Raw genomic sequence first — 256,739 nt, 5'->3', positions numbered from 1 at the left:
TTTGCCATCCATCATAGCTGATATGTTTCATAAAGACATGCATTTGATAGCAGACCAGAGCAAAAATACATTATCTTGAACAAATAAACTGATAAAAGTTTGGCATCAGGAAACTCTGCTCAAAGGGTAAATCAATCCTGTTTGGATTTTTAGAACTGTTTGTAGTACTTCTGTATCAATAGTCAGTGTAAGTTTTATTAACTACAGATGATGGCGGTCAGCACGCCCCCAGTTTGGAGGAGCAGCAGGAGCACTGGTGCAGGAAGGTAAGCAACGTACTGCTGTGCACTGGAGTCCATGTTTAAGCCACCTTAAAATAGGCCCACCTATAAAAAAATCAATATCTGTAAAAGTGTACACCATATTTAGAATATTTTCAGCGCTTCACCTTGCCATCCTACAGCCCTCTCCAATGGAGAGCTGAAGCTGCTCTCTTTAAAGCCACCGGACTCCTTTGACAAAAATGTTAATTTTACGTTGGAAAACACTGGAGTTGTGGTCTACTGTTGCCTCCATCACTTGGTTTACTACATCATTTGACACTTTTGAAGTGAGAATAGGCTGTGCATGCAAGTCTATCAGACCACCTTGCTAAAGAAGTACCCGATGCCTTGAAAAATGACACCAAGGGGTCCCGAACAAGCATCCATGTGTGACATGTTGTGAGTGAGAACGGGCTGTTTTTTAGCAAAGGCATAAGATAGTCAAAGTGCCCACAGTCTCAATGGGAAATATTTGAAAATCTTAGCAAATGTGTGGGCAGAAAACAAGCTCTTTGAAACTTTCAAGCACAGTGGCATCACCCATAAGGGTCACAGCTGATGTTTAGCTTTTGACAGTGGCTGGTTGCACTTGCAGATGATACAGAAATGATTTCTAGTTGATTTACCCTTTGTCCATGTTTTGAAATACTGGACTCATAGACAGGGATGGTGTATGTCTTGATTTTCTCTGGTCTGTCACGGGCAATGCTCTATATACAAACAAGCAGTGCAGTCAAACTGTTAGTGGTTTTTGCTGTTGTTGTTGTTTTTACCAGGAGATAAACACACTGGGTCGTCACAGTATGATGTGTACTCTTTGGATGGGATGGCAGGTGATTGACAGCATGAGGGTGGCGAAGAGGTGAAGGGTTGGGGGGGTTGAAGAAAGGAGGAGAATGAAAAGAGGAGTTAGAGATGAGTGTGTTGGATGTGTGAGGCAGGACTATTCTCAGACTGTAGGATAGTCCAAAAACGTGGTGGTGTGTAGTAGTTGTGGGAGTGATACGAAGCAGATATGAGTAGAATTGATAGAAAGGTCATTATCACAGTAAATTGACTGCACACTGGAATACACCTGCTACAGAATCAAAGAGATTGATTTCCTGTTGTGTGGTGGAAGATCAGAGGCAGTTTGACCTTCATGTGTCAGCTTAATTTAAATCATTGCAGTGCATGTTGTATGTGTTTCAATAAAATCGATATTCTATGCCTTAAATGCAATGAAACTGCATTAATGAACAAATCCAATTAAAGCAATACTGCTAAAATTAGTACTGGAATGTACAGTATTGATCTCATTACAGTTACTTTGTCGAGGAATCTAAAGAGAAAGTTTGCCATTTTTGGAAATACACATTCAGTTTGTTGCAGTGAGTCAGAAGAGAAGATTCAAGCAATATTCATGTATGTAAGCCTATGTTAAATATGAAGCCACAACCTGTGGCTTGTTAGCTTAGCTTAGCATAAAGACTGGATGCAGGGGGAAACAGCTAGCCTGGTTCTTTCAAAAGGTAGTTCACTTACTGTACCAGCACCTGTAGAGCTCACTAATTAACACATCATATCATTTCATTCATACAAAACCAAAGTGACACAGACTATTTTACAGGGGGTTATGTGGCTGATTTTTTTTTTTTTTGTCTAAACTAAGCTAAGCTAAGCTAACACCTGGCTTTATTGTAGCCTTAATTAAATGTACTCCCCAAAATATCAAACTTTTGCTTTCAATGTAAAGTAAGCTGTAAGTGGAGTTGAATCACATTAACATAGCGACACTTTTTTCTTCAGTGCTTTGATTTCTGGGGTGGTTAACAACCCAGATTCCATGTTTACAAAAATAAAACAACACGCTGCAGACGTGGCATGGCAGCTCTTTCTTGATTTCCCCTGTTATGCTGCAATCAGACGTTTCTCATTATCTCAAGATATAAATTAATGGATGTGCAGAGCCTTGTAAGGCTGATCACGGTCCCAGTGAATAGACAGTCTTAAGCTGAATTGAAAGTGTTTGAAGGAGAGAGCTTGACTGCTGCATTTACTTTAATCAATCAGCGACATAGTAGCGTTCTCAGGGAAATTCATTTTCTGTTATCTCATGACAATGAAGTAATTAAAGCGTGATCACAGAAAAGAAATTTGATCAGGCAGGACAATTAAGTCATGAGCTGGAGATAACAGGATTAAAGATACATGAGGAAACAAAGCCGCGCTCAGTTACTGTAGTGCAGCAGCAGCAGCAGGCAGGAATGTATGAAATTGCATGTAAACCAGAGATTGTTACTTTAAATTACTAGATGTTTTCATGAAAGTTATTATGGTGACAGCAGGAAGTGACCTTTCGATCCATTCCACAAGTGTATGAGAGGCATTTAAGTGAAAATGAGAAGGATAGACCTCAGTATGTACACAGCTGTATCACTACACTGGTACATAAAGTGTCAGCTGGTGGACGAATTCATGCTGGAGTGAAAATGAACTCCTAAAAACAGTGTGTCATTTTCAGTACATCTGTCTGTCAAGTGAGGGGCAACACACGACGCACCATGTGCCACTTTGAACAGTGTCGAGGCACCACAGACGATGAGGTATTATGTTTTTATTAACATGTGTTGAAAAGAAAAAAGAGATGCTGCGTGTCCCCAAACTTGACACAGGGATGTTGCTGAAAATGATGAGCTTCATGAGAGCGTGTCCACTTTTGAAGTGTGCTTCAAAAATGTCTTGTTTGGATGAAACATGGATGTGTAAATGATGTGTGAATAAATGGGTACAAATGAGTTGAAGGAAAGTGTCATAAGGTACAATAAAAAAATGACATTACAATCACAGTACAATGGAGTGAGCATCGTCGAATGGTGCGCAGAATGTTCACTTAAAATGCAGCAGAAGTCTAAAAAAGATTAAAATGAGAATAAAAAGAAATGATGGACAAAGACTCTCGTTACCTGCCAGAGTTTTATAGTCAAGCAGATCAAAGAGAACGATGGCGACTCCCGACCACGTGAGGATCAGAGCCACGACCAGCAGCCAGGCCATCGGAGAGCTAAAGGTCATAATGACATCATCCAAAAATGTCTTCTGATTGGTCCGAGCCGGAGGGACCGCCCCCCCGCCGTTGGCTTGACTGCTCATTGGTGAGGAGAGCTGAGAGTGGACAGAGAGAAATAAGTTTTGATTTTGATGTTTTTCAAATGCACCGTGTGTAATTTCTGCCACTAGGGATCATGAAGCAGCATGGGATCATGGGAGTTGCTGTCTTCACTGTTAAACTTAGCTTAACATCTTGTATAACACAGGTCTAGTCGTTTTTAGACATTTTAACGCTGACATGTGGCATGTCATACCTTTAAAGAGGAGTGATTTAGTACTTTATCTCCATGAAGGACTCACAAGAGACAGGTTTTAAAAAGAATAACAAAACAAAAAAGCTGCAGCAGAGGCTGAAATATGCTTAACTTTTTGTCAAGCTCCAAAATCAGCCATCAAAAACCTCTGGATCCTCTTTGTGCCAATGCCAACGTCTTTTCATTAAATCCTCCACGTCTGGGAACTGCAGCTTCTTTTAATCTCCGCGTTCCAAACTTGGCTTTCTGTTATAAAGTTTTCCAAGCCCAAACCAAGATAACTCTGATCACCACAGATACTGTCTCAGACTCCCAGTGGCCAGCAAACTGGCCTGTATATGAAAAATTGGTACAGTTCCCCTTTAAAGCTTTGCCACTACGAAAACAAGCTGTAAACGCACCATTGACATATTGTTCCCTTTGATATGGCAAACTCACAAAGTTTATTTGCACATGTAGCACATACGAGCAACCAATTAGCATTGTGTGCTGTTTGGTGCTGGGTGGGTGGTTCAGAGTGGGTTTTGTGCTGGAATCAGCTGCCTGTTGCACTTTAAAACAACGCTCATGAGAGGAGCGAGAGCTGACCACAACAGCTGAGTTGTGGGAAGGAAAACCAGTTGAAAGAAAAGCGATGGGGAGCTGAGGGGAACTGCAGAGTCAGGTGATAACTTGTGTGGGTCTGCCACTTGGACCCACTCCTTTCACATACAAGTAGTTATCTGATAGACTGATAATATGAAATATTGATTAAAGCAGCTTTAAAGTGTCGGAGTATGTGTGAGAGCGTGTTCTCTTGAAACCAGGCGATATGCACTTTTAACTTTGATGACAACATCATCTTGTAGCTCTCACAGTGTAACCCTTTCTGCTGACCCACTAGTTTTGTTTAAGGTCTCTAGAATTGCTGACCTCACCTTTAAAGCAGTATCTATCTGTAACCATCTATAGGAACGAGATTGCAAAGCAATCAGCATCTGCTTTAGAAGATTATGATGAGAAATAGAGTGCAGCAACAAACTGTCTGGCTTCCGTGGAAGATTGGCAATAGAAAACCAAAAATTTAAAAATAAAGTACTAAAACCTTTGGGAATATTGTGAGGGTGGAAGGTTCACTTTGCCTTAAGGCCTTTGACTGCGTGCAGCACAGGGTCACAGCCCAGGATGGTGTTGGTACAATAATCATATGGCATGATTTTGACATTTACCACCTTGAATTCCCCACTGAGCCCAATTTATGTTACATAAATCTGTCACTGATATGAGTAATATCTGCACTTTGTGCAACATGCAAGCCTGTTGCATTCATGTCCCTCGTTCTTCTGATTAATGCACACAGCAGCTGTTTATTTGCATGGATGTCAGTGAATCATTCAAGTATGTTCTGTTTTTCTTTGTGTGAGGATGAGAATGACAGACATTTGGGGGGGAAGAGTGGGAGAGAGCAATGAGAGAGAGAGAGAGGGGGAGACAGACAGATATTGCCCGAGGGGATGAAGAGATTAAATTCCATCTCACTTTGAAAAATCCGCTCTACAAGACAAATTACTTCTCTAAAGAAAGTTTTCATCACTGTATGGCAGTGGGGCCGTGTGCCATAACATGATTACGCTCCCGCGTTAGGTTGTTTGTGTTCATTATGTAGCGTGCTGCGATGAACGCCTCAGATGATTTATTTTTCCCTCTGTCTCGCTGCCTGCCTCTCACACCACTTATCTGCAAATATAAAGTGATAGTCACACCGCGCTGGAGATTTGAATTAAAATAGGACTGACTAATCTGGAAGAAATATGCCCTTCTCAAGGTTATTAATGAGGCCCTGAAGGATGCGGATCCATGCGTGCTCTGTGCTGGTCCAGCTGAGGCATTTAACACCATTCGTCATGACACTCTCATTGACACAATTAGGTGGCAGTTTGGACTCTAATGGCTTTCATCTTCACTGTCAATTAATACAAGCCGAGTGTGGACTGGTGACAATGCTCCCCTGTCTCCTCATTATATCACACATGTACCTCAAGGCACGATTCAGTGCTTTTTCTCCCTCAATATATATGCTTCTATATGTGAGTTAAACCCAATCACTTGAGTAAATTGGCCACTTTATAGCTTATTATGTAGCCCGTGCACTCAAACCCAGAAGAAGGAGCGCTCGACTGAACGGGACTTTTAAACAGTGAATGCAGCAATAAGTATTATGACTTGATGGAAAAAGCAAGAGCACTTTGGCGTGGCTGGATTTACCTGTTTGGAGGCTCGAGGGCAAAACATTGATGACTACCTCTCTGTGTGTTAAGTAGTTTGTGGTAATTTGTTCAAACAGGACTTTACTTAATGTAGCAATGCGGACCATCTGAGCACACTATAATCGGTTAACTAGCTGATAGCTGTTAATGACATTTTGAAGTGGGATGCAGAGGTTCTGTGGCTTCTTTCTCCATCAGGCTGCTGAAACACCTTGGCATCCATGGACAGGCTCTGCGACAGACAATCAGATGAGTCTCTGAAGCGGCCGAAAGAAGCAGCCAGTGGATATGGATCAGGCGGAAGGACTCTTGCTGGGCTCAAAGAACAGCAACATAACCCACACACTAATCCAACCACCCCACACCCCACTTGAGAACCCAGGTCAGAACCCTTCAGAAGGAGGGCGAACAAGGTATGCGGCTTGACTCAGGGAAGAGGACGCCCTTGCCTTGCATGGTTTCATGGGTTGCGCCATTTGAACAACCAGGCAATTTTCATGATTGGGCATGGGACACAAGCTCAGGCTTGATCACCCTGTAGCTGGCCACCTTTGATACACCCCCTGATTCAAAGGTACACTACTGATGATGTGTCCCGAAATTTACATCATTCCCGTGTCTGAGACACAGCTCCCGCACCACTATCAATATCAAGGCAAACCTCACGTGACTACCATCCATTGGCACAACGGACAGGTTACCATCACATCCTGTGTTTTATGATTCTTTGGCATCACTCTGCCTTCATCAGAGCATCATGATGTTCAATCATAATGATATTTTTTTGTATTTATCTTTTTTTATCTGATCACTTTGTTCACTTGCATTATCATTGATGCTTAGGCAATATTGTTCACCCGACATTCATGCCAGGAGAGCATATTGAATTGATAATGATATAGCTGATATTCAGGAATGGATGCCTCTGAACTTCACTGCAACAACATTAGTCCTGCTTCCATATTGGCACAAACACAGCAATCGCTTTATCCTTTATCAGATGACATTAAGGCTGAATTTTAAAAGGTTATTTTGGCAACTTTTAGTATTGCACTCTCATAACACTGGGGTCTTAAGAGAGACAGAGATGATGCTCAAAGCTAGATCCTATTTATCACAATGTAATTTCTCTTATTCACCTTTCAAACATCATACCTGTCCATACTATAGTACTCATTTTAAGCAGTATACTTCTAGTCTAGTCTAAAAATGCTTGATTTTTTTAGCATGTTAGTAGTGCACAATTAAAAAAAATATGCAAATGAGGGTGCGCGGTCTCCAGGGAAATCTTAACAAACAAAACATTAAAAGTATTAAACTGTTGGATGAACACTTTCCGTCTATTGGTGAGGTTTAACATACATTGTCTAGGACAGTTGTATAACGTGAAGAATTGATGTGTTTTGATTCAGCAGCTGGTCTCAGACTGACCTTTCTGTAGCTGCATTCAGATAACAAACTACAAAATCAATTTAACATAATTCTGCCCACACACACTCCAATGTGCATTTGCGTGTGCGTCAAGAAAGCAAACCATTGATCTGGTGAACAACAGCTGGCATGTGTGTGTCATTTCACACGTAGAGCTGACGGTGACTGTGTGTGCCTGTGTGTGTGATATAAAAGCTGACCATTGATCCAGTGAAACCCAGGCAGCGGCTGGTCGTATTGATCCACAGCAGGTAAAACGGTCACGATGTTACAATGACAGAGGGTTGGAGCACAGTCTAAATGTCCTACAGCAGAGAGATCAGGAAAAAATGCTGCACTGTGCAATCATCCACTTCACCATTCTTCTCCAAACCATGTAATTACAGTGCAGATCTCTCATATGGCCCATCTTTTATAGTTTCTGTCAAAGTTTGAGTCACAGCCTGCAAATATTTTTCCCACACACGACGCATGTGTCTGTCCTCTTTTCAGAAGCAGATGACCCAGGCCACCTGTTGTTACCACCAAGTGTTGAGCTGATATTCACACACAAACAAGGACACCAACTGCTGCTGCTGCTGCTGCTTCCTCCACACCAAAGGTACGAACAGAATTAGAACGATGTGCTAGCAGGCTACCGACCGCTATCTGAGGGCAAATGAAAGGCAACAAAGGCACTTATGAGAGTGTGAGTCATCCCCTCTTTTTAACGAGCATGCATCACCCGCTTTTTATGAATACACCAACTTTAAGATAAATAGGCACAGTGCTGCTCACAAGGTCATCTTGTTGGGTATTATTGCCAGAGGTAAGCAGTAACTAGGCATGTGTAGGTACTGCACATAAGTACACTTTTAAGACATTTTTAGATTCAGTTTATTCTACTTTATGTTTCTTCTGTTCTACATTTCAGTGGGATATATTACACTTTTTACCGCTCTACATTTACCGGACAACTGGAGATACCTACTCACTTACTATTTAGATTGCAATTCAACATTGAAAAGATCATCTTATTAAAAAAATGTTGTTATATATTAAAGGTCCAGTGTGTAAGATTTAGTGGTAAGGTTGCAGATTGCAACCAAATGATTACCCCTCATCCCCTAAATCCTACACACTGGTCTTTTAAGTGGTCCCCGACCTTATTGGCTTGTGACCCTTTACAAAAAAAGATTAGGGAAAGCCACAAAAATGAATATAAATCTTCATAGCAGAACTATGTTTTTATTTTTCCTCTTTAATCATGTCCTGACCCTTGTATCTCATGATCCATTTGAGGCGCCCGGCCCCTCGGTTGGGAACCACTACACAGAACTCAAAATAAAGTAGTTAAAACTCCATATTGACCAGCTGTAACAGTAAAATGCTGCTTATACATCGATGCATCATTATAATAATGTCAAGTATAATAACATAGCAGTCACAGGGGCCATTTTTCTTATTGCATTGGTACTTTTTCTAAAGTAAAGGGAAAAAAAAAACATCGTCAGCCACTAATCATTATTTGATTAAATAATATCAGCCTGACATCAACTGAGAGTAAAAGCACAGAAACACAATATGTTTCTTGTCACAGAATAAGCTGACAAAAGAATTAACCTGTCAGAAACTCAGTATGTTGTCATATGTGAGCACAGACAATGACAGCAGTGACTCACACGTCAGCGTTTCCTCTTGGTTACATTTTTAGCAATTACATGACGGCACTGTCTGAAGTGTGAAGAAGAAAAAAATGAGAGTAAAACCTAACTGATTATTTCAACATCAAAGCAAATATTTTTAAATGCAGTTCCTCCCAACCAGGGGGTCTGGACCCCCAGGGGATCCCAAGACACATCAGAGAGATCTCAGGATGATATAAGGAAAAAGAAAGAAAAATATATGAGTTTTTTTTCTCATGAAATACTGAAAACTTTCAACTCTTCAGGCCTCTAAAACTCCCTCACATGAAACAATTACTGCTTGATTGAACTTTGCTCCACTCAATGTCAAGATGTTAGTGCATAATTATACCTGCAAGTGCCAACAGTGTGGTATTTAGTCATGAAAGGCAAAATATCAGCACGTTCTCAGTCCTAAACGACTGAATAGGTCAATTGCCAATGAGTCCCAAAATGACACTTTTGGAGATACCAGTGTTGTGAAATGGTTGCGGTTTGCTGAGGTTTAAGCACCAAAACTGCTCTGTAAGTTTTGGTAAAATGATCATGGTTTGGGAATAAGTACATTAGTGTTATGTGCAGTATGTGCCGACTTTTTTTGCCCCTTATACTACATCACCTGACATCCTGCTGTGCTGCCATCACAATTACTACGCCCACTAGAGGTTGTAGCTTTACAATAATCATAAATATGGGTCATAATCACCTGCTTGAAATGATTAAACATTAACCGCTCAAGCTGGAGCTGACATTTACTATAGGTTATAACACAAAATGTAATTATTCAATTGCAATAAAATTCCTTGAAGACCATTAAAGTTGCAGTTTTCCACCTTATAAAGTTTAGCAGTGTACCTTCAGTAGCAGCTAACCTTTCGGATATAAATGAACACGAGAAAGAATAACTGTGCAAAGGCCTCCTGCATACAGTAACACCAGCATCAGATCATTATTATCAAGTTTAGCCAGAAAAAAATGGATTTTTACTGCACCTTTTGAGTTTGCTGGATGTTCAGCGATAACCTGCAGTCCTTCAATGGCTCGCGTGATGCAATGTTACCATGGAAACAAGCATGTAACTCCTTTGTTAAATCCTTTTTGGCCCCAGTTGATTGTGAGAAAAAGACGATGAAGGCAACACTCAAATCCGGCAGCAAGAAGCACACAGCAACTGTGTTAAGCTGGATCACAGCAGGTCTAAAAATACACTAAAATCTTCCCCACAGGAGAAAATGGAAGCAAACTCTGAACAGTTCTTTGCTTTTTGTTATTGTTCTCGTTAATTTCAAAGTTCTTCTTGAAGGTTTCGGTTAGAGTCCAAAATATTCTTGAGTCAAAGTTTCTGGTATTCAGTTCGGAGCTGGTTAAATGCTGGAGAGAGAGAGACCGACAGAGAGAAGCAGGGAGAGGGGCTGACCTACTGAGAGTCACCCTGCCCCCTCCGAGGGTCCAAAATAGAGAGGTAGAGGAAGTGGAGGGAGGGAAGATAAGATTTCAGGAGAGGAGTGGAGAGAGAGAAAACAGTGTTTATAGCTGTAAACCATCAAGAGATGGAGAGGAGGGAAGAATAAAGTGAAGAGATGAAAGCTGAAGAGTCTCTGGTGCTGCATGTCTGAGAAACACTGAGCTTATTAATCATGTTATAATGATGGAGGCAGCCAGAGGCAGCGAACAGCTGATGTTACTCCTCTGAGAGGCCCATTACTCCATGCCTCACCTGCCATACTGACCCATTCTGTGCAACACATCAAGGCAGCTCCTTTACACCTGTGAGATAAATGAGGCAGCACTATTGCTGATTTTGTTTCGCTTCATCGTCTGCTTTAATACGATTTGACTATTTTAAATGATTGGTGGCTGCTCCCATAACTGCAGCACCAGTCGTTTTAACACAACAGGAGACCAAGTGTGTTCACTTTGTGTCCTTGACAACAACTTAAGAAATAAAGTACAGAGAGCTTTAAACTTCTAATTCTCTCAACCATTTTTTGCACTTCCTCGAGGGGAAACATATTTCTTCCTGCAGTGCTCTGCCTGTCAGACAGAGGTCAAAGTGAAGAGTAAATAAGCGAATAAATATCTAGTCGACTCGCCCCATGTGAGTTCTTAAGCCCTGTCAGAACCTGTTTTTTGAGGCCCAGTTTAAATGAGGGTGTGTGTGTGTGTGTGAGGGAGCAGCGGTGGGAAGGAGTAACCTGACCCCCAGTCTTGCCCTGGGAGCCTGCACTGAAGAGGCTATAATTAGAGATACAGACAGCAGCTGGTGTTAACATTGGGCTGGACTGCTTTGTATGTAGGGCGCTCTGAAGGCTGGGGGGGGGGACACAAACACACACACACACACACACACACACACACACACACACACACACACACACACACACACACACATCTTGAGATCATACTCAAGAAAAAGTTTGGGACTGTATGAAAATGATTCACTTAAGTAGAGTGTCAGGTTGTAATCCACTTTAATGAGATCATTTTCAGCTGCAAATGTTTTTCACGTCTTGTTCATACTAAATTATTCAAGAAACTTTTCAAGGTACTGCAATGTAAAATTTTACCTTTACCCACCCAAAATGTGTTGTCTGTATGTTGATATAACAAGAAAACTTTAACTTTAACTTGAATTAATGTCTTAGGCTAACTTTTATGGCAGTTTTCCCATTGTGATGCAGATTAAAGTGAAGGTACGAATACTGGTAGTAGAGATAAAATTTAAAAACACAATGAAAATACTGCTTGAAATATTTTCCAAGCTGTAGTCACATCCTAAATCCATCCATCCATCCATTTTCTATGCTGCTTATCCCTTTCGGGGTCGCGGGGGGGCTGTCAACGGGCGGGAGGTGGGGTACACCCTGGACTGGTCGCCAGCCGATCGCAGGGCAACATATATACACAGACAACCATTCACGCTCACACTCACAGCTAGGGGCAATTTAGAGTCACCAATCAACCTAATGAGCATGTTTTTGGTCTGTGGGAGGAAGCTGGAGTGCCCGGAGAGAACCCATGCATGCACTGGAAGAACATGCAAACTTCACACAGAGAGGCCCGACCCGGGAATCGAACCAGCGGCCTTCTTGCTGTGAGGCACGCACACCACCTGCTTTTACATCCAAAATATATGTAAAAAATACATATATATTTTTGAAGACTACGTTGACATTGATTTATCCAGTCAGATGTGATTTGTTGTGATGAACTAAATTCCTCTTCATATAAAAGCACACTTCAGCGTCAGCCTGTGGGTCGTAGCAGCTAACAGAGCGATATCAGAGACGGAGGTGTGTGTTTGGATCTCAGCTGAAAGAAAAAAAACTTAATTTTTATTTCCAGAGTATGTTCTTGAGATCTGATATATTAATTTGTCCAACGTGCTCCACAATCTGATCATTTTTACAGTTAATCCTACTGTAAAGGTGAGCGTAAAATATAAACACAGTCCATTTTCAGCCCTGCTTTCTGCCAATGTCAGCAAATGGTGTGTTGAAATTACAACCTTATCTGCTTCTTGATAAACACTGACGGGTTTCCCTGTTACACAGTTCAAAAACAAAATACATGAAACAAACTACCAGAGACAGGCAGTCAGTCAGTTCCCAGCTGCTCGAATGCTCATCCAGCCTTAGTTCAGGTACATCTCAGCCACTTCATAAATGTTTACTGTTGGTTTCGTTTTGATTCCCGCTGATTTATCTGTCATTTCATTAGATTTTGTCAGATATCTGCTGTACGCACACGCACGGGCATACCCATGAGTGATGAAACCAACCATCCGAAGTAATTCTGATGAAATTAAGCGCAATCAACAAGAACAACGCTCACGTCTGCACTACAGCGCACTGTGTGCTGTGTGTGTGTGTGTGTGTGTGTGTGTGTGTGTGTGTGTGTGTGTTGATACATCCTGAATAATTCTTCCCTCTGTCTGTAACTCAAAGGCTGCGAGTCTTTCCCTCTGAGCATCACACTCAAAATCAAACCTGAAGGCTATTTTTGGCTCTTTGAAAGTCTCTGGGACAGAACACGGAGAGCCTGAACCTCAGGCCCTGGCTGAGGTTCAGACCCTCGGACAGCGGCAGAGGCACTCGGCCCTGCTGGTGTCAGATCAGCACCTCTGACAGTGAACAGGGACGAGCACACACCTGTGGATGCTGAGAGGCACAGCCGGATCTGATCAGGACCAAGGTGTCGCTCCAACAGCCCGAGGAGACACTTTCAGCAACACTTCAGTTCTCACGTAGACCCAAACCCCGAAGGCTCTGTATTGTGTGACTGTAACTTCCTGCCTCCTTTGTGCCTTTCAGCAGCGAGGTTCAGCTTGAAGATTCGAGTGTTGCACAGGTCCTTATACATATCTCTCACTATTGGTACAGTGTGACCGAGAGTTATGCCTTTAAGACTCCAATTACTGTCGTGTCCAAAGGTCTGAGCCCACTATAAATACAGCTTTGATCTACAAATTGCTCACAAAACTAGAAACAAGTTACATTTCAGTCATATTTTAACAGTATGAACCTTCTTGAACTTGTAGGTCTGCGAGCCTGCTGCCTCTTCCCACGCAGGGTCAACTCAAAACACAGACCACCTACATTTATGCTGCACATACTTGGAGCAACCTCTCTGATGATTTTAGGCACCGTCCAAATATTATTTCATGCAATTTGTAAAGCACTTTGAGCTGCCACTGTGTATGAAATGTGCCATATGAATAAATTGTCTTTCCTTTCCTGGTCGTATTTAAAGAATAAGGCTGGCTGACTCATCATAAACTACAGCGTCTGTGCTTGTAAGAAAAAAAGGAAACATGTCACCCACTGCCGCCACGTGGTTCTCTGATGTGTGTGATTGATAGTTTTTGGACAACAATGTAGGCCATTGACACAAAGGAAGACATATGAGGCTTTGGATACGCAGACAGTGCTTGTTAGTAGGATCACGTCATTGTTTGATTGGATCTGTTCATGGAATTTATTGGCAAAAAGAAAATATATAAGAGATACAAGAAAAAAAATATAAGCGACAGGACGGAAAGGGTATGAAAAATTATAATCTGAAAAGTAACTGGTTACTAAAGCTAAACAAATGTGGTGGAGGGGAAATACTCAGGTAAAGTACAAGTACCTTTAAGTTTTACTGAAATACAAAGCTTGAGTTTTTTCCCAGTGCCCTGAGAATAAGGGAATAAGTGAGGTATGTCGCTAATTATCTGGTGAGATTGTTCGAAACTACGTGCTACTCTGCAGGTACGTGTCACATTACACTTGTTAAATGAAGACGTTTTGCTGTAAAAGACTAAATTTCTTGCATAATGCTTTGAATGGCAGAGGTATTGTGGGTCCAGGGGTAGACTCATGTCTTCTGTGTTAGTAATGCAGCCACAGGGACACAGCTATCCTGCTTTGGACTTACAGACAGCTGCAGGCCTTGGACCAGCAGCGGACGGCGGGGACACCGAGTCTGTGATTAAAACAGAAGTGAGGAGCACACATCAAGCATTCACCTCTCTGCTTCTTCGTTACTGTCTGCCTCCTTCACCCACGTTTTGTCTGCCTGCTTTCTCTCATTTCTTTCTCTCTACACCTTCCTTCCACACGCCGTCTTCCTCTCTAACTTTATGTCCTCCTTTCACCCTCACCTCTTGGTCTCTCCCTCTTTCTTTCCCTCAGTCTTCTTTTCTGTCCTCCTTTCCTTCCTTTTACCTAACCTGCTCTACTTTCACCTCTTCCCTTCCCGCTCGTCCGCCCTCTGAAGTCCCTTCCATCTTCCTGGCTCACCTCCTGCACTTATCTCTCTACCTCGCACCATTTTTTTTTTTCCTCCCTCCCAAAACGCACACACACACACACACACACGCACACACAAAACTCGTCTTATTAAATTAGTAATAATGTCACCACGCTCCCTCCCAGGAGGGCAGTGTTATTGACTTCATTATGCAAATGTAAACCAGCCCAAAGCTTTCCTACTGATGGGATAAGACACACACACACGCAGAGTGTTTGTAGGCCGAGCTTGCTGGCCAGGAAAAATTTCTTGCTGTTTCAGATAATTATGTCAACCAGCGGAGCTGATGTGTGTATTCGCATGAAATCTGCTAAATCGAACAAGCCTGGAGCTTATTATTTCTGGAGTGACAGTGCATTAGTGCAAAATAGACTAGAATAGGTATTTAGTTTATTTTTTAAGAAACAAAAATGCAAACTGATATTGTGTCTGTAATTAAATTGTTGGCAGTTTGATCGCCGCCTCTTCTTCACATGTCTCCGGATGTGTTTGCATGACGGGACAAATAGCATGTTTCGTTTTAATGTGAAATCAGAGATTGATGAGTTTGTACAGACACGTTTTGAAATTTCTGGCTTATTTTTTTTTTTTCCAACATTATCTTTATTGGGTTTTCAAAATGCTTCCAATAGTATACAAAAATAAGAGTGCTCTCACATCAAAGGAAACATCAAGAGCAGCTAAATTATTGTCCAGCATTCAAATCATCTTTCCTTACAAGTCAGATATCTACGAGTTAACATAGAGCAACACTTAGCTGAAAGTACAAAGTTTATGAAAAAAGGAAAGAGAAAAAGAAAAAACAAACAAACAAACAAACAAGAAAAACAAAAAACAAACCCAAAACAAGAAAGCAACAACAATTAAAACACCAAAGGTTTCTCTATTTTATCAAGGGTTAGCCCAAATTATTTCACTATTGTGCATGGTTCAGAAATACAAACTCAAATTCACAATTCACACAGATTAAAAAAATCAAATATTAAAAGAAAAGAAGTTGTTTTAGGACACTGCAGAGGATCACTGGCCTCATCCGCCCCACTCCCCACACCCCTTAAATCCACACTCTCCATATATTCCATAAAAGGACCCCAAATGTTTTGAATAGTGATAGTTTCCCCTTTATAATGTAAGTAATCTTCTCCATAGGTAAAGTTGTGGACATTTCCTTAATCCAGTTAATGAATTTCCTGGCTTATTTTACTTTTTGTTTGTTTGTTGGCTCGTCACTTTGGTCTCAATGCCAGCTCTGACAAATATTTGGCTGTGAGCAACTCTTCACAGGAAACAGACTGAAGGAAATGTAGGCCAGGTGGATGCACCCAACAGGTGCCTGAGTGGCCCGTGTGCCTCAGGAGTCATTTTGGCTTTGCGGATTGGCCAGGAAGTAAAATTCCTCTCATCTTAGCTCTGATCTGCCGGGCGAGCGGTTCTCTTTGTCATGCTGGCCGCCGTCGCCAAACCACGCTGTGTCTTGATGCAAGTTCACAGACCTAGAAACACACTGGAGGGTATACAGTAAACACACATGCACACACGTGCGCACACACACTTTTAGACACAGCGTTGGCAGAAGCAGGACAGACAGATGGAAAGATAGCAGAGAGGAGGCAGGACGTGGAAATTAAAGTCACAGTGTCGGGAAGAACGATTATAGTTCAGGGAGTAATATTACACATACACTGACTGACTGGACATTAACAAGAGGGAAAAAATGAGGCCAGCTAGCATTTTAACAACCTAATGCCATTTTTGCTGTATTTATTTTACAGACTGAAATAGCTCAACAACTATTTGGCAGACTGGCACAAAATGTTGTCCAGACATTCATAGATTACAGAAGAAGCCTGATAAGTTTGGTGATCCTCTGATTTTTCATCGGGCGTTTGCATCGAGTCAAAATTTCCCCTATCCACTGAAATATCTCTATATCGACTACAATGATTGGTTTAACATTTCCTCCTTTACTCTGCCCTATATAACTATAACTACAGAAAAGCTGAAGCTGAGAAAAAATGGCTGAAAGTCTTCAGGCTGACGGGGTTAGATGTGCAACAGATGACTAGGATGTAATGCCTTCATTAAGACACTACAGTTACCATGAAGGTCTGCTATGGAACAACCGCTGAACGTGTTGGCTAATGGGGCCCTACTGAAGCTGGGTGGGCCAATCCCATACTCAGCGGATAACAGTGATTTCAGAAACAACTGCAATGAACCTAAGATGCTATCATCTGAGGTCGAAAGGTGTTCCCTAAAGGACAAGCATGACGCTGCACAATGAGAGCTGTGCAGCCAGCACCCCTTTCACACCCAAGCTCAGGACTAGTGTAGGAGCATGGAATTGTAGAACAAGAGTGGAAGACTGGGAAAGTACAGATAGCAGTGGAACTGGAAAAGGGCAAACTGGCGGTAATTGGACAAAACCAGGTGGACTCGAGCAGAAAAAAGCAGCTCTGATGGTACGGGAAGCAGTCAGTGCCAGATTCTACACAGAACACGAAAAGGTAGCACTCATTCAGAGCTATGCACCGTCACATGAGGCCGAGCGACAAGTGAAGGAGTCGGAAACAACCAGAGGAAGAACTAAAGTACACCTGGAGGGAGCTGGAGGAGGTGGCCCAGGACCGACCGGGGGCGATGGAGAGGAGCTGTGCTGCATTAGGAGAGAGAGGGTTTACATCAAGTAAGTCAGAAAAGTGATGGAAAGTAAGCTTTGGTTTTTCTGTTTGTTCCATGTATTCGTTTGAGGAAGGTTACAGTCTCCCTAACGCTCCACAGATCTGATGCTTTAATCTGCCGCAGTTCATCATCTCTTCACTGAATGCTGTTCATCATAATGTTCCACATCTGCTTTCACCGCGCTTTATCACCTTTTGCTTTTATCTACACACTAACTTCCCACCTCAGCCAAAGGTGTGATATTTTGAGTTTTGCTTTTTTCCTCTGGCATTTCTATTCATGTGTTTTTTTTATGCTCAAATTGAAAAGTAAAGCTGAATAAAAACCAAGCAACCAAGTGCCAAAGAAGAACAACAGAAACCACCACAGGAGGATGAAGAATCTGACTGAGCCGTAGTTTAAAGAGCAGCACAGGCTGGCTCACTGTCGTGGAGCCTGAGAGGACGACAGACCAATCTGTCAGTCCAATGCCTCCGTTTTGGTCTTGGTGCCATTGGAAGGAGCCTTCAGCCAGACAGGCACAGCACACATCTTTATTTACCTGTTCTATTTCCAGATTCTCCTTCAGTGCATCTACAGCAGCAGAGGAAAACAGGCTAAACACGGGGCTGACAGTTTTAACAGCTGTACGCAGAGGTTTGCTTTCCATTTTGGCATTGAAAGTTTAAAAGTTTCCTTTATTTACTGACTAATTGTGTTCGAGACTGACAAATTTACTCTCTGTGCGCGTTTCCATTTGCCCGTCTGAGCAAGTGACTGACTGACTCATCGACTGACATCAAATGATATAAACTGAGCTATTAAACGCAGTTATTCTGGGAGATGATGCTTTAGCTTCAGACTGTCTGGTCAGACGGCATTAGAAATGAGGAGCTGTGCACCAGACACCTCATGCATTTTTAACCGATCGATATCCTCTTTTCTACATCTCTTTCCTCGTCTCTAGCTCTTGGTTTTCCTCTGTTCGTCGCCGCTCTTTCTCTCTTCTGTTTTACTCTGCGCACTGTACTTGTTTCCCTCTTTCTCCCTCTGTTGCATTTTCTCCTTGAACTGCTGTAAAGTTGACTAATTTGTCTCGTCTCTCTCATCTCGCTCTGTCTGGTCTCTCTGCCCATCTCGAGCCGCGATGTCGTCCTCATCTCAGTCTGTTGTCCTTCGTGTGCTCTTTCTCTCCATCTTCATACTATCTGTCTCGTCTCGGCTTGTCAATGCCCCATTTGACTAACTTTGGAAATGATCCGTCCCAGTTTACTTTGTCTTAATTAGAATAGGAGCATAGTCTGTCTGGACGTCACAGACAGACCCCAGAATGAGTGCGAAGGGGACTCGCACAGCGACCGCTTCTTTGGTTAAAGAGTTTGTTTTTCATTGGATTGTACAGCCAAAGGGTTCGATTCCCGGGTCGGGCCTTTCTGTGTGAAGTTTGCATGTTCTTCCCGTGCATGCGTGGGTTCTCTCCGGGCACTCCGGCTTCCTCCCACAGACCAAAAAAAACATGCTCATTAGGTTGATTGGTGACTCTAAATTGCCCCTAGGTGTGAGTGTGAGTGTGAATGGTTGTGTGTTTGTGCCCTGCGATCGGCTGGCGACCGGTCCAGGGTGTACCCCACCTCTTGCTCGTTGACAGCCGAGATAGGCTCCGGCCCCCCCGCGACCCCGAAAGGGATAAGCGGTATAGAAAATGGATGGATGGATGTACAGCCAAAGACAGACAGGAGGGTGGACTTGCAGCAAAGGGAACCACACAGCTACCATTTCAAAGATATCAACACATGATATTAAAAGGTTCGTTCACCAACTTACAAAAAAGGAAAATATATTTTCCCTTCCCTGGTCCTCATAATGCGGCCGTTCAACTTAATTTGTGCAAGTCTTGAGACACCACTCATATTTTAGGGATATTTCAGCTGCCACTGCCACACGAAGGAATGAACAGGGTTTTGGTGCTCACAAGGTTGAAAAATGACATTTAAAAACTGTCACAGTAACCTTTCCTAACAATGTCTCAGGCACTCTAATCCACAAAGGATCTGCATAAAAAATGCTTGAGACAGTGTCAAGAATCACTAGTATCATTTCTATTAGCAGTGTATTCTACGATATAAAGCAACCAATGTCGTATCGTGTCGAGGAGAGAAATGTCAAGATTTCTCATAACATTGTTTAGAATACGATTTAATTGCCACTGAATTGGATAAGCTTAAGGTATTTCTTTTCAGTGTTGTTTGTTCATTACTTAACCTGATGAATATATTAATGATAATGTTTACTCTCAGGTTTTCAGAGATAAAGAGGTGATCGCTGCACAGCAGCAGCACATAAGCAAAGAGCACTAAAAAGACATCAAGAGGCCAGAATGGGAACTAATTGACGCCAGTATTGATACTCAAAAACACCAAACACACCTAAAAGCACTGACAGCCAGTGGGAAAATATCGTTCCTCGCATTAAAACTTTTAGCACAGTTTGCATGTTTGCACTTGCGAGAACAAACGCAGTAATGCGTGCACACGCGAGGTAAATCAAAATCATAATTCACAATAAGGTTTGGACACACGAACACTTTCAGTCGACCTATTAAGGACGCACTTATTTTCTCAGTGGGCAAACACCTGAAAGGTGAAATTACCCTGTGATTCATTGAACTCTATACAATATCCATCTGGGGGTAATTTAGTTGTTACTATGTATTTACAGGGAAGCCTTTGCGTAACAAACCAGAGAGGAAGGAGCTATGATAGGAGTGCTTTTAGAGCGGTTTCTGCTTTGTCTTGAAGTGGAGATACAGAGGGTCACAGATGAGGATTTAAGAGGGACAGCTGTCCTTGAGAATATGTCCTGTCATTAGAAATAAGATAAAAAATACAGAAGCTGCAAAATTAAAAGTATTGAGTAGGAATTCACCCGGGGCTGGATTCGATAATGGGACTTAAAGCTTGTTGTGATTTACATTATACATTTAGACCTGGCTCTTGATAAAAAATGACAAACGCAGTGAATTGTATTGAGCTCCTGTGAGCTACTGCTGCAATATCCAGGTCTAATAGCACTTACAGTTCTGCCTGCAGGCAAACACACACATGACTGAGTGCATGCACTCACATGGGGCCTCCAGCATGCACTCACGCGCGCACGCGCACACACAGTCAGTCGCGTTTCCATTACTTCAGAGGGCATTACATAGACTTACATGCATTTCTTGGAGGCTTACCGGAACCACCCTAAACCTAACTTTACCCTAACCTGAACCTGAAGTCTTCACCCTAAAATACAAGTATTTCCTTAAGGAAACTTGAGTTTTTTCCACATAATGTGACTGTGTAAACAGATTTATGTCCCCACAACATGAGTAATACACATCCCCGCACACACAGCTTCAGAAAAGGAGCACAAATAAAGCTGAATAAGTGTGTGATTCATGGTATAAATGTCTGTATCAGCACGTCAGAGGAAGCACACACTTTGAGGTTGCCTTTGTTTTTGCATGGTAATCTGCAGAAGCATTACTTAGGCTACCTGTGATTATTTGCTGAGGACCCACATTTGTGTTGTAAGAGGATTAAAATGGATTTCTTAAAGACACTTCAACAATATTTGTGTTTAGTGCTGCATGTTGTGTTTTCTATTATGTTTTCATGTCCTTGTCTATCCTGGACAAGGTAAAATGACTAAAATGTTGAGGGCCATTATTTAAATGGACTAAATTCTGTCACTCTGCACAATTTGGAAAAAATAAACAACTTTTTCAATTTCTGGACAGAAAAAGAAAAATGACTGTTTGCTTTGGTGGTAACAGAAAACAGTGCTTGCTGCATCACCCTGTGCTGTAATAATTCATAGGGATAGAGACACCTTTGCTGTTGGATCACTCAGAAAAATGCTCGGAGGCAAATGAAATAATTCTATAATTGTGAAATTAATGACAATCGTTTCACAAAGCCTGAAGCAATGCTTCACTGTGTGGATTAAATTCCTTAACTGACACTTGAAATGGGATGATAATCAGGTTGCATTACGGGGAAAATATTTTTTTCTCTATCCCTACCCAGAAAAGGTAAAAAGCTGTTAGCATTAAAGAAGACTTAAGGAAATGACAGCTTCTAACCGTCATACTTTTTTTTTTTTTTGTTAGCTTAATTGATCACTGTATTAGTCGTTATGCCACAGTTTGGTGAACACTCAGTTGGCAGCAGGGTGTCCATTAGTTCCTCATAATGGACACCAACTAAGTAGTTCCAGTGAAACTGTCTGCTCTAAATTAATACTAGCCAGTATCCAAAATGAGTAACCATAGCAACAAGTACGCTGCAAAAGCCTCCATTTATTACAAGACACTGACAAGCTAATGTCTCATTACGACAATGAATGGCTTCAATATTTATTTTAACCTATTTGGAGAGCATGACAACTTTGATGGGGGGGATGCAGCTGAGGAAAGAGAAATTGAAAAGAAAAAGAAGAAACGGCAGGAGAGTAAAATTTTTAAAAAAGATGAGATCAACACAAAAGCAATAACTATAAATTGGGCAGTTAATACACTGAGAGACGTCCTTATACCAAAACAAATGGACTCCAGCTTTGAAAACTGCACCGCCAATGCTCTGAATGAGACCCTGCAGGAGTTTTATGCAGCTGTCCAGTCCACCAAGGCAGGGGACGAGAACAGCTTTGCCACCCTGAGGCCTCTTAGGGCCGATAATAACTGACATTCATCTGAATTCAATGTCACGTCTGACACCAGATTCAAGACGAGCAGTGGGGTGTTTCAAGACATACTTAAATGTTACGGGAAAAGCGGTAAAGATACCAGCCTCCACTTGAATTGGACCTTGAAAAAAAATCTGAATATCTAATTTACAACACTGAGTGCAGTCCTTCCACGCCTCATCCTCTGAGGATCAACGTTTCCACATAGTTTAAGAACTTATGGGAGGGTAGTGACTGTTCCAGGGATTAGTCAAGCCCTCTGGTGCTACCAGGGAAAGACAAAAGACAAGACAATATAAATGAATGGTCTAATTATGATTATGATTACCATTTATTTATTTGGCATGAGACCATGGTATAAGTGGGATAGTGGCCTGCAGAGTGTCTATAATCAGTAATTAATGGACATTATCCATTACATAGAATCAATCGGTGGCATGGACAGCAGCTGTTCTATTACAACGACAAATTAGCCTTAAAAGCAAAATAACACAGGGTCTAATGATACTTTGGATGTTCCATCTGTACAAAATCTGTCGAGAGCTTCTGTGTTCTCTGAGCCGCAGACAACAGAACGTATCCAGTCATGTTTAATGCGATCTTAACATGTCCTTAGAGAACAAATTTGTAAGAGAACTTTTACTTTGTGGTCACAGTTACTGTTGAATGGAAACTTCCAGTTTGCGTGGATGTGTTTGACTTTGAAGTCCTTCACAGGTGAAGCGGCGTGCTTTAAGTCGCATAGAACCAAAATTCATTGTGAATTTTTAGAAATGCATGAGTATGAAAAAGTGTTTTTTATACAACGAGGAGTCCTTTCTGACCTTGTGAAAATGTTCCATGGATGACACTGAAAATCCTCAGTGAAACTGGCATTTCATTAAGCCTACTGTTCACTGTGAATAGAAAAAGTGAATAGGATCTTTAGCAAGCGCTCAAATGTCAGTCCAAAGGGTCTAGACTGCCAGAAAATGTATATATATGAAAAGATGACTGTGATGCTGAACATTGAGTCTTTATGAACCACCTTTGGAGGTGCTGAGCCAACAGCTAAACGCTGCTCTCTGACTGCACATCAGAGATTGAGATTGGAAGATGTTGCACAGTTTCAACCTCATCTCCTCTTTCACCACTAGCTCTATAAATTTGCATGACTTAAACAAATGTTTATATCGGTGTACACAACAGCAGAACAGTGACTGCTGCAATTTACGATAATAATTTGCTGTGCACATCGAATACTCCGCATCGTGACTTATCCGTCTGTTCTTTCAGAGTGAATCGGTGTTGTCAGACCTGTTCATGCTGTTGCCTGTCCCGTCTCCACCCCCTCATCCCAGACGGTGACAGGTGTCTGTATCTTCCTGCTCTGTCTGGAGTCTTGTTCCTTCATGTTACTGACACTGAGCTGTTGCTGTTAGCAACATAGAGAAATGAAAGTCATTAAAATGCTCTCCAGAACGTTAAGATATTTTGAAAATGTGGGGGCTTCTGCAACAGGTGACTTAATGCTGATCAGCATCTTATTTGTATGTGCTGTGGAAAAGGCTTCAATGGTACTGTTGCCAATTTTCTCGGCCAAACAACCATTATAAAGCGTTAAATAAAAACTTTTTACTCTCAGTATTAATTACTAGTTTGAGCTGATATCACACAGAAAGTCGACATAATAAATTTCTCCTCATATTAAAGGGATAGTTCAGCATTTTTGGGGGAAATATGGTTACTAGCTTAATTATTCGGAGTCAGATCAGTTAGGAGATCAATGCCACTGTTAAGTGTGTATGGTCAATCTAAAGCTACTCTTCCACTTGCAGCCACTTAGCTTAGCTTAGCATAAAGACGACAGGGGGAAACAGCTAGCCTGGCTCCACCCAGAGGTAACCACATCTGGCTACCACCTACAAATGAACAACTTATTACTCATTTGTTTAATTTTAATTTAAAAAATCAAGTCTAAAAATGTTAATTCGCCATTTTATAAGCTGCTATGAGCCTGTTTCGTGGCTTGGCGCAGTAACTTCCTGGAGCCTTGTAGTCAAAGTTCAGCTAATTGAATCTCTGTGTTTAAGGCCCCTTATTTTTTTCTGTGATTTAATCATGACTATCTATTTCTGTTCATGGGTGCAAGTCATGAAACGAATGCTAATCTATCAGGAAAGGATAACCAGAGGGCGGAAAAGGTCTTATGACTGTAATTGAGTAGCCAATATACTTTCTGAGCATGTTCTAAAATTAGTTATTCTACTTTCAGCTAATTTGGTTTCCAGTCAAGTGTTGTGAGAAGGCAGTTACAGATTAGCATGCAGTTATGCTACAATTAGCCAGTCAGCAGGATATTTCAGGCTCTGAGCCCCGTTTTTCTCTCCTAAGGTATCTCTTCCTTATGAACGGACAAACCAAGCACTGGTGCTTTCACGGGTCTCATGGTCGCCAGATGTTTTCCTGTGTTCTTGGAGAGGGAGGGGTGAGGCGAGGAGTATTCAGTTCAATCTGCAACCTGACAGCGAGATGCCACTAAATCCCACACGCTGGTCATTTAAGTCGAACAAAGTACTCTGTTTTAGTCTTATACTCTCCTCTGATTGCTAACATGTAGCAATCAGAGGAGGAGGAGGAATTCTTCTCACCAGCACATGATCCCATGAAGTCTCCTTCTCCCTCCTCATCCTTCTTTTCTCCCTGTCTATGTCAAACGGTACCCAAGCAATGTTTGTCCTCAGTTTTACGTGGTGTCGACAGCAGATATGAGTGTGCAGCGGCTCAGTCACTGTGACTGATATTCCACATACATTAAGACTATTTTCAACTACGTGGCGATGCAGTTAGATTGTTTTCCGATAGGACAAGGTGTAGGAGGTATAGCATGTCAAAGTGGCAGAAGGTCTGTGTGTTTTTCTACTCTGTCTGTGTGTGTGTGTGTGTGTGTGTGTGTGTGTGTGTGTGTGTGTGTGTGTGTGTGTGTGTGTGTGTGTGTGTGTGCGTGTGTGTGTATGAGTGGGCTGAGATAGGCTGGCAGCATCAGGCATCTGGTGACATCTGGTCCCGACAGATAAAGTAATAAACATGTACTATCTCACTATCTGGAAGGAGGTGTAGCCTCTCTCTCTCTCTCTCTCTCTCTCTCTCTCTCTCTCTCTCCCTCTCTCTCCCTGTCACTTCCGCTCTCTGTCAAAATCCAATTCAAATAAGCTTTATTGACATGACAGGAAAGCAGGGTAGGTTGGCAAAGCAGTACAGTTTTTCAAATGAGACTGCAACAGCAGCTTCATGCCAGGTGTACTCCCCTTTCTTTACCTTCGAGCTGACATCGGCTGAGACGTATTTGAAGCCTCTGAATTTATTTCCACCATTTTTGTGACAACTGGACATCTCCATCGACTGAGGAAGGTCACGCAACATGATTTAAAAGCTCCAGCACAGCTACTTAGTGAATCTTGTGATGTATTCACATGCTGTGTCCAAGGCCAATAACTGCTTCTAATTCAATGCTAACGCTACTCTTCCTTCTTTTTATTATTTGTGGATTTGTGCCATGATACACCATTTCTACAGCCGTGATCCTCCATTAATGCATGTGTTTGGTGTGTTTGTCATCAATTTGTTTAAGTAAAGATTATTAGCTAAAAGGATAAATAATGAATTAATAGATAGCAAAGATAAGGTGTATTTTAAAATGTAAAATCTTTTTAATTCTTTAATTCTGGCAATAGCAAACTGTGATGATATGTTTTACTTGCCAAGGGCTGCAACTAACCATTACATTACTGATTATTGTTTGATTATTATTATTTTTTGATTAAACAGTTAATCATGTGCTCTATAAAATGTCAGAAAATAGTGAAAATACTTATTGCAACATCCCAGAGAACAAAGTGGCATCTTCAGCTGTCTTATTTTGTACAACCAACAGTCCAAAACACAAAGGGATTATGCTTATTATCATAAGAAACTGAGAAAAACTAAAAATATTCACATGTGAACCAGTGATTTTTTGCTATTATTTCTTTCAAAAATACCAAAATTGCTACAGGTTCACACACACACACACGGGATTTGGGATTCACTCTGGAGCTGACAAACCTCTGACCACCGGGGGCGTCACCCTCAGGTGAGCCACGGCCAAGGTTCCAGTGCTCAGGGGCCCCCAGGCCCAGTTCCCCATGCAGTCAGAAACCTTTGTGAAAGAGCAGATGGTGTGCGACAAAGAGAAAATTAGGGAGGGTGAATTTTTCAGCGACTATTTCAGAGGCCACAAAAATGACATAAAAGGGCACGGAGAGGAAGAAGAAGAGCGGGAAATGATATAAAAGAGAGGTGTAGGGCTGTTGAAGCGGGAGGCGAAGAAGCTGAGTGGATGTAAGAGCGGACGGGGCGGCGGATGGATGGATAGGTAAGATGATAAATAGAGGAAGGGATGGATGGATGAATGGGTGGATGCTTTGACACATTGCCCCGGGGAATCAGCCATTATACATTCCACTGTCACTCAAGATTAGCGGCATAATTAAAGTCCTGTCGCACCGCGTGTGGTTCGAGTGTGCGAGTGCGTGCACGTGCATTTGTTTGTGTGTCTGTCTGTGCTGTTTTCCTGTGTGTGTGTGTGTGTGTGTGTGTGTGTGTGTGTGTGTGTGTGTGTGGGAGGAGCAGACTGTGACAGAGATTGATGGTGAGGGGAAAGCAGGCCATTATGTTGTATAGCTAAAGCAGTGATAGCCTCTACACCCCTGTGTCTGTATAAACTGCTGGCCATTTTATAGGCGTGGCACAAGTGACCCCATAACACACACACAAACACTCACACACACGCACACAAACACAGATTCCCTACCTTTAATTGGGGGAAACTGCTTGTTTTCAGGGGCTTTTTCTGTTGTTGCCGTTACTTAATTTGGCTGCAGTCTGCAGCCGTGATGCATTCGCTGAACTCCAGCCACTGTGGGAACAACACCGAACAAAATGAAGTGTCATTCATAAATGAGGCAATCACCCTCTGAAGTGTTAACCCAAGGCTCTTTGCCATAATTGACAGATAGTTGTGGGCAATTTTAATATGCTACATGAAATTTTTAAACACTCTCTGCCCTTTTTTTTCTTTTTTTTTTTTTCCTTAATATTCAGCCTTAATAGCAGGTTATCATGAGACCCTTCAGCCTTCAATTAAGTGAATGAGGAATGAGGATAAAATGATTATCTTGACAACTCAGAGAGGACTCCACACTGAGAGAGAGAGAGAGAGAGAGAGAGAGAGAGAGAGAGAGAGAGAGAGAGAGAGAGAGAGAGAGAGAGAGAGAGAGAGAGTCTTTTTCAGAATAATGGTTGAAGGCCATGTTCTTGAGCAGCTGCACGGCGACCAAAGCTACATCTCTCTCTGTCTGTGTTTGTGTGTCTCAGTGAGTGAAAAGAGCCCCGCCGCTCCCCTGCCGAGCGGAACATCAGCCTCATCAAGCCAGCCAGAGGCAGCCACAACGGGGACGGAAGCAGGATCCCTCAGCCTTCAAAATAACAACCTCAAACAGTCCAAAGAGTGAAGTACTCTGAGGCATAGTTTAGAAGAGGAATAAAAAAAACACCCTTATTTAAAATCAAAATTAAATAATCAACCTCTCGTCGTGCCTTCTGTCTCAACAGGTAGCCTGAATTACCCGTCCTAAACATATCTAATAATGTATCTTACAACAACCACCTATGCAACATTCATTTACTGACTAAGGCGACTGAATGTTTAGTTCATATTTTTGCTGTATGATACGCTGCATACATACACAAATATTCCACAAATAAAAACTTGGTTAGCTGTGCTGGAGTAGATGTAGTGTGTGTATCCAAATATAAAACTTTATTTCTGTGCAAGCAGCATCTAGCACAAAACTTGTCGCACAACTCAAGTGCTTGTGAAACAACCAGAAGACCCCGTCCAACAGGGTCGACATGATATGACAGAAATAGAGAACACTATGGCAGCAGCATGATTCACCACCAACTAACAAAATGAGGCAGTCAAAGAGAGCATTTTTTCCACACATTTACTACACTATTGATAGCCAGTGGCGTTGCTAGGGTCTCTGGAGGCTACGAGCAGGAAATCCCTGGGGCCCCCACTCCACCCGTGCACACCGCAAAAATTTGTTTTTTGTACACATAAATGCAAATTTCTTGGACATTTGAGATGAATACTGAAAAAATAGATGAGTGGTTCTCAAAGTGAGGCCCAGGTACCAACATGGGTCCCTAAAAGCCCAGGCCTATCAATAATCGTTGTTGTGAATAACTGGCCGGGGCCCCCCAGTGGCCGGGGGCTCCAAGCAACTGCCTGGCTTGCCTGTCCGCAAGCCCTGCCCCTGTTGATAGTAGGTCAGGTATAAATATAAATATAAATGAATTCCTCAGTTTTTAATCTTGACTTAGATTAAGAAATCTTGAATCCGAGCAGTGTAAGCCGTCTCCTCTCTACATCCACCCACCTTGACAGTGCATTGCCGCTTGCTCATCATTCACCTCTTTCCCAGTCATCTCACCAATGAAACAATCACTCATGAGACCAAACTTTCTCAGAAATAACTTTTTTTCACTCTGATTATTAAGATTAAGAGAATGGGTCAAGCTTTGCGTCATATTTCTGTGCAGCCCCACATAAAAACAAAGCATACATTGTTTTTGCCCCCTGGCAGAGGGCCCAGATTGTCCATATGGTAAATCCATTCATGCTTGGGTGCCAGATCAGATGTTGGTTAGTGACCCAGGGGACCGCTAAGGACTTCAAGGTCATCTGGAGCACAGAGAGGAGGTCCAGTAAATGCAGAGCATGAGCGTTACATGTCCTAGCAATGATAATCTTCGCAACAGGAGAATTTTGGAGAGTTCTGTGTATGGGGCTTCCATCATAAGCCATATAATTATCTTCACAGGTGAAAAAGCAAATTCACGTGATGCGATTTCTCGTCATTGACGCCCCCCACCGGTAGCATCAACAAAGAGCGCACGCAAGCAACTTAATTCAGCAGGTTAAGAACATACGCATGCTTTTATTTTGAAACTCGGAACAGGAATAGCCATGCCGTTGCGCGGTGTTTGACTTGACAGATGGCAGGCGGGAGACGCTCCTCGCGGCTGTCTCTCTCGGTCCGTTGGTCCATCCCGGTTCCCATTGTCTCCCCCTGCTCGCTCCTTGAAGACAACCCGAAGACGACAAACTAAACTTAGCCCTTATTCCCGCCCGCATCGCCGTCTGTACGCTCCGTTTGGACACTTACCTCGACCCGAAATTTCACCCTGTCCCACTGCATCCGAAGCGTGGACATGCTTTTCACTCCGCTTTTCTCTTTTCTTGTTGTTTGACGTTGTAGAGGTTTATCCGCTGTCACGGAGGAGGCACCGAGCAGCGGCTGACGGAGCTGACAAACCGGCGGAGCTGATGGGGAGATGAGCCGGAGGAGGAGGACTTATTAGCCAACACACAGACACCGAAATCAGCCTCCGGTGGCTCTTGACATATCACAACATCCTCGCAACAATTTCACTCACGGTCCTCTGAGTGGCAAAAACAGCAAATTCCGGATTAAAAACGCTCTTTTGATTGTTCTGTATTTTTTGGTGTGAATGAGCCTTTAAGGATGTTGCCGCTACATGCCCGTTACTTCCCCTGAGAGGAGAGGAGAGGAGAGGAGAGGAGAGGAGAGGAGAGGAGAGGAGAGGAGAGGAGCTGTGGAAGGAGGCAGGGACCACTTGCACTTGTTTTCTCCACCCAAGAACAAATTAGCCAGATCCAAGTAGCTCTTACTCGGGATTATGCAACAAAGGGGCATTTAATCCGGGGAATGCATCCATCTAATCTCACCATCTCCCCCTGCTTTTATTGTCTGTGCGTGTTTGTGTAAGTGGCTGCTGCACCGCGTTAATTCAGTGGGAGATATTCAGCCTTGATGAGGACGCGATCAATGGACGAGGTTGTCGACCGGACTCTCTAGTCCAGCGGGCGATGGTTGGACAAGTGGACCCTGTGTGGACGTAACTGGAGAGCCGGTGGGTGTGTGTCAGGAGACCCGCATGATCAGAAATCTGAATTAATTCTGTGACCAGGCATTCAAAATGCACCACGCCACCTGATTTATCAGACTGCCTTGACTTGGAGAGGGTTTGTGTGCAGGAACAAGCTCTGTGAAACAATCTGTGGACTTGAATCATCCCCAAGGCCCACCTTCCATCTTTGATCCCTGACCCCCTGTGTGTTGGAAATCCGAGGGACCGCATTTCCTGGCTGTTTACCTGTCAGAGGCCCCTCTATTTATATGAAGTAGTAGCCTTTTATTCCCCTGAGCTGGCGAGGACCGTCGCTGCGCTCTGAGGCCGAGCGGGGAGCGCCTCCATCTGGGCTGCGAGCCAGCCAGACGGCCCTCCGGGGGGCTTTTGGATTTGGAAAGTCCAGCTGGAGATTTAGGAGTTTTACCCAAAGTTTGTTCTCCACGTGGATCAGTGGAGAGGGGGAGGAGGACGCCATGGGGTGCTGTAGTGGCAGGTGCACCTTGGCCTTCATCTGTGGCATGCAGCTGGTAAGTGTTCAGATTGCTATTGATCCTGTGCAGAGGTGGCTAAACGGGCAGATCAGTGAGGAGAAAGGAAAGCTTTATTTTTTTTTGTAAGAGTTCAACAAAATTCAACAAAGGGGAACAGAAAAGACACATTTTTACCTCGCTGACTGGGCATGGAGCATGGTGGCTAGATGGATGGATGGAGGGGGAAAGATGAATGACTGAAAGGTCACATTTCATCAGTTAATAGGTGCGTAAAAGGTCATGATACAAGGTAGGATCTGGTTTGAGGGACAGATTGACGAATGGCTGGATGGAGTGGATGAATGGCCGTTTGTAGGAGCTCTAAGACGGGACTAAGAATCCATATAGAGCACTGATGGATAAATGGAGGCTGGGAGTGATGAATTGTGGCAGTCAAGGTAAAGGAGGGATGGATGGCTGGCTGGCTGGCAGATGTATGGGAAAAAAATGGATGGATGGAAGGAAGGAGGAACAGACCTGATATAAACTCATAGAATCAGCTGCTGCCATTCCCTCCGTGTCTGTCTGTCTGTGTCTCATTCTCCCATCACCATCTGTGTCAATGGGTACCGGTGCCAAGCAAGACAATAGGGAGGGAGGGAGGGAGGGAGGGAGGGATGTGTCTGAAGGTGTGCATGCGTGCATGCATGTGAAGATGCGTGAGCGGGAACACAAGCCGTTTCGTTAGTTCATTCCTGCAAATCGCTCATATCAAAAGAAAACTCCAGCTATGAAATTAAGCAACAAACGGCGAATTGCGTAGTCCTTTTTGTTTCCCTAACAAAAAGGGACAAGCGCAGGCAATCCTCTGTCAGGTCTAGAAATTGCCGGGGCAGCTACAGTTCAGTGCATTTGATTAGCAGAGAAAATTTCATCTGAAGCATTCAACAATCACACGGAGAGAAATCCATCACAGAAAGAGGAAGAGAAACTTAGTGCAGTATTGATTGCTTTGGCGACTTCGAGGTAGTGGAACAAGCTACAAGCACAGCACTGACTGCTGACTGACATTGATCGTATTATGGTCTTATAAAACCGATGTGGCGAACATGTCGGCAAGCAATTACCTCTTTGCGCTGCTGTTAGCAACATCAGTATTAATTTGAAATGGTGTTTTCCTCCTATTAGCTCTGTTTTTGGTCTCCGCCAAGTCCTGAGGGAAACATCTGCCACTGTGCTCACCAGCTAGTTGCTAACGTTGTGTGTCTGCAGCGTGTATGGCAGAATATTTCATCGAAAACAGCTGCGACTGGAAAAAGCAGCAATTCGATTAGTGAGAATTAGCCAAAACGTTAAAGCTGTGGGCCCCAAAACCAAAACAGTGGCGCTGAAAAACTCTACAGCGCGGGAGGAAACTGCAGAGTTGGGTGGTAAAACTCTGAGTTCATCACTGTGATTGTCTATAGGAAAAATATCGCTTACTGCAGCTTTAATACAAAAGCGAGGTGCATGACTTTACTTCTTCGGTTCTTGTCAAATGGTGGCTGCTTGCTGTGTGAATTGCTGCCAGTATTGAGTCCTCACCTTGGCTTCGTGTAGCCAGGAGGAGCACTGTTACTGCACAGGTATCAGCAAGAATAACAGCTGCAGATGGACACATAAGTTCAGGCATGATTCTCTGGAGGCGACCCTGGAAAATGAAGGAAATCAGTCTTTAAACAGTGGAGATTTATGAAATTCAGCAGTGTCAGAGGGTCTTACGGTGGACTTTTCCCTCTACATGTGTGTACAGAAGCTGAAGGCATGCTGTGATGTAGACACTGTGAGCAGCAGCTCATGGAGTCATGTACAGTAAGTATGAAGACTCATTGTCATGTTGAATAGGACACTGTTACAGACATGATGCCCTGTTTGTGTGTGTGTGTGTGTGTGTGCAAAGAGAGAGCGCGACACATGAAAATCACCTAATTTACCTTCGGATATTAATGCGTGTGACCCTCGTGGCGCGAGGGTGCGCTCGCGAAAGGACTATTGTGCTGCGAAATGGGACGTTTTCATTCAGATGGGGGACAGCCGCGGCGTAAGTGATCGTGTCTTCGGGACAATGCCGACTAGATTGCCACATGTGCCACAAAACACGGCGTTGTGCTGTAAACGGGGATGCCGTGTGTGTATCCGTAGGTGAAAATGAGGGGAGGGTGTGTGAGCGTGCGCTTGTGAATGAGATGCTGTCACAGTGATAGTCATTGTGTCTAATGTGGTGGAACTAATGCTATGCCATAGTCAACAGCATGTTTTGCTCTGTTAACTGTTGTAATAGCCAAGCCAGCTGATACCACCACTAGCTGAGCTGGAGGTCTGACACTGCTACATGTTACTGTGTGGCCATGCACGGTTAGCTCTGCTGTGGTCGCAGCCATTTAGACAGAAGTCTCCTGATGGTGAAATCCAAAAAACAAACAAAAAAAGACGGTATTTTTACACAGGTTTCAGCAGCCATAAGAAGCCACACTTCCCACAATCCTCTTCGTTCAAAGCGACCCAGTTGACCACAACTTAAAAGACAGCCGTTGTTTCCTCCCCGCTTACCCCCCGCTGGAGCTAATTGTTTTTGCTACGTGAGCCTCCACCTCATAGTTGACCTCGCGGAGCAGAAATCAGCGCGTCTTCTGCAGTGCAGCCGATGTCTTTTGTAACTCTTAACAGCAGTTTTTCTCCTGCTTCATTAGCGAGGTTAATTGGCGAGATGTGTGATGTCACCACAGCTGAGCTGAGATCAGCCATGCGGGGCTGGAGATGCGTCGACTTCACAGCTGACGTCCCCGTGTGTCCAGTTTCAAAGCAAGCCCCGCCATGTGAAGCTCTGCCAGCGCGGCTCAAGTGAGAGTGAATGATTGTCGCCGTGATTGATTATTGATAACTGCTTTTCACGATAAAAGACACTTTACAAATGGCTCTCATAAATTCCTAAAGCCCGAGGTGTCATCTTCAAATTGGTTATTTTGCCTGCCAAAAAATTCAGTTCACTATCACATAAGAGAAAAAGAAGAAACGAATCTGGAACCAGAGGACGTTATCGATAAGTCGATTATGATACTTGCAGATGTGTTTTCTGTCAATGGGCCAACTTGATTAATCAGCTAAGGGGGGTTGATCCTATTGGAGGATTGGCTCAAGTGCTGTAATCATGTGACATCTATATAGGTTTTATAAATCAGCACATCTGCGTAAATTGTACAAATCCTGAAATAACAGTTGATTTTTGCAGATTTATGAGGTTTTTTTTTGTTTATGAGGATGTTAAATAATTCAGAATTTACATAGTTCTGGCAGGTTTACTGAAAGTGTCTGCATCCCAGAGGATAAATTGGCCAAATGGGGGTAAAAATCATGAAGTGATGCATTTATAGGCATGGTTTGACTTCCAGAAATATGCTTGTTTGACTTCTTTCCGAGAGACAGATGAAATGATCAGCGCCGCTCTCTTATCTGCACGCTACAGTGAATATGAAGCTACAGCCAGAAAGACATAGTCCACATGATCAAACAAAGGAGAAACAATATTTATTGTGCAGACGTGAGAGCGGTATCAATCAATGAGTCCTGATGAGCTGAAAAGTCATAATTCAGTTCATTTCAGTGCAACTTAAAAGGTTTATGAGTGGCAGCAGTGGTTAACGCAAACTGAGAGGAAGATCGTGAAGTTGGTGCAAACAAGAGCAAAAAGATGGCAGCAGATCAGATGGTGTTTTTATCAACACCTTTTCCACACACACAGATACGCATATGCCACTGGTGACTCACTTTCCGTGGTGATGGTTGTGGTCCTTGTTGCTATATCAGTTCGCACGCCCACATGCTGCTGTCACAAAGATGATGAGTAAATTATCCAATGGCGTGGTAGCTAACAGGACGGCAACTGACGGCCTCGCTTCATTGGCCGCTTCAGTGGAGCTTGCGCGGAGGGTTGTCGGGTTGGTCGGCCGGTGGGTGTGTATGTTGATGCAGCGCTAATTATGCCGTTGGCGTGCAAGTTAATTGAATAGAGTAAATGGAGGAGAATTATAGCTTCGCAATGCAGCGTAATGCACAATTACAGAGAGGCGATAATTGATGATCCAATAGAACAGATATGTAATTGATCGTTCAAAAATCTAACAAAACAAAGCTGTCATGGCTGGCAGTGCAAAGAAAAAACATTTTGGTAATTTTCCTGAAGCAAATTTTCATAAGCCACATTCTTCAAACGCACTTATCTTTGTACCGCAGCAGTACAAGATGAAGATGGTTTATAAGTGCTGTAACAAGATTGGACATATACAGCAGCCATAGGCTATCTGAGACACAGTGTTTGTCTGTCTGTGCCACTACATTCCTGTGACATTTCCACCATCGGGGGACGTAATGAATAATTTACCACTTGGAAGCAGCGACATGAATGCAGAAATTGTATCTCTGCATGTGAGCCGTGTGTGTTACCTGATTGCAAAACAGTGACCGTGCCGTCGTTCAAACGCAGAAGTGACTACGTATGGAAGACGCGTTTGGTGACAGCACAGATCAGAATCAGTGCTGACACGTTGGATCTCCCGGAAATAAAATTGAAAGTTTTTTCTTCTTTGATTCTGTAATTATTGGAGAACATGATTTTAAAGAAAACATTTCCTGCTGACTTTGGTTGAATGAATTCCTTTGAATTGGCTTGCAAATTGGAATAAATTGTCCATTTAAATTACAGATTCAGCAGCTTTGTGAAGAGGTTCTCCCGCTCAGTACTCTACATATATGCATCATGCTGTTGGTTTCTCAGCATCTTGAAGTGCGGCACAGCAGTGACATGCTTATTTGGTACAGACTCCATCATTTTTATGCTTCTGTGCCGGCGACTGCCGGAGGCCTTATGTGTTCGGGTTGTCCACCCGTCTGTCTCTACCATCCCCGGTGAACAGTGTCTCAGAAACGCCTTGAGGGAACACAAATGTCCACGGTGTTCAAAGGTCACAGGTCACAGTGACCTCACGAAACACATTTTTTTGGCCATAACTCAAGAATTCATAAGATAATAGTGACCAAATTTAGACAAATAAGATAAAATGATGACGGCTGCAATCCTAAAGGGTGAAGGTCAGCTTCACTGTGACATCATGATGTCATTCAAAAAGACTTTTCTGGCTATTATTCAACCATAACTCAGGAACAGAGGAGCAGACTGTGACCATATTTCCTGAATTGGTGACACTAATCTTGGGTGTCCACCTTCAAACTGTGCTCATTGTTTAGATCTTCTGTGCTGCTGTGCTGAAGATGTGTGCGAAGCATCCGTGTTTTACAATTTGTAGCTGCTTTGCATTGACGTCCATCACAAGCTCACTGGTTTGGCTGATATTGAGCTTCGGGCAATCGTCGTTGCACCTTGTGATGAAGCTCTCTGTGGAGTCACACATGTCAAAAAACACTTTTTATTGAATTCCTTTGAAGTCTTAACTGCACATGTTATAGGAACATGGACAGAGGTGGATGTAAACTGCTGATGTCGTGACTCATCTCGCATTTGCAATATCTGTAGAAGTAACCACAGTGTGATTTTTTTCACATATCGTTTCTGAAGCGGATTCACTTTGAGGGCGCTTTGAGTTGAAAGCGAACAGAGCCTCCCGCACTCAGCCAACAATTTTCACGACTCCTTCCTCATCGCACAACTCAGTGAGATAAAAAGGCTTTGCTATCCTTTATGTACAACGCTGCTTTCAACAAGGGCCACACGCAGCCTCAGCTCTGAGTCAATGGATTTTCTGTCACTTTTTCTTTTTCGCAGTCTCTAATTTGTCAGTCTCTTCTCCCCCAGGTCTATGTCTTTCTTGCCTTTTTCATTCCTTTATCGGTCTCCCCCTCCTCTCATTCTCTTTGTCTCTGGCTGCGCTCGGAGGAATATAGCCATCACACCTTGGCCACTGTCTCGACTGGCAATTCATTCAATGTTTCTCGGTAGAGTCTGTGAACGAGACAAGCTTTCACGAGGACCAGTCGGCGAAGTTCTGTTCCATTGTGCCAAATCAGACCTTGAGCCTGGCAGATCAGCCCAAACCGGGTTCATATTGTTCAGGCTGTGCTCTGTGATTTAAGCTTATTGTACTTCTCTGGCTTTCAGCTGTCAATAAGATACAGTGACTTGAAAAGTGCTGGCTCTTTGAGAAAAAGCCGGTGAATCTAGGTGATTTAGAGGCACTTAGAACTTGGAATAAGCATTTTCTTGCCTTGTTTGAGCGACTGTTGCTATAATTTATACCTGTTGAGGTCACTTACTTTCACATATTTGACCGTGTGTTTTCTTGAATACATTTTTAGTTGACTTTGTGCCGTTTGCAACCCCACAAGCTTTTCTTCCACAGCACATATGCAGATTGAATGATAACTTTGGCACATTCACCACTCGGGATTTGCAGTCATTTTTGAATCAGTGGCTCTGTGAATTCACGCAGCAGTATACACCTCAGCCAATGACCATGTATGTTGTCGGCTGAAATTACCGACTGCTGCAAGCTCATTTTGTCAGCTGCAGCTAACTAGCTTATGCTGTGCCTCACAGCTAGAAGGTCCCCAGTTCGAATCTCGCTGTGGGCGCTGGGCGTGTCCCATGCCTTTGGTGCCTGCTGCTTGAGGAAAAATAAGGGGCCTTTCTGTGTGGAGTTTGCATGTTCTCCCCGTGTTCACCTGGGGTATCCTCCATAAAAATACCCCCACTAAAAACATGCAAGAACGCTTCCTGGGAAGATCCCGGGTGCTGGTCGACCGGCAGCCCACCACTCCTGGTCTGCTGTGGAGGAAGGACTGACCATGGATGGGTGAAATAGCGGGATGGAATTTCACATATGCATGGCGTGTACAGTTTCCTCCTCAACTGCATGTTGTGTATAAAATGTGACAAATAAAGGAAATTCTTCTTCTTCTTCTTCTTCTTCTTCTTCTTCTTCTTCTTCTTCTAATGCTAACTCCTTCAGTTGGTTAAAGCTCAGTTTCTGAATGACTTTTTATTTAGAGAGTTTTATTTAAAACAAAAAGCCTGAATTCCAGGCCTTATGCAGTATGCTCATGGAAGCTACATACGCTACGCTACACTGTATGCCCCAGATCTCAACAGTTGATGATCCTTATCATACATGGAAATAATGAAACAGCATCATTTCATGGTAGAGAGAGTATAGTAGAGTCTTATTTATAAAAATGCAATGTTATCCATTTTAAAATAATCCTTGGATGGTTTGGATGTGTAGCAAAAAGCATACTTGGCCCAGGATAAGAACGGAGAGATTTGACCTTTAATATTAATATTCTGCTGTTATAGCCTCATGTGCACCACTTCACCATGGAGAGAAATCAGAAACTTGACATAAAAATGAAAATAAGTAAGTCTTTAAAAAGCTCAACAAACCTGCAGTGTCTCATCTCAGTCGCTGATCTGTGATTGGACAGTCGCTGTTCTGGGGCGGGGCTGAGCAAATGGTCCTTCTGCAGTGGAAGTGTGTTTATTTGCAGATGCTTGAAAGGTACAGACAGGAGAACAACAGGCCAATCAGCCTGCACGGGGAAGCCGTGGGTGAATTGCAGCCATTATTTTTTATTTTTTTTGCAGTGGTGCAGAAGTAACAGTTTTGCTGCAGGAAGTCTCCCAAAACAATTACTGTTCCATTGACAGTCAACGTCTCTAGATGTTGAGCTTATTTCAGGCCAGTGTGCTGCGGTGCTGCGATACACATTATCGTAGGTCAGGCAAATGGATCCGCTCCGTTCACGCCAACAGACATTTTTAATTACTCTGTCGGAACTTCTGCTTCCTCCTCATCAGAACACAACGGAGAACCAAAGCACCTCTTCCTTCCTCGGCTCTCAGCATCCAGTTCTTTTCGTCAAGCTCTTTGCAAATCAACCTGAAATGCCTCTATCCTGAACTGCTGAATTACTGCAAAGTTGTATGCATTACACACCACATAATTTATGCGCTTAAAAGCACAAGAAGCCTTGCTTGACACCGCTGTTGATAGCAGCACACTTTGTGCATAATCAGGGTGGTCTGTTGTCATGGTGAGCATTCATCTCCAGGGGAGGGTTTGAAAACTTGGCTTGATCAAAAGTGTGTGTGTGCATGTGTGCGTGCAAATCCACGAGTTTCTTTGCATGACATGGCTGCTATGCTCCACTCCAAACTAAATGAAACCGTGGGCACAGTTATTCAACATTAACCACTGGTCCATCCCAGATGTTCCTCTAATCAAATTTAACTGAAGCTGTCATGGATGATAAGTTTTAACATCTGGAATGTTTGGAATGCTTTGATAAACAGCAAGCAGATAATACTGTGTAATGGGAAAATGTTGTCTAGTCTACTGATGCTGCTTGGCTGTAAATGCGGTGCCATATTTGTTGTGCTGACAAACAAAAAAAGGAAAATCCATCAGCCAAAGAGGACAATCAGGCCCGTCAAAGCTGTCACCGAACAGCACGTTATTCTGAGCGGCCGCTGGTGGAGTCGTCGGATCCGATCGAAACATTAAGGTTTGGAAACATTCCAACTTCTGCAATGGAAAATATGCAGGAAGATGTATTTTATGCTGGAACGTGTCCAAGGCCTGAGCTGAAGGCTGCTAGAGCCTCGACGTTAGACGACTGTTGCTGCTGACGACAAGGTCTCTTTCTCTGAACATCTGGATGCGTCAGAGCTTCTCCTCTCACCAGCTGATCTCAGATGGCTCAGATAGTGCAATGCAAATGTGCATTTCGAGGTATATGAGCTCTAGTTTTAGTTCTTTTTACCATATTTAAGCCAGTGAGTGCATAAAACATAGAATGTGCAACAACGCTAGCAGTCAACAGTCATGCTAGCTGTAAGGCTGCACTTGAATGCTAACACTATGTGTTTAAATGCTAGCATCAGCATGCTAACCTGCTCACAGCGGCAATGCTAACATGCTGATGTTAACCAGATAGCATTTGACACGTTAACGGTCTCAGTTGAACGAGTTTGCATAATAAAATTTGCTAATTTGCGCTAAACAGAAAGTACAGCCGAAGCTAATGACAATGCCATTAGCTGGAGGCGTTTGGGCATAAATCAGGCAAACTGACATATAAAGTTAGGACCCTTCCTCCTGAGGGGGACAGCAAATTTCATGGCAACACATCCAGTAGTTGTATAAACATGTCACACAAATGTAACTCATTGACTCCATGTTTGCTATTGTAATACCTGAAGCACTTACTGTATACGTTAAACAAAATGTTTGTGCATTGCGTCTCTCTTCATGTGTTTATCTCTGTCGAGGTCCTTGTGATGGACCCTCAGGTGACCAGAAGCTCTGGATGTTTTCCTTTGCTTTCGGCCCCTCAGTGAAAGCTACGGTAAATGTTCCCGCTGAGTGCAAAGCCGAAGAACTTTTGTATGTATTCTGTTTCTTAAAGACAGCCTCACCAGCACCGAGCCTGCTGCAGCACCACTGTTGTGCTTTTTCTTTGGAAAGCTTTTCCATAAACTGCAATTTTCTTCCCTAGATGTTTTTATTGTAAAAACAACATGAGTTCTTCTCACAGTCGCGGTGTGTCTGGTAAAAGCATTCGGAGGCTCACAAAAAGGGTGCAGCACTATGATAGTGTATCAACTCACACTGTCATCATAAAACAGTCTGTGAAACTGTGGAAGAGTGGAATCAGGAAGAAGTGAAATCTTTTGTTTGAGCTGGAAAAGCTGACTCAATCTATATTCTTCCACAGCTCAGTGGAGGCTTTAAATTGAACCCTTACACACTTGGATTATTTGTTCTTTAGTCTCAGTGATGCTGACACGCAGTGTGAAATCCCATCCACTGCATAGACCGCTGCTGTACTGCAGCACACAATGTTATCTAACAGCAAACAATGTTAATTAGCACTGAACAGTGTGATCTCAATACTTTTTTTTTTACTTTAGACATGCAATGTTTTGCTTTATCCAGGTATTTTATGTAGAGCTTTGTCCAGATATGCTTCTAAACTACAGTCTCTGGTTATGATTAGAACATATTTGGTTGAAAACTTGCAGTATTTACTGTCAATATTACTCACAGACACGAGTCAAGGCTCTTAATAGTACAATACCAATGAGCCTCAGCTGCTATTGCTACGTGAAGGACACCAGTTGAAGGCTGAGCGGTAGCAAATTTAACACACAGTTATTGTTGAATTCGTCCAAGATTGCCACAGAGTGTATAACTGAATTCAGTTAAACTGTAGATTGTGCATCAGTTCTTTCTAATAAATAAGGCAACTTGATGTGTCACAGCTGAGGTGTAAACACCAAAATAAAAGACAGCTGAACTCTATTCAGCCGCTTCACGTTCAGGGCCCCGGCATTGTTCGTGCTGGCTCGCTGTCTTTCATGGCTTACTGGAACACTTGAATAGAAATGAGCCGTTAATAATGTTATTAGTGACACCAGTGCTTTTCACTCTATCACAAGTCAAAATGTCTGCTGTGAAAAGAGGCTGTTAGCTTCCGTCCACCTTCAGTGGAACAAGGGGGAGAATCTGAAGCTCGGTAATTGGATATTTGTTACCTTGGGAGCTGTTCTTAATATCTCACACGGGCAGATATTGTCTAATGCAGTAGTTATTTCACGTCCATCCAAGGAAAGTGTGGAGAAAATTAATAGGACTTGCCCAAAACACCTCCTCCAAAATAATGTCTAGCTTCATCTGTGATGCAAGAAACAACAAAAGATAATACAGCGTATTGCAGACTGAGGTACAAATGTAATAACTTTTATCCAGTTTTTTTCTGAGAAATGGAATATAAAACTGTTTTGAATCCTTTAATGCATGTCATCAGTGATTTTTTTTTAGAAGCCAAAAGGTTCAAAGTTATCTTCCCTGCATCCTCCAAAACCCTCCAGGACCTTTCATCTTAAACTGGAGCTGAGCAGGGCGCCATCAGATCAGCCAGCCGATGGCGTGCGTCTTCACAACAATCTGCTGCTCAATTTCAATCTTCCTGCATCACGTTCCTGAGCCCGGACCATGTTTTATAAAAATCAGCGCCGGTGTCATATCGACACTCGACAACTGAGAGTGAGAAGGGGGGGGAGTGAGGTGACAACATGCAACGAAGGTCATGTACTGGCTTTGAGCGAGCGATACCACAGGAGCGTCCGCCTGCTGAGCTGCAGAGATGTGTATCGACGGAGCTGGAAGCTGACCTTGTGTGTGACCACCACTGATGGATGAGCTGAGATGGTTTTGGTGTTTGGCCAAATACCGCTGCCTCAATATTTACACACAGGCAGACAAGCAGACAGACAGCTTGACATAAAGGGCGGGCAGACAGACAGACAGACAGAGCGTCTGTTTAATTTGAATACACTTCAAACTGTTGTGCTGCTGACTTTACGTTACTCGCTGCTCCTGTATTGCTATTTACCCCTCAAGGTGAAACACTTCCTTATTGTTCTCCGAGAACTCATATCCTGTTGATGTGGTTGTTGCTATTGTTGTTGTTGCCGTGAATCCTGATATTCCGCCTGCGCAGTGGTTTTGATCTCATTACATCAAAGGAGCGCTTGAATTATAATGGCGAGCGACTGCAAAGCAATGCCTCGAGCTTCATTACACATAATTATGAGACGGAGAGATGACTGGTGTCAGATGAACACTTCCTATCTGGAGAAAAAACAAGCATGTTTCGGTGACGTGACACTGATATTTTGTTGAGTCTAATGGATTTCGGGAGGCTGGGAAGGTGGCTCGGCACAGAAAGGGGTATGAAGTTAGCAAAACTTGATATTTAGCTGAGGATAAAAAGGAGGAGAAATGAGGTTTTCAGGTGGGAGCGGCGCTAAAATTTCATTTTGTTGTTTTTCTTGCCGCGTGCTACAGAAGTAAATTCTATTTCTGCTAACGATCTAACCGTCAGCAGTAAACATACTCCTGATAAAACGTCTTCTTAGACGGTCTGTAAAGTTTATCACATCGTCAGGAGTTGCATAAAGGATTGAAACTTGTAAATTGATCCTATGTCCACTGTTATTTAGTTCACCGTTCTTGGTTTTCATTTGGTTTCTCATACTGTGCCACCATATTTTCTCTCTCTCTCTCCCATTGTTGCCTTGTAATTTTTCTCTCTGTGTCTCTCAGTCTTTCTCTCAGGCTCGCTCTCTCTTTTATTCTCTCCTTTGCTGCTCTGCACAGACTCTCCCGGGCCATTTGAGTTGCTCAGGGAGCTGTGAAAACGATGTCTGTGTGTCTTTGCGTCTGCATCCTGTAGGGAGTGCCTTTGTGTGTGTGTGAGTGTGTGTGCACGTGCAGGGACAGAGGAGGTGGTGGAGCGTGTTAAGTCTTGCTGTAGAAGCCTTTTGACTAGGATAAGGAGCCAAGGGAGGAAGGAGGGAGGGAAGAAGGGATGGTTGGATAGATATATTCATAGAGGATAGATGAATGTCTGGGTGTGGATCGATACTGGGATGGAGGGATTGAGATTTGGATGAATGAGTAGAGAGAGGGCTCGGGGAGACGAGTCGGGGAAACTGGGGAGGGGTAGATGATAACAAGAGGGGAAGGATCAATGATGGATACATACGCAAGATGTATGGACGAATGGATGATTAATGGATGAATGGGTCGTTTAACACTGCAGAGTTGTCAGTAATGACTGTAGATGGCAGACAGCGGAGAGACCCAAATATGTTGGGTGTTGGCTTTGTGAAAGTGGAACAAATAATGTGTGGGTGCTGTCGTCCGACAAGAAAAGGTGGTAGTTTAGAGCCCATCAAAGCCAAAATTTGCCTGACCGGCCGCTAAGCTAAATAAGAGCAGGGATCCAAAAGGCCCGTTAGCGGCCACTAGAGGCAGCACTGCTCCATAAACCCAATCAGACCATAGGTCTTCACTGGTACAAAAGTCCAGACCCAAACCTGAACCAGACCTGTCTATTATTTGACATCTGGGACCTGGACCGACGCAGAACTGAGAAATATTTGACCCAAACTCAGCCAGGAGACACAGACCTGATCAAACACTGCCTGCACCGAGCTAATCTGCTAGCATGTTCAGTGCAGGTGTCGTGTGGAGGTCTGTTGGTCGGAGTTCAGGAGTTTTTTTTGGGCTCAAGCTAAGGTCAACGCAAAGTCCTTCAGATGAAACGTCAAAACACGTCATCTGTCCGCCTGATCTGATCTGACACCCTCATGACGATGCCGCTTGATGAGTTTTTATTTAAAAAAAAAATGGTACAGCGGATACACTCCAGTAGGAGCTGATTATTGAAAATGACATTTGCTGTCTTTTCCCTGCAGTGGCATTCAGCTGTGTCCCCTTCATTATCTGATATTTCTCCAGCCAGTCATTCTGAACAGAGCTGATGGGAGACTTTTGCTGCGTTTCAGACCCACACGTTAAAGAACCCGATAGCTGAATGGTAATAAACTGCAGAGTAACTTGCATTGAAGTGATAGTTTGTTTCTCTTATAACCATCTTTTTATATTTGAAAATGTACTGCTCTGTAAAACTAAGTAGGGTTGAAAATATAAAGAACGGCAGCTGGTTGATTAACAAGCTTTATCTAATTTTTCACCAGCGAGTTATATTGTGAGCTTCTTCGCTAATTAGCTTATTATAGTGGATTGAAAAGTAGCCTGCTGACGCCTTCAGCTGCCTCTGTCTGATACATGGCTTTCTCATTTGACTCCAAAGTCTCCCTTTTGATATCCAGCCTTTCATTTGCTTTGATGTGATTGGCTCACAGTCAGAGGGAGTGGACGGCGGCCAGAAAGTGACAGAGTTTGAGAACAGGCCAAAACCAAAGGTTATTGTCGGGAAAAGTGAGCGGCCGCCGGAGCGCGTGACCTTTATTGATTTATCTACTAAAGATTTACTGTCACTTGGTCAATATAGACTCTTCCTCGGGTTCAGAGGTTCGAGCCACACAGAGAAGGTCTGATTTTTAACCCTGACTCCATCTATTCGTGGCTGTCGAAACATGAAAATGCAGTCTGATGTTTCTGTTCCGGCAGCCATGAAAGAACAGAAGCTGTGGTGAAGAGGAGCTTTCTGTTCTTGTGCAAATGAAGTATTAATCGTTTCAGGAATGTGAGAATTTCCAACTAATCTCATATGACTTTCACATTGCTTTTGCCACTGAGTGCATCTGGTATGGAATCAGATCAGTCTCAATATTAATGAGCACACACAGAAGGACTCACAGATGTATTTTGGGATTTGTATATAAATGACTGCACATAAATATTGTTCAATACACACAAAAATAACTATATGAATCTCTCTCTTACTTTTTCCTGTAATCTCTGACTTCAAATGGCATCTGAGCCTGGAGGCAGGCTAAGATCCCATGGTCAGTTCATTGATACTTGTTACTCAGGTAAATGTTTTATTTGTTATTTCTGGCACTATTTTTGACTTCCGTGCAGCAGCACAACAGATGGCCCGGCGTGTTTTGCCTGCAATCACAAGATACTGGTTTTACATTTATGCTTAAAAACACATCCTGCCTAATCATGACTTCTGTAGTATTTGGCAGGATGAGTTAAGAGATGAAGAGAATCAGACATACAAGATGCTGCGTTTTGCACCGTATCAGCGCCGACATGTACAAAAACAGACACTTGCTTTAGTGTATTTCCAATAAAAACATAGTTCTCCCATTCAGCATAACTCCATTTATTTATTTGTATTATCCATCCTGCAAAATGTGGTCTTAATGAGGGAAAAGGTGTCATTCTGGTCCAGAGTGAGCTTCGTTTGTACAACTGAACTTGCTACAATTAGGCCAGAAAGACCCTGAAGAGGAACTATAGAATAAATTATACAATGCTGAGCCAGTTTGTTTCAGTCTGCTGGCTCTCCACAGAGATGTGTTGCTCTTTCATTGTTCTGTGAAACATATAGAAAACTTTCCTTGTGAAAACAGCTTTGGGGGACAAGAATCAAACCCCCCCCTTCCCCCCCGTGCAACCTCCAGCCACCAGCCTGCACATCGTTCTCTTCATTTTAAGCCTTTTTCTCCTCACTCTTCTATCTGCTAGATCTTACTACGATTGCCAAATCACCATTCTTTGAGCACATTTCCATATTAAAGAGTACATGTCATCAGTCACTATGTTTACATGCAGTCAATATTCGGGTTAGGGTCAATATTCTGCTTTCTGAAACATTCGGAATAACCTGTTTGCATGCATGAGCAAACAGGGTTATTCATGTATACATGGTAATTGTAATCAATTGGGATATCCCGATCAGCGACGCATGGACAACGTGTCAACGCACGGAGAACGTCATGACACAATGCGTGTCATTTCAGCTTCTTCCTGTATCCAAAAACAACAACAACAACAGCAGCACGGCGGATAATGAAGAGCCCAGGGCCGGTACTGGTGGTACTGACCCACCACCAGTACTTAACACTATTCTGTCTCACTTTCTTCATTCATGGAAGGCGAGAACGTGAAGAAATAGGAAATGGAGCCGGAGCTGTGCCATCCATATCCATGCTACCTGCACTCAAAAGACCAAGATTCCTTGCGAATAGAACATGCGCAGGACACAAATTTATGTTCCATTCGATGGGGATATTCCGATAGGCGTATACATGACCAAATATTCGGGTTAGAAAAAGAGTAACCCAGGGGTCATATTCCGGTTTTTGAAAGGCTTTGAAAGGGTTACTTGACTGCATGTAAACGTAGTCAGTGGTAGTGAGCCAAAACGCATGCAGCAAGCTTGTACCAAGATCTAAATAATGCTCGACTCGAGAGTGAGTGCCCCCAACTGTTGATGCGCCCAACTAATATTACCACAGTTATAGATGTAAAGGTGCATTTTTTTCCTTTGGCCTCTGTTAAAAATATCGCCGCAAATAAGATGCAAATTTCCATCTGTTGGGTTGAGGAAAATAAGCTGTTCACCTGAGCACAAGGTTCCAATGTCAGGACAGAACATGGAAAAAAGGGCTTGGCCATTTAGACCTCGCTGTTCTTTGGCAGGTTCCTTTGTTTCAGCTCATATGAGACCATATGTCTTTGCTTTCTGAAGCAAAATAATGACGGAGAGGTGCCAAAGGGTCTGTATAGCAGAGAGTCTCCCCTCAGGGTGCAGCAGCCGTGTTTGACAGCTTTGGCTGAAGTTATGATGGAGATCGTGTACACGCAGTCCTTTGCTGCTTAATGTGTTTAAACCCAGTTCAGGATCAGACCAAACAGCTGCTCTGTCTTGTAATATTTTCTGCATCTATTTATTTATTCGGCAGCAAACACATTTCCTTTGCCTATTTGTCACTTTAACTGTTTGTGGACAAAAGAAGGGAAAATATCTAAGTTTTGTCGCTTCTTCCATTTCTAATAGGACTAAAAATGCTTGCATGGAAACCCGGCTTTGTGTTTCTTTGTTACATATCAGCTTCTGAAAATGAAACCAAGCGTTCTACAACATTAATTAACTGTCTCAAACCACTTTTTATTTACATTAGATCAGCCTACACAACAGCTTTAGAACAAGCCATTCAGAATGAACATGCAGTCTGTGCAGCAGAGCGAGAGGTGAAACATCGGCGCAGAACGCCCACGAGCACAAACTATTTGAAGATTAATTGAGACTCTTCTTCCAACGGCCGCAGCTATTGAAATGAACAATATGCTTTTTGGCCAAGCTGCAAAAATCAAACACAACAGCACCGCTGTGTGGCATAAAATGATCCAAAGAAATATGATTACATAGATCCTTAATTAGGGATTAGGCACCAAGACAATTGAACATTGCTACCACGAGATAATTAGCAATAGATTTAACAGTTCTGAGAGTAATTTGACAATACTTATCGTTAAAGGAGAATATCGGTATTGTACTTTAAGGATGAAGCTAGACCCATGATTAGATTAGCTTAGCTTAGCATACAGGCGGGAAGCAGAAATATAAAAATGACTCATTCCCGGTCAAGAGCAGCCAGCGACATCCTAGAGTCTGCACTGGTCGGCGTGTTTTTGACCATGTTGTTTCCCCCCTACTTCCTGTCTGTATGCTAAGCTACGCTAATTGCTTCCTGGCTCAAGCTACGTATTTAACAGACAGACATGAGAGTCAGTCATTTCGTCAAGCAAGTAATGATAATATTTTCACAAAATGTCAATATCCCTCTGCTGAAGGACTTTTTATACAAATCCTCTTGTTTAAAAAGCAGAACCACAGTGAATGTTTGATGTTTTTGCCTGCTAAATAACCGAAACAATCATTAAGATGTTGTCGATATATTTCATGGTAGTTGCTTAATTGATTAGCGCGGATCTTGTCCTTTATTCAGCTAACACATCAACCTTACGTGACTCAGGGAAATTTTCCTGCTTCCGCTTCCTTATGCTTCATGTGTTTGTGAATAATTATCAGGCATGTTGACGGCTTCCACTTTGACAAGCACGCTCCTGTTTTCCAAACACAAGATTAAGCACATCGTTTTGCAGCCCTGATAGTCGCTGGCCTCTCCGTGAGGGTAGCATGAAAAGATAATGGTACAAAAGCGCGTTTTGACAGCAGCTTTCTTATCTGCGATGGGTCACATTTTCACCGCCGCCTGCCAAGGTCTACTGTCACTTCTCCAAAGGCTGCCATTATTTTGATCTATAAATATATTACTCAGGTCTTTGTTCTCTTGCACACGCACACACAAACACTCAAATGAACACAAACTCACATCCATGCGAGGCCAGGTATGTACACGCAGACGCTGAGATGCACTCTTTCTGTTCTTTGCTCTGATGTTTTGCAATATGAATCCACAGAATCCGCTTCTCCCCGCGTGGTCCCTGAAGGCACCATTGAAGAAGAGTTTTGTTTCAGTTTTGAATCCCTTTAAGGAATAGAGAAGATACTGAGAGCAGAGAGAGCTCAATATTACACTTTCATCTTTACCTGTAATCATTTTTCCTCCACCACTCATCCCTCTCTCATGCCCTGCTCTCCTCTCTCTCCTCCTCTCCTCCCTCACCCTCTCAGTTTGAATTGATTTAGTCTTATTACCTTACACACCTGCCCTCTGGTTTGGCTCCACTCTTCTCTCTCTCCGTCTCTCTCTCTCTCTGACATAGACACACACACACACACACACACACACACACACACACACACACACACACACACACACACACACACACACACCAACTATTGCCTTCTGTTTTTTCCTGCTCCCTCTGTCACACTCACACATGCTCAAGCACACACAGACACAGTAATCAGATCCGCCAATCTCTTGTATTTTTGAATACGGTAGCTAAAGTAAGACACCGATACAGTCTCAGCTTTCAGCCTGGACTTCGTATCAGCATGCCAGCCAAAGTGTATGCCTGTCTCACCAGAATAGAAGCACGGTATGTTTTTGAATGTAGGAGACATGGTGGCAGTGGTGTGCGGTGTGTGTGGACGGGAACGTGTATTACTCATGTTGTGGGGACATAAATCCATTTACACGGTCACATTGTGGGCACTGTCCTTCCTTATGGGGACAAAAGTCTGTAATGTCCCCAAAAGTGATGGAAATGTGATTTGTGTGTGTGTGTGTGTGTGTGTGTGTGTGTGTGTGTGTGTGTGTGTGTGTGTCTGTGTGAGAGAGAGAGAGAGAGAGAGAGAGAGAGAGAGAGAGAGAAGGGGAGTCCATACATAGTTTTGTCTATAAAGCAGTGCTCCCTAGTAGTTTGCCTTTCAGGTAAAAATACCACAAATACAGAATATATGAATATATATTGAACATATAGTGAAGTAAGCAACTTGTTTCTGTTTCTATGTTGTATATTTTAAGACTAAACCATTCATGTCTATGTCCCAGTAGATAATATCGTCCCTCAGAATTTCAATTGAATGTGATTTACACTCAGTCGGACTCCTCATATTTGCGGCGAAGGAGAAAATATCTTGTCGGGCAGAAATTTTTCCAAAATTAGACATGATCCATTGAAACGGGCTCAGGTGGGGGAAAGATGGCCTTCGTGGTCATAGGAGCTGATCACCCACCCATGCCTGCACACCTCCCTGTCCTAAGATTATTGGTCATGCTGCGTCCACACAGGAAAGACAGTCATAACAGAGTTGTGGATGTTTTTTTTTTCATGCCTTCAAGGATCTGAAAGTAAAAAGCAGATCATTTTCTGCTTGGTGATTGGCAGCTGGAATATTTCCAAGGCTCGGGTGGCCTTGAAACTCCACTGGTTGAATCGTCAATATAAACGATGAGCAATTGAGTGAGGAAAGATCGGGTTCTGGGCCGCTCCGTGGTTTAGGGGTTGATTCGCTGAGCATCCATGCCACCCCCACATCCATGGCTGGAGACCTTTGTGGAATCTCTCTTTACATTTTCTTGTGTCCCATGATTTAAACAGAAAATTCCTAAATTGCATTTTGGTAAGAAATAGTCAAAGACTGAGCTTAAATTCCTGAGATGTGTGCTGCTAACAATGAGTGAAATGCTTTTTTAAAAAACTTATAGCTCAGTCTGCTGCTTAAGTGAATTCATTCCCAGATTCTCAGTCAAATTTGGACGAATTCAGCTGTTTCTCCACCATGTTTTGTAAGGCGATTTTTGATTTTGTTACAGCTCTGATTCAGGCCTCTGCCTGGCTCACTCGCAGAGGGGGCCGAGGCTGGTGGGTATTGTGCTGCGTGGGGCCATCTGCCTTTCAAAACTGATGGAAGAAACGTGTTTTCTGAAACAAGGTTGCAAAAACATAAGATGTTGTTACATTTGAAACAGGAAGTTACAGTCAGGAAAACTGATTCTAGAACAAACTGTGCAACTTTAGCAACGTCTTCCACGAGGCTGGAAACTTGGACACAGGTCACCTGATGCATTTCTACAACAACAAACGCTGCCATTTTTCCTGTGAGTCTGTCCCAATGATTTAGCATTAAAATGAGTTTAATATGTTGTACTACATGGCAAAATTGATGTTGAACCAAGAATTGCTTTTTGCAAACTGAGATACACACAGTAATTGTCATACATTAGCATCTGTAATGAGAGGTGCAGAGACATTAGTTGCATCTCAAACAGCTTCAGCAAAAATGGAACATAATAAACTGCGTGAAGGTGGGATTTACTTTCTGTTAGACTGCATTGATCAGAGTCCACATCCCATCGAATCCACCTCCGGAGCAGAATGAATGTGTTTAAAATCATATAAAACACCCTCAGTCCTCCTGCTTCTGTTCGCACACAGACAGCAGCTCCTCAGTAACCCAGGCAGATGTCTGAATGTCTTTTTTTCTTTTTTCACCTTTGCCAGAGTTACTTTTGTTAACACTTTCTTAAACTTTTCTCAAACCTCACACTCGCGGCCATGTTTCATTTTGAGCTGATAGAAGAGGTTGTCTGATTTGCCGCCTCTGGCAGCAGCTGTCCATGTTTTTAGACCCGAACCAAATCCAAACTCTGTTTTATTGGCCTGACTTCTATTGGCCTATCAGTCACATCATCTTTAGTACATGAGCATCTACATCTACCAATCGTTATTGCACTGCCCACGTGTATCAGAAAGATTTCACTAAAAAACACTGAAACACACAACTAGGGATGGGAATTGAGAACCAGCTCTTTTTGAGAAGCGGCTCCCAGTAGCTCAATTCCTTGGAATCGTTTGCCCGCCTGGTTAACAATTCTGCTTCTGCCTGTCTTGTACATGCGCGATAACATCACACACGCTGCATTGTTTTGGTTTAGAACGTAGCTGATACGCTCCAAAGTATGGCTGTATTTCACATGAAAAGTTTCCATCTCTTCAAAGGGGGAAATACCGCCAACATGCTAAAACATTTGTGCACACAGCATGCAATTCATTTGCAGGAATGTCACGTGTTTGATACGCTACTTAGCGACGCTTGTGAATCTAGCGGCAGAGCAAACACCAGGGCGTCATCTGTTATTAGTGCCGAAGGTAATGTTGAACTCTTACAAGCCGTGTCTGTTGTGTTAAGGTCAGCGCTATTTCACTGTTAACTGCTTTCGCCATACAGTATGAATCATCTCCATGTCCTTCCATCATATTTAGATGACGATGACTGCCAGAGTCAGGCTGGCTCAGAGGCTGCAGCGGGCAGCGGCAGGTCTCGCGCACCTCTGACCACTCCTTTCACTGAGGCAGGGAAGAGTAAAATGACCGAGACGAGGATAAAGGAATGTCACAGAGCAGTCAGTAGATTTGTGGTGAAAGGTTTGCACCTTTTTGCCACTGTTGATGCCCCTGAATTTCGGTAGGTTCATTCGTTGCATTTTATCTGGCATATCTGTTCAAATGAAAATCAGAAATTTGAGTTGTCAGAGTTGCATGTTGTTATTTTAACCAGTGTAGTTCTGCTTCATTCATTCCTACTCTGAGAAGTAGCTCACCTACTTTTTAGGTTTGTTCTGAGGTTACGTCACACATCATTTGTGCATACTGTATATGTAATATTTTCTGTGCAGAGATGAAAATATAAAAGAGATTTTAATGTTAATTAGATGTTAATGCAAACAAACCCATTTGTACTCTTTTATTTCCTCACCCAATGAGAATCGATAAGAGAATCGATAATGGAATCGTTAAATTCTTATCAATTCCCATCCCTGGACACAACCGGAGCAAACGCTAACACAAAGCAAGTCTCTCCCCAGAATCCCACATAATCATTCACCGAGTGTGATGAAAGCAAGCCAATATCATTTGGCAATCTTTAGGCCTTTTGCAGTACGGAGGACATGATTGATCGAAATAAAAGGGGACGATGCGTAATGCCGACAGCTGTCCAATCCCCAGAAAGGACTTTATGATTGATGGCAAGCAGTAGCATTTAGAAGTCTCACACCTCTGCACTGCACTCTCAGCACTCATGGTGATTACATCTGAGGGTGTGTGTGTGTGTGTGTGTGTGTGTGTGTGTGTGTGTGTGTGTGTGGAGTTAGTGTGTACGAGACGTAGGTACAAGATGAGTGGAGCGGTGGTGTTTTGTGTGTGCGTCTGCATGTGTGAGGTTGATTACGGTGTCGAGTGCCTGCCTGCCTGCATGTATTTGTGTGTGTAAAGGTGATGGTGCAGTCTGTCCATGTGTGATTTTGTGACTGCGTGTGTGTGTGTGTGAGCATTGCTGTGGAGCCCTGAGTGCTAGTGGTGATAATGTGGGACTGAAGGAGGGAGGCAGTGAAGGACAAGTGAGGATGTGGTCGAAAGGGACAGATGCAGGGAGGAGTAAGTCGGGGACTGAGCGATGCATAGCAAGGATAAGACAAATAAACACGGAGCAGACAAAGTCAGAGGAAGAAGGCGAAGGTGTGGAGGATGGATAGATGGTTAAATAAAGCTGCAGCAGATGGGGACAGAGAGTCAAGGTGGTATGAAGGAGAGGAGAGGATGGAAGGACAGAAAGATGAAGAGAAGAGGTGGGTTTAAGATACAGGCAGGTGTAAGTAGGATAGAGAGGGAAGGAGCAGTGTTTGAGCAGAGATATGGAGAGATGGGTCACAGGAAGAAGAGAGGGAGGACGGGGAGGAGGAGGAGGAGGAGGAGGAGGAGGAGGAGGAGGAGGAGGAGGCAAGGATGTACAGAGAAGAGTGAAGGGCATGTAAAGGTGTGGCAAAGTGGAATAAACAGGTGCGATGAAGGGAGAAATGTGCTGATGGGTGGGAAGCTTTAGCGATGTGTTAACCACTACGAGTGGTGTGTGTGTGTGTGTGTGTGTGTGTGTGTGTGTGTGTGACTTTTCCTCCCAAGAAAAACAACTCTTGTCCAGTGTGAGCGAGGCAAAGGAAGAAGAAGTGTGTTGTTGTCAGAGAGGCGCAGAGGGAGGAGGTTGGAGTGGATGAACGGGTCAGAAAAACTAATACGTGAGGCGGTCTGAGGCGCCCTGCTGACAGTCGCTGTTGGTGCCTTTTAACCGTGTGGTTGTTCCTTAACCTTTAACGGTTATTGCAGAAGTCATTCCAATCCAAAACCACAATATGTAAGGGATTTGGAGGGATCTGACAAATGACTTGTGCTGTGTGTGTCGTCCTGAAGGGAAGTTAGAAACATTTTCTCTTTTAATTTGAAGGATGTGATGTCGCACCGTGCCACAGCGTCGACAGGACAGTCAGTGGACAGCTAGAGAGAGATGCAGGAGGCCTCTGACATCCAGAAGACCATCCTTTAACGTAAACAGGGGTTATGATCGGCCTGCATGTATGACCTCACATGACCTCACACTGCGTTTGTTTAGACGATAACTGAAGCGCCTTCATGAGAGCTGTGCACCCGCTCAGGAAGTTTTTGGGTTTTTCCACTTTTTTTGTCAAGCTGCTTTTCCAAGGACAAGAGTGAAGCTTTCATAAATCCATCCAAAACATACCCAGAAAGCATTGCTGTCACATTAAACGGCTGCCTCCACGTCGGTAGGTCTGCGTTATGCACACCTCATGTATGAAGCGTTCTGTATCTTCGCGATGCTGCATGTTTCGAAACCACGGCTGAGCTCTCATGCTTGTGTCCAGACGCCGTCTCACTCCCTCGTCCTCTCCGTGGGACAGATTGGGTCTCGTAGGCGCGTTGTGGAGCAACAACAAACGCATTTGTATTGTTTTATCTGCAGAGTGAATCTCTGTAAGGTTAAAATTATCCTGTGGCTCAACCAAAGTTCATTTTTTTTCCAAATATGACAGATTTTAGTTTTGTTGAGGGTTTATTCACACCCCCCCCCAATGAACTGTCTCCTTCTTGAACTTAACACATGAGAAACTGTTTTGCATATTTAACAATTCAAGGTCCAAATTCTTTTGCATTCTCCTGGTGTGTCATTACTGCCGTCTCCTTGAATAATGAGAACCAGCAAAATTACTGGGTTGTTTTTCCAAACGCTCAAAAAGTTATTTTAGATTAGCAGCCCTTTTTTTTAAATGCTCTATTAAAAATGCAAATTGTGACCCTCAAAGATTGTGAAGAATGAATCATCCAGAGGTCTGGGGTGTGTGTGTGTGTGTGTGTGTGTGTGTGTGTGTGTGTGTGTGTGTGTGTGTGTGTGTGTGTATACAGACCTGAATCTGGCACGTTTAGGCTGCATTCACGTACGAGTGCTCTGGAATCTGGAAGATGTTGGACTGATGTCAAATCAGGGCTGGGCTCGATAGAACGATAGCGATATGTCTCGCGATAGACACGTCATCAATATCAATATAAAATGCGTCCGATAAAACATTCGGTAATTTTTTTTTTCTTCGTCGGAAGAAACCTGAAGTTGCGAAGCAAGGTTGGTTGCATGAACAAAGGCACTCGCTCTCAGGTAACTGAGCAACGTAGGGAGTAATCACTAATCAGTGAGAGAGACACGCTAACACGCCAATCATGTAACATTATCAAGTTTGGTTGCGCCGTGTCGTTGTCACGTGTTTGTTGCTTCGCGAGCAGTGAGATGGGAAATATAAAGTGAGCGCTACAGCGAGCGAAGAAATCGTCGATAGAGCTCGCCAGTATGGAGTTTTTTGAGACATTAGCATGGTCTTGATAAACTAAGTCTTCCTCTGATTAGCTGTCTCCATCCACAGGTCATCAGCTGGCTTTGGGTCCAACGTCTCTGATAGATGTGTGAATCCCCTCTCACATGCTGCACCGCTCAAAGGAAGCGCAAGAGACTACTGTATTTAACCACCTCGTTGACGTTGGAGCAACCATCTGGATTGCTTGCATTTTCTATTTGGACCAGGTCATGCACAGAAGATGCTGCCAAGCGTTTTCCTGCCGGCTTTAAGCGCATCCATTCCCTCACAGTGGAGTCCCTGTCAAGCTGCAAGGTGGTGTTTGTGATGTCCTCTGATCCATCAAAGAGCAGTGCCCCAACATGCAGCGGACTCCCCACTGAATTTGTCTTCCCCCTTCACTTCAATATGCGCCTTTGCTCCTCACGGCAAGGCAAAACCCTCAGCACAGGAGAACATAGGACACATGTTGAGCCTCACAAAATGCTGCAGAACACATTAGCCGCTTAATCGGACATCTCTCACAGGAGGTTATTTGATTGGGTAAAATGTGCTGACAAGAAACGCATGTAAACGTGTGTTGCATTGCCCCTGTTTGCTGGATTGTAACAGCGTCAGAGTGCAAAAGGTCACAGCTTGCTATTGGTCAGCGGTGTACAGTTGTGCAGATGTGCTTCACCCCTGCGAGCCAATCCACTACCTGCTTGCTATTGGTCAGCGGTGTACAGTTGTGCAGATGTGCTTCACCCCTGCGAGCCAATCCACTACCTGCAGTGATTTCACTGGAGTTCATTGAAATCTACATGAAATTTCACCGTTTTAAATACTGCTCCAAAAATCCTGGCTACATAACAGGTGCGCTGTTGCTACTTGGATATCGTCATGAGCAGAATTATCATACTAAAACGTTATTTTAGGAGAAGTACTGTGTAATTAGTAATACTGCAAGCAATACTCATCATAGTTTGGGGCACAATAAGAGGATGTCCACCCATGAACACAGCATGTAGGTCCTTACAGTTGACCAGCACTAAGAGATGTTGGTGCACAGGAAGCGATGCATTTGCATATTGGGAAAAGAAACATTTTACATTCTGCTGCTGCTTCTATTATTTACTCTAACAGGCTCAGTGTGGTGCAGCTCAAGCAGCTCCACACGATTGACTTCCCCAGTTTTTAGCTCCCAGTTTTCAGGAAAGGAAATTACATCTTTGAAACTTTGCAAGCACACACAGAGAGCCTTTTCGCCGCACCTTGGAATTAAATATCCTTATCAAATTATCTTTGCTGCGGTTTGCTTTGCTGTCCAGTTCAAACATGAATCATCACTGATATGAGGACTGTGTCTGTGTTGCACTGCAGAGCTTAGAACCATCGGTCTGGGACGAATATCGCACCCATATTTTTTGGTTAACAGTACAAAGTCCATTCATCATCGCTGCATGTGTGCGCTCCCTGCAGCTGACAACTACTGTAGTCGCAAGAAACTTATCTTGATGCACATAAAGTCATTTGTCTATCCAGTCTGTGATTGGCGCAACTGAATTCTTTTCATGTGGCTGCCAGACATACCTGGAATGTGTCTTTGTCGTTTGTATGCAGTATTATTGTCCTTTATTACAGAAAGGGAAATTCTAACCCCACAAACAGTCTGCAAGATAACATGTTGTTTCATCCATCCATCCATCATCTATACCGCCTATCCCTTTTGGGGTTGCGGGGGGCTGGAGCCTATCCCAGCTACAATGGGCGAGAGGCGGGGTACACCCTGAACCGGTCGCCAGCCGATTGCAGGGCCACATGCAAGGACAAACAAACATTCACATTCACACTCACACCTACGGACAATTTAGAGTCATCAGTTAACCTAATGAGCATGTTTTTGGTCTGTGGGAGGAAGCCGGAGTACCTGGAGAGAACCCACGCATGCACAGGAAGAACATGCAAACTTCACACAGAAAGGCCCCGCCTGACCCGGGGATCGAACCGGCAACCTTCTTGCTGTGAGGCACGCGCACTACCTGCTGCGCCACCGTGCAGCCCACATGTTGTTTCCTCTGAGCTTATTATAACTCTCAGATCCATGTTCCACACTGGCACCATTTAGTCTTAATGACATTTTCATTTAATCAACGGCTGCTCTGTCGCTGAGTGGCATTACACACGAGTGACTCAATCACATTATGATTATTAATAGAGCAAACTGAGCAGTTAGCCGGCGCAGTGATCAATCTAACAGCAAAAACACAAATGAGAGCACCAAATATGATGCCAAATCCCCCCCCCCCCCGAAAAACAAAAGAATTTAACCTGAAACAGGGATGCTGTTTGTAATAGTGATATTTGCCGTGCATTGATTTTAAATCAGGGAAGTTTACCACAACGTTCCTGCAGTTCTCATCCAGAATCGCCTCTATTGACTCTGTTGTCATTAGTTTAATGAAAAACAGGCATGCAGACGCACACTCGTCCTTTCACTCTTTCTCTCTGTCTGCATTGAGAGAGAATCAGCAGAGACTTTGTGAGAGCTTTGGTTTATTGCAGGCAGCCAACGCCGAAGCTGGGATTTTTGTCGCGGGGGCCGAAGGACTAATATCTTTAAGTAGTGTGACTGTTAGTGGCTAGTTGGCTTCAGGGGAAGAGGGTCTCAGACGCTGAAACACACAAGCACACACACACACACACACACACACACACACACACACACACACACACACACACACACACACACACACACGATTGATGGATTGAAGTGGCTGATAAATCACATCACAGAGGAGCATGTAGAGGACCACACAGACAGAATCTGCCATCATGCGCACAAACATGCAGTCCCACACAGCAACTTATTCAGAGGGTTTGATATAAAAAAGAGCAGGATTCAATTAATTAGTCACTTAACAGAAAAGTAATTGTCAACCAAAAGTCATTTATTATGTAAAAATGTCATCTGGAAGCTGTGATGTTTCACTATTTTGCGGCATTTTATTCAACATTTCAAAAAGCTTTTCAGTTAATCAAACAATTAACCGACAGATTAATCAGTTATGAAAACACTTGCTTACAGCCTGAATATCAGTTTAAGGCTGAAAGTTCCTGTTTATTTATTCGTGCTCTGATTTCTTCTTCTTCTCCTCTGTAAGCACCTGCAGCCCTATTTTATCCTATAAATGACTCAGTTTCTATGAAGCCATGCCAGCAACGATGTGCTAAACAAATCACAGGTAAATTAAGGATTCGGCAGACATAACCCAGTTTGGAAAGCAGGTCAAGTGTGCCAGGAAGCAGAGACCAGGCTAGCCTGTCTTAGAAAAGGCTGTCTGGTTAGCCTGTAGTAGCAGGTAGCCCGCTGGTGGAAAGCTGCAGAGGCTTCCAGATTCCCAGCGTCAGAAGTGGCTCAAGCGTAATCTGCTTGTGGGCGTTTTTGTACAGTAAACACACAGACGAGCCTTCATGTCCACATGCACCAGGAGCAAGTGCTGGCTGGATGTGCTCCACTGACGCTGAATGGGCCATCAGCACTGCGGCCTCAGTGATAGCGCCCGGAGTAATATCATGGAAATGCGGCCACATTTTCCGCTTCATAACAGCGAGCGGGGGGCGAATAAAGCGTCCGGCGCCCATTGATGCTATGAGCGCTGTGAGCTCAATGAAGCTCATTTAAATAAGGTGACAAAGTTGGCCGGCAGTTCATTGTCAGCTGGGACACCACAGGTTCTTTTCATGTCTCCCATTCAGACACAAAGTTAATTCAGTCTTGGCCCGCGACCCGAACACAATAAACCACGCTGACGCTATTGTTTCATGACTCAGTGAAGGAGCTGAAACATTTCTGGGGAACAGCTCGTGTTTAGAAGGTCTACCTGGCCGTTTTCACGCTGCTGTCAGTTCTCAGCTTCCGTAACGTAGCGCGTGAATCACACTCTTTCAGCTTTTATATTATTTATGGACTCAAATTCCTCCTTTTTACCCAAAACGATGCAACACACACTCACTTGTATTCCTCTCTTGTACACATCTATATAAACACACATGCACACACCACAACCACCAATGATGTGGTTGATTTCATTCGGCTCCTGTGAGGTTATTCAGAGAGAGAGAGGCAGACATCTACTTACCATTCTGTGTGTGTGTGTGTGTGTGTGTGTGTGTGTGTGTGTGTGTGTGTGTGTGTGTGTGTGTGTGTGTGTGTGTGAGAGAGAGAGAGAGTGTGTTAATGTGCTTGTGTAGCCTTAATGTTTCTTAGCCCGCTGGGCGTCCATCTGTGGGTTTGTCTGGTGTCATTTCCACTCTACATATCCCGCTACTTCTTACACACACACACACACACACACACACGCACAACCACACATTTAATGTAGTAAACACACTAAACACACACCGCATGCTCTACCATTACAGTGTTCATGCACACATAAAAAAGCGCAGACAAAATCCAGGCTTGTACAAAGGACCGCACGCATTAAACATGTGGACATGAACACACACAGTTCACAGACACACACACACGAGAGCCCCTGGGTACAATAGAGGTGCTTCCTAATACATCCTATTTATCATGCAGCAGTTGAACCCCCCTCATTCTAACCAGCACACACATAGGTACCAGCACTCTCACACACAACACGCACACACACACGCACACACACACACACACACACACACACACACACACACACACACACAGGCACACATTTTATCCTCATAAAAGCATTGCCTGTATAGATTGGCCATTAAGATATAAGAGTGTACGAACGGAAAACCACTGGTGGGCTGATAATTCATTTACAAACTGAGGAGGGACGGAACTGTGTGTGTGTGTGTGTGTGTGTGTGTGTGTGTGTGTGTGTGTGTGTGTGTGTGTGTGTGTGTGTGTGTGTGTGAGGTGAATAGTAACACACAAACCGATTAAGAGAGGGAGGGGATAACAGAAGCGTGGGGAGAGCAGGAGAAAGGAGGAAGGAGAGATAATGGAAGCGTAGGCAAAAAGGAAAGAGAGAGAAGGAAGAAGAGAAGGAAATAATTGAGAAAGGAAAGACAAAAAGGAAGGAGAGACAAGGATGGGTAAAGAAAAACTGACAAGCAAAAAGCAGCACAGAGGAGGAAGGCTTTTGATAAAAGAAAGAAAAAAGAGCAAGAAAAGAGAGAGGGAGAGCCACTGGGAGTGTTGGAAGATAAAAAAGGAGGGGAAAGGCAATAAGCAGAGGAAGTCCAGGCCATTAAGGAGCCAGGAATGGAAAAGCAAAAGAACAAAAACGTTTGTGCAAATTGAAACTCCTGACATCTATTTCAAATCACGGCAGCCATACGGCTCAAATTCTTGAATGTACCACCATGGGGCATAACAAGGTTTTACCCCCAGCTGCTCCAAAATCCATCATGGAGTTCTGACTAATGTAGCAGAAGTATAATTTGAAATGTGAAGGACTGCCACTCCTCTGTTTGAACGACTTATCTAGTCTGACTGAGTTTTGTCCAGCTTCTGTTGTCTTCTCCTCTCTTATGGGCTTTTGTCAAAATCGGTCCAGTTTAGATCAAAGCGGCACAGGAGATAAAACATATCGAGACAAATCCAAGCATTTCACTCTTTCTGCTTTCCTCTGATAATGTCAGCGTGTCTTTTGGTCTGTCCGGATCAGACGGGAAAAAGGCAATCTGACAGATAGAGGAAGAGACGGTTTTCAAAGGCAGCAGCGGGGAGACAAACAGATGGACAAGCTTTCCATCAAAGATGTGAAATTTGCCACTACATGGCTTGATTAATAAGGCAGAGATAGAGCGTCTGAGGGAGGGCGACGAGCCGAGAGAGACAAGATTAGAAGAAGAGAAAGAAGGAAGGCAAGAAAAGACAGCGAAGGGAACATCAGGTGGGGTTTTTTTTTGGATGATTTGTATTATAGTCATCATAATCAGTTGGTCAATCATGGTAAATACCTGTAAAGAGCTTCTGCTGCAACCTGCAATTATTAATAATGACACATTGGGCTCAGCATCAGCCCAGGGCCGACATACACACTCAAACACGCGCACATGTTCTTGTGTGGAGCAGTCTAATGATGTCTGATTGATAGTCTGCAGAGAGAGAGGATGTCCTCCAGCCCTGTGTGTGTGTGTGGATCTATGTATCCATGTATGTCTGGCTTTTGTTTTGTGTGTGTGCTTAACTGTGTGTGTTTGAATGCACGCGGGTGTGTTGTCGTGCATGCACCATTCAACTGCCACTGCTATAAATAACCTTCCCTCTGTCTGTATTTTGGGACGGAGACACGCCATCAATCGTGCCTCACAGTTTGAGGTCGTGCTCGGATCTGATTTGACAAGCTCTGACTGATTTGATTGGATGAAAACAGCTTACCATCTGAAAGTCGAGTGAAAATGAAATTCCAGTCATGATATTTTTGCTAATAAGTGCACATTTGGACTTGTGTGCTTCATTCATTAACACTGTAAGCACCGAATTGGGGACATTTCCATCTAATTTCTGACAGGATAGCGACTCGTACAATAATGTTCACCAGGGGGTGCCAATTTTTGCTATGATATCTGTCTTGATAGGCACTAAAAATGGTTTAATATATCACTTTACTTCCGACAGCCACACAGGCCTCTTAGCACCAGCATGTAAGACAGCCATTTTTTTTTGTCAAATCAGTTTGACAATCTTTCCAATTGTAATGAGCTAACTAGCTTGCTAACTGACAGTGCAGTGCTTCAGGAGCTCTTTATTGAATGAAATGGTCTACAATCATGAGAACAAATTGTCATGGTGGAGGAAACAGCCCTGTCGAGAGAATATAGGGAAAAAAAGTTCAGAGAACTACTTATTGACTAGTGCTAACCCCATCTGCCAAGCATGTTAGCAGTTAGCTCATTAGCAACATTAGGTAACCAACTAATCCTGCAAGTGGAACAATGCAGACCCATTTAGCTGGAGTCGTTGCTTTAGCCCAACCTTGGATTTCAGCAGGCTTATGCTAGCTAGCCCTAACATGAGCAAAAAGTAACAAGACATCAGGAAGAAGTTAGTGGACACGTTTAGCAAGCTAAGCTCACTAGCCTCAACTTTCTGAGTGAAGAGTAGCTAGCCTAGCTTGCTCGCGAGGGGGACCTCCATTAATCACTGTTGCAGTGCACCACAGAAGCTAACAATGCCTCTCTTAGCAACACTAGCTTTAAATGTCCATCAGCAGCTGCCATGGAAAACACCCAACCAGAGGCCTGAAAAAGACAAATTTCATTATATAGTTAAAGCGCAATTACACATGGCACTTCCAGAATTTACAGTTACAGAAACAGATTTCTAGCCAGACTTTTTTGTCATTGTTGCCAGGCAGCATCCAGCTGACAGAAAACAAAAGAACAATGCAGAAATAGATGGAGACAGAGGGGTGGACAGTCGCAGACAGAGAGGGAAGATCTGTTGAAATACCAAACTGATTAGCCGGTGTTTCTGACATTTAAATGCCACGTTTACATAAAGAAATGTTTCATAGGAATATTAATCACTCGAGTTAATTCACAAGGAGAATCATGTGAAACGGATCCATGGTGCTTCTGATGGGAGACAGGGACAGAGGGAAGAGGCTGTTACAGAGGAAACATTGGCAGAATGGTGTGTTATTGGTATAAATGGCTGTGTCACAAAAATAAGACCTCCTGTATGCGGAAATGTTAGTTGAGTTATTATTCTATTACAGGTCTGACCCTTCTCTATTATCGGACAAAGATACAAAAATCTTGATGACCTTCAAAACCCCGGTGGTGTTCAACAAACCACAGTAGGACCTGCAATAGCTAAGAAATTCCATCTATTTAATGGCTTTTATCCAAAGTACCCTAAAGTACTCAGGATGCAAACATTATCAGCATACAGTAGGTTGTTTCAGTATAAAATGAAACCTCTTTTAAGTCAATGGTCCGATCACAGCACAGCCCATTGAGCTAATAGGTGAAGTCGTGTTGTCTACTTCGAAACATCTTCATCTTGACCGCTGGCCTGAAACGCCGTGGTGCTCTGATACTTGTTTCAAGGGAGCAGGAACCTGAATGCACCGTACTGCAGCTTCGGCTGTGACATTCTAGGCTGAGAATAAAATCGACAGAGGGACAAAAAGAAGAGAAGCAGACAGAGTAACAGAACAAAGGTAATTTCCTCTGTGGCATTTCTGGTTAGGTAGCAGAAACAAGATTTACATAAGGCCCATCCCTCTGTCTTTCCATTGACACTCCATTTAAGCATGTTGGACGTCAGTGGGACCTAAATTGCAGTTAGAATTTGTGCAGGTGCTGGGCCTCATTATTGCAAATTAGGCGGGAAACTGGATTTTGCCTGTGGGCCAGCAGTTGCTCATCACAGTTCTAAGTAGCCTGTCTAGAGCTGTAGTACAGAGATGAGTGACCATAATGACAGCCTACGAGTGCTCCTCCACAGCACAGCTTTCATTAACACGCTGCCATCTTGATCCATCTCGGTTGTTCCACATGACACATTGGGGTACTTACAGGGTGTTTCTAACTGGCTAACACTGCCTCCATCCTCTGTTTCCATCTGTTGACAGCCGTGGCAGCCAGATATTTAAAAACTGACATTACAACAGGCCAATAAAAGTGCAAAACAGATTAATCAAATGCGTGTAATCTGGACAGGGATCTATGAGTTGTGACAAGCATTTGGTTTGACTGATTTGTTGGGCCAATATTTTTAATATCAGACGTTGGCAACTCATGCAGTGTACTCTAATTATGACTGATGGTTTTCCTTTACTGCGACATGAAACAGATAACACAAAGTGCTCATATTCTTACACGTTATGTAATCTTGGGGATTAGGGGTGCACATGTGCCATAAGGGGCGATCCAGTTTAAAATGATTTCTAAAGTCTGAACCTTGTTGATGTGTTTGATATGATTTATGAGTACACTCACCAGTACTATCTGAGCAGGTGAGAACAAGGCTAAAATCTGTTGACGTCTGGCTTCCAGTGAAATTAATTCGTGCGTTAGATCTGCAAATATTCTGGCTCCACATGCTGTTTTCCCCCGCTGCTCCTCTGATGTCCACCTTAAAACATGGCGAAATGGGACCCATAATCACTTACGACCAGAATTTCTCCTGTTTGTCTGGAACATCGAAATCTTGCAAGACACATGAACCAGTTCTTTCTGACAGATACCCTGCATGCATCCGTTAACTCCTTCAGCTAATCAGTTCAGTTATTTACTGTGTTATTTTTAGCTCTGTAAGAATGTATAAGCTAACCCGAGCAAATCATCCTCTCACCATAGCAACAATTTCCCACATCACATCGCAGTGTTATTTGATCCCTGGTATGTTTTTTTCACCTCAGCATGTAGAGCTGCAGAAACACATGATGAAATGTGAGCACAGAACTAAAAATTAAGCTGTGTCTCCCAAAGTATTTTGATAATCTCCTTCGCCGGCCTAGAAAGCACATAGGATCAGAAAAAACTGAATGGTGCACCTCAGGGCTCAGGAGGAGCTTAACACAACTCTCGGGAAAGTTGTGCTGTATGAGTCACAGGTATGTTACCGCCGCCTGTTCTCACGAAAGTGCAGTTAATACGGTTTATTACCACAGCCTTAAGTATATCAGTCTTATGTCCATCCTGTAATTTTGATTTAAGTGGAGCTCTTAGTTGGAGTTGCGTGCAGTCTATCTATAGCTGAGTGACTATGGACATTACGGCTATTACAGATATGACTGAATAGTTGTGATGACAATGAGTGGGCCTAAGAGGGGAAATTGGATATTTAATGGAGAGATTTTCACCTCTGATCATCGATGTCGCTTTCCATCTCCCGTCTCTCTTTCCTCTTCCAATATTTGCTCCCACTCCTTCCTTTTTCTTTCCTCTCCACCCTTTTATCTTTCCCCCTCTCACGTCGCTCGCCCCATCTTCCCTGCCGTCTTTCCTCTCTCTCCGAGCCCTAAGTAGCCACAAATGGTCCCTAATAGCCTCCAATGGAGATGAATTGATCGTTGTGTGAACCGAATCGATAGGAGATTGCTTTTTGCTGTACACAGTGGGATACTGCGCAGGCAGGCGGCCTTAATTAAGTTAACAGTAAACCACGATTGCTTCAGAGTTTTATTAGGAGAATAAAGTTTACGATGAATACAGGGACAGAAAAAAAAAACGATGGCTTCAGAACGAAAGCTAAGGAGAGGAAAAAAAGGGCTTGTGTTCACCACGATGTGTCTCTGATTTGTTGCTACTCAGTCGTGATGCTCCCTGTCTGACTCATGAAGTGTTTGTTGGGCATTTTCTCACTTCCTCTGCCTGTTTTCCTCCCCGCTCCACCCCTCCTGCTCACCTCTCCTCCTCCACCACCTCCTTCTCCAGCTCCTTCTCGCTCCCCAGCTCACCCCACCCTGTCTGACCTCATCTCCCTCCCCTTTCCCTCCCTCTCTGTCGTCTATAATGGGATGAGCAGCAGAATTTGATCAGCAGTTTTTTAAAGGTCACGGAACCAAGTGAAAACTCTCAGCCAAAGCGCCGAGGGAACGAGGGAGGGAAGGATGAGACCGAGGGAGGGAGGAGGCGAGCGAGAGAGGGAGAGAGAGAGGGAGAGAGATAACAGGCCGGCAGGATGTAGGGAGGGGAAGGAAGGAGAGCTGGAAGAGGAAATGCTGCATGAAGAGAAGGCGGAAGGTGGAGAAGGTAGTGCAGTGGTGGAAAAACAGAGATGGAGCAATGGAAGGAGAAGAGGGAGGAGGCAGATGAGGTAATTTGTTGTTCTATGACACATCCGATCTGCTAACAGATGAATGCATATTAAATATGTAGGAGAGGAGAAGAGATGGAAAAGAGCAGGCGCTGATGAGGAGAACAGGAAAGAAGAAAGAGGTAGGGAGGAAATGAGAGAAGATTAGCAGAGGGAGAGGGAAGAAGGTAAGGACGGAGGAACTGAGGGACCCACGAGGAGACGTTTTCATTTCTCCCGTCCGCTGCCTCTCTCTCATTTCTTCCTCTTTCCTCAGTAAGAGTCAAATCTTAATCACCTCTCCATCTCTTTGGGCCTTCTCATCAGATCTGTCGGCCTGTCTCTCCGTCCCTCGCCATCTTAATCTCTCTCCTCTGCTCTGTCTTCTCTTCTTCTCTGAAAGATAAAAGACACTTTCATCGCCCTGCAGTGTCTCATAATGGTCACACGGTGCAGCTATCTCCCTGTCTGGAGCAATAATAATTCTTTGATATCATTCTATCATTCGTTATCAAATGGACAAAAAAATCTTTTGCAAACTCACTGGTGACTCTCTCGTCCCGCTCTCTCCTCTGCCTCCTCCTGCCGTCCCTTTCATCGCCCTCAATCTATTCCCCAAGTGTTTGAGTGTCTTTTTCAATCACTTCAGCTACATGTCTGTGTGCCGGGTGAAACACAGAACACACACACAAGTCCTTCATCCACCTCCATAAATGACCAATTTCTGTCTCTCTTTGCATTTTAACCTTGCTTTTCATTTCCAACTTTTATTTATCCAGAAGAAAGCCCGCTTCCCCCGCTGACATCTGAGCGCTGTGCAGACAGGTCTGGCTATGTGAGACTGGCCCCTGCGAGACCTCGTAGCAAAAACAGATCATTGCCATTTCTTTCTAAACAAAGTGCAGATTTTTTTCCCCTGTGCCACTACAAAACTAAACTTTTTTTTTTATTACGTGGTTGAAGGCTGTTCACAGTGAGGATGGAGAGCAGGGCAGTGATGGATGCGGCCTCTCAGCTAACTGCTGCATTTGGGAGACATGTGCTAACAAGAGCATGAGCATCAGTGTATGCTAACAATACAGTAGGTGGAATAAACATTCTTGGTCCCTGAAGGATTTTGTGCTGCCATTAGAGGCTTCATATCAACTTGTTTTCGATGATTTGTGAAGCATATACACACACACACAGACACACACTGTGCAGTGCATGCAGTCATAAACACGTGAAATACATTCACAGCAGACTAGAGAGTGTTTATTTAGCTCTATAGATTGTTATGTGCAGCCACTGCAGAGCCAAATCAGCTTTATGAGAGGACAAAATTCCTCACTCAATACTTGCAATTAAGACTAATGTGCTGTGTCCACAGGTGGATGTACTGTACAGCGTATGACTAGATAAACAAGCTGAATGTGAGCGTGCCCCTGCCCGTGTGCTTTAGGCTGCACAACCGAAATGAACATCTCTGTCGGCAGCATCAAAGCCTGTCGCAGCAGATCCCAAAGGACCCTGCTAGCCAGATTGAAGCTCCACCTGTACTGCGCCGAAGCTTTCATCAGCTGCGCATATCACAAAACTGCCATATCTGCTAACATAGCTGCTGCTAGAGACAAGCCCCCCCTCCAGAGCCACAGTTGCTGAAAGGCCGAGAGACTTCACACCTCTGTCATTTGACACAGGCAAAGGATGCTGGGAGTGTGGCAGCGAGGGCTATATGCATGCTTTGTCCTGTTTTTTTTTCAGGAGAGCTCAGTGACTTAATTGCAAAGAATGATGCACCGAGGCAGCTGAAGTTAGTTGTTTTGCAGCTGAGCCATGTAATGAGAATTTCACATCAAAAGACGAGCGCGGTGCAGATGAACAGATGGTCTGGTCTTTATTCTGCTCTTTACGGGCTTCAGTATTAACTCAGGTTTGAACAATAAAAATAAAAGCAAAAAAATTGCTGACTTACCCGTAAGGATGTGCGTCATAATTACCCAGAGAAATCAAACTGGTTGTCGCCTGTAGTGTAGAAAGACATTCTTTGTCCCTTCGATCACATTGTCTCTGTGCCACTTGTGTTTGTGTCTGATTTATCGGGAGTTTTTGTGTGTGTGTCCCAGCTGGAGTGAAGACTGTTTATATTATTGGTGATGAAAGAGGGGCCCCCGAGGGCCCCAGTAATGGGCTGGGAGGCCTCTGACTTCTTATAATGGCCTCTGTATGTGTGTGTGTGTGTGTTTGTGAGTGAGGCACAATTGCAGCAGTATATAATTGTCAATGGGTGGACACACTTGTACAGAATAAAATGAAGCTGATACACAAAGACACACAGAGACAGAGAGATGGAGCCTGTCCCACACATAAAGGCATGGACACAAAGAAGCACAATCTCTCCGTGTCTCTCTCTCACACGCGCGCACACACACACACACACACACACACACACACACACACACACACACACTCACACACTTACACAGACACATACTCACTCATTGTGGTGCCAGCTGAGCCCAGTGTGTCCAATAACAGCAGGTGCTGTCAAATGCAAGCACAGCAGACCTGCCCTGACATGGGAACACACGCGCGCGCGCACACACATGGGTGGATGCACATATGCCAGCGCACTACACGCTCGCTCATACACCTTCTTCTTCATGTGACACTCATATCCAGTAAACATTCTCATAGTTCAAACTAACGTCTGATAGGTGCAGTTTATACGAGGCTCTGGGTTACGTATGTATGTGTAACACAGTGTGTGTCTGTGAGTGTGTGTCCCTGCTGCTTGGCTGTGAAAAGCTGTAGTGTTGCCATATGGTCTCACATTAGGGCACTCTAAACTCAGCCATCCAGAAGTGTGTGTGTGTGTGTGTGTGTGTGTGTGTGTGTGTGTGTGTGTGTGTGTGTGTGTGTGTGTGTGTGTGTGTGTGTGTGTGTGTGTGTTTGTGTGAAGAGAGTGAGAATAATGGAAGATAAAGCCCTTTATTTTATATGTAAGCTGTTGGTGTTTAAATACTCGTGTAGAACAGTAAATATCAGTCTATTTTTGGGCTAAATTAAGCTAATCATGCTTTCTTTCTTTCTTTCTTTCTTTCTTTCTTTCTTTCTTTCTTTCTTTCTTTCTTTCTTTCTTTCTTTCTTTCTTTCTTTCTTTCTTAATGTACATCCTCATTTATATCCTGCCTCATCTTCCTCCCCACCTCTCTCTCTCTCTCTCTCTCTCCGTGTGTGTGTGTGTGTGTGTGTGTGTGTGTGTGTGTTAATATATTTAGCAGTGCCATATCGTACGCTGTGCTGACTTCATTAACTATCTCAGCGTGATGCTCCAGTGACTGAATGATAATAAATGTACTCTCTCTCTCTCACACACACACACACACACATACACACACACCCCTGGCAGCCTAACAGTAATGCAGAGATAACTGATTACAGTTTATTCATTATGATGAAAGTGCTAATTGTAAATGCATCGTCTTTAACCCCACAGACCTTTTAGCAAGTCCATCAATAAGGAACGGACTCGACCGTCTAATCAGGATCACCATTCTGAAAATCCCAAATAGGCTGAATATATGATATTTGGATTTTGGGGATTTTGTGTCCACCTAAAGATGGTGGGGTGAGTCATTCTGGAGAAAGATCGTTGATATTGGCTGAATTTGAGCGAAGGGGCGTGAATCTGGCATGCTAACATCACATGTAGTCGCATTGTGCAGATGGAGACGTTCCCCAGAATGACTCAGTCGATGTAGAAAAGATATTGTCATTGCTGATCTGCAGATGAATGCAGAGTGATCTGTAGAAATAAAGGGCTTACCACAGAGCAAAGCTCTCTCTGCTGTGGCACTGTGTGTTATTTGACTATACGTTTCCAATGAGCAATGACTGATTTTCCATAACAAAACAGAAAATAAACACATTTTTCGTTGGCCATGACACTGAAGGCCGATTAATCGACTAATCAACTAAAACAGTGATTTGATTAATAGTGGAACCATTGACTCTTACAAATTGTCTTCATAGCAGGGCTGCAATCAAAGACGGTCTTCATCATTGAGTAATCTGCTGATTCTTTTCTGCATTGATTGACAGGTCGTTTTGTCTGAAAAATGTCAGAAAATTACAATAAATGTCAGTCAATTTCCCAGAGCCCAAGGCGACGTCTTTAAATAGCTCCTTTTGTCCTCCGTTAGCGACCATGAACCCAAAGAAACCACCAGCTAACGTTTGAAAAGTGACTGAAACAACTACCAAAATAGTTACTCATTAATTGTCCGTCAGTCGACTGATCTCTTCAGCTCCACATCGTAGATTTGAATGTTTCACACAGTTTCATTACATGCTGGATTTTTTTTAATTGAATTTTGGGTTCAAGTGGTTAAGGCTCTTACCAGCTTAAAGAGGTGGATTAACTGTTGCTGCTAAAGTTAAAAGGATCACACTGATGCTTCGCTCTTTACTACATTCACCTCTGCACAGCCCACAGCTGTCAGATGCTTTGTAGAAAACATGACGTGCTGTTGTTGATTTGCTGTTTCTCACCCTTAATCTCCTCTCTTCCTCCTCCTCCTCCTCCTACTCCTCCTCCTCCTCCTCCTCCTCCTCTCAGGTCAGCGTGTTGGAGCGTCAGGTGATAGACTTCCTGGGCTACCAGTGGGCTCCCATCCTGACCAACTTCCTCCACATCATCATCGTCATCCTTGGCCTGTTTGGCACCATTCAGTTCAGGCCGAGATATGTCACGGGGGTGGGTTTTACACTCTCACACACCCATTTAAAACAAACATTTTACTTTTTCCTCTGCTCACGCTTTTAGCATCAGCCTATATTCAGCTCTTTCCACATTAAATAACAAGGACTGAAGATGGTTTGCTTTGGTCAGTAATTTGTAGGCTTCATAGCACTGCCGTCCATGAAAATTGTATCATAGTGACCTCTTCAGCTGAAAAAGGTTAAGTATGATGTTTAACAACTGATCTTCTCCCATATCTGGAAAACTGCCTCTCACTTTCCTCTCCCTCCCCCCGCCTCTCTGTGCAGTATGCAGCCTGGCTGGTCATATGGATGACCTGGAACGTTTTCATCATCTGTTTCTACCTGGAGGTCGGAGATCTGTCCAGAGTAAGAAAACATAATTTCTGCATCCTTGTCAAATTTCTCACTGTCTGTGACCAGAATAACAACTGCTGTCACTTCACTAATGCCTAGATTGCAGTATTACAGCATTATTGCATGCAGGATTACTGGAGACCTGATTTACTCTTGCATTTCAGGTGTCTTCCATCATAATTCAAATGCAAGAATAAGGCTTCTGTTTTTTTCTTATAGTCAACATAACCCATGAAAACACCTAAACCAACAATAAATTTATTGTGCTTGTGCCGAAGACCCCCATTGTCGTCCAAAAACTATTAAAAACCGTCCAGTGAGCCACACCATTGTCTGGCACGTTCCCCTGCTTCCATGAACATGGGCACTGTATCTTATGTTGAATTCATCTCACATGCACCGTCCCCCTGCCATTAATACTCACCAGTGTGCCCAATGTGCATTAATCAGCAGCTGAAAATAGTCCGTAAAATGCCCTATTTACTCCTGTTCGATTAATGTCTGCTGAAAGTGACAAAGCACAGGCTGAGGAGAGAAGCACGGAGACAAAAACGTTTTTGGTTTTGGTCTGTTAATGGGATTTGTTCACAATAGAATACTTTCACTTACATTTAGCCTACATTTCCTTTATGATCTTCCTCAGTCATGACGGCTGCCTCCCACTAAAGATTTTCCTTGGTGACAAGTAGTCGTTAGCTCAAGCCATTTGTCAGCTAGTCGTTGCGCACTTATGATATCGATTTAATTATTTGAATATAGATTTTTGCAAATGTGAGTCGACCCTGCTCCGGTCCAGAGAAGGGCAAGTAAGATAACTTTTGCTAAGAACTAAACAACAAACCCATAGATGACTCCCCAAAAAGAAACATGTGCAAGACAAAGGTTGTCTTCATGTGCACTCACTCGTACACATACAGATCACTGCTCTCTCAGACTACATTGTTGTTGTCTTGATATGCTCTCTGCAAGCTGGTGTCTGCACCCGGCAAAGAATTGTCACTCTGCAGCATCGCTCTGCTATCACGAGTGCAAGGTGTGTTTGTTCGTTCACAAATATCCTCTTTGATAAAAGGCTGAGGAGTGATCACCCCGCTTTGACCGCAAGTGTTGAAATCGGCTTTCTTCCTGTCTCTGCTGACAGGAGGGGTCACATAATTTCCGTGTAAATTCAGCTGCCTTAATCACGCTGGCAAGACCCTGTCAGTGGCTACTGCTTACTGACACTGTTACACTGCAGAGGAGGAACAATCATGTATGCAGCTCGGAGAGATTTCTAATTCTCACAAACTGATTCGCGATGATGTATAAGGTGTCTGTAATGAAAGCAGGTCCGTTCTTTGCATTGCTTGTACACACACATATATAGATATGATACATGCCTTAAGGTTGTTCTTAAGTCTTTTCAGACTGCAACAGTCCTCCCTCTCTGCAGTAAAATTAGTCGATTTTACATACAGATTATGAACTTGGACAATTAATTAGGGCCAATCAGCACTTCTATAAACAGAAGAAATCAGTTGATGGGGAGTGCTGATTATAGCTGATTACCCTCTGTGGTGTGGTGTTGAAAAAAAGTGGAGTTTTCCCACCACAATTTGCTCCAAATTACTCGTTCTATTGGACAGTTATGTAACAGGTCTGCTACTAGTTAAACAAATTGCACAAATTTGCAGTTACAGCAGCACACATCAGCTATCCTAATCCTCCCTTTATTGGTATTTCCAGCTTTTCGATCACTTATTACTGTTAGTTTGGGCTGAAACTTAATTGGTGCATATTCTCCCGCTAGTTTTCCTGTTCCCTCACTGACTGTTCGATACACTCATCCCCAGTCTGTCTGCTCTTCCCACACACACACACACACACGCACACACACTGTGCACCTTGTTAAGTGCTGCTGCCATCCAAACTATGCACAGAAGTTTAACAGTGAGTCAACAGTTTAATAAAATCCCCCTACCTTCTGTCTAGAAACCTGCAGCTTCATTGATCTGTGATTTTAATGATATTTACACCTCTCACTTCCACAGTGACTAGTTTCTAGCAGAAGAACAACCGCTGCACCAGGGAATACATGCCACTGCTTTTTGGCTTTTGTCTTTATCACACTGAAAGTACCAGCCTGCCTGCCATGTTGGAAGGCTAAAGAGCAAGTTAGAAACATCTGGAAAAGCTGGGTAATAATGGTTCAAAGGTTAATCACGTAGAATAAAATTAATTATATCACCAAATGTGTCATTTATATTCTGTTCTAAAATTATATGAGTCTAGTATTTCTCTTCATTTTATTAGAACAAAAAGGTCTTTATTAAAAGGCTTCAGCCCTCCTGACCAAAATCATCACATCTGGTTTCTAACGAGGGGGAAGCAGCTAGTTAATTAGGGACACCTTTGTCAATTACCTGCTGACCAATCAGAGAGAAGCAGGCTCGAACCAGATGCTGAACAGCTTGTTTTTATGGCCAGAACAGTTTGCGTGCGCCTCGCTCAAGGGCACATCAACCTTGACCCAGTTATTGAGGGAGTGGGGAGCCACAAATGTACCACCACCGCCGCCACCACTACCCGTGCCGGATTCACCAGCTGTTGTATGAGATATGAATCCATCACCTACCGTTCCAGGGCTTGTTTACTGACCTGAGGGCTATTATTACACTGGACCACATGTAAAATATACACGGCTATGTTTGTGATTGTTGCCTCTCAGTTCAGAATGAAGAAGCTCCCCAAAAGATGATGAAACCAGATTTATTCTTTGTTATGGAGGACTGCATGATGTCAAACACAAAAATGCTCTAAAACAAAGAGGATCATGTTGCTATTGCAAACAAGTCAGCTCTGAAAATTTGAGAATATTAGAAATTTATCACAATTTTTGTCCACAAATAAAACTTCATTACATAAAAGACAGACAAATGAAGAAATTACCAAATTGATTTTTGATTAGCTGCTTGACCTGTTGCGCTAATGAGCAGCATCTTATAGCAGTAATGTGTCGGTAAAGTTAGCAAACATTACCGGTTCTTGGAAAACAAAATCTAAAAGAACTATATGCATCTACAGTCCTGCTATAAACTAGACAAGAAGTGAGAAAAAGACTGTTGGGAAAAGCACAAAAACCAGCAGGCCTGTATGCTATCATTTGCCTTAAGATTAGCTCACTTAGCTTATGTTAGCTTATGTTGCATGTGGGCGTAAAGTTGTAATGTGTATTTTCAGCTGGCTAACTTTGATGTCGTCAGTAATGGTTAGTGAATGATTAATGTGCAGCGTTCTGACTGATGTTTCTCTAGATGTTTGCTGAAGGAACTTTGCTGCGTTAATACTGTCAAGCATTTTCGCGAATTGTGCTAAACCGAGACAGCAAACAGTATTTGAGCAAATGCTAAACCACACATTGGTGCAACACCTGTAACCACGCTAACCACCTAAGATGTGACAAGCCTCCCACTTCTTAGTATCCAGAAAAAAAAAAGAATTATGTCTTAACTTTTTGTTAACTAAAATGTGACCACAAGACTAAACCTGACTCAGAACCAGGTGCCAAAATGAACACGTCATTACTGACAGCAGACATCGGTTACAAGCTGAAATCTAATGTCGTGCACCGTAGGCAGCGTCGGTTTAGATTTGGGTCACAGAAGATCAAAAAGACGAGCAGGATGAGTGTATACCAGGGTGACAATCTTTGTCCTGCTCAGCCTCGCCTCTTTTTAATGTGTCTTTCTCGCTGGGCAAAGTGGATCAGAATCACTCGTTGCTATTTGATAAGGCTAATGATGGTGTGCTCTGTGCCTCAAGAATACTGTGATGTAAATGAAAATCTCTTAATCTCGTTCTCTGTCGCTTTCTGATGCCGCTTCCCTCTTTGTTGGTCCCTCTTCCTCCCTCCTCCTGTGCCTCGCTCTCTTCATCTCTGTGTAATTCATCCCTCCTCTCCCTCTGCTTACCCTATAATCAAGTCTTTTTCATGTTGTTTTGCAAAGTGCCATGTGAATCTGTCCCGTGCTCCTCTTCCGTCTCGCTCTTCTTCACCTTCTCGCCTCCTTTTCATTCACTCTCTTCCTCTATATTCCCAATGTCAAGACTTGAGGAAATGTGTCCCCGTCAAGAAAGCACTTCTATTAATGTTCAATAGTGATTCACAGTGCAGGGCTTTATGTATTGGCCAGTACCGAGTGCCAATTTAATACATTACTTTATACACTAAGGCCATTACTTTGGGGTCACAGGACAAAAGTGATTGCGACAGACTCCATTTTTCTTCATTACAGAGATCCGACATCTTTCTGTGTATGAAAGAGGCAGAGAATCAGCCTGGCTTTGATTTGTGCCATGCTATCAGTGACTCTAGGATTTGTATTGTAGCTTTGATGTAATTTTCCAGTGTTTTATCCATGAATAGACCCGATATGCGCATCCCCGGTGCCAGCAGTGTACGTTTATTAGAATACTGATCAGGCTGTCAGGGAGGTAAGTGAATACGTAGAAGCTGGGCGTCCCGTTCTAAATGAATGAAATTGAATTTACATACGTTTGGATGTTGTGTTAAACAACAGAAAATAGTGCAGACAAAGACAACAAATCCATTCTACGCCTTTCATGATGACAGACATATTTGTTGTGAAGTGTGTCAGTTTAAGTGTGCAGAGCACTCCTCGCCGACTATTTGATGTTTTTCCAGGTGAACTGCAAATATTCCTGGCATTAAGTCAGAAAGATCAGCACTGAAAGATATGATATTTGCCAAATGCCTATGACATTTCATCTTGATAAGGAAAGTCTACCCCAGAGTGGAAAGGTGGAAGAGACAGCGAGGAGGGGAAATGCGTCAGAGTTTGTCAGCTCAGTTTGACGTCCTCGTGTCAGGAAGCCAGATGGACGCACGTTGGAGGAACAACACAGATCATCATGATTGAGATAATAGCAAAGTGGCTTTGATGAGGCATCATTTGCGTCAGTTAGCAGGACATTGTGAGGCGCATGTTGCATGTCAGTGATGACTCACTGACGCTGTCCCATGTATACAGAGGGACGGACTCAAAGTTGGATGTAACACCATCAATTATTTCTGACATTGTAAAGAGCAGCTTTCAAAACAACTTTATGTCCTCTTCCTCTCTCGTTCTGGAGCTTTCGACTGTGCCGCACAGTTCTCATCAGCAGATTCAGCGAAAGTGTAGGCGGTCAAATTTTCTATGATTCAGAGCAGCCCCCCTTATTCATTTGGATCAGGCCACTGTGTTGACACAGCAGGGGTGCAAACACAAGGGACTCCAGCAAACCTGGCTCGAGATTTTTCAGCATGTCATCTGGCAAGGTACTGCTGTGGCCAATCAAACACTTGAAAGCGCTCATTCCTCGTAGATTACTTTGTATAGCGAATGCTGTGCTTCTACTGTTTACCTCGCAATCCTCGCAGCAGAAGATAAAGGGATTGCCACTGGGATAGCTTTCACAGTAAAGTCCTGTGGATTGTGCGGCTCTATATTTGATTGTGTCGCAACACACCCACGCCAATTTCAGTCTGAGCGTCCACTAAGACTTCTTGTTCACGTTGACTTAAAAGTTAAGCTTGATAGATCACTCTTGGCTTTGGTGAGAAACTTCAGAAAGCTTCTTTCATAACCACAGAAGACTTCTTTTTTACAGCTCTTCGCAGATTTTCACACAATGCCACTCACATAACAGCTGCTTGTCTTGTCAGACGGTGGAACGGCGTTCTTCCGCACGTCCCCCCACACCTTTCCGACACGCCAATTTTGTGGCTTTCTGGAACCCACAATCTGAAAATCATGCATACTTCCGACAGCAATTGGCCAGGTATGCGGTGTGAAAGTCGACTTCTCTCTTAAAGTCTATTTTTTTCATTCTTCACACGGCTGCTTCCTGCACTGCCAAGTTCAACAGAATGAATGGCTTTCAGAAGAGTGTGCCATTATTCGCATTTGAGAGAGCGATGCGTCTTAGTCTTCTCTTCTTGCTCCACCTTTGAGTGTGACCATTCAAAGCAGCTGTGAATACTTTTGCCTTCAGGCTTGACTTGATAAACAACTTTGTTTCAAACATACCCCAGAATTGCTTATGTTTGGTTTTTTGTGTACATTATACAATGATATGAAGAAAAAAAAAAAACTTTGTATCTCTGAAGCTGTCACCAGAAATTATTTGGTATCAAGAGACTAAAATGCTCTATTAAATTTAAAAAGATACTGATTGATAAATTGCTTTATCACCACTCTTGTTATGACATGTTTGCCTTCTCAACCGTTTGCATTTGATGGAACTTTCTATCTAATGTGTATCTTTGCCTTCCATAAGGCCCCTGTAGAGCCCCAGAGGCAAGATAAGGTGTACATCCTGCCTTGACAGTAATTTGAGTTTAAACCTGAGATTCATACCATATATCAGTCTGTCACACTCCCATCCTCCCTGTCACTCGCTACTGCACTATCTAATATAGCAGCTATGCCATAAAATTAATCTTTAAAAAGATTTCTGATGTGGCATCCCTGACAGCTTTGGAGAAGGAGCCTGTGGAGAGAGAACTGTCACCGTGTTGCAAAACACACACACACACTCGCATATTCAACTCTCTCTCACACACACGCATACACACACTCTTAGACAGCTAACTGTCAGTAGTCCACTGTGTCATATAAAGGATGCAGCCACCCTCTGGGCGTCTGATGACACACAGATACATACACACACACGCCACACTCAGCTGTCAGTCATTTAGTGAGGAGGTGGGGTGCTGCGTGGGAGGGGTGTCCCGCATGCTTTTTTTTGCATACTGTAAACGTGAACGTGCGTGTGTGTGAGTGTGCACGTGTTGGTGTCGGCCTGCTCTGCCAGTTGATGGAAGATCTGTCATTCATTTAATCAGTCAGAAGAAAACATGAGGGACACACACTTGCATATGTGCACACACCAGATCCCAAACAGTCCCAAAACAGTGCCATGTTGAATCCCATATCCATCCAGGCGTCCAATTTCAGCGGGCAAACACACAATGGAGTGATGACAGAGAGAGGGAGGAGTGACCACAGGGAAAGTGGTAAGATGAGAGATAGAGAGTGAAAGGGGGGAGAAACTGAAACTAAAGAAGACTGAAAGATGGGCGATGGAGAAGGCAGGCAGCAGAGAGACGGAGAGGTTCAGACAGACGAAGGTATGATGGGAGCTATCGAAGATGACGCGTGATGGGATGAGGCCGCGTGTGAATCAGTGTCCCTTTCAAGAGAGGAAAGCGAGACGAGAGGGGAGGAAGGAAAAAGTGGAAGGAGAAACAGTGAGAAAGTTAGAGCTGCAAACCTCTTTGGAAGATATCCTCGTTTATCCAAGAAATCAAACGTGTCCCTTTCCTATCAATTTCATATCAACATCAGTAGCTGCTGTTGTCAGTGCTTTTTGCTGCAGGTTATATTATACCAGAAATATGACAGTAAATCAAATTGAAAACCACCCAATTCATCCTCGAAGGGAGTAAAAACAGATTGCTGGGGCCAGTTTGAATGCTAATAGTCGCTTAATTTTACTCCCCTCAGTATTCATTCTGCACCGCCGATTGAGAGGATGAATGAGAGGAACCCACACATTTAATCATAGGCGTTCTAGTTAAAACATCGACCCTGATTCACTGAGTTAATGCATCAACCCTGGCTGTGTTTGATCAATGGATGCATTTGTTGAAATCATGGCATGAAATTGCCTTTTTTCAACACATCTCTTGTGGGACATTCCTACCAGCCAATTTTATCATTTTTAGCCCTGAGGTGATTCAATTTGATTATTCATTGTTACTATATAGTTTCATGTGTGAGGACGAGTCTGTTGTCATTTGTCAGAACAGAACAAGCTGATTGAGGACAGATTGGCTCTGTGCCGCAGTAGATAATGGATTTGATTGACTTGCCTGCTGCAGTCAAACTTGGTTCGGGGTTTGAATGCTGACTGGTGTCAATTTCAAGCCTTGATTGTAATGATTTTAGCAGAAACATTTGTTTTATTGTACATGGAAGAGGAAACTGCCAAGCTACCTATACTTTAAAAATCCCTTGAATATGTATATCTTGAAGGTTTGGTCAAATAAATGCTCTCTGAACTGAATTAGGCCAGAGGAATGTCATTTATATCCTTTATGATAATATCAGACCTCATATTAGTGATGTCAGCACCTTCCCAGCAATCACCAATCAATGGCAATTGCATTGTTATGACAGCCAGTCAAAACAATGACCTTATTAACTTGATCTTGAATAGAAGTCCTATATTGATGCATATATTAGCTCTGTTTTGGTCTCCACCGACTTCTGAGTGACTCTGTAGCAGCTAATATATGATCGTCAGCTAGCCGCGAACTGCACCTGTCATTAGGTGCAGACAGGTCTGCAGTGTGCCGGATAAAGTTACAAGATGATTCGTGTCAAATGCTGTTTATCAGATAGTAAAGCTGCTGATGAGGTTTGTTTGTTTCATGAGCAGAGTAGAAGTTGCAGGCGTGCAGAGGGGTGGGTGGAGATGTAGATAAACAAAGGTGTCGAGTAAGACATGAAGGTTTTTTTTTTTTTTCATGGTCTGCATTTTTAGGGGATCAATCAATGATCAATGATGAATTTTTACTATTAACTATGAATTTTCTTATATAAATGTAATAATATCGATTGCAGCAGCTTTCATGTGCAGCTGCTTCATTCATGTGTGCAGATATTCTTCCGTTAAACTAAAATAAAACACAAGTTCTGACCTACTGCATGAGGCGTGGCTGAAAACCAATTAACCCACTGAAAGCATAAATTAGCCACCCCCCTCCTTCGTGTAATAAGGGATACCACCTGGGGTACTGGTAGCGGCGCTATAATTGGCCCAGCAGTCTGAAAGATCGACAGGGTTAAAATGGTTATGTTGAGGCATTTTCTTAGAGATGGTAATGGGTTTGTAGTGGTTAAGGTCAGGGTTAGCATCTGGAACAGACTTCATCTTTACCCCCCCCCCCACCCCTGGAAGAAACATACACACACACACACAAGCAATTCCCTAATACCCCCAACCAATCTGATAGGGAAGAAGTGCTTTAGGCATTATGGGTTAAGGCCTCATCTAACACCCATGGGAAATCACAGCAAAACAATGTAGGGAGATGCACCGTGACTGATGATATTGGTGTGAAATAACGCAGTCAGAGTGACATACAGAGAGGCCGCGGAGAGAGAGAGAGGAACTGGTAGAAAAGGGGATCGAGCCACAGATAGAGGTTCAGTTAAATAGACTGAAAAATTGACTCTAGAGAGAATAAAGCTAATATCGTCCCCTCCCTGATTTTCTGCCCTTTGATTTGATGATGGCCGGCCTTTCTGGCTGCCTGCTGGACAGACCGAACGCCTGATTGTTGTTGTGTGTTTGAATGTCAAACTGACTCATATATGTGTCTGCCTGTCCGCTTCACGACATGACTGCTGGAGCGTGCATTGAACGTGTGGAGTATTTGAAAAGGTGTTAGATTATGTGCCAATTGGTATCTGATACGGTGTGGATGTGTTTTACTCACGTTGTGGGGACATAAATCAGTTTACAGAGTTACATTGTGGGGACTCTCTTTCCTTATGGGGACAAAACGCAAGTCACCATTAAGGAAATTAGTAAATATTAGGGTGAAGATGTGAGGTGGGCAAGTAGTGGTTATTGTTACAGTTAGAGTAAGATCCAGGAAGTGAATGGAAAATCAATGTAATGTCCTCTGAAGTGATGGTAACACGACTGTGTGTGTGTGTCCACAAAGCAGAGGCTGAAGCACTCGTGGGGAAAAATGGCACTCCCTGCCTTATGCCCTCTTTCTGTTCATCCATCCATCCTTCCAGAATATATGTTCGGAAATGAAAAAATGAACATTGACGCTTACAGTCTTTGTTTTGTTTTTATCTTAAAACCAGTTGAGAGCGAACTGAACACATGCATATCCTGTTAATACAACAAGTCAAGTTTTGTTTACATCACATCTGCTTTCATCAGAATGAAATGCTAAATTATTTATTTCCTAGTGCACCTTTTTTTGTCATGCTGTCATGATTTAGAGCATTTTGTCTGTCTTTTTTTAATTGACTGTAAACTGCTCTTGAATTTAGCTCCAGGTAGCATTAGCTGACTATCAGACCGTCCGAGGAAATGCCGTTTTCCGTGGTCTTTTCCCCCCTCCATCCCTCGGTCTCTTGGGAGTGGAAGACAAAGGGAAATAGAGAAGTGGGAAATTGAAGGGAAATTGAGAGAGAGGGAGGGAGAGAGCGGGGCGAGGAAGAGGAGGAAGAGGTGGAGAGAAAGGCAAAGGAAAAAAACAGATGTGGTTCATTGAAGCGTCACTAGCCCACAGTCAGAGACAAAGACCTGAGAGCATGAGTGCATGATCCTCAACTAGCACACTGGAAATTATAGACTGTGTGTGTTTGTGTGCCTGGGCGCGCGCGTGTGTGTGTGTGTGTGTGTGTGAGGGAGTGAGAGAGAGAGAAGTGGATTGGAGAAGAGAGTCTGAGAATATGTGGAGGGAAGATGTGGAGAGACTGGAGGCTCACAGAAGTGGCGCTTTGCTAGGAACATGTAAGCACACACTCACACACACACACACATATACACACAGTTAGATGCACTAATACAAATCCAGCCAATATTTTTTTATTTGAGGTTGCAAGACAAACAGCCCATTCATCACCAGACAGATTAATATCTCAAGATTATTTTGGAGCCATGGCTTCATCATCCTGATGGGTTAAATGCTGCAATGCTAAATAAATTCCACCACATAAAATCAATACATCAATGCCAGTACACCACTGCAATTTAATTGTTTTGTATTCCACTGGTGAGTGTGGAATAATTGGAGTTTTTTTCCTCCAGATCCTTTGTGTAGGCTGTGAACACTAAAACTGTTCATATTTGTTATTACGAAAGCACCATCTCCAAACACTGGTACTCTGCTCACTTTGGAAAAATAGGCTTAATTTCAAATGTCTTTTTTATTATTAGATTTTTTTTCCATCTGTGGTGGGAGGCTCAGTGCTGCTGGATGAATGGAAAGGAGATAATACCATCTTTTATTATTAGTGCGAATCTGGTTCAAGTTCTAAGGCATGCACAGGCGCAGGATCGTCAGACAATGATAAAAAGAAAAGGGAAACAGAACGGTGCCTCCTGACTGTCTTGTGTTTGGTATTGATGCGCCTGAGTGACACCATGTAGACAACATGACATCACGCTGACATCACTTCAGTGCAGGTACAAAGGAAATTTATGCAATAGCTCTGCATTTTGGGAAATGCGCTTATTTGAGTCAGACGAGAAGATGGAGACCACTCTCACTAAATATGAAGCTACGTCCAGGAGGTGATTAGCTTATTTTAGCTTAGCATAAATATTGGAAGCGGGGTGAAACAGCTAGCCTGCCCAAAGGTAATAATTCTGCCTACCAGCATCTCTTAAATGTTTAATCCAAAGAAAAAAAAAGATGACTCCTGCCTATGAAATCCAGTAAAACCCCCATAAAACAAAAACACTTCTGTTTATGTTCAGATGTAGAGATTGGAGGCGCTTTAGGCGGATTTTGTGACCTTTGGGCAAAGCCAGGCTGGCTGTTTTCCCTCGTTTCCATTCTTTATGCTAACCTAAGCTAATCGCCTGCTGCAGCCTCATAGTTAACAGACAAACAAGAGTGGTGTCGATTCTCTCTCATGAGAATTAGCTTATCCCCCAAAATATCGTGGTTCCTTTGAAGTAGACATATTGAATATACAGTAAATGCTAAGATTAGAAGCAGATTTTTTCTTTTTCTGCACAGCTCTCTTAAAAATGCTGTCTCTGTTCCAACAAAGCTTTGTATAAAATTGCTTCTTTGTCCTTCGTCAAATTGGATGAAGTTGCGTCTTATTTTGTTCCTTTATTCCACAGGTGTTTAGTACAGCTAATTTTGCCAGAGCAACAGCTTGGCCGAGCGCGGACACATTCCTCACGATACGTCCTTTTTCACCACCTTCGCAGAGTGAGGGAACACTGCAGAATCAGGAGCAGTTCATCCTGCTTTGCCTTGCTGACATTTTGCCAAAATTCAGCTTTTGACTGATAATTACTTTTGTGTTTGTGTGTGTTTGTTCGAGAGGCTCATTAGGAAAGCACTGATAGAGACTGTACTGAAATAATTATTGCCCCCCCCACCTCCCAAGCCCCATTTAACAGAGAGAGAGCGAGAGCGGTGAACTACAGAGAAACAAAGACAAGAAAGAAAAGAGGTGAAGAAAGGGAAGAAAAGAAAAAGAGAGGGAGAAGGATTTGGAGCAAGGCAGTGACAGAGGGAGAGTGATGTCAGAGAGGGAGCAAGAGAGAAATTTAGAGAGATTTTACTCATTAAAAAGAGGAGCACAACAAGGGGAGATGCCATTAATCAGAGCTCTGCTCTAATGAGGCATTTACTCATTACGCTGAAATAGAGTGAGGCCCAGAAAGAAGAAAAGGAGAGAAAAAGGGAAATGGGGGAGAGAGAGAGCATGGTATAAATTAATAGAGGAGAACAAGAAGAAATTAAGCACGGGAGGGAGAAGAATGGGGAGGGACGGTCAGGTGTGAATTTGGAGGGAGGATAAGTGCTGAGGATAAAGTGAGGAAACAGATAATGTTGACTCAGGTGTCGATGTGTAAGAAGTGAATCTCTTCGGCTCAGTTTAAAGATCCGCCATTTGTGTTCTTCACTAGAATAAGTCACATTAAACGCTGCTGGTGAAAAACTTGTTTCCTGTTGGACATTTGTGAGCTCTCGAACGTATTAGCTATTTAACCCTCCATTCCATCACGTCGTAGTTGTTAGATGGTATAAAATGTACTTTCATTTTTATTTTTTATGGTCAACCTACCATCTACCGTCAGAGCAAGATCTAACCACCGACGGCACACTTTCTAGGACCAAAAACTAGCCGGATAAATGTAAGAAGATCAAACTTTTATATTTCTTTAATACCTTTTTTTGTATCAGAAAATTAGCGAATGAGGTGAAAGTCCTATTTGCTCTCAGTGTGCTTTTAAAGAGACATTAAAGGGGGAACGTCACTGGTCTTGTCATCAGTCTGATTTGACTATGCAATAGAAATATGCAGACCTTTTTTGAAATTTACAGAGAAAACAGAGAAAAAAGGCTTTGGTATTTCCTTTTGTGCGAAAGGTATAACCTACAACAACCAGTGTGTACCACACTCATTGCCTTCCAAGGCCACTCATACTGGATAGGCTTGACTAGAGCTTCCAGTCAAGGGTTTTATCCCAGCAAGTGGGATTCCCAGGAGTGCTTATCCAAAGAAATTCCCATTTCCCGACAAATATAATAACAAAAAATTGGAAAATCTTGAAACAAACAACAAAACACATTGGAATATATTTAGAAAATATGTAGGCCTACAGATTACTTTCTTCAAACATATGCAACAGTGCAGCGATGTAACACCTTGAAAACGTATTGTAATTAATAAACACATGCAACAGTAAGTAAAAATGGGAAGAAAGATGGGCGTCATCTCCCAGAGATCCATCTGAAATCCCAATCAAGCCAGTGAGAGCTTTTTAGGATCTTTGCTTTTTAACTTTGAGTGACTTCCATTGACTTTATTACTGTAACGTTGCTTAGCTATTACAGAAGGCTTGCACGAGCAGTGTCTGAACACCAATGTGGAATCCATTTCAGCTTTACAGAATGACTTTGGAAATGCCCAGTGACTTGTTTTAATGAAGAATTGTCAAATATATGAAAAATATTCAACCTGATTCCAGGCTCGACCACACCAACGCCATCACCACAGTAAGAGTATATTCTTATTTTCATACAGAACTCCGGTGTAAAAGCATCCAGGCTATCGCAGCAAATTATGCTCAAGTAATGATGCAGGTGCAGAGTGAAGCAATGGCAGCAGTAGCTGCGTGCAAAGAGGATCTATGGCAAGAAGCACAACCCTTAGATTTTCTGCTGCTTTGATAACTCAGTAGCATGTTCTCACTTATGAATGTCACGCACAGTAATAGAACAAACTACAATCGACAGATATTTAGCATTTTATTGATAAAATTTTTGAAAAAAAAATGAGAATGAGCAACCCTTCAGTGAGCTGACTGTTGTGATTTTGCTCAAAATATGAAAAATGTATAAACAACTGTGTGAGATCAGCTGAAAGTCATATCTCATATGTGCATGTGTTTTTGTTTTTGTTTTTTTTTTTTAATGTGTGGTACTGTCAGGTGTCAGGTGATGGAAACTGCTCTAATGGCCTGCACTACACAGGCCGGGAAACTAAACGTTTGTCTTCCCCAAGTCTGTCTCCCTGTAGAATCCACTTCAAGAGGCTGCGATAGGCTGTGAACACAGTCCTAGCGAGGCAAACGCATTCAGCACGGAAACTTCAAAGAGCTTTACAGAATAATAAGAATGCTAACATTAGATGAATACAGTGTGTAACAGATATAATATCAGAGTGTGTCCTTGTTGAATGCAATCAGTGGGAGAAAATGTGTGTGAGAAAATCCATGATGACATCATAACACCCACTTTTCATAAATGCATTTTTCTTGGTTATTTGTTTCTTAGGACTGAACTGTGCTGCTCAGAGCTAACGTTAAGCTAAACTGTGACAGCAGCAGCGGGTGATAAACTGGGCATTGTATGTGCTAAGCTAGTCTAGAACAGGCCTGGTAAAAACAAAGTTTGATGACTGTAGCTTTGCCGTGTATGCTCAGATGTCCGTTTTGCCTCCGCTGGCCTTGGTTGTTTTTTCCGTTTTATTTTCAGTATCTGAAATATGTCTCCTGCGCTCCGCTGTGCATATGTGACCCAAAGCTTTTGCGTAACGTTGCACATGCTTGTGCCCCTTCCTCTGTAACGTTAGATTCAGCAGCTTCAATCAAAACAACCTGACCTCTGTGAAATTCGCTGCAGCGTAGAGACTCCACTTCTCTTTCCATCAGTGCATATTTATTGCATGCACCGCCAGTTGTCCCCGACACAGGGCGGCTCTGCGGTGCCGTCTCCATCAGCTGGCGGTGCTTGACCCTCGTCTGTGGCTGCCTCTTCCTCCTCCGTACACTGTAATTCCTCCGCACTGTATTCTGGCTCATGTAAGTAGCCCTTAATATCCAGATTCCAGCATTACTGTTAAAGGGGCAATTCACCACTTTTTATCTGGATATCCAACACAAGTGAGACGAGAAGGAAGATTTGTAAGCCGACTGGATACCCAGAGACGGAGAATAGAGATCCAAGCTGAAATGGCCTGTAGTTCTTTTTAGAACCAATGACATCACCGGTTGGAGCAACAGGTTTTAAAGCAACACCCCAGAGACTCAGAGAGCGTTAAAAAACAGTTGTTGTTTCCACTATACCCATAATTTGGATAAAAAAGAGAAAAGGCTCAAAATTGGCAAGTGTCCTTTAAGCCTTTTCATTGGACGAATGGCAAAGCAGTGCAACAGCAAACGTGTGTGTGTAATGTGCATTAGTGTGTTTGTGTGTGTCAGTGTGGTGTGCGTGCTGTCTGTGGAATGATATATGCCTCCCCTCGCTAAGTGGAGTCGTTAATATGTGCATTATTTAAACCAAGACGACTATCATAACTGATTTATTGTGGGTCTTTCAGGCTTTTAGAATTAAAAGGATTGAACGGGAGCCAAAGCAGATAGCCTGCATTACAGCTGCAGGGGCCGCTGCGACGTGGTCTTTCTCTGCTGCTGTGAAGTATAACTGAAACGAGGAGGGACAGAAAATGTTTATTTATCTACTTGTTGTCAGTTCTGCTATTCTTTGCAGCTTCTGGCTTATCTCTGCCAGTGATGGGACTGCTCAAGCTGTGGTGGACAAGATGAACAAATAAAGAGAAGAAAATGTCTTCATATCTGTGGAACAACAAGACTAAGAGTCTACAGCCACGACAGCAGCCCTGCGAGGCTTTACTGAGACACAGCAGTGCTTTGAGCTAAATGCTATTGTCAGCATGCTAACATGCTCGTAATGACATTGTTCAAATGCTGTTGTTTAGCTGGTAATGTTTACCATGTCCCCCTCTTAGTGTAGCAAGTTAGCATGCTACCATTTGCTAATTAGCACTCACCACCGCTGAGGCTGGTTGGAATATCATTAGGTTGGCGGGTCATAAAAAGCCAAATCTATCAATCATGGCAGCACTAAAGGAGAAATCAGGGCCTTAAAGTCAGTTGGATTCATTCTCTGGGGACCTTGACTATCTTTCTAAGATTTCATGGTAATCCATCTGGTATGTGTCGAGATATTTCATTCTGGATTGAAGTGGTAGATTGACCGACGATGCCTTTTGTGGATCCACATTGCTGGCGTGGCTGTCAACCCCCTCGGTAATGTCGCCACGTTCACATTAATGTGCTTCTTAATATTTAATGGCACCCATATTTGGGGGGTTGTACTGCTTCTGAGAAACAAAGGAGAAGTCAAAACTGTGTTGACTAAAACTGAAACACATTTTAGTGAGTGACCCTCCCATGGCACCACGACACATCATACCAGAGCTTTTGGTGCATGAAGAAACACAAAATCAAAACCGAGCCCCCCCCCCCCTTTATCTCTGTCGCCTCCTCCCATCATTCTTCTCTCTCCCTCCCGTATTGTCCTTATCATATCCCTGCCTGTGTATGATTCAGATCTAATCTGAGTGATCCCAGATCATTGGAATTATAAATCTGAGGTCTATTTTTAGCTTGAGCCAAACCCTCTCCTCTCTCTGTGTCTGCGTCTCGGGCCTTGATATGACAAACAGTTTGGTTTTAATTAAAATTTGGTTAAAACCAGCCCTGACATTCAGCCTGATGCCGCCTCGTTCCTGACCTGCCTTATGTCTGAGGATGTAATTCAACTCTCTGTCTGTCTGTCTCTCTCTCTCTCTCTCTCTCTCTCTCTCTCTCTCTCTCTCTCTCGCTTCTTGCCAGGACTCTGACCTTGTCCTGACGTTCAACCTGTCCATGCATCGCTCCTGGTGGATGGAGAATGGCCCGGGGTGCAGAGTGACACCCATCACCCCTCCCCCCTCCTGGGCACCTGAGGACCACCGATATATATCTATATCTGGCTGTCTGATGGATTTTCAGTTCATAGAGGTGGCTCACTCTTCGCTGCAGATACTCCTGGCTGTAAGTACTTGAGCTAAATAGGTGCTTTCTATTATGCACTGCAATTTTGAACTCAAGTACCTGCATGTAGTATACACGCTGTTACATCTCGGCTTATGGCTTTAAATGGCCTTTTAACTAATAGGAGTGACCTGTCGCTTACAGTGGGTGCTACTGTAAATGTGTTGCAGAACACAGTTATTTTGCTTTCTTTCTGACACGAGCAACCGAATTAACCTTTTGTTTGCATCTTAAGTATGTAGCTGGAGTCAGCCTTAATTCAGCCTTGCTAGCATTGGGACTAGTAGCCTAGGCCAGATGAATTAGCATTGAGAGAAAGATACTGGATTTAAAAGTGCTCTGAGCACGTTGTACTGGAAGTATATTAGGCAAAAGTATCACCTTTCTAAAACCAAAATGTAAGGAATTTATCAAGTCATCTCACAGAGTTAGTGTTAATTAGATAGCTATCTAATTGATAAAATTAAAACTTCCCTAAAATGCTCCAGCATGTAACCACCAGCCGGCCAGCCCCATCTTAGCTTTGGTTACAGTTAGCTAGTTTGCCGCCCCTGCCTTACATTGCTCCTGGCTAGTAAAAAGTGATCCTAAGTTAAATACTTCTGCTTTGTATCATTTATTGTTGTGTAAAATCGACATTGTGTCTCATGTTACTGTCATGGACGTAATATGGAAAATTAGCTAACTAACTTATCCACTCTGATAGCATTTCTCTAATGATAATGTTAGCGAGCGCGCAAACTAAGGTTAGCCAGCTAACTGTAACTTAGCTACGCTGCATGGAGGTGGTTGCTAATGTTATCTGATAAAGTAATTCATAAATTAATTCATTCATTTATTTTTGGCCACTTAGGGGCAGTGAAACAAGCTGTAAACACAAAATTGACGTATTATCATCTCATGATGTTGTTATGCTGAGTGGGTTAGCAAACAGCTTCCTATGAAAGCATTCAGGAACAGGAAGCAACTTTAGTGGTAGTTTTCAGAGAAGAAGTGAGGATGCAGTGACTAAATTCTGTGCTCTTTGTTAATTGTGTGTGTGTGTGACACAATGCTTTGAAATGAATGCAATTACTCAATTGATGGTCTATAAACTTACCTCAGCAGTGCATTAAGTTTAATGTATTCTAAAGTGTATTAAAAACTTCTTTGTCTGCTGAGTGGGATAGGGAATCGTGGGTTATTGTGCAACTTTGTGGTAAAATAAAGCATCTAGGCTCCATTAAGTTAATAACTCCATACCCTCATTAACATAGAATGGTCTTGATAAGCTGCTTTAGAGACTCTCTATCCATCTCACTTTTTTTGTCTGTCTCTCTCTTGTTCTCTGTGTCTTATTTCATTGTTACGAAAACAATTTCCTTCTCTCTGTTTCCCTCTGCCTGTCTCTTACACCTCGCCCTCTGTATTTCTTCCTCTTCTGCACTGTCAAACTGCGATAATTAGCAGGATCAAAAGAGACAGCAGAGGGAGAAGTAAAGAGTGAGAATGAGGGAGGCCTGTCACTTTTCATCTTGGTCTCTTTTGTACTTTAGCTCTGTTTTTCCGGCTGTACGCACGCATATCAATACAGATGCAGTAAACAAACCGCCGTTTTAATGCGAATGCATGCGTCATTACGCCAGCAGAAAGAGAGAAAGAGTTTGGGAGTTTCAGCGTGTCTGCCTCTTTTTCATTCTGAATCTTCCTCCCTCACTTAGCATGACTCTCTCTCTCTCTGTCTCACCAGCTCTCCTCATGCACTCTCTGTCAATCGATAGTGGTGCTTATAGTGTGGCTGAGTGCCAAGCCACCACACAGCTGTACCACTGTCTCACTGTAATTGGTGTGTGGAAACACTGTCATGCTCCATGAGCACACACTCAACAGTCTGACTAGTTCACCGGCTGACTGGCTGGCTGCTTCACTGTAATTGGTGGAAACGCTGTCAGGGTCTTTAATAATGTACGTTCAACCAGTCGACCGGCTGACTAAGTGAGGGGTTAGGGTTTGGTTGGGCTGAACTCTAACCTGACTGGTTGTCTGCATGTTTAGTGGTTAGCTGGCTGACTTGTTAACTGATACTTGGCAGTGATGATAAAAGGAAGGACACTCGTGACGGATGAGGCCGTTATTTCTGGAAAACGTTTTCCAGAAAGGATGACACTTTTTGATGGACAGGATAAAAAAATCCGAAATGAAGATGTGTCTGGACACTGTGTGGAAGAACAACCACTGAGGCATTTCAGCTGTCAAGGCCTTCAACAGAGCATGTTTTTGTTTGGCTGGGTGGTCAGTTGGGTCTGCGGTGCACTGCTTCGCCCGTCTCACTGGCTCACTGAGTCTCTTTTTGTCTCTGGTTTACAGTTCAAGCATTGTAGAAGTTCAGATATGGCTGCACACTAAATCTTGGAGTTATTCTTTATTTCTGCATGAGATAATAAAGTTTGTCTCATAAGAAAGTGACATGTTTCACACCCAGCCTCTTTGGGCATTGTCCCATGGTTCATATGGATTTTATGTTGAATTGTTAACAGATTTACTGACTCGTAATGTTACAAGCTGATTGGTGTGCTGCCTGACTAATACAGTGAATTACTGTTTTTGAAGAGTCGACTGGCTTAATTTTCCAAACTGCATAACATAAAAGGGTTTCATTGCAATCTGGTGACTGGGGCTTCTCCAGGGAGAACCGGCGAGTCTTCAGTGAAATGTTGCCTAACGCCATCACACCGTCACTGCCAGATTGCAGCACAGTGGGAGAATGTGCATGTATGTCTTCTGTAATTACAGCTTTGTTTTTCAACTTTATTCTACCTGCTAGTAGCACAGAGTGATAATTAAATTATATTGTACAACAAAAGATGAGGCTTCGTGCTGGCTCAGTGGTCTAGAGTGCAGGCCTGCAAATAATTTCAGTGATTAGCGTAACTTCAACTCGAGTGGAGGAGCTGATCAGAGAAATCACCTACCGCTGTTTTTTCGTGTGAAAGTCAACCTGCATACACGCAGCCCTCCGCTGCACACGGTTAAACAACCTTGACTGGGAAATGTCAGGCGTTCATGTGATGAACAGGAATATCTGTGCTGATTGCTTGTATGTTACACGCATCCGAAAAACTGCACGTTTACAGAAAGAATGCGCGCTAATTGCAACCTTTTAATGATGAATACTGAACATTATCAACACCCCGAGGCAAATGTGTTTCGCTCCACATTGGCTCATATCCTTGATATATTTGCAGTGTAAAATCCAAGCTGTTGAGACAGTTCTGTCAGAGTGGCTTATAGCCAACAGGCAATATAAACTTTTAAGACAGTGATGACCCTTTGCTCACCCTGCACCCTTTCAAAGTAAACTTTTCACTTGCAGATAATTTTGTGTACACCAAATATTCCCATGATGCAGACAGAGAACAAACAAGCGGCACTGTCAAGACAGGACCCCGTTATTAGGTCAAGGAAGAGACGAGGCCAAGAGGCTGCAGCCACGCGGCAGCTCTGTGAGGCTGTGCTTTTAAGGACAGTGGTGCTTTGAGCTAAATGCTAATGTCAGCATGCTAGCATGCACACACTGATAATGCTACCATGCTGATGTTTAGTACGTACAGTGTTTGCTATCTTAGTTTACCAAGTTAGCGTGCTAACATTTGCTAATTAGCACCAAAGTACAGTTTAGGAGAGCGGGAGTGTCTTTAGTTTTCAAGCATTGAGCAATAATTAGGTCACTGAAAAGACTGACCAAATTAAAATTTTGACCTGATTATGACACTGGATGATCATCAAAGTCATTACAGTTCATCTTCAGATTTTTTGTCAGTCCATTCTATAGTAAAAGATATTTCACTCAAAACAACAAATTGGTGTTGCTAGAAGAACAGTTGAGATATTCCAGCGTGAAGAAAAATGATGGATCGACTGACAGACCTTAGAGCCATGCAGTTAAAAACGCAATAAAAATCTTTTGCACTTAATCATGTAGAATATATTACTTACAAATTGATTTTTTAAAAGAAACTATGAACCACCAAAAAGTGACATGAGAGTTCTAGATCTGTCCTCTTATAATGATGAGTAAAATGGCAATCCTGTTTTCTAATGACTGCAACAAAGGGGCATGCTGTGGGTTCTATTAATTCAGTCATTTAATCAATTTCAAGATAAATCACAAGATAGTTGATATATTGTAATAGTATTAAGAGTATAGGAAAGAAGAACTCAAGCAGTCTGCAGGTTTCCTTGTTAATCACTGGGGAAAGAAATTGAGCCATTAGCCTTTGAAGTGCTTTTACTTTCATTTTTATAGACAGAATTGAATGTGACGTTGTTGTTGTTGACCACAGTCATGTTCGGGTCAGATTGTATCAATAAAAAGCAGCACTGGGACCAGATTTGTTTTCATAGCCGGTGTAATTCAAAGATCAGGGAAGAGAAAGAAAAGAGAAAAGAACAATGCATGTGAATTGAACGTCAGTCAGCCAAGGCGACGGCTATGCTCGACAGCACTAAGCCCGTATTTGCTGAATAACCTCCCATCTTCTGTTTGTTTTTCAAATGAAGACAGGTAAGGACTTCTTGAATCAATTTAAGAAAACGCTTGCAACAAGGGATCATTAATGGCAGCTGCAAAATGGTTGCATTTAGGAGCTGTGACTTCTGATGATTTGAGAGTGAGCGAGGTCGGTGCCGAATTTTCCTTAATTTGTGATTCATTTGTTGTTGCTGTAAATTGCGTGCACTTTTACACAAGCACCAGCCAGCACAAACAAATCTAGACCAAAGTGATTAGACGTAATTATTGATTGTGGCATTACAGCGATTTTTCAAGGCCGCTTTGACTGGCTGACAAAATGTTTTCATCACAAATCATTTACAAACCGCATGGGGCGAAAAAATTAAGCAAAACATTAGTGTGAGTTTAAGCATGGATCTTCAGCGCATAAACACATTTAATCCAATGAGTGTGACATCTTCATCACAGCACAATCCATCTGCAGCAGAATGATGAAGCTGTAATGAATTCTCCCATTTGAGATTAATACATTTTCATGATAGAGTAATGCATCCAGCGCAAACGAGATTATCCCACCGGCAGACAACTCCGCATTTAAGATTCCTCATAAACAGTGCAAAGGTTGTGGGTGTAGAGACGCAGGAAATGGGAAAGAATTAATTATGGATCCAAACAACGTCACGATCTTCTGAAATATTGGTCGAACATAAACCTCTGAGCTGGTTCGGTTTTGAAAAACCTTGAGGGAGATGATGCAGTGGCATCAGCACTTTCCGGTTAGATTGTTTTGGCAAAATGCAACCTCACCTTCCTCCTTGTTGGAGGACAAACTGCGTCACTGGGTGACTGACCTATAACTGCCTTCCCTGTGGCATCTGTCCTTGCTTTTGTAAAAGGTCTCCTCCCATGATGCTTCCGCTGAATTGTTGGTCTCAGGCTATGCAGAACACATACTGGAGGTTTTCCCTTCCTCTTCAAACAGCTGTTTGACATTCAGCTAATTTCCCCCCAGGCTCCTTTCAAAACTTCCAGGTGTTATCAGAGTCTCTGCTAAGGGAGCATTTGGGACTTGGTTATTATAGGAGAGAATGATGATTCAGTTATCTTTTTTAGTTTAATGGTATTTCTTTGCCACATGGCAAATGCAGCCCTACACTTTTATGAGATTATACATCATTTTTGGCGCCGGTGATAAACACTGTAATAAAACTAGTAATATCCAAATATCTTGACACTGTGCTACCTCATAACTGTGGTCAGAGACAAGAGAACAATGGCCAATTCAAAACCCCACTGTAGTTATTACATTGATTTATTCTCTATTAAAGGTAAAAGTACAAAGAGCCGCTGTATATTAGATCTCATTTCACTGCCATTTCCATGTGGCTCCAGGGTTGGCAATAGCTGCCTGATGTTGGCTGGTCGGTCCACCGCTTTGGTCCAGGCTGAAACATCTCAATAACTGCTGGACAGATCGCCTTGAAATTTTAAACATGCATTCATGGTCCCCAATATTTCATTTAATTACTAAATTACAGACAAAGCTGTCGACATTCCTATCAGCAACCATTGTGCTTTGTGTTTAGTGCTTATTAGCTTGCTAACAAGCTAAACCAAGATGGTAAAAAAAAAACTGGGAGAACATTGTGACACCAGAGCGTATCTGCAGTGCAGGAAAGCCACTTTGCAGTCATTATCATTGCAAACGTTTATTCAGAACATTCTGTTCAAGCTCTGAAGGGGAAAATGTTACACTCAACTATTGTGGAGAGGCAAGAACATTTGACAGTCTATTACCCGTACCATTACTCTCCCATGCCTTAAGATAATGCTGATAGGTTTTGCTGACTCGCTTTTGCATAGCTAACCACATCTTTTACCATGGCAACAAGCACCTGCTGCACAGCAGGTGGAAGAATTGGATAAAAACTGTCCTCCTGCCTCCTGGGATACTGTGCGTCACCACGCATATAACACCCCGTGAAAATTGTTTTCTACTGTGAATGAGGTACATGCCTCTGTGGGATGCAGTGGTGAAGTTATACAAGTTATGGCTTGTCAGGCTAATCAGGGCAGGACAGGATCCTGTCCATGCTGAAGTGGTGCTATTTCCATTACCACTCATCAGACCGAACATCCTTCAGGTTCGCTGCAGTAACTAGGTAACCCTGATCCACAGAAAAAATGAAAAGAAGAACCGGTGTCTGTCTGAGGAACCTGGGAGCAGCTCGCTTCAATTTAGTCCATCGAAATGCAGACGGGAGCTGCAAACCAAGGCGGAAATGTTTACAACCACAGCAACAATGGACAGGGGAGAAGCTACTTGAAGATACTTGATCTCTTTGTTTTTATCTCACAGACACACACAAACTGTGGTCAGTCACCATTAAAAGCTGTGGAAAAAATAGTAATACTGAAAGAAGCGGCATTCAAACTAAAATTAGTGGGACAAAAAAAAAAAAATGGCAGCAAAAATGGAAGAATTGAAAGTTTTGTTTGAAGTGGAAACACTGAAAGCAGAGGAGCAGTTACACTGTAAGAGATGAAAGCAGTGGAAGAGTCAGTTGACATGTAAACACTGTCAGCAGATGAACTGTCGAAGAAACAGATGAGAGCAGTTGATTAAAAACTGTAAATGATCAAATGTAAAAAATAAAAGCAATTTGAGCGAATTGGATGATTTTGATAATGTGTGTAAAACACGTAATGGCAATTAAGTCATCCATTCACTCTCAAAGCCTGCTTTTCCCAAACATAATCCTTTATAAGACATTCACTTCCTCATATTTGCTTTTTCATTTCACTTGTTGGCAATATAATCATTTGAATGCTGTGAGCTCAACGTATGAGTCACTCTCAGTAACATATTGTAAACTTGAAAATAAATAATTAAAGCTCCCTTCAAGGAGAATGTCAGTTCCATCTCAATACAACACTGTGGGCTAAGAGACGTGGATGGTTGTTTTTGGTCTTCATCTTAGTCATATCAACATCTTTTCCAGGCCTTCGTTTCTATATTTTTTAAAGAATTTTTTAGCTCTGCAAAACTCCAAAAGCTAGATACTTAAGCTCACAGTTAGCAGGATAGTCCAAATATAACTGCAGGCGCCAAACCAACACAGACCCAGAGCTACGAGAATAAACAAGATAAGGCACACACACACACGTCACAGCCCCACAGCTAATATTGATGCACCCCGGCTATCTTATTTGGGTTTCTTCACATCTTGAGAAGATATAATCAGACTTATTGTAAACAGGATATTATGTTTACATGCTGCAACACCAAAACGGAATACTTGAGTATCCAGAATATTAACAGGATATTGATGTGCAGAGAAACGCACTCTGTCACAGCTGATCAAATGTTCTCTATTGCAGGGTGGCACGGCGCTCTGCACTCGGTGGTACTAACAAAACTGCACCCGAAAGTCATTTTCAGAGGCAATGAGGCTGCAGAAGACGGAACAGGCTCCGGTTCAGATAGCAGCGCATGTGACAGAAAACTCCCCAAACTCTTGAAAGCTTTTTAAATAACATTTTTGACTTTGTAACACTGAGTGTCTCCTTATAGTGGATACTGATAATAAATCATCTTAGCCGGAGTGGCAGCGGACAGGAGGTCATCTTGATTTTTCAAAATAAAGGTATCCTCCTAAACTGCTGTCAGTGGTAGTGGCAGCTGAGACTTTGTAGGCAGTAAAGTTTATCAGCCTCTTTGGGCAGTGGTAATTTTTCAAGGCGTCTCTGATACATAAAGCCTCCTACGTTATCCAAATTGATTTTCTCATCACCGCTGATCCCCATGCTGATACTGGCAGCATTGTCTGCTTTCAGTTTGTGGCTCAGCTTTAAGTAAATTTTTCCCCCGCTGAGCAGAACACTATATTTCTATGACTCATCAACTTGTCAAAGACGGGGGTGACAGGGAGAGGAATCGGGGGAGAGGGGAGAAATAAAGATGAAGAAAGGAAGAGGAAGGAAATGGTGATTGCAGAGGAAGATAGAAAGGAAGGGAAGCGGGAAGGAAACGGTGAGAGAGGGAGAAAGCATGAGAAAAGGAGTGAGGAGAGAGGTGCTTGGGGGCTGAACATTATTTAGACTAAATGAGGTCAAGACCTTGAGCTATACACTGAATCTCAAATGTAGTTGCTCACATCTCACTGTGTGTTTACGTGCTTGTGTACAGCTCTGTGTGCGTGTGTGTGTGCTGGCTCGTGTCTGTGTAGTCAATAGAATACCAACCAGGTCAATGTCATTTTTCCGACACTTAAAGCCTTATTTGGCCAATAAGGCGTCTTTATTCGGAGTAATATGTCAGTTTAAGGCCTCACATAAACACAAACACCTCCATCACCGCCTGCCTGGATCCTCCTCTGTCACCACATTCCTCTCCGTGTCCTGATCTCTCTTTCCTCTCCTATCATTGTGGGGTAATAAGTTCACTAAAAAGCTGACCTTACATTGAACATGCTTTCCTGCATCTTTGCTCCTATCAGCCACCTCCTGCGGGTCGCCTTGGAAACAGACAGCCAATGGGCGAGCAGATCAGAGAGCAAAGGTGTTCTGCTAGTGTGGACTGCTATATCGCTGTCTAATCACTGCACACACACGCATTTACACACAGAAACGCAGCACTGAAGCCCCTTTTTGATAGTTCAGTATGCAGCCATCATTGTTTTCAGGTTTGTGAATGGCTTCAAACGGAAGTGAGGCCACGAGGGAGGACAATGTCAGGTACACCTCTGCGTTTAGCTACAAGCCCGACACAACAAAGCCCTGTCAGAGTGGGTGGCGGTGTGAGGTTTTCATTTGGATGACAGCAACAAATAGGGAACTATCATTTCATCGGAATGCCAAAACAATAGAAGGAGCTGAAAATTCAATTTCAGCTTCAGTGATCACAATCTCGCTAATGTTAACCTTCAGCGCCATAATGGAGACACGGTTGTGTTTTTTTTCTACGTTGTGAGGTTTGAACATGTGTATTAAAACAGTGCCTGAGACCTTGAACCTGTAGGATAACATTGCAGTCGTCATTAAAGGTGCCTAACAGTGACTTTATGTGTGTGTGTTTGCAATTGCGACACAGTGAGGACTGGAACAAGCTGCCACAGTGTTGGAGCATGAGGACATTTTAACCAGCTCACAACTTCAAACGCCTCTTTGAAGGTTGAGACTTGGTTTTAAAGATGAGGTTAGAAACAGGTTCAGGTTAGGGTAAGGGGTAGGGTTTAGCTGTGATGGCTGAGGTTGGAGCAAAGGGCTAGGGAATGCATAATGTGAATGAGGGTCCTCACAAGGACAGAAGTATGTGTGTATGTGTGTGTCCATTGATTCAAGTGTTCTATTTTGGAGCAAAATACCACAGCGCTGTTCTGCTCCACTTACACCAACACCTGTTTCCTCGGTCTGTTCCAAGCATTTGTTCAGTGTCCATCCATCCATCCATCCATCCATCCATCCATCCATCCATCCATCCATCCATCCATCCATCCATCCATCCATCCATCTATCTATCTATCTATCTATCTATCTATCTATCTATCTATCTATCTATCTATCTATCTATCTATCTATCTATCTATCTATCTATCTATCTATCTATCTATCTATCGACAGACTGATAGTTTGTGTGTTAGTCCGTATGTTATGTTTTGGACAAAAGAATAATCCTTCCTTTGTCTCTGCTGCTCTCTTTTCCTCCAGTTGATGGGGTTTATCTACGCCTGCTACGTGGTCAAGCTCATTTCAGAAGAGGAGGATAGCTGTAAGTGCGCACACACATACACACACATCTTACAACAGACCAGCAGAATGGCCTAAAAACACAGAGACGTCTATATTCGTCCTGCTGTAAAAGACAAAGTCTCTCACTCAGTCCGTGTTCAGTAAGCCGCCCCTGCTGCTACGCCTGTCAAGCTTTCCATTCTATGGAGGCACATATGCGGTTTATGATGATAGCGGAGGCTGCTTTACCATCAAATTGCTTAGTAATTTTTGAAACAATTGGTCTTTCACTTCAGACACACAGCCATCTCATTCTTAGCCACCGACACTGGATCTTGCAGACTGAATTGACGGCTGTTGCTGTCAGCTCCATCTTCAGCTGACTGTAAGATATTTTGCTGATAGACTGACAGCCTCTTAATACCTTGCATTAAAATGCATCGCGTATCTGGATTGTATCTTTACAATGATTTAACCACATCACATTTAAACCCAGTACGAACATGGCCCTGTTTCCACCTGGCGCGTCCTGCGTGATCCGATCACAAGTGGACAGCTCGTCTCTCTTCTTCGCTCTCGTTCCCTCTTCTCACTTGTGCGGGTCCACAAAAACAGCAAGAAAAACACAAGGAAAGAAAATGGCAGCCAGCCGTGAAGCTGCGCCATTGTATTGACTTTTAATTACTCGTCCAAGTCGGGGAAGAAGACGTCTTCAACAAGACTGCGGAAGACGAATGCAGGGAGGAAAATGCTGTTTTATGCGATTACTTTAAGTTCAGCTGTGGTGAGTGCCACCTCTGTTCAGAGGGCGATCTGGATGCAGGAACGCGGTCAAGACTAGTGTAAGAGGATGAAGATGAAGATACCTAAGCTTTTTAATGAAAGGTACAAAGGGGGTCTGAGGCCGAAGCTGCATGTCAGCAGGCAGAAATTTGCATCCTTGCCACTTGAAGATTCATGTAGAGGACATGGAAATGAAGACACCATGCTGTTCTTGCTTGGCAATGTAGAGCTAGTTAATCTTAGTATTCTAAGGATGATTAGGAGAAAGGACAGGACGGTGGCAGAGCTATGATTGACTCATCATAAACTGCCAGTTTGGAATATTTCTGGTAAAGTGGGTTTGGGAGTTTAAAGGTTATGTAGCTGGTGCTTGTGAGTCAAGCTTGTGAAGTAAATTCAATCTGTTTTCTCTCCATCCCTCTTTCCTGACACGTCCTCTTGTTCATTCCCTTCGTAACGAAGCAGCAGGTTTGAATGAAGCCGTCTTGGACTCCGGGGCTTTCGCTGACCCTTAGACGGAATTCAAAGTGAAACTTGTAGCCTCCAGCTTTTGCAACCAGCAGCTCATTCATTTACAGTAACACATTGGCAGAGAGATGAGAGGGAGCGTGAAGGACGAGGAGAGCTAGGTAGATTCATGCAGGATCAAAGTTGTCTTTCATTCATGCGTCTCTCCCACATGCTTTCCGCTTCCTACCGCCATCACCAAGCAACAGTCACAGGGAAAATCTAAAAGGGTGAGGAGGGGAAACAATGAGAGATGATCACGCATCCATTCATGCATCATTTCTCTTTATTCAGTCTTTTATCAATACATGAACTCATCAATACAACCATGTTGATTGGGAAGTGTGCAACTTCTGCAGTAAAAGGCGACATTGACTAGCGTTCCATAAGCGTTTTTACAAAATGGATCGCAGTTGAAGTGTGATACGAGCAACAGATGAGCAAAATGAGGCAAATCAACATGTTAATGGTGTGATTGTTGCATTTTGAATGCAGAGCGCATTATGTGAACGTTAACTTGAATGAGCCCATTTACCTGAGGCCATCAGTTTAGTTATTGCATAAAGTAGAAGCAGCCATTCTGCAGGAGGATCAATACCCAAGCATGTCTTATTCAACACTGAATTGAGGATGCTGTTTGCTAATGCATAAATATTGATAGGTAATAAATGCGGGCTGGATGAGTGGAAATAGTTTGAAGCGCTGAGAGCAGACAGGTTTTTCCTGCTTTCTTTCCTGCAGGGAGCAGACTGGGGATTGAGACAGACAGTAGAAATGATCTCCATCTGCTATAAAACTGTGGGTCAGCGCCGGATACAAGACGGGCTTCTGTTCCTACAGGCTCCTCATGTGACAACACTACCTCTGTGCTCATCGAGGTCGCACATGAATATTAAATCACCAGACTGTTAAAAGATCACTCAGTATTTATCCCACTTTTATGAAGTATAATTGAGCTTCAGTGGCTGTTTTGAATTTTTTTAACACTGCATTTTAATAAGCTTTGTGGTGACAGGGCAGAAACCCTAAAATGCCACTTGTTCCATGTGTAAATAATTAATGCTGAGCAGTTATTATTTGGCCTTTGCTTAACTGTTATATTTTGGCCCTTGGCTCTCAGTGCTGCACATTCCTGCTTGTTTTGCAGCCTGAGAGAGTTTGTTGGAACTAAACAACAATTTCAAATGAGCTAGAGTTGGAGTGAAATGCTGCTTAGGGCACTTAGTTCATCTCATCTTCACTGTAGCATCTGAAATCTGAGGCAGAAGCTTAAAAATACAGCCTGTATCAATCACTTTCTTGTTTAAAGGCTAAACCTATTTCAGCTTCTTACAATGTGTGACGAAGTCCTACGGAAACGCACTATTTTCAGCCACTGTTAGTTAGTTTGGGTTATTCCACATGGGAGGTTTGTGTTGTTACTCGCAGGTTTTTAGTGGATTCAGTTCACAGTGAATACATTTACAAGCACACTAATATTCCACTGTTTGTTGGGTCATATGAACAGCACAGTCTGGTTGGATTTTCTGAATTTAGGCCATATTTCCAAATGGAGAATTTTCATATTAAGATATTTGGGATATATTTATGATGACCGAAGTAATGATTTGGACTCAGATGCAGACTCAAGTGTGGAGTGACCGGTAAAGGGTTTATTGAAACCAGAGTTCAGGCTGACTCTCGAGTTGATGGTATGGAGGATGGTAGAGTGGTGAATGCGGCGTAGTGCACAGGAGTCTTTGTCTGTTGGGATGCCACGTGGTGATGCAGTGCAGGAGAGAATGTAGAAGGTGGTGTGGCTAGAGGCAGGTGGCCGAGTGGGGTCCAGCGGCGAGGAGGCAAGGTAGATAAGCAGGGAGCAGGATGCCGGTAGCGGGAAGCGGAGGAACCTCACTGAGAGGCGGAAATAATCTGGCGACGAGCCCTCCGCTGAACGCCGGTTTTGTCCCGTCCGGGATAGAGATGGGAATCAGCTGCGAAGTGCCAGCTCCCCAAAACTCCGCCCAACCTCAGCCGAAAAAGGACTACACACACCAAAGACCAGCCCCACACACTATAAAAGGAAACTAACAAAACATAAATATCGCACCAATCATAACAATATTATTGAGGTTTTAGGAGCATTCTTTGGATATGTATGTAGCGCATTGAGAACATGTGTCTCAAGTGAGATTTTGACTGCAGACTATAAACAGCCTCTTGCCTGTTTACGGTCATATCTGTTTGCAAGGTAGAGATGCATGCACTGAAGGAAAGCTTACATTTCCAGTCACACACCTGCTTTTAAACAATTTGAATGACTTGGGTATCAACAGGATTTTAGATATGCACAAAATATCATAAAGCTGACCTTCTCAAGAAGGTGGTTGAGCAGATGAAAGAGGGAAGCTGTGCTCCATCTGCGCAATATGAAGGGCTGCATGTGTATTAGTGGAATATTCATTGTCATGAGTCGTGTCAACAGCTTAGTGGGAATATTGTCTTTGTGGAATCAGGACAAAAAGTGGAATATTTTGTGCATGTAAACAGTCAATGCATAATATTCCCAAGAACCAATCAGAGTTTAGCTCCATGTGAATCAAAACATAATGACCATTGTGTGGTTGTTTCATGGATTAGCGGAGTTTTTGACTGTTAAACGCCTCATAAATTAGAGTTGTGAACACTTAAGCTGAGCTTTGTCTTGTTTAGTCTTAATTTTTTAATGCTATAAAGAAATGCTCATTTTGAAACCAAGACACATTTCACTGCCATGCTTCATCAGCTAACCATCTCTTCACCCATTCTGTAAGCTGCTTATGTGTTTGCAAGCTGGAGCCTAGCATGCATTGGAGAGTGGACATGTCAGCAGCCTCATGCAGGGCTGACACATGTAGACAAATGCATTCACACTCAGGCTCACACCCACAGGCGATTTAGAGCTTCCAGTTCTTTGGACTGCGGGAGGACACAAGAGCACAAACATTCAAACTGCACACACCAGCGCTAATATTATGAGCTACACAAGTGATTCCCACGTGTCTCCTCAAGGGACAAAGGTTATCAGGAGGAATCAGGATTCAAATTGGGGTTTCAGGCCGCTATTAAGGCTTAATGAATATGCACGCAATGGCGGCGCCCTGTCGCATGCATCAATTTCATGTGACAAAAAGATCATTTTCTCCATAATAATTTTGGGATTCATTGTAATCTTCGTGTTGCTGAGTCTTACCTCTTGAACGTGGCGGCGGAAAGCGCAGCACGATAATGCAGTCTGGGGGACTAAACAATAATCAGGGAGCTTTGTTGGGAAATGCGCCTTGGGTGAAGAAGCTAATACTCACCGAGGACCTATGAAGATTTTGAGTTGCTGAGAAAGCTAATTACTCTGATAATTATTCTGTGCGTGTGCGGCTGAGTATGTGTGCATATAGGATGTGTGTGCGTGGTTGTGTCTGCGTGTGGGAGATTAATCATAATAGTCCGTCTTATCTGTCTCACAGCAACTCGTATGTGTCAGACAGATTCGTATCAGATACATGAACATCACATGAATGCACACACACACACACACACACACACACACACACGAGGGCACTGCAGCCTCTGCGTGATCAGTCTTTGTGGAAGTGGAGGCGCTCAGGACACTTCTGTCAATGGTGAACATTTGCAACTGGAAAATAATTAAATACCACAAAGAAAAAAAAAGGAAATCTGATTGCTGCTGTTGTTTCGTGAAGTTTTGAGTTCCTGGCTTCTGCAGAGAACCGCTCGTGTGCCGACATGTTCATCGGACAAACCCGGGCCTTATGAATAACATATCTGAATTTTTAAATTGGGCCGCTACAGCTAGATAGGCAGCACACTGACAAGGTTAGAGGCTCCATTTCCTCTCGTGTTCAAAGGGTCGAGCACGGCAGAAACTCTGCTGAGGCTATCTGACTGCAGCATGAATCAGCAGGAAACCCTTACCGTTCACACCAGGCCGTTCCTCCACAAAAGGATGCACACAAAGAAGGAGTACATCAGGCGCAGGCGATGGCTCTGCATTGTCTGCGCGGAGCAGCCATAATGAGCCAAATGATCATAAAATATCACTGTCTTGCAGCGGTCCAGGAAAACCGCTGGTAGACAAAGAAGATCATCTGTCATCCCGTTGTGTGGCGGAATCAAAATTTCACATGAATGCATTAAGAGGATTAAGGGAGACGTGTGAAAACTCGCAGCTAAGATGTGGTGATTTATAATGAATTTTTACATAACTTCAACAGAATTAAAAGAAGAGGAAAGGCATGTGAGGACAGATGCCTTGACACGCGGGCTCAAATGGAGCTCAAAAACTCCAAAACCACGATAGAACAAGAAATTTCTACACTGATGAAATGATTCTTCAGGAAATCAATGAATGCATTTGGCTAAGAAAATTTTTTTTTGGGGGGGGGGTTCATTTGCTTTTATAATACAAGTTAGATAAGAACATACTGCTCTCATCTCTGTCCAGTGACACTAAGGCCAACAGCTAATTAGCTTAGCTCAGCTGGGAATAGGGGGAAACAACTGGTCAGGCTCTGTTAAAAAGTTAAAAATCTGCCTACTAGCACCCCCAAATTGTGCTGTATTGTGTTTGTGTCATCTGTACAAGAACCAAAACAAACAAATTTGTGGTTTTAAGGCAAGTTACAAGCTGAAAGCCAAGAAATGCATAAATTATGTAAAGCCCCATAAAACCACAAATTACCATGTGTAAATTTCATTCTTTGCAACATTGAGACAAATATATATATAAATAGCATGTTAACAATCGCACTTTAGAGGAGCCTGTAGGCAATTTTTGTATGTTTGGACAGAGCCAGGCTAGCTGTTACCCCCTGTTTCCAGTCTGAGATGAGTGAAAGTGGTGTTGATCTTCTCATCTGTCACTTTGCAAGTAAGTAAATGTGTGTCACAAAATATCAATCTATTCCTTTAAAAGGAGCTACAGCATTATACCCAGCATACTCATTAGCATGACACGTAAAGATATGAATGCAGTGCCATGCATATTCATTCATTATGCAATGTATTGGATTCTTTTGAGAGGCATACACAAGCCAATCAGTGAAATCACTGTATTTGTTGGTAATCAAAATTGCCCGACTTGCGTTTGGTGCTGGCCTCCACATGATGTTTGCAGCTTTTGCAGGCTTAAGGTGCACTCACAGCTACTTTCATCTCTGCAGTGACAGCCAAATTCCACATTGTACTTGATGCTATGAAATCATACTGAATAAATAAGAAAGTGTGCAGCTGATCAAGGCGAGGAAGTACCCTTTTATGAGCTCCACAACATCAAAGTAAAAAAATATCACGGCTTCCTCCCTTCAAAAGTCCAGCCTCTCTGCCTCAGTCTGAGCAAAGCAACCACCTGCTGGCAGCTCCTCAGCCCGGGAATCTGCGGCGCTATCCTAGATAATTTAGGAGTTAAGAGTATTCTCAAGGCATAAATATATATCGCTGCATAAGTCTTAGTCTTCCTCCTAAAAATAGAAGTAGATTTGCATCGCAGGATTTTCATGCAGTTGAGGCCAAATATTCACTCGAAGCAGTTTCATGCCTCCAACTCTGATTAGCTCGAAGAGCAGCAGCGATAGAGGTGGTAGTTCTGGATCAAAATGTCCTGTTGAGACCTCTGCAGGTGTGGGCGGCCTAATGCAATGAATCATCTGTGGTAGGAGGTTCCCAGCTGATCACCACAAAGGCATACACTTTCTCTAATTGATGCTGTTTTTGTGCAGTTGATTTTATAGGAGGGTTCGACTCGTACGGTTACCAGGGGCCTCAGAAGACCTCCCACCTTCAGCTGCAGCCCATGTACATGTGAGTATAGTTACACTCAGCGTTTCATAGCGATGTTTGATGATGTTTTTATCACATGCCCACAACATCAGTCTTAAATACAAGGATAAAATAGCATATATTGTGCAAAATGGCCATCAGAAATCCAGTTCCTCCAGATCCTCAGGCCAACCCCCGTCATGGTTGGTGACTAACTTTCATCAGTGTTTGATATCTTGAGTTCTGCAGTGAGGATGATATAAGCACATTCTCGCTGTATCAGCATAAGGGTTTATCATTTATCAGCCCAAGGTCTCATCAGTTATTGCTGTTGTAGGGCTTTCATCACTCCCCTCTCGCGGTGGCAAATAAAGGTGGGGTATGTGATGAAAGCTGCTGCATCCTTGATGTCATTCTTGCTGAAGCTGTGTTTCATAATTAGCTCTTTTACTCACATGTACTAAAGAGGGCATCCTCCTGAGAGTTGCTGATGTGCTACAAAATCGGTTTTGTTGTTTTGGAAGCTGTTATTTCACGTCTCCACAGGCTGGTTCCTGGTTTATATATGAAACCATAGATTACAGTTTCACGGAGACCTTCAGCTATTCTTTGGCTGGCGAGCCAATAGGATAACACAAAATGAGTCTGAGTCCAGGCTTAGACAACCCTGCATCAATCTCACTGTCTCACTTTGTCCCATGGAAAGCTGAAGCTACGCTATTGTAGCAAACAACAATACACAATAATGGTGATTCCACCGATGTGCAGCAGACAGGTGATCAATATCTGTTTTTATTAGAGAAAAGAGCCAAAGCGAATTAGAGAGAGATACGCCAGACAGAGAGAGAGATTGAGAAAGAGAAATTGAGGTGAGGATGGGCAAGAGACCAATAGGTAGAGAGAGAGAGAGAGAGAGAGAGAGAGAGAGAGAGAGAGAGAGAGAGGAAAGAAAAGAAACACAGAGTGATGGATGAAACGTAGGACTAAACAAAGAAGAAAGGCAATAAAGGGCCATTCTGTAGTTTTATATGTCCCTTGTGGAAGTCATAACACAGATCATAAATCACCAACCCCCTAGATAATGGCTGCTAACACAAACACACACTCCCGCACAAGAGCCGGAGCGTGAATACACATATCTATGCACGCACAGATGATTGCACCCACACACAGACGAGCACACACACGCTCAAACACCGCACACGCAAACAAACGCACGGTAAATGTGCTGATAGACATCTTGTGCTTGCACATTAATGTACGCACACATATAGGAACTCACACACACACACACACACACACACACACACACACACACACACACACACACACACGTATATGCACACACACACAAACATCATCAATATGCTATCATTGTTCCCCAGCTGTTGTCCCTTCACTTTGGTGTTTATTGGCTCTGGCCAGAGGGACCAATAAAAAAAGCATCAGCTGTACCGTCCCAGTGGAACGCTCTCCGTCCCTGGCAACACACACTCAACCACCCACCCACACACACACACACACACAAATAACAACAACAATTACCGCCTCCAGTATTTTGTAGAAATGTGCAGTTCTTGGCGGAACAGGAAAAAAATCCTCTTAGATCAACTTATTGTTGACCTCCAAAAGCTTGTGTTTCTCCATGTGCATTCAAATGAGAGTAAGAGAGTTAAGCGTAATCCCAAACACAGAAAAATAAAAAAAATAACAACACAGAGCTCAAATACCAGGTTCTGACTGTAAACATCTTCATTCATTATTCCCACAAGTGATGTTTCATTTCTGCATCTGTCATTACAAACTCATGATTAAGCTCCTGGTTGCACTTGATGGAGAAAATGAATTCAAAATTATCTTCAGGAATCCAGTGCGCTGAAATGAGGTGCAGATTGGTATCAGTGCAACGGCAGGAAATTTCATCTCAGGAGTGTATTTAGTGAAAGTATGTCAGAGCCGTGCTAATGTGTAGCTAAATGCTACACTGCAAGAACTATGATTACTACTTCTCTTTAGCATTTAGCTAAAATGCTAAGCTATTGTAATAGTAGCACAAGTGGAGAAGAGTCATGCCGTCTGGGAAGCTAACTCAGCAGCGTGAGAGTTTGCTAACATTAGCGACCAAAAGATACTGGTCATACCAGACCAAGTAAGGCTGTGGCAGCAAACAGCTTTAAAGTAATAAATTCACTCATTGCAGTATTTTGGGTGAAAGTATCAAAGCCAGTATACTCATGCAAATGTTAAGCTGTCTTTTGAGAATCATTGTCAATCATTTGAGAAACAAAAACAGTGCCTCTGATGTCCTCATCAAGTGTGAAACACTTTATCAAGGACGATACTGAGCAAATGCACGGCTAAGCATCTCATCATAAACCTCTTAATCTCAACTCCTCTCAATTATTAACTTTAACTTTCTCAAGTAGCTTTAAAGTTGCATAAACATTTTTTTCACAGTAGGACAGTGTCACATATACTGTGTTTGTTCTGAGGCAATTCTGCTGCTTCTCTTCGTGACTGACAGTCATTATTTTGTGTAACACCCCCTCTCTCCTCTTCACACAGGTCAAAGTAAACCCAGGAGCTACTTCCGGACCACTGCCTTACCAATCACCACCGCTTAAACGTCCTGCTTTTACTACTCCAACTGTCTTTTAAGAAACAACAACCAAGACACAGACAAGTAGGCAGGATACGGAAGACACCAAGATATTCTGCGTTTCAGCCTACAAACCCCCAGTCCGATTGCTTCCTTGGTCTGCCTGTCTGTTTGTCACAGAGTTAGGTCTGTTCCTGATGAAACACTGGCCTCGTGTGGCTGAGCACAGTAACTGCAGGACATGTGTGCCACACTAATCCAGGCAGCTCTAGCATCAACTGCATTCTTTTTTTTTCTTTGTCTCTGAGGGATGCAGTCAAGAGCCAGTGACTTGCTTCCTCTTGTTGGGTATCTGCATTGTGAAACAAAACAAAGAGGCGATGAATCAATGGTGAATTACCGACACGTTTCTTCAGGCTTCCAAGGAGAACTCGTGGAGTTCTGCTGTCAGAGACGCGTTCATGTCGAGCCCTGTTTCTTCAAGCAGAAATCAGTCGCTGTGTCAAGTGTTGTGGTGTGTAACAGCTCTCAAGTGCAGATATGCCTGACCAAAGAGGTTCAAAAAACCCAGAGACACGTCCTTATGTAAGCAACAGAGCCTGTGTAACCGTCTCTGGAACTTTTTGGTCACTGTGCCTGATAGATTAGACACTGGACTTCCAGCCATCAAGCATCTACTAACAAGACTACCGATACAGGAATGTCAGACATCTTTTTTCTAAGATTACTTTTTGGTGCATTTGGGGTCTTGTCGCAAACAGCGACAAGACAGTGATGGAGGTCATGGGCTGGACTCAAGCACGAGTACATGCCGCACATTTTATTCTGCTGTTTCATCAGAAACGTTGAATGTTAAATAACAGAGCAATGTGTAGATTAACATACTCTCATTTCATATGTGCATGTGTACAGGAAACACACATTCACACACACAGGCATTGAGTACTGCATAATGACTTCACACATGCATGCACGCACGCACACACACACACACACACGCAACATAACCATTTAACTTTTTACTACTAATGTGAATCTTAATGTTTACAATAGAAATTCAGTCTGCCAGGACAGGAAGACTGAACGCCTGACAGGCAGATGCAACAGGTGGATAGACAGGCAGACTGAGAGACAGACAGAAGACTCAAGAGAGATGACGGACATTTTTTCAGCTGCAGTATCCCGAAGGCCATGGGCTGTTTTCTGCCATATTAAAACACAAGGAACACTTGTTCCAGATGTGTCTTTTAGTCTCTTCCTGTCAAAATATTTTGTCTTCCATCCAAGACAGACCGGTAGAGGTAAATAACATGACAAAGAAAACTACCACTGAAGAGGGATTGAGGTCAGTCAACAGTTTCCCTTCCACCTGGGTTCTTTTGTAGCTGTAGAAGAAATATATAGAGAAAAAAAAAAGCTGGAAGCCCAGTAGCTGCCGAAGCAGCAGGATCTGCAGCATCAACTTCTTCATAATGACAGAAATAGTTCAAGAGCAGCAAAGAAATCTTCCACAGGCTACAGTTACATAAAGAGAAAAGACACACCCTTTACAGACATGACAATCACAGTCAGAGTGGCCTGAATCTCATCATGGATTGGCTTCTTCTTTTTCTTTTTTATCATAAAAAAATGCGACAAAAATACGGACTGTCGTCACCATGCGGGAACAGAGAAGAGTTAGATTAACTGATTAATTTACGACAGAGGCTGAATCTTCATGTTGGCCCTTGCCTGCAGAGTAACGAGGACAAACATTACACCAGAGATATGACAGAGACTCACCCCAACACACACCCACACACGCACACCTCACGACTCGAATTTTAATGTTGAAAGTGCCAACTCTTTCACCACCTGGATATCTGTAGAGCCTGGTTTCTGAGAGCCGCAGACTGGGACCAAAAATAATGGGTCTCGGGTTCACTTTTCTTGGGTTCACCTGAAAGAAGAAATAGCGAGGATATTACAAATCAAAAAGAATTTTCACATTTGCATTCCAGCAGGCCAGCAGGTTTCCTCTTTTATTCTGCTCCGAAAAAAAAAAAAAAAAATCAACTGATTCCTTCTGGAAATGTGACTAAACGTGTTGCATTTGTGTTGCGATCACTGGACCAAATGTTTGAGGCCTTCTCTGTCAACCAAGGAACACTTCTGGGTGCAAACACTGGCTTCTCTTGACATTAGGACGGACTAACAGACTATGTCTCCTCTACAAACTGATCTCAAAGTCCACCTTCCTCCCCCCCGTCTGCCAGTTATCTTCAGCAGTTCATGTTTTGTAACAAATCTCTGTGGGTTATGTTCAGAGTCGCTGCCCCGCGAGGCTCCGCCGACACTCTGGAGGACAGAAACAACATTTTGTGTGTTTGCATGAGTTGTTTCCAAACTGTTGCGTATTTAATCTCATGCTGCGTGTGACTAACTAGCTACTTAAACTGGGAACTGTTTGGTTTGTCGAATGCTCCTCAACTCTCTTCAAAGAATCCTAAATGTGAACTTTGTGATTTTTCTATAAATAACACAGTCTGAAATGTCTGCCGAGTAAAGGAGTAAAATAGCTACTGCAATGTAAAACGATGAAATGTAACTTTGAACTTCTAGACGTTTTTTAATCACATGTGGCCGTGTTTACTGTTTTTTCTAGTTGACTACTAATGTATGATGTTGTGTACAAGTGGGACTACTATGTTTTATTTCTTCTAACTGTACAGCGTATTTGAAATGAGGGAGTCAGAGGAGGTTGGGAGGAAAGAGAATTAGTTGCACTATAGTCTGTAATTCTTTCATTAACCACTCTGTCAGGGTTTGGAATTCACTTTCACCTCAGCACATAATTAACTTTACAATATTCATTTAGATTTGAATTATCAACAACACCACACATGCATTTTCAATAAATAAAATGACTGCAGATAAAGTGTCTCTGTTTCAGAATTCACATCAGGAGCTAATTCTGGGGAAAGGGTCACATATCCATTATTTAGGCGCTTAATTGAAAAAGATAGTTGCTCCTGTCATTAGCAAATGACACTGTTTGAGCTGAAAGTGAATTTATTTGCTAGTTTATTTGTCCTTAATGGAGTCGACCATTTCAATATTAGCTGACCGACCCAGCAGCCACTTATAACACCAAACTGAAACAATTATTCCCAAAATCAGAAAGGATTTCAGATATATAATGTGACTCAAGTGTGTGTGTGCGTGTACGTGTGCGTGTGCGTGTGCGTGTGTGTGTGTGTGTGTGTGTGTGTGTGTGTGCGTGTGCGTGTGTGTGTGTGTGTTAGACTTTGCGCTGCAGCACACTATACTTTTCTGTGTCATGGTGAACTGAACGACACTTAAACCAGAAGCTGCAAAGCCACAACTTGAACCCAAATTGAACAGGAGAAGGAAATTGAAGAGCTCATCACAGATTGTTCATTAAACAGCAATAACAACAGTAATAACATATTTTAAAGTAACAGTGAGGACAGAATCCGCACAGTTTGTGGTGGATCTTTATCTTCACTGTTGCTCGATCACAGTTAGACTTTGGAAAGGTCAATAGAGCTTTTGTCTGTAGATCTAAGAATGCACATCTGTACAGAGAGAGGTAAGCATTTGCAGAAGCAGCTGTTATTTTGTTGATTGGTGCCAATAAACATTCAGTCAAGCCATTGTCTCTCAATCTGTCCTGTAATATAACTTTTAAATAAATGTGAAATGTGTGAATAACAGGGAAAGACATATATCCTGTGTTTGGCCAAATTTTCACAAAATCTAAAAAGAAATTTTGCATTTGATGAGTGAAATGTAGCATCTTCAGATTTTACTGAAACTAGCATTTAACAGTTTAAAAGCTGCTGAAAACTGAAATCTTGATCGGTGTACAGAAGCACATGACATCACCTCTTGCCATCTGAGCAACATCCACTTCAGGAATGAAAAATATGACTGACTGAAATTTTTGAGTTCATGTAGAACCCCATCACTTATTAAAGAAGCTGATAGAGAAAATACATTTTCAGGGTCTTGTAAGTACTGTCGTTGTTGTACAGTTAGTTTAATGAGGAAAACAGATGTTTACAGCAAAAAAATATCATGTCAATAATTAGACTACATAATCAAGTAGGAATATCATTCAAGAGAAAAGCATGGGACCCAGCATAGAACCCTGAGGTACTTCACAGCTCAGCTCAGCTTCCTTATGAGTAGTAGACAACAAATGTGTTAGCGTAAGTTGTCGTAAGTTAATTTTCTTCAAATTAACTTTAATTTAAAGGACATTAGGCTGTGTTAGAGGAGCATTTAGGAAGTGCAATAAGACATAAAACATAAAACATTATATAACTATTCAGTGTCTGTACATCAGTACAGAAACATCACTAATTCCCAGTGAAAACTGTAATAGTCAAGCTTTCTCTGTGGCTCTGGGTTGATCTGTTAAAGTTCACCACTGACTAGAACCATCTATGTTGGTTTAACTCCTTCTCTCTTCATGATGGTTTTCCCACACGTGACTGACTGTACATAAACTAGACATTTGGGAATAAAGTAGACGGAAAATCTTTATAGTGTCCTCTGTTCTCTGACACCTTTCAGACATTTTTCGTGCATACCTGACTTCAAATAATTTATGTCTGGTGCATTATGCATGTGTAAGACAAAGCATTCATAGTATGAGTTGTGTCTTTGGGGGTTGAGGGGGTCTTTCTTTTTTCCAGTATGACAGTTCTGAAGAAAAATCCACTACCTGAAATGACTGGAAGGAAGATGATCCCACTGAACCAGGACTCTAAAAGACAGCCGAGGACAGCATTCAAAAACCCTGATCACTCTCTCTTTCAGTTCAGTTCATACATCCTGACCAGTCAGAGAGTGCATCTGTATCTCCTTAACTTGCACACACACATGCACAGTCATTTCCCGGAAGCACAATTATTCATTTGCAGAAACATACCGGTAATCAGTCAGAGGAGTAGAGTGGGTGGTATTCTTGCATTCCCATCAAAGGTAGATTCGGTGTTTGAATCTCTGAGAATAATGGTATTTAAGTAAAACATGAAACGTCTACTCAATTAACACTAAACACCTCTTGACTGTGCAAGAAAAGCCCTCTTTGTGCAGATGCATTAGACTGAGTTCAAGATAGAATAAGTGCTCAAGGTTGGAAGTGCTTAAAATATTTATTTGTAGCCTGCAGAGCATCCACACTTCTTGACCTGTTAAATGTGGAACAGCACACTCCAGAAAATGTCTGATGGGTTTACTGGCTCTATGTAATAAGCAGAGACTTGCACTTGTTAAGGCTTTTTAACATTGTTGGCATTCTCCACTAAAACCAATTGGGCACAGCCAGGACAAGCAAACTAATTACGCCGTGGCTTACGCCCTGTGGCATTAATGAGGAATTGTAACAGAGCTAACAACCCATTTTACAGGCGCCCCAGTTAGGTTTATTTCGAAAGTTGTGCCAACAGTGTTGAACTGAGAATGTGTCCATTCAAATTAATTCTAATCTTATGCGTTCAAGTGTCACTTTCTCTGTTGAAATGTAATTAATTCTGGTTAAAGGGGTGATTTTGTGAAGATGAGAATTGTGTGTGTGTAATACATCTGCAAGCTTTCAAAAACTATATGTAGCCTGGAACCAGCATGCAATCACAACATTACTACTTCCACCGATAATGATATAATAGTGATACTGATAATAGCTTCAGTTACAATTTTTTCTAGTAGATGACTGTTTAAGCTAACAGTGTCTTGCTCGAGGTCAGTGGCAGGGCAGATGTGCACACATGGCTGAAAGGTACCATATACAGTATGTACTTTATAAGGATGGCTGTGTTGGTATGAAGTAGCTATAATCAGGCCTTGTGACTGTGACCAGAGCTGCAGTTCTGAAACTAAAGCCCAACTTCCACAAGACCTTTTTCATATTTTGTCTTGTCATAACAGGAAAATCACAAGTGTAGTAGATAAAAACACTGCATTCTTTTAGGTGTGCTGGCTCAAGGTGCCTGTTCCTGTGCATACTGGGTCACTGGTATGGCTCACTGGGACACTTGATGGAACTGAGCCACCGTTAACCACATTTGTTTCACCTGGGCTTTTCCTGCTATGACAGGCCAAAATGCCTGCGGTGCATTTCATAATTTAAACATGAATTTCTACACTCTTGACCTCAGAAATAGACCAACAAAACAATCCTCGCTCAAAGTCTGCTTACCATCTTTCTTGAGAGCTTTAAATCACACCTCACGGCCTCCATCGGTGAATAGAGTTTGCTCAGTTGTCACGGAGATGTCGTGCCTCAGCTCATGCTTGGTCATGTGATGACAGCGGAGCTATCCCGTGACAACTGTGCAAACTTCATCTGTTGATGAGATGTGGTTGAAAGCGACTAAGTGGACCTTGATTCAATATCGTTAAACACAGTTTGCAAAGGATTGAATTCCGTTTTAATTTACACAGCATCCCAACTTTTTGGAGTCAGGGTTGCAATTTCAGTTGATATTATAACAAAATGTCAGTTTAACTGAAATCAAATGACCCACAGTAAAGTTAGAGCCAGCGGGGGCCTTCGAGTTGTCCCAGTGATGTTACATTCCTGAATGATCTGGTTCTTTGGTACAAATGAAGGGAACCAAGTCGTACTTTTTATTGCTATGACCAAATTCCATAACCTAACCCATCTGAACTATCTGAGAAGCCATCCTTGGAAACTGTTTAGAAAAGGGTGGGCAGTTTAAAAAAAATACCAGGCAGGTGATTGAATGAACCACCTGCTCAGAAGAAAGAAGAAGAAGAAGAAGAAGGAGAAGAAGAAAATGAGGAAACACTCTTCAGTTCTCATATAACTGGTGCTATAGCAGCTTGAAAGCCACCGATCTGCATTTACAATGCAGATCATTCACATTGTTCTGGCAATATGAGTCATTTAGAGCTGCTAAACTTAGTCCATACATGCAAAATTAAATGAAATTGTTTGGATGTCTAAGTTTAAATCTGATCCAAATCTTACCCTTTCTTATTAACCCTCACACAGTAGGGAAAAAGGAGCCTGAAATGGAAGGCAGCCCTAAGTTCTGGCTCTCTTCACAGAGTCATAATTCCCATCACTACCCTGATGTTCCGGGGACCCGGTTCAAGCTGGCCACTTTGGCCAGTTGGAAATCCAGCCTTGGCCGCTCATGAACTGCTGGAAGTCTTTGCTATTAGCTCCAGTGATACTGAAAAACTGTGATATCTGCCGATGCTTGTGCCAGTCTGCCAAGGCTGGACTCCGCCACTAGGCTTCCCATCGGCCTATCGCTGCTCTCCGACACGCTGACGACGACACCCGGAAGCGCCGAGCTGCCTGCTTTGTTTTGTTTTGGTAGTAGGAGTTCGGTAAGAGGTGAACAGGCGGAGGTCCGTGCGGGAGACAATCGCTCGCTAAATGGGGAGAGCCACGTCGGGGATGGAAGATGACGGACCGACAGCCGACGCCTGTAAAATGCCGAGTTTAATCAGCAGTTTCGAGGAGGGGAGGGTGAAAGTGTCCCGCAACCTGCCGACAGAAACTTCACTCGCGGACAGCAAAGTTGAGCGGCCGGTCCGAGATTTGAGCCGTCGTGTCTCCGGATCAAACTTATCCCTGGACGGAGGTGAAAGGGAGTCGGAGGAGAGGAGCGGCGAGGAGGAGAGGGATGCGAGGGGCAACAACAACAACAACTGCAACGGCGGAGGAGGAGAGAGGAGGAGGGCGAGCGCGGTGGAGATTTTGAGGAGGAATTTCGGGGTTTCGAAGTCTCCCTCCCTCCGCCTGAACACAAGCAGTCGGATGCAGTGCGGCGCCGAACACGAGAGCTACGACGGAGACGTTAAAAACGACGATACGAACGGTTCAGGGAGGGAATGTGGCGCCTGGAAGAAGTCTGACCGTGAAACGCGCGGGGCGGGGACTGAAAACGAGCCCACCTTGAGCGACTTGACGACTTCGGATGTCCAAAGAGTTGAATTAGTAACCGTTACCGGACAGTGCCATCAGAGAGGTGACAGTGACAGCAACGCGGTCACTTTAAACGAGTCTTTCAGTGCTAAAGAGCACGTCTACTGCACGGTGTACTGCATCGCTAACGACAGCCATCGGAAAGACGTTGAAATCTCAGACGATGAAACGGTCACGTCTGACGCACCAGAAATGGACTTGGAGACGGGACAGGGAGCTCGTTCGAGTCCTGAACTGGCGCTGTACACATTGGACGACCTGGTGGATCCTTTCGGGGATACGGCCCACCGACTGTCCGCTGTGCAGGCCGGTGCAGACACAACGATGCAGAGTTGCCGGGTGTGCCTGGAAGGGAAATCCATCGCACCCCTGCCCTGCTGCAGGAAGGCCGTGTGTGATGAGTGTCTGAAACTCTACGTCAGCTCCCAGGTTGGTGGGAGGGGGGGTGAGCGAGCAAACGAGGGGGGATTGTACAGTGCAGCAGGGTGTCACAGTGCTGAGGTTGAGCCTGTCCCAGAGGCAGGCATTGCTGGGTGATATAGCAGATGGTTGAAGTGTCCTTGAACAGCCTAAACTCACACCCACACATTTTCACTGTCACCCGTTTATGTGTTCTGTTTGGCATCTTATCTCCCCCAAGGCAGACATGGCTGGGAAAATGACTGGGCCCTCAGCAGGAGCTGGATCTGAGCAATCTGACTCCACGTGTTTTGATTAAGGCTCTAAATTGGCTCTCATAAGGACAATGTTTCATGGAATTAGTCCTGAAATGACTCAGGCTAGCATTTGCAGGTCTCATCTTGTGATATCAGCTGTTTTCCTGCGTATCTGCGTCACTGACACATTCTGCATAAAAATTAGGATCCAGTCAGGGAGGGAATTCACAATAGCTAACTTTATGCACACTTGGGTTCTTTCAGCAGAATTTCCCCCTCTCAGGCTCACCTATTTAAGGGAGATTCACCCTCAGAGGCATTGCTTGTATTCTGTTTTCCATGATTAGTCTAGTTGCAATCCAACAAAGCACAAGTGCGCTTCTCTAGTTGGCTCGTCTTTTTGTGTATTGATTTGTTCCCATCCCAAAATGCCTTGTGTTCATGCCAGAAAATGTGCCGAGCATCCCAGCAGTGTGTTTTTTTCTAATATGGGGAGAGCAGCGCAATAGCAAAATATTTTTGAAGTAAGTCAGCCAAACTAGGTCACAGGAGGGACTCAACATATCTTGTGGCTACAACGCATGCTGGCTCATTCTGCAACAGATTTCTGCCTGCATGATTTTTGAAAGTTGGTGCTCCTGTTCATCTATTCTAGTGGCAGTTTGCACTCATAAATCAGGGGAATGAATAATAGATGGGTGAAACATTTACTCCATTAATTCAGTGGAGCTGTCATGGAAATAGGGACTCAGCAATGAAAGGCAGATTGCCAGTCATTGCTCTCTAACAGCGCCCAAGTGTTCCAGGATCTAATGTTTCTAAAGTGCCTTGTTCATGAACCGGTGCCAGAGATGTAACAGTTTTAGCTCCTTGCTACTGTATCCACAATCTGCTTCACTCTGTTTAGATGAAACCGTTTTTATCAGTCATTCAGACTACTTTTTATCTGCAATTATCTTGCTGTGAAAACAAGGCATGAATAATCCTACAGACACAGAGACAAGCAGACTCTCAGATAAGCACGCTGACAATGAGATAAGGTTGATGTACTGTAAACTGTCCTGTGTAGGTGGAATTTTTTTCCGTTAATGCACTGCAAACTTCCTGTGCACATGCTTTGAGTTAACCCTAGGCAGATACAGGAAGCGTTATGTCAGAGAGATCAGAGTATGTGGTTGTGGATTCAGTGCCTTGCTTATGGGCGCTTGGGCATGGGTGGCAGGCAGGGTAGGATGCAGCATGAGGCTGGATTGCACTGGTTTGGAGCTAACCGTGCTAACCACCCCCACAGCCCTATCAGATGATTACGCGCACCTTTAGCCTAGCTATTTCAACTATTTATCCATTACTTAAGCTTATGGTTTCAACCAGTTATTGATTACTTTAGCGAACAATTTCAGCCATTTATCCATTGTTTTTAGCTGTTTCAACCACTTCTCCATTACGTTTAGCTAATTATACCAACTAATCTGCTCACTTGCTAACTAGTTTTCAAGCCCTCTTAATTGCAGCAGGTTAGGTGCTGATGGGCAGCTTAATGGTTCTAAAAATCTGCATCACATCACTTTGTAGTCCTACGATGGTTTATTGTTGTCCTATCAGAAATATGAGGATATCGTTTTTAGTGTAGTCATAATTTGGATTTTTAGCTAAGTTTAGCAGAAGCATACCCTGGGGTACAAATACTCCTAGTTCCACTAGTTGCACCACATTGTGCACAGTCCTTCACCATTCCAGGCGAGCTATATTGCCTCTGCATACTGACACTCTATATAGCTTTTTGTTGGCTTTTATTTTGTGTTATGGCGATGAAGACGTAGAACCCACATTTTAAGCACAGCACACATGGTGACAGAAAGAATGGCAGCAGCCCGAACCCGTCCAACCAGTCTAGTCATCACAGTGGGAGTGTTTTGGAAACAATGCCAACACATCAGCTCTAATGCCTGCAGAGGATACATTTTTATAATCATGTAATAGGGTTTTAGTCTTTGTGTATATGCGTTTGTGTTTGTGTGTGTGTGTGTGTGTGTGTGTGTGTGCATGTGCATGTGCTGTAGGGGAATGTTGGGTGTGACACCATCAGAGGCTAATGCTATTGTTCTGTGCTTTCTGCCAGCTGTCATTTCTCACACTCTCTCACTGACAAAATGCCTTATCATGTGTCAGTCCAGCAGGTCTCACTGGCTTTGATGAACTGAAAGTGTGAGCAGAGACAGAGCGACACAGAAATAACATATGAAATGAAGAAGTAACCAGAGAAAAGATGCCCTGAGAGGAAATAAAGACAAAAAAAAGAAGAGTTACATGATGGAAAGGAAACAAGAGAATAAGAGATGAACTTCACAGCGGAGTCTCCCTAGGACACTTAATATCCTAGACCAGATTAGATGAGATCTGAACACACACTAGTGTTGCTTGTTTTTTTGTTGAACCTTTAATGAAGGAAAATGTGTGTTCTTGTGAGGCAAATTGTTGATTATGAAATAATGCACCCTGAATCGAGAGCATCCCTTCTACCTCAGGCCCTGACAGGCGTGAATCATCTATGAGGTCCACTTGGTATAACTGACTGCCGACCACTTGGTCTCGACTAGCTAATGTGTGTCTGTGTGCTTTGATACAAATCAACTTCCTCTCTCTCTGCTTCCTCCTTCAGCCTTCCATTCATCATCATTTAGTCTCCATTCTTTAGTAAATTATTAACTGTTTCCTATCAGTGGTGTGAACACTGCATTTGGTACTGACAGTCCACCACAATAACAAAGAAACCCACCATAGTCAGATCCAAAGCGCTCACATGCACACACTGTGGAGGAGGTGATGTTGCATTAGTTATCAGTGCTTTACATGCCAATCTTAAAGTAACTGGTTATGTAACTATATCTGATTTTCCACCAGTAATGAGCACACTTGTCTGTGATGTCTCCCAGGTGAGAATAGCCAAATCTTACATCAGCTGTCCGATCCCAGAGTGCAGTGGCTACCTGGAGGAGGGAGTGGTGATTTCCCATTTAGCCAACGAAGACGTGGCAAAATATCGTTACTTTTTGGAGCTGAGTCAGCTCGACTCCAGCACCAAACCCTGCCCCCAGTGCAGTCATTTCACCTCTCTGAAGGAGCACAACCCCAACCGCTCCGAGCACAAGTACAAGGTAAGATGACAGTTCAGCGTGCCTCCACAGAATACCAGCACAACACGAGGAAAGTGTAGTAACAATCTGCTGCAATTTTTAGTGATATACATACTGTACATGTATGTTCAAAGGTAAGCACGTGTCTTCTGTCTTCTGTCTTCTGTCCCAACATTAGATCCAGTGTAGCAATTGCCAGTTTGTGTGGTGCTTTAAATGCCACGCGCCGTGGCACAATGGGCTCAAATGTCGCGACTACAGGAAAGGAGACAAGCTGCTACGAACCTGGGCTAGCGTCATCGAGCACGGACAAAGAAATGCCCAGAAATGTCCGCAGTGCAAGGTAAAATCTGAAGCCGGTGGAGAACACAAACCGGTACGATTCTGTGTTTTGCTGTAGAACAGTATGGGCAGAGGAATGCATGTGAGGTGGGTGTGTGGAAATGGAAAGAGGGTTGACTGATGGAGGGTGGAACCACTGTAGATGAATAAATCAATGAAGGTTTAGAAGCATGAGAGCAAGGACAGATGATGGATGGAGAGCTGTAGAGAGCTCGATGGAGGCACACATTTTAAGTGCATGTGGACAAGCAGAACACAGATACAACATATTGAAAAACATATTGAAAAAATAATGATGTCTCCGCTGCACAGAACCAAATCTGGTGGACTCACAGTCATAAAACGAGCCTGGTCTAAGTTAGTCTACACAAGATCTAATTTGACCGTCAGAAGATGACTAAAGCGAGACAGAGATTAAGCTAATGACCAATTTATGGCAACTGTTTGCTCACAGCAGCAAACACTTTCCATCTGTGTTCATCGCGGTGATGCTCAGTGTCTCCGAATTTCTGCTCTGGAAGCAGAAGAAAGGATCCTGTTTGACTGTGAAGCCAACAAATTGGTGTCATGCTGTGTTTCGCTGGAAAAGAGGCTGAGAGCAGCTGAACTTACTGCTCAGTTTATAGAAGGCTGCTCGCTGCTACAACAGCCAAAAAGCAAAGATCCCTTAAGTGTACTACTGCGTGCTTCAATAGACGACACTGAACCAGATGCTTTTAGTTTTCAGTTTGACAATAAGTAAAGAGTAAAGTCTGCTAGTGTTGCATTTAGTGTCGCTAAGATTGTACCAATTTTACAGTAAACTGAGCTCAAATGACTCATTATAGTATAATCTTGAGTGTGGAAGTAGAGCGTAATGACGTATTCAACTGGGTTCCAAGATGATAATGAGGGAACTTGCTCTTTAACAATATGATGTATAGCATAGAGTAGAAAACAGACAACCATCTTCTTTTTATCTTTGTTTTTGCATCTGTTTCTACTCCTGTCTGTCTCCAGATCCATATCCAGCGGACGGAGGGATGTGACCATATGACATGCACGCAGTGTAACACCAATTTCTGTTACCGCTGTGGAGAGCGCTACCGACACTTAAGGTTACAATCTTTAACCTTCTTTTCTTTCCCTGACTGCGTTTTCAATCCCTTCCTACATAATAATCTGATTTCATCTTTATGTTGTCAGGTTTTTCGGGGACCATACATCCAACCTCAGCGTGTTTGGATGCAAGTATCGCTATCTACCAGATAAACCTCACCTGAGACGGCTGATTAGAGGCTCTGTCTGTGGTAAGTCTGTGTGTGTGTGTGTGTGTGTGTGTGTGTGTGTGTGTGTGTGTGTGTGTGTGTGTGTGTGTGTGTGTGTGTGTGTGTGTCTGTAAAGAGAGTCCTGAATCTGTACTTTTCTTTAAAAACGATACGAGTGATTAAGGAATTTGAAGTTTTGCACAGATATTCGTGGTCCCCAGAGGATAAATCCTGTGGACATTCTTGATTTTCTTTTTCTGTTGCACCACAGTCAGGCCAAAATTTTAATTTGCCCAATATTTAAGTTTGTGATCAAATAAAAATGTTGATCATTGTTTCCTAAAGCCCAGGATAACGTCTTCAAATGTCTTATTTTGTTCACAACCCAAAGATATCCATTTTATTGTCATAGAGGATTGAAGAAACCAGAAAATATTCAAATTTAAGAAGCTGAAATCAGAGAATTTGACTTTTTTTCCTCTTAAAAAATTACTCAAACAGATTACTCGATTATCCAAATAGGTGGCGATTAATTAAATAGTTGACAACTAATCGATTAATCGTTGCAGCTCAGTTTGTTTGCAGATGATTACATTCTGTTTATGTGTGCAGTGTCCCAGCTGGAATCAAGGTCGTAATAAAATTGCATATTCAGACTTTGAACCTCCCCAGTGTGACAGCTACTATTATTAGGCTCTTATTTGCCAAATTTGGTAAATTTCCTACATCGCTCAGAAAGCCCATGGCCCAAATTAAATCAGCATTACCATGTAGCACTCAGCTGTGGAGTGTAATTGAAGATTAGTGAGAGCCTGAGTGATAGAAATCACAGTGGAGTCGTTTTTTTTTCTTGTCACTCACTGAATAAATACCTTAAAATGTCTCTGCATCGCCTAATGGTCTGGTGAGACTCCTACTGAGAGCAAACAGCCGTGATTCATCTGTGATGGACATGAATTTACCCCAACAGCAGTGAGCATTTCTACATTTAAGGCCACTGAGGAGAGCTTTATAATGAAGTGTGAAAGCACCACATATCATATTGTTAGTTCTAATTATCAAACATATCCATGAGCAAGCCTCCAGGAAGTTGAGCTCCTTTGGTAAATTTATTTGACTCTGCTCTCCATGACAGCTACAGCTAGTTATATCAGCAGGGTGCCTGGTGAAACGGGAACCAATTTGTCCCTTAACAAGAATCATTTACCCATCACTGCGCTGTCTTCATGATGCGGATTGTTAGCGGCACTGATTTTGCATGTAATAAGAGACGTTTTACTGATGAAGGAGCTGATTTTTTTCCCTGCTCAGCATTCAGCTCTCTTTCCTCCACAGTCAAATTAACTTAAATATGCTGCAGAGATGCCTTAAAATATACAAAATACAAAAATGTAACAAAGCAACACATTAATTTTGAATGAGGCCATTTCTTTTCAATATGACATTTATTCATTATGAATGATTACTATTCTGCTCCTCTCCCTTACCCCCTTTTTTTTTCTTCTTCTCTGCAGCCACTAAGGTGCTGATAGCTCCTGTGGTCATTTTGCTGGTCGTGGTGCTCGGAGCTCTCGCGCTGGTGATAGGTAACATAATTATCCACATGAACACACATGCACACTAATCAGGGTGAAGCTCCAGAGGGAACGGTAAACAGATAACAGCTAAATGGTTCGACTGTATTACAGATATTTTCTTCATGCATCCAAGCAGGTGCACTGTCCATGCAAAAAAAAAAAAAATCCAACATATATCATGCCACAAACACGCCTGTATATTGGCATGTGTGACACACTCCGTTATATACAGGAACACAATGTACACATGTCGTCATATAAAGGAGAAGTAAACTGTTTTACATCCAGATTATCGCTCTCTTGCAGTCACTGCCTTTTACTTCCTGAAGCTGCGTTTACCAGTAATATCATCCAGCTGCACTCTGTGTGCACTCTGTCAGACAGTATTGTGAACTGCTGAGGCCTCAGCTGAACTGTAATTAGTGTTAATCTCTTTCTCGTGTCTGTACGTCTGACAGATGATCCGCTGCAGGCTAACATGCCGTGATTGCAGATTCATATTTATTATGTTCATTATTAGAATCCGTGTTGTGCTTCTGTCTGTCTCCCAGTTCTCTTTCTTTTCTGCTCAAATCTGGTTGCAGTGAGCTGTAAGATGGAATAATCAAATCAAACCCATATAGAAAACTCATCAGAGCTAGTATTAGTTTATTAGATATGGCATTAGCATCATTAGAAACAATGCTTGTCTGCTCAGTCCATCTGTTTCCACTCTCTGCCCTCATCTCTGCAACCAACGTCTCTGTCCACAGGTTTGGTAGTTTTCCCGGTCTACTATGTTTGCAAGAGGAGGAAGAAGCAGCGCACTCAAGGCTCCGGAAGGTGGATCTGAAACGTGCCCTGCGCCTCATCTAGACCACGCACACACAGCTTGAAAGACGACGCCCACATCTCCTCAGGGATGAACACGCCGGCCTGAGTCATCGCAAAACTCTGAGCTGAACATTGCAAATTTAACACCGGCAATTAGGCAAGTACACAAACCGACACAGCGATGCCTGGATAACACACGTCATCACGTCGAGAATTTTTGTGTCCCATGGGAGCGCTGCTGCGAAAGGAATGCTTTGTCAGGATATTCAAGCAGAAAAGCAGACTTGACGTCTAGAGCCACCACTGTCTCGTGAAGTGTTTGAATCCTTTAAATCTCAACTAGATTTCACAGCCATCAGCTATTTCACTCAGAGAACTTTCTTGCCGGACTCCTCTTTTCCTGTGACACATGACAGGAGGATTCAGTGTGTGCATTTGCAGCTTTTGACTCCTCAGTCACACATTTAACAGCAGCCGTCTTTCAGGAGAACAAGTTCAGGTCATAGACGGATTCGGTTTTGTTTACACCCTCACTGGTGTGTGAACTGGAGCCTGTTGATTAGCCTGATGGGATGTGTTGGATACCAGAAATCGTGAACACTGACTGCTGGAAGAGCGTGAAGAGGATAGGAGGAGCTCTACAAACAGAGAAATGTGGGCAAATAAAACCTTCTTTATTGAACTTTTGCAAATGCTTCTTCAAGTGCAGGATGGAAACTGAATCTGGAACAAGCCATGATGGAAGAATTAGGTCTCACAGATGCAACAAAGCTGGACGTTGTTCATCTTCCTCTGCTGGAAACTCAGCTTTCATTGGAAATTGGAAAGTCCCGTAGAGGTTCGATTGTTTGACTAGTACGCACTATTCAAAATAATATGACAGGACAGAACTTGGAGGGATGGAAGGATGATGCTTCACTGGCTAGGATTAGTTTGACTCTAGGATTAGATTGTGTTTCCTCACCCTAAGAGCAAAATATTGGAAATGCCAAGTGGAATTTTAGCAAGCCTCCATTGTTTTCTGTTAAATCAGGTCCTCCCTCTGTCTGTCCCCGTCTTCCTCGCTTTCCTTTGGTCCCTCCTCTCTGCCTGCCTGGCTGCCTGTCTGCCTGGCTGGATCGTGGCTCACACACCCTCCCTGCCTGGCAGGTGGTCTCTGCTGTGCCCACTGAGTGTATGCCAGTATCTGCATCATCAAAAAAAAAAAAAAAAAAAAAAGCTGCTGTGGCAATTGTGCCAAAACAAATCGCTGAATGTGGCAGGACAGACCTGTCCCTTTGTTAGATTTTGTATTATTTGTGTTTTAGGGGTTGCCTGTTGGTTTGGGTGCTGATGCTGTCAGTGTGTAGCGGAGTCTGCAGGAAGAAAACTTACATGAGTTGGAGGAAGTTAATTTCCCAAATAGCTTTCCAAAAGAAATGACTGAACACATTTTATTTTATTTGCAGATGGTACCTGTCGATATACAGAAGTATTTCACGATTTTGATGTGTTTTCATGTAGCCTGGGTGGTGGTTTGCTTAAGAGTTGAACAGGTTTTCTTTAAAGAAATGAGTTCAGAGGTTATCATCTGGTTGCCGTGCACTGAATATGTGGTTGGATTCCATTTGGATGTTCATTATTAGGCCATCAGGTTTTCAAGATGCAGAGAGTTTGGATTTGCGTCACAGTTGTTGCGGTGATGAGAGGACGTCTGTCAGCTTGAGCGTTTGGATGGTGACGTGGTGGTTTTTAACGTCCACACACGCCCTCTGTCAGCTCATTCTCACTGGCACACACTGCAAGGAGGCACGCACGTGGATCGCTGCCAGGAAACCGGAGATTTACAAGAGCTTTAAAGGTCGTCACCTGGCAGCAGCCAGCTTGCTGTCCTTCACTTATCCCTCTATCCTCTCCTCCCTGCTGTCATTCCTTACTTTTGAAAATGGGCAGACATCCGCTGGAGCTGCGGCTGCTGCTCAGTCACAAAAATCCCCCAAACTGGATGCTTTTGAGCCTCTGATGTGTGGAAATAACCCAGAGCTACAGTACCTGTGGTGCACGCTGCTGTCAAGTACAAATGGGTTTTTGTGTGTGTGTGTGTGTGTGTGTGCTCATCCTGCCACCAATTGGAGTGATCTGTTTTTTTTGTTTTATTCTATTATGAACATGTTTTAATGGAGAGACTCAAGGTAAGAAAGACAAGGACAAGCACAAGTGAGAAAACCGTGATAAAATGAGAAAAAGCTCACAGGAAATGTGTCCACTGGAAGTAAACACTCACAGTTAAGATAATAAGTGGTTAGCGGTGGATGATATCCGGAGTGTTGCAGCACATTTCATCACTGAAACTTCACTAAAACCAGAGGCATGAAGGAAAAACAAGGTCGATGTTTGTGCATGCTGGACATTTTACAGTGCGACTCGCCATGAGTTTGGCTTTTGTCCCAGGGATCCGAAACATTTTTCTACATCTGGGAGTTAATGAATACCAACTTCTGCTAAAGAGCACAGAGTTCCACACCGCTTTCAGTAGGTCTTGACTCCGGGTTTGAATCCGCTCTCAGGGAGTTTGCTTTCTGTTCACTGTACCCAGAGCTCTCCATCTGCTGTGCCACACAAACTGCTGAACAGCACCGCCGAGTCCAAACGCTTCTGATGTGTTTGCCCGGAGCTGCTCACAAACCATATTTAATTCCAGGAAGCAACAACGCTGTAGTGTCAGAAGAGATCCAGACATCTCAGTGATGCAAACGCTGTCTGTGTTTCCCAGGCTGACTCAGCGGGTTGTGAACGCTGCGTGGGGGTCACGGCCTGAATCTAAGACTGAGAAGTAGAACAAGAAGGTATGCATTAGTAATACACCACTGGGAGGTTGAATGTGTAAGTTATGCGCCAAACAGAAACATTGATCCACTTAACGGTTGCTCACTCGCATCGTATGCACACGTGTTTCATCTAACTGCTCGGCTAGTTCTACACTGACATGTTGAAATGCTGCATTTTATTGTTCGTTTGAATGACTGACATGTGATTGACATTTGTACTTAAATTGTCTTTAGCACAGAGGAATGAGTCAGCAGAGAGAGGTTAGTTTAATGTACTGTGGCTGATTTTTATTTTTATTTTTTATAACGTCACCCCATTTTAGTGAAAACGTTGCCCGACAGTTTCCACTGTACCACCGCTGAAACAATCAGTCCAATCCGGTATCATTGATGTTTTATTAATCATTGACATCAGTCATCAAGTACCAATACATAATATTTGGCCAACATAAGCAACTTCTTAGGAGCACGGGTTTACAGTCAGATTTATTTGGCAGTTGCTGTCAGGCAGTTATTATAGTGTTAATTAGGAATTCTGCCCCTGTGTTCAATGTTAAAATGCCATGTGGAAATGCCACCACTGCTTTATTTTCTTCTATTCCTACATGTTACTGACATGATCGCTGACATTAACTAAATACTCAACAGCTGTTTTGGGTAAAGCTTAACATGCAACAAACATTTCAGTGACTTGAGAGTTAGGTGTATCGGCTGGCTGATGCCCCTGGCCTTTTTGTTTGTGTTACAATCCCAGTGATATCGGCATATATATGCAATAGTGCCTTCACAGCCATTATAGATCAGGGTTTGTCAACTTGTGGTTCAGGGCCCCTGCTCCAAAGATAGCAAGTGGGGGTAAAAAAGAGTATAAAATCTCCTAATATGGGCGCTTAATAAAAGTGAAATCACTGGTGAATATGTCTGTGGGTTTGCTACCCCAGAACACAGGGCAATGTGCAGTGTAATCAGGCCTTCAATTAACATTGTGTTTTTCTGCTAAAACTGTGATTTTAATTGTTAAACATTCAACCAATCCTCTAGTTTTACAGGTTCCTCATTACAGGGTTTCAGCTGTGTCCCAAATACTCTTGTACTTTTTGCACAAGTTAAAGTGTCACTTTATTTTGGCTCATACCCACTTCACTCTTTGGACTCTGTAGTTTGAAACGAGGAAGCAGCAGCACAGTGAGGCCTGTTTCCAACTTTGGATGAGTTTCATAGGACTATTATGGACTAGCATGCTCAGTGAAGGAAGTGATCGTACCAGAAAGACAGGTCATTTTCAGCAAATCGAATGTCCACCTCGGGACAATACGTCATAGGCCAATTTCAACTCAGGAGGCCTGTGGTGTTTTGCAGGAAGTGTTGTGTTATCAGTAATATCAGGATTTTTCACCATCTGCACATGCAAACTTATGGAAAACTGTAACATTGTATGTCTACACACCACTTTGTTTTCAAGGGTATTTCTATTCAAAGAAAGAAACCTGATTACTGTGCCACTGGTTTGCACCAAGAACAGATTCTTCCCCCTGCTGCCACTGTTAAACATGTCTGCTGATATTATTATTGCTCACTGGCCAGGCACAAGGTTTTCATCTGAGGATCTGATGAAAAATAAAGTGGGTGAAATGCCAAAATATGTTGGTTTGATTGACTTATTTGATCATTACCTCAACTTTGAGGTTTGTTAATATTTTTTCTCTCTGATTTATTGAATGCTTGTTGTGTGAATGTCTGTCTGTCCATCCGTCTGTCTGTCTGTCTGTCCGTCCGTCCGTCCGTCCGTCCATCTGTCTGCCTGCCTGCCTGTCTGTCTGCCTGCCTGCCTGTTAGAGCAACATCAATCTGTCTTTACAGGCAGCCACAGTTGTGCCTGCTGTTTTGTGTCAGCAGGGGTCATAAGTGCTCTGCAGGAGGCAAAGCCCTACAGCCTTGATTTTGTTTTTGTTTTTTAAACTGAACAATGCAAATGCAGTTTATTGCAGAGAAGAGAGAAGAAGAAAATCACATTAATTAATATTACTTGGTGTTTATATTATATATAAAATAAGTAATTATTAAACAGAAGCATTGTTTGTTGCAGTCATTTATTATTCATTTATTACCCTCTGTTACAGGATGTTACTATTATAATAATAACTATTATTAATATTAGTTCATTTAACTTTAAATCCATACTTTATTCTCTTTCAGCAAAGTTTTGAAAACAGGACCTTTACTTGTACTGAGTATTTTTATATGGGTGTGTTTCTGCTTTTACTCAGGAAAATGATCTGAATGCTTCCTCCACCGCTGACAAACATTTATTTATTTATTTATTTATTGGACTTCGTTAAAACAAAGTGCGCCGTTGTGTCAGATGAGCGCGGCTGCCCGTAAGAAAATATGTCCAGTAAGTAAATTAAGCAAATTACAGCAGCGCGAGCCCATTGGCTCGTGCTCGAGGCTCCGCCTGTGAGAGCTGGCCAAGCGCGTGACGGCCGAGGAAACCCGAGTGACCTGGCGACCGGTGCTGCGCGTGCCGACGTGCCTCGCTCGTCTCAGGAGGTTGCTTGGGAAGCTCGGCTGGCTGTCGCTGATGGAGACCAGACAACAAGGTGAGTCAGAGTTGTTTTATAGCGACAACAAATGTTTTAGAGTGAGAAGCTGAAAGAAGTCGACGTGTTTCTGTTGATCTGATAATGAGCTGAACTTGAATGTAGACTGCACCGGCTGCACACGTCACTGCTCAGAAGCTGGAGGAATGAGGAGGAAATCAGAAAATACTGGCAAAGTCCAAAAAATATCTGCACTAAATCATTGCCGCCTGTTAAAACTGTCATGTGTCATCTCATGTGCAGAACAATGTTTCTGAATCGTCCTCATGTGCAAACTGTCCAAGAGACTTCTGTTGCCGTTGGTGCCGGTTCAAGAAGCAAATAAACAAATATCCACACATGAAGCTGCGGGCGCGCACAGACACACAGTTGGCCACTGTGCTGCAGGTTTGTGTTACTGTTTATTCAAGACATCATGGAAACTCCAGTCCAGACCGGGAGCTGGGTACAGTTTCCTGCCTCAGAGGCGTTGTGGTGACCTAATGCGTGAGCTTTCAGGTATTTCTGGTGTTTGTGGATCAGCAAGATGCCTGTTTACTATGACACACCTGATTTACAGCTTCCATTCTGAAACAAGGAAGTGATTTCTCACTGAAGTGCTTAGTGCTTAAGAATATGCTCATGCAGAGTAAAGCATTAATAAGTGATTTTTAATGACTATTAAAGAGTCACTATGCAACTAATATGCATGCTAATAAGCGACTAGTTAACAGTGAATATGTGTGCCTTAATATAAAGTGTCACCTGAATGCCTCATGACTTAAAAAAGACCATTATTTGAATGAATTCATGAAAGATTCTGTTAAATCTACAATGTGAAGTGGGAGTCTTTCAAGGACATGTAACCATGTCAAGTTGTTGGATTTTGTTTTACCATTTGCGGCATTAATAGAGTAATGTTCGTGCTTTTCAGTGGTTGCACAGCGACAGGTGTTCATATTGCTGTGTGATTCAGCCCATGTTCACTGAATGTGATCAGTGAGACATGAATCAAGCAGGGTAATGACTCCGCGTCCCTGCAGTCAGTGGGATGAAGGTTAGCTTTTGTTTATACGGGTAGATAAATGCATCCCCTTGCATTCCAGGTCTGGATGTGCAGCTGTGGTCAGCAGGGCAAAACACTTTCAGTTTTCCATTGAACTGGATTACCATGATGATTTGCATAAGGGAGTATTTAAATGACAAGGTCTGAAAACTGAACTGAAAGGTTTATGTACAGTGTGTACAGTGTTGTTGCTGTTTGGCCACGCTGCAGGCGGCTTGGCCTCCAGTTAAGCTTCGATTGATTTTGCAGCCATATGACCATCGCCAGGCCTCTGATTTAGCTTTGCCACATGGGAGTCTTGTGACCAAAGGTATTCGACCCCAGGAAAAGGGAAAGGGGGGGGGAGAAACGACCAAAGGAGAGTCAAGAAGGGGAGTGTTAAAATGGATTTCATCAACCAGCAGAAGTTTTTGGGTACATGCCCACTGACATAGACCTTAAAGATGTGAAGAAAACGAAGCTTTCTTGATACTTGACTGATGCTGTCATTGTTTTCCACTGAAGTCTGTGACCCTTTCTTCCCTGAAAAACAAGCGGTTTACCAGTCAGTCTTCCCACAAGTCAAACCAGAAGGAAATCACTGTTAGTCAGACAACACTGGCCTTAAGCTGGTCAGCTTCTTCCTGTCGTGCTGGAGTGTGGCGTAATGCCATTTCATGAGCAACCAGAGAAGTCCGATTGCTCAATAACCTCCGATATTCTTGCTTAATTGTTTTAAAAGTTACAAAAGGCCTCATTGTTGGCTCCGATTTGTTCCCCGTCACACTTTTTGAGAAGCAAGAATCAGGAATATCCTGTTTAAACAGCTCAGGGAAGTTCAGATCTGTGTCACAAAGGGTGAGAAGTCAGATTTCCTGTTCCTGTAGAAATGCAGACTCAGATAAGCTGACTACAACGAAACACCAAATCTCCCAAGAGGGGTAACTTGTGTGTGTGTGTTTGTGTTTGTGCATGTGTATATAACCCGTTTTCTTGTCTCCTCTCGCCCTGCTGCCTTGCTCTGCTGCAGAGTTGTACTCTAGTGTTCTGAGTGAAGCAGTGGTGGACTGGGGCAGCATGGGTCCCGGAGAGGAATGGGTTAACTCAGCCACACACGAGGGAGAGCAGGGTAAGACTCCACTCTCCCAGAGGGGAGAATATGTAAATCTCCTCCCAATCACCGGGTGGAAAACGCCGCTGCGCGTCGATCGCATCGCAGGAAGTGACGCCAGAGCATGTGCGTTTTGCCTGCGACACACAGAACAGCTGAAGTGACGTCACTGACTGGGGTGTGAGAAGAAGTGCTCCATGTTTGAAGGAGTTTATATTGAGATTGATGCAGCAGCAGTTTTCTCACAGTATGTGATTCAGCGTTGGTTTAACTAGTCAGCGGAGTGGCTGAGCGCGGTCTGACTTGGAAGACAGCGACGCTGGGATCAAATCACATTTGAATAAAATAGAAAGCGCCATTCCGCCAACATGAGCATCTTGAATTAAGATAAATGCTTTCTTTGAAGCAGGAATGCAACGAATGATCATTTTTATTGACGATTAATCTGCCTGTTAATCTTCTCTATTACCAAAACAGAACAGAAAAGAGAAACATTTTTGCTTGACTCAAAAGATATTCACGCATCAGAAGCGGTTTTTCATGGTCAGCTAATTTACTAATCACTTCAGCTTCACTGAATCTAAATACCGCTTGATATTTAATACTCCATTAATGGAACATAATATAACTGTTCAAGGATTATGTGCATTAGGTCATAAATCTGAATTTGTTCACATTATCAGATGGCCAAAATTCACTGCTGGGCCCCACTGGCACCCACCTCCTGCCCTCCATGCAATGTGTGTGTGCTCTGAAGCCTCTAGGTTTCTGTCACAGTGCAGTCCAGCCTGTACGCTTATGCTAAAATAACGCTTTGTTTCTGTCAGTTCGTGTCCCTTTGATTTAACAAAACCTCATTATGATTTTCCATCATATGAACTCAATACAAAGCATCTGACGCTCTCAAATTTAGATCTTGACTCAGGGTCTCTCTACGAGGCAGCCACAAAATGAGCTAGTACTGCAGAACGAGCCGTAGTTGATGTTATAGTACTTCAGTGGCAGCGGTGTTAGAGTTTTAGTGCCACGTAGAATAGAATCAGCATATTGTAGCTGTGGGAGTTGATAGTTTTTTTCCTCTCAGTGCCAAATGATTCACTGATTTCTCTTCCTGGAGCTGAGACCTCTCTCTGTTAAAACTCACTAACAAGGTGGTTCTGTGATCTGTTAACAGAAACTTCCTGTAAGCTGAAATCTCACAGCCACTTTCTCATGCTGGTTCCTGATCACACTTTTCTGCTAAGCTTAGATATTTTAAGCTAAAATATCATCAAAACTTGGACTCGTCATCCTTTTTTTTTTTTGTCAGTTCAGCTAAAGCATCATTAAAAGTGGACTCAGCACTTGAGAAATAGGGTGAATCAGTCACTGTGTTTTGTCTAAAATGCTGAAATATGTTCAACTGTGACTTTGCTCAGGTTTGAATCAGGGTATGTTTCACCCCTCTGGTGAGGAATCGGTTAAAAGGAGCTCAAACGGTGAAGACATGGCTCCTGTGGTCCAAAATGGGCGAAGCTTCACAGAATGCGCTCAAACTTCACCATCAGGGGACGATCAGTGGGGTCAGACATCACTGTCCCACTCTGACAACTGGGTCATGTCCACCACTTGGGACATGCAGCTGGACAGCACAGGTGAAAAGGGACGTAGTCTAGCGCCTGTAGAAGAGACCGTCTTTCACCTTGGTTGAACATGTGGTTCTCAGTGGGAACCAATCAGCACGCTGAGGCTGTAGCTGCCGCTGAGGACAGGGAGGTCAAGATAAATGTGTCTATCTGGTAAATTGGGGGGGTAGCAGCCTATAGGAATTAAGTGGAGCAGTTAAATGCTACAGTTAAAAAAAACATTGTGAGAATAAATTGGCAGATTCAGGCACTGTGAGACTGTTTTAATTTTGACTACTTTCAGGCCAATCAATAAATGAGTAAAACAAGATTTAGTATTTCCCCGCTAGGATTGTAGTCTTGGCAATGTGGGCTGGACTTCAAGGCAACATGTAAACCATGTTGGGCCTAAATGAAACAAAAAAAAATACAAAAAACCCCCCATAAAAGTTAGCTGTGAAAACTGAACGCCACACAACTGAACATCAGAAATCAACTGATTTTAATATACTGAATTATTTTAGTAATTGATGTTGAGAAAAGACAGAAGAGGAAAACAAGCACCATCGCTCAGTGACTGTGCCGTTAAATCATTATCAACCAAAGTGAAATGTTTCCTCAAAATGACCCCGACTGCCCGAGAACATGATTGGCTACTAAAAAAAGTGTACACTGGTGATATATATGGGCAAGTTTTGAAGCAATGTCCAGTGAAGAATAATGAGTTTACTCACTGCTTTAAAACGTTGCCTGAGTAACATGAGCTGAACAGTCCCGTTCATCCGCCCCGTGGTTCAGTCGAGACCTCGGGGCCTGATCTTACTTTGTATCTAACCCATTTCATGCGGCGCACCATGACTGAGATCATTAACCTCAAGTTTCAGCATTCTTCACATTCCACACAATTGGCATTGCTTGAGCGGCGTGTCAGAGTACAAATACAGGGACTATCTTTCAAAACCAACGTAAAACTCTGAGCTCTCCATTCACACAGACAGACGCGAGGAGCTTCCGTCTGAGCCGCAGGGGTTTCAAAAAATCCGATTGTCCTGCTGTTGTGTGATGTACGCAGAAATAGCTCCCCGCTATAGAAAGGCCTGCCTGTACTGGTGCATGCTGTGCTGAGTTTAGTGCTGCAAGCTACACTTATGTGAGTGTGTGCGCGTGTGTTTTTGCTGCATGTAGCACTGAGTCCCTTTTAACCTTAGATTTTAAACCATTGAACTGTAGTGGACCAGTCTTTTGTCCGTCTTAACTAAACCTACTCTGTCCTCACCTGTCTGATATGCTGCCACATTAAGAGAGAGGACGCCTCACAGCAGGTACAGTGACCCTTTTCATTCCCTCTCTGTCAAATTTGTGTTTTTTAGGTAGTTTACATGTAAAACTTTGATAGATCCTCTACAGATACAGTGACATAATTAAATACATACATTTGGCCTTCTTGAATTGTGTGTGTGCTCTTCCTGCTGTTACTCGGTGCTGTGTGGTACTTCTGTGTCCTGATTTAGCACAAATTTGAGAAATCCTGCAACAGCGCACCGCCAGTTAGATATTAGATGGAAACAGTTTTAAAATCGCTTGTTCTCATTTTATTTTTAGTCTTTGTCCTTGTTTTTGTCATTCCTGCAAATAGGCATTATGATTTTATATGTGTCCTCTTTATGATCCATCATTGTTAGCTCTCTCCGCTGTGCAGGATATTTCAAGTTACAGAAAACTTTTCTTTTCAGAAACTTAGAGCAGTCAGCTGGTGCTGGTCAGATGACAGTGTGGATCAGCTGCCTGAACGAAATGTTTAATTCATAGAGACAGTTGAAATTCTCTTTTTTTTTCTTGGAAGTGCTTGTGTCTGGCTGTGTGTGTGTGTGTGTGTGTGTGTGTGTGTGTGTGTGTGTGTGTGTGTGTGTGTGTGTGTGTGTGTGTGTGTGTGTGGCAGTATAATTGTGTGTATGGCACACAGTGCTGTTTCCAGAGGTAAGTGCAGTGTGCAGGAGGTATAATGAGGTGTTTTTGTGAGGCAGAAAGAGACAGTGTCTTCTCAAAAGTGGTTTCTCTGAATTTCTGAAGCCTGTAATCTTTCTTTCTTTTGGGACTGTTTTCATGTGCTCTTTGAATCAATATGTATTCATGTCTATGATTTCCTAAACTGCCATCCCCTTTTTTTTAATTGGGTGTAGGTGCCAGGGGAAAATTTAATGTAGGTTCAATTTAATAAGTAAAATACCTCCTGATTTATTCACACTGTAAAGTCCAATATTGCAACTTTGAATTCAATCTGTCCTCAGAAACAGCATCTTGTTTGTTTGTTTGTTTGTTTGTTTGTTTGTGTGTGTGTGTGTGTGTGTGTGTGTGTGTGTGTGTGTGTGTGTGTGTGTGTGTGTGTGTGTGTGTGTGTGTGTGTGTGGCAGTCAGTAGTGTCCATCAACAGAGTTAAAGCAAGATAATCCACGTCACTTAATCCAGATTACAGGCTGCAGCCACAGGTTACATAACTGTCAGACAGACAGACAGACAGACAGACAGACAGACAGACAGACAGACAGACAGACAGACAGATGGATGGATGGATACAGTCTGTGAACTCAGACGTAGAGGCTGCCAAACAGTTTGTAGCGCTCAGACAAAACAAAACAGGCAAAAGGACTGAGATATGTGAAGGTAATTCAATTCTACATTGACACGAAGAGGCAACCTCTGTGACTGGACAACTGCAGTTCCTTGAATGGCCACTTGAGACCGGCCCCAGTAACGAGTCAATCCCCATAGACCCCCATATTTAGGATGCCAAAAAGCTAATTTTGACATAGCTTCCTCATTGACTCTTAAAATGTTGTATAATTATGGGTATGAGCACTTTGCGTGCCAGCTGGCTGCTAGGTTTAAGCAACTGCGCTTCATTTGACCGGCCTCAGCTGCACCCACACTCCACCTCTTTGCCCATTTTTGGATTAGCCAGGAGTTTGGTGGAGTCAGGCACTGCCAAGATGAAGAAGGCTGGAGCTGGATGAGAAATTGATGTTTGATTCCAGGAGCAGCTGCAGATTTTTTCAGGGTTTTATAGCGCCTTGCTCTAAATTATGGAATCAAGTACATATGTAGAGAGCAAAGCCTTTTGTAGCTAAATAAAATGATTGCTTTCATTCACAGATGTGTCTTTCTCCATCTTCCTTTGTTTGTGTGTCTGCTTCGCTGTTTCACAGGTCCCACCAAGGTTTTGATTAACATTTCACCCTCTGTGTGTGTCTGTGCGTGTGTGTGTGTTTCATTCAGGTTTCCTGGACTCTGAGCCACTGAGGGAAGCTGATGAAGATTTTGTGTCAGATGTCAACTTAAACAACCCCACCATGACAGAGGAGGAGAGAGAGGAGATTCAGCAAGAGTTAGCTAAAGTATGTCCACACATGCACGAAGTGATGATATTCCAAAGGTAAAAGCTGGAGTGCTTTATTCTGTAAGCAGCTCTTCGTGTCTTTTCTGTGCATGTCCAGTTGGAAGAGGAGATCAGCACGCTGAAGCAGGTTTTGTTGTCCAAAGAGAAGCAGCATGCTGACCTCAAACAGAAACTGGGCATCACTCCTCTGAACGAGCTCAGAAACAACTTCAGCAGAGGCTGGCACGACATGCAGACCTCCACGGCGTGAGTGTGCAGCTTTAAATGAGTTATAGTGAAGGGCAGAGAGTGTGTGTCTGCAGCACATGATAGAGTAGCTTTCCTGTTTGCTGTCAACATAGCTGCCCTTTACAGGACTCTCTCTCCCACACACACACATAGAGGTTGTTAACAGCCAGTATTGCACCATGCTCCAATCTGAGTGTGTTACAAACACAGATATAAGCAACCCGATTAAAAAGACATAATCCTACCCTCCGGGCTGCACGGCATATGTGTGTTTGTCATTTTTGTCATGCTCAGTGTAACAGACATCATAAACCCGATTAAAAACACATCACATGGCTACATGGAGCTAAAGGCTATCGTCAACACACAATTAGCTGAACATGACCCGTCCAGTGACTGGAGATGATTGCAATGTTTTATCTTACGTGTTATCGTATATGGCAGTTAAATTCAACCTTCCCTCCGGCGGCCATGACAGTAATACCTCAAAATGTTGCATTCAGACGAAGTAGCTTGATTTTCACTGCCTTTTCGCGCACAGAGAAATAACCTCATTTCCTCATCAAGCCCTCAGCTGTGAGCTCTTAGTCAGACAGCAAGAGACAGAGAAGAGCAAGAGGATAGTCTCCAGAGGCCTCCGTTCTTATCCAGTTACACTTTGACCTGAAGATCACTTTACACACACCGCGGCCGTCCTCATGTATAATGAACCAGTGTGACCGCAGGAGTGTAAGATCGTAGAGAAAGTGGGGAAAGCAAATGTGTGGAAGTTGCGTCGACACATAAATACAGCTCAGAGTCATTTTAGAAGGTGATCAGAATGAGAATCAGAAGACTTTATTGATCCCTGAGGGGATCAGTTGCAGTTGCTCTCATTGCAGATGCATGTAATGACTTATTTTAAATGCACCTCCTTTATGTCTCAGCTATAAGAAGACGTCAGAGACACTGTCCACAGCAGGGCAGAAAACCTCAGCGGCCTTCAGCACACTGGGCAGCGCCATCACCAGGAAGTTCGGGGACATGAGGTACACAACGATGCTGCGTCTTATTATTTATTTTTGCTCACTTAAACACAGTTCAGACTTTCTCTTGTCACCTGCCTGCTGTTACCAGTGTCAGCAGTCTGCCTGTGTTAGCTGATAAGGTATGCAAATAGTTTGGGGAACTAGTGTCTTCCGCAGCCGTGGTTGCCCTTTGCCCAGCATGAACGTCCATTGTCAACACATTTGCATATCATCACCGAGCCTACCAGTTCCCCCTTGATGCATTTCCACTTTTATCCAGTTGGCACACCCAGCTTTTATTTGTGCCGTCCATCCCCGTCTCTCAGCGAGCAGAGTTTTGACTCTTGCTCTATCCACCTCGGCGGGGGGGGGGAGTTGAGATTATGTAAGCCCACATTAAGCTGCTTTCTGTCGGGAGCTGAAGGGCCCAGAGGCGAAGTCGGTCGCTTTCTTTCTCTTGTTCTGTCTCCTCGCCTCCCCGTCACTCTGCGTCACTCTGTTTGAGACGCTGAAAGTCAGCACAGAGTGCACGAGCCTGCACTGTTTGCGTGCAAATAAATGAAGCGTTTGTGTGTGTGAGCAAGACAATGTGGGCCCGTGTGACTTTGTGTATGTGCAGGAGAAAGAAAAGCTTTCTAAGGTCAGGAACAAAGCTGATTGGAGTCATTTGGAGGAAACTGCAGAATTAAAAACGCCTGCCATCGTGTGTGTGTGTGTGTGTGTGTGTGTGTGTGTGTGTGTGTGTGTGTGTGTGTGTGTGTGTGTGTGTGTGTGTGTGTGTGTGTGTGTGTGTGTGTGTGTACATGTATGAAAAGCTGGAACATGTATTTGCAAGTTGAATGCATTGCTTTAAGAAAACAGGAAACAGAGGTTTGAAAAACACTGGAGACAGTGATGTGTTGACAGTGGCTGTATTGTAAAGACAGATGGGACACTGGTGCTTCTGGCTACACTGCAGCTTATTATGCTTTTCGGAAAATAGAGTGCAGAAAGGAAACAATGCATTATCTTTGATTATTCCAGCATGGTCGGTCTAGAGTTACTGTTCCCTCGAAGGTATGCAGACTTATATATGCATGTGTGTAGATTTTGCTGTGGGTGTGTTTGATGAGTGTCATTTTGTCCCATCAGACTGAAACAATGAACCATTTTCACACTGATTTTCTCTTCTATCTGTCTGTCAGTCCCACTATCTTGTCATGTTATTGTATAGATTTTTGTTCACACTGTCCTGTTACACTGATCAATTATTCACTATGGTTACTCTATATTATTTAAAATATGTTATGTATCCCCATGCAAACATGCAAAGGTGAATATTAGTTTAAAGAGGACAGAGGCAGCTGTCAGTCCGATACAATATGAAAAATGAGGTTGCAGAAAAGCTGATTTTCACCCTTGAAAGATCAAATTCAGATCATATTTTCCATCTTTGTGCGGTGTTTCTTTGTTAATTCTGTCATATTTCCCTTTCAGCAACTAACTCTTTACTCTTAAATCTGCTCTGTGTGTGTCTCTGTGTGTGTGCTCTCACGTAGATGTGTGGTATGTGTACAAACTGTTTGGTAATCACTGACTTTCCTTTAAGTGTGAGTGTGGATAAGATTGTGTTTTTGTGGGTTGGCTATGTTTACCTTTAGTAGAACATTTCATTTGTTAGCCAGTCTGTGTGCAAGTGAGATAAACTTCAGTGCAATCTGCTTCCCACAGTCATGTTGCTCACTTGCTTCTAGTTCACTTCACTGAACAGATATGAGTCCACCAAGACTGAAAGCTAAAAACAGTCATCATTCGTACTGATAACCTAAATGTTCTACCAAAGTGAAAGCGTGTGACTGTAAAGGCCTGTCAAAGCATCTTAAGCTGTTTTCCCTCTTCCTCCATGCTCCCCAAGGTCCAACTCTATAGGGTAAGAATCACACAGCTGATTATGTCACATTAGTTGCTCCTGACTAAGGAGTCTTAACTTGGTGGATCTAAGTCAGATCAGCTGATAGCACTGACAGGTTGGTACAGAGTGGCCTCTCACAGTCAGCTGACTGTGGTTGAGTCAATGCTGCTGGACAAGTAGACACCGTAGATTTAATATCTTTGCATTTTCTGTCCATTTCATCCTTTGATAGAGACTCTGAGACTCTCTGGGAAAAAACAATTATGTCTCTAGACAACTCTTTGGGGCAGTGTGTGTGTGTGTGTGTGTGTGTGTGTGTGTGTGTGTGTGTGTGTGTGTGTGTGTGTGTGTGTGTGTGTAAAACCTCTGCTAACCATGAACTCCTCTCTCACCATGCTCTCTGGGGACAGCTACTCTATCAGACACTCTATGAGCATGCCCACCATGAGGTAACCACACTGTGCACGCTTGCTTTCATGTGCGGAAAGTGTTTTTTTTTTTCTTATCTTTGTTCTTCTTTTGTCATTTTTTTAGACACAAAAATTCTGCCTCGCTCTCGTTTAAATGAATGAATAAAACGCTGCTCAAACACGAGGTACAGTGCGACAGCTAATTGTTTAACGTGTCCCCGCCGTTGACATTTAATTAGCTCAAAAAATACTCGAGGTGTTTTCATATTTATTGACGCCTGCTTACAATCCGCGGTGATGTTTTCACTGCCCTTTACTAAGTCATTATAGTAAATACTTAATGTTACAAAGAAAATGGATCCCAGAGTGATATGATGAGCCAGTGTTTCCCAACCTTTCTGCTTCTGTCTCTGAGTAAACTGACTGAGTGATGTATTTAGGCTGCTTTGTTCAGAAATGTGTGTTTTTCTCTCCCTGACGCAGGGCCATTGTTCCATTAGCTCTTTGGTTGTTTGTGCAAGCTTTTCTAATGCAGAACGAGGCTGTTGAGGCCTCTGTGAGCGTAGCTTGTGTTCACATATAAGCTTATATTTTTGAATAATGATCTGAGAATAACAATTTAGTGTAGCTGTCTTAGCAGAAGTGAATGAAATGCTGAGCTATAGGCCAAGTATATATTTAAAAAAAAAAAAAAAAAAAAAAAAGATTTCTTACACCGCTCAAACTCAAGAAAGCCTCAGACACCCTGTGAAGCTTTGGCGACCCCTAGTTGGAGTGAGGACCCCCCAGGTTGGGATCCAGTGCTCACAATGCAGCACACGTTAATACAATCATTTTAGCTGAAAGGACATTAGTGAATTTACCCATTTTGTTTCAAAAAATAATTTTGTGCCATAATAAAGTGAATTTTCTCTCTTCCTTCACAGAAACTCTCCCAGCTTCAAGTCTTTTGAGGAGACAGTTGAAAACACAGTGTCCACTATCAAGGTAAACAGCTTCTGTGTGTGATTTGATAGACCGAAGTTCAGTGCTAGCTTCTAAAAAGTCTCGCTTATTTCAAGGCATGAAAAAAGACATACATGCATCTCGTATCAAAGAAACCAGTCGATTAATATCATGTAAACTGAACTTTGTGTAGCTGTAAGCTGTTAAAGCCGCACAGAGGGAGTGGTCAGGTTTCTGCCTCTGAGCGTGAAGATGGCAGTGAAGCAGACAAAGCAGAACACTGTCTTTTGGGTGTAACAGCTATCTTACACTCTGACTCTTCCAGCCTGTCGGTTATTTCTACTCACATTGATCCTGATACAGTCTTAGCAGCAGCAGACCTCCACCCTATGTGTATAATTTTGCAACTATAAAGACCACCAGTCTGATTGACGGGGCGACAGCGTGTGCAGAGAGGTTGGAAAAAACACTGTTGCTGACTCTCTTCTGTTTTATGACTCTCAGTTTTAATCTCATTTCAAGGATGGAAAATCAAACCCTCTCAAAAACACGACATAAGCTCAAAGATATACACTGTGGTGGCCAAGTTTAGAACAAAGGCTGTTTGAATTAGTTCCTGGAAAGTGTACATTTTGGATCACTTAAAAAAAAAAGAACTGCCTGTGTCTGACCGTGGAAGTTAAAGTCGGCCACCCCCTAGCAGTCCAGCAGCATGCGAAGACGTATTCAGTGCTGACAGCACATTTTATATTGATGCATCTTCTCTGCAGACAAAGGTCGGCGCTTCAGAGAGCAGAGGCAGCTTTGAGGAAGTCCTCTCCTCCGCAGCCAATGCCAGCTCTCAGGACACACCCACCAACATCTTGACGGACAGCTCCGAGAGGCCGTGCTAGAGCTGCATCCACGCTCCGAGGCAGGACTTCAACCAGGAGCTCTTATCGCTGCAGCACATATCAACCAGGGGTTCTGACTGAAGTGTTCCAGAGTGCTTTTGTTTGGTCACACCTGATTGAGTCTCCTGATTGGATGGAATTTCCTGCAACACAAATGCTTAGACTTGATAGAAGATTAGCGCTATTTCCTGTTTGGACCAAATTCACCTTAAATATTCTAAAGCAGCAGTTTTCTACCTTTATTTTGAAAGATCAAGGCAGCTAAAGGCAGAAGCACACCCACCTTTGGTTGTGTAACACATGTAAGTGGGCCCGGGCGATCTTTTCATTGAAGGACTCTCCTTCAGTGGATTTACCCAGCCTGCCCTCCATTGGCCTCCAAACATACTTAAACCACAGATGTTGGATCAGACGGGGTTGAATGGGGAGAAGCAGCCTTAGTTTAAAAAAATAATGAAATGAAAGGAGGATGAGCAGATTCTACGAACCAAAGTCCTGTGTTTCTGGCCTGCATTTCTTCTTCAGCTGAGCGTCTCATGGTCTCATTTAGTTAGTTTGTCATCACGAGTGGAAAAACTGTGTCAGATCGCAGCAGGAATTCCTCACACACAAAACAAGAGCATACGTCTTCCTGTCTTTGCTGTGTAAATTCATCATAAGTAGAAACAGCCGCGTTGGTACACAATCAAAACTCTCTACAACTTTCATTTAAGATACACAAAACTGCATTCTAGCTTCGTCTTAGAAATATGTGTTTGATGTAAAAGAAATGTTACAACTACCTGGTTCTTTTTACTAAAAATGTGTAACCCATATTGATATGATCAAGGCAGAGGTCCGGGGTGAAACCAGTATCTGTTAACTCGTGTCAGTAATTTTACACTAAGACAGGAGATCTTGCTGTTAGCATTTTGTTACAGCACCCACCTGACTGTTACACACAGTTTCTGCTGCTGACAGTTTGGGTTGATGCCTTTTTGAATGCTGGATCACACCCGTGGCACGCACACTGGGTTTAGTCTGCTGTAGGAGACAGTGTGTGGTTGCCATGTGCAGTGCGGCCTCCATGTGCAAATGGTTTTTCTCATGACTGCGTCGAAAAAGGAGGTCACACAGAATTTGATTAATCGTGTGGGATAATTAAGTCTGAGACTGGAGATGAAAAGACATCATACATCCGATGCCACCTGCCCTAAAACATGACATCTGAGTCATTCAGGCTAAAGATCTGACGCCTGTTGCTGTGTAAGCAATGCAACATGTATGACATTAATATAACATCACACTCGAGCTGCATTGCTGTTATTCTTTACTGTAATATGAGCCTGAAATCCAAAACACGCTGTTACTACCAGGTCTGACTTTTAACGTCCTGTTGCAGAATTAACCTGAAAGAAAGTCTGGACTTTTAACTACTTATCTATGAAAAGAAATCTGGTTATATGTTATCTTTTTAACTTTTCAAGCTTGGTCTCAGTGGCTGCTTCCATCAAAGTACAGTTCAGTTTTCAATATATAATCTGTTGTGCGTCTCATGTGACCTTTCTCTGCTGTGGTTTGAGAAGATGCCTCCAGACTGTTTCATGTTTAGTTCAGTCTGTCCATGAAATGTATTTATTCAATGCATGTTATCACGCCATAAATCAAGTACTGAATGATCTTTTGCAGACCTTTTACCACATAGCTGAGGTAATGCATGTTCTGTCATTGGAAAATGAGTTACAGTATAAGTTTTACATTTGTATGATGTGGTTTGGGTTGAAATCAAACTGAACTCAGCACCAGTTAAAAAAACTTTTTTTTTTTTTAAAAACAAATCTCTAGAAGATAACACCCAAAGACATAACTGTGGCATTCAAATAAAACAACATCTGTATTCACACAACGAATTACATCGTCATAAATAACTGTTTCTATGGATGATGTGTCGACATGAACCTAACTAAATATCACAGAAAGCTGTGACTGAACCTGCTGAAACTGAGATAAAACAACCAAACACACTAAAAAATGTAATAATGTGGAACTGAACTTGTATGCAACGTACAGAAAATAACATCTGACCCGTGTTTTCTCATTACGCCGTTGTTACTAATTAACATTAATGTTTATTACCAACATATTCTGTTTAATATGCAGTAAGATTGCATCAGAAAATGCATTTCTGATGGGGCATTTTTTATGGATAATCCTAGAATCAGCCAGATACATAAAAATAATATGCAAAAAATGTACTAAAATGTATTTGTCAATCGATTGGAAACATATAATAAAGTTAGCATAGTTGAAGAATTTCTCTCTTCACCAGCAGTTCAATGAACAGTAACCACAAGGGAGTAAAATCTGCAACTAATGTGATGATATAAGAACATCTGGGAACTTATTTAGGGTTCTATAATTCTCTGTGGCAGGTTCTGCATCAGTGATTGTCAAAGTATCTATTATACATAGATAGTGATACTGTTCTAGATACAGTGACATAAAAGTTGAAAGCTGCATGCACATGGAAGATCTCCCGCTGCCATCATCCTCAGTTCTAATGTAGCAAGAACTTTCTGATCCTGTGGCCTGTTTGTGCGTCCTCGTTCACACACGTTTTGTGTTGCAGTCCAGCGTCTCTGTGTCTGTGTGCGTTCCAGTCAGGAGGAGGAGGAGGAGGTGTCTGAAGTCGTGCATGGCTGCGAAGATTCAGCACCAGCTGTCTGTGAGTTCCTTGCTTCATCCACTTTGGTCATGTGACATCCTCTCTCTTTGTTCAAAGAGCTGATGAGCTGCAGCACGTCTGGGTGGTGGAAACGACCTGAGAAAAGAAGCAAATGAGGGCAACTTTGTTTTTTTTTCAGTTTAGAAGAGTCTTCACAATAGGTCAAAATTACTTCTTAAATGACTTGAGCCCCCAAATAAAACATTTACGGTAATATGAGGTCAAAGGGATTTTTCATTTTGAATTAGAGCCACAACTATGGACTGTTGACTGTTTTATAAATCAAATAAATTTCAAATATTAGTCCCACACAATGTGAGGAAAATCTGTATAAATATCGAATAAGTAAGTGACTGAAGAAGAGAGACAGACTGGAGACGTACCGTCGGTGGAGTCAAAGAACTCCTGCAGTCTTCCCGGCGTCCCCTCCAGCTCCTCGTACTCATGAGCCTGAAGGATCATCTCCAGCAGGTCAAACTGTTTCACCAGCCTGGCCTCTGCACTGCTCTGGGTTTCATATTCCTGCAGGTAAGACAAGTGTGTGTCTGCTGTTAGACGAGTTATCTTAAATAAGCGACAAACAATGGAAATGTAAAGCCAGTGTCGTACCTCCCACAGTCCATAAATCTCCTGTTTGAGTCCCTCTGGCAGAAGACCTGACAGATGTCTCATCGCCTCCTGAGAGAGAGATGAGACTGAGAAACTATAAATATAAACCATCATCATATCACCTGGTTACACCTGAGCAGACACTCACTCAGTTCAACCAATCAGGGAGTGTTAACAGACTGTTTGGATGTAGTGTGAGTGACGCTGGTCACTTGCCTCCTCTCGCCTGTGTTTCTCTGCTTTACTGATGTTGTCTGATGGAGCGATATCTCCCACAATGCACTCTGCCATGTCATGAACCAGAGCCAGCTTTATACATCTACAGACAGTGAGAGAAAAAAACTGGTATGAGCATGGCAAAGTTAGTGTTTTTATATCAAAATATATATGAGATAGTAAGAGAATTTTTATTTTGGGGTGTACTTTGAAAAGTTGCTTCCTTACCTGTCCTTGTCCACTGTGGGATCAGTGATGGTCAGAGACATCATGGCCATCCGGTACATGTGGTCTGACACACTCTCTGGTTTCTTCACGTTCCTGTACACCCAGCCGGTCCTTGGGACCCTCTGCAGGTAACATCAGCCACAACACGCAAATCATTAGAGACACAGAGGAAGGAGAGGAAACATCCATCCTATAATACGTCTCAACATTGTCATTACATCTTACTACCAACTTTACGAAGATCATTTCCATGTAAAATATTTACAATGTAATATACATGGAGCCAATATGTATAAACAACAAATACTGAAGTGAATAAAGTATATACCATTTAATCTTATATAAACAGTGAGTACAACGGTGATCACGACAAATTGTTCACTTCAGACATCACTTTTTTTTACTCCAAAACACGAGCAAAACAGTGTGAAGGGATGATTCAGGTTGAGCCTGAATACAGCCAATCCATTTCCAGAGAATCCAAAATTGCGCTTTTGTTTATTAATTTTTGGGAAGGGAACAAATCGCAAGATAAGTAGCCTGAGTTTGGGGAGAAATCTTACTTTGAGCTGTCCGATAAGTTTCATAAATCGCAGCATATTGCTCATGCCGGCTACTGTCTCCACGGTGGCCGCCATTGTTGTCATCTGACCCGGATACAGAAAGAAAGTGTTTGCTGGTGTAGTTGCCTAAAGTTGACGCTAGGTGGCAGCATGAACAACACAACGAGCCAAGGTGAAAAGAGGTGCTGAACTCTTAAATCCCTGCCTGCCTACTGTCTTTGTTTGAATTGTAGTATTTTAATTTTTGCGTCAACAAAATGTTTTTAACGTGATATCATTTTGTCCTCACTTTGGACACGACATTTGTAAATTATTTGCTAAAAGTATTCAAATAAAAAAAACTGTAGATGGCAGTATAGCGACAAATGACGACGTAAAGGGCACGAAGAAGAAGCAGCTCCAACGGAAGTCGGGAAGGCGGGAGATTGGAAGACGTAAACAAAGTTGTTGTTGGCGTGAATGGTTGCTCTTCACTGAAGTTTTGCCAAAATGCTCAACAAGGCACCCAAATTAAAATACACGGTTAAAACGAAAATGAAGAGTAACATAAACGTTAGGCCGGCGTCAGAAGCAATGGTAAGTAGCGTAAGTCGACGACACTGATTCATGGCGTGCTAACGCCTTTTGACTGTTTATGGCTTGTTTATGCTAACGTTAACTTGCCTCCCGTTTTCTCAGATTGAACTCCTCACGCTGCTGTTTTTGAGCAGCCTGGCTGAGGAGGCGAGGACCAAAGCTTTTGAGGACAAATCTGCAACGATTCGAGCTCAGCACCTGAAAGCAGTTTCAAAGGTAAGAGGCTCAAATGTCGGATTTTGCTGTCTATAAGCTGCATTTGCGACGACTCTCCATGTCTTAGGCGCATTAACGTTGTCATTACTGTCAAAAGTCATTGAGTGTTAAGCAGCTCTACAATATTGCTCCAAATGGCCAAACATTAACAAACCGTAACAGACTGCAAACTGCATTCACATTTTAAATAACTTCTGATAAGAGCTGCATGTATCATTTCCATCACTGACAATTATTTGGCCTGTAAAAAGTCATGAAAAAAATGTTGGTCACCATTTCACTAAACCCAAGGTGATGTCTTAAAGTGCAATCCCAAAGCCAAAAAGGGCCAGTTTGATGTTGGGATGAAAAACAAACAAACAAACAAAAAAAAAAAACGAAAAACGTTTTGGTATTTTGCTTAAAAAATACGTAAGCGATTAATCGGTTGTTAAAATAGCTGCTGATCAATTACTGGTCGACTGGCTCAGCCTCTCATTAACCCTAAGATGTGCACAAGACAACGTTTTTCTGTCCATGTAAAATTGGGAAAACGTATTTTATGGTGGTGATTTGAGTACAGAAGACTGTCTGATGATCGCATGTTGTAATGTAATGTAATCTAGTTAATATATAAAACTAGTCGCAAGTTTTTGAATACTTCATAACTTTGTGAATCATTTGCTCTACATGGTCTGCATGTGAGGGAAGTGTCTCAGGCTTTTCTTCTGAAACGCATCCACTGATGTGGACAATTCTTGGTGAAATGTAGTAGTCCTCCTACCAATAATGATTATAGTTCATGTAACAGGTGGGACTTACAGAGATTTTTTTTCCTTTCTTTATAGAAAGTCCTGAAAAAAGCAAGAGGATGAAGAGTGTCATCATCATTATGGACATTATTGTGAATCACAGGAGCAATATTTTTACTTTTTTATAATATAGTCTTAGTTTTCCTCTGAAATTAAACGTACCTGTTTTCTTGTTTTGAATTATATTAAATTCTTTTGAATTGCATAAAGGCTCATTTTAGATCTCTCAGTCCAAAAAGCTTGCATTGCCAAGCATAATGGCTTTCTCATGTTAAATTAATAAAGCAGACTTATTTATAGAGATCCTGAGCATATTAGCTTTGATCTCACAGTTTTGGAGAGCTCAGAATAGGTTAGTGCTTCCAGATCTCCTCAGCTCGTGTCTCGCTCTCCTATCATCAATCACAGTCTGTGTCTTACGCTGCCTGCTTCACAGCGTCTCCACTGAGCGTGGGCTCTGCCTCTTCCCAAATTCCTCACTTCTTCACGCTACATAGATTATGTGCGTGGTGCGATGCTATCCTGCTCGTTGCTCATCACTGCAGGGTTTCCTCACAGCAAGACTTTCACCTTCTTAGGTATGTAAGTGTTGATAAGGTCAAAGTTATGTTGTTGAACCTCTCGAGCGTACAGTATCTGCAAAGTTAGTATTGATTTTATGTGACGACGTGTGTTCTCCTCCAGCTGAACCTTGATCGCAGATGGTGACCTAAAAGCTGTTTTTGGCTTGTATTACAGTGGATCTTTATAGAGTCTTGGTCAGTACTATAGATCAAGTGATTTAATACAACAAAGCGGCTCTAACTTTTGTGCTTGGCTTAATGTAAACATGATTACAGGTACAACCCAGGTTAACTTTTTTTCCTCATCAACTTCATTGGTTTTTGTAAATATCTGCTTATTCTGAATTTGATGCAGCAGCACGTTTCAAACAGTTGGGACAGGAGCAACTAAAGACTGGGAAAGATGTGGAATGCTCCAAAAACACCTGTTTGGATCATTCCACAGGTAAACAGGTTCACTGGTAACAGGTGATAGTATCATGATTGGGTATGAAAGAGGCATCCTGGAAAGGCTCAGTCGTTCACAAGCAAGGATGGAGCGAGGTTCACAACTTTGTGAACACATGATTGCATAAAGGATATTACTGGGTGGCATGGTGGAACAAGTGGTAACACTGTCGCCTCACAGCCAGAATCCCGCTGTGGGCACTGGTGGCGTGTCCTCCACCATGCCTTCAGTGCCTGCTCGAGGAAAAAGGAGGCCTTTCTGTGTGGAGTTTGCATATTCACCCGGGGTGTCCTCCTTAAATAACCCCCACCAAAAACATGCAAGAAGATCACCACCTGACCAATGGTGACGACAGAGAGTTGGGTCCTCGGGCGCCGCTGTCGGCTGGCAGCCCACCGCTCCTGGTCTGCCGCGGAGGAAGGACTGACCAAGGATGGGTTAAACGCAGAAAATAATAATTTCACGGAAGCATGGCGTGTAGTGTGCAACTAAACTCTGTGTGTGATAATAAAAAGTACGTTTCTTCTTCTTCTTACTGCATGGATTCAGGAACAGTTTGTAAAACCGTTTTCTGTAAATACAGTTAATTTGCAAATGATGGCCTTGTGTTTTTATTCACGTTTAACACAGCGTCCCAGCTCCTTTAGAATCAGGGTTGTATGTGGCCATATGGTTTACATTTGTCACTGACTGTATTATTCACTCAGCTGTCTCTCGTTCGCTCAGTGTCCTCCATCTTTATCATTTTCCTTTTCCCTGTCTTTCCTTTTGGCACTTATGACATTCCTTGGCCTCCAACGGTTATTTTCTTCGAGAATCTGATCTGGCACCCTAGTGAGTGTAGCCTTGTCGTGTTTATGTTTCCAGTCAGGTTGAGGAGGTGTTGTGGAGTTTGTGGAGCCACACCCTTCTGACCTTTGAACCCCTGCCATCAATCTCTCTGACCTGCTGTTCCTATGTTCTCATCATAGTCTCATCCTCTAACATTGACAACGTTTGCATATATTTTGTGTTTTCACACTAGTGCATCCTAGCAAGTTTCCAGTTTGTGAGTGATAGTAGAGTTAAACTTCTTCACACTCTCCTGTTGTAGATATGTGCTTTGTGAGCAGCACCTAATCTATAAATCTACTGCATGCAGATTGATGGATGATGTTGCTCTGCAGCAGCTGGCTGCACATCCAGAGACTCCGCGGATGTGTTATTTTATGGTCCTCCTCTCTATGTTTTCTCGCCCTCTTGGGGGATTTGAGAGACACACTCTTCTTCCTCTGTCAAAATAAAGAGGTAGCCGAGTCTGTGCAGTGCATGCTCGCGCCTGAGCACCTGTTGACAATTTAAGACAGCCGCCCTGTCCAGCTCCTCTGTCTGGCTGTGTGTAGCGTCTCAGCTTTATCTCAAATAAATCAGCTCCAGTGTAAAGTCCCAATGCAAAGCTCATATTCCTCTTTTGGCATTTTTCCAGACAAGCCAGGAAAGCATGGCGGCCCATTTTGGCGGAGGTCTTATTATGATAACTCGCTGTGTCTTTCCTAATAAGGAGCACATGGTTTGACAGGTTTCAAGAGTGTCACTGTCTTCGTTCATGTCTTTGCTCTGGGGAGGAATAGAATTATTTTAGTCGAACAACGATATGACATTTAGAAATGACCACAGGGAGCGTCCCCAAATTTGGCTCATTAGCAAATCTGAATTTTTGATGCAACAAGATTTGACAGGCTCTGAAAGGAATATGGACTGAAGCAAAGAATCATGAATTGCAGAGAGAAGCTGATTCCAGGAAAGGGCACGCTGCAGAGTTCAAATCTGTTTTGGAGAAGCGGTGAAGAACCACAGAGTTCCCAAAACAGGCAATAATACACACCGTGATGCCAAACAACAAATCCTCTGGAGGACTTAGAGCTTTCATTACCTTCCAGCCGTTTTGTGGGAATTGCAGATCATCTGTGACACCTCAGCTCTAGTTTTGTTTTGTCATTGCAAAGTAGTCAAATCACCCTGTATTTTGGGTTTTTAGTCACTGAATCCACTCTTCATGAGAAACATGCCCGATCTTGTGCCTTTTATAATGGATAAAGTAGAACTAAATCTTAAAAGTGTGGGTAACGTGGTAATTGCAGTTTTTCTTTCCTCTGTTCCATCATTGTGACTTCATCCAGCCCGTCTGAGCAGATTTTGAGAAGCTGGTGTTGATGTTGTGGTGACATGCTTCAGAAAACTTAGTCATGCTGTATTGTTTTAAATGGAACCAAATGAGGAGATATTTTGTTGTCATGGTCACTCTATTTGCCACGAGGCTGAGCAGAGTGTGGTTTGTGGTGTGATATGAGAAAAAGAGGGGTGTGTGTATTTGATGTGCTGCGCTCGCCACTAAACAAGCTCCGTTATCGACCCGCTGTGGTGCAAGATTGGTGACACACCTCTGAGTCTCACATGATGACGCTTTGGCGCATTGTGTGCAGCACAAAGAAAGTGTCATTTGAAAAGCAATTGTGGTTGATTCAGTAATGCAGGGGGAAATTTGCTGAAACAATAATGTATTGATCACATGTTTTATTGGCCAATATGTCAATGGAGTTCTTTATGAGAATTCTGACTTACAGTCAGTTATATAATATAGTAGAAAATATTTAAAGGCATGTATTAAGGGATATAAAATTCTGTTTTTTGATGATTATTTTTGTTTTCATGAAAATACCTCATTAAAAATTCTGTCTACTCCTTCTCCCTCATTTAAATCCAGAATCTATGTTCAGCTGCTGGACACAATATGTCTTGTACTCCACTAAAAAGTGTATTATTAGTGTTTGTGTGCACTGTAGGATTCAAAGATTCGGGTTTCTACATCACACCTGTGTAAGTTGCTTATTGGACCACCTTTGGCTTCCAGTTGTGATGTCACAAAGTCATGCTCCCACGTACATTATCTTAAATTCAGATTTAAGCTTTCCACCTTTTAATGATGAATGTGAAAACAGCCTGTTGGTTTCAACAGTGAGGTAATAAGTAAAACACATTTTTGAGTACATGGGGGGCTTTAATAGACACATAACAGTAAGCTTTAATTAGCCAATAAATATGGAGATTGTGGCAGATGAGGATGACTGCTTCTAACAAGTAAAAAGAAAGAAATCACAGTATTATTATTCCAGTCCTGTAAGGAGACTGTGCTCGGTTCTGATAACAGATCAGGAGGAGGCTTGTGAAGGAAGGGTAACATGGGAGGGGAGGTGGGGAGTGTGTGTGTGTGTGTGTGTGTATGTGTGTGTGTGGGGAAACACAGACAAGCCCACAGCAGCTTAACCAAACTTACATTAGATCTGCGCGGTGACTATCATATGATGGTTTCTCTCCTGTTTGCATTCTTCATGGCATTCTGCCGGCTTCAGTGATCTCATGGAATGCACATGGGATTTTCCTTCAAGAAAACATTTAGCCCGACTCTGCACTCGGCTGTGCTCTCACACCACACCGGACTCTCTACGTGGGCTCATTTGAATGAGTTCACTTCTTTCTCTGAAATGCCTATCATGGGATTCGGGATGTGATGGCGAGGTGTCTGTGCTGACTGGATCCATGCCGTGCTGAAGGTGAAGGAAAATGCGGATACCATCGTTAATTTGGATTCTGCACGTTGTGAATCTTATAAGAGGCCTTGAGAACGCAAAGATTCTGCGATACAGGCGTGAGTATTCGAGCATGACTTGTCCTCATACCTGCACCAAATGCTCTTGTTAGACATGGCTTCTGTGAAATGTACCTTAACTTGCCCCATTTTCCAGTGGAAGGTAGCAAACAGTAGGCAGACACTACACATGGAGACAATAAGTCTGCTATTTCAGCTGTGAGGGAACAGTGAGGTCCTAGATGTCTACTGGTTTTACCCTCTTGCACACTGAATTTGAAATCTTGCCTCTACCTATTGGGCTCTGATCTCATCAAAGCAAGTTGCTTGTAAAATTATTCATAATAAATGCAACAGATTCCTTGACTATCTTCCTCTCAGCTCCCCCTCCACACACACACATCTCATCTCCCTGTATCCACAGGTAGCTCCTCAGTGAGCAGACTCTGTCCGGCAGGTTGTGCGACATGCTCGGCTCTGAATGGCTGTCTGTCCTGTAAACCTCGCCTCTTCTTCCACTTGGAGCTGGACGGGATGCGGCAGAGGGGCATCTGTTTGTCCGCCTGTCCCAGGGGTCACTATGGCATGCGCTCTCCACACATCAGCACCTGCAAGAGTAGGTACCAGTGAACACATGAAGGAGTGTTACATTTCTTTTGTCTGATTCTGTAGAGGAGACTTTAGAGTGGTGGATGGCTTTATTGTGTTTGGCTAAACAACTGATTTTTCTGGTTCAGAGCTATGGGTAATGCTTGACATACCTGCTGTGTGCACTACAAACTGATTTAAAGTCAGTGTTGAGGGAATAATAAGAAAATGAGAAGATGTTTTGTTGCCTTTTCCACTGGCCTGCAGGGTGCAAGGAGGACTGCGCTGCCTGTTTTAGTGAAAATTTCTGCACACGTTGTCATCTTGGTCACTTCCTGTTCCGAGGAAAATGTGAAAACAGCTGTCCAAACGGGGTGACGGCGAACGCAGCACTGCGAGAATGCACAGGTGAGACGGAGCGCGGCGCTAATGCCTGTCATTCACAGTGTGCATGTGATGCTGTGCCTGTAACGCTGAAATGAGGTCCGCTGTGGAACCACAGGACAATGTCGGATGTTTGTGTCTGTGTCAGAGTGCTCCGTAGGCTGTGAGGCGTGTGTGAGGAGGAACATGTGTGTGAGGTGTAGAGCAGACCTGTACTTTCTCCACGGCCAGTGCCATCTCACCTGCCCGAGGGAATTTGAGCCTGACGTGCAGCTTATGCAATGCCTCCCCCGAGGTGAGAGAAATTCCCTTTCACCAGCTTTTACCGCACTGCTGGGATGTCAAATGCAACCAACATCAATGCACCATGTCAGTAGGCAAGTCTCATTTGTATTCGTACACACTTTCACTCTTCATACCTCTGCGTGTCTCTCTCACCGTCGCTCTCCTCATAGTGCACTGTGAGGTTGGGGAATGGACAGATTGGAGTCCATGTGTTCGGAGAAGGAGCACGCGGGCCTACAGGAGGGGAGAAGAGACACGTACCCGACAAGTCCTGCAACCCCCAAGTGTCTCTGGTGACCCCTGCCCACATGTGTCAGAGATCAGGAAGTGTGTTATCAAAAAGAGACCAAAGAATCCAAGTAGCCTGTAATAAGCTCTAAACTATCGGTTGGTATTGCAGAGATATTCAACTTGTTATTGCACATTCTACAACGGCTGGTGATTTAAACACTTGGACAGCTCTGGCGACTTGTAAAAATGTCAACGTGTCGATGCATTCATCTAAGATAAAACAGATTTCTCCATGCTGTCCAACAGAAATTAATGAAAGGGATGGATGAATATGAAGGTCTTTCAAATTCTTGTGTATCTATAAATTCATTGCTTGGCCTTATCTGGACTCTGGCTGAATCAGAGACATTTCATAGGAATAACAGTCGTGCTAAATTGATGCCACTTGTGTTTTACGTACTGATTGCCTCACTTGAATGTGGTTCAGTTTATCTCTCGTTGCAATGCTTTGATGACACCTGCACACTGTCTTCTTACTTGCAATAAAATTTGCAATAAAACTGTTTTGGTTCTCAGCACTCTATGTAAAAAAAAAAAAAAAACTGTACAAAAAAAAAAAAAAAAATCCATCGATGTACTGCAGAGCCAACGCTTACTCAAGCGTTTTCCACATTTTGACATATCAGACTAGGAAAGGCACAGTTGTAAATAATAAAATTAATGATATCTGAATTCTTTTAGCAGCTTTGGTCTCAGGGTCCTGGTATTATGCATGCTGGCTCACTGTCAGGCTGTCATGACTAGGAAACTTGATAGAACACAGCCATTGTTATTAGTCACACTGTGCTTTTCCCACCATAACAAGTCAAATGTCCACTGGAAAAAAAAAAAGCCTATTAATCAGTCCCACAAACCCATATTAAGGCAAAAGTAAATGGTAAACAAATGACACAAGAGTTTTCAGTTAATATGCAATAATATCAAACCTCCCTGTATAACAGAGCTTGAGTGAATACAAGCTATCATAACGAAAATGTATTCATATTAAAATCAATAAATATAACGTCATACATTAAAATTATTAATCGTCTAGGCTTCTCTTGTCTGCCCATTATGTTCATATGATTCCTACGAGGAAACATTAATACGTAAACTAACGCACAATACGTACGTACTCTGCGTACAGCTGAACTAGATCTATAGAACATATGGATCGGTATTGGCAACGACGTTAGACCAGTCCAGGAGCGCTGAAGACAGATGGGCTTGGCCGGAACAATGTCCCAACATAACGCCGTCATTACTTGGCGTACATAACTTCATCACCAAATGTAAATGCAGTTTTATAAATCTCTCCATCTGCGCTTCTGCTGAGGACGCCCAGATATCCCGATGTTCAGGTGAGTAACGTTATATTAATGGAAAAGTTAATTAGCACACTGACTGCTAGCATGCTAACTGTGTATGCCATAGCAGCTGTCCAGTTAACGTTAGCATACGCCAGGTGACATGGCCTGACATAAACTTCACAGTACCTCTGTTAGCGTTAGTTCATATTAAACAGACGAACCTCTAGCACCACTCCCAGGAAAATGTGTTTTATGTATGAATTTGTTTTTAAATAGCGAGGTAGCTGACGTTAGCTTATCGGTAACGTTAGCTCTGTCAGACAGCTAAAAGAGGCCGTAGATGTAAATCGTTGGGGTCATGTTTAAGTTCAGGGATGCCAGCCAATCCTCTCTATCACATCAATTTTCTTCATGTGGAAACGATTTCGCTGATGTGTAGTTTTCGTAGAAACCATAAGCTTGTGCTCTGTGTACGTGGGCGTTCCCAAAAATCAAAATAGCAGCGCATGTCACGTCTTAACCGCACTAAATTGTATATGGATTCAGGTTAACTTTAAGCATACGAGCTACAGCACCACTCGGGTCTCATCAGGCAGATTTGTGTTAATGCTACGTTTTTTTCTGCAGTATGGCAGGACTTGGAGGAGATGTGGACTGTTCAGTGAATGCCCTGGCTCCCTCCAAGCTGATAGAGGAAGTGGGTGCTACAGACCCTTCCAGCTCCACCAGCGCCCCAGAGTGTGCCATCTGCCTGCAAAGCTGCATCCACCCTGTGCGCCTCCCATGCTGCCACATCTTCTGTTTCCTCTGCGTGAAAGGTGCCTCGTGGCACAGCAAACGATGTGCTCTCTGCAGACAAGAAGTCCCTGAGGACTTCCTGGAGCGGCCGGTTCTCCTCTCACCCGATGAACTGAAAGCAGCAGCAGCAGCAGGGGTGAGCCGAAGTGTAGGGTCAGGGGGTGTTTCTTGTGGAGACTTTGTATGGTACTATGAGGGCCGCAATGGCTGGTGGCAATATGATGAGAGGACCAGCCGTGAGCTGGAGGAGGCCTTCTCCAAGGGCAGGAAGAGCACAGAGATGCTGATTGCAGGGTTTCTCTATGTGGCTGACCTGGAGAACATGGTGCAGTATCGCCGGAATGAGCATGGCCGCAGACGCAAGATAAAGCGCGATGTTTTAGATATCCCCAAGAAGGGAGTCGCAGGACTGAGGTTGGATCCTGAACCTGTCCCCATTCCTGCATTACCTGTTGTCACCCCAGTTGCAACAGAACGCATCAGCTCAGCTGATGGATCAGACACTACAGGCCAACCACAGCCCTCTTCCTTTGGGATTATGCTGTCTCTTCCACCTGTTAGACCTCCAACACTCCTGGGGCGCCATCTTACCAGTCCCCTTTCTCCTTCACCCTCAACCCTGGAAGAGTCTTTCTCCCAGCTCCTAATCAGCCAGCCAGAGGATGGTGAAGAGGTGGAAGGAGATGATGAGCCACAGACGTATGAGTATGCGTCCGGCAGCAGTGAGAGTGAGGAGGAAAGGGAGTGCGAGGGAGAGGAATCGATGCCACGGAGAAGACTTAGGCAAAGGCCGCTAAGAGAGAGGCAGCCAGCCAGAATGCCTCCAAGGGGGGGCCCCTCTAGCTCTGCACTCAGTCTCCGCTCACGTAGTCCTGATGGACAGTGCACTGTGACAGAGGTGTGACGACAACTGCACTGCGGTGTCTGTTCTACAGGTCTTCTACAGTTCTTAAACTTATATCAGTTCGGCAAAAAAGTCTAAAAACCGTATGCATCTTTAAAGGTCCCGTGAAATGTAAAATACCTGTGTTGTGTTGTCACTTGTGTCACCAGGTGTATTTTTCCCCCATTGATCTTATGCCAAATATGATCTTAAAATGCATTTGACCTATTTTATATCAGAATATTCTTGGATTGTTCAAAGGTCTCCAGCCAGTTGAATGTAGTCTTAATTTTGATTGGGATCCTGTCAACCTTTAGGTTCAAGCCTGCACGTCTACAAAGGAAACTAAAGCAGCAGCAGCAATGACAAAGGTCACAGCTGTGTGCTTGGATGCTAGTCTGCAAAAAGGTCATTGATAGCTGTCTCCATTTTTCCTACATTATTTTCTTACCACTGGGATAAAGTCATGTCTCACACTTCGCTGTCCTAAAACCACTAAAAAAGTGACAGGCCATTTCAAGGGACCTTTAACACGTGAATGAAGCCTTTTGTCAAAGAGAAGCTCGTTTCACTCAGCAATATACTGTAATGGTAGTTATGCATCGCTCTCAGCATCAGGTTATGTAGTGAAGCATAAGAAGTCTGGCAATTTGTCCAAAAACTACCATCTGTCACTGCCCTCTACATCAGCCTGTGACATACCAATAACCTCTTTGAAATGAAGCGACACCCTCTTGGTTCTCTGATGTTTTGAGCTCATGGTTAACGTTGTTGATATTTTTGTATGTTTTTTTTCCTCTCTGTCTGGGAGTGATGATGAAAAAATCAAGCTGAAATGTAGCACCTTATGTACCAGTTACAAGAGGGTCAAACCTGCTTGCTTCCTGCTTTAAAAAGTTAATAAATTGTAATCAGGACCTAATTAATAATTATTTAAACTGGAGTTTGTACGTGTGTGTGTGTGTGTGTGTGTGTGTGTGTGTGTGTGTGTGTGTGTGTGTGTGTGTGTGTGTGTGTGTGTGTGTGTGTGTGTGTGTGTGTGTGTGTGTGTGTGTGTGTGTGTGTGTGTGTGTGTGTGTGTGCGTGTGCGTGAGTGCATACTGTATGTTTCAGCATTTGAAGGGGAGACAGACTGTAGTCCCTCTATTTTAGTGTAAAAGTCTTTTAATAATGGCGCGTGTTTGTGTTGTTTTGAGTGGCGTTGGGTGCTGAAAGGCTACTGGCAGAACCACTGGAAAGTACTAGGCTATATATGTAGAGACACTTTTGGATTTCTATTTCTTGTCATAGTACTCTCGATAGGACTACTATCAGAGCACTGGCATAGACATGTACTTGGACGAACTCGAGCTGTCCTCATACGGTCTTTTCTTCCCTTTTTGCTCCAGCTGCTATTATTTAACTGTTTTTACTGTTTGTGTCTCACTACCTGAATGACCTAAAGCAAACGTCTGTCTGTGTGCTGTAGCTGTGGTGTTTTGTCAACTTATTAAAGGTGTTTATCTATAATTTGAAATCACAAATTGGCTGTTTTTCTTCTAGTTGAATACATTACATGGGAAAACAGAAGTGGCACTAATGCACAGGCTGCTTGCAATGATGTGTCCTGGTTTTAGTGTAAATGCAGTGTACCGGAAGAGTCTACAGGGTGGCGCTGTTGCACCAATGAAGTCGTCCCTTAACCCTGAGCACTAACAGGCTGTTGAGGTGCGAGTTGGGTATTTTTTCTGTCCAGGATGCATGACACCAAATCTTTCAGCAGCATTTAAAGCTGAGGAATGTACTGTTCTTTTCTTGCTTTATTTCTGCATTATTTAAAGGAATTTAAAGGATTTTCAGTAATACACATGTAAGGCTGAAGTGAGATGCCTATGTAACTAAATGTCAGACAACTTCTTAACACTCACCTGTACTTTTTTTATGTCCAGCAGAAGGAAATGTGATCTGTAGAGTGACAGCACTGAAAGTAAAAACGTACTTTTCACAATAATTGACTCCTCACCTTTGACCCTGTGTGTGCTGCAGATCATTGTATTTGATTGTCTTACCACGAAGCACGTTTACAAAATAAGAGTCTTACAGACTTGCTCATGGTGAACATAACCTGTATGTGTTGGCGGGAGACATGGAAAAACCTAAAATATCTTATAATATTAGCTTTGTTCAGGTTCATCCCTGTGTGACAGGAGCAGAGTCTGTTGGGGCTCGTATATAAAAAGGCAGAAACTAAAACTGAGGGCCAGTGTCTCATTTATTACCCAGTAAATATTAACTAACCAGATGACATGTCTTTGTAATTCTATACGCAGAAATCAATTCATTCTCTAATTTATCTTCTGACAACATGAGCAAATAACATTTTTTTCAAGCCTCTCCCTACATAGAACAGTGGTTATTTTTACAGCCTTGTGGTTTTGGTCTTATGTTATACTGCCAAGAGGTGCTGTGGGACCATGATTACCTGCTTCACTCTCACTGCTGCTGACTAAAGCGTGGACCTCTGAATGGACAGATTTGCTTCAGGTTTGAGGGAAGAGGAGACTTAACCAAAACCAAGACAACTGCCACAAATGCAGCTGAGCTACAGCACTTGCCAACTGAAGGAAACCACAGGCTCGGTGTGTGCAGTTGGAGTGTGACTTGAATTAGAAACGCGGTTTAATGAGCCAGACTTTGGCTGAGTGTCCTTTCAGAGCTTCAATGTAACTGTGTGCTCTGTAACTTCAATGATCAGGATGGTCAAATGGCTGCTTTTGGATACTGTGGGTGTAATTTACATCTGCAAACTAAAATATGCTCAGCTCCTTCCAACCATTGTTACTACATTTATGTCAATGTGTTGTCCACATGGCGGGGCTTGGTCAACACAGCCATGGTTCAAACTGATGATGTCATGGTTTCAGTTCTTGAGAAATTGGACATTTCAATGGTCAGTACGTGTTTATGTTTCCCTTTGTTTTCCTTTTACTGACGTGACAAATAGGGATGAACATAATATTAGTTTATCGTTAGGCTTAAGTTTCTCATTGCAGACATGAGTTACACATTACAGAAGGTGGATTTAATTTTACTTCTCTTGACCCAGTTAACACTTACATGGGCCACACATGGATTTTGATGGGCAATAAATTACTGGGATTGGTTTCTAAAGAGAAGCCCATGGATGATTTATTATTTAAATTTGCACTGCAGCCTATATGGCACCCTAAGTTTAACCCATATGGTAACCAACAATCGTATTGCTTAGGCAGCAGCTGTTGCTTGTAGGCAGACACGCATGGAACATATGATGTACACGGAGGCTATGGACATATTTGTACGACCCTCTCTTGGTTGTCCTAATTTTACCGTACTGTATATCAGCCTAACGCTAACCTGCTGTATCTGATACTCACATGGACGAGGCTGGGCTTTTTCATAGCTTCCTGTATTGAAAATCATTTTACACTTGAAAAAAGGCCGATTGTTGAGCGAATCTCTAACCATGCTAACAGCTCTGTAAAGCTGTAATTAATCACAACAATGCTTTGAGCTAAATGCTAACGTCAGCATGCTAACATGCTTGCAATGACAATATTAACATGCTGATGTGTAGCGGGTATAATGTTTACCATGTTAGCCTCACCCTAACCCTCTTGGGGTGTTAGCATGCTAACATTTGCTAATTAGCACATAAAAGTACAGTTGAGGTTTATGGGACTATTATACATTATAGAGTCAGTGGCTTGCTTACATGACAGGCTGGAGGAACAACAGACAGATGCTTCTTGAGTGTCTTTGTTCTGCAGGAGGGACTGACAGGCTGGAATGAGACCCAGAGCTAATGGAGAAGGTGCAACTGTCAACCCCCCCAACCTGCCCAATACATGCAAGTGGTTGACAAATGTGAAAGATTTGGTGGTGACATGTCCGACTGAGGGCCTTTGTTGTGCTTACTGTACTGATTCAAGGTGAGAATGAGCGTGATGATAATATAGGTATAAAAGCAGTCCATCACATGTCTACATGAAACTCAGTTGCCTGTTTAAAGGATTACCGTAGTGGGTTACAATGCATCCAGTGGACTTCATCCTCTGGGGAAAACGAATGTCTGAACAGATTTTCATGGCAATTCATCATCATGGTGGCTGTTGACACGTTTCAGTCTGGACCAAAGAGTTGCACTGACTGACAGACTGTCCCTTGAGAAATGCCACAGCTGACTAAAAATCGGTTAAAAATGAATTCAAATTAACTCCCTGTCAAATTTACTTGACTGGCAATCAAGCTGTCATGATCAACCACTCTAACTGCTAGGCAGACTTATATTTCTTCCAATATGGCAGAACCCACATGTTGTAAACATACATAAAAAATATGGGACATCGCCTTAATATGCATTGAGACACTGACAGACAGATTGATATGTCACTGAAACAAAGACTGTATTTAGATAGAACATGTGGTGCCAATGTGAAGGACAGATAGATGGTGTTCACAAAGGAACGATTACACTGTGTCTGAGTTAAAAGAAGACTGAAAGTCTGTCTCTTTGCATGTGTGTTAAGAAGTCAGGGCTGGTCTGGGCATGCACTATACATTAGGACCCGTCATAGTGACCCCAGCCAAACACTCAGACAGACAGGCAGACAGGGGACAACACTACTATATGTTTTCAGACACATAGCTGCCCTTTAACTCCCTCCATACATGCTATCATATCCTGGTCAAATGCCTTCTGTAGCCTTCCTCTTCACACTACAGAAAATACACGCACTGTGTCCAATCCCTCCACAAATAGTCCCGTCATACCCATGTCTTTCGCCACCCCGAGGCCCACGGTAGAGCATTGTTGTTGTGTGGATTATTTATGACCTTGTTTTTGTTGAGCAAGGTCGACCGGTTGTGCCCGTTAAGTGTATGCGATCTTACAAAAAGAGTAGATGCTGTCCTCATATAGTGTATTACTACAGGAACCTTTAGTGTTTGTGTTCTGTCCTGCAGCTTTGCAGGTTGCATCTACACATTTACGCACAGCGTTTCATCAGTATTTCTAACCATAATGCTGAGATTCACAGACGGGGTATCTCACTCCTGCAGGAGCCAGGAATGACCTCACTCCTACTGTAACCATCATCGACCTAACACCATTAGAGCCTATCAGGTGACACGCCTCGCTAAGCCCAGTGCTACTGAACCATTTATAACAGCGATGCGTCACGTCATTACTATGACGGCTTCTAAAATCATAAAAGTTTATACAGTATTATTTCTAAATACAGCATCGTATGGCTGCATGGTTTGTGTGCAATCGTTTGTGCTACATATGTAAAGAAGGCTGTAACAGGTGAGATGTAAGAACTGAAAAAGACGAGAAAGTGGTGACTTTTTTACATACACTGCAGGGTGAAGCTGAGAGAGCTCTTTTATGCATGGACAGAAATGTTCTGCAGGAATCTCAGCACGATGTCACAGTTTTTAGAGGCACATTCATGCTGCAAACTTGATTTTCCACCAGATTTGTCCTGAAGTGTCCTCCGTTGAGGTCAGTCGTTCTTCAGATGATGCGTTTAATACTTCAGTCATGGTGGCCATGAAGGAATGTACCTTGTCAGTTCCAATGTGTAGGGTGTAACAGGGGATGTGCTAATAAAACATTCCCAACACAGCCACACTGTACTGCACTGTTGACACCAGGCAGGGGTCATTAAATGCCGATTATGCCAAACGACAGTACATGTAACTATCAACTTCTGCTATTACACAGTTATATGCGCAGGACCAATCAGGCTTTTTTGGCCTTAGAGAAACAGGCATGGGTCCTCACCCCTCACCTTTCGTTAAGTGAGAATTTTTAACAACCTCCTCCTCTGCTTCCAAAATAACGCTTCTTTGACAAGAGTTAGATTAGAGGATCAATACCCTTCTCCTGCCTGTGTGGTAAATCTGAAGCTAGAGTCGACAGCTTATTTTAGATCAGCATAACGACTGGAAGCAGACGGAAGAGCTAGTCTGTCCCGACAAGCAGCTTTAGTTTGGTAATCAAAACATGATCCGTTGCTTGTTTGGTTTGTCTGTTAGTGTAATAAGCCAGTTGTATACAAGGAGTTACTTGCTGTAACTATTTCTCGGTAGGGCATAGTGACTGCCTGGAGCATCTCATGACAAGAAGATGACATGAAAGACTCACTCTTAATGCTAAAATAAGCTAATTGCCTGCTGGCTTTAGCTTCATAATTCGCGTTGAGACATAAGAGTGGTATTGATCTTCTCATCTAACTCTCAAAAGAAGAGAAGAAAGTAAACAAGGATATATCAAACAAATATTTAAAATGAGATTGAGACAGTTATTTTGTTGTCAGGACCCCTGCAGTGGTCTCATCTTTCCTTTTTTAGTATGTGTAACACTTTGTCTCTTTAATGTAAGCAAACATCAATATATACCAACGTCTTTACTGCTGCTCCATTTTTTTGTGAAGCTGCCTTCATGCCTTAATTTGAGTACAAATCTGACTTCAACAAAATATTGCAGAAGAATCGTCTTTTGACCGCTTCAGGAGTAATAATGATGCTTGCTGTCACCTTGAATCACCACGGTGAAACCAACAAGGTCACATCAGCACAAAGTAGTCCTGAACATTTGCCAGCCACCTCCACATGCTCCGCTGGAGTTTTTGCATATTAGAGGGGAAAGATGTGAAAGTTGAACCTTGTCCATTTGCTCTGGGTCTCAGCCTGTCAGTCCCTCCCGCAGGGCAAAGACACTCATGAGACATCTGGGCCTGTTGTTCCCTCAGCCTGCCCCAGCGAAAGCAACCCATTGACTCCAGCTTCTATTTAACTTTTGGATGATTTTTATCTGGTCTGCCTCATTCTTGTCCAGCCAATGAAATGCACTAACATGCATGTTCCCACCGGGATTTAGCCTCAGCCTCACAGAGCTGCTCGCATGGCTGCAGACTCTTGCTGTTCAATGCACTTTATTCCTCTGGTGCTAAACATGTGTGTGTAAGTGTGAAGTGAACATGTCTGCATGGGCCAGAGGCCAGACAGCGGGCCATGTCGTCGTTCCCAGCTGACCGCTCTGCTGAAACCAAATTAAAATTGGTCATTCGTCACACGATAAATAGATCACTATAGTCACCTCTGCCGGGCAACACCAGCTAATCCCACGAGAGCACCCTGCTCTTGTTTTGAAAGGCGAGCCTCATGGGTTGTCTTTCAAAGTGGAGATATTTGGGCCCCATTCTATTTTAATGGAGAGGTCTGAAATTCTCAAGTACCCTTTAGGGTCCTCCCGGCTGTCCTTGATGCTCCCACCTCTTATACTGCTGCACTCATCAACCGGCATCCGAGATGGCCATTTCAATGGAGGGACTCAGACACACTGACAGTTCAGACATGTGGACGAAGATAGAGCGAGCCGGGCCGTGACTCTAGCTGCAGTGCAGCAGATGGGACGTTTTGTACTTTGTCGATAAAGTGGGTGAAAATGGAAGTGAAGAGTGGTGGGATTTAAAAGTACACCTATGGCCTAACAGGGTTGACCCCTAAATTCATAATGTAAGCCACCATCACTCCCAGTAGATGAACAGCTTAGAAATCCATGTTGTGCATGTAATTGATTCAGGTGTTCAGCACTCGTCGTGTCTGAGGTGCACTGAATCGTTCTTTGCTGTCAGGTCTGCATTAAAGTTTTGTCATGACTGCGAGACAGGTGTCCATCTCCCCCAGCTTGTTTATGAAACCGTGCACTCACATGTCTGGTGCAGGTGGATGCCAGTGAGGGAACATCACTTTAGAGTAGGAGAAAAATGCAAACACTGTAGAACTTGAAAGTACACTAAAATGCATGCTGTTTGAGACATGCAAATATCTCTGGACTGTTAACTTTTAACAAGAGGAAGCGTTCTATATAACGCAAAGAGAAGGACCGGAGAACCCTGTCAAACAGCTGTAAACCGGCTCAGTTTCGGGCTGTCTGCTCCCCTTTATGTTTAACCTCTGGAGCGGGGTGGTCCTGTCACTCTTCCGTTCACATTTTTTGTGAGACACACACATACATACAAGTGGCACTTTGGCGGTGGCATCTATTTTGAGTCTGTCGCAGTAGCAACTGACACATGCGGAGGATTTCAGTGTAGACCCCCAAGTGCAGCCCCAGTGAATGAGAGGCTTGTCAGGAAAGAGTTGCAGCGCGGGGGCAGAGGTCACAGGACAGGGGACAGGTGGATGTGGGCGAGAAGAGGCAGGAAGGAACGTGAGATTCACACGTGCCTCAGACAAGCAAGAAGACATTATGTCAGCCACCAGGGACTTATTCAGACAGATGTAACACTCATAATCACACATGTATGGAAGATAAGGGAGCTACATGATTATAAGCTTTTAAGTCTGCCTAGCAACTAGTGTAGACAGTCTGTCTCCGTCAGTGAACTTTGAATTGTCAGCGCTAAATAAACCCAGCTATGGCCTGTATGCTTCACATCCAATATCTTGCATTAGAACAAATGTAGATAATTGATATTTTCCTTTTCTTGAGATCACGTCAGCAAGTTAATTGTCTCAGCATTAAAGAGTGATTTTTCACTTGTTATCTTGTGGGGAAACAAACTTTTTTTTTTTCTCAGACGTAACAAATGTCGTTATCTCAACCCTATAATGTCGGTTCATCCAGTACCCGATTTGAGTTGATAACATCAAATCCAGGATCCTCTAACTGGTGTACCATGTTAGATCAGCTCAGGGGAGCATTTGCAAAATTGTACAATGAGGCAATGGTTTGAACGTATGTAACTGAAAGCTAATCAATGAGCATTTCATCATGGACATTTTACAACAGACGTATGTCAACAGCAAAAAAAATGTGCCTGTTAGCCAAAGTCAACCAAGTTTTCGTAGCTCAATAATTGCTTGAATTCAGCAGATTCCACCAAACAGCAAGTGATCCATTAAGGTCTTGTCTACACATGCATGAGCATTTTATAAATGGATATTTACTCCATTTTACATGTCCTCTCGGATACAGAGAAACAGTAATTTAAAAAAAAAAAAAAATCTGCCCCTTGCAAGGCACATTCAAAAATCTCTCTTTTAGTGACCTGAAAGTAACTCTGTCTGCATGTGGACAACAGGTCAAAATGTGGAGGAAAGACAAGACCTAAGTGTCTGCCATTATACTTGTGCTTGTTCTGCTATTAAAATTTATCATATTTTTAATTATATACCCCCAAATCTCCTACCATACCGTATCTGTACTTACCTTGGCCTCCGTGCAGCCAGTATTAACTACAAAACACCTGTGCATTGCAATTTTGTGTCTGATAAGTTATTATTGTTTTAAGAGAGGTGAGGTTAGATTTAAGTGCATGTGGGTTTTGTCTTGGTTGGCTGGTCATGCGCACACACAAACACACTATAGTAAGTCATTCAAAAGGGCAGATCAGCACCCTTTCCATGATCAAAGCCATGAGAACAGATGCTGCTGGTACCCAGATGTCATAAATAATGCTCTACAGCAGTGTGTGTAGATGGTGGTACATCTTCACGAATGTCCTTGTGTGTGTTTGTACACTGGGAGCACATAAAATCATATTCTAAAAGTTGCGTAACCCAGTAGAGATACTCCTCGAAGTCTTCCGTGCTGTGATGTAAAGCTATTTTTTGATGGGTGTTGCCTCCTCCAGGGGACGGCGTGGGTGTGGTAACCCTGTCTGCTGACGTCAGGGCAGCCATGGCTACAGCTCAGCTGTCTGCTCTTTTGTTTCCTTTTTTTCCTCCTCTCTCTGTCGTCTGCCTGTCTCTGCTCTCATGAATAGACTGTCCAGTAGGGAACATGCTGTGCCAAGCTCTGCCATGCTGCGTCTGTCTGCAAAGAGTGTCGTCAGTCAGGGAAGCAGGGGAAAATAAGTCACCAAAGGACGCATCTTTTGTACACTTTAAATTGCTGATCCCCTGTTGAACATTTAGTTCATGCAGGCAGCAGCTTGCCAAGAGTTAGCAGTGGGCCTGATGAGGACAGAGGAGGGGTGCCTTGTTAAAATACCCTCATGCAGCCCAAGTAGGTGTCAACCTGTAAGACAGGCTCTCATTTACACACAGACAAACTGAGAGTAGAGACACGAAGAGGCGAGAAGAGAGAGAAAAGAAAAAGAGGCTGTTGCAGAGAAGCAGATAGAAGACTGGTATTGTCTTAAAGCCAACAAGGGAAGGAGTATATCATTACTTGACTGAATAAAGTATAAAAAAAATTGATTTATGGATAGAGGTGATAAGAGGACAAAGCTCTAAACTTAAGGGAGCAAACTAAAGCTATTTTGTTCAATATTACATGTTAGATGTTTCATTGGGAGGCATAAATAGTGATGGGCAAGATGAAAGAATGAGAGCTCGGGAGACAGAGAGAGGGACCAGTGCCCCCCTCCCACTCTTTATTTATACCCCCAAAGACAGCAGGCTAAGATTTCTGGCACCAAAACACACGTCACGCTTGCTATTTCTGTCTGAGGTGCCACATAGCACCAGGAGGTTGGGTGACAGAGCTGAGGCATCATGGGGCCAAAGGACTTCCGTACACCCACCCAGCCTTTACATGACATTTCACACATTGGCCACCCCTGCCCGAAGAGAGCGTGCGTGTGCATGATGTGTAGCAGAGCATGTGCTCATGTGTACTGAAAATGTTTACTTGGTGAGAAAACTGCAAGATGTGTGCGCTTGTATAGCTGAAGTCTTGTCTGTGCGTGTGTGTGCATGCGTGAAAGTTGAGTGTTCCATCACCTTCCGCAGAGCTGGAGGTGTCAGGGAAGCCAGAGGTTGTTGATGCCCTCTTATGAGGCGAGAAACACACAATATGAAAGGTGATCCCTCATGCTGCACAATCACTCACACCGGATATCCTGCTAACGATGGATAACCGCTCTTGTGCAGCACTCATGTTATTCACAGCATATTCAGTGACAAATTGTTTGAAAAAGTATGAAATATCCACAATCCAAGTCACATCTATGAGCCTCAAAATCCTTCTGTTTGGAGGACAATCATATTCTATCATGGTTTGCCAGGTCCTGTGCATTTGAACACGCTGATGTGTTGAAGTTGGTGGACAGTTAACTCATTTGCAACAGCAACTGACACTTCTTGAGCTGCCATGGCGCTGGCATGCAGGGAGCCGCTGGTGTCAGATGTCCATAGGCTTGACATGCAGTAAATCATCAACACCCTGCAATATGAGCCCCCATTAATGGAACAATACTATGCAATGCTGCAACAGAGAGAGACCGAGTCTTCATGTCAAAGCACTGTCATATTTATTACCAAGAAAAAAAATACATTAAAGGCATATCATAGTCATTTCTCACAGTTGTTATTTGAACATCTTAAATATATTACTTTGACAATTTGATACAGTAAAACACACTGTTGTTGACAGCAGATTGCTGCTGAGAGCACAATTGCAGCTTAATCTACTCCTACTGGTGGCCAGGTTGGATTTCATTCAACATGGCAACCATGAGGATTAAACACATGAGCATGCACCCTCGAACTAGGGCTGCATGCAAAATCTCATTACACAGAAAACACCTGAAACTCAATACAAAAAAAAGAGGAGAGTGGATAAGGGGGAACTGCAACAAAGCAATACGTTGATGTGTTGGCAAAGGTTCGGCACAGAAGAAGCAAAAAGCCACAGCAACACTGGAGAATGTTTTGGATGTGTCTTATCTTGAACATGGCATCGAGATGAAACTAAGAGTTTCTTTGCAACTCTCTTAAAGCACTTTGTTTGAAAAGTCCTTTCTATTTACACTGGGATGGGTTTTCCTCAAGGACAAGATCAAGTTTTACTGAAATGGAAAGCTATCACATAATGACAGTCTCAGTCTGAAGGGAATAGGAAATGAGAGGCCGGTGTTTCAGAGCGGGACTTGGGGTTCTGGTCATGGGGCTTGGTGTGCGTGTAAGGGGGCTTGGTGGACGGTACATTGGGCCTGATGGGGCGGTGATCCTGGCAGTAGGGGTGCGGCCGGCCCATCTGGAAGGAGGTCGTTGGTTGGCTGGCCGCGCAGGGCGAGAGAAACTCTTGTTAAGTTTGGCTGGCGGCAACTCGGCTGGGTTTACCTGAACAGACGCATAATGGAAGACGTGTCAGCTTAAAGAGTATCAGCATGAGTTTCACTGTTTGCATTTGTTGAACAGATGCTGATGTTGAACAAATAAAGAAGCAGAAAAAACAACCAACCTGCTGTGGCTCCTGTCTGTAAGCTGCGTGTCCTGTTCTGGGACTGGAGCTGTACTCATGTTGGATCTCAAGCATGTCCAGCAGCTCAATAAGTCCTTCATCCCTCACTCGGCCACAACCTGGCATCTCCTGTCCCACTAAGCCTCCCCTCTGGATCTTCTGAGCTCCGGAAGAAGCACTTGAGACCCTGTGGTCCATTTTGGGCTCCACATGTTGGTGTGCAGGCTTCCTTGATCTCTCCACTTGAGCCAGTCCTCCATCTCTGTCTGCCCCACTGTTAGCCCTGGGTCTGACCTTTGGGCTCCCTGCCACCTGTGACCTCCTGTGGGACTGCTGAGGACTCCGCTGGGATCCTTTAGAACTGCTGTATCCTCCTCTGTGATCCTTGTGATTCTGTCTACCAGAGTCTGACACTAACCCCCATTCTTGGCTGGGCTCTATCTCTGCTGTCAGCACGTTGGAATCTGCTTGGCATTTCTGGGTAGGCACGCGCATGGGCGCCCTGCCGGCGACTGCAGTGGCTCCCATTGCTCTGCGCTGACATCCAGGGGTGGGGCACTTTGGCTCCGGGGCCAGTCCCTGATGGGTCACCACCCCTGATTCGGTGAGCATTTTGCCCTCGTTTTCCTGAAGCATGGCTCCAAACTTCCTGAGAACAGAGGGGCTGCTGCATTTCCTATCACCCAGGACACCAGGGCTGAAGGACTTCCTGTCCAGAGCAGGTGATTCAGCTGTTGAGATTGGGAGCTGTGAGCGTGGTTGTACAGCAGGAGCATCCCTTTGTCCAAGAGGGGGCTTGGCACCTGTGTTTTCTTTGTTGGGGGAACTCTCTCTGCGGGCGGACCCCTTCATGTGAGACACTTGGTTCGTCCTGTTTTCAGTCTCCTCAAAACTGCCCAAAAATTGCTCTTGACCAATCCTGGACCAAACAGAAACAAACAAAAATAAGATTTGCAGGTGCATCATCACATCATTCCACAAAAGGTCCATGAATCCAATGAAAACTCACTTACTTTTCATTTCCAGAACTTCTTCTGATCTCACTGTGGTATGCAGGGACGTCCGGGCTCACCTTTATTGTGTCACTGAAGTGCTGAGAGATGGGAAGAATATATTTAAAAAACATCCATATCAATGTCCAAAAAAAGCTTTAAATTAGAGCAAGCTACTTCAGGATCACTGGCAAGTGTATCTCACCAAAAGTGAACATCGGTTGACCCTTGATCATCACTCGATATAGCACTGCTAAAGCTATTCTGATCTACTGTACTTCAGTGTCGGGCGTGCACATGGTTTTTCATGTGGACCAGGGAGCAGTTTAGTCTTGGCTTTCTTCTTGTCTGCTTTGTCAGGAGTTATGAAAGTGCAAGAGTTGGGAAAGGCCGCAGTGAAAGAATGTGAAACTAACTCCTATCTGGTAACTCGTATGTGTAAGCAGACTTAAAGGAACCACATAACTGTAATCAATATGTTCCTGACTGAACCACAGCTTTGACTCCTATCACGTCCACCTATCCGGTTTCCTCAGATGTGCAGATGCCAACAGAGTGAGGCATGAGGAGGGAAATGATAAGAACTGCCTTTACTCACCACGTGGCGAGCTCCATTGTTCTTCCGGCTCATTTGCTTCCCCTGCCCCAAATAATCCTGCAGTAAGTCTCCGATCTCTGACACTCCATTGGTGTGGCAGTAACCGTAGCCATTCTGATGATTCGCTGGGTAGCTGTAGCCATTGGAGCTATAGTTACAGCCGTTACTATAGTGATGTGGCACAGTTATAGCTCCAGAGTGACTCTTGCCGTGATGGCTGGGCACACAAAGACCATTGCCATGGTGCCCTAGGCCACACTCCAACTCGTTGCCATGTTTCTGGTTGTCAGCAGCGATATCGTTTGCTCCTCTGCGGGCCTGAACTTCATTGTACAACTGAAAAACGAAAACGGAAGAAAACATTAAGAACTTTGTGCTGATCTCCTGATAATTTGGTGTGTTCTTCAAATATCTGAACTTTATTTGCTGCATTTCTGCAGGCACACACTGTACACAACTACATGTAAAACACAGCTCAACAACAGGAACTGTGTTTACACAACAAACAAGTCTTAAAATTATCACAAAACCATTGCACAACCGAACCTAAATTTATGATCAGCACATGCTATTCCAACAAGCATCTGTTTCCCACTGCAACCATTAATATATCCTTTAGTATCCACTTTCATACTGCGTGTGTGTGTGTGTGTGTAAGAAAGAAAGAGAGAGAGAGAGACAGAGAGAGAGAGAGAGAGAGAGAGAGAGACAGAGAGAGAGAGAGAGATCAGCACGTCTGTCAATACAGCACAGTTTAATTAGCTCGTTAGCATTTGTCTGTATCATTGCTCCAACAAGAACATGAGGTTGAGCCAGTCGGTGCACTGCCAGTAGTTTATTATGGTATACACACACACACACACACACACACACACACACACACACACACACACACACACACACACACACACACACACACACACACAAACATTACATTAATTAACACACACTCTAGGGATAATAAAAGCACTTCATAACCATTAACATGTTAACACACTCCAGCATCACATGAGTGAAAACTGTTGATCGCCACCACGTTTGGATCGTTGTTAAACCAAAATCTTCGTGATTCCATGCAGCTGAATTTCTTTATTGTTCTTGTAAAGACGTGCATAACTCCAATCTACAGTTAACGATGAAGAACAGGATTGACCGTGAACGCGAGCTGCTTTAATTTACCCTCTGAATTTCTGCAGTTGTTGCAGCATAAATCCGTTGAGAACAGAAAGAAAAAAAGTTGATTTACGACACTGATGGTGTATGAGTGATGCTTTTCTGGATTGCTCCTCAAATCCAATGTTCACACTTTATTAGTCAAACTGCAGGGACCCAGCTGCTGCTTTAATGTGCCATCATTCCTACACAATGTGCATTTTCAGAGTCTCTCTATCATGGTCATAGTCTTACCTCTTCGATTTTTCTCTGGATGTCCTGCAGCTGGTCCTCCCACTCCTGCATCTCTGAGTCGAAGTTGTCCATCAGCTCTGGCCTCTCTTTCCCCCAACCCCGGCCACCGTGTTCCAGCCCACGCTCCAGATCAATGGCTGCCATGACGCAGGCGGCTCAATCCCCAAAGGCCTTTTTAAATGGCAATTTCCCCTTTTTCCTGTTTCACTCTGTTCAGAGGTCACCAAGGGATGAAGGATCGATGGCCTGGAAACACTATAAAGACAAAAATGTGAGAGAAATGTTAGAAAGTGTGCTTCTCTGTCATTCATAAAACCCTTTTGACACTTTTTTTCAATGTTGGTCAACCTCTTTCAGAATAAGACATATGACTGCACTAGTGGCAATATCAGCGGAGTGAAATATCTGAGTTTTTTGGACATGGATCTGTTGCTTAAATGGCTTCTGTTGGGCACTTTCTGCCCTCACAAAGGTCAGGTATTCACGACCTTCTCCTTTCACATTCTTGTCCAAAATTCACAGGCATGTAAGCCTACCTCTGCAGCACGTGTGCACACCAGTGTTTAGATTCTTGGTCACTTTGACCTCCAGGCTGCCTCTGTACACCTCGTTCACTTCATTATTTCAAATACTAGGTGCGACATCAATGTGTCCTCTTCAAAAGTTTGCTGTGGGACACCTCAGGTGTGAATGTGCCTGGTCTGCATTCATCACTGTCGTGGTGAATCTGTATCCCAGTGGGAGAACTAATCACTAAATCAACCGGGGTTTGTTGTTGTTGTTGTTGTTGTTGTTGTTGTTGTTGCCATCATTGAATATGACAAGTATTCTGGTTGAAAGTGCCCGAATGTACCAGCCGCTTCCCTCCCAACTGTGATGTAAGAGTAGAGATATTAATAATCCTGTAACTATGCATAGTAAACTCACTACATGGCCTGTGCGCATGGGAGAGGGACAGAGAGAGGGACTGTACTGCGTGTCAAGAAGAATAGCATAAAGGAATAGGAGTAAAAGTAAGGATGAGGAAATTAAAAAAAAAAAAAAAAAAAGCCTGAAGATAATGGACTGGGCGACTTCAGGTTTTGCCATTCATGCTGTCTAAATTTAAATATTCTAAGTCTGTATGCAATAAATCTCAAAGTATATCGGCCCATATGGCACTAAACCGTCATGACAGCTACCATTTACGCCTCCATAATAACCAGCTCTTACCTTGCTCACCATTAAAGCTCTCACTGCCCCCCAGTAACAATCCTCAGCCTGCGCTCTGTGCGCTCTGCCCTCTCCAATTGTCCAGTCCCCTCTGTCCTGCGCGTCCCCCTCGCTTTTCCTCCTCTGTGTTACGTAAAAGCCGGCGGACTGGATTTAAAGGGCCCCCTTTCTCCCCGTCACGCCTCGGTGTTGGGTCCGGAGCGTTTGGCTAGAGGGTAAACAACTAGCGCTCCTGCCGGGGTCCCCGGCCTTTATACCGCTCCCCGACGTTTGCGTGAGCGCGCCATTGGAGCCAGGCTCAAATATCATAATGTCAAATTTATTCCAGCATTTGAAGTCTCGATGGGACAACTGTCGTCACCAGCATCCTGGCTATAATTACTGGGGCTCGCAGAGAGAGGGAAAGTGTTTACATAGCTATTTCAGCTGCTGCGGTCTCGGCCAATCGGCTTCTCTGTTGCTACTCTGCTTTAGGATGCTTGGGCAGATTTTGCCTTGTGACCACGCGCTACTACAAATCATTTTTCCAAGGGATGCCAAATGGGCGTGGGTGACACAGTGAGTAATAATGTGTCACCGTCAATAATATCTTTATTGAAGGTAGTCACGGAAAGGAAACTGCAAGGTGAATGCCTGGCATGCTCGGCAAAATTTCAGTCATGCTTTTATTTTTTATTTTTACAGAGACTTTCAATGTCATCAAACTTCACGTGGGCTCAGCATGTTTAATGTTTCTTGCTACATTTTGTAAAAAAAAAAAGCTCACCCATACCAATACAAGAGGCTTCAGATGCTGCATGTTTCAAGTTGTGCAAAAGAGCGAAGTGTGTGAAATCTCATACATGTCCTGGAGTCACTGTGTTCTTGACTCATCCTGCTGCTGTGACGTCTGAAGACACTTGCTACTGTTCATCTGCCACACTATTAATGCCTGCCTCTAATCGGGGTCTTGTTGAGATTTTCTTTTTGGGGGGGGTGGGGTGGGGGGGTGGGGTTGGTGGTTTCGGACAAGATCTGACATTTGGCACTCGGTGCGATCATCAGAATTCCTTCCAGTTTGAAGCTCCGGGATCATCACCATTATTCCTCCACCTGTTGTGTTCCCTTAATGAATGACAAATCCTTCAGGGGTTAAGAAGAGGGATGAAAACAAACTTCATCCTCACTTTACCTTGAGGCAACAACAGCTGGATTGTACTGCAAGTACGGTCACGGAAAACAAAGAGGACGTGACTGCTGTCATAACCTGTTACAAGAGAAAATACATATTTAGTAACAAGGTTAAACCGGAACATAAAACAAGATGGAAAGATGACTCAGGTTTTCCATCGTTACAGTCTCGTGACCTTAAAGCTCAATGATAAACAATGCTAAACCCTATATGACCTACATCTCTGAAAGCTATTCTATCAACAGTGTTTGTCTATTAATATGTAACCACATAATCTCAACTCAAAGGTCCACTTGTTAGATTTTTAGGACTTTCAGCCACATCTCCTTAATGATAGGAGCTGGTTTCCTATTGGCTTAATAAAGTAGTTTGATAGTTTAGATAATAAATTTCCTCACTTTCTTGCCATGTTGACAAGAAGATTGATACCACTCTCGTGTATGCTAACTATGAAGCTAGAGCCACAGGGAGTTAGCTAGCTAGCTAGCTTAGCATAAAGACTGGAAGCAGCAGGAAACAGCTAGCATGGCTTTGTCCAAATTTTTCTATCTTGCTTATTAATGCGAAAGTTTTCCACTGCTTCCAGTCTTTATACTAAACTAAGCTAATCAGCTGCTGGCTCTAGCTACATATTGTTCGGATACAAGAGTGATATCAGTCTCACCATTTAACTCTCAGCGGCAAAACTCTTTGCTGAAACATTCAAATATTTAATCAAGACAGAGATGTCTTAAAAGTGCTCCATGGGCCCCACAGTTGAAATGATCTTGCCGCACTTTGAATGAGCTTCTATTATCAAAACTCTATGTTCTTGGGTCAATCAGACATATCCTTAAACCACTGAAGTTTGTTTAAATGTACATTCAGAATCGACCCAAATATTAAGAACATTTCAAACAGAAAGCTGTCCTGAACACTGCCTGCTTGAGTTGTGGTCCTTCATATTTTCCTGAGAGGTATGAATGTCGTTCAATGTGAACGGCGAACATTAAATTCCACTGGTTTCTTTTGTATCTTCATTATTTACATGCTGTCGTTCACTCTGCTGCAGATCTGTGACACATTGATAAAATAATAGTCATTTTTCACAGAAGCTGGTTTGTATCAGCTACAGTGTTAACAAGCCTGCTTCTCTTGCTCACCTTCTTGGGGGAATGATGTGGACAGTGATGTGTAATGGATAATGTAGACTCCAGTGCTGAATCTAGCCACACTTTGTTGAATGTTGCAGCCTTTCCAAGTGCTGAGCTTTTCCTGTGCTTTTGGTTACCTTGGCAAAAGAGGATGCAGGGAGCGAAAAAAAATCAAAAGAGCAAAAAACAATGGGATGATGTGAATTAAGGGAGGCGTACATCACAGGACAAAGAAAAGAGTGAAAAGAAAGACTAGTTTAAAGATGGTGGCGTAGGAGAGGGATGAGAATAACACAAGTATGAGGATGAGCAAAATGATGGGCTGGAACATCTGGGAGGAGGAAGAGCGGAGTGACAAACCATAACAGATGAGAAACAAGAGGATGGATTCGGTGAAAAAAGGAAGAAACAGAATCAGCATTAACCTTTCTGAGACGTTTCACATGCCGCCATGAAACTTAAATCCATTTTTAATCTTTGTCTCACCGACAGCGGCTCCTCCGCCTCCCTGTCCTCAAGCCTCGGCACTTCCAGTCTGTCTATGAAGGCCTGCAGTTCTTTTCGGAAGGCCTTCATCTGAGCATTAATGCGATACAGCAGCTCATGTTCCCTGATCCTGCTCCCATCATCCTCTCCTCCTTCCTCCCCTCCTCTCCCGAACATCAGGTCACCGTTTGAGACGTAGACCCTCGCCTCTGAGATGACGGTGGCCGTGTCTGCGATGAGCCGGTCGATGGTCCGAACGAGCCTCTCCGCCTCCACGCGGATGTCAATCATTTGTTGCCTGTCACGCAGGCTGCACCGGCCACCAGGCAGAAAGCGGGCCAAGGCAGAGGAGGCGGCGCCCTCGGGCCCCGTGGGGGTGTAGAGGCCCCGCGTGGGCGTCAGGCAACGGCTGCTGCCGTTATTGTTCCTGACCTCGTCCGAGTCGCTTTCCCCACCTACAGGGCCCTCCCGTTTGCGGTGCGGTGGGAGGAGGCGGGAGGAGGTGGAGTCCTCATCACTCTCACGTCGACCACTTGTCGCACCGCCAGCATCGCTCTCTGCGTCGCTGTCCCGTGGGCTGGGCCGCAGGGAGAGGTGGGAGGCCAGGTCGTAGCGCTGCATGTTAGAGAGGAGCACGCGGTTCTCGTACTGCAGCTGCATGACCTGAAGAAAGACGGAGATGTAAAGTCATCACAGTTTGTTATCATTTTGTAATTTGTTCTATTTACAACCCTGTAAAGGAAGCAGGCTAAGAACCCAGACTGCCTATCGATTTCCTCTGCTCCGTTTCAGCACCACGGACAGCGCCGCACCTTCACACACACCTGATCATTTAGGGATCTCCTCTCATCTTTTCACAGCACAAACGGCCACTTGCTTAGCTGTGGAGCTGTAACATTAAATATTACACAAAATGTATTTACAGATCTTGATAGTGACAAAGGAGGTCTAAGGCCCTGGCAGCATGGCTCGCATGTTTAAAATGAAGTAATTTCCTATAATGCCATTAAAATGGCCATTTAAAATCTCCCTGCCATGCTAGCATTAGCATTAGCTTGCAGCTCACAGACTATGACTATGACTTTAGTTATAAACATAGAATTTCTGAATATTTTATGTTTTTTATCAAAAGGATATGATCAAATAACTGATAATATTATCAATCAACTTACAGTACCTTGCCACTTAGGTCATTAATCTGTAGCCTTGCTGCCTTCAGCTCCTCCTGCAGGGCTTCTGCCTTTGCTCCATCAATGCCTGCGCCTCCTGCTCCTCCACCATGCCTGGCGCCTCCCTCGTGGGTGCCGGCTTTGAACCGTAACTTGTTCAGCTCGCCAGTCACTCTCTTGTTTTGTTCTTCGGCGTCAGCCAGGTTCCTCCTCAGTAGCTCTGCCTCATCCTCCACCAGTTGCAGCTGCTGTCTGAGCTCCGTCAGATCCTCGCCGAGGCCTCGCCCTCCACCCGGCCCTCCCATCGCTCCACACCCGGAGCTTCCAGCGCCTTCTCCCTCACCACGGAGGTCATCAAGCTCGGCCCTCAGGCCGCGGTTCTCAACCTGTGGGGCAGAAAAGCTCAATATATTATGTATTATTCCCTTGATAGACCCATGAGGCATTGGCTGCACTTACCTCCAACTCTACTATTTTCCTCCCCAGGATGTTGGCCTCCTCCTCCACCAGGCGGAGCCGTAGCTTCAGTTCTGACTCGCGGGTGGTGGGCGGACCCCCTGCCTCTCCTTTAGGATGGGTGCTGTCCAGTTCACCATAGAAGGAGCGGTACTTCTGCAGCTCTTGCTCCAAACAGTCCTTCTCTTTGTCAATCTTGGCTGTCTTCTTCCTCATTAGCACTGCTTCCTCTTTGATGAAAGCTAGCTGGCACTTAAGGTCCTCATTGTCCTCCTAAAGCATAGAAACAAGACAGACCGTACTTAAGTGCATTTAAGTAGAAAAGGTTAAAACCTAATCCTGAAGCGCACAAGGCTGGTCCCTGCAATGAGACATAAAGATGGCAGGACTGAAGAGAAGACTGTATGGCAGGTTTTTTAAGCCAAAACGCTTTTCTATCACTGGACCAAGAGCTCTGTAAACTCTCAGATTTTAATTTAAGTGTACATTTCTTTCAAATGATTGGAGCACTTGCTTTGGCCTGCTGGAGCCCGAGGTGAAAAGTAAAACTTCAGAGGGTCACACGAAGGTCACACAGGACAGCAGGTGTTCCTGATGATTCGCTCCAGTACTTCGGGCAGTGTGATCGTTAAGCTTTCTAAAATCATCTCACCTCTGTAGGAGTCTGTGCTGATTTCCTGTCTGTCTTCGGGATGTCCTTGCTTCCTCTTCTCTTCTGAGACTGTTGGAGGACGGTAAATCAGAAAATTTGAATATCTTATATGTGTGAGCATGTATGTGTGCGCATGTGTAGTTGTCCCATTTCCACTCTGATTTGGGATGGTTTACAGCTTTGCTGGGTTAAAAACAGGCTTTAATTTAACATTTTTAATAGACATGTATTCTTGATAACATTCAAGCTTCTTTGTTGTAATATGAACCAAAGTATATACAGTTTATATTAATGCACATTACCACACATTAACAATAGGATCCTCAGCTGTATGATGCCTTAAACAACAGATTTACAGAACAGAAGTATATGGGTGTTGCTACTTACCTCTTTGGTTTTGTCTAGTTCATTCTGCAGGGCTTGTTTGGTCACCTCCACCTCTATAAGTTTCTGTCTCAGTTTTTCGTTCTCCTCCTCTGTCTTTGTGCGTTTCTCCTCCACCTTCTCCAGCTCGTGGTGCAGCCTCACAGACACATCTTTTGCTACCTGCAGTGGTTGTAATGCAACTTTATTGTAAACTAAACTTAAAAGCAGTGTTTAGTTCATATGAGAATATTTTTTTTTAACTTCTGATCTCTACCTGTAGTGATTTTCATGTTTTACGTGGACTGTTTAAGCATTTTATACCTTTTGAAAAGCAAATAGCTCAATACAAACGCACTTTATAAACCTGTAAAATCATAGGAGTCAAAGCTACAGCCATGCAACACTTTGGAAATACAGTGTTTTCACCTGTGGCTGAAATGTTGCATACCATTCATGAAAACACACATCCTTGAGACAGAAGCAACCTGAAGCGTACCTTCAGGTCCTGCTCCAGACTCCTGAGCAGCTCCTCATCGATCTCCCCCGTCTGGGCGTAGCGCAGCCTCTTCCTCTCCGCCTTCCTCAAACGATACTGCAGGATCCGGCAGTTCTTATTGGCCCTCTCGAGCTCACGCCTCATCTCCTGCAGCTGGCAAGTGTCTTCTTCGTAGAACGTGTCTCGCATCTCGTCCATCTCTGTCCTCATCTCCTCAATTTCACACTGGCGGGTGCACAGCAAAGATTATGAGTCACAGTGAGGAGATGGTTAGGATTAAGACCGGCAGTGGCAAATCTCTGCTGTTCATGATTTTAGAATGGGACTTTTGAGTCCACAGATGGAGTAATGGATGTTTTGGACTTGAGTCAAATAGTGCACATAATTAAAAAAAACACACACGAATTCGCTTTCTCACTTTGTCTTCAATGTCGTACATATTTCCTGTAACTGCCAGCAAATATGCAAATCCCAGCTGCTGACTCCACTTCCCTCATTTTATGCAAAATATCATTGATCCCAGCAGATCAATACCAGAGTGATCAATAACCAATCAGTTGTCTGTGGACAGTGTATTTTCATTTTGGGTCTTAGCTTTATGTGATTTGGAGACAAGAAGGATGTTCATCAGACAAATCAATTACCATTTATTTTCTATTTTCCAGCCAGTAAATGACACTACAAACATAAGTTGCAGTCCAGGGTGATGTGATCCACAGGCTTTAAATACAAACGTGAGTTTTCTGCAGACCTAATATGAAAAAACAAATGTGGCCTTCAATTCTGCTGAGGTGCCACACAGTATTTTATATCTCAAATTACTGCAAGCTGATGACAGAGCACCAGCCTACACAAAAAAAAAACAACAACAAAAAAAAACGACAACGCATCAAACCTTAAGATCCTCGTTTTCCTCCAGCAGTCTCTCCATCTCGTCTTCCAAGGCCTCGTCCTGCTGTGTCACGGACCCCGCCTCTGTCGCCTCTGCAGCCGGCTCCGGCTCACCCGGAGCGGCCTCCTCCGCGCCCACGTTGTCCGTCTTGGTTTGCATCTTCGCACCTCTTCTTCTCAGTCTCTTCTGCAGATGGAACTGGATCAGTTCAGCCTGTAAGCATCCTCCTCTCCACAAACCCAAACCGAGGCCCGCGCCGCAGCCCACCGACGCGCCGCTTCTCTCCCTGCGGCCGCCTTCCTCTCCGCGTCTCTTCCCTCTCTCCTCCGCGGAAAAGGAAGACAACGCTCTGCCGGGCAACGAACGCTGCGAGGGGTCACCTTTAAGGCAGGGCAGGCGTAAAGCGGAGCGACGGGCCGGTGCGGATGGATCTGTCGATCTGTCTTCCCCGACAGCATCCGCCCTGTTTGGTCTGCCTAGATCAGCTTCAGCACCATCCGGGTGAACAGCTGCTCCGCCGCGGCTCTCGGGCTCCCTCTCCCTTCCGTCAGCGGACCTCAAACTCTCCCTCACTACGACGTGTCTGCTCCTTCCTGCGGGTGGAGGAGACCTGGACCTGCCTGCGTGTCTCGGAACTCGCTTGGTTGCCCCTTCCTGGGGTCTGTCCGGTGAGGGAGCCCGATGCTGCCTCCTCTTCCTCCTCCTCCCTGCACTATTGTCTGCTGATGATGTTGACGATGATGGAGGATCTGCAGCGCCGCTGGCGGCTGGCTTCATTTTCTGCTAATAAACTCCAAAAGGCTATAATTTACAGTTATTTATCACGAGTAAGCGTGAAATAGTTCTGGAGGAAGTCCACTTGTATTTAATTACAACGCTTTGCTCGGTTTTAACTAGTTTTAACATTCAAACAAAAAGTTTTAGGATGCCTCCATCAAGCCGCTAGATGCCGCTTTTCTCATCGCGTCCTCCTGACCCACAGCCCAGCCTAACTTTACAAAGGAGGTGCAGGCCTGCTTGTTTTCTCCAGGACCAGTCACAGATGGGCTGCAGCCTCCTGGACAAACGGACAGACACTGACCGATAAACTTTTGCAAAAAGTCCAAACTAATGCATTTTCACAGAGAGCTCCGCAGAATGGGGGGTTCTTACCGCAGAGGCGACACAGGGAACCACCAGGCACTGCAGGGGCACTGACCATGTGACGTAGGGGTGTACGTCAAAGCAGGAAGCGAACAGCCACCCCCCAACCCCAACCCCACCCCTTTATCTCTCTCGAATTTTAATAAACGACTGGCATAAGGATAAGTATGGTATTAAGTAAGTATAAACATTTAGAATAAATTAGCTGCTGCTAAATTCCAGTTTGCTGTGCAGGAATACTCATTCACGACATTATATCACACAGAGCTCACACAAAGATAAAGGCAGGGCTGAGTTAACCTCCCAGTGCAAAGCTGAGGCCCCCTGTTTTTACCCCCATACATCCTAACGTGTGAGAAAATAACCCTGATCACAGCTCAGATTGGAGGTCTAACAAAATGCACTGTTGGGTTGCATTATGGGAATTGTAGGATCCAGTGTTTTTGGAGTTAGACCCAAAGGAAGAATTAAAAGTCAGGGATTAAACAGCCTCTGACTCATCAATTTTAACCGTTATTTTTAAAATTTCCCAGCTAATTGAAAGAGCAATGCTAAATTGGTGGAATGCCCCTTTTATTGGAAATGTATGATTAATATTGGCTTTAAATCTGGACTTCAGCTTAGTGCCCTTCTTTTTGAAAATGAAGCATACCAATCATCTCATGTACGTATCACATCATGTGCCCCCTTCATCTCATCTAACCCACAGATATACTGTAAGTGAAATCAGGCCCAGCAGAGGGAGCTCAGCACAAGCTCTGAAATCCCACACAGAAGGAGAGCCAGTAAAACGCTGACTGTTTCCACTCTGTTAGCCTCCAATGAGCTCCTTAGTCATATAATTGCTAATGAGATGAGTGAGTGACAGGTCGGGTTTGCAGAGATTTAACCCCTGCAAACTGACCCTTCACCCTCCAACGGACTGGCCCTGTCAGAAGACTGGGTGGGTCGGCCGCCTGTCACTCAGCTAATGAAATGACAGGCTTACACATTATCAAAGGTAGAGAAAGAATAACATGTCTGGGAGCCTGTAATTTGTTTCACACCATATTTCTAAGTGCTTTACAAAGGCACCTGGACTTTTATACCATAGTCTCACGAGAGAGTTCCAGAGGGATGTATCAGCCTCTACATCAAAGTGCACCTGCAGTAGGCTTGTATTAGTTAATCTGGAGCACAAATCTCTCCCCGAGGTCCATAGTATGTGTGTGTGCGCATACAGGTATATTCATGCACGTTCCTGCAGCAGCAGGGATGCCAGTTAGTGACCTGTGTTAAATGCCTTTGATAGAAAAGCCTTGGCCCTTCTGCAATCCTCTTAGTCCCTGGCTTAGATCCCTCTGTGTCCCCATGGAGGACAAGTACACCTCCTCTTACTCATTTCATCCAGTCTATCATTCACATCTACATCCTCACACCTCCACCCTGACACCATGGGTGCACAGAAACATGTGGTGGTGCACCAGGATAAGATGGAAGACTGCAAGGTGGTGCACGTACAGGAGGTTTGAGTGAGGAGGACGTGGCTGAACATGAAGTGCGAGAAACAGCAGGAAGGTGTGACTGAAGGACTTTGGAGAGCAGGAAAAAAGACAGCAGATGAATAATTTAATAGATGCCATTAGTGAATCCACAATGTGGTGAAAGAGCAATGGGATAAAGCGTGCTTATCACAGGCTAATGAAGAAATGGATGGCGAGTATGTGAACAAATGTGCGGATGAGATGGAGGGTTGCAGTCCTGAAATGAAACAGGATATTGAATTCACAACACTGATCTTAGGGCCAGAACACAGGGTCTTTTCTGTCCTGCCTTATATTGCATGAATGCACGTCTTGTCTATAAAGTTATTTGTACAATAAATTACCCCTCGATCAACGCCAAACGTTGACTAATAAACTGTTTGAGAGTTACAGCAGCGACCTGATGGCAGATTAGTAAAGGCTTCTCTACCAGTGACCTGCTTTCCTGGGTAACTCATGGAGTGACGTGGAAATAAGCTCTTTTGGAGCTAAAGCCAATTTAACCCCAAAGATTAGGGCAGATCTGTCTGGACAGGCCAAAGACGCAGCCTTCCTCTGCTCTCTCACACCTAAAGCAACTCTTCCCATCCTGCAGATCCTGGGATCGAAGGGAGAGGAATTGGGAAGATGGAGGTCGGGAACTCTTCGGCTCCAGATTTGCTTCCTAATGGGCGTCATCTTGATCCAACATGTTGAGTACAACATGCTTTAGTGGTAAAGTCACTGATTTACTAATTATTTGCATTACTTGTGCACACATGCTTACACTGAAACTAACACAAAAACACACAAACATAAACTAAGGGGTGCTGACATTGTCTTTATTTCAGTTATATGTGCAGCCAGAAGCTGTGTCGCTTTCATTTTCATTAAGACAATGAAATAACCGTTTGTTTTCTTAAGAAAAAAAAAAGAAGCTCTTTCCCTTCAGTCCTACATGGCAGTGAGACAATACTGAGCTGAACTTCAATCTCTTATTCCTGCACCTCAGCTACATCGCACAGCAAAAAGAAATAAATCATGAGGACCCACAGAAAAGTATTATAACAAAGATACCCACACATTTGCATAAGTGCTAAAAGAAACTAGTCCCCTCCCAAAGTGTTTTAAACCAGGTTTTTAATTCACAATGAACACAAAGAAAAAGTCATTCTGTAAATGCAGCACAGTTAAATCAGTTTGAGACAGCAGAGAAATGTAAAGTCCATGACATGTTGGATTGGTAGATGGTGTAGAGACGAATGAAAAGTAGTTAAATACAGTAAATGGCAGTCGTGAGAACGTTGTTTTGTTGTATTTTTCGTTTGTGAACTTTGCACAACTCTAAGTACTCGTAAACAAAAATCTTCCCCCTGAACCAAAAAAAAAAAGCCTTTGGTATAAACTTCTTTTGTTGGTAATAGATAAATTCATTAAAACTCGTTCAGAGCACTAGAAAATAAAGTAGCATATTAAAGACTATTTAAGCTTTGAGTTAAAACAACACTGGAAACCAGAGTACAAAAGTTGGAGGTGAATTTTGGTTGGTAAGTAGGTGGATGCTGAGCAGTTTGTAGGTCCTTTAATATTTTGGTCCTATTATGGTCCAAAACACAGTTGGACAGAAGAGCGCAGAGCCTACGTGATCAGCATTTTGCTTTTCTTGATAAAAAAACAAAACAAAAACAAAATAAACCTGTTATGGAGACAACCAATACCCCTCTCTTTCTCTCAAATCCAGAAACTCTTACACAAACATCCACAAACACACACTGCTACTCTTTCACCTTTCCAAGTTGGTCACGGATCACATCCTTCTATATTATTTCCAGGGATAATGAAGCCGGTCTTGTTTGAACTTTTCTTTTCATCCCTCCCCTCCCCTCCTTCTCTGGCCCTTAAAACAACTGTCCTCTCTCTGTTAATCGCCAAGAAAGCCCTCTTCCTCCTTTACTCCCTTTTCGCTCTTCCTTTCTTTTGCCTCTTCCCGTTCTCTTCCACTTCCTCTGCTTTGCTGTGACCGTTAGTCACCATCGAGGTGCCGTTGGCGACGGGCTTGCCTCCCTTCTGCGTGGAGGAAGGTTTGCGTCGGTAAGCGTGGTAGTAGAAGTTGGCGAAGAGGATGATGAAGGTGACAGCATAGCCGATCAGAGCCCACTGCATCCAGGCGGGGAACGGGCAGCCTGTGTAGAGGGAGTGGCCGGCGTGGCCAATGGTCACGTGGAACTGGATCTGGAAATGTAGACACATAATAAAATAATTAAACAAAGGAAAAAGCCTGAGACACTAAAACACAGAATGTGTTACATAAAATGTATTTTTTATATAGAAATTATCACTAAAATAGACACAAAACTGAGAACTTTACTGCTTTTAAATAAAACATTGGTGTATTTTGCTCAAATCCAAATAAAACATCACATTTTAACTATGACATAAGTCTATCACATTTCATTTTCGAGTGCTTCCCACTGTTTCACTGACCTAACTGCAATACTATGACTTCACAAGTAGACCAGCTTAATCAGTGCTAATAAAGTGGTGTTATTTTAAGGAGGACATTTCAGCGAAAGTTTTAACATCTGCGTAAATTTTGTTTTTTTAAGAGGGAAGCTTTGATCTGGAGCATGGCGGCACATGCACGTCTGCAATTACAGTACACACACACAGAAATATAACCCTTAACTAATACCCACCATCTGAATAATGGTGAGGTATTTCTTCCACCAGAGGTACTTCTGCATCTGAGGTCCCAAGGCTGCCAGACCGTAGTAACCATACATGAGCACGTGGATGGAAGAGTTGATGGTTGCACCGAAAAATGCTGCGGAAAGATAAAAGGGTTAAATTTGTATCAGATGTGATGGTGGCCATCTTGTGTATACACAGCTAGCATGCCACTGCATGCCAGTGCTGTATGAGTCAGGAGTGAGCGGCGGAAAGACGAGATCAATCAGGCGTACTCAACAGCTGGAGGCCATAACAATGAAGATTCTTCCACTCACATTGTCCACCGGGGACCCATTTGATGCCGATCCACCAGAGGATGAACATGGTGCAGTGGTGGTAGACGTGGAGGAAGCTGACCTGGTTGAACTTCTTCCTCAGGATGAAAAAGACTGTGTCCAGGAACTCCACTCCTTTGGAGATGTAGTACCACCAGAGAGCAGATGCTATCTAAAGACGTAAAACAGGGTGGAGTGAACGACTGCAGCCCTCTGCGGTGCTTCTTTGACACTACCACCACTGTGTGTGATAGCATCTTTGACAGAGAGCGCCTTCAGAGTGTGAAAACAGCGGGCAGACACTTCTACAACTCACTGCAGTCACTTAAAGTCCTGGTTAATCAGCCATTTAAAGTCTCTGCCTGACAGCTGTCATGCAGGACAGGAGGGTGAAGAATGACTAATAGTTACTACCGCAGAAAGATTTTATGATTATGAAAAGTAAAGCTTAAAACACACAGTCAGGTCATGTCATATTGTAAGAATTACTGTACATTATACAGTATATTACCTCGGTATGTAGTGCTGCTTTTAAGAGCAACTGTGAATAAATGATGCAGACACCTTTCCTGAAATCAATATTTCAGTTGTACACACATCCTATACAGTAGGACAGGTCGGGATGCTCCAGGAGATTCGCAGGTTGAATCATCATCATACTTTGACGTGAGGAGACTTGGAAACCAAATATATGTCACTCCGTGCGTGTTCTCCTATTTAACTCTTCGCTCCTACCAGCCTGATAGCACATGCACACAGTGCACATGGCTGCTCTCTCAGCCACGGCGGCGTGGCATCCTGCCATCGTGAAAGAGCGAGGCCGGAGGGTGGAGACAGGGGTGGAGAGTTATGGTGGTGAGACCAATTACTCCCGCCTATCTGAGTGCAGGCCACACCCTGTTTGTCCTAACATCACTCGAGATATAAACTTCTATCTCTCTCTTGTTTCTTTCCTCCTGCAGTGCTGGGTTCGGTACCTGTGCACAGAGGTGTGTGAATCCCTGCGCTGGCATGTGTAGATGTGTTAGGTGATGTGGGTGCTGGACGGAGCTCACCCTGACTTCGTTGACATCACTGGAGTAGTTGACAGGCTGACAGAGGTAGCTGTACCCGGCTGCTCTAGAGGCTAGTAGGAGCTGATGGGAAGAGAGAGAGCAAAGTCAGAAAGAGGGTGAGAGGAAGATGTTTCACGTTTCCTAATCTAATTCCTAATAAATACGAAAGGATGCTAAACACGTTATTTCCTCTAAAATATCCAAGTTGTTTTTTTAGTAACTTCATGATGCCAACAAGTTTTGAGTTTCCTGTAAAAGCAGTGGATTATTAGAAACATCTGATGGCTGAGGGCTATTAGACATTACAGAGACGGAGATCACTGCTACAGTACAACCCACGCTCTGCTGCTGCAGCTTATTTTTCATTGTGTCTCAAAGACTTTGTGCATTACGGGCTGTTTCAGTGGCTTTTTAAAGCGGTTCAATTGTCTCTTCACATGAAGACATAGGTTTTCTCTACACCAAACAAAGAAAAAATATGCAGCATATAAGCACAATGAAACAACACAACACAAGTGAAAACAACTGATGCTCCTGCAGTTTGGGAGGGTTTACGAGTCTTTTGACTTGTAAGGGTCGGGTTTTATTTTCCATCTTACTTGCCAATCTGTGCTTTTATGTTCACTCTATGTCTTTTATGTGAAGGCTTTGAGCTGCATTTCGTGCATGAAAGGTGATAAAGTGTATCATCGTTATTAGTATGCACACAGTATTTATGGATTTTATGTGTTTTACGGTAATGTTTTTGTGATCTTATTTTGTTTATAATGTTTAAAGCCTAGACTGACTGTCGCAGTGTTTCTGCAGTGCAGCCTGAGGCAAGGGATACTAGTATTGGAAGAACTGCCACATCATTCCTTCAACATCAACGAGACTATATGTCTGTGTTATCAGTCGTGTACTACTGTAATACATGAAGTCGTCCAGGTGGCCTTCCAAGGCTGGCTCCTCACCTCTTTGGCGATGTAGAAATTGAGGACCACCATGCTGAAGTTGTAGACTATGAGGGTCTTCCTGAGCGTATAGGGCTGGCGGTCCTGCATGTATCTAGGCCCCACCCATAGGAAGAGCAGGTACAGGCAGCTGATGGCCAGAGTGGGGAGGGGGGTTGACATCATCGGCCAGCTCTCCACCCTCTTGTCTGGAGGAAGAAAGGTTCGTTTCAGTAGCAGGGAAATGTGAGGAATAACGGTAAAGCAACAGGACAACCACTGTTAAAGCTAATACACGTACACCCTGTTTTAATCCTGCTTTAAAGGACAGGACACATATTCTAATGGGTCATGATACTAATTTACTTTACTACTTTGCCATTTTAACAGGGAGGTCTATAAGGATTGACTCGCTTTTGAGTAGCCCTTTAAAGAACTGCAGTTTTCAGGCCCAGACGTTGCCGCTTAGTGAGAACAATCTGAATGTTTAAATGATCGCACAAAGCTTCCTGGTTCAACTTTGACTTGTCAGACTTTTTAGACTAGCTATTTTCCAATGCGATAAATAAAAGTCATGTATATATGAAGTATGCTGAATTTTGCCAACACCTCTAGAAAGGTGACATGGTAAAACTGGCACTCTTCTGTGCACTTCCCTATCTCTGAAACAAAAAAGTCAATGTAATGGTGACTTAAACGTCAGCGTAACCCAGAAGATTTTCCTGATAATGTATAAGACAGCAATAACAGCAAACCTGATTAAGTCGTTTTTCAACAATCGCGCGTCTGCAGTGGCGTCCTGTAAAGATCTTACCTGCTATAGTAAGGCTCCATTTGTAAAATTCTACAGTGTCATTCACAAAATGTGTTACAGCCTCCATGGCTCTGCCTTTGGTCTTGATTACACTGTGGCAGGGAGAGACAGAGAGAGAGGGAGAGTTCAAGTCAGCGAGAGCCACTCAAATTAAATTACAGGCCATACATATCCTATCAGTGTAACTACAACCATGAGGTTGTATGGGGTATGTGCTGCTCTCTAAAAATACTCCTGTAAACGAGGCAGAAAACTTCTGCCATGATCAGGCTGTTGAGATCTTGCCAGATAAGATGTGTGAAGTGAGGCCCTTTCAGACCGGGATTTGTACCATGCCGTGTCATATTATATGCTACAGCACAGAATTACACAGCTCATTGTGAATGCATGGATGAAATTCTTCCCTAAAAGACCACATTAGGCCTGTCTTCCCTTGCCTTCATTTGAAACGGCACAGTAACATTATCCTCCATAAGATGATAATGCACTTTTCATTGATTCTCATGATTGCTGCTCAGTCAGTTTGAGATAATTGTAGGAAATAGGATGGAGGATGCAGCGTAATTCCTCTTCTATGTTCCTGAAAGTGGTCTATCGATAGATAGATGTAATAACTGCTCTATTAATCTCTACTAACCTTATGAGCAGGACAAATGTGACCTAAAACTAAAAGAAATAAAGGTAGAAAGGTGCCCATTTGACTTTAATTAAGCAGCATTACAAAACAAACAGTTCTTATTCACCTGAGAGCTGAGAGCAGGTGTCTCTATATTAATCTATAATTAATCCCACGCGTCAGATCAGCTGCCCTATAAATAATCAATGGCTCTGTATGCAGTGACAACTGGGTGATCGCTTTCAGGAAACTATGAGTGTTCAGAGCAACATCCGCTCAGCCCCGTGTAATCTGCACAATGGGCAATTTTCTGCAGGACTTGATGTGGTCACAGACCCACTCGTGGTTTCGTTTGGCTGCAGTGGAGGAGGAGAATGACCCGGAGAGGGTTAACCGGGTCTGTGCGCACACAAAAAGGCAGGGGCGCATGTGTCAGCAGGTTTCGCTCGGACCGCTCAAGAGGCTTAAATTCAATTGATCAACGAGCTTAAATGTAGGCCTAAGTACAAATGCTCAACGACCCACAAGCCTGTTTGATGGTTATCTGCCTACATGTGCAGTGGCACACTAAAAAAGCCCCGATCATGGAGGACATGGAGAATAAAAGTTGCACATTGTTAGAATAACATTTGGGAAAAAAAATAATCCAACATTAAAAGTAGCTCACAGAAAGCACGGGCTATTTTTTAAAAAGCCGTTTCTCTCCCACAGCCAATAAAACCATCCACACTAGTGTTCAAGTGAGGATTTTAGGTTAATTCAAATGTGTTTCTGCTCAGGCTGAACAGGTGGGTGGATGAAAGGTGCTAAAGAGCGAATGAAGAGAATGAGATCAGCAACCAGACAGTAACATGTCATGAAAAGTGAGCCCCTCGTCCCACGCAGAAACACTTGATGTGTGCCGGACAAAGGGCTGGGCTCTTCTCCAGCGACGCTACTTAATTACGCCCTAAAATAAGACTCAAAACCGGGAATTAGCCGGTGTTCAAGGTAAACGACAGAGCAGCGTTTCGCACGCTAACACCAAATTACGACAACACAGCACTCACACAAATGAAAGCAAACGGTGGCGTTACTTACGTCCTCGATATTTTAAAGCGTGTAATGACATCCGGTGCAATTTGATGCCCAACTCCTTTCAGTTACTGCCCCACTCCTCTTCTGCCGTAACTGCTAATCAGTTCCTACCCCGCGCCGGTTACAGTTCGACATTAAACGGCAATTTGGCAAGAAACTGGACAAGGCAAGTGAAAATCTATGACTAAGATAGGCCAATTATGCATTCAGTCCGTGCCGGCCGCTCAGCCGCATCATCTTCTCCCAATCTCCTAGACGCCGAGAAGCCGGGCGGCTCTGCGCATGCGTGAACTCACTCCCGTGTCTAGTGTGTGCGCGCGCGGCAGCCGTTGGCAGCTCACGGCAGTTAATAGAGACAATTGCTTTCTTCTGCTCATCCTCGGTATTTAGAACCACTGTGTAACTCAATAACCAATGAACTAACTAATTAACCAACAAACCTTTTAACTAGCGGAATGAATTTTACTTTTCCAGAGAGTGACACGTGTTTCGTGTTGTGGGCTTTTTATGTATGGAAATAAAGCTGAGCATGTGTTTCCGCATCCTAAAAACAATAGTCTACATCAATGTTCCTTGGCATTGCAAAGGCTTGATGATAACACGCCGTCCCCTGATGTCTATACCGAGGTTATACCACTAGATGGCAGTGTCAGGCTGTCGTCTTCAGCTCACCTGCCGTCGAGCCACTGACGCAGCCACAGCAGACGTTTCTATGAAGGAGGCCTGACTTGCTGTACCACAATAAGTCAACAAAGAAGTTCCTTTTTTCGCAGTGGTTTGGCCTGTTAAGGCACATTGTTAGTCATTTAGTTCATATTGTAATAATGTCACTGACAGTTTATGATGATAAACTGCACAGTCACCACACAAACTGTGAATCACCGGTGAATTACCAAAAGCCAGAGTGAAATTTAGGTGTGACTGACCCGTGCTGCCTCATGTACATCCAGGGTGTTTCGGCACAAAGTTTACAGCTGTGCCATCTTTGAGCACCTGGATCATGAAAGGCTCCATTGCTCGATCCTTTTCCTGTGTCATTTGGTCTTACTATGACTTTCCATGGGCTCGGGTGACAGATCCAGCTGGACTGTGCTAACCTGGACCAAAGACCAAAGAGCTGCGAGAGTACACAGCAGTAGAGGAATGGAGTGTACGTGCCTGGAGGAAACAGTTGGTCCCCATAAGACTATGTGCTGGCCATTCAGACAAATAAGCGTTTGCCATTTCCCCACAAATCTGCACCATAAATCTATCGATTGAGTCCTGAGGACCAAAGCACATGTGCATGTGTGCGTGCACCAAATCACATAAGTGTAATATTTCAAAATAGATAAAGAAAAACTGGTATATTTCAGAGTGTATGAGGTGAGGACATGAACTCTTGCACTGTGGTTAAACATGTTAGCATATGCACATTCATGGTTTAGCTGGAAATTCACATGTCTGTCTGAACACATCAAATAGCTGTAAGGAAATCCATACTCAGTATACAGTTCCATTCTCTTAATTTGGCATGAAAGATAATATATGGAAATTCAAAAGTAAATTCTGTATGCACACTACAAAGAATGAAGTAGAAAAGCTATTTCTCCAGGCACAATTTATTCCACATTTGCCTTGATGGTTCAGTTCATGACTGCAATTGCTCTGTAATTACGGTACTTGCAGTTATTTGCTCAGGCAGCACTAAACCTCTCATTTCTGAAATTGACAATCTTAAGAGCATCCTCCCCATCCTTACCTAAAGATGAGCAAGAAAGCAGTTTGGAGAGGAAGGTTGGTGTTGGAGAAAAACATCTGAGGGGTTCATTTGCAAAAATCTCCGTTTTTATTTATTTCCTAGATCATGTTTTTTTTTTTTTTGTGCACTCAAGGGAATATCAATCAAACTGGTGTTGGGTTGTTTTGGTAAGGTATCTCAATTTCTTTAATTTTCCTGCATCAAGGAAATCAAAGGGGTGTTGCTTAATTCATTTTACTGATGGAATTTATGCAAATGAAGTCTTAATTTGTCATGCATCATAGCTGCAATGTTTGTTTGTAGGTTAATAATTTCTTGTCATTACAAAAAGCGAGATGGGCTCATCTTACTGAATTAAGTTGACAATATAGCTTGTTTAGACCTGCAGATGTAGACTTGGTGTATTGATGTGTGCCACCTACCGGCCGACTGCAGCCTCTATGCTCAATACCTGCAGACTGCTGTAGACTGCTGCTGGTATCATCCTGTAGGTGTTGCAGGCTGGCATGAAAGTAGAACTGGTTTGACCGAACAGATGCTACCCCATGAGGGGAATTTACAGCCTGTTTACCGTGTGTGTTAATGAGTGAGATGCAGCCAGGGTTTTCACAAGCTAAACTTGACTCCATTGCTTTTTGTCAGATTCACCTGCCTGCCTGCACGCTATTGGTTTTACCTCCCTTGCACACACACACACACACACACACACACACACATTCATATCTGTGTGGTCCTTGTACCACTTTGGTTTGGCGTATTCAAAGTGTGGTAACTGCAGAATGTGAAGGAGGCGCACGTTGGCGGTCCTATAATCAGATATGTCATGACTACTGGTCTGTAGTTCCACCAACCACATCAGGGCGACCTGGAAGGTTGGGTTGACTGCAGATTGCAGGCTGAATAAATACACTTAATATTAGAACAGCCCTGAATAGTGCACTAACAACTCTTGGCTGTGTTACAGGAAGGCTGAGCCTCTGTGTGAAGTGGTATGGCTTGTGTGACATCTGGAAAGTGGGGCCCATTGAGTTGTGGTTGCTTAGATTTGTGGTGTTTAAAAATTCTACATAAATAATGAAGTTAAGATGAACGCGTTTATCAAGTCACATAATTGTAAAGTAAAGAAATGGCTATAGAATGTTATTGCCATGGTTACATGTGGTGTTGTGCGTTTCCTCTGAGTTTGAACGTAATCATGAAAAATGATTGTGGAGATTTAGTGGAAGTGTCTGGTTAAATATAACAGACATTATGGGAGAGAAACTTGAAAGCTGAAAATAAAAAGAAGAAGGGCCATTTAGGACATAATGTGCAAGGTTTCAGAGTGGGAGGAGAGTCAAGAAGATGAAAACAAAGTATTTTACCAAAATAAATGAGCATATTGGCGTCATTAGCATAGGTTAACAGAGTATTTTTGCATTATGATGCCATTAAAAATGCATAAAGGTTAATAAGGGCCTCATGAGTTTTCAATATTATCATCAGGGAGGCATGTTGTATCACCACAGAGCTTTGATTCCCATCTTGGAAAGTACCAGTAACATTTACTGACCTTATAAAATGGTGGTTACAATGAAGCGATCTAATGCGTCTGTGAATGTCTGTATCTGAATGTGCTCGTTAGTGTGTCCGCGTGTGTCAAAGTGGCTGTACAGGAGAGTTAAAGTGTCATGTGTTGGTGACTGAACTTCCTGTTTTCACCCTTCCTATTTTCTTCCTCTGGTTTGGTTCTCATTCTCGTCCTGTTTGCTCTGTATTTCACCACGCCTCACTCCTGGCTTGAATATTATCTTTTCACAGCTTGTAAAGTTAGTGTCTGTTAATCTTACACACTCTTTATCGCTCTTTACGGTCTCCATATTTCATTTTACATTTGGCAGTGCCATTTTCAAAAGGGTAAACATTTCACAGCTTACAACCCAGCGTAGCCATCTCTTTTCAGGCCCCCAAAGCATCTGTCAGAGATATATTAGTTTATGATTTACGCTGGAACACACTGTGCACAAACCACTGAAATCTCTGCAAAAAAAATTTCCTTCTGTAGGGCAAATTCACAGCCAACCACCTGGGACGAACCATTTTCCACATACCTCTGGAGCAGTGCGCTGCTGTAAAAAAGCCTTTTGGGAAATACCACTTTTTCCAAAACATTCTCCAACTAAGGCGGTAATGTCTTTCACACGGGCCTCATGTAACTGAGATAGGTGGGAGGTCAAAATCTTTGCAACGTGAAGCGTCTGTTTGCACATGAAGGGAAACTCATACAACGCTGGAAGAGATGCACGTACATCAACGCATTATTGCCGTCACCAGTGGCAGAAATTGAAGTGAGTTTTGACAATGTGCGAGGGGAGTTGCACCAATAGGAATAACTCAGTCAAGATGTATTCAAGTCCTGCCTCTGTTTCAGCACGTGCAACTGGGAAATTACAGGCTTAAGGAGATTCAGCTCTTAGAGCGTGTATATATACTTACTATTCTCAATGGTTTCTCTGTGTGTGTAATGTAGGTGAGTATGCATGCGAGTCCATGTGTGAAATCTCCATTAATTTATAGCTGTCTCTGCACAATGCACATGCATCCGAAGGCAGGACCAAATCATTGCGTACTATAAATTGGTATTTTTGTTTCAGGTTAAACACAGTGGATTATATTATCCTCATATGCAGAAAAGTGCAGCAATTTCCCACAAACGACCGAATTCATGCTCCTTTAATTAGTGCTCCTGCCCTTACTACAATTTCTCCAATTGCATCTAATTGCCATGGGTCGTTTTCTTTCACAGTTTCTGTGTAATCTGGACCAGGTCCATTCCATTAGAGTCTTTTCATATGGTTTTAATTTGAAAGGCATATGCATCAGGCTGAGGTTTAACTGGCTCCATTCAGTAGCTGATCCCTCTCTGTCTATAGTGGCTCACTAGATGTGGCATTAGGTCGCAGCTTGTGCCATTTTGAGGGTAACTGGGCTTCTTTTACTGCATCCAATAAAATCAGGATTTAAGCTGCGCACATATATATGTACTCTGCAACTTGTCCTCATTTGCCTTCTCTGTAAGGGGACCTGTCCGCTGTTGTAGCGTATGGCCAGAAGTGCCCAGGGCCCACATACAGAAAGTACCTCAACACAGGGCCGATTATGAAGCAAGACTTTTCCTGTGTGACTTATATATCTTTCTTTCTTTCTTTCTTTCTTTCTTTCTTTCTTTCTTTCTTTCTTTCTTTCTTTCTTTCTTTCTTTCTTTCTTTCTTACCTTCTTTCCCTCTCAGCCAAAACCTTCATTTCCAGTTATTCTACGATGTTCCGTTTTTCCCTCATTCACTGTTATGCTTCCTGTCTCTCAACTCTTAACAATTTTCATTCATCATCATCTTTCAGAGACAGTTTCTCTTCTGTTTTCCGTTTTATTTTCTTTCCACAGGTCACACGTCCATCCACACTCTTTTGCATGCACATGCACACACACACACACATGCGAACACAAGCGTTTTTTAATTTTTATTTATACAGGGTTGGTTGTCTGAGCATGCAGCACCACCCTGAAAATCAGTTATAATATTGCAGTATAACGAATACAGGCGCAAACAGAATATAACAATAAACATACAGAAACAGTTAGAGCAGTTTCAGACAGGTATGGGGTGATTATTCTGAATGGTCTTGAAATTACACAGGGGTGTAAGTGCTTTAATTTTTAGGTGGCTTTGCAAATAATTCCAGTAAAAATATCCTCAGTAAATCACTTCCAGTAAATAGCTCTTGAAACAGCCGTTAATCATTGCAGCAAGTTCAATATGAACCACAGTTCAGAGGAGTTAGCGCCTGAATAAGATGGCGATTTTCTGATAAGGGCTTCTTAAAATAAAAAAAATACCTGTAATTATTACATCTTGCTTGCAGGGAAGGCCAGCCAACCATATGATTTAAAATGGTGAGTATTATAATTATCTCCAGTAGTGAATCTCACTGCAGGATGGTTAACGCACTCTAAGGCTTTAAGTGTGGAGTCAGAACGAACTGCTCCAACAATCCTCCCCCTACAACTCAGAGACAAGTCAAGATAAAGTTACAGATTATCGTCATGCTTGTCTTCATTTTTAAATTTCTCTCTGGGTGACTTGGTATTTCCTAATAGCAGTGTATCAAATGACAATGTGAAACCACGTGACATTGTGAAAAGGGGGGCTTGTGGTGATGAGCTCACAGAGAATTATCACCTGAATCTGCAGTTCTCTTCTGGTTCACTCTCTTGTGTTGTTGACAGTTCCAAGCATTAAAAACCAGCTGTACACCACCAGCAGTGCCAGACAGCAGACAGACAGTTAGCGGCTAGCTGGTGAAAACAGGCGAGCATTAAACAGTCAGATATTTCCCTCAGGAGATTGGTAGAGACCAAAAATAGAGCTAAAAGAGAGTGAATATTGCACTTAAATCTGCTTGGTGGTCAGAAACTTAATGCTAATGTTGCTCTGGGTGTATAAACAAGCAGCTGTTAGCTAACAACTTAAACACACAGTATTTGCATCAAAATAATGAAAACAAAACAATGTAAATAAAGAAAATAAAAGACGTTGTTTGATTCTGATGATGCCGTGAAGTGTTGTGACATCATGGGAGTTGCTTTTTTCATTGTTAAACAACTACCTTTACAGACAAAAATCTGACGTGACTCAGGCAGAAATGCTCACGGACAAAATAAAGAATTAAAGTTTAGTGATTTTTGCCGACTGCCCTCAAGTGGCCAAACAACAAAAGAAAAATAATACAATAATTATGGGTTTAAAGCTTTGCTAATTTGTTTTAATGGCATCTGTTCTTCACTAATAAGTCCCAGCATTTCTGAAAGGCTGCAAAGCGCACGTGCTCAAACATAGATGTGCACATCCTGTAATAAAAGTAGAGAACATGTCTGTGTCATGTCATGTGTTTCCTATTTTGTCTATTCTGTAGTAAAAAATGCAACAAATTTTCTTTTCTCCCGATAAATGCTGAACAGATACTTTGTGACCGCAGTGAGCTTTGACAGTTTGATTGATCTTTACTGCAGACAGCACTAAAAGACGAGACTATATGGTCTACTGTAACATTTTCATTACCTGTACAACAACCTGTCAGTCACAGATGGGTGCAAACCACAGACATAATCGAGAAGGGGATCTTGGGGCCGGGGCTGAGGGGGCGCCGTGCTGGACTTCTTGGCTTGCTCTCCTGCTCTGAAATCTGAGTCTCGGCTCTAAGCTGCAGCCTCTGTTAATAAGGAATGACATTCTTGGTCCCGGCTTTGGCCATATTGCAACCTATGCAGTGATCCTAAAAAACTGTTTCATGCACTTAATGAAAACCAGGTTTGTAAGATAACTGCTGAAAGTTCCAGTTAATATTGACACTGGAGTGAAACAGTTCTCCCACTTTAATGCTCTGTTTTTTCTGTTTGTCACTGTTTATCATTATGAAACTCTAATGTATGTGCTGTAACCCTGCGTGATGTCACCAGGCTTAGCTGACAGCACATTTAATTACACCACAGACACAGCAGCAAACGGACCCCAATAACTTCTATGACCAAACTCCACTTGTAAAAATCCACTTATTATTCAACTACCTACAGTATATTAACAGTGTTTTTACATACTGTGAAAAACACTGTTAAAAGCTCCTCGTTAACCACTTTACAGGCTGTCACATAGTGATGAATGCGCCTTCTGATGAGAACAGTATTGCTGTTTATGTTTATAAGAGTATGATAATATTTTGAAGGAAAATATTTTTTCTCCTTAGGCTAAAGTTAGCTGGAAGCAGTTTCACTTTGTTCACTGACTTGGTATTACTACAGGAAATCTGATTCCCAGGATTTTTCCTCACTGGCACCCAGTGCAGCCACTTATTTTGACTGCGTTGAGCAGGATTTGTCATCGTGCACGGTGGATGGTGTAATGTAAATCCATAAAAAAACAAGCACCGCTACACAAAAGAAGAGTTATTAGATCAGTTTCAGCGTAACAAGAAGTTTGAGGTGTCACCAGAAAAAGAGGGTCTGCAACTGTGGCTTGGAAAGCAGGAGTCAACATGAGGCACATCCAGTGCAATGTGGTCACTAATTATATTTACAGCTGGTTCAGGACCAGCTCTGCCAATAAGCCTGTAATGGGGACATGGTTAATGGGCAACTAGATGTGAATGTGCTTGAGCTCTCCTTTCTGGCCTGTTTTTTGGTCTCACAAACTTTTCAGTCACACTCAGTGGACAAATAAGAAAAAGGGAAATCATTAATAGAAAAGATGAAATGTAATACACAAATTTTTAAACATACTGCTGTTGGTGAGTGATACTTAGCATTTATTAAATTTATAGATAAACTACAAGCTTGAAAAAGTCACTCACAGTTAAACACAAATTCAGTTCACTCAATGACTTTTTAATAATCTGATGCGTTATTGTTCCATTTGATTGACCTTTTATTGCTTTCTTCTGTTGCCGTGCTTGGGGTTGGGACATGGGGTTTTGGTTGGTTAGATGCAGTGTGATGCTGCCATTAGTCCTGCTTCAATAGAAATTAACTATATGAAAATATTGATCTTCCCGGCAAAATAATAAATAGTCATCAAAACCATTGGTTGTATTTCATAGATCTAACTACACTTGAACTATATATGTGACATAGTAAATAATAATACACTGACATTTTCACTAACAGGACATGACTTGAGGCGTGGACTGATGGATGTCAGTCAATGTGTGGCTTTGGAATATTTTAGAGTTAAAGGGATACTGCTGTGATATTATATGTCACATGCACAAAGCTGATTTGCGAGAGTCAAATGGTCAGAATTGTTAAATACTCCCATGGTTCAGACTCCACAGGCCTAGTTCATAATGCAGATTTTATATCAAATTTTCAAGCTTAAATCATGATAACCCTGATGACATCAGCAGGGTCATTTCTTCATACTTTGGAAAGCTCCCTCCAGAGCTCCAGAAGACATTATACAACTGTTTTCACAGGCTTAGTTGTACTCTCCATGACGAGTACACTGACCTTTAAGTGTAAAGTCGGCGCAGTGCTTCTTTCTCAATATATACAAGACAGATTGTTTTTCCAAAGACTTAATATTTTATTTTCCTTCCTTTTCAGAGATGTTCCCAGAGCTGAATCACCTCCGTCAGGAACTTGAAATCTACATCTGTGAGTAGCTCCTTCATTGCCTTTGTCAATGGCGGCACACTCCCAATCAGCGCTTTCAGAACGCACGCTGGCATCTCTGGGTATACTCCATTTTTTTTCATTCTCCCGGTATGATGGCACTACATACTTAAAACCCTCTTGTATTAGTATGTAGTTTGGAATTGGGACAGCATTAGATGCAGGTAGACACTACAGGTATAGCAGTCGGTAGTTAATCCTCTGCCCCAGAGAGCTCAAAGCCTCTCAGCACTGTCACGTTCTGTTACTGTTAATCTGAACTGGATGCACTGCCAACGGTCTGACCCACTGCCTGCGACCCTGTCACAGCTGAGGTCAGTGTCTGACGTCACTCAGAGAGGCAGGGTGAGCTGTGCCAGTGTGCTGCACTGTCAGAATTACCGCCAATTACCTGGGCCTAAAATGCCAACGACCTTTGGTGACTTTTTGAAATGGCAAGGTTTGCAGTCGGATGCACCATTTTATTATTTTCACATTTCAAAGGCATATAGATAAAACAAAGGAGCGTATATATACATATATATGTGTTGATGTGCATGGGCATGGGCTATTATCTAAATTTTACTTTACAGACAGTGAGAGTGACAGAAACCCGAACAGAGACATTTAAAAGGAATTCCGTTTTAATACCGACGTACTGAGGTGAGTTATTAATTCAGAGGAAGAGCAGATGTTTTGTGTCCCACCGCAACACAAGCTTTGTCAGCTCACTTTTTGTGATGGACAGTCTGGCAGTAAAGACACATTGAACAGAGGGAAGCGCTTTAATTGAAGACACATGCAGCCTCACTTTGTACCAAATAGGCAGCCGCTTTGTGAAATGGCTGCATCGAGGAGGTAAATCTGAAACAGTTGTTTTCAGGAAGGAATTCAGTTGTTTGAGTGGGTCTTATTCAACAAATTACCGTCACTCAGAATCGTGTGGGCTTTAGAGCCCATGTGTGCACAATAGTCCAGGCATGAAGGTATTTGTTAGCTCTATGTGCTGCTGAAGATTCTCAGTCATCCAGGTTACGGTTATCTAAGGAGCATTGAGTCAAGGGTAACTGGACTTGGTCATAGAAGCCTGAAAATTCCTTCTTCAGTCCTAACTGGCTGGTGGGGAGTACGAGATATTTAACCACTGTGGGGTCATTATAACGACTACTGGGCTCCTGAATAGCCATGTGGATTTTTACTTCTTTGCTTTCCACTGACCTTAGAGTTATGGCTTGAATCAAGGTTGACTTTGACTATCGCTAGTGCCAAACTTAAATGCTAAGAGCCTTCAGTCATCAGACAATGGACAAGGGGTTGTTATGTAATGATAAGCCTATGGGACTCATCGCAGGGGAAAGCTTGTGTGAAATAGAATAATAATTGTGTATTTTGACTGAGATCGTGGGTGCTGGACTGGGTCACAGCAGGTTGATATCATGGAAAAAGACCACATGCGGCTCCTCCTGTGCTCATAGAACCAGGGTTATGTTGCATAACCTTCAATCATATTGTCTCTCATAATGAACAGAATAAAATAATCATTTAGTGTATACTTTTATGAACAAAGCGGGTGTGCTTTATCTCTCTTTAACATGCTTCATATATTGTCAGGGCCCTGTGAACACAGGCTAAGTGCTCCTCTGGACCAACTAACTCAGAAATTACACTCCCTCTACACACTGGAATTGCCCAATACTTACCAAAATTGTGATGACTCCCACAAGTGCCTCTGTCTTGTCATTTTAGGACAGGCTTATGAAAACATATTTGTCATCTTCACCAGCATTACATGTCACTCAGAAGGCACTCATAAAAACAGTAAGATTTTGGAAGCCAGAATTGTTGGTTTCTTTGTAGATAAAAGAGCTTGGTCTGTACCAGCTCTATATGGAAAGTGTCCTGAGACAACTTCTGTTGTGATTTGGCGCTATACAAATAAAATTGAATTGAATTGAATTTCAATTTTATGCAATAAATATCTGATTTGTGTTTGATTTTAGTACTAACCATTATTTTTAATCTCCATTTACTCACTATCCCCTTTTTATTTCTCACTGAGAGAGATCAGATTACTGTAAAACTGGATGTGGTGTCCCAGTTGCAGAGCCTTGATACTAAATGTGCTGGCTCATTATCTCAGTGACACTCCTAAATGGAACAGAGCCATCACTAATGTTATTGTTTACACCTGTGCTTCACACGCCATAAAAACTACTAATACTACACGCGCAAAATGTTTAAACTACACAATGATACAGTCAAGGGGGTTCGACTGGTTGCCAAATGCACAGCTGTCGTATGATTGTTTTTCCTGCTTTGTAGCCAATGGCTGAATGTCTGAGAGGCTATCTTTCAGCAGCTGCAGCTCTTTAGCCTGAGCTGTCTCTGCTCACTCTTCACAAACCGCACCTTCAAAAAACACCAGGAATATTTACCTTAACTCACTGCATGTTCAAGGATGGATTATGAGACAATGGGCCCGTGGGCACCGAAATGGAAAAAACTGCTGCCCTTTCTATATACTTAAGACCAAGACACCAAGACTGACGGAGGTGGTGTTTTGTGTTTTTGCATTTTTGTGGTCTTTTTGTGTCTCTTTGTGGTTGTTTTGTGTCACTTTGTTGTCATTTTGTGTTTATTTCGGTAACATTTTGAGGGGAAGCACAGTGGCTTCTGATGTGACAGCATATAAAGTACATTGTGGTCTTTTGTTTACGTATTTGCGTGTGCATGCATGTAGCTATGGGTGCATGTTTATGTACATGTGTGTTTGAGTATGCTTATGTGCATATTTATGTCTTATTATTGGTGGTTAAGGTGGACCCTTGTTATATTTTGAACAGTGAGTGGCTGAGCTCTGACTGTGTTGGATCAGTATCTGGGTGCTAGGTTGTAAATTTGGAGCCACTTTAAAAACTGGTCTGCTTTATATTTTAGGCTGATATCATTAGAACTGAGCACACTTAGCTCTTAGCTTGAGACACACAAATCCTAAAATCATGGCTCTTGAATATATCTTCAACACAATTTATCGTATGTTTATGACAGATATGCGTCATAAATGTCACAAATTAGCTTCTTTCCTTCTTTCTCTGTTTCTGCCATCAGATCTGATTTTTTTCTTCTCACCTTGTCTTTACTGTCGACATGCATTGATGAACATACAGTATGTCCTTATATGATGAAATGTAAATACTTCTCCTTATCCAATCGCTTACTTGAATGCAGTGTCCATTTAAAAATACAGGCCTGTCTCTCTGCAAGGGCCTTTAGCAATTTAACCTGTGGTATTTTTAGATAATACAAGAAACTCAAAAATATAGTAGTTGCTCTGTTTTAAAGGTGCTCTGTGTTTACATTTAGGGTTTGTCACCAGCACATATTGTGTGAATCCTTGAGGCCTAACAAGCATGCTAATGCATTTCCTTCCTCATATGACTGCTGAAAAAAAAAAAAAAAAAAATTAAATCCTGCATTGTTAACTTGTTAACTTGTTAACCCTAACCCCATGCTAATGCTAATTTAGCCAGACATTTTTGCTATTTAGCAACCCAACACCTTTGAACACCTCCTCCAATGAAAACCAGGTTTTTAACTTTGTTAAAAATAACTTCTTTTTAAATACTACAAGACATTTCATGAGCAAAACAAACAGTTAACACCTTTCCTAAGCATATCTACCTTGATACTGCTGTGGAAAAATTACAATCTTGGAAACATGGATTCAGACATATGTCTCCCGACAAAACCAATCAAGTCAGTGTGTGGGGTGGGGCTTTCTGAGGGGTATTAGAGGAGAGGCCAGGTGTAGTTCTGTATCGGTATTTCACAAGCTAAGTTTCACTATTTTTAAAATGATGGCACAGACATTCTGGTTTCGGGTGCAAAGTTGCAAAAGGAGAAAATGGTCAGCCTTCATGTACTACCCTCATGCATCTGAAAATCTATGGGCCAAACTTCCAGAGAAAATACAAAAACAGATCGATTTTGCCAGAAAACTTACTGTATATAGGTGCAGACAGAGGCTGGGACTGTTTAAATATGCACATCCTAAATGAAGGCAAAGGTGTAGAGTAGCTTTTCAAGGAAAACAACTTGCAAATCTGTAATTCTATTGAAAAGAGATGATTTTTTTAGGGGTTTTTATCAATGCCAAGAGCAGGACTAAGTCAATGTTGTACAAAAAAATTCTTGTCTTAGTTACTGTATAAACACAAACACCTATCAACCTCTTTTGAATTACAAGTCTAAAGAAAATTTGCACAACATACACCGTGCTTTAATAATTGTACTGTAATAGGGATTGACGGCATTGGGTGACACAGTAATCTGCTCTCAAATGCTAAACTGGATGTTAGCAAATTTCCTGGTTTGGCTTTAGAGCAGCCAAGTTTGAAAAGCCTGCCTGAGACAATTATGTTGAAACCCCAGTAGTTTTCTCCAAAGAGAAATTGCTTTGGAAGTGTAGAACAGAACAAAAAATCCCCAAACTTTCCCCTGTAGGACCTGGCCTCAAACACTGCTGGAGCTATTTACCATATCTAAGGCTGCATACCAAACGCCAGCCTGCACTGATTTGAGACATTTGTTATCATTCATAAGGACAAGTTTTCAGCAGGCGAGATACCACATGTATAATATGAGCACACACAAGGTTTTTATATTTCATTACTGTGACTTTTTTCTGTATTTTATCCAACAAATGTGGGTAAAGCCAAACATACAATGAGCATAAGTCACATGGTCTAGAAATTATTTATCAACACAGGCAGTTTTGGAGAATAATTAGTCTTTGGCTTTCCTGCTGAGAGTTAAATGTGCAGTTTAAACAAGGAATGTTTTGAAAGAAGTGGCCTGTTATACAGCCATCCTTTTCAATTGTAAGGGATCAGTGCAAATCTGGTTGTATTGCTGCTTTTGCATACCATTTTAAAGAAAGCCTTTGTTGTTTGCGGCCTGTGATGTAATTTAAAAGCTTTGCATTTAAGCAGACATCATTAGGGTATTGCCTTTAAATGGATAAAAACGACTTTAATTTGTTTATTCTCTAACCAGGGTTTAATTTTTTTGTTTTTGTAGTCATTTCCAGTTGTCCTAAGGCCTGTTGGAAGTTACACAAACATATTTACATTGTTAGTTTGATGAGTCACATTATGTTGTTCTTGCAGTAACACTGCAAGGGGAAAAGGGAAATATTTTCTCTGGTGTGTACGAATAAAGGAAAACGTGACACTGGCGGATGGTGTGAGAGCATGTATATGTGCGTGCATGTTCATGCGTTTGTTGTGTGAAAAGATGTTTGTTGCATATTTTCTAGCCCGTTGCCAGCTGGATGACTAACCCCACTCCACCATAACTCTTACCTACATACCGTAAATCTGTCATGCAATATTTAATGAGAGACTGAGTAATGCTAATTTCTCATTTCAATTACACTAGACGTGTATGTTAATTGATCCTTTCCTGACCAGTTAACCCCAGCGTCTCTTATGGTTGTGTGATTGTGGCTGGTGGAAACATGATTAGCATTCCTTTGGGAATTGAGTTTTATTTAGCAGCAAAGAAGAGGATCTACATGGGAGAGTCAGTCCTATAAAGCAACATTAGAGTAGTTACATATGGGAAATACGTTTATTTGTTTTCTTGCTTAGAGTTAGATGAGGAGATCAATACCACTCTCATGTCTGCACATTGAATATGAAGGTACAGCCAGCAACTGGTTAGCTTAGCTTAGCCCAACGACTGAAGTGGGGGAAACAGCTACCCTGCTCTACCCAAAGCTATAAAGATCTGTCTGAAGCTCACTAATTAACATTTTATATCTTGTTATTCTTCATAGAAACCAAAACTAAGAAGCTGTAGCTTTATATGCAAGAGTCTTCCTTGACACTCCAGGAAGTCATCGCATCTGGCCAAGAAAGAGTAGCTATCACACAAAATCCCCATAAAACCATAGTCTGCCAATTTTACACCTCAGTTTTTGTACACATTGAACAAATGAAATATTGTCAGCGAGCTTTAGGGGGCTTGTCAGTAGTTTTGATTATCTTTGGACAGAGTCAGGCTTCCTCCCGTTTCCAGTCTTTATGCTAAGCTAAGATAAGCTAAGCTAAGCTAAAAGTACCTGTCTCACCTAGCTGTCACACCACTATTCCTTTCTAGTCCCAATGAGAAATTCAGCTTGTATTGATGTACTGCTCATCTGAACTGTGCTACTTTGATACCTATTGTAGAAAAGTTGATATCATATTTGTGAAACGTACAAATTTAACATAACCGTTTGCAGAAACGTGCAATGCCAACATTTCATTCTGGTGCCTGGGCTGAAGTGCAGTAGTTTGATGCCTTTAACACCGCTTTGTTCTGAAAAGAAAGTAGTGGCCTTGTGAAACCTTGTTGGGAACACAACTGTGTGAGAAAAATGTTTCCCCAGGGAAGGGACTGACTTTGATTTTACTGTTGAGATGTTTTTAAAATGACACACAGCCACTTATGCCCTCCATCCAAAGATCCTGGAAAGCAAGAACAACAATTCAAAAGTGTTTCACAAAGCGACAATATGTTTCATGTTACAGAGTAAAACAGACGATATCAGCAACTATTGAAACCTGTGCTCCTGGAGTTTTTGACACAATAAACTATTGTCTGTCTGAAATTGGAAACAGCATGTCTGCATAGCGATTGATGTCATTCTAACATTCTTTGTTACAAACACTCAATCAACTTGTCACAACATCAGCCAGTACTATTCCTGATGAATTATTGATTAGGTACGAGACCTCTGGAAGACACAGCTGTTATTATTGTGGTGGGCGTTGTTGTGACAATCTTTCTCGCTTGAGGATTTAGGAAAAGTAAAGATCTTGTACAGATTGTTCGGAGACTTGGCTGCATTGCTGAGATGATTTTCTCATTTGAATGTTCCAAGGAACTGTTTTCCTACCACATGTGACAAACGAGGTTTGATAGTTTTCTAAATCGCGATTGTATAAAACGTCACTACAGTTTAGCAGACAACAAAGATGAATACTTTTAAAGGGGCATAGTTGGCCATGCCATGGAATGTTTTCGTCCTTTTTCACAAATTCCAACATTCAGACGTCTCCATCGGTGACATAGAATGCCTTTTTTCTCAAAACACCAAGGACACAGGGATTTCTGTTGCAGAGGAAGACGCAAAAACCACATGCCCACACACACAGACGCACATGCACACCATCCAGACACCCCTTTGAGCTTCCTCACGGATGACTCATCCGGGGTCTGATGTGGTTAACGATGACCAGTGTTTCCGTGTTTGCTCAGATTCCGCCCTCACAGCCACATGGGACTTGATAGGTTGAGAAGCTGCGTTTAGCTGAGTCATCACAAAGTTTCCTTCATTCCCACGATTTTTCCTGTGGTTGCTGACTCAATAAAAGAAGTCAGCTTTCTCTACTGAAACAATACGGCTTGACTTCTAAATGTCATATTTGGCGTTAGATCACATTTCCGGTGCCTCAGCAGTTGCATTACCTGAATATAGCCTACCTTACAGGTTCTTTCTATACAAGATCTTAAAAGTGTCAGACTCTTGATGGACAGATTTACGAAATTAAAATTGCTGCTGCAGAACCAGACATATTGTTTTTATTATTCCACGCACTGTTCTTCATTGTCCAAATCCTGGCACCCACAACGCTTCCTGATCACAGACACTTTGGTCAGAGATTTGGATGCATTATGCTAGAGATGTAGCCAGTTCTATGCTAGTAACATAGTCAGATTTAACGCAGTTCCCCACAGCTTCGTACAACTTTTTTCTACAGAGGTTGTACTCCCGAAGTCCTGTAAACAGAGTTCCCCTTTAATTGTATGTGACTCCTTCCTGTATGTCACAACATGAAACAGGATTTCAGGTGACTTGGCTTGCCAGATGTGATTTATATAACCCCTCCTGCCTTGGTTACATAAAGAGTGAGCATATCGTGTACTGTATCTCTGTGTCAACCCTGTCCCGAAAATGCACAGTTTACCCAATGACTTTATATAAAAATGGACGACATGACAACTCAAAAATGAAGCCAGAACGTCTCTATGCTACATGCTATACTCAGCTCGACAGCACCTGGCTGTACAGATATGAGGGTATAAGCAATGTTCTTGGCATGAAAGCACATAAGCTTTTTCCCACCCAAAAATTGTCAAACTATTCCTTTACAGACTGATTTTAATCAAACACCGCTTTGACTGATTAAACTGCAATTGAAATGAGCTGCTGGGTCCCTGTTAGCTCCAATTCCAGTTTATTTCAGTGTCACACCAGCAACACCACAGGCATATAGAGATGAGTCACTTTAAAAAACATGAAGGGGTAATAAATATTGTGACTATATACACCAACATAAATAGTGACTATAAAGTATATCACCACAAAAATGGTCACAAATAAAGTGTGGAGCCAATACACTAAAAAGTTAAATACAAAAACTGCACTTAAATCAGAAATTGCACTCATCAAATCCTGGGAACCTTCTTTGCATTTTATTGTTTAATTTACTGCTTAGTTATTACACACACATACAGACATGTACAGAAAGAATACATATGATATGATTTACAGCGCTGTTTGTCTCCAATGTGCTGTCCCACAAATGCAGACCATACCATAATGTGTACATACTGTCCTCTTCTTTCTGAGTGTCTTTCCCTGCATGAGCGTGAGTGTATTGCTCTCACACACACAAACAAAACCACACACACACACACACACACACACACACACACACACACACACACACACACACACACACACACACACACACACACACTCCGTCATGTCTGGAAGAGATTGTGCTAAAATAAGAGATGATTGAATGCATGGCAGACGTCTGCAGTCATGAAAAATCCTTTATTCTTCCTGATAATTGAACAGACCAGTCGCGGTATGTGTGAGCTGCACATACTGTTTTATTGTCAAATATGCATTTTCAAAACCCATTAAAGATCATAACTGGAGATTGGTCTGTTCTTTGTTTGATCAGTTGGTGCAGCATGTGCCCAGGCAGTAATTTGGGGTCTGTTAAAACTGCTTAGTCAAAAATATTTGGGACATTTTGTAATTTTCTATTCAGCAAGTCATGCAAATAAACGTAGAAGCCATTACAATCTGCAGGCTTCCACATCAGTAACTTTAATAAGCACTTTAAAAATTGACCCTCTATCCTCTGCCTAGTAATCCATCCTAACTTTGCACCTTTTGCAGCATGTAAAGCGCACTATATGATAAATAGTCACATAGTGATGCAAGTCCAGCCTCCTCCAGTAACACCAGGACACGAGTTGAGCCACATCAATCACTTGCCTCTTAATGGGAACCAGATGAAACATATTGAACAAATAAACTGGCCTGGAACACCATAATCTGTTGTTATACATGCAGAACTTTTGTATTGTGGCTCTGGACATGTCAATTTTGCTTACACAAATGAGAGGATCTGGGACCAAAACGATGGAGCCCCCAGCTGCGAAAGTGGCTGTTAAACAGATTCTTTTGTCTTTCAACCTCTCACACAGTAAGACACCTGTCTTGTCTTCCAGCGTACTCGCCAAAGCAAAGAACGAAGGCAAACTTCTTTAAGGCGATGAATTATGGCCATTATACTCACAGATGACAGCACAAATTGTGACCATGTGCTGAGTGAAGGTAAAGGTTGTAATTTGCAGTGGGGAGGAATCGCTGCTCTGTATCTTTATGGCTTTTAACTCCAGCTAACACCATTTTATTTATGATCCTGCTAGTGCAGGGTACATAGGAGGGGTTGGAATGCTTTTGTCATGTAAAATTAATGCTGAAAGTGTTCATACCAGGAGCAGTGGGATGGGCCGCTGTATATCATGGTATGGAGGAGAGTGACAGTGAGAGAGAAAGATGCAGGAACAAATAAGACTGTAAACACTCTGTATGTTTGTTAATGTCAACAAGTGTTTCTGAATTCCCCCCCAATCAAAATTTTAAAAATCAACTTTAAAACTCATTAGATCAGATGTTTTGTAAGTGAGTGTTGTTGACGTTGTTGTTGTTGTTGTTGTCTTGTTTTGTCTTGTATGTTTTAATGAGGCTGAAGGCTAATTTCCACACTGTGGACAATAAAGCTATCTATCTATCTATCTATCTATCTATCTATCTATCTATCTATCTATCTATCTATCTATCTATCTATCTATCTATCTATCTATCTATCTATCTATCTATCTATCTATCTATCAGCTGCAATGTAGTTTTGGGAGGATCTCGGGACTTCTTTCAGCAGTGGATTAATACACATTTGCCGAGCTGGCGAGTGTTTACAGCAGCAGGACAATGTGTGTGGGACTGAGTCAAAATAAACTACAGTGGCCATGTTTATGATAATGAAGAAACATGTCAGCCAGTGCAACAGTGTGGGTCTTTGATATGTTTTTAATAGTTTTTGGATGAGAATGCAGCTCTGTGGCACAGAGGAAGAAAACACCAGACTCTGGCTGCACATGCAATGATTGTTCTTGTCGGTTTTTGGTATTTTCATTGAATTTCTGTGAATTTCAGGACAAGAGAATATACATCACCAGCCTTATCCTTTAAATGCAATTAATTATGGATTTATTATAGAGTGAAATATGCATGTACATTTTGAAATTGTCGATATTACAGTCTAGAAATATTGTTTTAATATTCCAGACAGGAAAAGAAAAGGCTCCTCTATTTACCAGAGCCAGTTCAATACAGAAGCTATTTGTTCTTTTGTTATTTATTTCCAACCTTTCCATTTTTTATGTGTTCATTCATCTGCGTGTGGGCACGAGGCTTAATGGAATAGCTGCAAATACTTTCCGTTTATAGATCAAAAGTCAGTTCAATTCATGCACATATTTCTCTCTTCTGTTGTTTTTCAGCACAGACAGACCTGAAAGTCAATGAAAGAGGTCTATTTTTATGCACATAAACTCATTTTCTGCTTATTTCTATGCAAGGATGATGCTTCAGAAGCTGAAATCGTGGTTGAATGTTGCTTATATTCAGACCAGCTTGAGCTGGACTTAGTTCTCTGTTTCGTTTTGAGGTGCTTGGGATACTGTAAGCATGTAACCCGCTGAACATCAACAGCATGTCGCATGGACAACTGCATTTCATGACCATTTAGGGTGAAGTAAAGAAGAAAAACATGAACATTTTCCAGTTTCCAAAAAGCCTTTTGAAATGTTCCCCTGTTTTCAATAAGCAGCTGTATTGAAATAAAAAGTGTAAAGTGACATTTACATTCATCTTAATCCTCGTAGCTGAAACTTTATGGGCCCTTCTGTAATGAGGACAATTTTATTTGGTTTCAAACGGTCATGTCCCATAAAATTAAATGACTGTAAACAAGAATGAAATAACCTTATTGTGCTGCACAACTGTACTGTAAACAAGAATTTTCATCGCGCCACACATGTTTTATGAAGCGCAGCGTGTGCTGTCATCCGTTTTTGACGTAGTGTGCCTCTGCGAGAGGGAACTGGTTTAGCAATGATTTCAGCAGCTTCGTGTTTCAGATAGTGAGTTTGTTTTTAGGGCCCCGAACATTAAAATGGAAAAACTGTCTCGGCTTTTTCAGACCATGAATCATCTTTTATGCGCTCTTGTTTTTGTTTTTTTTTTGGCATGAATGATGCTGTCTCCTCTGTCATCACTCTCCGGTGAGCTCTTCCTCCTTCCCCTCTGCTGTAGGATAGTATTTGGTTAACTTGAGAGACAGGAGCTCGATTCCTTCTCTTTCCATCTTTTTGAAAACTTTTTTCATGTCTTTGTGTTGGACCTCGGTATGAGGTTTTCCATGGCAGTAAGTGCGCAGCACACACTCTGAATCTATGAACAGCTGCTTTTCATTGGCTGAGGTGTGTATCTGTGTATGTGACAACATTAAGAAAGCTCTGAGTCCCTGCAGTGGTGGAGGTATGCTGACTTTTGTTCCAGGCCTTTCACAGACTGCTTTTGTTGATGGAGTCTGCTGCATGTTAGCATCTTGGAGCATTGTTGTGGAGGAATTAGGCCACTTTCGCTCACTTTGTCCTTTGATTCAACATGCGCATACACAAAGCTTTCAGGCGGAGAGAACGGCAGAGTGAGTGAGGGAGGAAAAAGAGTGGAAAGATCTCATTCACATCAGTTCATTAATCAATGTAAACAAACTAGAACTCAGCAATTTTCAAGGAAAATCTGTCAGAAATGCACCCGCAAAACCCAGTTCAAACCTGTGAATCTACTCTGTCTTAATCCCTGCAAAAGCTGCGAGGAATTCAGCAAAATAAGAGCAAAATGTTTAATTCTTTAAGCGATGAGACTCAAAATACTAAGCGTGCTAGTGATGAAGCTTTCATCTTACACTAGAAAGGAGACCGAACTCTCAAACACAGCCGAATCCATTTCCAGATGTCACAGCCAGATGCCTGAACTTTAACTTAAACATCCATATTGTTTCTGTCTATAAGCTCAGTCTGTCTCACCCTGAATTACCTTTGTCCCCGCTATCACCCCCTCTCCAGCTCTCTCTCTGTCTCACTTTCTTTGTCCCTCGCTTTCCTTTCTCTCTCCCCAGATGTCTGCTCACCAGCTGCGCTCAGATGGCTGAGAGGAGAAGACGGGATGGGTTTTTATAGAGCGTGCACACACTCAAACACCCACAGGCACACGCACGCAAACATACATGCACAGAGTATCACAGAGTGACTTGCAACAGCAGGGATCCAGGACTTTTGTCCCCGAGTCTAAAGATTTCTCTCTGTTTTCATTTTTCCACATCTTTTCACTGTCCATGACCACATCAATATGAAACAGATGCCCCTAACTCACATGTGACTGCAGACAAACATGGGTTATGGTCAGAGAAGGTCAGGAATTTGGCTGTTTCTCTGCTCTAATCCGATTAGTGTTTCTTTTTTTTGTGTGTGTGTGACTAATATGAAAGTGATTAGACTGCAGCTTTTGGCCCAGAGAATGAGGAAAGTTTGTGGTAAAAACATGGTTTGTTGAATAACCTTTATTAATGTTAAGTCAGTGTTTCTCTCTGTGCAGAGTTTAATATGATTTATCCCAAGGCTTATGAGAAAATATAGTCGATTATGTATTTTTGATTCATCTTCAGCCTTTTAATAGCTGAGCCTAAGCTCTAATCGTCTGATGCCTCACAGCCACCTCTTTCTCTCTCTGTGACTCATCCACACACACACACACACCACTTACAGTATCTAGCTAAAGTCTGTTTTCTTTGCACCCCACAGCTGCACAGGTTTATCACACCGATAACTGCCCGTTCGCAAAGCCCCGTCCTTCCTGATTACTATTGCTAGGCCTGTCAAGCTTTCCCTTCTCACACCACATATGTGCAGTTTACTATAATAAGTATGGCAGATTTACCACTCAAAGTGTCCAGGTCTGGAAAGTGAAGCCAATGCAGAAGCGCCTTAAAACTGCATTTAAGGAATTCCAATTGTATGTAAGCTTATGAGAAAATAACCCTACTTTTCACTTGATTTATTACCTCAGTAATCAATTTCCTGATGAGTTTATGGTCTGAATTGCAATCATGGTAAAAGACGAGGCAAAGGCTACATGTGTCGTGTCCTAGTTAGCATCCTCACTTGTCCTCGATGATCAAAGCAGAAGACATAAAGAAACAGCATTTTCCTTGTATGTCTGTGCAGCCATAGTCAGTCACAGTATGAAAAATGAGATAGGGATGCTAGTATGGAAGCATCCATGAGCAGCTTCCACACAGTGTGAAAATTGTGCACAGTGAGCAGGACTTTCTTTTTAAATACTATAGGTTTTAAGTTACTCAACTGGACATGCTAACTTTTGAAGCTTAGAGCAGGTAAACATATCATTTAATTTTCTTTTGTGCTTTTGAATTTGGAAAAGCTTTGAAAAGACACCACCCTTCAAACTCTTTATATATACGCATTATGGCTGTTACTCGTGTACCATGCACACCACAGCTACATGTGGAGAAACTCAAAGCTTGATGGGCATGACTTGCCTTGGCTGACAATTGTTTAGGGGAGGTTTTTGCCAAGCTTGTCACATAGTTTCAGTTCTCAAATTTTACTCATAAAATAGTCATGTATCTAGTTTATGTTATTGCCATGGTGACCGGGAGACCGGTGTGACGCCAGCCCCTCTGACCTCGAATCAACCATAACCAGAGCTTCCGCATGGTTTCCCTCTGATCGACTTCTGATGGTGACATAACTCATGGGGTCATTTTCTTGACCTCCCGGCAGAGAGACCGGGGTGCTTGTGCGTGTGTGTGTCTGTGTGTGTGTGTTGGGTAGGTGTGTAGGGGTAAGGGAGGGGTTTATGGCGAGGATCAGAAGGTGAAAGTAAGGTCGTGAGGCGGATGAACTGAACTGGTTTCAGAAGATGTGAAAGACGACGGGCCTCATGAGTAAACATAACTCTAGTGTGAGATGAGCGAATACTTGAGTGTGTGTGTGTGTGTGTGTGTGTGTCTGTGTGTGTCTGTGTGTGTGTGTCTGTGTCTGTGTGAATGTGTCTATACACATCAGTTTTACTTTCCCATGGTACTCCATGCCAGCTCCTCCTGACCATCACCTTGACTTTTCCAGCTTTGAGATGATTAATAATCAGTTCGGCTCATCAATCAGGACATGAGAGGGATCCAGGCATGAAAGGAGTGTTTGGTCAGATCTGCTGACACTTTGCTCTTTCCTTCACACCCTCCTCTCAGCAGTCTCTCTCCCCTCACCCCTGACCTTTGACCTCAAAGCCCTCGCTGGGTTCATTTAAGAGCACAGAGGGTGGTCATAAATCTGTTGTCAGGAAGCAGATGAGTGAGTCTAGCTTCTGGACTAAAACGTCACTGCTTTAAAGAGAATTCAGATATTCCTTTATTTTCTTAACACACAAACATTTGCATTTCAAGTAGAATTTATTTATTTTGACCATTATTGCCCATAATGTATCCTGGACTTTATTGTACTTCATCAGCTCCAAAACCCCACAGAGTTTTGGGAAAGTCAGTGTAAAACAATGCAAAGTGCAGGGGTATCCTGGTACTACTGCTGGTTAAGATGCATAACTGCAGAGTCACTGCAGAGTCCAGCCATTCTCTGTCTGTCTCCATTTTTCCTAAAACAAAGTCCAAAAGTAAGACGATAACCCACATTTAGACATAACAAGATATGTTCCAGTTATCCAATAGCACATATTCACATTGTTCAGGCGGTACGTGGGACTGCTTGTGTTTGGGTGTATGGATTATGTGTGGGGATGTGGTGAGAGTGGGCAGCTAAACGGCTGGTAGGATTGCTTTCAGATACATGCTAACATCCTCTCATTGACTATAATAACATGCTGGCATTAAGCAGACATGATGCTTACCATGTTTTGTCTTAGTTTAGAGTGTTAGCTCAAAGTTATTACTGCTTATGTCATTATTTTCACAGGTGTCAAAAGGTCATAAACCAAAGTGTCACACAACTAAGAAGTCTGACCTGATGGTGGTGATAGATTAAAAGATAAGAGGTTGCAAAAGTGGGCGGCACGGTGGAGCAGCAGGTAGTGCACGTGCCCCACAGCAAGAAGGTCGCTGGTTCGATCCCCGGGTCGGGCGGGGGCCTTTCTGTGTGAATTTTGCATGTTCTTCCCGTGCATGCGTGGGTTCTCTCCGGGCACTCCGGCTTCCTCCCACAGACCAAAAACATGCTCAGGTTAATTGGTGACTCTAAATTGTCCTTAGGTGTGAGTGTGAGCGTGAATGATTGTCTGTCTTTGTATGTTGCCCTGCAATCGACTGGTGACCAGTTCAGGGTATACCCTGCCTTGCACCCAATGACAGCTGGGGTAGGCTCCAGGCCCCCCCCGCAACCCCGAAAGGGATGGTCGGGTATGGATGGGGTCGCAAAAGTTAGCATGGCTCATCCTCTGGCGAGCAGGAATGTCAGGGATCATCAAAATCATTAGGATTCATCCTCTGGGAACCATGAAAATCCACCCAATAGTTGCTGAGATGTGAAAAAAGGCTTTTATTCCTGAGGATTTTTACTCAGTTCATGGGATGACAGGGAGGGCTGCCTGATGAGAGCTCAAAACAGACAAAAACACTCTTCATACACAATGAAATGCATTAAGAGGAGTTCTTTAAAAAGCCAGTGCAGGGAGACAAACACTGGAGTAATTTAGTCAAAATTTATGAGTCCTTGTTAGAATCCACTCTGTGGTATTTTGAACAGAGGATTTTCATATCCTTTGTGTTGGGGCACAAACTCTCAGTGAAAACCCCAAATAACAATTCCTTTTAAATCTGTGCTGCAATTTCAGCTTCAAGCCAATTGCTTTTGACATTTTACCTTCCAACAAGTATGAACCACAAAACATAGTTTCCTCTCCGCACATCAAGCAAGCCAATTTTCAGAAGGGAACACTTGATTAGCACGACAAACACATACAGTTCTTTCTCTCTGAGGCATTCATGCCGAAAAAAACCCCTAAAACAAACCAAAACAAAGCAAAAAGGAAAAAAAAGACTATGCCATAAATCTGCAGGCTACCCTTGATAAGCTATAACCAACCATTACAGATGGCAGGAATGCTGAGGAGAAAGCGAAGAGAAACATAAAAATGCCAAAAGAGTGAAATATAGGAGAAAAGTGGGGAAGAGCAAGACAAAATAAAGCAAGAGTGGAGAAAAAGAGAGTTGTTGAAATTTTACAGTCTGGGTAACTTTGCCTATTTTTCCATAGAAATGCAAACAAGTCGGTGAACTGGGTTTGAAGGCCATGGCTGAATGGATATCGTCTGACCATTGTGGTCACCCCATGGCTATGGTTTACTTGACTGCAATGAAAATACACATTACTGTGCAATTAGTCGTTCTGTTTTTAAAGAATTTGCTTTTGAAATGATCTGCAAACAGCCACCTTCATCTGCTTTCCAAATCGGGCCGGGAACGGGCACGCGATACGGGCGAGCGTCTGAGCAGAGAATCGGAAAGGGAAGTAACGTTTGCGCGGATTGTTAATGGCTGGATTAATATCGCTGGTTTTGTTTGACAGGTCGGAATGGGATGCTGGCTCTCTAACCTTGTGCGATAAATTAAGGGTCTGAGAAACTTCAGAAATATAAAGTCAGTAATTGTTTGGAATGATATCAATTCAGAAATGAAGGGAAAAACAAAAACTGATTTAATATACTGAGTCTATTCAATCAGACATAGAATGTTTTCTTTCATAGCATGAAAATAGATCTCTATTAGTGAGATTAAAACATATGACTACAGTTCAGAAAGGTCACATTCCCGCTGTATGTACCTGTTATGCTTCTCTTTCAACATGTAGAGAATCAGATCAATGTATTTACACTGCTGGAAGTCAAACAGTCCTTAAAACATGACTTGCTTTTTATCAATGAACAGGAACATCTCCGCCGACTTCACGTAATCACTGTGCCTGTTGTGCAAACACACCAGAGAACACGCGCGTGCGACGGCAGCGACACGTGCACACACTGCTCACCGTCACACACGCAGACACGGTCATGCACGCTGCACGCCCTCCATGTATGCTGATGATCGCCAAGGACCAGGAAACGAGTACATCCACCTCTGCTCTCTAGAGGAAAAGCATGACCTTCTCTTCTCTTCGCTGTTAGTCAATGACAGAAAAAGTAGATTCGCTTGTCGTTTGACTTTCTAATTGATGGCCATGAGAACAGGCTGTACACTCGACTAATGTTAGACTAGAATGAGTCGGATTAAAAAAGGATTCTGGCAGCTCATGAAATGATTAACATTGTACGTCTGTGCAATAACTCAGTCACTCCCAGTGTTCGCTCATTAGTGACAGATGTACTTTCTCTCAAACATTTTCATACATCCACAGAGCTAAAAGAAAAACAGAGCCAAAGAGGCTCAAGGCGATCCAAGCTCCCCTTCTCTTTGTGATTGATGGAGTTCAAAGTTCATGAGACACACACACACACACAGACACACATGTGCTAGCTTTCTCTTTCTGCCAAAGGCAGCACTTTTGAGAGTGACTATGAATAACCAACGTAAAGTGTTAGGTTGATTAAAGCCATCAGAAAAAATGATTCAAAGCTGGTGTCCATAGTGTTTTTTAATCAGTAAAACCAATTGATGCTGCAAACTGTCACCCAAAAAACAACAGCATTGGTCTGGAAAGTCATCAGTGATGTGCCTCACAAGTAAAAACACAGGGAATAGATAACTTGACAAAGCATCTACAGTCATGCTGTCGTGCTTTGAGCAAAATGCTAACATCAACATGCTAACATGACCACAGTGAGAATGCTAACGTGCTCGTACGTTCACAGTGATCGCCATCTTATTTAGCATGCATGGTTAATGTGCTTCACGGAAGATGGAAATAAATTTCCGAATAAGTTCTGACGTAGCAAGTGTTTAATTCACACGGCTATTTGGTTGTTTCTGCTCCAAGAGAAGAAGCAGAACAAGACTGGGTATACAAAAGTGTCCAACTCTGGTGCCAGGGACTGTGGTTTGCACAGTAAACCTGTCCTTTTCCAGTCAAATATGGTTTATTTTAACCATGACCGTGATCTTTCCCTAGCTTTTACCAAGTCGTTGTAGTTGCCAAACCAAACCCAAACTCTCAGGGTGGCAGATTTGAAAATGCTCATGCGGATCATTCCTGTGATGGTCGTATTTGAAGGCACTGAGAAACGATGTCATCCTCGTTTCTTGTCATCTTTGCTGGATGCAGAACATTTCACATTTTTAGGTTTGAAAACAAAACACAAGCCAAGCGGCGGACTTTGATACATGGGTAATTTTTCCGTTCTGCAGTGCCTGATTGGGACAATTGTCGGACTTCCACACAAAAACTCTAAGAAAAGCAACAGATTTGAACTTGAAGTCTGAAATAAGTCATTTACACAGCTGGATCAAACTGCGGCACAAGAAAGCTTTTCTCAAGGCCAGTGGGACTTGTCTGATGAGGGTCATGGGTCTGTTTCCACAGAGCACCCATCAAGCAAAAAGGCCTTTAACATTGCATAAACAAGTGCCAAGATAGGTTAGCGTGATAACGTCTATAGCAGGGGGTCTGCGACTCATTACTCAAAGAGCCAATAACAAAATAACATTTAATTAGTTAATGAATGTCACATCTCTTGTGATTGGACCAGCGTGACTCAGAGGCAGACGGGGCTCAGACAGTCAGTCCATATTTATGTCTGACTCAGACAGATTCTTACAACTGCACTTACACGACTTGTAGAAACTGTGTCCTGGAGAAAAAGAGACAAATTCTGTTTCTGCCATTTAGGAGCCGATCCTCTGGTGTAACGTTAGCGTGTGAACTCAGCAGCAACAACACACAACACTCTCTGCAGCACTTCGTGTCGCATGGCAACGATGTTAACCGCAGGAAATAAGCCACGTTGAAACCAGCTTCATCTGTCGACGGGATCGCTGTGACTGATCTCCAGCTACACTGTACATTCAAGGTCAATGGCAGGTTATTGATCAATGGAGAATTTGATTTAAAAGAGAAACGTTGCACTTCATGTCTCTTCATAACATGCGTCTGGTCCAGATGTGGACAAAGGTCTGGTTTTATTTGAAGGCCCTAAAGATTCAAGTCCATACACTTTTCATTGGTTAATTACACTTTAGCGCTTCTTGGATTAAGTCATACAGGACAGTAAATTGACCGTGTTACAGCTGGTTGGCTTTTGTTTCAGTCTGTACCATTAATATGTCATTTTGACGGAAAATGAGCGGCTGTGTCAAACTGTGGAGCTTCAGATGAATCTGTTTTGGTTTTATCCGGCCGGGAAGTGGAACAAACAAACCCAGAGTCTGCAGACTTAGCACAGTCTGCTCGTGTTTTTCTGACCAGCAGCGCTAATAATGCATAACTCCTCGCGAACGCTTGCCCGGGTTGCTGCTTGGAGACAAGCGTTTGTGACTAAGACAGTTTCTGTGATTAATTACACATGAGTCGTTCATCGCACAGAAAACAGCCACTAAACATTTTCCCCCTCTAAAGGCTTTTTCCACTATGAAGAGGGAAAAACCTTTCTTTTCAGGCCATCCTTATCAATGCCATCCAGATATATAGATCTGATGATATATGATGCTATAAAGCTGAATACTAAACATGCCCACAGTCTTTTCTCAAGGCCAACTGTAACTTTCCGTTTCCCCATATAGCGAAAAAGGTATACTTAACCACATACAGGTGTGTTTTTGGCATGAGCGGTGAGCTGGCAGGTGTGTTTGCTATTACAATGTGATAATGACTATCATTACAGCCCAGAGCAGGCGTGCTAGCAGGAGACAGGGACGGAGACGAGAGGAAAGCAATAATGCTTTTACCAGGATGTGAGCACACCGCTGGCATTTCTGCACCTTAAACGCACACAGAGCCATAAACACACATTTATGCACACACACACACATCAAAACAGAAACTCACACAAATTAGCACCTTGGCGATTTAAATTTATCTCCAAATGAAGCCTTTAGAGGGCATCTATGCCGAAAATAAATGCCTATTACAGATCACCGTTATTTCATTGAAGGAGGAAAGTGCAAGTCAGTGTTTCTGTTGCTTATCAATAACATCAGAAAGACGTTTTAGATTTAATAACATTCTATTAAAATGCACTTTCATATTCATAAATTAATGATGTAAGCTAATTTTATTTCTTTTTTTATTTATTACAGTAAGAGGTTTTTGCCTTTTTTAAATCACCAGTGTGACAAGTAGAATTTGTGTTCTGCAGAAAGAAGCTTTTTGGGTTCTTTACGTTGATTAACATGTCATCCTAAATCTCCACACGACACACACACACACACACACACACACACACACACACACACACACACACACACACACACACACACACACACACACACACACACACACACACAAATCCAGGTAACTATGGTTTGGAAGCAAAGTGATATTTTCTCGGGCTTGCTCTTTGCTTCTGCTGCCTCACCATCTGGGGAAAATCCATCACAGCTTTGCAGTACCTCCCTGGGTGCTGTAAGCAGAAACAGGCAGATGTGTGCGCACGTGCATATTCGCACACAAAAACACTCATCTTTGAGTCATTATACTTGTAAGGGCTTTCACGGACTGTGTTAACTTGACTTGATGACCAACTTTAACCCTCAGTCCTAATTTTGATTCTACCCTTTTTAAGTCCCAACATAAACTTAACCCTTAAGAAGTTAAGATCAGAAGAAGTCACAACGTTTCCTTGGGTTTCTATGATTGCAAGCGCGTTTATTTTTCAAGAAAAGCTCCAAAGAAAACATTATTTTAAAATGTTTTATCGGCTGGACTCTGGGGCCAAGACAAATGAAATGGAATGATAAGCGCTGACTGCACCGCTGATAACGGCAAAAGTGTTTGTTTTTGTCACATTTGTGATAATGATGATGATAATTGCGACAATCTTGATCCCGACTGACTCAGCATGAACATCTGAAGTGAGTCTTACTGCTGACTCTTGGCACTCTCAGCAGCTTGCTCTTTCGCCGTAATGTTTTAAAAGTCTTTGTGCACGTAAGAGGTAATACATCACAAGTTAAGGGCTTGTCCCATCTTTGTACTTTCATTACGCTCTGTCTTTTCTTGGCTTCTCAGTCTCACTGTGTGCTAGCTAAATGCTACTTTAGTGCGATTGTGTGGGTTGGTGTGTGTGTGTGTGTGTGTGTGTGTGTGTGTGTGTGTGTGTGTGTGTGTGTGTGTGTGTGTGTGTGTGTGTTAGAGAGCAATGTACCAGATGTTATTTTGCAGGAGAGAGGAGACAAGCCTCTCATGGCTAGTAATAAAAAAAGAGAATTGATGTGGTGCATTTAAGAGACTGGAGCAGTCAAGGACAGAGTCATTTAAGAACTGGTACCACTTTCTAATATGGTGTCCTTTATGTAGGGTTTATACTGTTTTATTCATGGTTAAAAAACATTTACTTATGTTTTAGATTAGTGAGAATTTCACTTCAAGAACTGCAGATGTGTTTAATTATTATAAAAATCATTTGATAATGTTTTTTTTTTCCGTTGTACCCAAAACAACAAAATTTAACTTGATTGAATTTAACAGAATTAAACTGACATTAATTAGCAGCATATTTTTTTGCTGTATGCATCAAAACATGCCGACACGTGAGCGATGTTGCAGACCTATTTATGGATTTATTACTGATTCTCATTGAAAGAACGAGCTGATCATTTTCGCCGCTGTGTGTCAAGTCACCGGTCCGTCTCTCCCTCTCTGCACTGCAGCGAGCCGGTCTGTGCTCCAGTGCCGGCCTCGGTCCAGCTGACCAAACTATTTACACTGCCAGGCATAAACACTTAAGATTAGGGATGAATCTGATTTATTGCTCCAGCTAGCCAGTTGTTTGGCATCTGATGTCATCCAAAACTCCGTCCACGATTGGTTTGTTCCACAAGTATGAATTATTATTGCTGTGTTGCCTAATCATCAAGAGGATCAAGTTTTGCTTACGGCGGCTATTCATAATCTCTGAAAGCAAAATCTCACACTGAAAACTAGACGCTCGCTCAAGTTTTCCTCTAACACAAATACACAGACAGCACAAATACACAAAGGCAGACACGCATGCCCACACACACTCTTTTTTTCTGCATCCCATGTCGTGCTCTTGCTCTCTTTCACATACAGACAGACACACAGCATTGTTTCTCACAGTCCCGTCTTGCTGTTGTTTGATTTACTCGGTGGCCTCTGACCCCGGCTGGGCTGAGCTGGATGGACTCTTGGCCGAGTTGCTGCTCCAACTGGTTCATCTCCAACACAACCCCACTGGACCTGTGTGTGTATGTCTGTGTGTGTCTGTGTGTACAATCAATTCCTGTGTCGCTCTGTGGTACAAAAAGAGCAAGCTCTGGGCAATACCTTTCTGTTATTTAGATCTTGTACGCCCCATAAAACATGCTATTAATCTCTTGTGTTTTTGTGAGTTAGAAGCTGTTAAAAGCTGCTTTCTGCAGCCTCTAAATAAGAGTTCAGCTAAATGAAGTTGTCCCCTTGTACTGTACTTCTACACAAATGAAAACATCTTGTCAGCACTACACCCATAATTCCAGCGTTTAACAAGCTGCGAACTGACCTTTTGGTGTCATTTATTTCCTGTTGTTCGGAAGCCCAAATCAATTAAAGATGGCAACAGTGATGTGACTCCGTTTGAACTTTGCCTGTGAGGCTAACAGCATAACACTGAGAAAGGAAAGAGTTGTGTTCATTAAAACTCTACATGGTCATTTCAATAATTTTATAAGATCTTACAGAAATAATGTTGCAATAAGTAGACAATTAATTGGATTAAACAACAATAAAAAACTGAATAAAGCAAATAAAAAGTGGCTTAAGATTTGATTGAGCTTCCTTTGTGGTCCACTTTGACACTTTAGCCCACTTGTTCTTCACACTGCAACTCTTTCTCTTTCTCTTTCAAACTATTTGTTAGATGGTGTTAGATTATGGACATGCTTCTCCATGGCTGCCCTGACAAATGTGATTATCATATCATTCGGAAAATCATCTCCTCTGAGAGTTTCAACTGACATTTTGACTTCAATCTTCAGATCCCTCTGCACGACCTGGACACTTATCTATCTATCTGAATCAATGGCTGAGAAGCTAAAACAAAACAGACATAATATCCTCCTGGACTGCAAGAAATAACTAAATCCGCAGTAAGTAAATCTGTCAGTGCTTATTTGAGCAGACGAATCACAAAGGATTCGTTTGGGTTCATATTTCTTTGATGGTTCCTCTTAGTGTCATAGCTGCGGTATTTTTCGAAACATAAGTCTCATCTTTGAAGGCGATCGCAGCCACAGATGAGGGATTCTCCCACTGTTTTATGCCTCACATGAGTTAATAAAGACACTCACTGTGGGTTACGGCTTCTTAAAGTAATTGTTTTGGGAAACATGCTTTGGCTTTCTTGGGAAAACGGAGAAACGCGCCCCGCTCTGTCCAGGTTTGCCATAATTGACAAAATATTACCAGTGAAGCTCAGAGATACTGAGATGTACGAGATACAATCAGCAGACATATAATGTGTTAATTAGGGAGCCTAGAGGTGCTGGTGGGTGGATTTTATTACATTTGGCTGGAGCCGCCTAGCTGTTTCCCCCTGTTTCCTGCTGGCTGTACCTTCATAATCCATCCACAGACATGCTGTAGCCCTTCTGAGGACCACAGTGCACTTTCCAGGACAGAAACCAAGACCTTGTTTAAGATTTCCAGAACTGCATGATTGGATTAATACTAAATAGGCTATTAGTTCAAAATAAGCATGTGTTTTAAAGGCTAATATAACCCCCATAGATGGTTCTTTTCTGTATTTGTGACCTTTTATGAAAACTACATGACATACTTAAAACAGCTATTTTTAAATGGCTATGAACCAGTGCCAATTTAATACTGAGGCCTCTATATGACCAAAAAAAGCAAACAAGGCCATCGGTGAGAAGATTTCTATGTAGTTATTCTGAATGCCTGACAGCGGTAGAGAACGGGGGAAACCATGAGTCAGCTTTGGTTGGTCATCCAGCACATGGATTGGACTGAGGATTTGAAAGGATTCAAAAGTGATCCTGAATTGGCAGGTATATATAATGTCTTATGCATGAAATAGAGACTTGGGTTTCATCAATTTAACATGACATTACTCAGGAATGATGACAACTTCAGCTCTCTCAACAAATTTCAATACGTCTTCTTTCCTAAATGAATGATCATGTCGTTTAGGTCATTGACCTTTCAATATCAGAGAGAGTAGTAGCGGCACGCCGGTGCGACGAAGGTCCGGACCTTCATCCTCACGTCATTAATGTTGTGAAATGGTCACATTTTGCTTAGATTCTGGCACCAAAACTACTTCAAGGAAGAAAAAGATCATGGATTAGAATAAGTAAATGGTGTTTGTCTGACCCATCATCCACCCCACCTCCCTCCAAATGTGGACTTTCTTGCTCTTTATACTACGTCACCTGACTTCCTCCTCCTGCTTCCATCATAATTTCTTCAGCCACTAGACATCACGCCTAACAATAAACCTAACTATGGGTTGCAATAACATTCCTGCAAAGTCGGCTTATATGTCCATTTTTTTATTACTGAGTAACTGAATCTGTTAGTTGCAGGCTTACATTTAACCTGCATGTATGAGCGCTACTAAAACAAGTTTTTCTTTGTTTCACCATTGTCACATTACAATCTGACAGCCACAAATAGATACATTACCTCATTGCTACGCGTTCCTGCTAACAGCTGTGTTTAAAAAGGAGAAATAGTGTTGAAAATATGCTGCGTCTTTCTCTCACTTGTTTCTGAAACAAATGCATGCACTAGCCAGACCTTCACAAGTTGGTGCTCATGGGAAATGCAGTCTTCATGACTGCTTTTGCCAACAAGGGCCACCAAAATCAACACAAAATGAAAGTTCTTTGTAGCTGCTGTAAAAGCACCGCAGTAGCACACTTCCTAAGCTGCCTGTGTTATTGGGTTAGCTCTTTTCTTGTTGTGCAACACACTAAATGCCTCAATCCCTTGTTCTCAGTTCCCTTTAAGCCCTTGATAAGGAAGTGGACTGAATTTTTTTTTTGTGTCCTTTCCAGCGAGAGTGACCTAAAAGGCGGCGGGAGATGGGGGAGGTATGTGTTACAGTACAATAGCCGGTAATTCTCTCCGCAGTAACCACACCAGAGCACTGAGCACATGCTTATGGAGGGAGGCTAATCAGCTTTCTGCAGATGGGCTAATGTCCTTACAGTGGCTGAGAGGGGGGGCCTATATTTAGCGTCCACTCTCTCCCTCTTAACAGGGGATAACATTGGCCCTGTTCTCCTCTCCATAGCTCATCTCTCTCCGCTTAAATTCATCAAGAAGTCCATGCAGGCAGAAATGAAGGGAAATGAACAAAGCCAAAAAAAAAAAAAAAAACCTAGTGAAAATGACATAAAGCTGTGTGCTAAAAAGACCAAACAGATGCAAGTGACATTAGCCACGAACGCAGCAGCTTGTTAAAAAGTCAAAGAAATGAAGTAAAAGTTCAAGAGAAAGAAGATAAAAAAGCAGGATGACAGAGAGGCAGACAGAAGAAAGAAAAAATACCCAAGAGAACATGAAAGAGAGACAAAGTGAAACATTTTTTTCTCAGTGTCAGCAGGGAAAGTGACATCTGGATGAGGCCTCCAGGCATTAGAGCGATGCAGACCTGCAGCCAATCTACTCAGTCAGTTCCCATGTGTCCCCGGAGACCAAGGCTCTGCTGGTAGTGAGTTGTGTGCGAGTATACATGACATATACCTGCTGTCGCAGATACACTCACAGCTAATGACGCTCGTTGTGACGTCTCTTGGAGAGAAAATCCGTCACGTTCAGCTGTCACTTGCTGGCAGCAGCAGTGGTGCCTGCTGGGATTGTGTGGGCACCTTCGAACATTGACCCGATGAAGACTCCTCTGTCAGTCTCGGCACCAAATCTAATGGTTGGTTACCTTGGCTAAAGTGAGGTCCAGTGAGGTAAAACATTAAGAAATATCATGCAGATCGTTGTGGTAACTACTGGTGCGATAACAAAAAACTCTCACCTGTGGGTCTTTTTTACGCTTTTAATTCTCAAGTTGGTCAACTTGAACACAATTATCAGATCATTATTTCCATGTCCCAACAGGACGGCAGTTTAAAAACACACGTAGAACAGTGGAACAATCTCTTTAGAGCAACAGAAATCCATATGAAACATCACAGAGCTCACATACAATGAACACAAGTTAAATCTGCATCTCGACATAGCTGCTGCGTCCACCTGCACTGCTCTTCATCAGCCAAAGTAAAACACAAATTCAGCACACGCCACAAAATAGACTCAACGACACAGCTTTGAATCTGCCTGCTACATCAGCCAAACACAAACTGTACAAAAATAGAGATCGATAGAAAAATAGGAGATCTGACGTGTCTGAGAGAAAATGCTGAGTCTCTTACACTTTAAAGCTGAAAATGTACACCTGTTATTTTCATGATCGTCACAAAAACCTCTTAAAAGCTCTCGCCAGCTCCTCTTATTGCCGCTCAAATATCCATGTGGTAGTCTTTATCTGTGCTATTTCTTTTTTATTTCCTCATCGTTTGGTGCTTTTCTACACTAAGGAGAGATAAAATGTTGACAGCTGTCAAAATCTGCTGTCCAAAATTTCCACACATCCCAAACTTTGACTCTTCTCCAAAAAAAAAAGAAAAAAAAAGACAGATGAAATATACACTGGGCAATATTCACTGAGCTTACTTCATTTTTGAATCTTGTGAGGCTTGAAAATATTCTCCTCTGCTGGGTCTCAGACTCTACCGGTAGTATGCCTTTACTCCACTCCATTCAAAAGCTGCTCTGCTGCTACACCCCTGCATACTCAATCCATCCTCCACCCCTCTGACAAACATACAGTTTGTTGTATCACTGTGTGGTCAGCAGATATTTACAGATGTCTCTTCAAAGTTTTCTCTTTCGCTCTTAAACCTGGAAACATACCTTTTACATTGCACATCAGAATGATTTTAAACTATATAAAATGTGATAGTAATTAACACGTAATAACAAATAATTTGAGAACACTGGTTGTCCCTGTTTCAAAATGCATTTTAAACACATCGCATATCTGCTCTCATGTATTTGTAACTTAAAGGTACCCTGTAGAGTTTTGGACCACTAGCAGTGCTATGGGGCAGTGTTTTTATGAGCGGCCCCTGTTACATCACGCATGCTAGCAAGGTTGCACACGTGCAACCAGTTGATTAAATCCTGCCATAATTTTCATGTGATTCCACTGATTGACAAACATGGATGTAATATATAAAACCCCACAGGGCGCCTTTAAGGAAGCTCACGCTGCTAAACTTTAGCATGTAGTTTAAATGCATTTTGATGGGACTGCACGTGGTGAGAACGCATTTTTAAAAGCACCATGGGCAAAATGTTTACATATCCAAGTAGATTTCTTTTTGAAGCATTTTATCCCCTGCAGATGATTAGATTATCTCCTGTCTTTGATAAATAGCTTTTTGTTAATGAATCTGTGCGCTGGTTCGCTTTATTTTGCAACCCAATAAAACTGCAGATAAGCCCAGTTTAGTCTCTCTCTTGCTGCCAAACCTCTTTCTTTCTCTGCTCCTTTCTCTCAAAATGACCATCTATTTTACTGATGCGACCTCCACCTCCCCCTCTCAGTGCAGATGATGAGATTACGTTGTTACTCCCCCTTTGGTAATCAGGATGTGTGCTCGTCCAGCAGGACTGCAGATAAGAGCAGAGTCCTCATCTAAACATTGTCGAAAGAATCGGTTTGTCCAGAGCCTCCCTCAGTGTAAGAGACCTTCCTCAGCAAACTCGGTAAACTCTGTTCCACAGTACATTCATTATCACCTTGAAAACGTCAATTAGACAACTCAACACTTCTCTACGATAAAGAATCACAAAAATATCTCTTCCCTTTAGGCCAGTGGTTCTCAAACTTTTACAGGTCAGCACGATATCATCACAAACTTTATTTTCCCTCCGTAAATCACATTCATTCAACTTTGTTCACTCCATATTTCCCCCTGGGTCGTCCACCCTCACCTCCCTGCAGTTGCTCTGCGGCCCCCTCCAGGAAGGCCTGCCCCCCAGTTTGAGAACCACTGCTTTAGGCTTTATCTAGGCACTTAAAATTATTCCTGTACAGAAATAAAGCATGCATTGTTAAGTTGTTTTTTTTTTTTCCTCAGAATTTACATAAAGTCGAGTATCAAAGTAGATCTTTGGATTTGTAAACAAGTATCCAGTTCCTCATTTTGCATTGTCTGTGAAAAGGAGTCCCGCACACACACACACACGGCGCACATGGAAAAGGTCAGAGGATTGAAATTGTTTGACCGTGAATCAATATCTTCAGCACAACATTTGTGTCCTCTGTTATTCTCCGCGGCTGTATGAGAGCGTGGTTTGGTTTTTACTATGAATCATATACATGTTCATCATTTGAAAAGTGAGTTCCTGTGAGCTGTGAGTCACAACAGACAACAGAAAGGCCAGCGTATCCAAGCTGTTGGTCACTCTGACGCAAAGCTGTGGTTTGATCTACCAAAACGATCTTAGCTGGTGAAAGAACCCTAAAACTGACCCATCAATTGACCTCTCTCGTTGGCATCTCTGCCCGTGTACTCAGCTCCTCCTGGTACCTTACACCCCAGAGAAAAGCCTCGCTTTGGCGCATTGCCTTGATCCAGGTTCCTTGTCCTCATTTCCCCTCCTTCCTTTATTCGCTTCTTTTATCTGCGCTCTTTGTTTAATTTTGTCTCCATCATTTCCGTCTTTCATTTCCCTCAATCTCCAATCTCAAGGTAGAGATAAAAATCAAAATTCATCCCTTTCAAGGAGGTACAAGTTCTGCCAAGTACACCAAAATGAATGAATGCACGAAAGTTTAGTTACAGGGTAACCAGGTGGCGTACATGGGGTGTTGTGTAGGAGGAAGGTAATGCTGAGGAGGCGAGGGAGGGCAGGGGTAGACGGGCTGAACCTGCGCTACGTAATAGTTGCTGAAGTTGCCATCTGAGACGTAGGGAGCCGGCTGGTAGAAGCAGGTGACGTTGGCAGCGTTGGGGATGGCGTTCTGCTCGGCCAGGACCCGCAGTGCCAGCGAGGAGATGAGGCTGAGGGTCTGACGCCTCTCGTGGCCCATCAGGCACACCGTGCTCTCCTGCACCACGTCGTACAGCGTGGCCAGATAGTCGTACTTCCTGTCCTCCAAGTCCACGAAGTGGTTCTGCAGATACGACTCCAGCTTCCTCCTCTGCTCGCTCACGTCAGGAAAGTCTATGAAAAAGCGCGAGCACATGTAGCGCTGCAGCAGTTTCATCTCGCTGTCGGAAGCTGCGCGGAAACCCCGCACCAGCAGGTGGCAGTACTTCAGGAGACCCCCGCCTCGAATCTCCTCAGGGCTCCTCGTGCAGATGAGCCGCTTGCGCAGGTGATCGAGGGCGGTGGGGAAGTCGCCGTAGACACTTTCGCCAAGAATTGTGGGGTGGAAAGTGGCAGCCATGGGGTGTTCTGAGCACTCGTAGAAGAGGAGAAGTGAGTCCAGGCGGATCTGGAAGGAGTCCACACTGAACTCAAACTGCCGTCGAAGGGAGTCCACGAACTTCAGCTCCACGTTCTTGCCGCGGTTGTTGGAGAGGGAGATGAGGCTCCAGCGGTCTGAGTCATTGCACACCTTCACCATCTTTTGCACATAGGCCTCCTAAAAAAAATACACAGGTGAAACATGAGGTTCTAACATGATTTCATCTCATGTTTTAATAAGTTTGGAGTCAAGGACTGAAAACTGAAGAAGCTGAAGACAGTGTTTGAGTTACTAGTTACAGACAGCATGAGCAGATTTAACTTCTATATCCATATGAACCAGAGGACAAACAGGCCTATAATTAACCATATGAAGGCACCATTCACTCATTTGTTCTGATATACACTACATATGAAGAACAATTCTGCTTTTGGCTATGTGTTTCCTATATTTAAGATACAAAGGGCACTGCAACAGAATCAGAGAATTAATGGGCCACACTGGTCCATAATCATGTTTTGACATTTTTTAGAAGAATATGTGTCAGATTTCCTTTTTTTTCCATCACACAAGATGCCGACCGCCTTCTCTGTGTGACCTAACTCCTCCTCCTCCTCTCATTTCCTCCTTTGGCAGCTGTAGTTCTTGCACCAGTGCATCCATTTTTTCTTATTCTTTTGAAAACTACATTACAGCTACATTACTGCATGTACCCATGCTGGGTCACACTGTGGACATCTTCTGGATAAATAATGATTTAAATCATTAGTTTGGGCAGGTTTCAACAAACAGACACCGGAGCTTTATGCAGCAGATAAATTTCATGATTTGGTCTGTTAGTCATGATGTTGTGCTGATCACATCTGTTGGTGGGCCATTAGTAGCCTGGGTAGGCCTCGGTATCCAGGTAACTGAGGGCCGACTTATTAATGTGGATCTGACTCCAATTGGATTAGACAGAATCCTCTTTGAATTGGAAACCGACCTTTTTACTATTTGAAGGTGTATATCTCTGCGCTGGTTGGATGTATTTGGGGCAGATCTCAAACTTGTCTTTGTAAGATTCATTTAAATTTAATGTAAGTGCACTTGCAGACAGAAAATGTATGCGTTTGCCTGAAAAATGCCCAAAACTTCAGCAGTGTCCAATGCGCAATGAAGTGTGTATAACAGAAAAAGAGGAAAAATAAGGTTCTATGACATGATTGAAAAGTGTGAGACGAAATGAACATGAAATGATCTATATATATTTGAGTCATATATAGCTATATACTACCTTTAAGGTCATTGGTGTGATCTTTTCTTTGTTCACTCCCTCGGGCAAGAAGTCTAGAAGAGAGTCCAGAACTATATCTTTCACTATCTGAAACTCCATCTCTCCCTTCAGCTCGGCGCAGAATATTAAGTCCAGATCTTTCCATCCCAGACCGCTGTCCTCGTGCAGGACGTAGCTGGCCGCGGAGCCGTTCAGTCGCACCTCCCGGACATGTATCCGCTTCTCCTCCATGCGGCTCCGGACCACCTTGACGATATCCCGTGGCTTCACCTCCAGAGTGGGGAAACTCCACCGGCCGTGGATGGGGATGGAGCCGGTGAGGATGGTGTCCAGCCGCTGCACTTGCTCCCAGTTGAGCACGCTGAGGTTGATGCTCTCCCCGTCCGAGCAGCTGTCAGCCGCAGCAGACTCAACACTCTCGTCCATGTCGTGAAGAGGTAGATAGACGGACGTGAAAGACCAAACTTTCAACCAACTCCTGCTGGAGTAGTGGCATCAGTTAGCTGCAGCTTTCTGGAGAACTGAACGGTCAGAACCGACGTCTATCATAACAGCAATATGCTGGGCGACAACGCGTGACGGAAAGAACTAGCTGGGCGGTGTTGTGCTTGTCCTACTTCTTACATAAAGTCTGCAGTCCAGACAAATTCAATTCATGCGCTTTCCAGCCTTAAGGCTTAGTCACTGTCCAGCATCTGCTGCCCCGCTGCGCGCTCCGCTCCGCTACGGCGCTGTCCCCAAACTTTGGAAAGCAGAGATCCACTGTGAAAGCTCGAAACGATTCTTCCCCGCAGTGTCAGCTTTTAGTTATGTCCCAGACACTCACTGACGCATCCATCGCATCCGACGCAAACGTTTCATCCACCGCAGAAGTTTTACTTCTGTCCTCTTCGACGCACTTTTTACGCACAGATTATTGCGCGTCCCTCTGCGTAAGAGCAACTTTACGCATCGTGTTGAGACTGCTGCAAGTTTTCCACTGCACACCTACTTTCAGAAAGTGGTGTATGGCCGCTTTCCTCTTACATTTTGGACGTTTGTTGCTCGTTGAAACTGCGTGGTGCCACAGAGGTCCCACTCCACAGCTGCTGGAGAAATTGTGATCACTGTGCTTCCCGTCTGAGAAGTGCTGGGGCGGGTTGATTTGATTGACAGCTCACACCTACTAATAGCTGCCGCCGCTTCCCATCGTTACTTTGAGTGGCTGCAAGACCGGAGACTGAGGCGTGTCTGGAGAATGGGCGTTTAGAGAGAAAGGAAGGAGACAGATTAAGGCAGATAGTGCGTCGACCCTCAACCAAAAAACTCTTTTACTCGGAGTCGATTTCTCAGCGCTCCTCTCCAAACGCCCCCAGTGAGGCAGCCGCCCAGTAACTGTCCTGCAGTTTGCATTATCAGCAGCGGTGCTCATTACATTTCTGCTCTTCTCTGGTCAGTTTGATCATCGCATTGATGAGCTCACTCAGATATCTCTGCATCTTATTTTAACACGCACCAAAACACTTGAAGTGAGGAACTTTTTAACTGGTACAACTACGGTCAGACAGTCACGATGGATGCTTTGGCTGCTGCGCAATGACTGTCTTCTCTTCATTTCCACAGTGTGTGAAATCACGAGTACTGACCACTTTGTCTACCATAGCTGACTCTGGATAACAGCATCACTAATGTCACAAATAATATCAGTTCACTCTTACATTACAGTTACTCAGGAGCCTGATCATTCACAGGTGAGGCTTGGAATGCGCATACACCGAACGCCCTCTAGGGGTGGTTTTTCACCCATTATCATTTGGCCCTGCAGGCATTGTGTGCAGCACCTCTTCAATGTAGTTACTTTCCAAACTTGACGTAAAATTGCAGAAAACTTGTGCAACTGCATAACCTGTATTTATAGCTAATGTCGTATATTTAAAAGATCTGTTTGTGGTGACCTTCCCTGATACGTACAGTGTAAGCCGTCTGTTAGTATGTAGGCTATAGGCCACATCCTTTCTGCAGGCCAGTTGTCATGGAGAATTTATCAGTGCAGAGCTTGCCTCGTATATTTGCGTCACTACAGTCGAACCCATAAACCAGCTTACGACAGATTACCCTGTATGTGCAGTGACACACACATTCACACACAGCTATGCGCACAGACGCACACGTGCACGCTTACACCTCTGCAGATACGATGCTAGGCTTTTTGTCATTTTGAGTGATTATTACCGCATGCCCCTTGCATGCTCAGGTCGTAAACGGTGAAAGAAACATGCTGTAAAAAGTCATGTTTGTAATGAGAAAAATTTTTAAGCAATGTGAGACAAAACCACTAACAACCGTCAAACACAGCACATGTTCACACTTGCAACGCAATAAGACTTCTTCCACATTTTCACATACACATACAGGTACATATAGCATGCATAAACTGTGCCATTTCACAATACCTTGAAGACATTTAGGTCAGTTTAACTGCAACTAATTTAAGTGTCAATGGCATTTGAATATTCAGTGAAGTGCGTGGGAGCTCTTTTCACTTTTTGGTATTGCTTCTTTTCTGAGTCTCATTCATTAAACAGTGTCCAGAGCGGAAGCTACTAACAGCTTTAAGTGTGTGATAAACAAAGGTCACATTAAAAAAAAAAAACGAAAGTGACAATAGAGTTAAAAACCTGACACTTTATTCAGGCTGAGTTACAGACAAGTTTGCATTAACATTTCCAGGTTACAGATTGTGAAGCTCTGTATGCTGAGACAGCTCAGTCACACTTGGTACGTTCCCCATTCACCAACAGGCTCGATGTCAGGCTTACTGGTGGGGATGCTTACCATGAAGCAGCTACTTAGCTGACCTCTGACTTGCCAAGTGGATGACACCGGCTTGGTTTCCGGTGTCTGACGACATCTGAGGATTGGCGAGGGGATTTCACAGAGTCCCCTTGTCAGGCTTCCAAACCGATCGCTGGAAACAAATTTGTACGTGCATTTTCACATGCATGCATTGTATGTATGTGTGTCTATTTCAGAGTTTATGCTGTAAAGCAAATGTTTGCGTGGTTATGTCTCATCTTTCATAATTATTATTGTGCATTTTGTGCAGATATCGTAAATGTAACAAGAGCTTCTTTCAAAAAGTCAGATGGACTTGGGCAATGCACCCTTTGATTGATGGGTGCATGCTTCCTCATCTCATCTAAAGCATCAGCTTCACCCTGTGCACCCCTGACTTCTGCTGTGAATCCCTCATTTTCTCCCCCCATCCAATCTAAATTTTCACTTTTTCTTTTTCTTTTTTTTTTGCTCATCCTCTTTTCCCTTCCCCTTTTCACCATTCCCACACGTGGAAGTTCATTAAGAGATTACAGTGAGCCCGTTAGCTGAGCGTACCTCCACTGTCCTCCTCCATCCCTCTCCCAGCCCACTCCCTTAGCACATCCCACTATTTCTAGACTTTCGTCTGGATTTTCCATTAGCGGGGAAAGAAGTCTGTCTTTGATTCCATGCTGGCCATACGCTCTCTACTTTCTCTGCTGTTGTAGACTGGGGAGTGAAAGACGGCTTTTACAGTTGATGAAAGAAATAATAATAATATAATGAAATCAATATAATATGCCTGGATGTAAAGCTGATAACAGAGAGCTGTTATCTTACTTAAAATCATTTTCTGGTATATTTTTCTGGTCAGTTACCCTCCCACATCATGTTGACCAGCGATTACATCTTTAACCTAGCGAACCTTTGCTGTTTTTTTTTTTTTTTTTTTTGCAGTCCACACTGTATGACACCAGATTTGCCGTTTCAGTGCATTTTTGCACAATTAGCATTTTGCGTTAAGACAGATTGAATGAACAGTTAGATTTTATTTGAAGGGGAGAGGATAGCTGCCGTATGGGGGGAAAAATGTCCTTACCATCTTCCGTAGGTGGCTATTGTCTTGTAAATAAAGTGGCTAGCTAGCAACTATAGCGCTTTTGGTTAGCTTGTTCACTGCGCTTACTTCAACCTGCAGGTAGCATGAACGGTTTTAACATCAGTACAACTGGATGTCTGTCTTTTCCAACTACTGCACATTCAGAAAAGGCTGAAAGCTGAACAGTAATGTGGTTCACAACCAAGACAACAAATTTACCTTCTGTCATCCTACACAAAAAAGTTCATACCCATTGTCCCTCTCAGTCCTACACCATTGCCTTAATGTACCTCCTTTAATGAAAAGAGAACAAATATTAAACCTCCTGCTTTGCTATCATTTACCCTGCATGCCTCTAGATTCTTGGGTCACAGTATGTGTCTTAAGCAAAGTTGATTCTTGAACTCATTGTTTTTGGTTAGATTTTAAATTGGGAACCTACAGTTCTTATCTATCTTTCATATTTGTGTCCAGTTTTGATGTCAGAATTGGCCGAAATAGGTCCATAGGGGTTGTAGAAATAATTATAGTCCATCTGGTTCATGCTGCATGTCCCACAATAACAGCTGAAGTTGTTAACTTCCACTTTAGCACATGTAGTTATTCATCTGCAAGCAATTACAGACCTTCCTGTTCCTGCTACCGTGCATGAAAGTCACATTCTCCATGACCAGCCAGTCGCCCTTTTACAGATATACATTAGATGTAAAGTACTAATGACACTGTATCCAGGCTAAGACGAACCTCAACTGTATTTGCGATCAGTTTTAACCCTGACCTCAGCTAGAGACGTTTGTTGACCCCAATCAATCTTGAAGAACGTATTCAGTAGTGTAAGCCCCCACTAAACTCTTCCACAGCCACTAATGAGATTCGCTGACGTGCCCTGTGCTGTAAGCCATGCTGCAGCGCTCCTAGAAGGTGCTCTGTGTGGGAGTATGTTAATGACAGATATAAACTGTGAGAATATTCTGTTGAAAAGCAGACGGGGCGGTTAAAATGACATTAAACTGCGACTTCTGTTCTGTAGAAAAGCAGCAGGACAGTGAAATTGAGATTAAACTGCGGTCTCTCACGTCACATTTTGCATCAAAGTATTAGAGGTCAATTACAGGAACATGCGCACACTTTTGCAAAAGTTTTCATCTTTGAGTTTATCTTGTGCAAGATGTTGTTTCTAAACTTCTCTTGCATAGCCACATAAGATAATGGTCACACTTGACCATACACACAAGTATATGTGTGTTGCTCAAGCAAAAGCACATATTATGGATGTGAAAATGTTTATAAAAGGTTTCACAGCCCCACAATGCAAACAGCATAAAATAAAGAGGTTTACAATAAAAAAAGAAACGCACACAGCAGATATTATTTGCAGGAAAATGCCCTGTGAGCTGAACTTAGTATTTGAATGCAGCCCCAGAGATTCATACAATCCCCCTGCCCTCCGTGTCAACAGTTTCCCCCGTTTGTTAATAGACTGTTCTGTTCTTTGCTGACCCATCATGACTGAGGGCAGCAAACTGCTGTGACAAAATAAACAGGAAGCGAAAGGCTCTGTCTGTGACTCAGCTTCCTGTATGATACTGTGGTTGGAGATATCAGGTTCACATTGATATTCTGTGATGATCGTGTTTAATATACAGTAGACGCATGCAAAGATGCACATACACAAATATGCATGATTAATTGACTCCTGGTACCTCAGCTGGGACTAAAAGAATGTTTTATAAGCAGTCTGTAAATAAGAATTCGGTGAAAGAGGTCCAGTTAGTAATAAGTTAGTGATAATCGGTTCATCAGTAGTCAGAGATCCTGATCAACCAGTGGTTTCCAACCAAGTGTTTGGGTCTTCAGCCAGTGGTTGTAAGTTAGATCTGAGGAGTCTTGAGATTATTCACAGGATGTGACGAAATATTTCTGCATCACAATACTGTTCATTTTCTCTGATGTTTGCTTTTCTCTTTGTGAATTACTCAGTGATTTCAGGCATTTCATTAGAAAATGTATTAGTATTTTGTATTCTCTTGATGCCTAATTGTCATATTGAAGTATTATTCAACCCAGTGGTTCCCCCAGAACTGAAGGCCCCACAAGCTCATCTTTCCCTGGAGCCCTGTAGCAACTTAATATGGCCATGCATGCAACCACTGAGAGGGAAACAGAAAAAGCTCATGCAGAGCTCATGCAGTATATTCATGTAGCATTATCTACCTCTGACTGAGACGTCTCTGAAATAAAATGACAACTATGATTAGAATTGATCAATGAAGACATTTATAAATGTTTCTAAAATAACAGAAGACGAGTAACTTATTTTAAATAGATTCACTCTCACCTCCCTTTTCCTACATCATTCTTCCAGTTTCATGCAGAAACTGGAAAACCCCTGAGTAGTCCCGCAAAGGTCAAACACATAGACGGCATGAAGGTACTACAGTGCCATCTGCTGGATGTGAACAAACAGCCCATGTTGCGCTGCATTGATTGAAGACGTACTGACTCTGTTAAAGCCGCCTCTCACCTCTCACTAGGTGGCGCCCGTTCGTTACTGCTCAGACAGTAGTTCAGATTACACACTTTCAGTCTCTCCTCACTCTTGTTTGCACTTTCCCACACTTCAGACTGCACTGAAATATTAACACGTGCATTTGTTCAGCTCTGTTGGGTAAATGGTGTCATCCAAGTGCCAAGTTAGGTCATTTTATTCTTTGATGCAGGGCATCATAATGAAATACATGCAACTGTGGCAAAACACCCCAATTTGGTTATCAATCACTCAAAGCACCTCCGTCTCCTCCTCTCTGCACATATCATACGTGACGAGTGATTTAGGGTGAGACACAGCTCTTGTTCTGTTTAGAAGATGCTGACACTTGAGATATCGTATGTATCTGCTGTGGGAAATCTTTGTGTCATTCAGGTTGCATGACTAATTTGACTGATTTTCGTTCTTTTCTGCAGTGTCTCTGTTGTTGTTTTTCAGACATGTGTCAGCATTATTATGTAGCCACGGCAACAGCTCACAGCTTTGTCTGTTCCCCGTCTGTGGGATGGGATGACTCAAATCACTGGCTGCATGTGCAGCATCGTAGGCGAATGCTTGGGATCAGCTTTGTTTGCACTCGGCGGAATGATTTATGACCCCTAACAACTCAAAAGTAGAAAGTAATGCATCTGAGGGATCAGCCAAAGTTGTGTGTGTGACTGCACACTTCTTCTAACGGTTATCGATTACTGACATCATCTTAGTCTTCTGCATGTGCACATGTAAACGGGATGAAAGATGACATTTCCACAGTGCTGCCGCGTCTGCAACCTGTTAGGAGAACATATTCTCCAGCCTCAGTCATACGGTATGTTGAAATGACACCCAAAATAAAAGCACAACAAATGTGCGGTCACACCCTCCCAGTGGCAGTAATCAATCTGCACACAGGATCAACATATGAGAGTTCACAGCTCAGATCAGGTTAAGGCTGGGTTTTATGGAGACACGTTAGGCTCCAGAGGGACAAAGAGGATCTTAGTGGTGAGATCTTGAAGGAAATCCACCCTGGCTTGGTTAAGCGAAGGCCTGCGGGAGCTGCAGCTGCAGGTGATGTGGCAGTAATTTGGTGCTGTGGTCAGTCATTTGGCACGTTGCTCTATCATGAAAGGTTTAGGGTGGAGCTCCACTCCTCTGCTCATCTGTCTCGACGTCTGTTTGAGTACGACCTTGGCGAACGGTGATTTAGGATGAGGTGTTCTTCTCGCACTCCCACCGAGCAGAACAGTGGTGCGTGATGTGTGGGAAAAGGACACTGAATGGAAGATGAAAAGAGAAAAACTGTCTCTGGTGTATAATTGAGGTCTTGGATGAAGACAGAAGAGTGAAGCAGGGAGTATCATAAAGTGAACGCTGCATGGAGTGGTGAGGAGTTGGACATCAGGGACGGGTGAGGAAAAAGGTGGGGGTAGGAAAGCATAAACAAAACTTAAGCAGCAGAGGTGGATAGATGGTGAAGAGCCTAAAATAAAGTTGCTAACTCAAACCCCAGAGGACCATGTCACCGCCTCACATCCAGCATCCAGCCAGCTGGATCCGTCCGAGCCTGATGTCACATACCACAGTTTTCTCTCTTTACCTCACATGACAGTGCTCCCCTCCCAAGGCCTGCTCTTCTTTGAGCTTTCTCGACCTTTTCCTCTTCTTTCTGGGCCAGTGTTTCAGCTCCTGGCTGCACATCCCCCCATTGTTTGCGTTTTTTCATTTAATCATACAGGAATTTACCGAATCAGTAAATAACGTGATTAAAGGAACATCCAAAACACCTGGGCTTTGTTGCAACCTACATCACACACATATGGCAGAGCAACCCCAGTTTGTTCTTCACTGTTGTGGCTGTTACATCACAGAGTGATGCCACAGTTTCAAGTTAGCTTATGTGTGAACATTTTCAGTATTTAGATATAACATCATCACGATGGAAACCACTAAAACTGCTGTTTAGGTGTAAATTTCTAAGTTGCCGTCATTCTCACATTTTCCAAAACTTTAGCTCGAGCCAGCTAACCTGGGTGCCATGCCATTCCTCTGATGGCCCATTACTCCAAAACCCCAACAGCCTAAAAAAAATGTCCCATTTGTCCAACAGCTCGTTATTCTGAAAACAAATGCCCACTGTTTCAAAGGCCCATTGTTCCAACAATACACGCCAGGCATCACCAGCTCACGTACGAAACTTCACAGACATGACTGATGTACTTATTTAAACCCAAATGGTGATTTTTTTCCAAAACTTAACCAAGTACTTTTGAGGTCTAAACTGTGACCATTTCACAAGATTCATCATGTTTTATTATTGGTACCATGATGATGAATTTCACCTGACTTCATCCTTTCCTGTACAGCCAAATACACTAAGATAATAAAACTCCAGGGAGAGTGTGTATTTTCGGAACAACAGGCCTTCCAAGCAGTTCAGGATAACAAGCGGACAAATGGGCTTTCGGTCCAAAGGGACGTATATCGGACTATTAGGTGTCTGAACAATGGGCCGTTGGAACAGTGCGCAGTCCTCCTAACATGACTTCTAGAAGCAGTGAACAGACTTACTCATATAATGCACCGTGCATTTCGGCGGAGCAGCCAATCACAATGATTTTGTGATTGACCTTAGATTTTTACCCCTGTTTCTATGATTGTAATTCATATCCGTGCCAAATTTTGCCATGGCGAAGGGACCATCAGCCGCTTTCAGCCATCACTCGCACTTCATGATCATCTCTTCAGCTGTCTGTGTCGTTCCTGGACTGAGCTTCGTGAAAAATATTTATTGGACTGGATTCTTTGCTCTAGCCTCATAAATAATTGCTGTGTGTTTATAATCAGAGCCTTTCCTGTTTGGAGCAGAGAGGAAAAAACATTTAAATGTTGATTGTGGTCAGGGAGAAGTGTGTCTGTGTGCGTATTAGTGTCTTCGCATGTGTGCAGTGGTTAAGAAATGGCAAGCATTACACCAGATGGAATATCTTTAATTAAAAAAATGGATGACTTCGGCACGTAGCCTGCACACGCTGAGTTGGACCAATACCTTCACTTTTTGTTCCAACAGCTGATTTAAATGCAACAGTGATCCACTTTCATTTATACCCTGATTTAAGTATCACAGAACAAGAGGTAGTTTAGCCATCACACTGTTTTCAAGCTACAAGCAGTAAAAGCAATGGCTAGCACATTATCTCCACTCATTCTGATGCATATCAACATTTAAAAATGGAATCAATCAGAGGTTGGCTGACGGTGTTTTGTGAAACCCAAATGACTTCGTATGTGAGAAGCCAGATAAAGCTCAACAGCTGCGTGTTATTTCACCTCATTATTATTCTTCCTGTAAGAGCCTCAGCCAGCTACAGTTTAAGTATCCGTGTCAGCAGAGTAAAGAACATGGTTTTTTGTTCTCTTTGTTGCCGTTTTATTTTTACTCTATCCTTCCTCTTTTCAGTCCAGATTAATACTGCAGGTTGTATTTTCCTTTCCATCAGCCCATGCAGTTATTGGCCCCTCAGTCACTTTATTTGGCGCTGCAGGGCCGTTGTTTGTGCAGCAGTGAAACAGAAGATAATTAAACTAACCCATCGTGTGCAATAAATATAAAATTAAAATGGGTATAAACTTGGTTTGCACAAGTTAAAGCAAGTTAAGGGGTACTTTTACTTGTGAATAAAAGTATAAAATAGTTGGAATTTTGTTCTTCTGCAGAGGATATTAAGGAGGTTTTATTGTATCTGTTAGTTTTGGCTGATGCACGTCTAAAAATGGAGCCAGAAGATGTGAAATATAGAGCATTTATGCTTTTGTGCTGTTTTGGTTGTAATTTTAGGCTAAATAAAATGAGCTGAAGTGGAGAAAACGGTTAAGAACAGCTAAAATGAGTGTGTCTGCTAAGGAGTTTAAGGTTCAATATATGTGGCATCATTTTGGTACTCGCAGCTTACAGGTGATCAGAAAATTAATAGTTTATGAAATAAAGTAATTGAGGGAACGAGTGGGGGGACGAACTCAAGTGATCCCAGGCTGTGACTCCAGTTGTTTGTGTGTTGTACACCTTGGCAACAAAGCTAACTATCATTTCCATGCAGATGGATCCAGATAGACACTAAAAATATACAGTAGAGAGGTGGATGATTTAACCGTGTGTCATTATGTATTCAGTATGAAGTCTTCACCTTGCCAAACTGTCTCCCACTATCTCAAAGAGCCGAGTGGAACTTTCTGCTGCACTCCCGAAACAATAAAGCCTCCTACTTGAACCAAATGGATGGCTGTCAAAGCTATAGCATGATCTCATTGTTCCACATAATCCATGCCAGGTAGGTTGCGCTCACATTGTTTTATTTTTTTTTTGGAGAGATGTGCCAGTTTTTCCTAAACACGGTTTAAAAGCATACATTTCAACAGACGCATAAAAGAGATGCGTGACAGTAAATTCAATCTGAGGTGGAAACGTTTCCACAGAAGTCGATTGGACTTATCGTCATTATCTCCATGTTCATCAAAGCTCTGCCAGTGTGAACGGGTGTGTGCATCTTCTGCCAAATCACAATCTGAGAGCTTCGATGGCTAGAGGGCGTCGTGTCTGAGGCGAGATTACCGTGCAGCAAAATTGCCCTCGAATTACACTGATGCAAGCTTAGCATGCAGTGGATGATATGAGTTAGTGTCACTTTTCAAGGGACTAAATCCTCATAATTGTGCTAACAACACATGTTATTTAACACCGCACCCTCAGACAAAGTGCAGTTTTGAAAAGGTCTATCTTCTGGGCAGTAGACATCCAAGAAAAATATTGGCCTCTATCTTGTGTGAATCAAAAATAACCGGTTTAGTTTTGAAGGAAACCTCCAGAGAGGCCATTATTTTCCCTCAAAATTCAACTCATGGCATAGCAACTGAAGTACATATGCTATTAATATAATGCCCGGATTTTATTTTCCAAGATGTCAGATGTTGTAATTTCACCAAGACTACGACTCCCTAGCCGAAGAGTTTTAGCTACAGACAAATACGGATTCGATTAACCTCCCATTTTAACAGGGCATGAGTAAGTAAATTGTCCGTGACTGCAATCCTCATTAATTGCAGTAATGAGGGCGTAGTCAACTTTTTCACCTTTTAGCAAAGACACAGACACACATGAATCATCAAGGAGACAGACACAGGCATATACCTCATGTCCAAAAGTATGCAGACACCTGAATATGACCCCCCATATGTGATTATTCATTAAATCATTCCAAAAACATTGAGCAGTAATTTGCTCCTATAACAGCCTCCACTCTTCTGAGACAGCTTTCCACCAGATTTTGGATCTTGGCTGCAGGGATCTGCTCCAATTCAGCCACAAGAGCATTAGTGAGGTCGGGCACAGATACTGCCTGATAAGGCCTGGCTCGCCAACAGCATTCCAGTTCATCCCAGAGGTGTTGGATGGGGTTAAGATCGGGGCTGTGTGCAGGTCAGTCAAGTTCCTTCGCACTAAACTGGACCTGGGTTTGTGCAAGGGCAGCGTTGTTAAAGCAGGAAAGGGATCTTCCTCAAACTGCTGCTGCAAAGTTATGAATGCACTATGATCTAAGATATTTTTATATGCTCGTAAGATTTCCCACACCTGCACTTTCCCCAGTATCACCAAGTATGTGGTCATGTAGTATGTATTAAAAAACATATTGTATATTGCTTAATGCAATCATTCCTCTGAAACAGTTTGGAGTTTGGGGTCATTGCTGTCAACCTTCTGCTGCACAACATTCAGTGTTTGTCTTTGTTTTTCTCCCGTGAAACGCTGGAGTGTTTTACTTTAGGTAAGCTGTAATGAGCGGTGGCGAGTGAGCACTATTTTGTGGCACACGTAGATCAATGCCTCTGAAGCTGGTAGGAATTTACTGGCTTATTCAAGGACTTTTTCTTCCTGACTTAAAACCTGCCTTTTCCGAGTGGGGGCCGGACTGTCTTGTCACGCACCAGTGTCCAGGTTAATTTGAGGATTACATGTCTTCAGATCTGGTCAACTGGTAAACATATGGTGGTCAGACTTTGTGATGTGTAGCGCTGAGTGATACAGGAGAGTAAATACAACAACAGTAAGTGACCGTTATCATGGCAGTGCGTCTATAAACAGAAACTATGGACCACACACACTCGTACTGGAACAGAGCAAAACACACTCAGAAAGATAGAAATCCACACACGCCAACAAACACGCCAACAGCAGCATGGGCGCCCAACTCCCACAAACAGACACACACATCTGTTTTGATTTGGAATGATAAAGCAGCAAAACCTCCTCCTGCTGGAGTGATAACATGGTGACAGAAAGCGCACACGTCAGCTTGTTTTCCAGAACTTTGCTTATTGTCACAGCAAAACTTGAGAACACTCAAGACAGGAAGCCTACACAGATGTCGTCTGAATGAAATGGCATCATGTTTTGATAGTTTAATAGACTTTACGCCAGTGAGGACAGTGAGTTTCACTCGCATGCTGATGATCACAATCAATGCGATATACAGAGCAGTTTAGCAACTTTTCAGTCTTTGCTTTGGTTGGTGATCATCTCAGCACTCTCATCAACACTGTTTCCATCAGCACCTGTCACAATGCAACCTGCCTAGAAGCAGGATGCAGACAGAAGCAGTTAGCAACTACCTAGCTAGTGAAGAGCCCTCATTCTCACATTTTCCAAAACTTAAGCTCGAGCCAGCTAACCTGGGTGCCATGCTATTCCTCTGATGGCCCATTACTCCAAAACCCCAACAGCCTAAAAAATGTCCCATTTGTCCAACAGCTCGTTATTCTGAAAACAAATGCCCACTGTTTCAAAGGCCCATTGTTCCAACAATACACACCAGGTATCACCAGCTCACGTACGAGACTTCACAGACATAACTGATGTACTTATTTTAACCCAAATGTTGATCTTTTCCAAAACCTAACCAAATACTTTTGAAGTCTAAAATTTGACCATTTCACAAGATTCATCATGTTTATTATTGTTACCATGATGACAAAGGTCACCTGACTTCATCCTTTCCTGTACGGCCAAATACACAAAGATAATAAAACTCCAGGGAGAGTGTATACAGAGCATTTTAGCAACTTTTCAGTCATTGCTTTGGTTGGTGATCATCTCAGCACTCTCATCAACACTGTTTCCAGCAGCACCTGTCACAGTGCAACCTGCCAAGAACCAGGATGCAGACAGAAGCAGTCAGCAACTAGCTAGCCAGTGAAGAGCCAAAAACAAACCATGCTTATTGAAATTAAAATCTCCTACACACCCTGATTATTGGTATCATCAAATGTAACACATCACTGCAAAAACCAACAAATGCTTACATAACCAGTTGAAATGATGGGCATCTACTTGTGGAGTACTTGGCATCTAGTGGTCAGTCAATAAAGCTTATTTCCACTGTTGGGAATCAATATCATGCAATAAAGATTGCTTTTTAATGACTATTTAATTAGCTTATGTGATACAGTATTTTATCTATGATCTGTTATTAGGCTATTCGTTGTCCACACCAGGATTTACAGAGTCTGTATCTGCTGTCTCTGTCCTCCCCAGTTTAGTCCACAGCACAGCATTGTGTTCTGTTAGTTGAGAACTACTCTGGCCAGGAAAGTATGTACCTATTTCAACAGAACAGCCCTGCCTCTGGCCTGCAATATAAATCTTACACTGAGACTGCAGAAAGCTGGAAAACACACTGAGCTCAAATCGCCCATAAATTCGATGTTCTCCATTCATTTCAGAGCTGTGGGGGATTTGTTTATGTTTCTCTGAGATGTCCCATGAAGACGTCTATAAGCAGCTGTGGGAAATTCCCTGTTAGAAGTTATAGAGGAACTCGGGTCGAATGTCCCTGAACTTGTGTTTCAGAAACATCAGATCTCTTTCAAGTGAAAACAAGAGTTCCTGGAAGGCTGCGTTACAGTAAACTTTACTAGATGTCTGGATTATTTCAGGCTGATGCCGGCTTGACTTTCATCCAGGATTTTGGGGGATTTTCTTTACATCAGCCATTCAAAGGCTTTAAGATGCACCTGTTTACACTGTCGTTTAAATGCACGAGACAAATCACTGTTACTGAGCAGGTGTTTAACATGGCTGAAGTCCATGGTTTCAAAATCCAAATTCTCAGCTACATATTTTTTTTGGTCTGCACTGAAAATGGTGTGTGTGTGTGTGAATGTCTGTGCTTGTGAGTATAATGACATATATGAGTGGTTGCACGTGTGTTTTAAATCTCTATTGTAGTGCATTTTCTCAATGCAAGCACTTAAAATCTTAACAAACACACGTAGAGCCTGTACATCAAAAGTCATACTTACACTGAGCATTTCCTTTCACCATTCATCCAGTCACATGCACGAGGCCACTGGCTGCTGCGCTGATGAGCACTTATGAAATGTGACTCATTTACTAAGGTACTGTACTTAAGCACAGATTTGAGCTCACTACATTACAGAGGGAAATACTTTTTTTCTTCTAAAATTATTAAAAAATGAGATTCACCTCAAGTAGCTTCTGCAGTAAAATCCTGTTTTTGCATGAATGCATGAGTAATAATAATCTAATGATATAATATTTTATAATATAACAGCCACGGGATGTTTATCTGCATTTAGAAGCTTTACTTTAATTACTTTTTCTTTATTGCACTTACATACTTTTATTTAAACACAGTATGGTACTTTTACCTAAAGTAACATTTTAAATGTAGGACTTTTAGCTGTAATGGGCTATTTTTGTAGTGTGGTATTAGTACTTTTACTTAAGATCCGAGTACTTCTTCCATCACCAATGATGTCTGAGTTTGCTTTGCTAATTTCTTAAATGTTTGAGCTCCTCTGGTCTTATCTTTACACCCTCCATACCCTTGAAAGGATACAAAAAGAAGCCAAACATCCTCCATTGCTCCCTGCAGGCTTTTGCAGAAGCTACCAGAGCAATATGATTATTATAACAGAACACAGAAAGGCAGCACTGTTGTAATTGTGTTTCAAACAATGTTTTGGTGTATTCTGCCAAGTGCTTAATGCTATGGCATAATAATACCTTTGGGTGCACGCACGTTAATACCTGGCCGTCTCGATGACTCTTAAGCAAATAGCTTGGAATGTTCTGTCTGCATAAAACACCCAGCAACATGTGTGCACATGAAGAATTAACCAAACACACATACACAGCCACACAGTCATGTCAAAATATTTTCTGGATTGTTTCATCTCATAAGCTTTTTCTCCCCAAACAAACTTTTCAAAGGCAAGGCTGTATTTACAACAAGCCACTATATTTACATAGTTTTGTTGATTTATATTTGCAGCTGCAGATATCAGAGCATCCCATGGCCACTTTATCACAAATATCACAACCCTGACTCAGAAGGTCACACCGACTCTGAATATTCCAATTAAACTGGTGCTGAGGGGGAAAGTTTCCACTTAGCTGCAAAATCCCACTAAAACTAAGAATTAAGGTTGGACAGGAACCAGTAAAGCTCCATTGCAAGACGCAAGGAGGTGCAGAGAGCCAAGATAAACCAGCTCCTCTCCTCGGCTCTTTCGCCTCACTGATATATCTCTCTCTGCACCTGGCCTCTCTGTGAATACTGCCAGCTGGAAGAAACCTGAGGGAGTAAGGAAAGACAGAAAGAAGTGAGAGACACACTTGACGTTTTTCAATAAAATTGGTAGACAGAAGGTAGACGGAGTGAAAGAAAGGGCAGGACGGAACAGGACAGATGAGTAACTGAAGGATGAGGGGAAAAGGACAACAAATCCTGGATGCGTGAGAAGAGAGGAATGAGCAGGCAGCAGTGAGTCATCTACCATCCCACGGCAATAACTGGATCTGTTATCACGAGTCCTCCATAGGCCTGACCCAACTTACTTTAAAAGATTCTCATGACGTCACAGCATCGGCTTCATTCCTGTCGCTTGATTCCCACGTCTCCGTCTATTTAATTATCTAAGATAAACAGCATTTTTTCATTTTAAGTTGATTGAATGTTTTAATTTAGATGAAGGCCTTTAATTAAAAGCACTGCCCAAAGACATACAGATAAGCCCTGTTTAAGCAGAAAAGTTAGCTATTTTGAGAAATATTCTGTTTCGCTCTCAATCAGATGACAAGATCGATACTACACTCATGTTTGTACGTTAAGTGTGAAGCTGTTGTGCCAGGAGATGGCTAGCTTAGCATAACATAAGAAGTAGAAATGGGGAAACAGCTAGCCTGGCTCTGTCTGAAGGCAACTAAATCCACCTCCCAGCACCTCTAACCCTCACTAATTAACATGTTATAACATGTTTGTTTAGTCTACAAAACCTGAAGACTAAAAACAACATGTTGCTCGACTATTTCTTGGTAATGACTTCTAATTTCCTGATGTTGTGTCTGCTGCAAGCTAGCTGTGTCCCCTTGTTTCCAGTATCTGTGCTAAGCTAAGCTAACTGGCTCCCAGTTTTGGCTTCACTTGCCTCAAAGGCACAAGGGTGGTATCAATCCTCTCATCCAACTCTAGGCAAGAAAGCAAGAAAGCATATTTCCTAAAAATGTACAACTATTAACTTAACACCAGACTGTTGAGCAAAAAGGAATAAGCTGGCTGATATTGTAAATGCTCCCTGATTAGATGGATTTAGCAGTGAGATGGAATCTATCATGGTGCAATCTGCGTGACTAAAATCTTATTATAATTTGCACAAGGCGCTGGATGTGATTTATAGGCACCATGACCATAATTACACCATAATTTCTGCTTCGTATGATGAAACGCTGCTTCTTTTCACCAAGCTGCATGTAGCGCACTGACAGAGCAATAATAAAACAAACAGAACTCACTCAGAGGTTGTTTTCACTTTGTCTTCATGCTCACACACACACATGCGCACACACACACACACACACACACACACGCATGCATATACACTTAAACAGGGTTCTGTCTCAGATGGTTTCTTCCTTTGTCTGCTGAGGATAGAGATAACCCCCTCTCTGTGTTGCAGATCATGAAGCCAGCATCTTGGCTACAGTGAATTTAGAGGAGAAGTCATCCTTGCATGGGAAAGGGATGCTTTCTTTGTTGAGAACTGGCCAGAGAAAACCCAGCCTGGGCCCAAAGGAGCAGCTGGGGGAAACACTGAGTCACAACCAGCACACACACAAAGTTCTCTCCCGCAGCAGTCCTGACCCTTTGGTTGGACTGTTTTTTTTTTATTAACAGTGGTGTCTAGACAGAGTTCAGCACAAAAATGGTCATGAGTTGATCCAGACTGCCGTCTACAAAGCCTGAGGAGAGAACATAAATGATAGCGCTTCCTCAGCCTCTGAGGGCATGACCAGCAGAGCCACCGCAGGAAAAAAAAACACTACTCAGCCACACGCACACACAGGGGAAGACCCCCCGTACCTCCTGGTTCACCAAACATATCAAAGTGTCAGCTCCAGTCCTGCTGGAAATTAATGAAAAGAAAGCACAAAAGGTGGAGGCTGGAGAGAGTTTAAAGGAGAGAAGAACAAAAAGATGCTGTGATGAACGGAGCCAGCTATCATGAGACGCATCAGCAGAGGAACCATACAGTTACTAAGTATAGTCACAGAGGCCATAAAGAAAATCAAGTGAAACCTTTTACAGTAACAGAGAAGTTCTGTGGAAGTTACTGTTGGTGCCACGCTGCTTCTGTGCTGGAACACTGTACATATAGCACTAAAAAGACAAAGACAGGGGTCACAGTGTGGATAATAAGCAGCTGTGGGGTCTAATCAAGTTCTGAACGTAAGAACAAATGGGAGGTATTTGTACTTTATAAGTACTTTAAGTATTTCTGCTTCATGCCACTTTACTTTTACTCCATCAAGTTCAGAGGGGAATTCTGTACTTTTTAGTTTCTACATTATTTGATGGCTGTAGTTCCTAGTTGCTCACAAATTAAGATTTTACTGACACACTTTAATGATAATTATAAAATATTATGAATTTCAAAAGTACTACTACTAAAAGATCAGCTCCACCTCAACCAGCTACACCAGGAAAGTTCTGCTTATTCATTCTTGCATCAGTGATAATTTAAAGATGCAGTATATCATTTTCTCTTGGATATCTCAAGTACATTTTGCTAATAATATATCTGTTCTTTTACTTAAAAGAAGGACATTTCTGAAAAAATGTTTATTCATTAGAGGTTTCACAGAGCTTCGTATTAACAGCACAGCCACAAGAGCAATATCAGTCTTTTCATTCCTCTGCAAAGAAAGCAAATAAGTGCATTACTCTCAATGTCAAACTTTTCTTTTACTCGTCATTTTCCCTGCAGAAGTTTAGTTGGAGTATTTTAACAGTGCACTATTGCTACTGTTACTTAAGTATGTTATATGAATACTTCCTCTACTGCTGAAAATAACACTTGGTTCCATCTAGCATCCTTATTGAGAGATAAAGCGAGATAATGCATTGTGTCATTGGATTATACTCTCAATGAATTGTCTGTGTTGTGCATGTGTTTAAAATTACATGTTACAATGCTTCGGTACGATTTATTGGAGACAGAAATATGCACAAAACATGAGGCATTAGAGGTGATGGAGTCTACCTGAAAATCTATCGAGAGTCTGGTGGAACGACTGAATGAAAGAGTTTACACGTTTGTTTATAGTATAAGTCGTGCGCACTCTCCCTCTCTCTTCATCCTTCCTCTTGCTCTGTCTGGAGTCTGCCTGTTGCTAAACATTTGAGACAAATGGTCGTTCCTCCCATTGGCTGCTCTCCAACACAAACATTTATTCAATATTTTCATTAACAGTTGCTTCCTCTGACTGGATCCCTCCCATGAAAGCAAAGATGCTCAGACAATGTCATTAGTGGAAGCAATTGCATTATTTAACAGTGCAGAGTGATGCTATCAGACAATATTTCCACACATCAACACACACGCACACACAAGAAAGGTGATGATCACACTGCAAGTCTTGGTGATCAAATCGTATTTATGGTTCAAATCTGATTTTTCTCTTTTGCTGTTTACATTATTTTTTCAATATGGCCAATTCTGCCAACTGATGTCAGTGTCAGTTTCATTTATAAATTAATGTGCAAAGTCACGAGCAGATGATAATCAGGGTGAGGAGAAAGAGAGGCAAACTCTTTACTGGGGGAGGTGTGTGTGGATGCAGAGTCGGAGCCAGGAGCTGCAGGAACATGATCTGAATGTCTTCACAGGAACAGATTGCATCCAAAATTTCAGGATGTCCAGGGATACTTTTTAGGACATAATTGTGAAAAATGTCGATCTGGAGGGACACAAAAGTTGCATAAATTCTGATAAGACTGTTCTGACTGAGGTCACATTGCAAAAATGCAGATCAGATTCTATGTGATTTGTGCTGTTCCCACGGTTCATGGTCTCATGTGAGCAAGTAAATCAGATTTGGGCCCCTTTTGCCTGCAGTCTGAACATACATTACACATAGATTTATGGAGCTTTAATCTAAGTTCTCTAAAAAAATATGCGGTCAAACTTCAATGCAGAGCAAACAGGATATCATTTTTTTGTTGCAGGTTCAATAGAGTCTCTCATTCCCATGTTGCTCTATTGCCTGATTCATTCAAACCTCTATTTTTACAGCTTTGGCTAAGGACCAGTTGCAATCAGCTCACAGCTGATTTGAGTGGAGATGTTGCGTAACCTCAAGATTAATCATTTAACCACAAATCACCCACAGCTCTCTATGACAAATGAGAGAACCACACCCTCAGACTGTGTCTCCACAGGGGAGATGAGATCTTTACACTAAAAACACCTTTTTTTATTTGCACGAGAGCAAAAAGAAATTCCCCAGACTGCGCTCTGCACTGATATCCGGTGGCTTTTCACTGATCATTCATCATACTGGGCTTCTGCATTAACAACAATATTTATGTTCAGTTTTTTGGCACGCGCAAACCAACGCTTAAAGGAGTGAATTCAGGCTGCTGTTCAAAAATGTCAGTGCTCCAGTGATGTTCCAGCTGTCCCTGCAAACCTTCAGCAGACCCTCGTTTTTCAGTGAAAAAGCTGCTGCACCACTGCAGCACACTGATGACCTGATCCATTGGACAGGTCATCATTGGCATCCATTGGACAAAGAGGTCACAGTGTCATCTGTGGGGTGTTGAAGAAAGCTGCCTGACGTGCTGTGCTGGTCTGTGATCAGCTGTCAAGCCACTTCAGCAGGGATGGACAGGATCATGGTAACCAACCAGAGCAGAACCAGCAGCCTCCTCTGGCCTTTCTGATGGAAACACTTCTGCAGGTACAGCACCTGCAGGGACCGTCACAGTCAGCAGGCTATCATGAGATATGTTAGGAGCTTACAGGCCACGGAGGGGAGAGGGGCCAGCTGCACAGAAAGGCATGAATGCACAGGGGCAGGGTGAGCAAGCATAGCAGGCCTGACATGGCCACATTCAGCATCAAAGCCTGGCTCAGACTGGACAGGTGTTGCCTGTTTGGATTGAGGACGATCACAGCGATGTTTCCAGGAACTCCCAGCAGGAAGCAGAGGGACAGCACCACCACAGTGACCAGACCGCTGGAGTCCCAGGAGGCAGGAGGTGGATGTCCAGGAGAGGAGGAGATGTTTGAAGTGACCACAGTGGAGTTGAGTTGTTCCGCGCTGCAAAACCTGCTGGCAAACAAACTGAATGCTGTGCGGTGATGCTAACAGAGCGGTGGAACAAGACGTTGCCCTTTGATTCAGTCTGAGTGGGACAAATAACAAAGAAACAGTCATTTTTAATGGAAATGAAATGAAATCCTGCTCAAATATCAGGTGCTCCATCGTGGCTGCATGGCTTTGCACGGCTTCATTATCTGATGTAGTTTCCCTTTTCACCACCTTCGAGGAAGCCAACATGTATAAAACCCGAGCACTAATTTTCACATCTGGATACGCTGCAGAGGTGAAAACGGCATCTATCCAAAGAGGAAGTAAAAGCATTTCCTGAACAGTGGTGACTTTTGAAATAAAGAAAACCAAGAGACAAAGGGGGGCAAATTCCATCTGCTGAGGAAGATCATGTGATAAACCACACAGCTCCAGGATGTTGTTCTCTGAAGGCTGTTCCAAAGGCCACAAGTGAACTTTGAATGGCGGCTTGCAGATTTAGTCTGCAATAGAAACTTTAAGGTGATTACTTGCAAATGCACAAACATCATCTGTCAATATGAGGACAGGAATAATTGAGCCTTTGATTGGTGTGTGCGTGTGTGCGCGTGCTGGTGTTAACGTCTAATCAAGGAGAGAGGAGGAGTCGATGCACTGAATGAACTCTTGTTGCACCCAGTAGAAAGACTCTTGTCCAAATAAACCAACAGGGGTTAAAGTACAGGTTCCCCAGATCTGAGAGGTGTCGCGTTGTATGCGTGTGTGCGCGCGCGCGTAACTGGACACACCTCAAACGTCACCTGACATAACTCTAAACTTACATTTTTGACCGCAAACGCTCCGGATAAACATGCGCTCAAAGGCAACATTTTGCCGGCAGGTCTCTCTGTAAACAGCTTTACATCTAAATTCATTTCTTTCTGTTAAAAGCGTCACTGTTCTATGCGTGTTCCCGACGTAATAAAAATATTTGCAAAATCCGTGAAAAATACCCCAAATTCTCTCCACGTGGCTCCACTTTGGACCTAAAGTGTAATGTCATCACATGATCACACAGTTCATTCATGCCTGCGCCCTCCGGGCTCCGCTCCCCTCCCTCTGCTTGTTTGCTCGTCACTTTTTTTCTGCATCAGAGTGGGATGCACGTTTCTGTGAGGATCTCACAGCTCGGATCAGCTTCTTTGTGTGTGTGTGTGTGTGTGTGTGTGTGTGTGTGTGTGTGTGTGTGTGTGTGTGTGTGTGTGTGTGTGTTGAGCTCAGGAAATGATGGAAGCCAGTCTGCTAGAAGCCGTCTGGATAGAGAGGATATTTTAGTAATGAGAAGGAGAACGTTCACTGGAAGTTTTTTTGGGTATTCTTTATGAATGTTTGCAGGTAGGACAGTTTTGGCTTTTTAATTTTCAAAATAAAATCACATCACTGGCTTTCCTCTTAATTCTGTTTATAAAAGCTTTGCTCTCTCATTTTGTTTACTTGCTTTCTCTGTGTACTCTTTTAAAGTTCTATTTCTTAATTATCTTGGGCTAAATTATTTTATAAGACGCATAATTCTTTGAATAAGACAACAGAATAATATCAGAATTAAAGCATAGAAAATAATCGTCAATACTAATGTAAAATTGGTCTTTGCAGCACTAAATGACATTTAAAGTAAGCTGTTGCATGTAATAAGGAGAGCATTGCCTGCATTTTTAATTCGGTTGCAGTACACCTCCTGCCAGTTTAAGGTAAAAATATTGCAGACTTCACTCGCAATTTGCGCCTCAGTGCTTTTATTCTATCGAAATTGAACCTTTTGCGCCCTCTGCTGGCCGTATAATATATAAAAGCAATGTGCTGAAAGTCCGTGCATAAGATTTCTCTCTTGACCTGATAGGAAAGTGAGTATCAGAGGCTTGCAACCATGGTATTTGTCTACAACATTAGCATTAGTCATTTTTATATCCATGTATTCTGTTTTTATTCAGTGGGATGGGACTCAATCACGTCCTGTGTCTGCTGCTCTGTGCAGCTGCCCTGACAGTTTCTGGCGAAGATGAGAGCAGCGAGGTGTACAGGTGGACCAGGCAGAGCCTCCCAGTGCTGCTGGACACACACACACAGCCTTTAAACCCTCCTTTGTTCAGAGGGCAGGAGGTGGACGAGGAGGGAGGAGGGACAGAGGCACTTTGTGGAATAGAGTGTCAAAGTGGCCGACCACCTCTGGACCAGACTGAGCAGGAGAGGATGCTGGGATATGAGACAATGTATGAGAATGGCACCCGCACGCATACAGATGTCACTTTGCACGGTTTTAACAAGACGTCTGCAGACAACTCACCGGCTCATACTCGCAGGAAACGGCAGGTTTATGGACCAGATGGACGCTTTGTGATCTCTGACTCACATTTCATCACCAACTATCCCTTTTCTACTGCTGTTCGTCTCTCCACAGGCTGCTCAGGAGTCCTGATATCCACGAAACATGTGCTAACGGCGGCACACTGCATCCATGATGGCAGGGACTACCTAGAGGGTGCCAGAAGGGTTAGAGTAGGGGTGTTACAGATCAAGACGAGCAGAAGAAGAGGGGGCAGGAGGAGAGGATTGCGGAGGAGGGGCGGGAGGAGAGGTGAGGAGAAGATCGTAGAGGAAAGTGAGAAACAGAATAGTATAGATGGAGATGTAGTGAGAAGGAGGAAGGGAGGCAAAGGCAGGAGGCGCTGGGGAAGGAAGGAGGGTGGAGCTGATAATGGAAGGGTAGGTGAGTCAGAGAGAGGAGGAGAAGGGCGTCTCAGCCGTATTCGCCGTAGTGCTGAACCCAAGAAGCAGCCCGTCTTCCGTTGGGCACGAGTTAAACAAACCCAAATCCCTCAAGGATGGATCCAAACCAAGAGCTCCTCCAACTCAGTGTCCGCTGACTATGATTACGCTGTTCTGGAGCTGAGACGACCCGTTACACAAAAGTACATGCAGCTCGGGGTGGCGCCGTCCGCGGCCCCCCCAGCGCGGATCCACTTCTCGGGCTATGATGCCGACAAAAGCCTGCCGGACGGGCAAGAGAAGGTGGTTTACCGTTTTTGCTCAGTGGCAAATGAGTCTGACGATTTGATGTACCAGCACTGTGATGCGCAGCACGGCGCTACAGGCGCAGGTGTTTACATTCGTCTGAGGCGGGAAGCGAAAGATGCAGGCAGGAAAGGGAAGTGGCAGCGGAGGGTGATTGGAGTGTTTTCAGGCCATCGGTGGGTGGAGGTGGAGGGAGGTGGGCAGAGGGACTTTAATGTTGCAGTGAGGATTACTCCACCCAAATATGTCCAGATCTGTCACTGGATCCATGCAGATCCAAGTCTCTGCAAAGAGGTTTGACTGCAAAGCGAAGGATCTACCTGATAAAAAATACCTGTTGTCACTTTCAAAGAAACTCAAAGATCTGGGCCTGTATGTATAAAACTTCAAAAATGGTCCTGAACTTTGACTTATGGTGAAAACGTTTCAGTAAGCAGTAGGACTTAGAAGCCTTGTACAAAGACGCCAGCTATTCACAGCGCAGACTGCAGTGTTGTCAATTAAGAACGACTTGTCTACCCAAAAAGCTCTTCCTCAAGAACTTAAACAGCCAATAGCATGCCTCCAATGGTCATGTGTCATGGCTACACATGGCTTCACACACTCCTTATCATGTTTATGCAAATTTATTATTCATTGTATTCAACCAGCCCAGTATCAGGGCAGTTTGTCAAAGTAAGAGTAGGTGATGTATTTTAGAAGCGTTTTGTTTTTGTTGTTATATTTGTTGAAATTGTCTTTACATCAGACAGAATTCAATAAATCAAATGCTGTGAGAAAAAAAGAAAAAAAAAAAAACTGGTATCTGTGGCTGTTGCAAGCTTGTAATAAGCGTACGCCATCATTTCATTCAGCCTGAATGAATGTTTTCTTACATGTGATTGAGACTTGAGGCCGCTCCTCATCCTCCAGCAGTAGTCAGGCAGTTCACCTTCATGTGTTTTGGGGTAGTGACTTTAAAGGGAGGCATGAAGGGAGGTGATTTTTTATTTGGCTAGGTTCAAATATGGTTTACTCTAGTTGCTGTTTTCTTCAGTGTTACCAACCTCAGTTTTGACGCATTGATTCGTGTGCATTGGAAATGAATATTCCATTTTTTTTCCTGACACTCAGCACGACTGGACAAATGTGACAAAGTCAGGACTTTCACACAGGAGGTGGGGTTTGATTCTCATGTGAAACTAATAGTCAGTGTTATTTTAACCCAAACTATGTTTCTCAACCTAACAAGCAGTTTCGGTACCTAAACCCAACCGAACTGCGACAATCACCTGAAATGTTTCTCAGGAAGCTTGATTTAGAAAGTCTAATCGGACATTGTATATTTAATGTTGTTATTGCTAACTTGACTGTGGAATAGGAACAATGGTGGACGTAGTCCAGGCAAGAAAGACACTTCCAACTGAAATACATTAGGTTAAAACCCTCATTGAAAATGTCTCCCTATAGGTATAATTAAAATATTATTATATGCTATTTGGGATTTAAAAAAAAAAAAAAGTGAACTTTGTAAAGTTCAAGGATATAGTAACCATAACCAAACCAGACTCAGTCAGTATCTTTAGACCTAATGATGCTGACTCAAGTGACATCACTTGAGGAAATGAGTCAGCTCCCTCTGGAGCCACAGCTTGCTTTATACAACTTTTTTCACATATGTAGAGGTTCTCTCCAACACCTGTAAACAGACTTTAATGTGTAAAATCTGTGCAGTTTCCCTTTAAAACTTCACTGACAAGTGTATGTATTTATCAGTCTAACTTGTAATTTCCGTGTTTTGCTATTCATCATCTGTCAAACTAACCACAATTCATGTATTTCACCACTTAGCCATTATAAGTATTATTGCACCTTTTATAATTGCTATAAAATAGAGTAATACAAACATTAAGAAGACTGACATTAACATGAATGCATGATAGGACTGTGGGTATTAGGACAGATGCATCTTTTCTTAATTTATCACCATACATTTTCAAAAGATTGAAAGTGTGCAGCCATTGCCTCTGCTGGTCACGCCAAACTGTCTTAAATTAATGTCTATGTATGGAGCTTTAACATATGAGTAAGAGCAAGATAAGTACCAGACCAAAATTTCACCCTGAGAAGCTTTACACATACTGGCCCAGGAATGCT

General features: G+C 42.9%; 12 protein-coding genes and 1 pseudogene across 16 annotated transcripts; 7 read left to right on the top strand and 6 right to left on the bottom strand.

Moving 5' to 3' along the window:
- The first annotated feature begins 29,211 nt into the window (after nt 1–29,211).
- On the top strand, nt 29,212–112,555 carry nkain2 (sodium/potassium transporting ATPase interacting 2). The gene is made up of 7 exons (XM_070986892.1): nt 29,212–30,679; nt 70,436–70,573; nt 70,867–70,947; nt 87,904–88,104; nt 98,306–98,366; nt 105,370–105,451; nt 107,975–112,555. Exons 1-7 carry the CDS (start codon nt 30,626–30,628, stop codon nt 107,982–107,984), a joined length of 627 nt encoding a protein of 208 aa, XP_070842993.1. The 5' UTR covers nt 29,212–30,625; the 3' UTR covers nt 107,985–112,555.
- A 2,782-nt stretch (nt 112,556–115,337) lies between these two features.
- Nucleotides 115,338–124,945, top strand: rnf217 (ring finger protein 217). The gene is made up of 7 exons (XM_070987546.1): nt 115,338–116,409; nt 119,570–119,791; nt 119,949–120,113; nt 121,112–121,209; nt 121,298–121,401; nt 122,874–122,945; nt 123,689–124,945. The coding sequence occupies exons 1-7, from the start codon at nt 115,429–115,431 to the stop codon at nt 123,766–123,768; spliced, it is 1,722 nt and encodes a 573-aa protein (XP_070843647.1). The 5' UTR covers nt 115,338–115,428; the 3' UTR covers nt 123,769–124,945.
- Nucleotides 124,946–129,049: 4,104 nt separating this feature from the next.
- On the top strand, nt 129,050–143,467 carry tpd52l1 (tpd52 like 1). Of its 5 annotated transcripts, XM_070987954.1 has the most exons (11): nt 129,050–129,156; nt 131,211–131,309; nt 132,710–132,925; nt 134,197–134,217; nt 136,169–136,287; nt 136,387–136,535; nt 137,444–137,545; nt 139,419–139,433; nt 139,826–139,864; nt 140,752–140,812; nt 141,541–143,467. In XM_070987954.1, the coding sequence occupies exons 1-11, from the start codon at nt 129,138–129,140 to the stop codon at nt 141,661–141,663; spliced, it is 963 nt and encodes a 320-aa protein (XP_070844055.1). In that variant the 5' UTR covers nt 129,050–129,137; the 3' UTR covers nt 141,664–143,467. The 5 variants fall into 5 exon arrangements, with proteins under 5 accessions (XP_070844055.1, XP_070844056.1, XP_070844058.1 ...); XM_070987955.1 differs by lacking the exon at nt 139,419–139,433; XM_070987957.1 differs by lacking the exons at nt 131,211–131,309; nt 132,710–132,925; nt 134,197–134,217 and having other exon boundaries at nt 141,541–141,780.
- Nucleotides 143,468–143,475: 8 nt separating this feature from the next.
- Nucleotides 143,476–146,072, bottom strand: hddc2 (HD domain containing 2). The gene is made up of 6 exons (XM_070987962.1): nt 145,984–146,072; nt 145,421–145,542; nt 145,193–145,295; nt 144,977–145,045; nt 144,751–144,889; nt 143,476–144,463 (listed from the first exon to the last, which is right to left on the bottom strand). Exons 1-6 carry the CDS (start codon nt 146,065–146,067, stop codon nt 144,303–144,305), a joined length of 678 nt encoding a protein of 225 aa, XP_070844063.1. The 5' UTR covers nt 146,068–146,072; the 3' UTR covers nt 143,476–144,302.
- A 309-nt stretch (nt 146,073–146,381) lies between these two features.
- cenpw (centromere protein W) lies at nt 146,382–147,663 on the top strand. The gene is made up of 3 exons (XM_070987848.1): nt 146,382–146,559; nt 146,662–146,775; nt 147,603–147,663. Exons 1-3 carry the CDS (start codon nt 146,473–146,475, stop codon nt 147,627–147,629), a joined length of 228 nt encoding a protein of 75 aa, XP_070843949.1. The 5' UTR covers nt 146,382–146,472; the 3' UTR covers nt 147,630–147,663.
- A 4,249-nt stretch (nt 147,664–151,912) lies between these two features.
- On the top strand, nt 151,913–153,829 carry LOC139347896 (R-spondin-3-like). The gene is made up of 5 exons (XM_070987745.1): nt 151,913–152,262; nt 152,627–152,818; nt 153,058–153,198; nt 153,323–153,469; nt 153,630–153,829. Exons 1-5 carry the CDS (start codon nt 152,178–152,180, stop codon nt 153,827–153,829), a joined length of 765 nt encoding a protein of 254 aa, XP_070843846.1. The 5' UTR covers nt 151,913–152,177.
- A 1,094-nt stretch (nt 153,830–154,923) lies between these two features.
- On the top strand, nt 154,924–158,238 carry LOC139348182 (E3 ubiquitin-protein ligase rnf146-like). The gene is made up of 2 exons (XM_070988146.1): nt 154,924–155,090; nt 155,667–158,238. The coding sequence occupies exons 1-2, from the start codon at nt 155,083–155,085 to the stop codon at nt 156,739–156,741; spliced, it is 1,083 nt and encodes a 360-aa protein (XP_070844247.1). The 5' UTR covers nt 154,924–155,082; the 3' UTR covers nt 156,742–158,238.
- A 10,323-nt stretch (nt 158,239–168,561) lies between these two features.
- Nucleotides 168,562–172,081, bottom strand: LOC139348122 (uncharacterized protein KIAA0408-like). Its single transcript, XM_070988070.1, has 5 exons — nt 171,938–172,081; nt 170,531–170,866; nt 169,954–170,033; nt 168,941–169,859; nt 168,562–168,819 (listed from the first exon to the last, which is right to left on the bottom strand). The coding sequence occupies exons 1-5, from the start codon at nt 172,079–172,081 to the stop codon at nt 168,562–168,564; spliced, it is 1,737 nt and encodes a 578-aa protein (XP_070844171.1).
- A 40-nt stretch (nt 172,082–172,121) lies between these two features.
- On the bottom strand, nt 172,122–180,888 carry LOC139348013 (microtubule cross-linking factor 3-like). The gene is made up of 10 exons (XM_070987942.1): nt 179,974–180,888; nt 179,079–179,303; nt 178,604–178,762; nt 178,217–178,285; nt 177,568–177,837; nt 177,117–177,494; nt 175,940–176,602; nt 175,463–175,784; nt 174,321–174,395; nt 172,122–172,192 (listed from the first exon to the last, which is right to left on the bottom strand). Exons 1-8 carry the CDS (start codon nt 180,745–180,747, stop codon nt 175,674–175,676), a joined length of 2,649 nt encoding a protein of 882 aa, XP_070844043.1. The 5' UTR covers nt 180,748–180,888; the 3' UTR covers nt 172,122–172,192; nt 174,321–174,395; nt 175,463–175,673.
- A 2,850-nt stretch (nt 180,889–183,738) lies between these two features.
- On the bottom strand, nt 183,739–190,398 carry elovl4b (ELOVL fatty acid elongase 4b). Its single transcript, XM_070987959.1, has 7 exons — nt 190,118–190,398; nt 188,422–188,513; nt 187,629–187,816; nt 186,676–186,756; nt 185,621–185,792; nt 185,312–185,439; nt 183,739–184,847 (listed from the first exon to the last, which is right to left on the bottom strand). Exons 2-7 carry the CDS (start codon nt 188,486–188,488, stop codon nt 184,566–184,568), a joined length of 918 nt encoding a protein of 305 aa, XP_070844060.1. The 5' UTR covers nt 188,489–188,513; nt 190,118–190,398; the 3' UTR covers nt 183,739–184,565.
- Nucleotides 190,399–227,645: 37,247 nt separating this feature from the next.
- On the bottom strand, nt 227,646–231,560 carry LOC139348043 (terminal nucleotidyltransferase 5A-like). The gene is made up of 2 exons (XM_070987990.1): nt 230,466–231,560; nt 227,646–229,366 (listed from the first exon to the last, which is right to left on the bottom strand). Exons 1-2 carry the CDS (start codon nt 230,889–230,891, stop codon nt 228,551–228,553), a joined length of 1,242 nt encoding a protein of 413 aa, XP_070844091.1. The 5' UTR covers nt 230,892–231,560; the 3' UTR covers nt 227,646–228,550.
- A 19,299-nt stretch (nt 231,561–250,859) lies between these two features.
- On the bottom strand, nt 250,860–252,424 carry LOC139348121 (leukotriene B4 receptor 1-like; annotated as a pseudogene).
- A 389-nt stretch (nt 252,425–252,813) lies between these two features.
- Nucleotides 252,814–255,380, top strand: LOC139348018 (inactive serine protease 35-like). Its single transcript, XM_070987953.1, has 2 exons — nt 252,814–252,929; nt 253,523–255,380. Exons 1-2 carry the CDS (start codon nt 252,916–252,918, stop codon nt 254,901–254,903), a joined length of 1,395 nt encoding a protein of 464 aa, XP_070844054.1. The 5' UTR covers nt 252,814–252,915; the 3' UTR covers nt 254,904–255,380.
- The last annotated feature ends 1,359 nt before the right edge of the window (nt 255,381–256,739 follow it).

The sequence above is a fragment of the Chaetodon trifascialis genome, chromosome 19 (genome assembly GCF_039877785.1).
Source record: "Chaetodon trifascialis isolate fChaTrf1 chromosome 19, fChaTrf1.hap1, whole genome shotgun sequence".
Taxonomy (NCBI): Eukaryota; Metazoa; Chordata; class Actinopteri; order Chaetodontiformes; family Chaetodontidae; genus Chaetodon; species Chaetodon trifascialis.
The sequence above is the reverse complement of the archived record's forward strand: the minus strand, read 5'-3'. Positions and strand labels throughout refer to the sequence as shown.

Bases quoted from the DNA above. Each gene is read 5' to 3' on its own strand.
- LOC139348043 (XM_070987990.1), bottom strand. From the start codon at position 230,891: ATGGACGAGAGTGTTGAGTCTGCTGCGGCTGACAGCTGCTCGGACGGG. The intron at 229,367-230,465 runs GTAGTATATAGC...TATTTTTTTTAG, and splicing joins TCACACCAATGACCTTAAAG to GAGGCCTATGTGCAAAAGAT.
- LOC139348013 (XM_070987942.1), bottom strand. From the start codon at position 180,747: ATGAAGCCAGCCGCCAGCGGCGCTGCAGATCCTCCATCATCGTCAACA. The intron at 178,286-178,603 runs GTAAGTAGCAAC...GTCCTCCAACAG, and splicing joins AACTAGACAAAACCAAAGAG to TCTCAGAAGAGAAGAGGAAG. The intron at 176,603-177,116 runs GTACTGTAAGTT...GTCTTTCTTCAG, and splicing joins TTAATGACCTAAGTGGCAAG to GTCATGCAGCTGCAGTACGA.
- nkain2 (XM_070986892.1), top strand. From the start codon at position 30,626: ATGGGGTGCTGTAGTGGCAGGTGCACCTTGGCCTTCATCTGTGGCATG. The intron at 70,574-70,866 runs GTGGGTTTTACA...CTCTCTGTGCAG, and splicing joins GGCCGAGATATGTCACGGGG to TATGCAGCCTGGCTGGTCAT. The intron at 98,367-105,369 runs GTAAGTGCGCAC...GTTTTTGTGCAG, and splicing joins TTCAGAAGAGGAGGATAGCT to TTGATTTTATAGGAGGGTTC.
- rnf217 (XM_070987546.1), top strand. From the start codon at position 115,429: ATGGGGAGAGCCACGTCGGGGATGGAAGATGACGGACCGACAGCCGAC. The intron at 119,792-119,948 runs GTAAGATGACAG...TCCCAACATTAG, and splicing joins GCTCCGAGCACAAGTACAAG to ATCCAGTGTAGCAATTGCCA. The intron at 122,946-123,688 runs GTAACATAATTA...CTCTGTCCACAG, and splicing joins AGCTCTCGCGCTGGTGATAG to GTTTGGTAGTTTTCCCGGTC.
- hddc2 (XM_070987962.1), bottom strand. From the start codon at position 146,067: ATGACAACAATGGCGGCCACCGTGGAGACAGTAGCCGGCATGAGCAAT. The intron at 145,543-145,983 runs GTAAGATTTCTC...TGTTACCTGCAG, and splicing joins AACTTATCGGACAGCTCAAA to AGGGTCCCAAGGACCGGCTG. The intron at 144,464-144,750 runs GTACGTCTCCAG...TTCTTTTCTCAG, and splicing joins GTTCTTTGACTCCACCGACG to GTCGTTTCCACCACCCAGAC.
- LOC139347896 (XM_070987745.1), top strand. From the start codon at position 152,178: ATGCGGATACCATCGTTAATTTGGATTCTGCACGTTGTGAATCTTATA. The intron at 152,263-152,626 runs GTGAGTATTCGA...CTGTATCCACAG, and splicing joins AAAGATTCTGCGATACAGGC to GTAGCTCCTCAGTGAGCAGA. The intron at 152,819-153,057 runs GTAGGTACCAGT...ACTGGCCTGCAG, and splicing joins ACACATCAGCACCTGCAAGA to GGTGCAAGGAGGACTGCGCT.
- LOC139348122 (XM_070988070.1), bottom strand. From the start codon at position 172,081: ATGGCAGCCATTGATCTGGAGCGTGGGCTGGAACACGGTGGCCGGGGT. The intron at 170,867-171,937 runs GTAAGACTATGA...TTCGTTTTTCAG, and splicing joins TCCAGAGAAAAATCGAAGAG to TTGTACAATGAAGTTCAGGC. The intron at 168,820-168,940 runs GTTGGTTGTTTT...GCGTCTGTTCAG, and splicing joins ACAGACAGGAGCCACAGCAG to GTAAACCCAGCCGAGTTGCC.
- tpd52l1 (XM_070987954.1), top strand. The intron at 136,536-137,443 runs GTGAGTGTGCAG...TTTATGTCTCAG, and splicing joins GACATGCAGACCTCCACGGC to CTATAAGAAGACGTCAGAGA. The intron at 140,813-141,540 runs GTAAACAGCTTC...TCTTCTCTGCAG, and splicing joins ACACAGTGTCCACTATCAAG to ACAAAGGTCGGCGCTTCAGA.
- cenpw (XM_070987848.1), top strand. From the start codon at position 146,473: ATGCTCAACAAGGCACCCAAATTAAAATACACGGTTAAAACGAAAATG. The intron at 146,560-146,661 runs GTAAGTAGCGTA...CCGTTTTCTCAG, and splicing joins GGCCGGCGTCAGAAGCAATG to ATTGAACTCCTCACGCTGCT. The intron at 146,776-147,602 runs GTAAGAGGCTCA...CTTTCTTTATAG, and splicing joins ACCTGAAAGCAGTTTCAAAG to AAAGTCCTGAAAAAAGCAAG.
- elovl4b (XM_070987959.1), bottom strand. From the start codon at position 188,488: ATGGAGGCTGTAACACATTTTGTGAATGACACTGTAGAATTTTACAAA. The intron at 185,440-185,620 runs GTGAGTGGAAGA...ATCTTTCCGCAG, and splicing joins ATGGGTCCCCGGTGGACAAT to CATTTTTCGGTGCAACCATC. The intron at 184,848-185,311 runs GTGGGTATTAGT...CTACATTTCCAG, and splicing joins ACCTCACCATTATTCAGATG to ATCCAGTTCCACGTGACCAT.